The 243,510-nt window shown below is 41.2% G+C and overlaps 1 protein-coding gene and 1 long non-coding RNA gene across 6 annotated transcripts; both read left to right on the top strand.

Annotated features, from left to right (window-relative positions):
• Positions 1–38,233: 38,233 nt before the first annotated feature.
• Positions 38,234–166,233, top strand: msrb3 (methionine sulfoxide reductase B3). Of its 3 annotated transcripts, XM_048548282.1 has the most exons (8): positions 38,348–38,452; positions 49,651–49,757; positions 64,911–65,037; positions 86,161–86,269; positions 87,889–87,966; positions 97,808–97,836; positions 164,035–164,132; positions 165,573–166,233. In XM_048548282.1, the coding sequence occupies exons 3-8, from the start codon at positions 64,962–64,964 to the stop codon at positions 165,726–165,728; spliced, it is 546 nt and encodes a 181-aa protein (XP_048404239.1). In that variant the 5' UTR covers positions 38,348–38,452; positions 49,651–49,757; positions 64,911–64,961; the 3' UTR covers positions 165,729–166,233. The 3 variants fall into 3 exon arrangements, with proteins under 3 accessions (XP_048404237.1, XP_048404238.1, XP_048404239.1); XM_048548281.2 differs by lacking the exon at positions 49,651–49,757 and having other exon boundaries at positions 38,338–38,452; XM_048548280.2 differs by lacking the exons at positions 49,651–49,757; positions 64,911–65,037 and having other exon boundaries at positions 38,234–38,452.
• A 26,579-nt stretch (positions 166,234–192,812) lies between these two features.
• Positions 192,813–228,026, top strand: LOC125461108 (uncharacterized). Of its 3 annotated transcripts, XR_009446861.1 has the most exons (7): positions 192,813–193,013; positions 193,788–193,920; positions 202,431–202,610; positions 202,721–202,841; positions 220,061–220,172; positions 224,350–224,528; positions 227,329–228,026. It is a non-coding gene; the product is annotated as an uncharacterized LOC125461108 (long non-coding RNA). The 3 variants fall into 3 exon arrangements; XR_009446863.1 differs by lacking the exon at positions 202,431–202,610; XR_009446862.1 differs by lacking the exon at positions 224,350–224,528.
• The last annotated feature ends 15,484 nt before the right edge of the window (positions 228,027–243,510 follow it).

Genomic DNA, 243,510 nt, shown 5'->3' with positions numbered 1-243,510 from the left:
ATCTAAAATCTTTAAGATTTTACTTAACTGACTCCATCTAGTTTCTTTTCTTTTGACTGTGGGGACCATTATGTGATTCCTTTCCAAAACCCTTTTTTGCAGTTCTCGTGGCCTAGACATTTTCAATCGTAACAATTTGAAGTTTTATTCAAACTTCCCTGGCATAGAAATTCCTCACATTAAAACAGTTTGGCTAGGCTGATTAGTTCCCTAAACTAAAACCTTTGATCTTTTTGCTGTTCTCCTTTCTAAACTGAATCTTGATCATTTCCCAAAATCCACAAATCTGCCTGCCCTGGTCGACCCATCGTCTCAGCCTGCTCCTGCCCCACCGAACTCATCTCCACCTATCTGGACTCCATTTTCTCCCCTTTGGTCCAGGAACTCCCCACCTACGTCCGTGACACCACCCACGCCCTCCACCTCCTCCAGGACTTCCAATTCCCTGGCCCCCAACACCTCATATTCACCATGGACGTCCAGTCGCTGTACACCTGCATTCCGCATGGAGATGGCCTCAAGGCCCTCCGCTTCTTCCTGTCCCGCAGGCCCGACCAGTCCCCCTCCACCGACACTCTCATCCGCCTAGCTGAACTCGTCCTCACACTCAACAACTTCTCTTTTGACTCCTCCCACTTCCTACAGACTAAGGGGGTGGCCATGGGCACCCGCATGGGCCCCAGCTATGCCTGCCTCTTTGTAGGTTACGTGGAACAGTCCCTCTTCCGCACCTACACAGGCCCCAAACCCCACCTCTTCCTCCGGTACATTGATGACTGTATCGGCGCCGCCTCTTGCTCCCCAGAGGAGCTCGAACAGTTCATCCACTTCACCAACACCTTCCACCCCAACCTTCAGTTCACCTGGGCCATCTCCAGCACATCCCTCACCTTCCTGGACCTCTCAGTCTCCATCTCAGGCAACCAGCTTGTAACTGATGTCCATTTCAAGCCCACCGACTCCCACAGCTACCTAGAATACACCTCCTCCCACCCACCCTCCTGCAAAAATTCCATCCCCTATTCCCAATTCCTCCGCCTCCGCCGCATCTGCTCCCACGACAAGACATTCCACTCCCGCACATCCCAGATGTCCAAGTTCTTTAAGGACCGCAACTTTCCCCCCACGGTGATCGAGAACGCCCTTGACCGCGTCTCCCGCATTTCCCGCGACACATCCCTCACACCCCGCCCCCGCCACAACCGCCCCAAGAGGATCCCCCTCGTTCTCACACACCACCCCACCAACCTCCGGATACAACGCATTATCCTCCGACACTTCCGTCATTTACAATCCGACCCCACCACCCAAGACATTTTTCCATCCCCTCCCCTGTCTGCTTTCCGGAGAGACCACTCTCTCCGTGACTCCCTTGTTCGCTCCACACTGCCCTCCAACCCCACCACACCCGGCACCTTCCCCTGCAACCGCAGGAAATGCTACACTTGTCCCCACACCTCCTCCCTCACCCCCATCCCAGGCCCCAAGATGACATTCCACATCAAGCAGAGGTTCACCTGCACATCTGCCAATGTGGTATACTGCATCCACTGTACCCGGTGCGGCTTCCTCTACATTGGGGAAACCAAGCAGAGGCTTGGGGACCGCTTTGCAGAACACCTCCGCTCAGTTCGCAAAAAACAACTGCACCTCCCAGTCACAAACCATTTCCACTCCCCCTCCCATTCTCTTGATGACATGTCCATCATGGGCCTCCTGCACTGCCACAATGATGCCACCCGAAGGTTGCAGGAACAGCAACTCATATTCCGCCTGGGAACCCTGCAGCCATATGGTATCAATGTGGACTTCACCAGTTTCAAAATCTCCCCTTCCCCTACTGCATCCCTCGACCAGCCGAGTTCGTCCCCTCCCCCCACTGCACCACACAACCAGCCCAGCTCTTCCCCCCCACCCACTGCATCCCAAAACCAGTCCAACCTGTCTCTGCCTCCCTAACCGGTTCTTCCTCTCACCCATCCCTTCCTCCCACCCCAAGCCGCACCCCCCCGCTACCTACTAACCTCATCCCACCTCCTTGACCTGTCCGTCTTCCCTGGACTGACCTATCCCCTCCCTACCTCCCCACCTACACTCTCTCCACCTATCTTCTTTACTCTCCATCTTCGGTCCGCCTCCCCCTCTCTCCCTATTTATTCCAGTTCCCTCCCCCCATCCCCCTCTCTGATGAAGGGTCTAGGCCCGAAACGTCAGCTTTTGTGCTCCTGAGATGCTGCTTGGCCTGCTGTGTTCGTCCAGCCTCACATTTTATTATCTTGATCATTTAGCTTAGTTTAGCTAGGAATAATAATTGTTGGCAATTTGGTCTGTTGTAAACTCAGCTGTATAGATATCACATCCATTAACACTTCAGGGGTCCTACTAGGCACTTGATTGATTCCAAAGCAGTATACAATTGCCATGTAAAGAGCTTGCTGTTCCAGATGACATTCTGACCTTTTTTTTAAAGAAAAGGTCTCTTTACACATCTGAGTCACATCCGTCCGCTTCTATTTTAATATCCATGTCACAAAATATATAACATTTTTCATCAGACTCAAAAGAAAATGACTAGGAATGGAAAGACTGCACTTCCCTTATTATTGGCTCAGCATTCAGACAAGCATCTCAACTTAATTGAGACAAGCCATTAGATGTAATGTCGTGGAGCATCAACACTTACAATTAAAGAAATGTCTCTGAGTGTAATCCAATCATATAAGCCACACAACTGGAATCCACTGTACCATAATCATATATTTATCACTGGGCAGTAGACACAAGGCTATGCAAGAAACTAATCCTTTGCGTAATTTAACCACCTGCTTTCTTTCTTGAAAGGTACAAGAAACTGAATGGATTCAGTGAGTAAATTCCTTAACTTCTCTCCCGTGTAACTTGCAAGCCTTTGAACACTGTCCAAGTGCTGCAGTCAGACTGAGAAAAGACAAACTCCAACATATTATCTCTAGAAGAACAGATGAATCGTCTGTCTAAAACGTTAAACCAACTGAACACCAAAAACAGTGGGACTAGTGAACGAAAGCAGAAGGACCAGCAAGTTTAGCCTGAAATACTTTGAAGAGACATATAGCCTCGTTCACTTTTCTGGCTCCTATCCTGCTTAAACTATCTTCCTTCATTCTGTCATCCGTCAAAATCTGTGTGAGCTTTGTGGAGGTGTGTCTGAGAGAAAGTTGTGGCATCTTTAACATTTATTTTACTTAGACTGAATTAAATAGAATAAAAAGTATCTTTTAAAAATAAATGAAGCCTGCCTAGCTAGTTATGTACTGTGATCATTAAAAACGGCTAAATACTCACTGAAGAGGTATGTCCTTTTCAAAAAAGAACTTGCAATTAAATGAGGGAAGGTGGTGGTCAATGGGGAGCAAAGAATTCTGCTGAGAACAACTGGCAACATTAACTGGATCAAGTCTGGAGTCTAAAATCAAAATAAACAGGAACTGAAATCAGGAGAAAGTTATCCAGCCCATGCACCCTGTTCTAGCATATAATAAAATCATGGCTGATTGAATTCTGGCCTTAACTTCACCGTCCTGCCTGCATCCTCACAGCTCAACTCACTTCATCAAAAATCTGTCAAAATCAGCTTTTGACCCAGCCTCCATTGCTGTGTTGGGGAGAGATTTCCAAACCCCTCAGAGAGAAAAAAAGTCCTCCTCATCTCCATCCGAAATGGGAGACCCCTTATTTTTAAAATATGTTCCATTGTGATATATTATCCCTTGAGAGGAGATGTCCTTTCTGCATTTGCTGTATCAAACCCCTTCACAATCTTATGTGATTCAATAAGAACATCTCTCACTCTTCCAAACTCCAATGAGTTATAGCCTAACTTGCTCAATGTTTCCTCATAATACAATCACTTCATCTCAAGAATCAGGCTTGTGAACTTTCTCTGACATGCTTTGAATGCAAAAGTGTTCTTCCATTAAGTAAGGAGACCAATGTCATACACAGTACTCTAGGTCTGGTCTCACCAATGCACCATACAGCTGTAGCAAGTCTTCCCTACTTTTATCCTGAAAACTCCCAGTGAACTGTTTGCCAAATGCGGTACATCACCTTACCAATACAGGACACTTATGTTTTTAACTTTCCCAGAAATGTAACTGTTCCTATTCTCGAGAGCAAACTATGACTGCTAAAATTCCTAAAGGTTTATATTTTTTACTGCGAAATCCAAATGAAGGACAAAGCCCATAAATGCAGGACCTTTTGGGTTGTCAATTTAGAAAGGATAAAAAAGAGGTTGAAAGGATGGTCAAACAGAAGAATGATAAGTTGGTGTTGGTTTAAAAAATGCATTCCTCATATACTGCTCAAGCTGCAAAAATATGTTTGATATTCCCTTCCCCAAAAACAGAATTAAAATCTTTTGTAGGTGGACTTGATGTTGTTGAATTGAGTTGAATGTGAAGGGGAAAATATCTTTTGGACAAGAAAGTGGAATTGTTTTTGAAGGCTGCCTTCACAATGAAGTTGAGGAACTTAGATTTTTGATCAGAGATAATGAAAGCAGGATAATAAAAAGATGCAGGATACAGTCATCAAAGATTAAATTGTAATTGTGAAAGACATTCATGTTTGGTGGAATAAAATGCATATCACTTTAACAGCAATGGAGCAGATGATATGGAGTCAGCTGCTGCTGCAGTGCAGGGAGTAGTTTGTGCCAATTAATGAAATGTGAACTGAACGAAGTTGAATACAGATCAGAATTATTCAAAAAAGGCTGCAGTTGGATGATGCAAAGGAGAATGAATGAGAGGCCATAGCATGAAAACTGAATTAACGGAACTGTCATCTGTGGAAAGAAAAGCAATTTGAAAGGAAATTGGATGGCCCATGAATATAACTTTGGTCTAGACAGCCATACAATTGGTTTGGAAATGCATGTTTTAAGACCTCGACTAAAGATTTGAAGATATGAAATGATTCATTAGTGCGCTCAATCTGAGTTGCATATTGAAACAACAAATTCACCAGTATATTGAGTACGCCAAAATACATAAAGCCACTCAAGGATTAGACTCTTTCAGTGTAGTTATAATGCAAGGTATTTACTCAAATCAAATTTAATAGCTGATGACAAGTAAGATGTGTCTCAACAAAGCAAACAATCATCAGCTTATTATTCATGAAAAAAGTATTATATAAATAGTTATATTTGTATCTTGTTAATAGATGTAGTATTCATGTTCTACAACCTATATGACATATTTATTTTTGATATCCTCTTCTGCAACTGAAGTTCTGAGTGTTCCGGAAATAAAAATGGTGCTGAACAGAAAGCAATAAGGCATTGCTCCTTGTAGTTGCAAACCTTGCCACCATGGGGCAACAAAGAGCTGTATTTAATGAATGTCTGAACACCTTAATCCAATAATATTCAAACTTTCCTGTTCATTATTTTCCTTAATCAAATTTCTCCCATGTCAATTTCTGCTGAAATATCAACTGATCTCTAGCAATTTATCCAACAGTCTTTCTTCATCTGTTGGCACAGTGGCTCACTGGTTAGCACAGCTGCCTGACAGCACCAGGGACCTGGGTTCAATTCCACCCTGGAGTGGTGACTGTCTGTGAGGAGTTCGTACATTCTCCCTCTGTCTGTACGGCTTTCCTCTGGGTGCTCTGGTTTCCTCCCACCATCCAAAGATGTGCAAGCTAGGTGGATTGGTCATGCTAAATTGCCCGTAGTGTTCAGGGATGTGTAGTTTAGGTGGGTTATTGGGGTCAGGGCGGGATGCTCTGAGAGTTGGTGTTGACTTGTTGGGCCTAAGGCCCTGTTTCCACGCTGCAGAGATTCTATGAAAACCTAGAAAATGAGGGGAATTCAAGCAAGAGATATCACAGATAAGCTCATTCCAAACCATATCCCTGTCTAAGATAAAAAAGTGTAGAGCTGGATGAACAGAGCAGGGCAAGGAGCAGGAAAGCTGACGTTTCAGGCCCAGCCCCTTCTTCAGTGCAATTTCTGAAGAAGGGTCCAGGCCTGAACCATCAGCTTTCCTGCTCCTCTGATGCTGCTTGACCTGCCGTGTTCATCCAGCTCGACACCTTGTTATCCCAGATTCTCCAGCATCTGCAGTTCCTACTATCTTCAAATTCCTGTCTACACGCATGCACTTTTTCAACTGAGGGTGGCTGGTCACAACAAAGACTACGATCCTGTCTAAGGGTGTTGAGATCAATTTGTGCATCTTCTGCTCCTCAGCATAAACCATTAATATGTATTTTTGATGTAGCGGACATGGAAGAAGGTTATATCAGAGTACAATGGGATTTTGATCAGATGGGCCAAAAGGCCAAGGAGTGGCAGATGGAGCTTAGTTTAGATAATTGTGAGGTGCTGCATTTTGGAAAGGCAAATCAGGGCAGGACCTGTGTGTTGCTGAAGAATGTGACCTTGGTATACAGGTTCCTTGAAAGTGGAATTGCAGTTCGATAGGATAGTGAAGAAGGCATTTGGCATGCTCGTCTTTTTTGGTCAACGCATTGAGTATAGGAGTTGGGAGATCATGTTGCAGCTGTACAGGACATTGGTTAGGCCACTATTAGAATTCTGAGTACAATTCTGGTCTCCCTACTATAGGAAGTAAGTTGTGCAACTTGATAGATTCAGAAAAGATTTACAAGGATGTTTCCAGGGTTGGGCAGTTTGGGCTATAGTGAGAGGCTGCATAGGCTGAGGCTATTTTCCCTGGAGCATTAGAGACCGAGGGGTGAACTTACAGAGGTTTATAAAATCATAAGGAGAATGAATAGGGTAAATAAACAAGGTCCTTTCCTGAGGTGGAGAGTCCAAAACTAGAAGGCATAAGTATAAGGTGAGAGGACAAAGATATAAAATGGAGTTAAGGAGCTACGGGACAACTTTTTCACACAGAGGGTGGTGTGTGTATGGAATGAGCTGCCAGAGCAGGTGGTAGAAGCTGGTACAATTAAAAACAACAGCGGAGTCATTAGTGACATTCAAGCGACTGCTGGACATGCACATGGACAGCAGTGAATTGAGGGGAATGTAGGTTAGGTTATTTTATTTTTGGATTAGGAATGTTCCACAGCACAACATCGTGGGCCGAAGGGCCTGTACTGTGCTGTACTTTTCTATGTTCTAAAAGACATCTGGGTAGTATATGAATAGGAAGGGTTTAGAAGGATATGGGCCAAATGCTGGCAAATGGGACTAGATTTCTTTTGGATATCTGGTTGGTGTGGACAAGTTAGATCGGAGGGTCTGTTTCTGTGCTGCATATCTCTATGACTCTATAACTGTACTGTATAACTATAAATTAATTTTGTGTTAGTCATTAGTTCTTTAAAATGTTCTTTCCATCCTCATCCCACAGTTCAGTTTCTGGTGCATACCGGCAGGTTTAGTCACTGAATGGATTTATCCTAAATTTCTTTTCAATGCCATGAGGTTTCTTTCTTAACCTGTCCTTCAGGCAGTCAGTTCCAGGCCCCATTACTCTTCCTGCAAAACCTATTTCTCCTAAGTTTCTATTACTCCTTCTGCTAATTTGCCTCATAAAATAAGAAGAAAAGGACTGGAAGAAAACATGCTGGTTCATCAAACTTTGTCAGGCATCGTCTAACACATCTGTGGCCCACATACCTCTTCTCCCATAGTCCAACACACTCTCCCCGTCACACTAAGTCAATAAGACAGCCCAGCAGGAACTCAGCCGGCTGTTTTTAAACTATTGCATCAAATATGTACTTGCCACTTATTCTGGTGCTTTGCTCCAGAGTTTAAAGGCTGTGCAAAGGAAACTTTCAGGCATTGAAATAATGTGACTATAGCTTATGTAGATGCCTTGAAATTCACTTCTTACAGGTACCCATATAACCTATCTGCCTGGACAGGAACTATTCATAATTTTAGAGAGTTCAATCATGTCCTCAGAAGTTTACACTTTCAACTTTGAGCCCTTACTGATAAAGAAGCGGTTAAACAAAGTGTCAAACAAGTAGCTCTCCTCTGAATCTTTTCATATTGCCTTGACAATCCATATGAAGGACAAAAATTAGCCAACAAGTCCCAAAGGCAAGTGGGCCAGGACTTTTTACAAGGTTACAAGTATATATTAAGTATATTTAATTTCCCTACCTGTGCATTTCATACTTGACTGATATTCGCATTATCCTTATAAAACTGGTGGGAAAAAGCTATGATAAAACAGGAAAACATTCACATGTACTTCATAAAAAATGATCTTTAATCTTAAGTTCAATTTTTATTTTAACTTATAGACAAAAGAAAAGTGCTCATTGAAATGCATTGTATAATGACAGAAAACTAGTGTCTTGTTGAATATTCTACTTTAGTAATGCCATTGCACAACCAGACCTATCCTTGTGTAAAGCCCATATGTGCATACTTTCCACACAGTTCAGGATTGGGAATACACTGTCTTTTCCTACAGAGGATGCTGAGGTAAGTTTGTACTCCCAGCACTGTCCTAAAAGCTCAGCAGAGATCAAAGTTGATCTACTTCATTCAGCACTGCATTGATACCAAGAAGGTTCAAAGGAAAATTGTGAAATATATTGTATGTTCTCAGGTATTGCATAAAAACCAAACAGACAGAGTCTAATTGGCAAATTTAGCCAAAAAACAATACTCTGCCAACTGATTGCTGCTGCATTCCTCATGTAGAAGAATAACAAATTCCTGAGAAACTGTTACCTTCTGATTGATTGATTGATTTTATTGTCACGTGTACCAAAATACAGTGAAAAGCTTTGTTTATGAGCAATGCAGGCAGATCACAGTGAGCAAAGGATGTACAGATCAAAAAGACTTAGAGGCGTATCGGCTACATTGCAGGTTACATTCTTAGAGACCATTCAACAGTCTGACAATGGCCGGAAAGAAGCTGTTCCTGAGCCTGCTTGTCCTTGTGTTCCGCTTCTGTGGCTTCTGTCTGACAGACGAGGTTGTAGGAGGTCATTACCAGACGGATCTTTGATGATATTGATGCCCTTCTGCAGAAATGAGCTCTGTAAATAGAGTCCATGGATGGAAGGTTGGCTTCTGTGATGGTCTGGGCCTTGCACACCACCTTCTGTAGTTTCCTACAATCCTGAGCAGAGCAGTTGCTATACTGGACCATTATGCACCTGGACAGTATGCTTTCAATGGTGCTTCTATAGAAGTTAGTGACGGACCTTATGGACATGCCAAATTTCCTGAGCTCCCTGAGGAAGAAGAGGCATTGTTGTGCTTTCTTGAATGTCAAATTCCTGTGAGAGATCTAGTACAGGTCAACAGTTATCGGCATTCTGAGGAACTTGATACTCTCTACCCTCTCAATCTCAGTTCCATTGATGTAGATTATGGCATGTTCTCCTCCTATCTTTCTGAATTTGATAGTCAGTTCTTTAGTTTTTGCCGATGTTGAGAGATAGGTTGGTTTCATTGCACTGGTCTGGCCTACATTTGACTCCAGACCCACAGCAATGTAGTTGACTCTGAGCAGTTGGGGATGGGCAATAAATGCTGCCTAGCCAACAACGCCCTCATCCCATTCATGAATAAAAAAGAAAGACCTGCTGAGCTTTTCCAGAAACTTTTTTTTTGTACACCTATGGTGTGTAATATTAGGCATAATAATTGTATTAAGCAAACAATGACCTGAAAGTGAGTACACTGACTTTACAATTTCTGAACTTATACCTAGAGCTTTGTAAAAAAAACGCACAGGTCGCTTCTACATTCCTGTAGCCAGCACTTATGATGCATGGATCTTGCTTAACTATTGGCAGGACCACTGAAACTGAATATATTTATCTTCCCAAATCCAATATCATGAGCCTCCCAGGGCTTAGTGGATCTGAATTTGCAGATGTTCTAACATCTATATTTCAAATATATGCAGTGACCAAAGTGTGACTGATTGATGTAGAGAATTTGTGTGAAAATGATGGAAGCAGTTCTGTTTGGAGATTGGCATGATTGTAATTAGTTAAAGGAGGAGAATACGACACAAGTTTGTTTCAAGCTTCATCTTTAGTATAAAAACAATTACAGATGTTTGGCTAACAGAGTTTATATTTTTTTCCAGGAGGCAGGGACAGATGGGAAGAAGAGGGGGAAGGAGCTCTGATTTTCCACTTTGATCCTCTAGGTATCCTAAACCAGTCCAGTATCTTGCTCAAGTGCTCATAAATAGGAATTGATGGATGATCTGCATTTAATTTCTAAAAGGTATTTGATAAGGTACCACATCAAAGGTTATTCCAGAAAGTAAAAGCTTGTGGTTTAAGTGCTAACATATTGGCCTGTGTAGAAGATTGGAAGCTAACGGGAAACAGAGAGTACGTACAAATGGGTCATTTCCTGGTCGGCAACATGTAATGAGTCGTGCACCATCAGGATCAGTGCTGGAGCTTCAACTGTTTTAAAATTATATAAATGACTTGGATGAAGGACCAGTAGGTATGGTTCCTAAATTTATTGACAACACAATTATAGGGAGGAAAGCAAGAAAGAACTGCAGATCCTGGAAATTTGAAATAAAAACAGAAATTGCTGAAGAAACTCAGCATGTCTGGCAGCATTTGTGAAAGGAGAGGCTGAGTTATCATTTTGAGTTCACTGACCCTTCTTCAGAATTATTACTGGTTTGAAAAAGGTGGCATATGCGCTGAAGACAGGGATGGGTGGGGGCAGGGGTAAGTGAATAGGTGGAGACAGAGCCCAATGAGAGATAAACATAGTTACGCAGACAAACGGATGGATAATGGTAAGCCAGAGAGAAAGAAAAGGTGATAATGGAGGCCATTAGTAAATGAAAATGGGTTGGCTGCGCTGAAAGCAGCCTGTGCCATGACAGGGCCAGGTATTTGGGAGTGGGTAAAGGACAGATGAAGGTAAGATTCACATGATCAGGAAGGAGAGATCACAGTTGGATTGAGGCACAACCCAAGTGAGAATATATTCCTGGGAATCTGGACCTAATTGGAAAATTGGTGCAGAGGGGAAGGGGTGTGTTTTATTTGCTTTTTTTGGTTATTGGTTTGTAAAATCTTTAAACAGAATAAATTGAAGCTTACAATCAGGTGGAACACAAAACCAAAAGTTACAGGAAACCTGTGGGTTCATTGCTTGGTATTAGCTGCTAATTTGACAACCTACTCTGAGTTACTTCCAGATTGAAGCTAACTAGGAGAAATATTTTACAAATTATAAACTAAAAGAGCGGTAGGAAATTAAAGGAAAAAAAATTAAGTAAATAAAATGGAGATGCCAAACCAGGTGATTTCTTGTAACTGTGTGATATAGGAGCTATTGGACACCACTATAGTTTGTAATTGCCACATTTATAGCAAGCATTGGTTTCTTGAGGAATTCCGACTCAGAATCGATGGGCTGAAGTCTGAGCTTTGTAAACTGAGATGGGGTTAGAATTACCTGGACATTGTGTTTCAGGATGTATTCACACCTTTTAGATTAACTGCCTTGAATCTGATCAGTGGTTCACCAAGTGTCCACCCCTTCTAAGCCACACATTATCTTGTAAGTTTCTATTAGATCTCCCCTCAACCTTCTAAACTCTAATGAGTACAATCCCAGGATCCTTAGCTGTTCATCATACGTTAAACCTACCATTCTAGGGATCATCCGTGTGAATCTCCGCTGGACACACTCCAGGGCCAGTATGTTCTTCCTCAGGTGTGGGGCCCAAAATTGGACACAGTATTCTAAATGGGGCCTAACTAGAGCTTTACAAAGCCTCAGAAGCACATCGCTGCTTTTATATTCCAACCCTCTTGAGACAAACAACAACATTACATTCGCTTTCTTAATCACAGACTCTACCTGCAAGTTAACCTTTAGAGAGTCCTGGACCAACACTCCCAGATCCCTTTGTAAAACACATGGGATCAAGGAAAGTTTATTGAGTTAGATAGAAAACTGATTGGCAGAGAGGAAACAAAGATTCTTTAAGGACCGCAACATCCCCCCCACGGTGATTGAGAACGCCCTTGACCGCGTCTCCCGCATTTCCCGCGACACATCCCTCACACCCCGCCCCCGCCACAACCGCCCCAAGAGGATCCCCCTCGTTCTCACACACCACCCCACCAACCTCCGGATACAACGCATTATCCTCCGACACTTCCGCCATTTACAATCCGACCCCACCACCCAAGACATTTTTCCATCCCCACCCCTGTCTGCTTTCCGGAGAGACCACTCTCTCCGTGACTCCCTTGTTCGCTCCACACTGCCCTCCAACCCCACCACACCCGGCACCTTCCCCTGCAACCGCAGGAAATGCTACACTTGTCCCCACACCTCCTCCCTCACCCCCATCCCAGGCCCCAAGATGACATTCCACATTAAGCAGAGGTTCACCTGCACATCTGCCAATGTGGTATACTGCATCCACTGTACCCGGTGCGGCTTTCTCTACATTGGGGAAACCAAGCGGAGGCTTGGGGACCGCTTTGCAGAACACCTCCGCTCAGTTCGCAACAAACAACTGCACCTCCCAGTCGCAAACCATTTCCACTCCCCCTCCCATTCTCTTGATGACATGTCCATCATGGGCCTCCTGCACTGCCACAATGATGCCACCCGAAGGTTGCAGGAACAGCAACTCATATTCCGCCTGGGAACCCTGCAGCCATATGGTATCAATGTGGACTTCACCAGTTTCAAGATCTCCCCTTCCCCCACTGCATCCCTAAACCAGCCCAGTTCATCCCCTCCCCCCACTGCACCACACAACCAGCCCAGCTCTTCCCCCCCACCCACTGCATCCCAAAACCAGTCCAACCTGTCTCTGCCTCCCTAACCGGTTCTTCCTCTCACCCATCCCTTCCTCCCACCCCAAGCCGCACCCCCAGCTACCTACTAACCTCATCCCACCTCCTTGACCTGTCCGTCTTCCCTGGACTGACCTATCCCCTCCCTACCTCCCCACCCACACCTTCTCCACCTATCTTCTTTACTCTCCATCTTCGGTCCGCCTCCTCCTCTCTCCCTATTTATTCCAGTTCCCTCCTCCCATCCCCCTCTCTGATGAAGGGTCTAGGCCCGAAACGTCAGCTTTTGTGCGCCTGAGATGCTGCTTGGCCTGCTGTGTTCATCCAGCCTCACATTTTATTATCTTGGAATCTCCAGCATCTGCAGTTCCCATTATCTCTTAGGAATTAATAGGTCCTTTTCAGATTGTCAGGCAGGAAGTGAGGTGCTACAGGGATTGGTGCTGTGACCCCAGCTATTCACAATATATATATTAATCAATTGGATGAGGCAACAGAATGTAACATCTCCAGGTTTGCAGATGATACCAAGTTGGGTGGGAGGGTGAACTGTGACGAGGATGCAGAGATCCTTTAGCATGATCTTGACAGGTTGGGTGAATGGGCAAATCAATGGCATATATTTTGGATAAATGTGAGGTAATTCCCTTTGGAAACAAAAATAAGGCAGCAGATTTCTACCTGGAGTAAGTTGGGAGCGGGGAGTGTTCTTGTGCGTCAGTCACTGAAGGAAAGCATGCAGGTGCAGCATGCAGTGTAGAATGGTATGTTGTCCTTCAATGCAAGAGGTTTAGAGTACAGGAGCAGGGATGTGTTTTGCAGTTGCACAGGGCCATGGTGAGACCACACCTGGAATATCGTGTGCAATTTTGGTCTCCTTTTCTGAGGAAGGATGCTCTTGCTCTCGAGGGAATGCAGCAAAGGTTTACCAGGCTGATTCCGGGGATGGCAGGTCTGATGTATGAGGAAAGATTGACTAGGTTGGGATTGTTTTCACTGGAGTTCAGTTGAATGGGGTGGGGAGGGGGAATCTCATAGAGATTTATAAAATTCTGACAGGACTGTACAGGGTAGATGCAGGGAGGATGTTCCCGATGGTGAGTATGTCCAGAACCAGGAGGATTTGGGATAGACAATTTAGGACGGCGATGAGGAGACATTTCTTCACCCAAAGAGTGGTGAGCCTGTAGAATTCATTACAATAGGAAGTAGTTGATGCCAAAACTTTGAATGTATTCAAGAGGCGACTAGATATAGCACTTGGGGCAAATGGGATCAAAGGTTATGGGGAGAAAGCAGGATTAGGCTAGTGAGTTGGACGATCAGCCATGATCGTGATGAATTATGGAGCAGTCTTGAAGGGCTGAATGGTCTCCTCCAGCTCCTATCTCCTATGTTTCTAATAAAAAGGGACTCAGAGATACATATACAGATAGCCAGCACAGATGTGCAGCAGGTAACCTGGAAAGCTAATGAATAATTGGTCCTTATTTCAAGGGTGTTGAAGTATAAGTGCAGGGAAGTCTTACTGCAACTGTATAAGGTGCTGGTGACACGACATCTGGGGTATTGTGAGCACTTTTGGGCCCCTTATTTAAGAAAATATATCATTGAAGGTAGTTCAGAGAAGGTTCACTAGGATGATCCCTGATATGGAGCGATTGTTTTATGAGCAAAGGCTAAACAAGTTGCAATTCTAGCGAGTTTTGAGAAGATTTGTAGCTCAGGTTGAGGTTCTGGATGTGAGTTTGCTCGCTGAGCTGGAAGGTTAGTTTTCAGACGTTTCGTCACCATTCTAGGTAACATCATCAGTGAGCCTCCGACGAAGCGCTGGTATTGTGTCCTGCTTTCTATTTAGGTTTCCTTGGGTTGGTGATGTCATTTCCTGTTCTTTTTCTTAGAGGGTGGTAGATTGGCTCCAAGTCAATGTGTTTGTTGATGGAATTCCAGTTGGAATGCCGTGCTTCTAGGAATTCTCGTGCATGTCTCTGTTTGGCTTGTCCTAGGATGGAGGTGTTGTCCCAATCAAAGTGGTGTCCTTCCTTATCTGCATGTAAGGATACGAGTGATAGTGGGTCATGTCGTTTTGTGGCTAGTTGATGTTCATGTATCCTGGTGGCTAGCTTTCTGCCTGTTTGTCCAATGTAGTGTTTGTCACAGTTCTTGCAAGGTATTTTGTAGATGACGTTTGTTTTGTTTGTTGTCTGTATAGGGTCTTTTAAGTTCATTAGCTGCTGTTTTAGTGTGTTGGTGGGTTTGTGGGCTACCCTGATGCCAAGGGGTCCGAGTAGTCTGGCAGTCATTTCGGAAATGTCTTTGATGTAGGGGGGAGTGGTTATGGTTTCTGGGCACATTTTGTCTGTTTGTTTGTGTTTGTTGCTGAGAAATCGGCGGACTGTGTTCATAGGGTACCCATTCTTTTTGAATACGCTGTATAGGTGATTTTCCTCTGCTCTGCGTAGTTCCTCTGTGCTGCAGTGTGTGGTGGCTCGTTGGAATAATGTTCTAATGCAGCTTCGTTTGTGGGTGTTGGGATGGTTGCTCCTGTAGTTCAGTATTTGGTCCGTATGTGTTGTTTTCCTGTAGACGCTGGTTTGAAGTTCCCCATTGGCTGTTCGCTCTACTGTGACATCTAGGAATGGCAGTTTGTTGTTATTTTCCTCCTCTTTTGTGAATGTTATGCCAGTAAAGGGTATTATCGATGGTCTTGAATGTTTTCTCTAATTTGTTTTGTTTAGCGATGACAAAGGTGTCATCCACGTAGCAGCCCCAAAGTTTGGGTTGGATGATTGGCAGAGCTGTTTGTTCGAGTCTCTGCATTACTGCCTCTGCTAAGAACCCTGATATCGGAGATCCCATGGGTGTACCGTTGGTTTGTCTGTAGGTTTTGTTATTGAAAGTGAAGTGGGTGGTGAGGCATAGGTCCACTAGCTTGATGATGTTGTCCTTGCTGATGAGGTTGGTGGTGTCTGGTGTTTGTGTCTTCTGTTCTTCTAATAGTGTCATCAGTGTTTCTTTGCCCAGGTTGAACACTGATGACACTATTAGAAGAACAGAAGACACATATACCAGACACCACCAACCTCATCAGCAAGGACAACATCATCAAGCTAGTGGACCTATGCCTCACCACCCACTTCACTTTCAATAACAAAACCTACAGACAAACCAACGGTACACCCATGGGATCTCCGATATCAGGGTTCTAGCAGAGGCAGTAATACAGAGACTCGAACAAACAGCTCTGCCATTCATCCAACCCAAACTTTGGGGCCGCTACATGGATGACACCTTTGTCATCGCTAAACAAAACAAATTAGAGGAAACATTCAAGACCATCAATAATACCCTTTACTGGCATAACATTCACAAAAGAGGAGGAAAATAACAACAAACTGCCATTCCTAGATGTCACAGTAGAGCGAACAGCCAATGGGGAACTTCAAACCAACGTCTACAGGAAAACAACACATACGGACCAAATACTGAATTACAGGAGCAACCATCCCAACACCCACAAACGAAGCTGCATTAGAACATTATTCCAACGAGCCACCACACACTGCAGCACAGAGGAACTACGCAGAGCAGAAGAAAATCACCCATACAGCATATTCAAAAAGAATGGGTACCCAATGAACACTGTCCGCCGATTTCTCAGCAACAAACACAAACAAACAGACAAAACGTGCCCAGAAACCATAACCACTCCCCACTACATCAAAGACATTTCCGAAATGACTGCCAGACTACTCGGACCCCTTGGCATCAGGGTAGCCCACAAACCCACCAACACACTAAAACAGCAGCTAATGAACTTAAAAGACCCTATACAGACAACAAATAAAACGAACGTTATCTACAAAATAGCTTGCAAGAACTGTGACAAACACTACGTTGGACAAACTGGCAGGAAGCTAGCCACCAGGATACATGAACATCAACTAGCCACAAAACGACATGACCCACTATCACTCGTATCCTTACATACAGATAAGGAAGGACACCACTTTGATTGGGACAACACCTCCATCCTAGGACAAGCCAAACAGAGACATGCACGAGAATTCCTAGAAGCATGGCATTCCAACTGGAATTCCATCAACAAACACATTGACTTGGAGCCAATCTACCATCCCCTGAGAAAAAGAACAGGAAATGACATCACCAACCCAAGGAAACCTAAACAGATAAATAGAAAGCGGGACATAACACCAGCGCTTCGTCGGAGGCTCACTGATGATGTTACCTAGAATGGTGACGAAACGTCTGAAAACTAACCTTCCAGCTCAGCGAGCAAACTCACATCCAGAAGTTGCAATTCTACTCACTAGAGTTTAGATGAATAAGAGGTAATCTCATTGAAACATAAAGGATTCTTGAGGGGGGTTATCAGGGTAAATGCTGAAAGGATGTTTCCCCTCATGGCAGAGTCTGACACTAGAGGATATAGTCTTAAAATGAAGGGTCACCAAATTAAGACTGAGATGAGGAGGAATTTCTTGTCTTGGAGGGTTGAGGGTCTTTGGGACTCCTTGCCCCAGAGAACTATTGGGCCAGAGTCCTTTTATATATTTAAGGCTGAGATAGATAGATTCTTGGTCAGTAGGGGAATGGAGAGATGTGGGGAAACACATGAATTTGGACATGAGAATATCAGATCAGCCATGATGCTATTTGAATGATGGAGCAGGCTGAATGTACTAAATGGCCAACTCCTGCTCCTATTTCTCATGGTCCTATGGACGGTGTTCAGGTTTTAAAAATATTGAACTTGATATTGAGCTCTGAAGGTTGCAGAGTCTCAAGCGGAAAATAAAGTGCTTTTCTTCCAGTTTGTGCTGAGCTTTGCTGGAACGCTGCAGCAAGCCTGAGACAGAGACGATGGCCACGGAACAGGATGGTGTGTTAAAGGAGCAGGTAAATGGAAGATTGGGGTTATTTTTGCAGATGGATTATAGGTGTTCTGCAAAGTGGTCACCAAGTCTGCATTTTGTCTCCCCGGAGTAGAGAAGACCATATTGTGAAAATGATTAAGATGAAGTTCAAAGGATTGTACAGTGGAGTGAGTGAAGTGCAGGCCAATCACTGCTTCACCTGGAAGATGTGTCTGTGGCCTTGGATAGTGAGGTGACTTCTGGATGACTGGGCACACATTTCTTGTTTTGCTGTCTAAAATTTTCCTACCGTATTTCTGAATGCCGGTCCACTGAAGGTAATGGTTTATTAACCCTCACTAGCCATCACTCCTGTGTATGATCAGAGACATCCCAATCAATGGATTACAAAGGTTTTACCAACCCATGATCAATCACAGATTGGCTACACAGAGTGTGCCCAACTCCTGATTGTTTTTTTTAAGGGTGATGGTCATCTTCCTGATATCACTTCCTGCTGTCTTCAGACTGGTTTCCTCAGATATCAATCATTTAGAGGAGCATCCTGAATATAAGAGATACATTTCAATATTGGTCATGAAGTTCTTACAGGAGTTGTGAAGTTGGTTTCTCACCCGGAGACTATCTTTTAACCTGCAGACCAAAGTAGATGCTATGAGTCTTGAAGTTCCTTTCATTTTTAAATTGTCTATCTCAATGATATATTCCAAATTGCAACAGAGATAGATGGAGAATTTATGAGTGAAAGTGAGGTGATGTTATATTCTGTAAGGAATCTTTCCTCATGATATTATCGCATGTTACTTTGTTTCTGTAGCAAAGCCACAGGCTTATAATCGTGGCTTCTCATAGGAGGGAGTTATAAGGTGTCAATACAGCTATTGCTCTACAATGGGGAAACAATCCATTATTTTAAACAGTGTTTCTATGGTTCATTATCAGAGTTCTCCAAAAATGCTTTGATTATGGATAGGGGATGTCAATCCTTCCCCAAGGTTTGAAGAGTACTCCATGTTCTGGCAGTAGCTGTAGTTGAGCAGTCTCATCTTCAGAGGTCTTTCAGAGTTTCAGTTTGAGAAATACTCTTCATCTTATGAATTTTGATATCTGTGATCATGAATTTAAATGTCCAGGTTATTATCCTTGGATCACCTTTTCAGGGAGTGGTAGACAGTTTCAAGGCAGTAGCTAGTTTCAACCATGTTATTTCAATTTTCCTTTATATGTTCCTATTAAACCTGGCTACTTTCAAGTCATTTGACTTTGGTAGCCGTTTTTAAAGTGCCCCAACTCATTTTTAATGCTTTTCTCTCAAACTGAAGTCCAATTTGAAGTTACTTGATGAGATTGAAAGATTAATAATTAGTACTTTATGTTATTGTGAAAAACCACAGGATTAAATTAGCCCAATTTATCTGCTATTTACAGACTGTAAACTAATTGAGCTCTTTAGATACAAGTGTCTAACTAAAAATCAATCATTGTGAATGGCCATTCAAAAGTACTTTAGCCAATCTGCTTCTGTCTTCTCACCAGTCTCTAAAGTACCAGTGAAACAAAAGTATAACCCTAAGTTGGGCCTAATCTTTACAGCTACTAATCTGTCACACAAAACATGACTTTTTTTCCCATTTTTATCAATGCCATTTTGAAAGTATAAACAGAATACTTAATCACATGTTGAATTGTTGGTGCAATAATCAAACTGCCATCAAAATAATGCTCATGTTATAATCACTCAGCATTAACTTATTAATTTCCCCTTTGCTTGACAGAGGCTGAAACTCAGATGTGTATTAACTGACCTTTGATATTATTTCTTTTCCTTGCAGAAACAGCTCACACAAACCAATTGTCCCTCTGTGCACTTTCACGAGCAATAAGGAATTCAAATAAATAAATTGATGCAAGAAGACTTGTTTCTTTGTTACAGAGAGTCAGTAAACTCTGCCACAAATCACCACTTTAACTAATTTAATACATATTGTTCACTATTATTCATAGACTCTGAGCAAATTGGAACCTGAAACTCTCAGTCTGCTCTTCACATGCTTTAGCTTTTTGCATTTTTAAAATATACAGTCTTCTGCAAATTGATGGAGAATATCCTATGGCTTCCATAGACAAGGATTCCATATCCATCATGTCCCACCACTGGAACGGATGGATGAGTTTGTGTGAGTAATTATATTTTTCCTAAAACTATGATGAATCAGCATGACTTAATTAGTGTAAGCTAAGAATGAAGACTAGTTAACAATGATTGGTCACCACAGAGCTACAAAACAAACATCTTTACGGTCCATTCTAATTCTACTTGCTTAAAAATGAATTGCACATGATGTTGGTTGAACAAGTAATGACTAAAGCCTTCCAATTTCAGGTGGCCAATTTTGGTGAATTTCCAACTGAGATCAGAAGAGGGAGTGTTATTAGATGAAAGAGGAATCATTCCATTGCATTAAGAGGAGTGAGCCTTTCCCTTAGCAATATCATCTGCAGATCTGAAATCGTCTACCACTGTATATACGTATAGCACTTAGTTTGTTTTCTAGAGCCACAATCTCTCAAAATCCCTCTACTGTCTTTGTGCTGTCAGATTGCATGTTTAACATCCTGTCTTGGAAAAATCAGAACTTTCACCACTTGAACATTGGGCTAATCCAAAACCACTTATTTTGGCCACCACCACAAAGTTTAACGCTCAGCAATCAATTCTGCTGTGATTCTGCAATCCTTCCTGACTGTGACTGCCAGCCTCTGCAGGACGTTTTTGCTGTTGCTGGGCACTCTCCACACCACCTGACATTACCTTGTACTGAATTCAACAAGCTGCAGATGCACTGAGACTTTCACCTCCACAAGCATTAAAATCTACCCCTGTCATCCATCTCATCTCCAGAATACTTCAAGGTCCTCTGGCAAGCCTTGCATCCTCCCTTCTCTATAAATCCCAGTTTATCCAATTCTCTGTACTTGTATCCTATCCAGTTCCTGCTTACCCATCACAATTAAGTTTATAATAGGTATCATAATTACAAACCATTTAGGGAATAGTGATCACAACATGATATAATATCAAATTCAGTGTGATGGAATGTAAACCAGTTCCCTAACCAGTGTCCTCCATTTGAATAAGTGCAATGACAGACGTATGAAGAAAGAGTTACCTAAAGTGAACTGGGAAAATAAACTAAATGAAAACTCAGCAGATGAGCAACGGCAGATATTTAAGTAGATATTTCATCGTACTCAGCAAAGATTTATTCTATTCAAAAAGAATAAGTTGATGAGAAGGAAGAACTACCCATGGTTAACAGAGATGGTGAAGGATCATATCCAATCAAAAACTAAGGCCTAAAAAGTGGCAAAAACTAGTGATTAGCCAGAGAATTAAGAATGTTTAAGAAACCAGCAGATGATTAGCAAGTTAATAAAGAGGGAGAAAATGAACCATGAAAGTAAGTTGAAAAGAGAGATAAAAATGAGTAGAAGAAACAGAATAGCTAAGGTAGGCGTGGAATCATTGGAGGATGCCACTGGGGAATTAATAATGGGGGACAGTGAAATGGCAGGTAACTTAAACCAATATTTTGTATTGATCTTGATGGTGGAGAACATTATAAACATCCCAAATAAGATAAAAGGTATGCAAGGTACTAATGGGAAGAAAGATTTTCTAACAGTCTCTATCATGAGGGGCAAAGTATTGAACAAACTGACGGCACAGGAGACAAATGGGTTGCTGGGACCTGCTGGCCTGCCATCGAAGAGTCTTAAAGGAAGTTGCTTCAGAGATAGTGGAGGTATTGGCCAAAATAGTCTGGACCTCACTGGATTCTAAGAACGAAAAAATGCTAATATTACACTCCTCTTCAAGAAGCAATGAGATAGGCAGCAGGAAATTATCAGCCAGTTAGCCTAACATTTGTCATTGGGAAAATGCTAGACTCCACTTTTAAGGAAGAAATAGCAGGATTTTTAGAAAAGCTTTACATAATCAGAATCGACATGGTTTGTGAAGAGAAATCATGTTTGAAAGATGTGCTAGAGTCTTTTGAGAATGTAACAGGCAGAGTAGAGGGGAAGCCGTAGATGTAGTTTACTTCTAGATGGGATTCGATAAGGTAACACATAATTGTACAAGATAGGAGCTCACAGTATTAGGTATAATGTATTAACATGCTATTAACGTAGGGAAGGCAGAGTCAGAAATAATGAATCATTTTCAGGGTAGGAAGAGGTAACTCCTGGAGTACCACAAGGATCTGTCCTTGGACCTCAATTATGTACTATCGATATTAATGACTTGAAGGATGAGCCTGAGAGTAATGTATCAAATTTTGCTGACAATACAAAGATAGTGGGCAGGCAAGTGTAGATGAAGACATAAGGAATCTGCAAGGGGAAATAGATAAGTCGAGTGAGGGGCACAAAAAGTTGGCAGGTTGAGATTAATGCAGAGGAATGTGAGGTTACACACTTTGGTAGGAAGTGTCAAATGACAGACTATTAGTTAAATAGAAAGAGACTTCAAAACAGTGCAGCACAGACACATCTAGATGTTCTTGTGCATGAAACACAAAAAGAGTAGCTTGCCAGGGCAGCTGGTAATTAAGGCAGCAAATTTGGCCTTTATTGCTTGGGGTTTGGAGTTTGAGGATGTGGAAGGCTTGTTACAACTGTACAGGGTGTTGGTGACAATGAACCTGGAGTATTGTGTACAGTTTTGGTTCCCATATGTAAGAAAGGATACATTGGCATTGGAGGCTGTTCATAAGAGATTCACATAGCTGATTCCTAGGCTGAAGGTACTGATTTATCAAGAGCAGTGAAACAGATTAAACCTTTATACATTAGAGCTTAAAAGAATGCGGAATAATTACATTTGAAACAGACAGGATCCTGAGGAAAGATAACAAAGTGTGGAGCTGGATGAACACAGCAGGCCAAGCAGCATCTTAGGAGCACATAAGCTGACGTTTCGGGCCTAGACCCTTCATCAGAGAGGGGGATGGGGAGAGGGTTCTGGAATAAATAGGGAGAGAGGGGGAGGCAGACTGAAGATGGAGAGAAAAGAAGATAGGTGGAGAGGCGAGTATAGGTGGGGAGGTAGGGAGGGGATAGGTCAGTCCAGGGAAGACAGACAGGTCAAGGAGGTGGGATGAGGTTAGTAGGTACGAAATGGAGGTGCAGCTTGAGGTGGGAGGAAAGGATGGGTGAGAGGAAGAACAGGTTAGGGAGGCAGAGACAGGCTGGGCTGGTTGTGTGATGCAGTGGGGGGAGGGGACGAACTGGGCTGGTTTTGGGATGAGGTGGGGGAAGGGGAGATCTGAAGCTGGTGAAGTCCACATTGATACCATTGGACACTGCAACCCAAAGGTATCAATGTGGACTTCACCAGCTTCAAAATCTCCCCTTCCCCCACCTCATCCCAAAACCAGCCCAGTTCGTCCCCTCCCCCCACTGCATCACACAACCAGCCCAGCCTGTCTCTGCCTCCCTAACCTGTTCTTCCTCTCACCCATCCCTTCCTCCCACCTCAAGCCGCACCTCCATTTCCTACCTACTAACCTCATCCCACTTCCTTGACCTGTCCGTCTTCCCTGGACTGACCTATCCCCTCCCTAGCTCCCCACCTATACTCTCCTCTCCACCAATCTTCTTTTCTCTCCATCTTAGGTCCGCCTCCCCCTCTCTCCCTATTTATTCCAGAACCCTCTCCCCATCCCCCCTCTCTGATGAAGGGTCTAGGCCTGAAACATCAGCTTTTGAGCTCCTGAGATGCTGCTTGGCCTGCTGTGTTCATCCAGCTCCACACTTTGTTATCTTGGATTCTCCAGCATCTGCAGTTCCCATTATCTCAGGATCCTGAGGAATCTTGACAAGTTGATGTTGGGAAGATGTTTCCACTGAGCAGGGAAGAGTGGGGGAATATTGAACTAGGAACATATTCATAGAATAAAGGGACGCTCATTTAAAACTGAATGTGAAAGAATTTCTTCGCCTGGCTGGTATTGAATGTCTGGGATTCTTTGCCCCAGAGAATTGTGGAGGCTAGATCACTGAAAGTAGTTCAAGAGAAAATAGATAATTTTATAAAAATCAAGGCATTGACAACTATGCTGAGCTGGTATGAAAAAAAAGTTGAGGCTTGGGGCAGATTAGCCACGGTCTTGTTGAATCGTGGGGCAGTCTTGAGGGACTGAATGACCAAATCCTGCTTCTATTTCTTATGTTCTTATGTTTATTCTTGCTGACTTATTAACTTGTCTTTTTTTCCCAAAACACTTCACATTTGCAATTATAACCCTCACTTAAAACCTAATCTCTGTAGCTCCTTCCTTTTAAGCTGTGTTCTCTCCACCATTTGTCTGGCTGGCCTCTCATGTTTTCCCTGATGAATATTTTGACTCATGCAGGGGTTTTTTTTGCCTTATGTAGTAATTCCTGCTATCCCTAATAACATAAGAAGCTAGGTATGGATATTGTGGCATTGATGCATTCAGCTGACATTTATTACAGCTTGCTGATAGACACAAACATTGTGTTCTCAGGCACGTGATTGTCTCACTAACATCAAGCTATTAAGCTGGACAGAACAACTTTGATCAGCATGCTTTGAGTAGCGTATTATGCTTCAAGTCAACCCCAGCAAGATGTCATATGAAACCTTTATATCCTCAGTTCAAATGCTATGGGACAGTAATGATATGGCCAACACGTCCCTGAAAATTACACAGACATACAGACAGGGCTGCCTACTCTCTCCTGCCTTGTTTGTGTTTTGAATCGAGCCTTTTGCAAAATCCATCAGGAAGGCAGGCAGCAGAGACCTGCAGGTCAAAACCTGCCTGTGCTTGGATGATGTTGCTGATTTCTGCCCAGATCCACTGTCAGTGCAGATTCATGAACATCTAAGATCAGTTCGAAATAGCCTCGGGAGCCAATGTAAATCAAGAAAGGAGCAAGGCCATGTTCTTTCGGAACATGGCCAACCAATCCTTTGTCCCCCTCACCGTTAGGATAGAATATCTAAAGGGGCTGGGAATATGGTTTTGCAGAGGCTGGGACATCTGCCAAAACCTGGGAAGAGTTTATCGCCAAGCTGAGGCAGAAATTGGGCAGATGGGATCGCTACTCCCTCACCATTATGGGTAAAAACCTGGTCGTCAGGTGTGAGGTCCTCTCAGTGATGTTGTATGTGCACAGGTCTGGCCCATTCCCCAAAGCTGTGCCGCTGCAGTCACCCAGGCCATCTTCCACTTCATCTGGCGTTCAAAGATGCATTGGGTCTGCAGGGACACCACCTGCAAAGCTCTAGATAAGGAAGGGGAAGAATATACCCAACAGCGCCCTCACCATGATAGTCATCTTTGTGTGTGGCTGCATTAAACTGTCTGTAGACCCTTGGTATCCAAAAGCCAAGTGTCACTATGTCCTGAGGTTCTACCTGTCCCTTCTAGTGCAAAGGATGTGCCTTAATCTTATCACCTGACCCTTGTGGGAAAATTTGTAAAGGAAAACACTCTTGACCGCAGGTCCATCAGGAAGTGGTCAGCACATAGCATCTTTGAGACCCTTCAGGAAAAGGAGAGGATTGTAGGACTTTTCCCTGAGCTGACTGTCAAAGTCATTTGGCGGAATGCCTCATCAACAGAACTTTCCAACAAACACCAAGACATCACTTGGTTGATGGTGAGGAGGGCATTACATGTGAGATCCTTCATTTATGCCTGACTCTTTGCACCACTGCACACTGCCCTCGAAGTGGCTGCAGGAGGGAAGATACTGTCACACACCTCTTTCTGGAATGTGCCTTTCTAAAGCAGGTCTGGAGAAAGATGCAGTGTTTTCTGTCGAAGTTCATCCCAAGCAACTCTGTGCCACAGACTCTGTGGTCTATGGTCTGTTACCTGGGACGCCTACTGAAACAAACATCGACCACGTCTGGAAAACCACCAATTTGGTGAAAGATGCTCTTTGGTCTGCCTGAAACTTTTTGATCTTCAACTGTAAAGACTTTGACCAAGTGTTGCAGACTGGCACATTCCGAGGTCGGGGACTACATGCAGAGGGGCATAGTAAAGATTGGGGTAGCTGCTACCAAGGCAGTGGGAAAAGATCACTGTTCTAAGGTCTTTCTACCTAAGTGTAACAATGGCCAGTTTAATTATCACACCCCCTCTTTGTCTCAAAATGTGTGTAAATGTCCTACATGAGTAGGAAATGCCATTGGTTTTGTAACTGTAGGGAATGTCAAAAACAAGGTTTTTTTTTCTTTTACACAAAGACTATGCAGTCCTCCCCTAGTACCTGTGTATATGCATAAAGATCATTATTATAGATAAACTATATTTTTGGAACAAAAAAAGTCACCTTTAGGTCTGCTGGTGTCCACTTGGATCCTCTTAAGACAGGCAAAGCTTTTTCCAAAGGGCCTGAACTCAACATGTCTACGGGTCAATTTTGGGAAGCCTTTCAGCTTTTAAGTCTTTTTGGTTTTTAGACATGTAGATAAAGAATATCCAACTCATATCATTTTCTAACATTACTCACTTCATAAAACTCCAATGCAAAAAATATCAGTTTGATGGCAAATATTTTGGACATGGATTTAATTTTATTTTCGTAGCTAAACACATCTAAGAAACCGTAACAGAAGAAAAAGTCCCTGTATCGGACTTCAATGCTGCTAGATTTCACAAAACTGTTCTGCTATTTCGATGGTGTGTTTTTCATTCTGTTGATTGGGGCCTGTATCAATTGGCTGACTTCAAAAACAAAACAATGTGAATCCGAGGGCAAAGCCCTAGTTATGTTGCTTCTGCCACTGAGCACCCGCAAATATATTTAATCCAATTAGTAATGAGATGGCTTCTGCAGCAATAAACTTATATTGAATCTAAATTTCAACAACTCTTCAGAGCAAAAGTTGATTTTTTTCTCCAAGTACAGGGCTAATTTGCAATAATCTTGGTGGTTTTCCATTTTGTTTCCTCTACATGAAAGGTTCAAAAATAAAGTTTGGATACAGTCTTTAAATGAGGTCAGCTTATGCTACATAAACAAAACCAGTACCACATCGTTAACATCAATCTTACTTGTTTACAAGACTGAAAAACACTTCTAAACATTGAAAAACACTTCCGAACACTGACATTGGTATTGTTTAGCAGAATCTGAAAAAATGTCAAATGGAAAGTGACTTAAATAATAAAAATATTTTTCTATGCTTCTATTAACTTTAAGTTTTTCTTTCCCTGTAACTTAAAATCACAATCAAATCAAATTGCAATAACAATAATTAAACATTCGTAACATTTGTGATCAAAGAAAATAATCTTTGTCACTTCATGCTGCTTGATAAACAGGAATTCTATTAGGTAAGTCTAGCAACTATCATTGGTGAGGAATGAAAAAACATTGCTTCCACTTGCTTTGTTGTTGTAAAATGGGTGTTGTATGACTGATCTTTGAAGTGCAGTCTGTACACCTAGACTACAGTGGAAGTATACAAGACTCCACACTGAATTAGAGATAGTAAGAACTGCTGATGCTAGAGTCAGAGATAATGCAGAGCGGAGGTGGATAAACATGGCAGGACAGGCAGCATCAGAGGAGCAAGAAAGCTGATGTTTCGGGTCCGGAACTCAGGAAAGACAAGAATATTATAATCCTACCAGCGGAATAAGGGCGCATGACCATCATTATGAACGAACTATGTTGAGAAAGCACGGGCATTGCTCGCAGATACAAACACCAACAGGTGATGATAGACCCAACATCACAGTTAGGTAATAACAGTTAGGGGCAGGAAAGCTAATGTTTCGGGTCTGGACCCTTCTTCAGGAATGGAGGAGCAGAAGGCGGCTCTGAAATAAATGGAGAGAGGGGGAGGCGGTGATAGAAGGTGGATAGTAGAGAAGATAGGTGGATAGATGGACAGCTTAAGGAGGTGGGAATGAAGCCAGTAAAGTTGAGTGTAGGTAGGGAGTTGGGATGGGAGTTGGTCAGTGATGAGGGAGGGGCAGGTAGGTGGGAGAGAAGACAGAAAGGTCAAGGAGGCGGGAATGAAAGGGAGGGCTGATCTTGGGATGAGGTGGGGAGTGAGGAGACTTTGAAGCTCATAAAGTCCACATTGAGACCATGGGGTTGTAGGCAGACCAAGGCAGAATATGAGGTGTTGTTCCTCCAGTTTTCGGGTGGCAACATTGAGACACTGGAGGAACAGTCTTGGTTTGCGACTGGAAGGTGTTGTCGTTTGTTGCAAACTGAGTGTAGGCACTCCACAAAGCAGTCTCTGAGCCTCCGCTTCGTCTCCCCTATGTAGAGGAGGCCACATCAGGAATAGCGAACTCAGTAGACCACATTAGCACATGTGCAGGTGAACATCTGTTTAATGTGGAAGGTTTACTTGGGGCCTGGGATGGAGGTGAGGGCGGAAGTGTAGGGGCAGGTGTAGCACTTCCTGCGGTTGCAGGGAAAAGTGCCAGGGGTGGTGGGGCTGGTGGGGAGTGTGGACTGGACGGGGGAGTTGCAGAGAGACTGGTCCCTCCGAAAGGTAGTTAAGGGTGGGGAGGGAAATATATTCTTGGTAGTGGGGTCAGATTGCAGGTGGCGGAAGTGACGGAGGATGATGCATTGGATCTGGAGGTTAATGGAGTGATACATGAGGACAAGAGGAATTGTGTCTTTCCTTTTATTGTGGGATGGGGTTTGAGGGCTGAGGTATGGGAAACGCAAGAGATGCAGGCGAGGGCGTTTACGACCAGTGTGGCTGAGGTATTACGGTCCTTGAAAAACAAGGGAATCTGTACACGAGAATGAAACCAGAAGGCACATACACCTCCATGTTCTATGGACTTCCTAAAGTACACAAACCAGACACTCCCTCCGACCTGTTGGATCCCTACTGGACAAACCTTCACACAAACTGGCCAAGGACAGAGAATGAAACACCTAGCCGACGGATCACCCCATTCCATCTACTCAACTCAAGAATTCCTCGATACCATCAAGAACATAAAAACCAGTGATGATGATGAGATTATTGCATTCTTTGATATCACAGCATAATTCATGTCAATTGACATCCCACTAGCCAAAGAAACACTGGCCACATTACGAGAGGAAGCAGGAACACAGACCAGCAGCTCCATCAGCAATGATAACATACTCAAACTATAGACTTGTGCCTTACCACATCCTTCATCTTTAATGGTCAAGTATACAGACCAATCAAAGGCACATCCATGGGGTCACCCATCTCAGGACTCATCACAGAGGCAGTCATACAAAGCTTAGAACGCACGACCACCCCCCATATTAAACCCAAACTGTGGATCCAGTATGTGGACGACACATTTGTCATCATTAAACACACTGAACTAGAAGAGACCCACCACCTCATCAACAATGTATTCCCTGGGATCAAATTCGCAAGAGAAGAAGGAAACAACAGTCAGCTTCCGTTTCTGGATGTCAGAGTTGAACTCATGAACAACAGGGAGTTCCAAAACTCTGTATACAGGAAAGCAATTGACACTGACCACGTCCTCAACCTCCAAGCTTACCTCGTGAATAGGCGGAGGTACGCTGAGCAGGAGCCGACACGGGACTGGTGAGTAAGTGAGATAATATATTTGTGTGGTTGCGTTACTCGTAACACTACTCGGGTAGTGTCTCCCACCCATCCTCCTCCTCTAACCAAAAAACAAAGGTTCTGTGCGCCTGATTGGGAAGGTAACAAGTTTATTTTTTATTCTTTATTTTTTAACAGTCTCTTTGGGAATTTAGAATAATGGGAACGGAGGTCAGGGCAGTTGAATGTTCCTCCTGCAGAATGTGGGAGGTGAGGGTCACCACTAGTGTCCCTGCTGACTACATCAGCGGGAAGTGCACCCAACTCCAGCTCCTGGAAAACTGCGTTAGGGAACTGGAGCTGGAGCTGGATGAACTTCGGATCATTCAGGAGGTAGAGGGGGTTATTGAGAGGAGTTACAGGGAGGTAGTCACTCCTCAGGTACAAGAAAAAGGTACAAGATGGGTTACGGTCAGGGGACGGAAAGGGAACCGGCAGGCAGTGCAGGGATCCCCTGTGGCCATTCCCCTCAACAATAAGTATACCGTTTTGGATACTGTTGGGGGGACGACTTACCAGGGGAAAGCAGTGGGGCACAGGTCTCTTGCACAGAGTCTGTCCCTGCTGCTCAGAAGGGAAGGGGGAAGAGGAGCAGAGCAGTAGTCATTGGGGACTCCATAGTTAGGGGGACAGATAGGAGGTTCTATGGGGACAAGAGAGACTCACGGTTGGTGTGTTGCCTCCCAGGTGCCAGGGTGCGTGATGTCTCTGATCGTGTTTTTGGGATCCTTAAGGGGGAGGGGGAGCAGCCCCAAGTCGTGGTCCACATTGGCACCAAAATCATAGGTAGGAAGAGAGATGGGGATTTAAGGCAGAAATTCAGGGAGCTAGGATGGAAGCTTAGAGCTAGGACGAACAGAGTTGTTGTCTCTGGTTTGTTGCCCGTGCCACGTGCTAGTGAGGCGAGGAATAGGGAGAGAGAGGAGTTGAACACGTGGCTACAGGGATGGTGCAGGAGGGAGGGTTTTGGATTCTTGGATAATTGGGGCTCTTTCTGGGGAAGGTGGGACCTCTAAAAGCAAGATGGTCTTCACCTGAACCAGAGGGGTACCGATATCCTGGGGGGGAAATTTGCTAAGGCTATTCATGTGGGTTTAAACTAATTCAGCAGAGGGAGGGGAACCAAAATTGTAGTTCAAGTACAGAAAAGGTTGAGAGTAGGGAGGTCCGAAATAAAGTTTCAGGGACGCAAGATGGCACTGTCAAGCAAGAAGTTGGTTTGAAGTGTGTCTACTTCAATGCCAGGAGCGTCCGGAATAAGGTGGGTGAACTTGCAGCATGGGTTAGTACCTGGGGCTTCGATGTTGTGGCCATTTTGGAGACATGGATAGAGCAGGGACAGGAATGGCTGTTGCAGGTTCTGGGATTTAGATGTTTCAGTAAGAACAGAGAAGATGGTAAAAGTGGGGGATGTGTGCCATTGTTGGTCAAGGACAGTATTACAGTTGCAGAAAGGATGTTTGGGGACTCGTCAACTGAGGTAGTATGGGCTGAGGTTAGAAACAGGAAAGGAAAGGTCACCCTGTTGGGAGTTTTCTATAGGCCTCCGAATAGTTCCAGATATGTAGAGGAAAGGATAGCAAAGATGATTCTCAATAGGAGTGAGAGAGACAGGGTAGTTGTCATGGGGGACTTCAACTTTTCAAATATTGACTGGGAACACTATAGTTCGAGTACTATAAATGGGTCAGTTTTTGTCCAGTGTGTGCAGGAGGGCTTCCTGACAGTATGTAGATAGGCCAGCAAGGGGCGAAGTCACATTTGATTTGGTACGGGTAATGAGCCCAGCCAGGTGTTAGATTTGGAAGTAGGTGAGCACTTTGGTGATAGCGATCACAATTCTGTTATGTTTACTTTAGTGATGGAAAGGGATAGGTGTATACCACTGGGCAAGAGTTATAGCTGAGGGAAAGGCAATTACGATGAGATTAGGCAAGATGTAGGGAGCATAGGATGGGGAAGGAAACTGCAGGGGATGAGTACATTAGAAATGTGGAGCTTATTCAAGGAAAAGCTCCTGTGTGTCCTAGATAAGTATGTACCTGTTAGGCAGGGAGGAAGGTATATAGCGCAGGAGCCGTGGTTTACGAAGGAAGTGGAATCTCTGGTCAAGAGGAAGAAGAAGGCTTATGTTAGGATGAGATGTGAAGGCTCAGTTAGGTCGCTTGAGGGCTGCGAGGTAGCCAGGAAAGATCTAAAGAGAGAGCTCAGAAGAGCCAGGAGGAGGCATGAGAAGTTGTTGGCGGACAGGATCAGGGTAAACCCTACGGCTTTCTGTAGGTATTTAAGGAATAAAAGAATGACGAAAGTAAGATTAGGGCCAATCAAGGATAGAAGTGGGAAGTTGTATGTGGAGTCAGAGGAGATAGGGGCAGCACTAAATGAATATTTTTCAACAGTATTCACTCTAGAAAACGACAATGTTCTCGAGGAGAATACTGAGATACAGGCTACTAGACTAGGTGGGATTGAGGTTCACAAGGAACAGGTATTAGAAATCCTACAGAGTGTGAAGATAGTTAAGTCCCCTGGGCTGGATGGGATTTATCCTAGGATCCTCTGGGAAGCCAGGGAGGAGATTGCCGAGCCTTTGGCATTGATCTTTAACTCATCATTGTCTACAGGAATAGTGTCAGACGACTGGAGGATAGCAAATGTGGTTCCCCTGTTCAAGAAGGGGAGTAGAGACAACCCTGGTAATTACAGACCAGTGAGCCTTACCTCAGTTGTTGGTAAAGTGTTGGAAAAGGTTATAAGGGATAGGATTTATAATCATCTAGAAAAGAATAAAGTGATTAGGGATAGTCAGCACGGTTTTGTGAAGGGAAGGTCGTGCCTCACAAACCTTATTGAGTTCTTTGAGAAGGTGACCAAACAGGTGGATGAGAGTAAACCCGTTGATGTGGTGTATATGGATTTCAGCAAGGTGTTCGATAAGGTTCCCCACAATAGGCTATTGTACAAAATGCGGAGGAATGGGATTGTGGGTGATATAGCAGTTTGGATCGGAACTTGGCTTGCTGAAAGAGGACAGAGGGTGGTAGTTGATGGGAAATATTCATCCTGGAGACCAGTTACTATTGGTGTACCGCAAGGGTCGGTGTTGGGTCCACTGCTGTTTGTCATTTTTATAAATGACCTGGATGAGGGCGTAGAAGGATGGGTTAGTAAATTTGCAAACAACACTAAGGTTGGTGGAGTTGTAGATAGTGACGAAGGATGCTGTAAGTGGCAGAGAGACATAGATAAGCTGCAGAGCTGGGCTGAGAGGTGGCAAATGGAGTTTAATGCAGACAAGTGTGAGGTGATGCACTTTGGTAGGAGTAACCAGAAGGCAAAGTACTGGGCTAATGGTAAGATTCTTGGTAGTGCAGATGAGCAAAGAGATCTCGGTGTCCATGTACACAGATCCTTGAAAGTTGCCACCCAGGTTGACAGGGCTGTTAAGAAGGCGTACAGTGTTTTAGCTTTTATTTATAGAGGGATCGAGTTCTGGAACCAAGAGGTTATGGTGAAGCTGTACAAAACTCTGGTGCAGCCGCACTTGGAGTATTGCGTACAGTTCTGGTCACCGCATTCTAAGAAGGGTGTGGAAGCTTTGGAAAGGGTACAGAGCAGATTTACTAGGATGTTTCCTGGTATGGAGGGAAGGCCTTACGAGGAAAGGCTGAGGGACTTGAGGCTGTTTTCATTAGAGAGAAGAAGGTTGAGAGGTGTCTTAATTGAAACATGTAAAATAATCAGAGGGTTAGATAGGGTGGATAGGGAGAGCCTTTTTCCTAGGACGGTGACGGCGAGCATGAGGGGGCATAGCTTTAAATTGAGGGGTGAAAGATATAGGACAGATGTCCGAGGTAGTTTCTTTACTCAGAGAGTAGTAAGGGAATGGAACGCTTTGTCTGCAACGGTAGTAGATTCGCCAAGTTTAGGTACATTTAAGTCGTCATTGGACAAGCATATGGACGTACATGGAATAGTGTAGGTTAGATGGGCTTGAGATCTGTATGACAGGTCGGCACAACATCGAGGGCCGAAGGGCCTGTACTGTGCTGTAATGTTCTATGTTCTATGTTCCACAGTAACCAGCCCAACATCCACAAACAAAGCTTTGTTAGGACACTACTTCAATGGACTACCACTCACTGCAACACATCTGAACTATGCAGGAAAGAGGAAATATACAAAATCTTCGCTATGAATGGATATCCTGCAACTTCATCTGCCTACGAAATAGACAACAACAAGAGGACACAGTATACCCTAACACATTGGCCACACTGCCCTGCATCAAGAACATATTAGAACTGACAGGAGTCCTACGACCACTAGGAATCATGGTGGCACACAAGCCCACAGCCACTCTCTGACAAACACTCACAAGGATTAAAGACCCCATTTGCACAACATGCAAGAACCAACATAGTTTACAAAATGCCATATAACAACTGCTGTAAGCATTACATTGGACAGACAGGAAGGAAACAACTGACCCTCAGAATACATGAACATCAGCTAGAAACAAAACGACACAATGAACTTTCCTTAGCATCAGAGTACTCAGACAACGAAGGCCATCAGCTTAACTGAGACAACGTAACCATAGTAGCCCAAGCCAGAGATAGACATGCACGGGAACTCCTAGAAGCATGGTTCTAAACCCATAATACAACCAACAAACGTACAGAACTGGGCTTCATATATGAACCCATACAGAAAAAAACCAGAAATGACACTACTCACCATAGCAGACCAGACAGTATAAATTCCAATCAGTGTCGAACAACATTGCTTCATTGGAGGCCGCACTGGTGATATTACTTATCATGGTGACAAAACATCTGAATGAAGGGTCTAGGCCCAAAACATCAATTCTCTTACTCCTCTGATGCTGCTTGGCCTTCTGTGTTCATCCAGCTGTACACCTTGTTATCTATGAACGAAAACAAGCTAGCTTGGCAAACAAGTCAAAAACCTCACCCACAACCCAAGTTACAAATCTTTGCTGAAACTTTAGATTGATAATTGTGTGGTCCTGCCATGGAAGCAAGTAAGAGAAGGTCAAATTTGGTCATTCTACGTCTAACACCTTTATTTGTAATGCTATTGGAAACATTTCTTCTAAATGGTCTAAATGTATTGTGAGATAAAGTATTTATTTGAATGTAACTGTTCTTGCTCTTTATGTTCCCTCACTTTTTTATAGTGTCTCTAGAAGCATCTCATGGCAAGGTAAACGATGCCAAAATGTGATAACAAGAACGTTGTGGCAGGCTGTAATGTGATGGAAGATCGTCCCATATTCTGCTCCATGGACAAATGTGTCAAAGTTGGATGTGGCAACTAATAGAACAACTGAGCTTTTAGGTTGCATGCCACATGTTGTTGCAAAGCTGCAAAAGAAGTCAATGCCTATGCCAAGACTGCCCAAAATCCTAAAGGTAGCCTGATTGCATTGTACCTACAAGAGTTCACAGTCTGTAGAGGGACTATTTAGAATCTTTATTTGATGAGATTGTGAGGCATTTTGTTCACAACATGACATGCCGGGCCACTACTGAAGGTATACTACATCAGCTTTCTATGCATATTAATTTAAAGGCATCAGAATATGCAGATGTGTGCTACAAATATCAGTGTCAAAGAATTTAATAAGAGGGAAGTGTGCTGGTGATCAACAATAGATAATCATGAGATGCTTATATTTAACAATAAAGTGCCGTTAAAATTCTATCATTGTTGTACTTGTAAATTTTTAGTGTAGAAGAGGGAAAACAAATGTGAGACTGGGAAGAATTCTTTTATTGACAGCTGGAAGAAAGATTTCAGTCCTTTGGCAGGCAGGTAGTGGTGGCCCTGGAGAGAGTTGGGTGAGCTTTATTCAGTAGCAGTCAAGAAAGCTTGAGATCGCTCAGCCAGCTACCAATAAACCACCCTGCAAAAGTAAGATCCATGGTACAGCTTCATCTCAAGCGAAATGGTCTTTTGTGGGGAGTGTGGTCAAACAGAGAGACCTAGCAGTATAGGCACATAGTTCCTTGAAAGTGGCATCACAGGTAGACTGGAGGTGAAGAAGGCAATTGGCACGCTTGCTTTCATTGGTCAGAGCATTGAGCATGGAAATTGGGGCATCATATTACAGCTGTAAAGACATTGGTAAGGCCACATTTGGAGAGCTGCATACAATTCTGGTCATCCCGTTACAGGAAACATATTGTTAAACTGGAAAATCATGCAAAAAAGACTTACAAAGATGTTACTGACATTGGAAGGCTTGAGTTATAAGAGGTTTAATATAGAGATTAATAAAATCATGCAGGACATAGATAAGGTGAATAGCCAAGGTTTTATCCCAAGGATAGGGGCGTCCAAAACTAAAAGGTAAGGTTTAATGTGAGTGGGAAAAAATATAAAAGGGACCTAAGAGGCAATTTTTTCATGCAGTTATGTGGGTAACACAGGAAAGTGGAATTGAGTATTATCAGATCAACCATTACCACACTGAATGGTGGAGCACTCTCGATAGGCTGAGTAGCCTATTTCTGTTCTTACATCCTGTGGTTTTATAGATATAGACATAGAATCCCTACAGCTTGGAAGCAGGCCATTTGGCCCATCAATGCCATGTCAAACCTCTGAAGAGCTTCCCATCCAGACGCACCCCTACCCTATCCTTGTAACCCTGAACTTCCCATGGCTAATCAAATTATTGATTGATAAGAGGTTGCAGATCTGAACAAGACTACAGAGTATGGAAAGATGAGACTGTGGTGAGATTCAAACACAAAGATGAGATTTGAAAATTTGAGGCCAATGCCTGCCACCAAGCACATGGATAATAGTAGTATGGGCCTGAACATCTCTGGACACTATGGGCAATTTAATATGGCAAATCAATCTAATCTGCATATCTTTGGACTGTGGGAGGGAACCGGAGCACCCAGAGGAAATTCACACAGACATAGGACGAATGTGCAAACTCCACACAAATGGTGGCCTGAAGGTGGAAATGAATCCAGATCCATGGTACTGTGAGGACCTGCTCAAAGTTTCCTCGTACGCATCTGATTAGTAAATTCCTCAAACAGGACTGCTTCCAATGCAAGTATATCCCTTCTTACACAAAATGCCCAAACTGTATACCGTACTTTAGGTGTGGTCTTACCAATGCACTGTATATTGGTAGCAAGACTTCCTTACTGATATACATAATTTCTAGTGCAATAAAGGGCAACATTCTCTTTGTCATACTAGTTACTTGCAGTACCTGCATACAGACCTTTTGTATTTACTCTATAAAGATAGAACAGTTCCTCTGTACCACAGCATTCTGGAGGCACTCTTTATTTGAATAATTCTTTGCATTTCTGTTCTTACTTCCTAATGGCAAACCTTACATTTTCCAACTGCCAAATACACCATGTGCCAAATTTTTGCCCACATATTTATCTAAATTGCTCTGCAGCATGTTTACATCCTTCTCACAACTTTCTTTCTAACCATCTTCATATTGTCACAAACTAAACTCATAACGAAAAATATGGAGTGAGATGCCGAGCAGTACAGAGGTCTAAGCAGGGAACATCAAAATGTGGGACATTAAGTGCTGATGACTTCAGAGAAAGAAATTCAAAGTGCACAAGAAGCAAGATTCAGAGAATCACAGAGTTTCATAAGCGAAATTTAACAGACAAGAGTTGCAGAGCCTTCATCCAAGTCACTTTAATGTGGATCGGGAATAATTGAAGGCCCAGCTCTGATCCTTGCTTATTAGTTTTTAGTTTGCAAATCTGAATGGTAATCTATTCATTCCAATTCTATACTTTCTGTTGGTTCAGAAGTCCTCTATCAATGCTAAAATATTGTCCCTGACAATGCATGCTGGTATCTTGTGTAACAGCCTTTCAAGTGGGACTCTATCGAATGCCTTTTGAAATCTAAATATACTATGTATATTGGTTCCTCTATATTCAACCTGATTATTATATTTTCAAAGAACTTCAATAATTAATTGGTCAAATGTAATGGGCTCACCTAAAAATTTTATTGCCTGTAGCCCATCTTCTGCAAAGTCCCATACAACCATTATTCATGTTCTTGCTGACATGCATTGGCCTCAATTTTTTAAAATCTCATCTTTGTGTTCGAATCCCACCACAGTATCACCTTTCCATACTCTGTAGCCTTACTCAGCTCTGCAACCCCTTATCAATCAAAAATTTGTTGAACACAACTTATCAAATTCTGTGACTCTCCAAATCTTGCCTCTTGTGCACTTCCAACTTCTTTCTCCCAAGTCATCAGCTGTGACTGCCCCAAACTCTGATGTTTCCTGCCTAGGCCTCTGCACTGCTCTGCATCTCTCTCCATATTTTTGCTGCCACTTAAAACCTCTCTGATCAATTTTTTGTTCCTGTACCTCCTTCCTTGGCCAATTGTCTGTTGCGATCTTGCGAAGCATTGTTAAAGGTGCTATAGCAAGAAATTGCTTTACAAAATTTTAAAGTATATTTAAAATTGTAATACATCCCCGCAAAAATACATTGCCTCAACATCCACTACCACATCTTCAAACTTGAACTGTGACACCAGGCTATTTCAGGAATTGAATATTTGTCAAAAAGAAGTTCAATTTTTCCCCCTTTATTTGAGAGGTTTAACGTGTTGCAGTTGATAAGAAGACACGTACCACTGCAGGAATTTTGAAATAAAACCAAATTTTAATCATTTAAAAAGAAACAAAAATATTAGGTAAGGTACTGAACATTTCCTTTTTAATTCACTAACCTTCTGCGCTGCGTTAAAAGAAACTACCTAATTCTTATGCTAGAGCCTCTCTTTAGCCAAACATATCCACATTTTTTTTTGTCTAACACATCAGCAAAAACATTGGCAAATAAGAGGGCCATTGACGGTGGCCTCTGTCCAATGGTCATATTTGGAGTTGTAGGGTAGAGGAATTTCCCACAGTGCTTCTTGATGTATTATCTAACCAACAGAGAAGCTGAGAGGAAGAAGTCAATGAGTCGAAGTGGAGTCGACCGTCCTCAACTACTTGTCATTATTCTGCTGCTTTTGAGCTTGTTTGCAGTCCAGGCGCCAGGTAAGGGGCCCCGAGAAAAACACTCGAAACAAACTGGTGTGTGCTGTGGACGATTGTTAACTGCGGAGCTCGGGGAGTTAAGAAGATAAACAAACGCGTCGACTTTTTAAAAAGAGTGTGAGCAAATGCCCAGCCAGCTTCATTTTCTTTCTTCTCTTCCCGGTTATCTGAAAAACAGTGTTCTAGTTGATGATTTTCAGAGCTGGGTGATTGGTATTTGTTTCTGATTTTTCTTGTGCTCCGATAACCACTTCCTTCGCAGCTTGAGCAGTTCGAACAGGCCAAATGGTGGAGCTACACGCTCTCTCATCCTATGGCTCCCGTTGACATTCGCTCGGATGCTAGCAGTGCGGAGGATTAACTGCGCAACACATTGGGAGAGATACAGAAGCTCGCTTTTTGTTGTGGCCGCAGCAATGAGAACTTACATAAATAAACATGGCAGAAACTTGAACTGATTGTCAGAGGCAGGAATTAGCAGAGCCTCTTTTTCTTTTCCTTTTAGCTGAATGCCAGTATGAAAACTTCGTGAACCCAAAAGCTGCTAAAGTTTTATTTGCACTTCAGCTTCCGAACACTGCAGCCCCGTGCTGGACTTTGTAACATGATTGTTGTATCCACCGAATTATTGGTAAATACTCCACCATCCCCCGCCCCCCCCCCCCCGGCATTAGAATTAAATTAAACCAAATTACACGTGCACAAGCCAAATCCAGGTTAAAATTGGAATTTACAAGACATGTGCAGATCTGACTCGGCCTGTTCAAAATCCATCAGCTGTATTTCAGTTGATATGCTGCTATTTAAATATGGATTTCATGGAAAAAAGGCTAAATGGGAAATACAGTCCTTAGTCCAATTAAATTGTGACCATTAGAATAAAAGTGTCTTCTGCTTTTGATTATACAAACTTTTATTCTGTTGCAATTCTTATAATGCAATTGAAAACGCATTTTGAGAAGGTATTTCACATTATATATTCATTTCAATGTCCGATATTAAAAATATTTTATGATTAACAACCTTTATCTCTTCCAGTTTTAATTTATTCTGATAATCAATGAAAGATGTTGATAATGAAATAATTACTGTATTTGTTTCTCCCTGTTAATTTTATCTTTATGAAAGCAGAGTTGGAATATGATTCCATGAGTAGTGATGATCTTCCAAAATCTTGCTCAGTTGTCCATACTCTGATGCCCTACACCTCAGCTAAGTGGCCTGTAGTCAACATCGGCAGGCTGTTCATTTAGTACGTGAGGCATCAGAACATGTCTTTGAATCTATAAATATTCATGTTTAATGATAGCAATTTGAAAAGGAGTTCTTGGTGACAGACATGCTACAGTAAATGAAATGACACTCTTGACAGCTCTTTAAAGATAAAAACACCAACAAAAACCTTCTAAAGCCTGTGTAGAAGTAGGAAAAGGGAAAAAAAGTTCATTTTTAAAGCACTGAAAATATGACGTGCTTAAACTATCTTCCATAAATGTTCTTCTAAATTTGATGAAATTTTAAGGATAGCTTTACAAAGTGAAGCTTCTGACGTGGACCATGACTGTACAGGTCGTAGAATTGGCTTGTGCCTTGCATTTGGGCAACATGCTGGGGGCATATGTTTGAAAATTACGTCTTTAATTACATCTGTTATACCCAATACTATACATCTATTATACATTGGATCAATGAACACTATATTGCGGGATAGATTGAATTTCAGTTTGTCACTAGGGTATCAATGAAATGTAATGATGAATGAGTGAAATTTTCATATTATGTACACTTTAGCCAAAAATGTTCAGCGTTACAATTATAGCATTTGTCCTTCCAAAGTTTAAGTTGTGTGTGTGTATAGAGAATGGCTTGAGCTGTAAAACTCTTGGGTGAAATACTGCTGATAATAGTAATATGGACAGTTTGTGGGCTATAAATTAAGAATATTGGTTAAGAGGTCTTTGAGTTTCTGAGCAATTTTTATTTCCCTCCATTGCGGATTGGCATAATCGCTACCTGTGTTAATGCCAGAGTTTATGAAAGATGTGTGTGATAAGTTGAGAAAGGTGCAGTGATATTTCGTATATTGCAAACAACATTATGATTGTTTACCAATCCTGCTGCATATTTGCCCCTTGCCAGGGTCTATCATTTCTTAGAGTTTTTTAAGCAAACTTGAACTCTCTTGTACGTTTTTTTTATCCCTTTTGAATGAAAAATTAATGCATATTTTCAAGCTTCCATAATTTGTCCAACATGTGTAAATATTCCTTTCTGTGCAGAATTATATTAGGTATTGTGAAGAATTTCTTATAGTTAACAGATGACCAGAACAAGATATGTAAATTCACAATATTCTCTAGTTATAATCTTAAAAACAGGCTGCGGAAGAACCTATGTTATTTCAGTATTTTAGCTTGAGTGACCCTTTGTCAAACAACTTAACAATTATGGACTGCTGCCTCTTGTCCTGCATCTAAATTATAATATTGCAATTCCCTAGTATAAGTGCATGTAAAGAATCTTACAGGTGATGGTCTTGTGCTGCTCTGGTAGCTCTGAGCTAGAACGTTTGGCTCAAGACTCACCTCAGGATATGATGGACACAAGTTGATTTTTTAGGAGTATTTCAATAGTGGTTTGAAGAAAATGGGTGTTGTTTATGCATATCAATGTAAATGCTTTTCATTGCAGAATCTGTGACTCATTGGCAGGAGACCTGAAAGAGCAGAACCAAGGGAGAGCAAAACACAAAAAGTATTGAAGGAGGAGGGGGGAATGCAGGAGTAATGGAAAGACACAAGACACCAAATGCGAGAGTCTTGGGTAGAGCACTGCATACCGATGTTCTCATTCATATGATTGAAACTGACACCAATTCTTCCTCTTTTGTGATTAGAAAACACCCCAAAAATTCCATAGGATGCCGATTTGTGTTTGGTATTAGTTCAACATTATTAGACAGTTTTGTACATGCAAGACTAGAGGAGGAATTAGCAGGTTTTTTTGCATGATGAATAAATCACAGGTAATCTCCATCCTTTCTTTATCAAATATCCAAGTACACCCATGTTCCTGCACTAATAACAGAATGAAAGCAGGAACCTTTTTAAAGAATTTCTTTGTCTCAATCCCTTGGGTTTAAGAGTGCAATGGCAAATCTGACCATGATCATTAATAGCCATAATGAGCTGGTTGAATGTAATGTACGTTGGGACCAAAATAAGCTGAAAAGACTCAGCAGGTCATGCAGCATCTGCAAAGTTAATGTTTCAGGACGTGGAAAGAAAGAACAAAAAGTAAGGCCTCTGAAGGGAGGAAGGTAGGTGAGATCAGTGACAAAGAGATGATGGTCCTCTCTTTATTACCACCTCCTTTCCTACTGTCCAGAGCTACAGGCTCCTTTCTAGGTGAAATAGCAACTTACCTGTCCTTCCAATTCAACACATTTTATTCACTTCTCACAATCTCGTCTCCTTGACACTGGGGAGACCAAATGCATATTAGTAGGTCACTTAGCAAAACACTTCCATTCAGCTTACAAGAATGATACTATATTAAACTGATAATAATAACTCTGAGTGCTGGAAATCTGAAATAAAAACTGTAAGTGTTTGAGAATCTCAGCAGGTCTGTCAGTATCTGTGGAGAGAAACAGAGTTAATGTTTCAAGTCTAGTGACTGAGTTTTTCCAGCATGCTCTGTTATTGTTATTATAAACTTCATGCTTATTTTTGTTTTAGTTCTGCATCCCACCCATTCTCATCTTCTGTCTTTATTTGTAAGATGCTGCATGTGATTTACTGCCAATTTGCCCTTGAAGATGATTTCTGCATTATTTTGTTGCAGTTTAATTGATGGATTTCAGCTGTTCTCCGATATGTCACTCCGTTGGCCATAATTCATTAGCAGCATTGGCAAAGAAAATTGGCTGCTCGTTCAATTACGCATGAGGTTACTATAATGAGCTTCTAAATATTTGATAATGCCTCTGTGTTTCCTCAATGACACTTTGTCCGCACATGTACACTTTGCCTATACATATACACTTTTCCTGTAACTCTGTGGTCATTTTAATCTCTCTTTTCCATGCCCTTGTTTTAAACCAATTATGTTTCTAACTTGTGCTAATACTGATCAATCTGAAGCATTGTCTCTATTTCGCTCTCTCTATTTATGTGCCCTCTGAGTATTTCCAATGTTTTCTGTTTATTTGTTACGAAAGGAAGCACTTCAAATCAGAAAGTCTTTCTTTGTCAGAAGAGTTCTTCTTTGCAAGTTAGTGGCAATCTGGAAATCTCTTTAGGAACATAGGAACAGGAGAAGGCCATTTTACCGCCCCCCCCAAGTCTGATGCACCATTCATTAAGATTATGCCAGATCTGTGACCTGACTCCACACACCTGCCTTTAACCCATATCCCTTAATACCTTTATGCGTCAAAGTGCTTCCTCACATCTGTCCTCAACAGTCTGCCCCTAATTCACAGACTATAGCCCCTAGTTCTACAATTCCCAGCCAGTTAATGTCTTGAAGAATTCGATGAGCTCACCTCTTATCTTTCTAAATTCTAGAAGAAAGAAGGCCTAATTTACATAACCTCTCCTCATAACATAATCCCTGAAGTCCAGCTATCATTCTGGTAAACCTACGTTATACTCCCTCCAAGGCTAACATGTCCTTCCTGAGGTGTGGTGCCCAGATTTCCCAAAAAAGCAATTGAGGTATGGTCATTTGAAAAAAAATCAAAACTAAAGTTGATAGTTTATTTGTCAGGCATGAGCATTAAGAATCATGGAACTAAGGTGAGAAAATAGAGGTAAATTACAAATTGGCTATGGTCCAATTGATTGGTGGAACAGGGGGTTTTGAGAGATTGGAGAACAAATGTGACATTCAATGTGACTGGAAATTAGTGATTGTTGAGTTACATTTGCCCGTCTTTGATGTTTAGCCTGACTATTGCAGTTGCTGCAGAGTATTCAAAATTTAGTCTCGCCAGGCACCAACATTTTTTTTTAAGTTAAAGTGTTGTCGAGGCTTAAGTTTTAAAAAAAAAAAGCGCAAAACCATGCTTGCCCTTGTCTTGCTTGTACAGTTGACAACTGTTTCATCAGAGGATGTCTGGGACCTGCCGCCAAGAGCATTGTTTGTGGGTGATGTCATTTTACAGAACCACTGGATTTTCTTTTCGGTTTGTTCATTAGATGAAATAGTCTAAAGTATGAAATCTATTCAAACGTTTTTTAAAGCTGTTTACAGGAAGGAAACAGCCTAGTGCTGTTATTGCTGGACTGTTAATCCAGAGACAAGGTAATGTTCTGAGGACCTGAATTTGAATCCTGTCATAGCAAATGGTGGGATTTGAATTCAGTTAAAAAATCTAATGAGACCAGGCAAAACCCAATTGGTTCACTAATGTCCTCTAGGAAAGGAAACTACCATGCTTACCTGGCTTAGTCAATAAGTGACTCTCAGAAATTTGGGATAGGCAATAAATGAAGACACCCTCAGCCCATGAATGAATTTTTTTCAAAAAGCGAGGAATGAAGAGGAATGCTGAAGAAATAGTCTCAGCAGGTTTTTTTTAACATTTGGATTCCAGTTCTGTATTCTTTTGAGTTGATAAATAAATACTTGTGCCAGAGCAGAGATCCTCTAAAGGAAATAAGACATTTAAATTCGCCTGTGAGCCTAGATTTAGCAAGAATAATAAGAACATTAGTCTGGAGGTAATCACTGCTGACTCTTGGAGTTTGGCTTGTAATGTGTGAGGAATTCCTCAAATAATTCTACCAGAATTGATTCATATTGGGTGGGCTAGGAACTGACTTATACTAGCTCTGTTGTTGGTATTTTATGAGGTGAATCTGAAGTAAACCATGTACATTTTTAATCTTGGTAATTGCAGCATTGAAAGAGTCGTCAGAGTTACATGTTTGCTAAAACTGGAAAAATAATAATGTCAACTTTGCAGCAAAACTGCAGCAAACTATTTTTAATAATTTTTAAAGATTTGCAATCTCTGACAGGATTTTATAGTGTGGGCCTTTTTTTAAACTTGTTCATGGAATGTGGGCATCTCTGGCTTGGCCAGCATTTATTGCTTATCCCTAATCGCTCACAGGGAAGTTAGAAGTAAGGCATATTCCTCTGGGCCTGGTGTCACCCCAGAGTGTGGTGGACGCTGGGACATTAAGTAAATTCACGCAGGAGATAGACAGATTTTGAATTAGTTCTGGGGAGTAGACATGAAAGTGGAATTGAGGCCAAGGTGTGATCAGCCATGATTGTGTTAAATTACACAGTAGAATTGAGGGGCTGAATGGCCTACTCCTAGTTCTTATGTTTATTGCAGCAACTTACCAGGCGTTATATTGGCATAACCCCTCCTTTTCTTGGATTTGAGGCTGCTCCTAACCTTCACACTTGCAGTCTGACCCTATGCTGCCCTGCTGCCTGAGGCTTTCACCCAGGAAGCCAACCACCAGGCCCTAATGTGACTATTGTATTATCACCCAACATCCAGCTAACACCAGTAGTTCAAACGGCTGTTGCTAAGGAGCCACCAGCCCAAGCTACACATGTGCCAAACCAGCTCAGCAGCTCCCCTACCTTCTGGCCTACAGGAATATTGGCCAGAATTGTATGGGCAGCCCCTGTTCCAATATGAATTGATATTTCACTCAAACTCTGTAAACTGAAATTAGCAATCTTCAGAAACTCAAGCCAACTTTAAATGAGGATACCCTGAATGAGGTTGTTTTTGGATAACATAGACTTCACTTAAGAAATTGAGCCAGAACATTTGCTTATTGAGGGCTATATATGTGCTATGACCTTCATTTGCCAATGACTGTTAATCATGAATCAATCACAATAAAACAAATTGCCTGGTCATTATCATGTTGCTGTGTGTAGGAGATTGCTGTGTGCAAATCTGATACTATGTTTCATATAACAATGGCTACACTTCAAAAGTACCTAATTGGCTATAAAGTGCTTTGTTATGGCCTGATTTGATGAGAGACGCCTTATGAATGTCAGCTTACTTTCTTTGAATAAGCTTAAAGTGTTTCTGTTGTGTTCCATTTTGTATAAATTTTAAAAATTGAATAATATTGGTAAAAGCATAATTTTACAATAGGATTACTCATAACCTCTGGATTGCTGCCCGAGTCACGTGCAAATTGGCATGAGGAGGCGAGGGTCAGGGAAGTAAACACGTGTCTAAAAGAGAGGTGTGGGAAAGATGGTTTCCTTTTCATGGGGCACTGGCATCCGTTCTGGGACAGGAGGGATCTATACTGCTGGGATGGACTCCACCTGAGCAGGGTCGGGTCCAGTGTTCTGGCGAAAAGGGTAAATAGGGTGGTTAATAGGACTTTAAACTGGTAAGTTGGGGAGTGGGGAGAAGTGAGCATAAAGGGAGAATAACAATTAATGTAAAGTAAAGCAGCAGGTTAGCAGGCGACGAGGAAGCTTCAACTCCGTTGAAAATTAGGAAAAAAGTTAAAGGGAAGGAGAACTCAAGAGCTGTTAGTAATGGAGGTAATAGGACCCAAAAAGAAGGTGCAAAAACTGGCATAAGGGCACTTTATCTGAATGCTCGGAGCATTCGAAACAAGGTGGATGTGTTGACAGCGCAAAGCATGGCGAATGGGTATGATTTAGAGGCCATTACAGAGACATGGTTACAGGATGGCCATGACTGGGAGTTAAATATCCAGGGGTATCAAACTGTTCAGAAGGACAGACAGGAAGGTAAGGGAGATGGTGTTGCTTTGATTTTTAGGGATGGTATCAGGGCGGTAATGAGAGATGATACAGGTTCTACTGAACAAAAGATTGAATCCATTTGGGTGGAAATTAGGAATAGCAGGGAGAAGAAGTCACTGATAGGTGTGATCTATAGACCACCAAATAATGACATCATGGTGGGGCAGGCAAAAAAAACATAGAAATTGGTAATGCCTGTAAAAATGGTACACCAATTATAATGGGGAATTTTAATCTACATATCGATTGATCAAACCAGGTCGGTCATGGCAGCCCTGAGGAGGAGTTCATAGAATGCATCCACGATAATTTCCTTGAACAATATGTAATGGAACCTACGAGGGAGCAAGCTATCCTAGATCTAGTCCTATGTGATGAGACAGGAATAATTAATGATCTCACAGTTAGGGATCCTCTCGAAAGGAGCGATCACCGTATGGTCACATTTTAAAATACAGATGGAGCATGAGAAGGTTAAATCCAGTACCTATGTGCTTAAACAAAGGAGGTTATAAATGAATGAGGGAGGAGTTAGCAAAGGTAGAATGGGAGCAAAAACTTGATGGTGGGTCCATTGAAGAATAGTGGAGGACTTTTGAAACAATTTTTCACAGTGCTCAGCAGAAGTATATTCCAGTGATAAGGAAGAACTGTCAGAAAAGAGAGAGCCAGCATGGATGCCTAAGGAAATAAAGGAAAGTATCAGATTGAAAAAAAAACACACGCAAAGAGGAGTGGGAAATTGGTAAAGGCCAACAGAAAGTCACAAAAAAAGGTTATAAAGAAAAGTAAGGTAGGTTATAAGAGTAAACTAGCTCAGAATTATAAAAACAGGCAGCAAAAGTTTCTATAAATCTGTAAATCGTAAAAGAGTGGCAAAGGTAAACATTGGTCCTTTAGAGGATGAGAAAGCCAATTTAATAACTGGGAATGAGGAAATAGCCGAGACATTAAACAGTTTTTCGTGTCAGTCTTCACAGTAGAAGACGTAAATAACATGCCAAAAACTAATGGCAGGAAGGTTTTGGCAGATGAGGACCTAGAAACTATCATTATCACTCAGGAGGCAGTGCTGGGCAAGCTAATGGGGCTAAAGATAGACAAGTCTCCTGGGCCTGATGAAATGCATCCCAGGATACTAAAAGAGGTGATGGGGGAAATAGCAAACACACTCGTAACTATTTGCCAAAATTCTCTGCACTGCTGGTTCCCGCAGATTGGAAAACAGGCAATGTGACACCGCTGTTTAAAAAAGGAAGTAGACAAAAAGAAGGTAACTACAGGCCAGTCAGCTTAACTTTGGTAGTGGGGAAAATGCTTGAATCTATCATTAAGGAAGAAATAACAAGACATCTGGATATAAATCATCCCATTGGGAACACCCAGCTTGGGTTCATGAAGGGTACGACATGTTTAACTAATTTGGTGGAATTCTTTGAGGACATTACTTCCATGGTGGACAATGGGGAACCTGTGGATATGGTGTATCTGGATTTCCAGAAGGCATTTGACGTGCCACAACAAAGGCTGCGACATCAGATAAAGTTACATGGTATTACAGGTAATGTATTGGCATGGACAGAGGATTGGTTGACTAGTAGAAAGCAAAGAGTAGGGGTAAATGGATGTTTTTCTAGTTGGCGGTCAGTGGCTAGTGGTGAGCCTCAGGGATCAGTTTTGGGACCACAATTGTTTACAATTTACATAGATGATTTGGAGTTGGGGATTAAGTGTGGTGTGTCAAAATTTGCAAATGACACTAAGGTGAGTTGTAGAGCAAAGTGTGCAGAAGACACTGAAAGTCTGCAGAGGGATATAGATAGTTTAAGTGAGTGGGCAAAGGCCTGGCAGATGGAGTACAATGTCGATAAGTGTGAGGTCATCCATTTTGGTAGGAACAACAGCAAAATGGACTATGTTTTAAATGCGAAAAAACTGCAGCACGCTGCTGTGCAAAGGGACTTGGGTGTCCTTGTGTATGAATTGCTGAAAGTGAGATTGCAGGTGCAACAAGTAACTAAAGAGGCAAATGGAATTTTGTCTGCTGTTGCTCGAGGGATGGAGTTTAAAAGTAGGAACGCTATGCTGCAGCTGTATAGGGTCCTGGTGAGGCCACACCTGGAGTATTGTGTGCAGTTTGGTCTCCTTACTTGAGAAGGGATATACTAGCACTGGAGGGGGTGAGGAGGAAATTCATTCGGTAGATTCCAGAGTTGAGAGGTTGGATTATGAGGAGACACTGAGTAGACTGGGATTATACTCATTGGAATTCAGAAGAATGAGGGGAGATCTTATAGAAACATATAAGATTATGAAGGGAATAGATAAAGTGGAGGCCAGGGAGGTTGTTTCCACTAGCAGGTGAAACTAGGACTAGAGGGCATCGCCTCAAAATAAAGGGAAGCAGCTGTAGGACTGAGGTCAGGAGGAACTTCTTCACCCAAAGGGTTGTGAATCTGCGGAATTCCCTGCCTGTTGAAGCTACCTCACTGAATGTTTTTAAGGCAAGGCGAGGTAACTTTTTGAACAATAAAGGAATTTAAGGTTATGGTAAGTGGACGGATAAGTGAAGCTGAGTCTCAAAAAGATCAGCTATGATCTTATTAAATGGTGGGGCTGGCTCGAGGGGCCAGATGGCCTACTCCTGCTCCTAGTTCTTAGGTTTTTATGTACTCATTTTGTTATCCTTTCTTATTCTGTATTTAAAACAGTAAGGAGCGGACGTCCTCATCCGTCTACCCCTAACTCAATCCATTCGTGTGTGTTTCCTTTGGCGCGATTGATGTAAACATTGAATCTGTTGTGGCTGTGGTTAAAATAAAATGCAGGTTGTAACTGAGTCTGCTGGCGATACAGCTGTAAGTAAATAGAGCTAGTGTTTAGAGAAATCAGGGTAAAATTAACTCAACCTGCCTATACTGAAATTCTAACAATTGAACTCCACTTCAAGTACAACGCTCATAATTTCTGATTATTAATGACCACACCAGGAATAATTCCTGATTAATATAAAGGCAGTTTTGAATGGTGTTCTGTGTGGATTTTTAACCTTCTTATGTTAAGCGTCTACACTGAAATGACAGAGAACTGTTTTGGAAGTCAGTGGCAAAACAGTCAATTTAGAAGTTAAGGAAAACTTGGAAACCACTGTTTTATTTTGTGTGAATATGAACACCTAGAAAGCCACATCTTAAAAATGACCATTCTGATGAAGTCATATCCCAGCTTGACACAGGCACTTGAAACTAAACACGACTAAGGTTCCAAGTTATTTTGTCCACAGCATTACAACAGAAACTTAATCTGGCTTCTTGGCTCAAAGGGGAAGGAATGTTAAGTGCGTTATGAATAGAGTAGAACACCTGAATACCTAACCCTATTCATTACAGCCTTTACACTCTTTTTACCTTGATTCTCTACAGGCCACTATGACTTCCTGTTTTGCATGTTATGATTAAAATAAACTACAGCCGATTTAGTCATCAAAAGTACCAAACATCAGTGTAAAGGCACCGTCACTACTTTGGAGGTATGCAGTTAAGCATGCTGTCTTAATTACAAGCACTTATTCCTTCTCGTTTTAAAGTGCACAGAGTTTTGATTTGTTTTACTGTAAGCTCTTAAAATGGCATGATTTAAAGCAGTTGTTATATGTATCTGTTTGCATGTTGTCTGGAGATCAGCGATATATTTTTGAACGTTTATCAAAGGCTTCTTTCCAGTAAAGACTGAGCAATACCAGGTAATCTCAAATTAAATTTACATTAAGTTTGATTTGTTTCAAGACACAAATAAATGCAAGCTGTAACTTAGAAGCTATGCCAACTTTTCTTTCCAAGTTAAGATTTGAGAGTGGTTAGTTCTCTGCAAAACAGTTCCAGAAATGCCATTGTTGGTATAGGTTAATTAGTTCTACATGGTATATCTTAGTGAATGGGTGTGGAAAAGCCATGAATTAGTTTGTGGGCTATAAGGAGCCAGTTGGTTTGGGAGGGCGCATGGTGAGTCAATGGACGTGGAAGGGACAGAAATTGACTAAAGGCTATAATAGCTTCAGGGTAGGTGGAGGCATGAAGCAGGCCTTTTAACTAGTCTGCCATGGCTGTCTGTTGAACCAGTGGCTGCCTTCATGTGCAGGAGGAACTGACAGTATTCCCTATCCCTGATTGAAAACCATGCCATTCAATGGCCTTTCAACCATTCCAGATGCAGTGGGCTGCAAAATTTCCCATTATTTTGTTACACTGTTTTTCCTTTCTGGATACAATGCATCTGACATCATTGCATATGACATAAAAGTACTCCCCTCGCATTCAGTAGCTATCTACCTCAGTAGCCATTAGTACCATCATTATTATTATTGCAGTTCCCATATATTTGCTCCCTGTATTCAGTAAACACAAACCCAAATTCTGTGTAAATCTGCAATCCTATAGCAGCATAAGTAGTTAGTGTCATTAATAAACTCTGAGACACTTTTCTCAAAAAAACCGAGTGCAGCATCTTCCCCAATGTTGCCCATGGTGAGAAATTTTGGAAAATTGTATGAGATGGCCAGTGAGATGCATCTTCACATCGAGAGCAAAAAGACCCATTTTCTAACTAAGTGTTGAACGGCAAGACAAGATTCTTGCTAGTGTGCAGATAAAGGCCTGTTTGCAGTGTGCATTAACATTTTGTTAATCATTATTAGTTACTCTCACCTCATTAATATTTAGTTTTTCATTCTACCAACCATTGTGTAGATACTAGGCAGCAAATGTTCACGACCTGAAAGTCAACGAGGTGACTTAATGACTTCAACTCGTAGCTTGCCCCTCGAGACCTTCATCTTGGACTCTAGGCATAAGGGCATGCTCCAAGGGCAGCTATGGCTATACCCATCTATAGATATTGGCAGCTGTCCTATGCCAGCCTGTCTGAATCATCACGACAGATCTCTCATCCACTTACAATACACAAACACTTTAAATTGTATTTTGGAAAACACTAGCACCTTTCATTGAAATATTGTGTGAAGATGCTTTGCACACAGGAACAGGTACCCAGCTCATGAATTGGAACAGGCTGCATTGCAGGGCTGTGCACTTGTTCTTAGTGCTCACTCACTAAGAGAATGCTAACCGAATCCATGCCTTGTCTTATCAGGAGTTATCAGTCACCGGGAGGGCCATGTTGCTGTATGACACTGTGCTAAGTCAGTCACACGCCGCAGCATGCAGCAACAGAGTACATGGCAAACACACTGTGAGATCTTCAATCAAATAGCCATTTGTCAAAGGGAGTAATCTTCACTCAGGTCAAAGGGCGTTACCATCAGTCGGTGATCAGGGAACATAAAGATCAGAAGGGCATCTTCTGATCTCAGTCCAGGCAATGGAGAGATGATGGCCTAATGGTATTATAGGTAGACTATCAATCCAGAAACTGAGCTAATGTTCCAGAGATCAGAGTTCGAATACCACTACAGCTGATGGTGGAATTTGAATTCAATCAATGGATCTGGAAGTAAGAATCTATTGATGATTGTGAAACCATTGTCAATTATTGGAAAAACCCATGTGGCTCACTGATGTCTTTCAGTGAAGGAAATTTGCCATCCTTACCTGGTCAGGCCTACATGTGACTCCAGACTCACAACCAAGTTGTTAACTCTCCACTGCCCTCTAAAATGACCCACAAAGCTAGTCAGTTGTGTTAGTCACTGCAAAGAAATAAAACTGCACAGACCACCTAGCATTGATCTAGGCAAAGCAGCAAAGACAACCCTGTTGACCCTGCAAAGTCCTTCTCACTGACATCTGGGGCTAGTGCCAACATTGGGAGAGTTGTGTCTCTCAGACTAGTCAAACAACAACCAGGAAGAAAGGGACATGGAGCATTTTGTTTGAGGTGGGGAGGTGGGGAAGCCTTGATTACTAGAATGGGCCAAGTGTGACCTGCATTACTTTTTATATTCAATCAGCTTCTAAATATGAGTAGAAGATGGCTGCAACCATAACCAGAGTGGGCAGAGTCAGTGAATGTTTCTTTTTCTGTCTCGTTATATGGGCTCCATTTTTAAATGCTATGAGGTCCTTCAAGGGGCATTGTGTAATTCCAGCTCTTTCTCAGTAAAGATTGCAGTCCTCTAGTCACAACATTGTGTGTGTGATGTATGCAGTATCCAACCATGTAGGGTGGAATCTCTGGTCATGACCAATCTCCGCCATGTCATTGGTTACTGTAGATTGAAGGCCGCCCTTTTTCTGTGAAGCAGATACAATTGCAGGTGACCTTTATATGTGGAACCCGCAAAATGTTAGGCTGCACAGGGCAAAGAACTGATTCCCTCTTGCCTTGAATAGTAACTAAATTACCAGATGCTCTTACGTGCACTGTTGTCTTCGTTGGCTGATATGGGTCTGAGAGGACAAGGTCTCGGAACTCGGGGACCACTTACAATGTTCTGCTAACTCTTTGCAACATGTCTGGTGCTGCATTCATTGCAATGAGGAAGGATGCCAAGGTTTAATTCCAACCCCCCTCCTTTGTCAGAGTGCTCCATGTCACACTGTCAAGAGGAGTATTCTAAACCAACATTTGTGATTGATGGGAATGCTGACTGCTCACATCATTTGAGGATTTGGGGTTTTTTCTGTTTCACAGGTTCATTACAAGTGTGACTGGTGAATCCAGCTGCAGGGTTATTGTCCCTGTTGCTGTGATGCAACAAAAGTGCAGACAAATGGAGGAGGGACTGAATTGGCAGCAAGCCCAGGACCAGCAGCAGCCCCTGTGGATGCTGAACAGCCTCCACATGAAGAGGTCCCCTGTGAAGGTGGAGAAAAGCCAGCATCTTTCATCCTCCGCTATTTCTTCTGGAGGAGTGAGGCACTGAGTGCTGCAGACCCAGGATATCCTGAGACACTGTCACAGAACCATGGTAGGTGCTGGAGCAGGATATCTGCCATTCAGGAGTGGATGGCCATCCTATCCTGGTGGCCGTCAAGGTGACAACTGTGTTGAACCTTTCTGCAGTTGGCTGCTGCCATGGAACAACTAGGGACCTGTAGGGGATCTCTCAAACCTCTAGCCACAAATATATGAACTTTGTTACTAGTGCTGTTTGTGCTAGATCACACCACTTCATCTCATTTCCCTCACGACATGATCAGTTATACAGGCTGGGATTCCACCAGGCACAGATTAGGACAGTCTGTACACGTTGCACTGAGCACCATATCATAACAGGGCTATGCCCAGCAAAAGGAAAAATTTCCACTTCCTCAGTGTACGAGTCATCTGTGATCATCAGTACTTCATTGACCTTTTGTGCACAGCGCCCTGGAGGCTGCTATTATGCAGAAATCCTTCAAAATTGTGAGTTCTTGCCATGTTTGAGGTCACCATGCCTTTCCGGGACTACCATGGTTGATGAGTCCATTATGCAACCAGCCAATTGAAATTGAGCATAGATACAATGTAACCCGTTCTTTGACCAAGGCCATAATGGAGCAGGCAATAGGCCTCATGAGGATAGAGTTCCACTGCTTGCATGGTCAGTGGTCCCTTGCAGTACACTGTACGACATACTATTACCATGTTCTCTGCACAAGTGGAGCAGGCAAAGAGAGAATGTCTGGAGCTGAAGAGCTTGCAGCAGTGTTCTGAGTCCACCAACCCTACTCGCCTCTCCCTCCTGACCCGACTACTTCAACATGTCCTGACATGACTATTTGTCTGACTATCCTCACCAGCGTCCCCCAGAAAACTGCCTGAGTTGACACAACTAATCCCTCAACGTGACTATCCCATCAAACTGTCCATCTGACTACCAACTGTCCTGCCAATCCTGCTATGCTTCATTCCAACTCTTCTCCCTATCCGCCCACCCACCTACGGGATCACTCACTCCCCCTTCTCCACATTCATATACTCATCCATTGACTGATATTTGCACTGGACCGATTAAGCTCCTTTTAAGCAGTTGGCACTATAAAGGCGATGTATCCAGTGTTGCTCCAACTCCACCTTGTTCCATTGGAGTTCCCTGGTCAATACTGTGCATCCCTTTGAAAGCTGAACTCGAACAACCTTGAGAAAATGTGCCACAGGGTTGAGACAGAGGGGTTTTGAGCAAAGCAGCAATCTGGCTATTATTGGCACTGCTTGGAACAACCAGGCCATGGTCACCAGTACAGGAGCTATTAAAATTGTGATGCATAAGTGGCCAGAATTAGGAGGATACATGTTTTTTTGAAGTTTGTGGGGCTATAGGATATTCTAGAGGAAGGAATGGGTGAGGCTATTGGAGGGAATTGTAAACAAAGTGCATTTTATAATTAAAGTGATGCTTGATGGGGAGCCAGTGTATATAACTCGCACTGGGTTGAAAAAGGAACAGGGCACGTGGTGAGTTAGGTTTTGGATGACCTTAAATTTACAGAGGGTTCAGTACAGGAGAACAGACAGGAGTGCGTTGGAATAGTGGGATCGAGAAGTAATGAAGACACAAATGGGGTGTTTAGATGCAGATGACCTGAGATGGGGTGAGGTCATGTGATCTAATAGAGATGGAAACAGGTAGTCATGATGATCACATGATGATCACATGAACGAGGTCAGAAGCAGCCTTTTCTGAACCTATTGCCTTATGTTTCCATATAAAAGTTGTTTTTCTTACTTGTTTTGTCTTCACTTACTTTATGTGACTGTGCAATCAATTTTCTAATCTTCAGTGCCCTACTGAGTGAGTGTTACGTTGAGAAAATTTAGAAACCAGAGGGAGGTCGGTTGATGACCCACAAGTAGTACTGTAAAGACCATAGCTTGTGCATTCAGTGCCTCCTTTTCTATAATATATTGACGTTTCCTGAAGCCACAGAAAGCTGCCTCTAGTTAAAAAGAGAACGCCCGTTTAAATGCAGCCTCATCACAATATTTAAGTAAACAGCCCTAAACTTGTCTTACTTCCATTAACATTTGAATCAGATAGGTTCCAGCCTTGTTACAGAGATAAAAGGAACTGCAGATGTTGGAGAATCCGAGATAACAAGGTGTAGAGCTGGACAAACACAGCAGGCCAAGCAGCATCTTAGGAGCAGGGAAGCTGACGTTTGGGGCCTAGACCCTTCATCAGATTTTGTTACAGATTTTGTTTTGTGTTTTAATCACTAAAATGACTGAACTGTCCCATTTTTGGAAAGTAAAACACAAAATAATGCATTACAATGCATGACATTGAAATGTTCTTTCATGAATTTGACAGAATCTCACAATGCTTGTGGTATTTAGTTATATATATTTTTGAATGACCATAATTACATCTTAGGATTTAGATTTATTGTAACATGTATGTTTAAAACAAAACAGTAAAAGGTGTTTCTTTGTGTGTTACATGCAAAGTGTTGCAAACTCCGGCACCATCTTGAAACACTGAATATAATGCAAGATTTTAGGGCGAAACAGCTCATCTTTCTCTCTTCTGCTGCCCATCTATGCACTGCTTGATATCAGCCAGAGTCTGTGAAATGAGTCCTGGGTCTCTGATGTTCTCTGGGGTCTTGGGTACAGGCCTCTGCCATTGCAACTACCCACATCTGAACTGTAGCCACGGGCCTGGGGATGTGCAGGTTCTGTACTTCTCCTGTATCCCGGCCAACGCTCTTTCAGACTCTGCAGCCAGTTGCGGGGTCCTCCGCCATCCCTTGTGTCGATGCGTCCCCTCCTTCAGAAGCCTGGGCCTTGACCATGAGCCTGGAGCCTCGGCTCAGCCTGAGAGTCCAGGCCAGGGTAGTCAGTTTGGAGCCTGCTGCATATATAATTTCATGTATTACACATTAACTCTGGCCCCCTTAATTGATAACTGGAAATTAGATGTAATTTGATTTTTTTTATCACTATTGGTTGGGACAGCAAGTCTGAATTTGATCTGAAACTTCAGCATTAGCACCAAAATGAGAAACTGTCTTTTAGTGACTTTATTGTGACTGGTTAGTTAATATTCATGGGCTGTTACCTGTTTTGAATGAATTGCAGAAGTCAGCTATCATTTTATTATTGCTGATAAGAACTTCAGTATACTGCAGCTGGCCTAGTCCTGGTGTATTTACCTTTATCTGCGTTAGCTTGCCCTGCCAATCTATGACTGAAGCTTAACAATATTCATCCCCACCCCTCCTCAAATCTGTCATTCTTCTGCCTGGGATTGGTTTGCCTGTTTAAAGTACTGAATAAAGCAAACAATGAGTTTGGCCATATTAAACCGAGAAGTGTGAATTAGCCAAGGTCAGAAGGGTGGTAGCATAAGGTATTGGCTCACAAAGGAGTGTTGAGCAGTTATTTTTGGCAGACCCCTTGACCTTCTCTTGGACCTTGGTGGAGAACCCCTGTTTTGGATAGTGTGATTGACAGCACCACTGGTTGTCTGTCTTATATATAGTTAATGCTCTGATTACTCTCAGGCCATCAAAGATCACATAGCCAGCCTGGGAACAGAGCAAGTGTAGTTCTCTAAGTACTGTCATTGGACTCTGATGCCCATATTTGGATGATTTCTCTTTTTTTAAAAAAAATGAATATTATTAACATCTGTACTGTTTTATTACAAATCAATTTTGTGAGTGTATTTGACATTTTGTTTGGTCCTATATTCTTCTGTAAATTCCTGTGATTTCTATCACAGTGATCTACCATTCATTTCAACTTGCTTTTTGACCTTTTAACTTTTCTTGCTTTGTGCAATATAATGATCAAAACAGCACTGTCAGCAAATGGTTGGTAAAAGTAATGACATACATATCTTCAAACTAGAATGAGAAGGAAAAAATTCAGATCATAGGCTGAGAATAGAATGACTTGCCAGATTTGTTGATGTGGATAAGAACAATTCACAGTTAGGGCTGTGAAACGCTTCAGGTGGGCTAGGGATAAATATTTTGCTGAAAGGAAGACGAAAACAGCCAGAACCCAGGTGAAGATCCTCGGGTTTGCTGTTGCTGACATGGACTGAAGCCAGCCAGAAATTGAAATTTCATTTGTAGAAGAAATAGACAAAGTGGTTGAATTCAATAATCAAAATCTAGCCAAGTACTCGAAATTGAGTTCACTGCCTCACTAGAATCCAGCATGTTGTGAGTTTGGTGCCTGAGGGTTGCCAAATATGATGCCATGATATCACTATGGAGCAAGGTGAGTAGGCATACCCCATGAACTACCTTTAGCCAGAATGGAAGTTGAACCCATGCTGTTGAAGTCGTTCTGCACCATGCTGTAGACATCCAGTCAAACCCCTAAATTGAGTTTTACATGTTGCCAGCTTTGAGAAAACATTCCCTAAGGTTTACACGATTTACAAGTGTGTGTATTTTTAGGAATAGCAGCTAACCGCCCACCCTCACCCAATTATTTTGTTAAGGGACTGGGGATGGGGTACACAACAGACCAGAATCGAGACAAATAGTCTGGCCAGGCTCGGAATATACAGCAGGAAGCAGTTATAGAGCTGGGTAGAGCCTGAAAGAGACTTGCATAGAGACACTAGCTGGCCTGGTTTTGCCAGGATTGTCTTGGTGTCTCAACAGTTTTCTCCCAATTACTCAAAATTCTTGATTTTGCCTCCTCACTTTCCCTACCCAGGGCACACTCTCCTTTCCTGTACTCGTTACGTTTCACTTATCGCCTGCAAACCTGCTAGAATCAGGTTGTCATGCTGAAGCAAACCCACAACGTGCAGAAAACCCATTAACCAGTGTCCAGAGACTAGTGTCAAATAGATTGCCACTAGGTTGCCTTTCAGCATCCCTTCCATTTGGAATGGCCTGACTAGCCAGTCAGGGAGTCCTGGGACAAGCTGGTGTGAAAGATCTTATGCAGTTTGTAATGGAAGCCAGTAACTGAAAGGATGAGACTTTCATAAGACTATGAAAAATGCTGTCTCTGTTTTTGAACTGCTTGGCTAGTTGTTGGGGGAGAAGTATCACTCTGAATAAGACAGCTTTGAGTGCAAAATGTTTGTGAAATTCTTAAGAGTAATGGTGCTGGCAATTTATAAGAAGAGCTGGGGTGACTTTTAGGAAGTGCTGGAATGAATAGTTACTTGGGGTAATTTGTATGTAGTAATGGATAATTTAACCCCATGATTACCTGGGAGCTAGAAGAGAATCAGCCTCTGGCTGAAGACAGTGATGCCTACCAGTCACGAGCTGGTGATAAAAAGGCATTTGGAAACTACTATTAAGAAACATAGCATGCTCAACCAGACTTCTCACTGAAAGATCGTATGTTTTATCGTTTGTAGTTCTAGGAACAAACAGCATCTCCCAAACTTTAGGCACAGTCGCTATTTTAAGATCCAGTTTCAGTCTAAAAACATCTATTGTGAAAATACAGTGCTCAAGTGAAAATAAAGGAGACATTCAAATGGAGAGTAGTCTTATATTGTGCATTGCACAGTGATGTCAGTGGAGAGAAAAGAATGCTAGAAACTTGTGATATATGCAACCTTGTTTCAGTCTTTCGAAGGAAAAGAGCCAGAAATGTCAATGAAACAATAATCTGTGGTTCAAGACTGCTATCTGCAATACTTGGATGTGTTAGTACAGTTGCCAACTCAAGGTGGACATTTTCTGGGAGGTGTCGTAACATACATGACTACCTTCAGCTACTCGATGCACAGATTCGTACCATTGGTCACCCAACATATGTAAATACACCGTTCCAAGAGGTTCCTAAGATTTTTCATTTTGTCCCTGGTTTAACTTGCAAAGACCTTATCCTGCATTTGAATTGCAATTGTAACTTGTGTGTGTGGTGGAATGCCGGCCAGTGTAGTCTGCGTAGAGAAATCTAGGACAGACTTAATACGGTAGAACTTTAAGCAAGTGGAAGATGGCAGGACAGAAAGGAAAATGTTGGACTGGTTGACTTTAGAGATAGCAAAAAATACTTATCAAGAATTCAAAGAGAGAAGGGCTGCAGTGAAGTGGAGGCGACCAATAGCAACAGACTGGAAGTAAACTTTGCATTGAATGATCTGGAATATAAAACAAAGTTATCAAATTGTGTTGTTGTCAGAATTGTGTCACATACTTAGCCCAGTTGATACGGAATTTGGAGCAGCGTCTGTAAATGGGCATTGGAAGCCAGTGTGACATGTTCAGTCTGGCTGACACTTGTTCCTTTGGGTGCTATGGATGCTAGAAGCTGTTAGCTTCCTGTCTGTCGCTCTGGACTGCGTGAAACAAAACCTACAATAGGTCTGTAATCAATAGCCTCTCCTCTACTGAAACTGAACACTTGCATTTCCCTAGATTCTATTCAGCATTTTATTGTCTCTTCCTTAAAGTTAGATCAGTTATACCTTTAATTATACCCTTCATGTAATTGTAATATAAGGCATATAATTAATGAAAAGGGCACCAAATTATACCTTATTCCTACATGCATTGTTCCCTCTTAGCTAAATAGTACTACACCTTATTCTCTTTCAATTTAGAAAGGTTACCTGTTTCTGGAAGCTCCTTTAATTCTACTTTGTGTTTTTTCAGCTGTAGAATATTTCAGTTTGTTCTCAAAAAAAATTTCAGGAACATATCATCAGTCTGCCATTTAGAGTCATTGTGCATCTTAACACAGACTAGAAGCTTGAAACAGAATCCAGAATTCATTTTGACAGCAGAGTATCATCCTACAACCTCCTGTATTTAGAAGTCCAGATGATGGATTGAGGATCCCTGTGTTTTTTTTAAATTTAGATAATGTAAGTGTTAAATTATAATTCATCTTTCTGAATTTTACTTCAACTTTCTTTTCAAAACCCAAAAAATAAATTCACATCTGGAAACGCGTTTGGGAAACATTTGCCTTTTTAAGAGGCTTGCTATTCACAATGGTAATTGGATCTAATTTTCATGAAGAAATTGTCATGTTGCGTAAGATTTAACTTTCTATCGTTTACTTGATTAATATTCAAAGTTATTTTGGGATGGAAAAAGACTGAGGAAATGTCTTGTAAGTTTTGAAATTATGAACGGCTTTGATAGGCTGAATAAAAACAACTATATTCTCTCATTGGAGCATCTATGATGAGGGGTCATCAGTTTAAACTGATCACTTGGATAGAGAAAAGATGTTAGAAGAAATTTCTTTACACGGAGGCTGTTGGAACAAAGTGCTTTGCCACAGGGAATAGTTGGAATGGAGACCAATGTATCTTTAAAGAGAAAATTAGATAACTATTTGGATCAGTAACAAAGTGTGATAGTTTAGGAATGTGACAATTGCCAGATGCAGAACTTTTACATATGTTCACTGATCTCCCATGGCAGTATTCATGGTAGTTTAGAGGTTTTGCTCTTGTTTACACAGAGGATATAAATGATGTAATGTACAATGATTATTGAGAAAGTTGAAGTGTCTTTTAAAAGCTGGTTAAAAATAAACAATTGTGAAATTGATTCCATATGGATTTAAAATATAGAAATCGAAATGAAATTAATCTATTTAATTGAAACAAAAGATTAAGTTGTATTTCTAAAAAGGCTCATAGCCTTTATTCCAAACTCTAAAATGTACATTCAAAACTGAATCAATACAAATTGAATTAAGTTCATATCTGTAAAAAGTGCACGTGTATAATGTATTTATGTACAATACAAGTTTTATAACTATATGAAATATTCTTATATCCATTTAACTATTACTGATGTGAACCGGAAGTGGGGAGAGTGATTTAGTTGTTTTGTAGAACTTTTGCTTTGTCGTACTTGCCTTTGTTTAGATTGATGGTTTTCTTAAACATAACCTGTCCACTGCTGTTATCAGAACCTCAAAATCGGGGTGACCTCTGCTGGGTTTCATGATTTGTGTATCCTTTGATGACGTGGCAGGCCAGTCCTGGAGATAGAGGTCCTTGGGCACAGGAGTCAAGCGTTGACCCAAGCCAGGATTCTGATCTCTATTCCTCTGCTTTAGTCACTTCTCTGCAAAAGTTTACATAGTCAGTTTCTGACTGTGTTGTGCCATTTTGGTTGAGACACCGCCACATGGCATGTTGCTGTCACATACTGAGGTCAGTTTGTCTCCTTTTAAGATCATTCTGAAGATCTTGCTGAAAATATTTTCTTTGTCATCCTTGATTTTAAGTTCCATCCTTAAATTGAGAAAAGAGAATCTGTTTCAAAAGCTGATTATTTGGAATGTGGGGACTGTGTCCAAGCCAATGGGGCTGAGTTTGTATGATCAAGATTGTATTGCATGGATTTACTTTGGTGAGGATGCTGGAGTTTTCTCTCCTGCCTTCCTATTTTACTTTGAGTATCCTGTGGAGACATTGCTATTAGGAATACTGGAAGTCCTAGATATGATAAGGGCAAACCATAGGGCACAGTAAAACAATGTAATGAAATTGTGACCCTGGGGGGTGTGGTTTAAGATCCACATTGAGTGGGACTACATTGGAACTAACTGCCACTCAAAAGCTTTGTGCAGGGCCCTGATAAGGCAAACTTCACAAACTCAATGTGAGCATTGCTAAGCAGTTTGACTGTGAAGGGTTTGCCAGCTCAGTCTGATCCTGTCCTTGCCTGCCATTCACATACAGGCAGGAATTACAAGGTAGAGAACAGAATCCCTAACTGATTTTATGCCTTCTCCCCTTCCACCATGAGGTTAGAGACATAAATGTCAGTTATGCACCACTGATTGGCATAAGAAAACTCAGTCATATGGGCAACTGTGTCTATGCTGACCCACGATCAACCATACTACACTAATCCCATTTAACTGCACTTGGTGCAGAACGTCCTGTGCCCCAGCATTTTAAGTACTCATCCATATGCTTCTTAAAATTTATCTGTCTCCACCACCTGCTCAGGCAGCATGTTCCATATTTTTGCTTCTGGGTGAAAATTATTTTTCTCTAAACTGCTTACTCCTCACCTTTTAAACTTCTGCTCTCTGGTCTTAGACATGGAGAAAAGATTCTAACAATCTACTCTGTCTATGTCTGTCATAGAGTCTCCTCTCATAATTACGTATACCTGAATCGGATCCTCCCAACCTTGGCTTCACAGAAAACAAACCTAGCCTATCCAGTTTCTCCCCATAACTGAGACATTTCATCCCAGGCTACATTCTAGTGAATGACCGCTGCACTCTCTCCTGTCAATCATGTTCTTCCAGTAGTGTGGTGATCACTGCGTACAGTATTCCATCTGTAGCCTAACCAAAGTTTTATTAAGTTGTAGCAAGACTTGCTTAGTCTTATATTGCATGCCCTGGCTGGTGAAGGCAAGTACACAATAAGCCTCCTTCACCACCCTGTTAGTATTTGCTGAAACCTTCAGGGATCTATGGACTTGTACGCCAAGGTCCCTTTGTTCCTCAGTCCTCAGGGACCTACCTTTCCTTATTGGACCTGCAAAAATGCATCTCCTGGCATTTATCAGAATTAAATTCCATCTGCCATTACTCTTCTTAAGTGACTTAATTGAAACATATAAAATAATCAGAGGGTTAGATAGGGTGGATGGGGAGAGCCTTTTTCCTAGGATGGTGACAGCGAGCACAAGGGGGCATAGCTTTAAATTGAGGGGTGAAAGATATAGGACAGATGTCAGAGGTAGTTTCTTTACTCAGAGAGTAGTAAGGGAATGGAACGCTTTGCCTGCAATGGTAGTAGATTCGCCAACTTTAGGTACATTTAAGTCGTCATTGGATAAGCATATGGACGTACATGGAATAGTGTAGGTTAGATGGGCTTGAGATCGGTATGACAGGTCGGCACAACATGGAGGGCCGAAGGGCCTGTACTGTGCTGTAATGTTCTACGTTCTATGTTCTGTGTTCTTCCCAGTTTACCAGCTGACCAGTGTCAGCCTGAGACAATCATCTTCTCTTTCAGCATCATCACTGATTTTTATGTCATCTGCAAACTTACAAATGACACCTTCTACATTCACATCCTAGTTGTTATTTTACATAATAAATAGCAAGCATCTGAGCATTGATCCCTGAGACACGTTGCTGGTTACAGGTTTCTAATCACATCCCTCCACCATTGCCCTTTGCTTCCTGTTTGCAAGCCACTTTTGGATCCAGTTTGCCAACTTGCATTGGTTCCCATGGACTCTTACCTTTTGCATGAGTTTTCCACATGGGACCTTGTCAAAGGCCTTACTGAAGTCCATGTAAACCACATCAATTGCACCATCCTTATCAAGAGATTTAGTCCCCTTTTCAAAAAAAAACTCGACTAAAAATTTGTCATACAGGATCTGATTAATTTGTTGAATAATCAGTTATTTTTCCAACAATTTCCCTGCAACTGATGTTAGATTAACTGGTTTGTGGTGGCTCAGTACGGTTCGAGGACTGGACCTATAGCAATTTTCCTGTTTCATTGGATGACAGCTGAAGGCTTGTAAGTTTTTGTTTATATTGTTGACCACTCCATTTTATACAGTAAACTCACAACAACAAGCACGTTAATCTAGAATGAAAACATTAATATGCACCTGTGGAAGCTAAGTGGATTTCAGTTGTGCGATGATCATAGAAATGTGCCAGAGAGAAACGTTGTGTATTAGGGTTAAAAAAAAATGCAAAGCTAAACTTCTGTGAATCTGCTCATCCTGCTTTTGAAATGCTTGTTTTCACCAGTAGATGGCACCTGTTTTACCAACACCACGAACAGATTATAATTACCATAAATCACCCAGTTCAAGTATGCTGGAACCCCAATACTGGGGCACACTACCTATTAATTGCAAAATACATCCTTGTTCTTTGCCTGACCTGCAGAATGACATCACTGCCTCTCTTCCTGTTGCACTGTAGCTGTCTGACCCAAAGGCTTGACATAAGCCAGATGGCTTCGATTGGTAGGCGCATAGGCTGCCTGGTACTGCAATTGATGATACTGAATAGGAGGACCTTTTTATGATCAGCTGTGTAAGACCGCAGCTCTTCGAGGTAATTGCACATCACTGAACATTTCATTTTCGCAACAGGTTCTGTGAAAGTCACAAAATATTTTGTTGTGGTGTATCTTTTTTGTTTCACTTTTAAATGTTGCTTGCGTTTGTTTGCAATAGACTCCCCACAATGGAATGTTGCTCAGTGCCCCTTTCTGTTTTGCAGAAAACAGTCATTTTGAAGTTGACATGTTTACTTTTGTTTAATGGCTCTTTGAGGCTGTTCATTGTGACACTTAATTTTGTTTCCTTTTTCTCTCCTTGTAAAAACAGGAAAAATTGCTTTGGCTTTGCAGTAAGCCAGCTTTAAGATGTCAGAGTTAACATAAGCATATTTCTTTCAGACACACTCCAGAACGAGCGCACAATATGTTTCTCTGTATAAATCATTGTTTTGCTCCTCAGAAGGTGGTGAGATTCCAAAGATGTCCATGCTTTCTGTCTGCAAAAACACAAGAGACAACATTACTTTGAAGATTCATCTCCCTTTGAATGCCCATGTTCAGTTTCACTTTGTGTTTTCATCTATTTGTCATGTGTAAATAAAAAGCAGTTGCTTTCTCAATTGCAAATATCAAACCTAGTAAACCAAGCTAGTAGTTTCCCATCACTCAGAATTATCTTTTTATAGCATGAAACTTGGAATTTTCTGAATTTTGTCTAAATATGCTGGCTGTTATCATTTTGATGTTTTAATGGAAATTTTTTTGTTTTTTCCTACTTAGCCGTTGTTCCCTGCTTCTTGCCTCTTATTTCTTGGTGGAAGTACCCCAGTGATGTCCGCATTCAACCTGCTGCATTTGGTGACAAAGAGCCAGCCAGTAGCCCTTCGTGCTTGTGGGCTTCCCTCAGGTTGAATGTGTGCTGCATGCTGTGTGTCTTGAAACTGTGGGTGCTGTTAGAATTAAGAGGGTGATTCTGCTGTAGAAAAGGTTTTCTTAGGTTATTGAAGTGACATTGACCCTAGTTTTAGTTTTGTAGAATTTGTCTTTGAAGCCAGAAGATAGCAATAAATCACTTGGTTTGAGTGTACACATTCCCCCAATCTTAAAAATCCAAAGCAACATTTGCCAGCTCCTCCTAGTCTATATATTATCATCCATTACTCCTGATGATGGTATCTTCCTGTTCTGAATTGCAGGGATAACCCTCCAATCCTGAGAAAATGTGAAGCTTAACTATTATCATTCTGTTGTTTGAGAATATTCCCTGCCTGGACAGCATCTTGACATTATTACAATTCCATGTTTAAAAACATTTTATTTTACTCAGAACTTTAATAACAATGTCAAATGAATGATGGTAAATATGTAAGCAAAAAATATAGAATTATTTCATAGCTGTAGAAGTTAGGAAAAGTTTTGATACCTTAAAGGAGTAAACTAATAAACTTCCTTTGTACAGCACTTTTCTGTCTTGGCAAAATGTCATGATCCTAACTAATATTGTTTTCAAGGAGCTATTTTTGCTGCATTAAACCAGTAAAAACATTTAGTTAAAAATATATCTGTGTTTCTCATTGGAGATGTTTAAGTTGATTCCAGAATCAATTTTTACTATAATTTGGATAATACTATATTCTGTACCATTGGGGGTAATGCTGGGTATATCCAAGTGTTACTTTTAATGAAGAACCAAAATAACAGTTCTTTGTGATTTATGGAAAAGAATTAAAAAAAGTGCACGGCTTTACGTAAGTTGCTGGCATTGTTTAAAACCCAAAAAGTTGTTTTTCATTCACTTCGAGCATCATGTTTTCATGATGGAAAAGCTACAACTTTAATCTTTCTTATTTATGCATGCACTTGCTACCTGTCAGCTCAGAAATGAAGAGATTGCAATTTGATCCCCTCAAAATGCATTGTTTCAAGGTGGGAAGCAATTGCAGTTCCAGTTTAAGTTCAGAGGGTTTTTTTGTTGTTTTATAAGCAAGGTATATTGTTGAGCAATCAAAATGCTACAAATGCTGAAAATGTGACCCACAAAAGCATGAAAACACACTGTAGATTAGGCAATATCTGAGGAAAGAACTAACTGAACATTGAATGAAAGCGGTGATCCAAAAGCACATCTGTATTTTCATTTGAAAAATGGCATGCAGAAATACATGGGGTCCTTTTAAAACAAAAGAAAATTCTTGTCAGATAGATGTAATCCATTGAGGTGGAAACACATACACGTCGTTGATTTGATCACCAATAAACTCTTCAGGTCATCATTGGAAATTCTTCTCATTGCATTTCATCTTCATAGCCCAAAGCTAGAAACTGGTCAAAATGTTGTATGTAACCTAGTTCCTATCTCTATATGGAACATCATGAGCACACCCAACCCACACTGAAATACGCTAACTGGAAGCTGCAGTGTTAAAGCCCATTAGGCATTGCTAAGTAGGAAATTCATCAGCAGATAGTAACATCACTGCCATTTGCTGGACTACAGAGCAATTGTCTTTTCATGATTTAAGTTCACTCACGACTGCAGTATAGATATGAAGATTGGAATTCTGTGAATTCGCAATGCTAACAACCCCATGTAGTTTCTGTGATAACAGAACTGAATTTGCATAGGAATGTTGATTCTGTAGTAAGATTATCCAATATTTGGAACACCTTGATGTCAAATAAATAACATTTTAAAGTAAAGAGAGACTTAAGCCATTGCGATTATTCTCATTGGAAGGATGCTAAGAGGTTTAATAGAGCTTTTCAGCATTAGAAAGAGCTTGTTGTAGAGTGTAGGTAAAGTATTGACCAGCCAGTGTGGATTGGTCATTATTTTAAAAAGGATAGAATATTTTCACTATATGTTACCGGAACAGGTAATATTTTTCTGGTTGGGAATAGGCTTTCGGCAGCTTTAAGGGAAAGTACTTAAAACAGACAAAATTGCAAACAAGTGAGACTGCTATATGATTACCTTTTATACTGATACGTCTGCTGAATCAGAAGAAGGTTACTTTATGCCAATCTTCCAACCTCCATTCTGGCTATTGTGAATCTCCATGACTTCCACATTGTGCACATTTACCTGCAAAAGTGAACGCCAAACACTTGATTTTGATATTCAGGCAACTGCTCCCTGACAAGTTCCTGAACTCAAATGGATGTAGCTACACAAACTTATTCAACGAGGCCGGAGAGCTATAGGAATACCACAGCAGCATCCAGTTGTAGATTTGCTGATTGAAGCTCAACGACATCAGCAGCATAAAATAATTCCAAATTTACCTTTGCATGGTCTATTCAGTTTGTTCATCAATGGAACTGATTGGAGAGTGCACAGCTAATCGTATTTTGAAATTCATTAAATGCCATGTTTATTTTTACTTGTTAAACAACGTATTTGTTTTTGCCAATTTGTTTCAATGATTTTTGAAACCAAACTTGTCTTCATTCCCAACTTATTGGTTGCTCTCTGATAACTTGTCCAAGTGAGCCTGGACACTTGAGTATTGATCAGTTATTTGTCTACAAGACCACAAAAGCTGAACAAGATCACAGTCATGTTAAAGCATCGTGCACTTTCCAGCAGGGATCAATGAATGACAGTCATTGGAAGAACTTTGAATGATTTACCTGTAATCCTCTTGCTTTGCCAGTCTTGTTATTGGTAACCACGAGAGTTGCTTTACCAAATTTGCAGAGAGTGGAAATTGAGCCTGGGATCCTTCTCTAACTCTGATTCAGCTAACTATTGACTTAACCAGCTCAACCATCAATGCAACTTCAATGCTATGATTTAAAGTTGTGGGTGTATTGACCCACAGTACAGTGATTTGCTTATGCAGTCAGATTTGGGTAATAGATATTGATATAAACAGTACATTATCAAAGTTAACTTTACACTTTACATTATCCTGTGCATTCCTTCAGAATGGACTCTACTCCAATTAAGCAAGCATTATTGGGCATTACAGGTAACTAGTGCATCTCGGCGCTGAACTTGCCAGTCTTACTTTTTTCAAATATTTTATCCTGCTGAAAATCACACTTTAGTTTTACTGAAAGTAAGTTGAGTTTACTGAAGTGTATTTAATTTGTTCTAATACAACATTAGAAATTCCAGTAGATGGCATATGTGAGTGACTTTCAGATTATACAGATATGCAATTAATAAGCATGTTGAAGGAGGTATTCACTTAGGCACCTTAGTAGAAATTATTTAGCCATCTATTATTCACATAATAATGTACAAATGTGTTGGCACTGTTGCCCCCATTTAATCGCACAATTAACATGAAACAATAAATAGATTAGAATTAGGTCTAGAAATACATTCTTATACTCAAATAATCTGAGTACGTTTGAGAATCCAAACATTGTAATTGTAACCTTAGGAATTTTTCCCAATTATTTATAGTGTTTATATTTTTCCATTTCAGTAACATGGTATAAGTTGATAACTCTGGTTGTAGTAGAGATAACAGTACTTAGTTTGGGTTTCTATTGTGCTACAGTTTGCTGTTCATGTTCAAATCATTGATTAGGAAGAAGAAGAAAACTGGGCAATACAAGTAAACGATTGTAATGCAAAACATTATATGCAAGGAAAATAATGCTTGCAAGAAAGTAATAGAAATTTTTTTTGGCTTTGAAGCATGTGAGAGCATTTGATATAATCTGTCAGTATTTAAAAACGATTAAGAATCACAATGTTTCGCGAGAAAGCATTTCTAGTGTTGGAATCCCTACAAGGCTGGAAAAAAGGTTCAGTATCAGGTCTGAAACACTAGAGTCAGGGAAAGGAAGTGAAAACTGAGTTATTTTGAAGCATTTTCTACAGCAGACTGCCCCTCTGTAAACGCAGCGCTGCATACTTTGCTTTTTTTTGTGTTTCGCATTAGAATAGTCTCCAATCATTTGTTTAATTATTTACTGCTCTGATATTCTGCCAATTAAATGCATGCTGCAACTTAGAACACTTGCGTCCCTGCATGTACCAGTCTGCACAGTGACTAGAATTGCGTACAGCAAAGGAAGGACAAAGAAAGTTATTCATAAAAATGTTTTATTAACTAAATTTTTAAAAATGTAAACTACTTTTATAAGGTGCACAGGAAAGATCCATCTATGCAACTGCATTGCTTAAATAATAAGTGCGCAGATATATGCTTTAAAAAATGTTTCTGATTTGGTGTCTTTCAATCTTAAGATTGGACTGCCACATTTATCATCTTTCCTGTCATCTCACGTGTCGATTTTTAGCATTAAAAGTTAAATACAAGTCAATGGGCACATGACCTATTGGACAGTAAAAGAGTAAGAATGGTATGGTGCATTTGTGTTTCAATTGGTATTTCAAGTATTACAATCAGTTATTACATTTTTCATGTGCTGTTATGCAAAGATATTTTTCCATGTTTAATGTTTTGAAATTAAACACTTTGGAAATATTCAAATCCTCTAATATGGAAGATGGTTTTCCACTTTTGCAAGGTAAATGGTTCCTCACAGTGGTTATCTTTTGTGAAAAATTCCTGCTTGATCAACAGATGCATTTTGTTGAAGAAAGCTATTGCTGCCTTAATCGTTTTTTGCAAGTAGCAAATGATCCTGTGTTTCCTCTCCAAACTGCATCCACTTTTGAAGTTGTTTTATACAAACATTAATTGAAATGTCTTGCCTTGAAATTTTCAAGATAGTTTCAGTGGATTAATTGTTGTTTTTGAGATTTTTATGACCTATATTCTAAATAGATCTCAGTTAAATCTACTAAGTCCTGTAAGATTAGCTTAAGTACCATCTGCAGAGTTGTAGTGAATTCAGCGTTGAAGTTATTGTGCAAAATTATTTCATATCCAAGTCAAATAACTTTTTTAATGTCCAGTATCCACAGTTTTTTGGGGGTTTTGTTTTGGTCAAATAATTGCAGGTGTTTATTTACTTTGTGTTAAATGTGAACAAACGGTATATTTTTCAAATAATTATCTCTTCTGAATTGTCAATACCAAGCTCACTGCAAATAAATAATTTTTAAAATAACTAAAGCACAACTAAACTTTTTAATTGGATATTAGTTTTATATTGTCCTATGTACTAATTAAAGAGATCTTTGCATTCCTTCTGCACCTTGCAATGCACAAAAAGGCAAATTCATGGGGGGGGGGTAGAATTTTCTTTTACTGGAACAATTTAGTTTTTTTTGTTCTTAATTTCTTATAAAATGCTACCATTTCATGCAATTCTTTTGAAAGCTGTTTAACATAATTATTCCAATGCTCAGACAACAAAACTTCAGTACTCGCATAAAACCAAATTTTGTCAGTATTTTACTAATTAAGGGGGGAAACCTTGGTTAACCTTGTTATTGACCCAGTACTGTAGGAATGAATAGAGAGGAAATAGGCTTTGGGTGATTGACAAGGTAATCTGCTTCTTATTTATGAAAATATGTAAAACTACTTGAACATCAGCACAAAAAAAAGCATCTTTATCTGTATGCAACTTACAACCAAGTGACTTTAGTTAGGTCAAAGATGTTTGGAAAATTATATTCAGGTTTAATTCAAGGCAGTTTCAGACGTTTATGTTGCACTGTGACTAAAGCAGCAATGTTGTTAAAATAGCAAGGTCTGTTTTTCTTTATATAACCCAAATGGCCTGTTTTTTCTTTGCCCTCCTCCCTCACCCTGCCACCTCCTCCACACTCCACACCCAAAAAAATAGGTTTTCAATTTCCCTAATACTTGTAAATTAGCAACATGTAACTTCTGAGTATTCTGCATGAGAAACTGATATTAAATGTCACAATGGAAAATTTTGACAAGGAATTAATGTTCCATATTTTTAAAAAAGGAGTTAGCTATTTGAAAGTTTTTTCTTAAAGATGTACATGAAATTAACAACTTAACATATTAAGGCTAATTGGATTCTTATGAACAATCTAGTTCATTCTTGTACAGTAAGATGCAAAAGCATTTACCTAGTAGAAAATTATATTTATATTTGAAGTTAAAAATGCTAAGCATTGAAAAAATTTTGCTAATTAAAAACTGATGTTCAATAAACCAAAACCAAATAATTTGTAAGGTCTGACATGAAACACATTCCAGCAAATTGTATGAATAGTGATTTAGCAGTTCTTGCAAGACTAACAAAGAAACCAGGAATGAAATCTTTATCCCTTCCAAGTAAGACTGAAGTGAACAAAAGAATACAGCAGTGCTCTTTCAAAGCCTGTCATTAGAATGAAGCCCTACCAGACAGTTAATGAGAACATTGCTAAGAGAAAATAATTATATTTCAAACATTCCCACCAAATGTAGTTGACTGTGCAAAATTAACGTAAATTAAAACTTATTTTTCTAATGGTACTTTAATATTTTCAACTCTTAAAAACAAAATTTGGATAAATGTTTTCTTTGCTCAATTAATACTTAAATGTTTAGAGACTACTAAACTATATGATCATAAATGACGAAACAAAAGAAAGAAACAACATGCCTTAAAATGACTAGCCCATATCTGTTTGGGGCTGTTTTTATGAATACTTTGTAGTAATGTCTAAAGGTAAAAGTTGAAAAGCATTCAATGTTAGGAAATTGCAATCCAATACCGTGTAATTTAAACCTGCAGTTGCTTCTCTTGCGGTAAATGACATACAGATGGGCAACTCTGGTCCTTGTAGTTTGTGTGCACAATTGGTCTTTTTATATAAAGTATACATTTCTCAGTAACATATTATTTGCCACTGTTTTAATTTTTCCCTTGTTTATGCAAGTTTTTTTTTCTGTAACGAAGTTTGTATAAAACGCCTGTGCAATATAGTTTTGTATATGTTAAACTTTTACTAAAGTAATACGGAGAGAAAAATTGAACCTACTTCCTCCTGAATTTACTTTCTTTTTTTCTTCTCATTACTTTCCTTTCCTTCCCCAAAGGCAGTATTTAAAGCTTGGATATAATTCATTGGCTGCGTTAGCCCTCCAGTATAACACCAAAATGAACACAAACTGTGTATGTTAGCAGGCTATTTGGCTGTAGTAGCCACCAAAGCTGAGCTGGTTTCTGAACCTCTATAAATCATCTCGGTATTATCAGATTCAAAAGTAGGAAATTTGGCATATTTTTCACACTTTTTTTTTGCTCATTGAATTTGCAACCAATTGCAACATTCTCTGTAGCCTTGCTTTAATATTTCATACAGTCCAGGAGTCAAAGTCAGGATTGCACAGATCAGTATGGTTTAGTGTCCATTTTATTTATTCAGCAGCTTACCTTCATTTGGTTAACTTGTTGGATATAACATCAGTTGCTACTAGTGTGCTGATGTATTTACAGCATGATGCCCTTAAATTCAGTGATTATCTGCTTTACAAAGATTTACAGTCAAATACAATCTTGTAGACAATAAATTAAAGTGGATTGTAAAGTTGAGGATAAACTTTTAAATATCCTAATTTGTAGGTAAGCAAAATGCTCTTGAATCAGGACTAAACAGTTCATTACAATATCCTGTATCTACTACAGCGGAGTAGTAATCGTTGTTAATGAAATATCAGACTGATATGTGGAAAATAAATTCAACTAGATAAAAAGTCAGAATGATTGGCCTCATTAGCCCAATCAGTTGAACAAATGTGATTTCATCATATAATTGAGACTTCTCTGAATGTGTAACTTTTCAGTATATTTTCTGCTGAAACATGGTGGGTTACAATGATCAAATGTTAAGAGAAAGTCTCTGAAAAGAATGGAACACTAAACAACTAATTATGTAATCCTACAGCACTTAAAAAGACAAACCATGCTACTCTAATAATTGCCATGCAATTCTGTCAGGCTACTAAGAACTAGTAACACATAAGATGGCCACTTAAAAGTAAACCCCCTTTGTTAGTAGCCTTATTATGACAATCAATGATACCTTAACAAAAAGAATGCAAAATTTAAATTGATCACAAATACAAAATGTCATAGTCATACAACCATTTTCCTCCCACACCCCTCATTCCTTCTTTCAACAGCGGAAAACCCATGACTTTTCTATCCTCTTTCAGTTCTGAAGTCGAGTCACATCGAACTTGAAATGTTAGAATTTCTGTTTCTACGGATGCCATCAAACCTGTTGAGTTTCTCTAGCATTTTCTGTTTTTATTTCATTTTTTTCATTGTTTGTTCTCAGTTTTTCTGTCTGTGTGTCTCTCTCCTTTACTTCAAAAACATTTAGTTATATTTATTGACGTTAATTTAGCTTTTAAATAGCCTGTTTCGTTTTCTCCTGGTTCCTCTGATCTGGTTGTGATCCATAGTAAAAAAGGCAGGCCTTTGTCTAAAGATCTGAAGAAAGCCATAGATTGATATGTCAGTTCATATATAATCAGGCAATATTTTATTCATTTTCAAATGTTGGAGAGTAGCTGTAGGATGATTAACTCGCTGTTAATAAGAACAACCAGTTTGTGAAGTTGTATGATTGGAAATTCTATGTAGAAAGCAATAATTTTAGCCATGTGTTTTCCTTTTGCTTAGCAGTTATTTTCTAAGCCAAGATTAATCCAACTGGGATATTCTGCTTTTGAAAACAAGCAGAATATTTCATTATGATTCAGAGATGCAATTAAATGCATTTGTTGCTTCAGGCTAGTTAAGTCAACAGGTAATTTACTTCACTGTTCAGTTTACCTGTAAATATAGTTTCCGCCCAACCATATTTTCCCAAATAATATAATATATCTGCCTGTTCCAAACAAAATGTTCTACTTTAGAATCATAGAGATGTACAGCACAGAAACAGATTCTTCAGTACAATTCATCCATGCTGGCAAGATATCATAAATAAATCTAGCCTCATTTGCTAGCATTTGGCCTATATCCCTTGAAACACTTCCTATTCATATATCCATTCAACCCATGTTACAATGGCACCAGCCTCCACCACTCCCTCTGGCAGCTCATTCCATACACGCACCATCATCTGCGTGATAAAGATGCCTCTTAGGTCCCTTTTAAATCTTTCCCCTCTCCCCTTAAACCTATGCCCTCTAGTTTTGAACTTCCCTACCCTGGAAAAAAGGACCCTGTTTATTTACCTTATCTATGCCCCTCGCAATTTTATAAACCTCTATAAGGTCATTGCTCAGCTCTGCTACTCCAGGGAAAAGATATCCACCAAATTGATTCCTAGCCACAGAAACATGTAATGTTGTGAGAGAGGTAAAAAGCCAAATTTACAAACCATGGTCAGCAGGGAGAAAACAGTCTGACCCTTTTTCGGTGACTGGTCCAGGAGTCGCATTCACTCTGGTTCTGATGTATATTACAAGGTTGTTATTTGTCTGTAATTTGGTCTATGACCGAATCTAAAACTGGTTCAGCTTTCTTCCAAATGAATCAGTATTCAACAGATGAACTGAGAACCTTTTCGACAGGTAGTCCAATTGGGGAAAAGAAGAACCATCTAAAATCATTTCATTGTATCATTTCTAAACCTGATCCTGTCCCTCCCTGTGCCATCCAGGCGAAATGATTGGGCCATATTCACACCATCTAGTTCTTTCGATATGTCGTGGACTTGAATTAAATTGACCTTTTTGTGAAGTTTCAATCCAGTAGCCCTTCCCTGCGCTCATTCTATAGTCTAATACCCCACCAAACGTTGCTTACTAATAAATAAAGTCAAGTCAAACACATTTCTTTCTGTACTTTGTATTTTCAAACAAAAAGTTCAGAACCAATGAAACTATCTGATTCAAAAACATCTATGCAAAGAATTTGATTGGTAGAAATTGTCAAATTAGTTCATGTTTTGATATCTTTGTGAACAGCTTGCCAAAGGCCTTTAAATAATTTGAATACAGGAGTTATCTTTCATATCTTCAAGTCATTCTAAATTACTCTAGAGCCAATGAATTATTGTGAAGTCTGCCACCTCTTGTGAGCAAATAGGCAGTGAATTTCACTCATCAGGGTCTCCAAAAAGCAAACATGAAAATTGACCAGCAAATCTATATTTTAGTAGTAATGTGGGATGAATGCATATTGGCAAGGACTCTAGCAAATGTCTCTACTCTTCAGATGATGCCGTTGACCCTTTTTATGTCTGGCTAAAGTGGAGCTTCACTCATATGATGGAACTGTCAATAGTGAAATATTCCCTCGGGATTGCATTGAAATCTCCAGCTATATTTTTCATTCAACTTTGACATTACTCTGCAAATGTTTGATTCACCAGAAAGTGTAATATCAATAAGGCAAGCAGATAAGTTGCAAATAGATAATAATCTGCACTTGAATGACATTATTAATAACCCAAAATGCTTTACAGAGGTTGTGGGGAAAGATGGATGAATACATTTTGATGATTACAAAATGATGGACAATAATTTAGATAGTGCCTTTAAAGAAATGGAATGTCGTAGGCACTACAGAGAAGCATTATATAATACCGAGCCACACAAGGGTCAAATGATTTAAAAGCTTGGTCAAAGTAGGTTTTATGAGTGCCTTAAAGTAGAAAGATATGGTGCGGGTATTCCATAGCAGGGCACCTAGATGTCTAACAATGGTGGAGCAATTAAATTAAATAAAGGCAGAATTCAAGGAAGAAAGATTTTAAGATTTTGCAAAAGATTAAAGATTCTTACAAAAAGTGACTGGCACTTATTCCAGTGAGAATGTCAAAAGGGTAATGGAGCATTTGATCAAATTTGCACTTTGTGGGTGATTTTATAATCTTTACTGCCAGCGGGAGTCTCACCCATCAATGACTCAAAAGAGAAATTTGGGTATGCATTGGCTACAATTCAGTATTCATTTTAATGGTACTAAAATCATGGACATACATAAGTTTCTGATTTTTGCTATAGGCAGATGAGACTCCAGTCAGCAGCATGTGTTCAGTCAAAAACTCACTGCAGTAACGCTGATTTATAGTTTTGAATAAAGGTAAAAATAGAATATTAGTGCAACATTCTAATGTTGAATTCATGATGATTCCCATAGTTATGGTTTAATCTTGTTGCATTTTAAAAGTGAGTTTGTCAGAATGTGCTGCATCCCTGTCATAACAAAAGGATCACATGACAGACTCAAACAATCAATTCTCTGAACCTCTTGGGATATTACAAATGAATTAAGTGTAGGAAAATTAAAATTTCATTCCTGAGCAGCAAATGCCTTGCTCCAACGTAAAATGAGTGAATGCAGATTTATGCAGTCAATCCATTTGGAAAATTTTAATGTAGATAAATCCCAAGCCCAGATGGCATATATATCAGGCAACTGTGGGAGGCAAGGGAGGAGATTGCAGGAGTCTGACATTTTAATTTTCAATACAGTCCAGATAAAATAGGAGAAGTGCCAGAGGACTATAGGACAGTTGCAGAACCATTATTCAAGAAGGGTAGTAGGGACAAACCAGAAAACTGCAGGCCAGTCTGTCTAACGTCAGTGATAGGTAAACTATTGGAAGAAGTTCTGAAGGGCAGATTAGCCTCAACTTGAAGAGGAGGAGAATAATCATGTATAGTCAGGTGGAGATAATGTTTAACAAATTTTATTTAAATTTTTTTAAGGTGGTGTCTAGATGTGTAAGTTAGGGTAGTTCAGTTGATGTGGTTTATATGGACTTCAGTAAGGCTTGTGTTAAGATCTCACCTGGGAGACTGGAATCAAGGGCAATTTGGCAAATTAGATCCAAAATTGAGGCAAATAAGAGGCTTAGGGTGATGCTTGAAGATTGTCTTTGTGACGAGAAGCATATTTCCGGTGCTAGAGTTTGGTGCTGGGTCTCTTGCTGTTGGTTGTACATATTGTGTAGACAGAAATGTAAGAGGTATGATGAGTAAGTTTGCTGATAACCCCAAATATGTTAAAATAGCAAGGAATAAAGCCTTAGACTACAGAATGCTGTAGATGGGCTGGTCAGATGGACAGTGATAAATGGAATTTAACCCTGTAACTTATGAGATGATGTATTTTCTTGCCTTGCTAGTGTCCCCAAAATACATGATAAATGGTAGGACCCTGGGAAAGACAGAATATCAGAGCAAACTTAGTGTGTGTGTGTGTGTGTGTGTGTGTAGGTCCTTGAAGGCAGCAGAGCAGCTAGATAAAGTAGTTAAGACATGTGGAATCCTTGATTTTATTAATTGAGGCATTGAATACAAGAGCACAAAGGTTGTGATGGAGCAGTACGAGTTGTTATTTGTTAAGCTGTTGAGGCTGGAGTATTGTGTGCAATTCTGCACACTACATGATAGAAATGAGAGGGTGCAGAGGAGATTCACCTTCCAGCCGAGGCAGTCTCCTGGTATCAGCCATGATGAGAGACTGGATAGACTGGGGTTGTTTTCGTTTATAGCAGAAAAGGCTGAGAGGGAGCCTGATTGATATATACAGAAGCGGGAGTACATAGGCTGGATTGGAAGAAGCATTCTCCCTTGGATTCCCTGGACCCATAACCAGAGAGCAGACATTTAACGCAATGTGTAGGAGAGTTAAAATTAATCCGAGGGGGAAAAATTCAGCCAAGAGGTTGTAGGGGGACATCAGTAGTTTACTGCTTGGAAGAATGGTAGAGGCAGGAAGTCTTGCAACATTTAAAAGGTATTAAGATGAATAATTGAAACAGTATAGCAAACGAGGATAAGGGCCAAGTGCTGAAAACCGGGATTCAAGTATATTGGTTCTTGAGAACCAAAGTAAGAAACAATGGGCTGAAGGACCTCTCTCTGTGTTTAAAATTTGATGACTTTTAGACGTTATCAGACAACTAGAAATTTTAAAGTACAAAGTATTATGTATGAATTAGTCTCCAGAACAAATAAAAATCTAATCAACTAAATGTTTAAATAGAAGATAAAAGAAAGCAGTTTATTTCGCCAAGAAATGTCTTAACAAATTAAAAATTATCATTTTTAAATGGCTTCATTTGAATCAGTTTCTTACTCCAGTTTTACTTGAGTAGCTTATTTATACAGCAAGAGACATTAGGATTTCATTCAATTAATTATATAAAGAGTGCTGTTAATTTGTGTTTAAATTGCCAGCTTAGTATTAACTGATTAAGAAGTAGATAGTGCTGGATTGTCTTCCAAATATAGTTCAAATTGGCATATTTTAATGTTGTGAATTGTGTTTTCTTAACAGTTGCACACAGTTTCCCAACACATGATATGCACGTTTGTAGTGATTAATTGCGGCCTTCTAATATATTTTATTTTCTCTTAAAAGTACTGAATGTTCAGGTTACCAAAGGATGAAGGATTTTTGAGGATATGCAGGAATTTAGAATTGTGATTCAAATGAAATCATCCATGATCTCACTGATGATGTAGCAAGCTCAATGGGCCAAGAGGCTTACTGAAGTTCCTTGCTTACATGTTGTTATGAGCGGCTTGGGTCAGTCAGGGTAAAATACAACCAGTGTTTCTCCTATTTGCCCGCTGTCCAATACCCAATTTTGAACTGTTTGAGGTGGGTTGGATGGAGGCAGAATTAGTCACAAGTCTGATGCTCCATAGATAACCTCACAACACATCGCTGGTATGGCATAAGTGAGCTCCAGTTCATAGGATACTGGCACTACTGCTGGGGAAACTAGGATCTGTACCAATGGGACAGTCTCTAGCTGAACCACGATAGGGATTGTGTTCATGCTGACTGCATAACTAGGGGAGGAGAGTGCATTTTAAACAGAATAGTGGGGGCAAGGGATCAAATTTGTGAAGTTGTGGTAACTGAATGAGTAGCGATAAAGCAAAAGGTATTAAAATGAGAAATGATAAACAAAGAAAATTACAGCACATCAACAGGCCCTGCAGCCCTCCAAGCCTCGACAGACAAAATGGATGATGCCCCGAGGCAGTCTCCATGGTCCCCACCATTACAGGTACCAGTCTTCAGCCAATTCGATTCACTCCGCGTGATGTCGGGAAGTGGTTGGAGGCCCTGACAATGTTCTGGCAATAGGACTGAAGACCTGTGCTCCAGAACTTGCTCCCTGAGCCAATCCGTTCCAGTATAGTTACAACACTGGTATCTACTCGACAACGTGGAAAATTGTCCAAGTACGTCCTGTACACAAAAAGCAGGACAAATCCAATCCAGCCAATTACTGCCCCATCAGTCTACTCCATCATCAGTAAAGTGATGGAAGGTACCATCAACAGTGCTATCAAGCAGCACCTGCTCAGCAATAACCAATTCGGTGACTCCCTGTTTGGGTTCCGCCAGGGCCACTCAGCTCCTGACCTCATTACAGCCTTGGCTCAAACATGGACAAAAGAGTTGAATTCCAGAGGTGAAGGGAGAGTGACCGCCCTTGACGTTGAGGTTCCATTCAACCAAGTGTTGCATCAAGGAGCCCTGGCAAAGCTGGAATCAATGAATGTCGGACGGCAAACTCTCTGTTGGTTGAAGTCATACCTGACTTGTAAGAAGATGGCCATCGTATTGGAGGTCAATCACCTTGGCTCCAGGACATCAGTGCAGGAATTGCTCAGGGTAGTGTCCCTGGCCCAAACACCTTCAGCTGCTTTATCCATGACTTTCCCTCCATATAAGGTCAGAAGTGGTGATGTTCGCCGGTGATTGCACAATGTTCCGCACCATTCATGACTCCTCAGATACTGAAGCAGTCCATATTCCAATGCAACATGATCTGGACAATAGCCAGGCTTGGGCTGACAAGTGGCAAGTGACATTCATGGCACACAAATGCCAGGTTATGACCATCACCAATAAGAGACAATCTAACCACTCCCCCTTGACATTCAGTGGTGTTACCATCACCGATAACCCCCACTATAAACATCATGAGGTATCATTGACCAGAAACTCAACTGGAGTCTCCATATAAACACTGGCTACAAGAACAGTTCAGAAGCTAGGAATACTGTGGCGAATAACTCACTTCCTGACACCTCAAAGCCTATCCACAACAAGGCACAAGTCAGGAGTGTGATGGAATAATCCCCACTTGCCTGATGAGTGCAGCCCCAACAACACTCAAGAAGCTTGACACCCTCCAGAACAACTTTTGCTTGATTGGCATTACATTCACAAGCATCCATTCCCTCCTCCACCGACGCTCAGTAGCAGCAGTGTGTACTATCTACAAGATGCACTGCAGAAATTCACCAAAGATCCTCAGGCAGCACTTCCTAAGCACATGACCACTTCATCTAGAAGGACAAGGGCATCAGACATATGGTAACACGCCCACCTTCAAGTTCACCTCCAAGCCACTCACCATCCTGATTTGGAAAGTTCCAGCCCTGTCGCCGGGTCACAATCCTGGAATTCCTTCGCTGATGTTATTGTGGGTCAACCCACAGCAGATGGACTGCAGTGGTTTAAGAAGGCACCTCGCCACCACCTTCTCCAGGGCAACTAGAGGTGGGCAATAAATGTCGGCAAGCCAGCGATGCCCACATCCCACATATGAATACAAAAAAAAGCATCATGACATGAAGAGATGGGAATATGAATTGAAGAAACAACCAAGAATTTACAAAGAGAGTGAAAGGATAAAAGTAAATGCTCTATCTGAATGCACTTTGCTTAAGAGGGGAAAAAAGTGAAAGTGCAAATAGATGTGAATAAGTATGATCTGGTAGCCTTTACAGAAATATAACTGCAGGTGATGAGGATTGAGACCTGAATCTTGAAAGGAACTGGACATTTAGGAACAACCACAAAATATGTGAAGGTGGAGGGATGGCTCCATTGATATTAGCAAAATAGCGTGATGAACTATGTTCAGGAACCCAGGACGTGGAAAAGGTTTAAGTAAAAACGAGAAATGATGAAGGCAAGAAAATACTTGGAGAGTGGTGTACAGGATCCCCAAACAGTAACTATACAAGAGAGTCAGGAGTAAAGGAAGAAATCATGAACACGTGTCAGAAAGCCACAGTGATAATCCCAGGAAATCTTGATCTTCATGTCAACTGGAAAGGTCAAATGGGCTAAAGTAGCCTGGATGACGAGTTTACAGAATGTTTTCAGGGGAGTTTATTAGAATAGCTGGAGCCAACCAGAGAGCTGGCAATACTTGACCCGGTATTGCACAATGAGGTTGGATTAATTAGCTATCTCAGTGAAGGAGGACTTTGGTTCCAGCAACTGTAACATGATTGAATTTTGCATCAACTTGAAGGAAAGGAGAGTGGGTCTGGGACTATTGTTAAAATATTAAATAAGTACAAGATGCCAAATGGAACTCCTTTATCCAAAAAGAGTAGGAGACATAATGAGACTAGTTGGTTTAACATCTATCATATAGAAGATGTCAGAAACTACTATCAAAGACATTGCCTCCACCCTGGTATACAATGTCAGTTTATGAAAGGGAAACTGTTTGACCAATCCATTGGAGCTCTTTAAGGAGGTACCTATTCATGAACGGGAGCCATTGTACCGTAATTAGATTTCCAAAAGGCATTTGATAAGGTGCCAACTCATATTATTGCAGAAAATAGAAACTCATGATGTAGTGGGTAACATATTGGCGTAGGTAGAAGATTGACTTTCTAACAGGAAACAGGGATTTGTAAATAGGTGGTTTTCAGGTTGTTAAGATGCAATAAGTTGTGTGCCTCAGGGGTTAGTGTTGGCACTTTAACTGTTTACAATTGATATAAATAATTTGGATGAGAGAATGGAAGGTAAGGTCGCAAAATTTGTCAGTGACACAAGCACGAGTAGGAAAGTCAGTTGTGAAGAGGTTCTAAGGAGGTTTAAAAAAGAAATAAATAAGGTAAGTGACAGGGCAAAGATATGGAAAATGAAATGTTACGTGGTAAGATGTAAAATTGTCAATTTTGGCCAAAATAATTAAAAATAAAGCACATTGTCCAAATGGTGAGAAATTACAGAGCTGTGAAATGTAGTTATATGTTGTGCGTGAACCTCAAAATGTTAGTATGCAGGTACTGCAAGTACCTAGAAATACTAGTAGATCATTATCATTTATAGTGAGGGAACTTGAATACAGAACCAGGGTATGTTATGGTATAGGGCACTGGTGAGTCTGAAACTGGAGTACTATGTGCAGTATTGATCACCTAATTTAAGAAAGGAAGCAAATGTGCTGGAGACAAATTGGAGAAGTTTTACTGGAGTAATATTTAAAATGGACAGATTATTTTAGGAGGATGATTTGAACAGGTTAATCTTGTGTCTGCTTTATGGTCACAGCTGATGTTATGACATCAAAATGTCAGACCCCAGTTTGAAATCTGGCTTGATAGATCATGTTTTCTTTTATTTAATGAAGTGGGTCACTGACACAGAAAGCATGTAATGTTGCACATCTGTTTTTAGTCATATAATTGAAGAATATTCTTCTATTTTAATAGAAGAAAAGATAAAATAGAATAAACCAAGCTATTTATATCTAACACAATTTGAAAGATTGAGAGATTGTAAAAGAATTATCCTATCAATTGCAACACTGTAACTTAACGTACTTTAGACATCAGAGAGATTGCCCTCAGTGATAATGGGAACTGCAGATGCTGGAGAATCCAAGATAACAAAGTGTGGAGCTGGATGAACACAGCAGGCCAAGCAGCATCTCAGGACCACAAAAGCTGACGTTTCGGGCCTTGACCCTTCATCAGAGAGGTGATCTGATGAAGGGTCTAGGCCCGAAACATCAGCTTTTGTGCTCCTGAGATGCTGCTTGGCCTGCTGTGTTCATCCAGCTCCACACTTTGTTATCTTAGAGAGATTTCCCTTCTCTATTGTGTATGTAGATCTGACTTAATTGTTTCTTTCAATATGCAGTCTTGAGAATTTGGTGGCCAATTCCTTGATTATTTACACAACTGAGTTTATGCTTTGTCCAGATTTGAATAAACCCTTCAGGGTTTTAACCAAACACTTCTGAACATAGAAAACAAGAACAGGCCTTACAGACAATATGTTTGTGCCAACAATGATGGCATTCTAAAATAATCCCATCTATCTGAACATTATCCATACCCTTGTATTCCCTGCCTCTTCATATGTCTGTCAAAATGCCATTTTTAAAACTTCGCTAACGCGTCTGCTTCTACCACCTCTCCCTGGCAATGTGTTCCAAGCACCTACCACCCTCAGTGTAAATAAACTTGATTTGTAACCTCCTTTTAAACTTGCGCTCTGTCACCTTTAACCTTAGCCTCCTACTAGTTGACATTTCTATCCGAAGAAAAGACTCTGACTATCCAACTCTTCTGTATCTCCCTATCAGGTCACCCACTCATCCTCTAATGCTCTAGCAAAAGCAATCCAAGTTTATCCAACCTCTCCTTAGAGCTGATATGCTCCACTCCACTCCACTCCACTCCAGGCAATATCCTGGAATGTACTATTCCTCATTCTGGTCTGGAATTTTCACCCTGCTATCTTTACAATGAGGTAACCTACTTCCTAACTGTTCTGAATTATTTTCTTGCTTCAGGAGGAACTATTTTACATCTAACTCTAACCACAACTTCTGTAAACTGAAAGACAAGCTATTTTTGCCAGGATGGGCTTTTCCCCTAAGCAACAAAAGTTCAATTCCTGGTTCTTCTGTATGAAATAAGCTAATTATCCTTCATATTTACTTTGTCCAGGGGCAAACACTCCCAGTACAAACAAATTCCCATTATCACATGCTGGATTTTAAAAAATGACTCCAGAAATGCTGACAAGCTCATTATTAAAAACCTTCATACACGCAGAGCAAAACCCATAGTCTCAACTCTAAATAATATTGATGAACATTTTATATATAAATCACAAATTTTCCATTACAGCTTGAGTTTTGAAGAGTAAGACGTGACTTGATTGATACAGTTAAAACTCTGAGGGCTGTTGACAGGATAGATGAGAAGAATCTACAACTAGAGGGGATTGTTTAAAAACAGTGCACGCCCACTTAAAACTAGGATTTGTTGAAATTGCTTTGTCTGAGTGTTGTGATTCTTTGGAACTCTTCCCGAAAATGAGATGAAAGCAAAATCTTTGAATTTTATTTTAAGGCAGAAGTGGTTGGATTCTTGGAAAGCAGAGGGGTGAAAGGCTATCACGGTTAGGTTGATTTGTGGTTACAATCAGATCCTCCATGTATTGTATTGAATAGCAGAGTAGGCTTGAGGTTGAATTGCCTACTGCATCTAAACTATATACACATTTTTAAAACAAAAAATAAAACCTTTCCAAATTATCAACTTTGCTTTATTGAACTCTGGAATACATATCCAGTTCACATCATCTGCTGCTAAATCACCAGCAGAATATTAGAAAAATATAAAAATATATTGTATTCTGTATGAGAATGAACATGTTGGGTGGTGACTCCATCTATGAGATGACTTAGCCCATCACCCACCAAACTACTAATTTGGAGCTGACAGGTGAACCAGGGTGAGTATCTTGCCCTATCACAAGCCTTGACCCTGGTAATCTGGGTCATCAGAAGCTGCCAGCCATTCACAATTGGCTCAATTTAGTTTTATCCACTTATAGGATGAAGGTCGGGGGATCCTGAGGAAGGACAGGTGAAGGACTTTCAAAGGCCAACTCCCTGCTACACCCAGAAGAAGGAGAGGAGTTTCTTTCTAAGACCAACGCATCCTGTTACTGACCCCTATCACCACCCCCTTGCCATTTTTTCCGTGAGGGGAAAATCATGCCCTTACATTTTATTTAAATCTTTTAAAAAAAAAACTATCAAAGCCATGTGAAATACAAGCTATATCAAATGAACTGCTCCTGGTTAAACCAAACTTCTGAATATTGCCATAACATTCAAATCAAAACAAACCAATTGTCAGAGATAGTAGGAACTGCCGATGCTGGATTCTGAGATAACAAGGTGTAGAGCTGAATGAACACATCAGCCAGGGAGCACCAGAAGAGCGGGAAAGCTGGTGTTTCAGGTCTGGACCCTTCTTCAGAAATGGGGAGGAGTTCAAAGTCTCCTTCCCCTCCCCCATTTCTGAAGAAGGGTCCAGACCTGAAACGTCAGCTTTCCTGCTCCACTGATGCTGCCTGCCGTACTGTGTTCGTCCAGCTCTACACCTTGTTAAACCAATATTCACATGTTTTGTATATTTGGGTTGCATTTTGATATGCTCATTTTTCTTTCCCATTTAGAATGATTTTTAATTGTAATTTGTCATTGCCATAATTGGCTTTGTTTTATGTGGTCCATCATTTGCTCATTGACTTGAAAGTACAAATGGAATTCGCCTGAGCTGTTGAATTTACAAGATTTGGATTAGATTTGAACAACTGAAATCGCTTCTTTTATGAAAACAAAAATAAATTATACTTGAAGCATCTTAATGCTCAAGGCATATCTTGCAGGTTTTCTTAAAAGGAGGTACAGCTGTTTTATCATTAAGCTGGATAATTTATATTGCCCGTTTATATTGCAGTCAACTGGGTCAATCTCGTGTGCCTGCAAGTCCAATTTTGTGAAGTTCACTCAGAAGAACAACTGGCAACATACAGACAAATGGTGTCATGTAACATTCATAAATTATCTTGGGTTTAAATTTCACAGAGATTGTATAGGCTTGGAATGGCACCATTGTATCCGTTACATCCCTCCCGCCATTACACTTTGAACTTATAATTTGCCAGTATCTTTAAAAGCTAAGCAACACTGGTGTACTGGTTTACAAAGCAAGAAAATTAAAATAGTCAGTTCTCAACCCGAGTGAACTACACAGATATTTTAGTTTCTGTGTGAAATCTGTTCATTTCCACTATCCATATAATATTAATCACTATGTTGTACGCACAATAAAGGCTTTTGGCTGTAACTCATGGTCACTGCTCCACTGGAATCACTTGGCTCTTTTGCAGCATTCTTAACTTGGAATTAAAGAAACAATCAGCTATGTTCAGCTGAATTCAGCATTGCATTGGACGTTAGTTAGGCAATTGACAAATGAGTGCAGAAGCTGTGCTGTGGTCGTTAACTAAAGAAATGATCTGGGTTTGAAACTAAAAGAGTCGCTTTGCCCATATCTTCTACCTCTTTCAGGTTCATGCAGGGATAAAAGCAGCTGCAAGTTGGTCTTCCCAGAACAGGAACTGAGGAAACGACTGACAGCCCAGCAGTACCATGTGACTCAGGAAAAGGGAACAGAGAGGTATAACCAGATGGAGTGATTGAAACATAACACCTTAGAAACTGAATCATGTTATTTGAAGTGATAAATGAATACCGAAGGGACTAATATGATGTGTGTATTTTCAATCTACCCCAGTTTGGTGCTGCATGTCATATTCGTTAAGTTAGTCTAGGGCTCTGTCTTATACAAGGGCCCAATGCATGATTCAAACACCTCACTAATAATCGATCATACCTGACCGCAGCAAGTGCTATGGAGGCTACAGCCAGTTTACTCGAGTGAACAGCGGGCAGAGCTACAGTCTTTAAAGAGACCACTGGAGGCTGTTGCTGAAAGGGTCTATGGAGCGAAACCAAGCAGCTGTCCACCACAATAGTGGAGCTCACCATCTTATGATCTTCCCTCTTCTCGTGACCTATAGTCAGTCAATTGCTCGTCATTAGTGCAATCTTCACCTTCCATGTGACCATGACAATGCATCTTGGTGCATGATTTGCCTCTGGAAAATGCAAAAGAGCAAATATTGCATGATTTCTTTCACTTAACGGTTTTGATGAGGCATTTCGTGGTTGCCCCTGGGTTCATGCCAGACCTTTCCATGGCCTCTCTACTATATTTAAACCAACTTCCATGTTTACAGACCTCACTTCATTGCAATAAACCATTTAGATATCGCAACTAAGCAAATTGTCTTTACTATTATGATTGGTAACAAAACATTGTAGAATTCTTCTGGTCTCATTGTTTCACTTCACTCACATAACATATCAAAAAGGTAGCTGAGTCTGAGTGCAGACTGTTTCTTTGGAGTCTCTCTCTAGATACTAGAGAAAGCTAAACACAGAGAGAAATGGACCATTGCCAATGAGCAGTTTGAAGGTGGTCATTGTGCGTTCAGACGCTTGGCTGCCAAAATAAGGTAGCGTAATTAAGCCCGTTTTTGAAGCACATGTGGAGAAAGTATTTATTGGCTCATTTGCAGTTGGAATGTCAAAAATGTTCAATGACTATCCTCACATGTCTGTAGTCCTTGGAGCCTAGCCCTCACTACTGTGTTTTTAAAAATAAAATTCTCACCCTCTTCCAAGGCTCTATTTAGAGAAACCGTTGAGGATCTCATCTGATTTTAGTACTGAGTTGACATGCCAAGGCTAACTATTTTGTCTACTTTTATTTAGTAGACTCTGGCACACTTATTCAAGTACCTCTAATCCAAATTTATTAATGATGTAACTGCTTGTTTCCATTCATGCCTTGCAAAATCTTTTTTAACCACACATGGGGTCCCAGTTAATAGGCTTTGCTTTCTTCCTGCCACAATATACTATTTGAATTTACTAAATGTGAGTCATCTGCTCAGAAACTCCAGAGTGTGTTGCCAGCGGACCTTAACTTCTATTCCTAAGCTTTGAGCCAAAATGCATTCTGCTGTGAACCAAACCACCAGAATGATTCAGCATGTACAGTTACCCAGAGATTGAGTCTTTATCAAGATCCTGTTTGCAAAAATGGAAACTGTTACAGTAGTGGGGAGGAGAGTGAAGGAATTGAGACATAAAATTATCTGGTTTATAACATTGGATAAAACAACATTGTTTTATAATTAACCTGATTTTGTATGTTTGTCCTTCTTCTAGTGCATTTACAGGAGAGTACACACTGCACAAAGATAAAGGGACCTACAGTTGCGTGGTTTGTGGAACTCCCCTTTTTACGTAAGTATAATAATGACGTATCAATAACAGGCAGATTGTCCGTTAAATTCTTGTGCCCTGCATATACAGAATGACCAAGAAAACAATCGTATAAAAATACGATATAACTATTGGTGTTTGTTACTGCACTCCAATCCTGTTTCCAAGTTGCTACCTACAATTCTTATGAACTGAAATCCATTACTAGGCACTTTGGGGGAGGGACAAAAAAACTACAAGGCACCAAAATTATCATAAATTTTAAAAGCTAAATAAAAACAGATGGCAGGATGCAACATTTAGCATACTAAAGCTCCATCTACTCATCAAATGTATTGAGCAGTTGAAAAGGAATGTTGTGGATTGATAATAAAACTCTTTCCAGATTACCAGTGTTATCCCTTTAAACATTCAGGGTTCCACAGCAACTTTATTGATATTGGAGGTCATCTGGCTTTAATAAGCTTTAGTAGTTTTTCATTTATGATATGATTGCCTCTTGGCTATTGTTAGCTTTTAGCTACACTAAGTGTATTTTTTTTACAAGTTGTTAGCGATACTGATTACCAAGTCCATTAATGAAATCATACAAAGAGTGAAATTTTAATTTATTTCTGAGTTGAATATTTCTGACTTGATGGGTGGGATATTGGTATATTGTTTTACTCTGTTTCATTACATGTAAGGGTCAACATCTTTCTTTATTGTCAATCATCCTCCTATACATCAGAAAACAGGCTCTTCATCCAGTCCCTGAGGGTATGATCTGTATCACAATGGATTACTCTCGCAGGGTTCCTTATACTGTCTGATCACATGTAACACTGTAGAGGAGAACCTGTAGTACATGAACCAAGATGATGACACACCAGCTTAATGAAGTATAATACACTATTTTTAAATCATGGAGTCCAATGTGGAAACATCTGCAAAATTGTTAGTTGTTCAGATTCCTTTAGTGTTTCAATAAATCTTGTTTTTGTAACCTTTGAAAGAACTTTATAACGTCATCAGCAACAACAAATTACATTTCTGTAGAGCCTTTAATGTTATAAAGCATCAGGTCACTCACAGAACAGTGTCAAACTGACCCTTATTAGGAGATATTAGGGCAGGTGACCAAAAGCTTTATCAAGGAGCTGGGTTTGAAGAAGCAATTTGGAAAAGGAGAAAGAAGAAGTGGAGAAATTAAAGGTTATTCCAGAACTTGGGGCCACAGCAATCGAAAACCAATCTGCCAATATAGCAATTTAAAATTGGCAACACACGAGCCAGAATTAGAAAGCAAAGATGTGTCAGAGGTAAGAAATCTGATGAAAAGTCATCAACCTGAAATGTGATAATGGGAACTGCAGATGCTGGAGAATCCAAGATAATAAAATGAGAGGCTGGATGAACACAGCAGGCCCAGCAGCATCTCTGATGAAGGGTCTAGGCCCGAAACATCAGCTTTTGTGCTCCTGAGATGCTGCTGGGCCTGCTGTGTTCATCCAGCCTCACATTTTGTTAACCTGAAATGTGAACCGTTTTCATCTTCACAGATGCTGCCAGACTTACTAAGTATTTCCAGAAATATATTTCAGATCTACAGTAACCACAATATTTTGCTTTCTTACCTTGAAACGTTGTAGGACTGCAGTAGATTCAAGATAGTTAGGGGCAAGGCCATGGATTGATGAAGACAAAAATGTGCATTTTTAAAGTTGAAATATTGTTTGAATGGGAGATAATATGAACAGGGGAAGGATGGATGAACTTGGTGGAATTTAGGACTTCTGCATCAGAATTTTGGAGAAGTTCACATTCATTGACTTATTGTCTTTGATTCATCCCTGCCATTATCATATAATTCTACTCTTACGGCTAATATAATTGCCCCAAAATATAACTAGCACTATTTTCAAGTAATTGACTACTGACCAAAATTCGATAAAGTTTCAGTAATGTTTTACTGTTCTCAAGTTTGAATATTTATTGATCTCAATGCAAGCAATAGCCATTAATGTTAAATATCAAAATTGCCATCCAAATTTATAATGAACCATTTTATATGTAATATCTGTAATTTGAATATCCCACATAGTGTCACAATCAGTTTTAATTTCAATATTGTCAAATATTTTTCCAAGGTATAATTGTACATTAAACAATCCAGATTTAACTGACCTGCTAGGAAATAAAAACATGCAGGCCATGAATTGGGCTTGATTGCCTCCACAATCAAATTCTTGATGTGTTCTCACATTATGAAAATGGTAAAAATTACTCCACTTACTGCTGGTTCAATATTAATACTGTAATAAGGAAAACAATCTGACTCAAAATAATTTGGCCACCATAAACCTCCAAAGATATTATTCCATCCGTTAGATAATCATGAAGGCTGTTCTATATCTTCCAAATGTTGTCTGGCAAATAGGAGATATTAATGCAATTCAGTCTGGAATGTTTCAATTCTTGTACTCTTCACACCATGACTCTTGGTTTGCTAATTCCACTGTCATTCTTCTTTTATAATATGCACCATATATACACTGTCGTGTTTTATTTTGTTGGGAACGATACAAGTTTCTATTAGATGATAGTCTGCAAAGACATACATTGCATAATATTACCAATCTACCCTGATTGGACAGGTCAAAAGTGAGTCAGAGATTAGTAGACATGGCTATACACACAGACTTTCTTTTTTTAAAAAAAGGGAATTTTTTCCATAATTATTAAAATTTGTGGAAGAATATTTATTGCAACTGCATATATGTCTCCAAGAGCAATGATAGAGAAAGTTTCAGTCAACTTAAAGATGAAGGCAGCTATTTGTGATTTAGGAATGTTAAAAATTATAGATATATTTTACCTGACACTTTTTAACATGTGAATTGGAAGCGGGAGCAAGGGAAGCAACCCTTGAGCATCCCCTGCCATTCAGTGAAATCTAACTGTGACCTCAACACATTTTTGCCTACACTTGATAACCTTACATGAATAAGGGACAATAATAAAACCTTTGTTCGATCCAGTAGTCTACATTTTCCAAAATAAAAACTGATCTCAAATGTTAGTGGAACCAAAAGACATAATCATCTGTTTAAGATGGAGGTTATTTCCAAAGTGCCAATGAAAAATGGAGAGGAAATGGCAAAGAGCAGTAGCCTTCATTATTAAAAATAGCATTTAAATTAGTTGTTCTTATTCTGTCAATGGCAAACGCTTATTTTAAAAACAAAACCAATTGGTAAGTGACAGCATAGTTTTGTAAAGGACAGTTTGTGCTTGGCAAACCTAAATTTAGCTTTTTAAGGAAATTCACAGAGGATATAAATAGAGGGATACAAAAGTCATTGAATACGGATCAATACAGTATGGAGCTGGAGGAACACAGCAGGCCAGGCAGTGTAAGAGGAACGGGAAAGTCAACATTTCGGATTTACACCCCTCATCAGGACTAGATTTCCACATGGTATTAGGTGCAGCTTAGAAAATTGAAGGACATAATATTGCAGTGAATGTAGATGGATATATAGATGAATATCATAGAGATGGAAAGCAGCAAAAAGAAATGTGAATGCTCTTCAGGTTGATAAGATGCAAGTAGTGACATGCCTCTGGATTTATACTGGGATTACTTTTCTTTAATTTATAACAACAGCAATAACTTGTAGAACGTGTCGAACATCCTAGACAATTACATAGGAACATTAGTTAACAAATTATGATGTTGAATGACATGAGAAGATATCAGTTATTCCAGGAGGTAAGTTTTGAGAATATCTTCAAGAAGAAAAGTGACATAGAGATGCAGTGAAGTGTGGCTAGGGAATTTCAGAGACTAGGACTTCCAAATTAAATCACAGACAATTCTAATTGGGAATGCACTGAAGCCCAGAACTGGATTAAATATTCTGGAAGGTTATGGGCCTGCGGAAGACAATAGAGATAGGGAGGGCAAGCTTATTGAAACGTTTGAAAATTAAGGTGGGATTTTTAAAATCGAGACGTTGCCAGGTCGGGTGCTAATGTAAGTCAGTGAGCAGGCATTGATAAGAGAACAGGAATTATTGTGTTAAGACATGGGCAGCAGAATTTTGGATGACCTGCTATTTATAGACAGTACAAAAATAAGATATCATGGAATAGTCAGATAGAAAGATACTGGGGATACTATTAAGGATTTCAGCAACTGAGATTGGGTGAAGATGGAAGGTGTTACAGAGGTAAATATATGGAGATTGGCTAATGGAAGAGAGGCCCAGCAAAGGCAGCTGGTCTATTTTCCTCAACCTTGCTCTTGTTGGAGATGGAAGTAGTGGGGCGAGGAATTCCTAAGGATGGTTTGGAGTCAAGAAAACAAGCTGACTGTTGGTTATCTTTATATTCTAGAATTATACTGAATTAATGGCATCTTTAATAGGCTGAGAACCTGATGAGGTTTGAAGTGGTCCAGTCAGTTCTGCATTTTGGTGGCTAAACCAGTTGACTGCCATGTCTTTTCAAGTCTGAGTTCCTTGAACGTGTATGGCCCTGATTTCTGTTCGCTTATCAGGCAGTATGGCCGGAGTGAGAGAATTTGAGAGTGTATTGTGTTTATTTAAAACTGGAACATTAGAAGTGGAGGTGTGCATGTGGTTATGCAATTAAGTAGCAACAGAAACGTTGTGGCACGTAGAGATCCAACGGTTGTATAGTTGGGATTTTGAAAGAACAGTTTGGCTGTGCGTGGCATAAAGCAGATGTATCTTATGTTTAGAGGGGCAGGGATTTTGTACAAACTTCTTGGACAGTATTTCCACTATGTATAAAATACACACCAATTTCAGGGAGTCATCTACCCATTCCCTTTACACCCAAACAACTTTATGGGAGTTTTCAAGGAGCAACATATTAGTTCATTTATGTGCTCCATGCCTGACATGAAACACAGTTAGTTATCCTAGGATGAGCTGGCTTTTCATGACATAGGGACGACGTCCAGTAAGATCCTTATGCTACCTTAGAAGGGATTTTGCAATACTGACTGGGTATATTTCTGCTTATAAGATAGGAAATCATCTCAATGCATTTCAGAGGTGTCAAGGGGAGAAAATGTAGATAACAAGCTGAAGGTGAAGATATTAGAAGTGCTAGTTTAATGTTTTCTGGGCCATAAAAGGAGGTAAGGAAAATAAACAAATGCGAATGGTTTTAGAAAAAAATTTTGGTGACTGGGACTCTTGCCACATTAGGCTGAAAGGAGGAAATCCATATTTTATGAGACAGTTAAACCTAAATATTAAGAAACTGAAATTCTAGTGGTGTTTCAAAAGTCTTCGATTGACCATGTAGCATATGCATCATTTACATGTGATTCTGATTCATGCTTTAGCAATTTTTAATAAAAATCAGAACATTCATGCTATATTTGAGTTCTGTCCTGAGAATTTGACTTTGTTTCAGCAGCTTCTAGGTGTTGTCTTCCAACTCGACATTGTACTCTGAGATTACTTGCCTGAGCTATGGTTAAGCAGTTGCCTGGCTTATATGCACCCCGATCCCCAGCCACATCCTTTTGACTGCAAAACATTTGGTTCAAGTCCCTTAAGAATATAGCATTTGAGGAAACTAGCAACTTATTGTATTGTAAGTGGAGATGCAATAAAATATCAATAAAGTCAGACTTTGAAAATTAATCCTGTTTTTCTTTTTGCTCCATTTATGAAAACCTTAGTTATAACTCCACTTTTATTCAAAATACTATTATAACCTTTAAGTGCACTTCAGTTGCCCCTGTTGCTGGGGGAAGAAAAGGTTAATGCTTCATTCTCAGATAGTTTAATACATTTTATTGAACGGTCTTTATGCCTGTAACATCCTCTAACTGGCTCCTGCTGAGCTACTCTTGTATCTTGCTGTGGCAGCTGTGGACAGATATACAACTGAGCGTTAACGTGTGATATAAATCTGACCAGAGCATGCTCACTAATTGGTTCGAGAGCCCGGTATAGACAATGCTGTCTTGTAACAGCTTGCATGGATAGGCCTAGTCTGAGGGTTAATTCTGCTTGACAGCACAGCAGCAGCATCTTGAGTGTAATTACCCAACAGCAGTTTTCCCACAGCTGAATGGAGAGCTTCAAAGGCTCCTGAATTTACAACTAGCATTAACTTATATCTGAAACATGATGTTCCCACAAGGACAGAATTTTTTCCCTTTAAAATGTATAAATTGCCTCGTCAGAAAGCTATGCAACAAATAGTGAGAAAGCATTACATCTGGCTTTGAGTTACTGCGTTTTAAGATATTTTGTAGCCAAGAATGTAAGGATTTTCTGTATGTTTTCAGAGTGGTCAGGTTGATAATATCATTTAACCTGCAATTCACTAATGCATCAAAACAACAAAAACAGATTAAAATAATTCTATCACTAGGATTGACATATTATTAATGTGAAAAAGTTGTACGATAAATTAGTAAAAAGAAGAAAATCTCTTCCAAATTTAGGAAAAATAATTATAAGAGAAGTACTTGGATTGAACATTCATGAGGTTTTTTGATACCAAATCAGTCGTACTTTTAAACGTGTTTGATCAAGATCGTGAGAACAATCCAGTGGTGGCTATTCACTTCTTCAAAGCTTATTTTTCTCATCATTCTTGTTTTTTTTGTCAGTTATTTCTCTCTTTTTCACTCTCTCTCTCTCTCCAGCTGAACAGTTGCTGGAATGTAGGTCCATGGTCATAAAGTGCTTTCTGGAATAGTGCCAGATGACTGGAGGATAGCAAATGTGGTTCCCCTGTTCAACAAGGGGAGTAGAGACAACTCTGGTAATTATAGACCAGTGAGCCTTACCTCAGTTGTTGGAAAAGTGTTGGAAAAGGTTATAAGGGATAGGATTTATAATCATCTAGAAAAGAATAAAGTGATTAGGGATAGTCAGCACGGTTTTGTGAAGGGAAGGTCGTGCCTCACAAACCTTATTGAGTTCTTTCAGAAGGTGACCAAACAGGTGGATGAGAGTAAACCAGTTGATGTGGTATATATGGATTTCAGCAAGGCGTTCGATAAGGTTCCCCACAATAGGCTATTGTACAAAATGCGGAGGAATGGAATTGTGGGAGATATAGCAGTTTGGATCGGAAATTGGCTTGCTGAAAGAAGACAGAGGGTGGTAGTTGAAGGGAAATGTTCATCCTGGAGACCAGTTACTAGTGGTGTACCGCAAGGGTCGGTGTTGGGTCCACTGCTGTTTGTCATTTTTATAAATGACCTGGATGAGGGCGTAGAAGGATGGGTTAGTAAATTTGCAGATGACACTAAGGTCGGTGGAGTTGTGGATAGTGACGAAGGATGCTGTAGGTTGCAGAGAGACATAGATAAGCTGCAGAGCTGGGCTGAGAGGTGGCAAATGGAGTTTAATGCAGACAAGTGTGAGGTGATGCACTTTGGTAGGAGTAACCAGAAGGCAAAGTACGGGGCTAATGGTAAGATTCTTAGCAGTGTAGATGAGCAGAGCGATCTCGGTGTCCATGTACACAGATCCTTGAAAGTTGCCACCCAGGTTGACAGGGCTGTTAAGAAGGCATACAGTGTTTTAGCTTTTATTCATAGAGGGATCGAGTTCCAGAACCAAGAGGTTATGGTGAAGCTGTACAAAACTCAGATGCGGCCGCACTTGGAGTATTGTGTACAGTTCTGGTCACCACGTTATAAGAAGGATGTGGAAGCTTTGGAAAGGGTGCAGAGGAGATTTACTAGGATGTTGCCTGGTATGGAGGGAAGGTCTTACGAGGAAAGGCTGAGGGACTTGAGGCTTTTTTCATTAGAGAGAAGAAGGTTGAGAGGTGACTTAATTGAAACATATAAAATAATCAGAGGGTTAGATAGGGTGGATAGGGAGAGCCTTTTTCCTAGGATGGTGACGGCGAGCACGAGGGGGCATAGCTTTAAATTGAGGGGTGAAAGATATAGGACAGATGTCAGAGGTAGTTTCGTTACTCAGAGTAGTAAGGGAATGGAACGCTTTGCCTGCAACGGTAGTAGATTCGCCAACTTTAGGTACATTTAAGTCGTCATTGAACAAGCGTATGGACGTACGTGGAATAGTGTAGGTTAGATGGGCTTGAGATCGGTATGACAGGTCGGCACAACATGGAGGGCCGAAGGGCCTGTACTGTGCTGTAATGTAATGTTCTATGTTCTTATTCAAACCACATTTTTAGGTGTGATGTAATCAGTAGTTAAAAAAACTCAACAGGCTCCACCAGTAATCTTCACCTGACATCCTCACAAGTTAACCACCTTTAGGTGGGGGCTGATAGGAAATGAATCATAAATAAAAACCTGGCTTATTTTCCACTCCCCACCACAAAACAATAAAAGAAATTGCACTCTCTCCCAACTACTGATACAGGTGAGATCAGCCAAGTACAAACTTAAAGCTGTAATACTTGATTGAGCTGATCAGCTACTCACTTTGTCAATTGATAAGCTGAAGTCCTGACCAAGGCTTATGTTTTCACTACACACAACGCTTCAGTTAAAAGCCATGGAAAATAAATAATCAGTAGATTAACATACCACGATGGCACAGAAACCTTCTCAAACCTTCTCATGCTTTTAACATTAATCACCTCCCTCTTCTGATTTACTATCTTCATGAGGTATGCAGTACCAGTCAGAAAGCTGGCTCAGGTCCTGAACTGAATTAGCTAGGATGGGAAAAGATGCTGTGCAATTAGAAGATAATAAAATGTGAGGCTGGATGAACACAGCAGGCCAAGCAGCATCTCAGGAGCACAAAAGCTGACGTTTCGGGCCTAGACCCTTCATCAGATCCTCTCTGATGAAGGGTCTAGGCCCGAAACGTCAGCTTTTGTGCTCCTGAGATGCTGCTTGGCCTGCTGTGTTCATCCAGCCTCACATTTTATTATCTTGGAATCTCCAGCATCTGCAGTTCCCATTATCTCTGTGCAATTAGAAAGTTGGAACAATAGCAGCAACGAAAGCAGCCAGTTGGTCCATTGTGTCCTTGCCAGTTGAAAAGTGTTGTTCAGCCCAATCGCAACTTCCAGCTCCTGTCAGCATTAGGTTATGGCATCTCAAGTGCATATCCAAGTCCCGTTTATTTTAAATGTGATGAGTATTTCTGCCTCCATCACCCTTTCAAGGCAGTGAGTTCCACTTCCTCTTTGTGAAAGATTTACACCTCAACCTTCTTTTATCCTTCTAACCATTATTTTCAATCCACTCCCTCTTGAATATTGAAATCTGCTAGACTTCACAGAAGTTAATACGTCCCAATTAAATTTCACTCCAGCCTTATTCAAAAAAGAACAATTCCAACCTATCCACACATTCTTTGTATGTAAAATTCCTCATTCCTGATAACTTCCTTTCAAATCATCTTTATCCTCTCTGTTGAATGACTTGCTGCTGATGAAAGGACAGGTCAGTATTTTCACTTCTGATTTGTTATCTGTTGACGCTTACTAGAAAGTGTATATCTATTGTCATTGTGTGAGGATAAAATATGATGCCTTCTCTCCTCTCTGCCAATATTAAGTGCCTAAACCACTTGGGATAAGGACCTGAAAGCTACTTGCAAGAGTACAGGTACATCTCCACAGTGTGTGATTTAGGAAAGGAAAATTTTAAGGCCTATCAAAAGCAAAAAGAAGTGTCCTGTATGTACTTAGAATTTGTTGTGTCATAGTAAAGAGCCTGTGCCCCTCTATATTCTGGCAGCAATAGCATGATTGAAAATCACTAAGTATTAGCATAAAGTGGAAAACATATTTCCTTTCCATACAAAACTTGTGCAGTTTACACACTTCAAAAACTTCCATAAGCATCGTTCTTGTACTAAAATAATCTTTCATTTTGTAGGTCAGCAAACAAATTTGATTCTGGATCAGGTATGTACAATTGTTGAAGCTAAAGTAAGTATTTGTCAAGTTTCTCTTATATCCAAATTGAATGCATTTTTAGAGTTTAAAACATAAGTATTACAAAAATTGATTTTCTACTTGTCTGGAATTAGGATACACGTTCAGTAATTTGTCATTGCTTTCCACTTTAAGGACAAGGCAAGGTCCCAAGACTACCTCCACTGGCAGGGTTACTAGATTTAGGTTTGTCTAAAGTGATGCAACTGCACCAATTTGGAGAATTTGAATGGCATTTGCCAACAGCAGGTGAATGAATTAAGCAAAATTTTAGAGGATGACTGGCATCTGTGCTCATTGAACTTTTTCAAGGAATAGACACCCAGGAAAGAATTAAAGAACTGACTTAAAAACAACTGTTACAATACCTCATTCTATTTGGGTTCTTTTGTCTAGTTAATTCATGTGTAACACTACAGGTTATCAGTGGATTTCATGAAATTACAAGCAATTATAAAAGGAAACTTCTTCAAACGATTGTCAACAAATATTGAGTACGTATCACTGGAAAAGTTATTAAGGTTTAAATCTGGAAAATTAAAGCAGAAGTACTATTGATCCAAGTTATATTCAGGTCATGATTGAGCAAAACACACCTGCAGACTAGTGATATGCACACGCATGTACACCAAATACTGCATCTGGAGTCGTTTGTGTAATTGTCTTAATTTGGACTGATTGCAGTGAAATAATGTAAAAGAAAATTGACTGTAGGCTGGGGGGAGAGGAATGGTTGGAGTTTAATTCCCCCTCCTGAGGCGTACTTGGAGTGGGAATCAGGTGGGACCACCACCTCACACCTCTGCCCCAACAAGTTCATCCTGTGCCAGCTGAGACCTTTAGGTGGGCAGTTAGTACCCACTTCAGGGCCTCATCCTGATGCCATTGCTATCCAGCCAGTAGAAAGTGGGACAGTTGTCCCACAGCAAGCCCAGAAAGCACATATGTTCACAGGCTCCAATGGGGCTCTTGAGAAACCTGCATCGGATGCCTTTGTCCATGCCTCTAATCATATGTCCCTTGATCCCTGCCTCCACTTTTGGATTCTCTCTCCTGTGGCTTGGATGCCCCACTGATCCTGGGCCTCTGGTGAGTGCATTGCAGGCAATTCCTATCACTGCCCCATTGGTGCTATGTGCAGTGAAGAGCTGCTGGCTTTTGATTTAGGCACCCGAGAATCCGTGATCCCATGGTCAGTCCGCCAATGGCCACTCAAGTGTTTGATTGGCAATTAATTGAGGAAACTTATTCTAATAGTGGTTATTCCAGTCTCTTATCAGTACTGAAGCCAGTGGGTGGGGTTCCCCATCTCCTGAATTAAGTTCTACTCATGGTGTTCGTATGTAATTTTGGAAGTATCCCATCATATCTCCTGTAGCATTGAAAATCATGAGTCAGGGAATGCACTTTGTCATCCTACATGGTGCAAAGCACCAAGTGTCCACTATTGTGCTAGTGACCTGTGAAAAGGTTTCAAGGATTCCTCCAAAAATAATCAAAAATATGAAGCTTGCTGATCTTGTGCAGGCTGTTCACATTTCTCTCCATTAGCTTTTTAAATACATGCTCAAGCTTGATGACCATTCATGTGAACCACCAGCTAATAACAGGCTACAAACATTACCACCAAGCCTTGCCCAAACCTCAATCTGGTACCCATACCTCTCAACTGAATTTACTGCACTCCATGCTCTCAGATCCAAGCCTGATATTGTAATTAAGCCTGCTGACAAGAGTGGTGCTGTTGTTGTCTGGCAGACTGACCTCTACATCGCAGAGGCTGAGTACCAGCTTTCAGATACCTCCTCCTATCTCCCCCTGAACAATGACCATGGAACATTAGGTCATTGTGCCCACTATTGTCACCAACCTCATTTCATCTGGTGATCTCCCCACCACTGCCTCCACGCTGATAGTCTCCTAATCTCACACGGCTTGCTTTGACCTCATTCCCAAAATCCCACAAACAGGACTGCCCAGACAGACCCAATGTTCCTACCTGGTCGTGTCCCAATCAAATCCTCTCTTCCTACCTTGACTTGATTTTTTTTCTCCCCTTGTACAGCCTGTGCCCACTTATTTCCATGATGCCTCCAATGCTTTATGTCAGTTTCAGAATTTTCACTTTCCACAGTCCAGCTGCCTCCTCATTACCATGAATGGTAGATCCCTTTACACATCCATCCCCCATCAAGATGGTCTCAAGGCTCTCTACTACCTGGAAAAAAAGACCTGAACCATTTCCAAATTGCCACCAACCCCCTCCAATTGACTGAGCTCATCTTCATGGCAAGCAACTTCTCTTTAACTCTTGTCCCTTTCTTCAGTTCAAAGGGCTAGCCATGGGTTTGTGCATGGGCTCTAGTAATGCCTGTCTCTTTGTCAGTACATGGAACATTCCTTGTTCCAGTCCTATAACATACCCCGTCTACAACTGTTTCTCCAGTATATCAATGATGTTATTGGTGCAGCTTCCCCCTCTCATCTGTAAATTATCAATCTCACTTCCAATTTCCAACCCACTCTCACCCTCACCTGGTCCATTTCTGACTCCTCCCTTCCTTTCTTCAACATCTCTCTTTCCATTTCTGGGGATATTGCTGGCCAGTACAAACCAACTGACTCCCACAGTTACCTTGACTATACATCCTTACACCCTGCTTCTCGTAAAGACTCTATTCCATTCTCCAAATTCCTCTGTCTCTGTTGCATCTGTTGTGATAATGTCAACTTGGACAAGGGGACCTCCAAAATGTCCATCCCTTCCTCAACTAAGGAGTCCCCAGGGCTGTAGTTGACAGGGCCCTCAGCTGGATCTGACCCATCTGTCTCAGTTCAGTCCTCACCCCCTTTCTTACCTGCGACAACAGTAATGGGGACCCCTTGTCCTTATCTACCATTCCACCAGCATCCACATCCAGAGAATTGTTGGCCATCATTTCCACCACCTCCAGTGGGATGCTGCCACCTGACACACATTCCCCTCCCCTCCTCTCCCTTGTCAGCCTTCTGCCAGGACTGTTCCCTCTAGGAAGCCCTGGTCCACTCCTCCTTCACTTCGAACTTCACCCGGCAGCCCCACAGCACCTTCCCCTGCAACTGCAGATGATGTAACACCTGCCCATGTACTTCCTCCGTCCCCAGTATCCAAAAGCCCAAACAGACCTTCCTAGTTAAGCAGCACCTTACCCTGCACTTCACTCGATCTAGTCCACTGCATTCACTGCTCAGGATGTGGTCTCCTCTGCAGTGGGGAAACGAAGCATAGACTGGGTGACCACTTTGCAGAACACCTACATTCTGTCCACAAAAAAAGACCCTGAGCATCCAGTTGCCTGCTAGTTCAAAACACTACCATGTTCCCTGGCCACCATCTCGGTCTGAGGCGTGCTGCAGTGCTGTAGCGAAACTCGGCGCAAGCTGGGAGAACAGCTCATTTTTCACTTGGGAACTCTGCAGTGTTCTGGTTTCAATATCGAGTTCAAAAATTTTAGCACTGGAGGCACCTTCTCCCACGCCTTTACCCCCCAACTCCCACACACCAGGCCTAGTTATCACATGATCTGCTGAAGTACACTACCTATTGTTAGCCACTAATAGTACCCATTAGCAACCATTCATTCTCCTAGGCTGTCTGTTATCCACTCCTTTGTCTGTCCAACTGTTCTCGCTTTGAGCTCTATCTCCACCTATCGTTCACTCCTTGACCCTTCCCACACCCACCATTTCTTCTGTATAAAAACCATTTCCTAGCAACGAGAGCACCCAATTAATCTCATTTCGAATCTTTGTTAAAGGGGAGTTTAGGAAGCCAGTGGGAATTTTCTAGTTGGCCTCAAGTTTTCTAACACCATGTGGGACGCATCAACTGCTTAGAAATGAACACCCAGCAGCAAGCTACTGAATTTGTGTTCCAGCCTGCCATGGTAGGGTTGCATCTAAGGACCACCCTCTCCAGGGGCTTCTCACCCCACCCAAACCACAAATGCAGAAGAGGGTTTTTGTTTGTAGGCAGAGAAGGCACTTTCTGGTTATTAACCTTGTACTGCAGTTGGGTGCTTCTCAAAGGCCGGTGAGCCTTCAACCCTCCAGCTCTGAGGAACTGCCTGCCAACCTTAATTGGACAGGGAACTTGTCTCCATGCCAGTTAAGAAACCACCCTAGTTAAAAACCTAAGTCATTAACTGTTACCCACTCCAAAAGTGAAAATTCAACCCATTACTGGAGCCAGTGAAATCCAATGATTGAAGGGCAGTTTCATGTGGTCATTATTACAGGTATGTGAAAATTAGTACTCCAATGCCAATAATCCTTGCACATCACTTAGAGTGCCAGTAAAGTATTTAATTGAGTTGATTTTGCATTATTGGATGAGGGGCAGACCGTTTATGTGCTGCCATACATTCTCGACTAGGAGAGATGAAAAATAACTTCCTGCCTTTTATCCTTGTGAATTGTGTGCTCCTTTTATTTAAAAAAAAAGTCAAAAATCAACAAATCATTAACAAAATCATGATTGATGACAGCACTGAAAATATTACCCAACTTTCCAGATCAAGTTTCAATCGAGTACAGAATTTAGTTGACCATTCAACTGAGTATAGTCTCTCCAGCTCTGCATATGCAGTGTGCAAAACAAATTACCTGCAGTAATGTTTTAAATATAAAATGTCGGTATTTCAGTTTTTGTCAGGCTCTGGAAAGTACATTCAAAGTGTCAGAAATCATACTGAACAGAATGTTGGACATTTTCTTGTACAGTGTTCCATTTGAAATTGTGGTTTGTGAAATGCAGTGAAAATGAACGCTCTTTTGTTTTAACTTCTGGTTTAAATACATGCCTATGTTACATATCAGGGAGTTGATGGAATACCAAACCCTTTGTTTTACAAATGCCATCACAATTTTAGACTGGATATAGTCAGAAGCTATATTCACAGAGTATATAGACTTAATACCTATTTTAGAACCGATTTGTTCTGCGTTGAACTTGCAGTTTTGCTTTAAAAAGTGTTTAGAAATCATGTAAACTTGACTTGAGTATAATATTTATTCCTTTTTTTTTGAAAATTGAAATAAAAGTTTGCTTTTGAAGATTTGACAGTAAAATTTATAACTGACAAAATTGTTTTGCTACCGCATCCAATAGTCATAAGTCCATATACGAAGATAAGTATACAAATCCTCTCGTGGTTTGAAATTTTGAATTCTGTTCTAAATTATAACGTTGAAAGTGAAGATGACTGCAAATCTCAAATTGCTGATGGGTATTGAGTCGGTTATCAACATCTAGTCCATTCAATCCTGCAAAATTTCTTCTCACTATCTAGTGACTGACTGGTCAAAGTCAATGAATGAAATCTTCCCAGACCCTAAGTGACATGGGCTATGGTGTAAAATTTGGAAGAATGATGTGAGGAGTTGAATGATGTCAGGAGTCGCAAGTTACATTTTCCAACTAAGTTCCAGACGTCAAGATGAGATTCTCATGAATGAGCAGTAGAAAACCTACTTATCAGTCATTATCACTATCATTCTCCCTTAATCTCACCTCATTGATATGCTACCACCTGCTGTATAGAAACTAGGTACCAAGAATTCCAAACATGAAAGTCAGAGTGGCAACTGGTAACTCCAGCTGGCTTCCTGCTCCTCCAGACCTCTGTCTTGGAAACTGGCACCAACATCTCTGGCCACCATTCAGGGTAGTGACTCTGTGCACCCATGTTCATGGATACTGATATCTGACACATGCCATTCTCTCCACACTATCCACACCATCATGGCACATTCTGATTGCATCCTTCAGCACTTTGGAGCATGCTGGCACCACTGCAAGGACACTTTGCACGCACAGACACTCAGCTTACAAATGGGACCAGGCTATATCTCAGGCTGCTCACTCACTTCATACCTGCCTGGATGCTCACAGCATTCCCTCCCTGCATAGATCATGTTGCTGACGTAGCAAGCTGCTGTACATTATTACATCTACAGCATATATCAGCAACCTTTGCAGGAAACACTAAATGATTGTCAGCGTGACAACCAAACAACCACGTCACAAATTCAGAGATCAGTCAAATCAAGGGGAACTGCTGCCAGTCAGAGGTCCTGGTACAGTCAGCCAAAGGCAGTGTCTGCGCGCAGTCCAGGGACTTGGGCACAGTCAGTCCGCAAGTCCAGTGCAACCTATCAGGCAATTAGCAGGTCGTCCATCAGGGAGCTGCATAGAGCGCCTTTGGAGGTCTGGTCAGTCATCAGCCTGCGCTGTCCGAAGGGTTGTCAAGGAAAGTGGGGCATGGTCTCTCTGGGGGGCATCAGCAGAATGAGTATCATTGCTGCATAAGAGGGAATGCTGTTGCATTTGGGATGTTGGGTGACTCAGTGCTGGGCATTGTGGGCAGGAGCCTGGGTTGCAGACGGATGGTGAAGGGGAGAATCTTGATATGTAAGTGGGGGAGCTGGTAATGTATGAGATGCTTCCAGATGGTGTTCAGAGTGGAGTTGTGGTAATAGGTGGTCACCTAAGACAGTAGGTGTGACCATGTGCAGGCTCAATAGAGATGGGCTGTGCAGCAAGTGCTAGATAGAAAGGGACATGTAGATTCAAGGATGGGAGTAGCTGACAGCCAGTCTGGTAGTCTGGTACTCATGCTGTTCAGTACAACTGCATTGCTTTCTAACCTCTTCCAATTGCTAAATGTGACATGGGTAGAACATGGCTGCAACATGTGTGGGAAAATGTGTCTGTTTGCTGGCCAAAAACAGTGACACCACCTCTGAATGACAGGAGGGCTTTCCAGGGACAATTGCATCAATCATGTACTTGCAGAGTGCAGGTTAAAGTAATGAGCAATCAGCTCATCATGCATGGGAAATGCATATCCAACTATTTCAGGTGTAATTGTCCATCGTGAGTAATGTTGACAATGTCTCTGAGCAGGAGTAGGCAGGGCCACAACACAGATAGCTAATACACCACCTAGAGTGCACAGGGACAAAGGTACAGATCTCCTATCTAGTTGAACTGTAATTGGGAATCTCTTATATACAATTATGCCTTTTTGTACATAACATGGGACTGGAAGGAGAAAGTTTCAGTACTCATACGGCATTTATCTCTTCGACTGTCTCTTTAACACATGTCATTGTTTATCAGAATAAGATTGTGTTAAAGCACCAAGATGAATCAATACATGGTCCTGCAGCCCAATGGTATCAATGTGGACTTCACAAGCTTCAAAATCTCCCCTTTTCCCCACAGCATCCCAAAAGCAGCCCAGCTCGTCCCCTCCCCCCACTGCATCCCAAAACCAGCCCAGCCTGTCCCCGCCTCCCTAACCTGTTCTTCCTCTCACCTCTCCCTTCCTCCCACCTCAAGCCGCACCTCCATTTCCTTCCTACTACCCTCATCCCACCTCCTTGACCTGTCCGTCTTCCCTGGACTGACCTATCCCCTCCCTACCTCCCCACCTATACTCTCCTCTCCACCTATCTTCTTTTCTCTCCATCTTCGGTCCACCTCCCCTTATTTATTTCAGAACCCTCTCCCCATCTCCTCTCTGATGAAGGGTCTAGGCCTGAAATGACAGCTTTTGTGCTCCTGAGATGCTGCTTGGCCTGCTGTTTTCATCCAGTTTCACACTTTGTTATCTTGGATTCTCCCGCATCTGCAGTTCCCATTATTTCAATACATGGTCCGCCTTGTTGTAATGCTTCATGTCTCACTGTCACTTCTGTTACTCTGATCTATCCAGTCACAGTATATGATATCTCACTGTCACTTGATACAATCAAGGCATTGAGAAATGGAAGTGGAAGGAAGGTATCCGTAAGCCCAGGAGCAGGAGCAATCTCCAGCAGATGCCAACCAACCTTCACACGAGGACCTCACAGCTAAATGATTCCTTGGTCTGTAGGAGACATTGGAGGGCCAGAGTCATTCATCCTTGATGGCATTTTTTTTGGATGAGAAAGGTGCAGTGTTCACACAGACTGAGAATCTCCTGGGACACTATAAAGCTGCTGGAATGAAACTTGAGACCAAAAGACCATCCTATCCCAGTGGTCATCAAGGTGACATCAGTGCTGAACTTTTATGTGATCTGCTTATTATAAAGGAGCTACTAAGGACCTGTGTGGGATCTTGGCATTGTTCACCCACAAATGCATCAGGATTGATTGCTGCCATTTATGACAGACGACACCTCCATTTCATTTCTGTGAGGTGAGTCCAGTGCTATAGCCCAGTCAGTAGAATTTGGCAATGTAGCCAACTTGCCCCAGGTCCAGGGCTCAATAGTTTATGCACACACCCTTGTTGAGAGGCCCATAACATTGTGCTGCTGAGTTCATCAACAGAAAAGGGCTTCAGTCACCAATGTGACATTATTCAAGGGCGGCATGGTTGCTCAGCGGCTAGCACTGCTGTCTCATAGTTCCGGGAGCCTGGGTTCCATCCCCCCTTGGACAGCTGTATGTGCGAGTTTCCTCTGGGTGCTCCAGTTTCCTCCCATAGTCCAAAGATGAGCAGATTAGGTCAATTGGCATTGCTAAATCGCCAGATAGTGACCAAGGATGTGCTGGCTGGTAGGTCAGCTATGGGCTAATGCAGGGCTAGAAAGAGAGGGTAGGGAGAGATTCTAGGTGGGATGCTTATCAGAGGGTCAGTGTGGGCCTTATGGGCCGAATGGCCTGCTTCCACACTGTAGGGATTCTACATGCAAGTCAGCTGTGGCCATCGATACCACTTCTTTGAGTTTTGTGCTTCGTACCCTGGGAATTGCCATGATGCCTGTATCCCTGAGAACTTTCTTGTTCCTGCTGCATTTGAGGAACCAGATGCTTTTCAATGATGGTTAGTGGGAGACAAGAGTTTCCAAATTCAGCCATGGCTGATGACTGTGCTGCGCAATTCCTAACGGTCAGACCATGGAAGCAATGAAGCCCGTGCTACCCCCGTGGTGGAGCAGATGGTGTACACTGCTAAATGTGAGGTTCTGCTGCTTGGATAATGGGGCCTTGCACTATATCCAGACAGAGTATGTCTGTGGAAAGTGACCTGATTAAGTCAGTCTGCAGTGCCAAGGCCAGGTAGGTTTAGTAGCTTGTGCGTGTCTGCTAGCGGGGCACGGGGTTTTGGCGGGGTGGGGGGGGGAATGGGAGTGAATGGATTGGCAAGACTGGGTGAGGGAACAGTGAGAGTGGTAGGGCATGAGACTTAGTGGGAGGTAAATTCAGTAACACAGAATGATTGCGAGGTATTAGATAGTTACCCTGGCAGTGGTGAGAAGCTTATTCACCGAGAATTCTTTGTTCTGTTGGGCATCTCTCCAGACCAAAAACTCTGTACTGACGTAGGTGGCACTCTCCATGTCAGATGGCAGGGTCTAGTGACATGATGACCTCTGATAGTCCTCTGGGAAGACGTGCGTGCCCTTGGCACCACCCTGTCTACCAGGACCTCCAGATCCCTGTCTGGAAGTGTGGGACCTATTTTTACTTCTCATCTATGCCCAGAGCAGACATGTGGATCCATGCAGGGAGCTCCAGACTTGACCACATATGCATTGTTCTTTTAAGTATGCCACCAGTGCCAGGAATGCCAAGGTATCCATGTGGTAACAAGTGCAACTGACTGCAGTCAGTCAGAATATTGGACTATCTCTGGAAGAGATTGGCACCACAGTGATAAGTAGTTAATACGTGTGTTGTGATAATAACATGAGAAACCTCACTGTGCTTCGTAGAAACAAGCTGTGCATAAAACTCAATGAAAATAACACTTAGCTAAAATATGGTAAAATCCAGCCCCTAGTTCCAAACCATAACAATCATATAAACTTCATAGTTATCATGCAGAGTATAAATCAGTCCTTTTACCTTCTGACCTGTGTGGCCTGGTGCCTCACCAGACTGTGCTTTTGGTATTAGGTCACCAGGGAGCCCTGTTAGAGATCTTTTTTAAAAAAATTTCCACGTTATAGCTGCCAAGCAAATTTTCAACTTGAGCCAATTTGAAAGAAAGCATTGTTTCAAATCATTTCAAGCCTGCAGTATTTCTGGCCATGCATCCTGTAGCAGGTGGTCCTTTGGTGAGTAAATTTCATGGTCAGAACCTCAGCGCCTCCAGTTCCTTTTGATTTGTATTTTACTACTTTGGCACAACAGTTAGCTGGGAGATAATGTTGACATTTTTTTTGTTGGTCCATAGTGGGAACTAATTATGCATCATTATCCTCACATAAAAGTTTAATATACAATATCTCTTTGCACTAGTGTTACGATAGCACAGTTGTGATAGCACAGAATGAGCTAGTGTGGGTTGTAAAATTGATAATAGGTTCCAGGAAACCTTTTGACATAGCTTCTCTGCACTGCAGTAAAAACATTTAAGACTGAGAAACCTCTGTTATACTTTGAAACTATACATAAAATGTTAGTTGGATAGTCACAGGTTAGCATTCTTCTGAATCCTTGTCATTCCAAGATAAATGAAAATAATTAGCTCTTGGTCTTTTGTGCTTTCTAGTATTGTAATAAGAGTTCCAGCATACAGGACAGTTAAATTACCATTTTGTGCATACTTCAAAGAAATTGTTAGTTCATGAGAGTTTCATTTGGGTGTGCAGGGGTATAAAATGCGCTCTTATAGGTAGTACAAAACATTTTGGACTTTCACAGAGTGTAGTGTAAAACAAAAGTGGTGAAGCCATTTTTAAAGAGGACTCAGTAAATTATCACTTTATAAACTTATTTTACAATGTTTTTAATGCAAGGGTCCCATGTGTTCCCACTGGCCTAATAATGTGATTTCTGCAACATGCTTTAAGGCAGTCATTTAAGGCCTCATTGTCTAGTAAAACAGTGACTTAGTGAAAAGATTGGGAGGATTTACCCTGAATGCCGCTGTTAACCAATAACTGGATGAAACTTTACAATTCTTAGTGAAACTGGCTTCCTGTGATTGCAGCCCATGGAACATTTTTTTTAAAAACTATCTATTTGGGTTTTGCAGCAGTGGTAATAGAATGGGAACAGGAGTGGTGGAGCAGCACCAGTAAGAGAGTGGGAGTGGTGGTGCAGTGGTCACAATGTATAGGGTTGCGGGGTGGAGCAGCAACAATGCTGGTGTGGAAGCAGGAGGAATAATTGAAGTGGAAGTTAATCTAGATCCAAATTTCATTTCCTGATCTTGTTAACAAAAATCTGCATCGGTGGACTCGGATTATCATTGGAGTAAAGAGAGGTCAATTTCACAATACAAACTTGAGTTGCTGTGCTGTGGAATGGTAAAATGGATCTATCCAGTTCATTATACAAGTCTCAAATCTCCACTGAGCTACAATATAGGTATGGTATTGAACAACAGTGAAACTTTCCTTCACAGTCAAGTGTGGCAAAAGCGTCGAAACTTATCATTTCCAGTTATTGTTATGATCAAACTTAGAAAAAAAACTTTCAGTTAATAAGGAGATAGTAAGAACTGCAGATGTTGGAATAGACATAACCATGTGGAGCTGGAGGAACGCAGCAGGCCAAGCAGCATCAGAGCAGGAAAGCTGACTTTTGGAGTCGGGACCCTTCTTCAGAAATGGGGAGGGGAAAGGAGCTGGGAAATAAATAGAGAGAGGAGGGGTGGGGCAGGGGAAAGGTAGGTGGGATGGGGATAGGTGAATGTAGGTAGGGATTGGTCAGTGGGATGGGAGGGGCAGACAGCTGGGGAAGGAGATGGGCTGTTTGTGTCAGATCAGTGTGGAGGTGATGAGAGGGAGGTTTGGACATGGGATGAGGCTGGGGCTGGGGAGATTTTAAAACTGGTGGATTCCATGTTTAGGCCAGTGGGCTGCAGGGTCCCAAGGTGAAATACGAGGTACTGCTCTTCCAGTTTGAGAGTGGTGTCATTGTGGCACTGGAGGAGGCCCAGGATGGACATGTCACTGAGGGAGTGGGAGGGGTAGCTAAAATAGTTGATGACCAGAAGGTATTGTCATTTGTCACATACAAAGCGCAGATGTTCCACAAAATGGTCCCCGAGCCTGCGCTTGATCTAAGTTGATGTCGAGGAGGCCACATCGGGAGAAGGGGATGCAGTAGAGCAGGTTGGATAATGTACAGATGAACCCTTGTCGGATATATGGATGGTTTGCTTTTTATCTTTGATGTAGGTGAGGGAAGTGTGGGGCCAGGTGCAGCACTTCCTGCGGTTGCAGGGAAAGGTACTGGGTGTGGTGGGGTTAGTGGGGCGTGTGGAGCAGATGAGGGAGTCATGGAATGAGTGGTCTCTATGAAAGACAAGTAAGGCTGGGGAGGGAAATATCTATTTGGTGGTGCAGTCAGATTGTGTGTGGCAGAAGTGGTGGAAAATGATACGCTGGCTGCAGAGGTTGGTGGGGTCATATGTGAGGACCAGGGGGATCTGTCTTTATTTTTGTCGGAGGGAGGGTGTTTGAGGGCAGAAGTGTGGGAAATGCAAGAAATGTGGCTGAGGGCATTTTTGATCACTGGAGAGGGAAAATTGTGGTACTTGAAATAGGAAGACATCTGGGATGTCCGGGAGTGGAACGCACCATCTTGGGAGCAGATGCGGTGGAGGTGGAGGAATTGGGGGTAAGGGATCACATTCTTGCTGGAAAGTGGGTGAGAGGAGGTGTAGTTTAGGTAGCTTTTGGGAGTTGGGTTTAAAATAGATACTGGTGTTGAAGCCGTTACCAAAGATGGAGAGGAAGAGGTTCAGGAAGGAGAGGATGGTATCGGAGATGATCCAGGTGAATTTGAGGCTCGTGAGAAAGGCATTAGTAAAGTTGATGAACTGCTCAAGCTCTTTGTGGGAGCACAAGGCAGCGCTAATGCAGTCAGCGCTGTAGTGGAGGAAGAGGCGGGGATTGGTGCCAGTTTAACAGCAGAAAAGGGACTACAAAGAGGCAGGCATAGCTACAGACCCACTCCCTTAGTCTGTGGGAAATGAGAGGTTGACAACAGCAGGCCTGACGCTGACAGCGTCGGCAGAAGTGACGTAGTTGGTTTATTTAATAACACATTTAACAACCACTGGATAGCTGAAAGCCCTTTCCAACCAGTGAAGTAGTTCCAAAGTGTATAACCACTGTTGGTGATGTGGCAGCTACTTTGTCACTTGGATTTTGTTGGATACAATCAATTGAAAGCAAAATACTGCACAAGCTGGAATCCTGAAATAAACATGCAGAATGCTGGAAAAACATCACAGATTGGGTTGAATCAAGAGAGAGAAACAGTGTTAATGTTTTGAATTTGGTCAAACTCTTCTTCAGGACCTCACCAGTTCGGAGAAAGTGTTGTGTTAGATTCGAAACTCTTTCTGTCTCAGATGCTGATGAGTTCCTTCAGCATTCTCCCTGTAGGTCCTGGCAACAGAATTGTGATAATGACCAGAAAATCTGGTGTTTATGACATTGGTTGAGGGATAACATAGAACGTAGAATGATACAGTGCAGCATAACCAATAGCATAACGGTGGCTCAGTGGTTAGCACTGCTGCCTCAGTGCTGGGGCACCAATTTTGATTCCACCCTTGGGTGACTGTGTCGAGTTTGCATGTTCATCCTGTGTCTGCGTGGGTTTCCTCCCACAGTCCAAAGATGATTAGGTTAGATGGATTAGCTGTGCTAAATTGCCCATAGTGTCTAGGGATGTGGGGACCTGGATAGATTAACCATGGGAAATGTTGGGTTACAAGAATAGGATAGGGGTTGACTCTGGGTGGGATGTTTTTCAGGGAGTCAGTATGAACTCAATGGGCCAAATGGCCTGCTTCCACAGTGTAGGGATCCTATGATAAATAATGGTCAGGTCACTAGGAATAACTCACTAACTCATGTCACTATGTCGAATCAGGGATTTTTTCATGTCCATCCAAATAGGCTTATGGGGCCACAGCTTAGCATATTGTCTAAATATTGACACCCTCCAATATTACCATATTTCCTCAGTGTTCCCACAGAGATTCCACCTTTACTTTTGTGCACAAGACTTAAGGTCGCACTTGAGCCCACAACCATGTAACTCAGATGAGTGCTACCAACTGAGCCACAGGTGACAAGCAATTAAAAAGTTTCAATATATTGAAGCTGGGGAACAACTGACCACTTAATATGTCTCCAGCTGAGACACTATGTGATGCCAGAATAACTAAATGCATTGGTTAAAAAATACATTTTTAAAAATGAGAAAGAAGCTGTTTTTGAGAAAATTAATTAACTAATTTTAGAATCTGCTAATAGCTTATCTTTCACCTCAAACATAAAGAAAATATCCTGTGTGAAATGCCCTAGTTGTTCAGTATTTAACTCTTGATACTTATTATAAAATTCTAAGTTTAGTTCATGGTGTATACTGAGTAACTGATCTTAATTCAGGTAATAATGTGTACAATACAGTAGGCTTCTATGCTTTTTGCTAAAAGAATGCAACATTAACTCTCCCTCCCTACTCCTGAATTTAATCCACTGGATGATAGTTAGAGCTAAACTCCAGTATGGTTGTGGTGTCCTCATGTTAAATTGCTACCTATTTAAACAAAACGCTGTAAGGACTAAGTAATCGCCCATGGGATATTATCCCTATTTTAGTCAACAACCTTGGTTTGAAATGGAAAATGAACAAGAATGTCCAGTTATTGTATAAAAGTGGTAAAGGTTCTACTTAATCAATTCTCTAGCAGCAGAATGTCAAAAATATCTTTTTTTTATATAATGTTACTTATTCTCAATTTTTTTTCAGCAACAATCGATAATAAATCAAACATTTTAAAAGGGTTTTTTTTTACCTCTGTGACAAATGCATCCTGTTCACTTTATATTTTTCAGTCCAAACAATAGTTTTCTACTTGAGGTCCTTGTCCTTACAAAGTGTAAACATTGTGTAAAAGAGTGCCTATCTATCATTGGTTTACTCTGAAATATCTACTTTATATCTTAAACTAAGCTTGTTCTTGCTTTGTTAAACGGCAAACTACACAATGTTGTAAACTTTCATTAAGCAGGTTGTTTTCATTAACATGATCAATGGTCTTTCAGGTCATGATTCTGCATTGCCAGGAGATGAGATGGCCTACATCTTCTTTTGTCTCTCTGCTATAACTTACTGTAAAGCATGTTTTGTAAGTGAGAAAATGGAATGTGACCCGAAATCCCCTTTTTCATGCATTGGTACAAGTATGAATTTGTGCCTAGTGCAATTGTTAATGGGAAATGAGAATTTACTTGTTGAGTTTCCTACTCTTTTTACAACCTTGGTGGTAGAGTGTGCTGTGCTACATAACTTTGGCCTGACAGCTTGTTTTCTCATTCTTATTTCAAGGAGAAAGGGGCACTTTTAAGAGAAAAGATTAACAGCCTTTGCCTATTTTGACCAAACGTTCAAAAGTCTGTCAGATAAGAATAAATTGATAGGCAGTAGAGGGCAATTGTGTTCATTAAAACAGGTTTTAGAAAATTATCTAAAATTTCTATGATATTTTTGTCATAATATTAAGCTTTACAGTAGAGGCTTGTCATTCTTAATCATATCATATTCATTTCCTTATTTTGGCTCCATATAGGAGCAACTCTACCAGTTTTCAAATATGGCTGTTAAATGAGCTTTCATTGCAGTTCTAAAATAAAACAAAACATCATCCTAGTGACTGAAAAGGAGGGTCATTTTCACATTGCAAAAACAAGTCAGTTGCAGCTTATATTTCTGCAACTGTTTCTTTTGTATTTTTATCCTGATATTGCAACGGTCTTGAGGCAATCACAGTACACTAGTGGGGTTACTAATGATGTAGCTCAGTTGGCTGGACAGCTGATTTGCGATATGGAGTGACACCAATAGCAAAGGTTCAGTTCCTGCTTTGGCTAAGGTTACCATGAAGGATTCTCCTTCTCAGCCTCTTTCCTTTTCCGAGGTGTGGCGACCTTCAGATTAAACAACCACCAGTCATCTGTCTCTCTAATGACACAGCAGCCCTACGGACTGACAAGATTATGGTGAATTTTTATTCATTTTTACACAGCAATACATATGAAGAGTTTTACAATGAGCCTTTTTTATTGTGAAAATTTCCCTATGATTTGACCAAAAATTCTAATAATTGACAAATGGAAATATAGACTAAATTAGAGGAGTACTGAACATTTTCCATTGTGGTATATTCTTGTTCAAATGAGATGAAATAAAAATGTGTGATGTTTTTACTAACCTGAAATATTTGGTAAGATTAGAGTTTCATAGAGAGCATAGGAATGCAAAAGACAGCTCTTAATATAGTCAAATGATGTGATTATTGCCAAATTTAAATATTTTAGTGTTGGAATAGGTAAAAAAAATAAATTTGGCCAGTTTTTAAACAGTAGCAGTAATGGTATAAAAGGCAGCATTTGCTCTAAGTCCACCTCAAATTTCAGTATGCATCGGGGAGCTGCACATGCACAGTTAAATGCCGAAATTCAGAACAGTGATTCTGTGCTTTTCATGTGATGCCCTCTATGATTCAATTAGAAATCACTGAGAGGTTGAGGATTTATTTCATTTGTGAAATGTAGTCGTTGTTAGCTGGGCCAGCATTTATTATCCATCCCTGGTTGCCTTTGAGAATATAGTGGTGAATTTCCTTTTTGAACTGCTGCAGTCCATTTGGTGTAGAAAGACACACTATACCACTGGGAGAGAGTTGCAGGATTTTGATCTAATGGCAGTGTAGGTGCAACAGTATACCTCCAAGTCAGGATGTTGTGAGGCTTGGAGAGGAACTTGCTAGTGGTGGTCATCGAAATGCTATTTAAACTCTTGAAAAACATTGCACCTTATTGCATTTATATAGCTTAGTTCAGAATTACTGATGAAGAAAACATCCTCTCTCTGTTACAAATGTGGAATGTAACATTGGTCCATCATGATGGGCACACATTTAAAAAAAAAGACGTGGGTTTAATATTTCATCTGTTACCATAATTCCAAGTCGATGTCCCATCATTTATTTCGCTCTCTGCAAATGTTTGCTTGTTTTTCCTGCTTAATGGCATTACTGTTCTGAACCTTTGATAATTCCCTTAATTTGGCACCAAATTCATGTTACGTTTGGGAGAGGGAAATCCGTCTCAGAGATAGCTACTCACAGAAGCATTCTTTGGAGTCAGCAGGACCGCAAAATCATACACTTCATGCATGAAGATAATCTAGTTAGAAAAAATGCTGCCTGAAAATAAATCAGTAAACGAGCCTTTTATGTCAAAATTGTTTAAATATGCCCTTGTTTGTATTGCTGATTTATTTAAAACAGTTCTTTTTAAACTGATTAGATTACTAAGATCAGTCCAGGTTGAGAGAGCTTCCAGAAATTATGACATTTGGTAGCTATGAAATATCAAAGTAGTTGCAAGGGGTAAAAGCTTAAAGAAATATTCCAAGTTAAAACTACAGAAAATCTACAATTATTTGAAGGGTCCAGACCCGAAACATCAGCTTTCCTGCTCCTCTGATAATGCCTGGCCTGCTGTGTTCACCCAGCTCTACATCTTGTTATCTCTTATTACAAATAATTGATCCCCTTTTATCCATTTTTGAAATTTACCTTTTTTAAACAAATTTTTACTTTGTGCATTCATTTCATATTGCTGACTACTATGGACCATATAATATAGGAGCAGAATTAGGCCATTAAGACCATAGAGTCTGCTCCACCATGCAATCATGGCTGATGTGTTTCCCAATCCCATTCTCCTGCCTTCTCCCTGATTCCTTTATTAATCAAGATTCTATCTATGTCTGTTTTAAAGACCTCAATGACTTGGCCTCCACAGCCTTCCTCAGCAATGAGTTCCATGGATCTGTCACCTTCTGGCTGAAGAAATTCCTGCTCATCTCAGTTCTATAGGGTTGTCCCGTCACCCTCAGGTCCCAGCCTCACTCAATAGTGGAAACAGCTTGCCCAAGTCCACTGTATCCAAGTCTTCCAGTATTATGCCAGTTCCAATGAGATCCCTCCCCTCCATTCTAAACTCCATTAAGTATAGACCCAGAGTCTTCATATGACAAGCCCTTCAATCCCTGAGATGATTCTTGTAAACTTCCACTGGACTCCCTTCAATGCCAGCACACCCCTTCTTAGACACAGAACTCAAAACTGTTCACAAGATTCCAAGTGCAGTCTGACCTAGCCTTACACAGCCTCAGCAGTATGTCTCTGCACTTGTATTTTAGCCCTCTTGAAATGAATGCTAACATTGCCTTTGCCTTCCTAGCTGCCAACACAACCTGTATATTAACCTTAAGATAAGCTTGAACTAGGACTCCAAAGTTCCTTTGTCCTTCAGATTTAAGAAATCTTTCCCTGTTTGGAAAACGGGCTATGCCTCTATTCTTCCTACCAAAATGCATAACCTCACACGATCCCACATCGTTTTCCATCTGCCACTTCTTTGCCGACTCTCCTATCCTGTCCGAGTCCTTTTGCAGCCTCCCTGCTTCCATTATCTGTCCAACCACCTATGTTTCTGTCATCTACAAACCTCACAACAATACCCTCAGCTGCTTTCTCCAGATTGTTAATATATAAAGTGAACGGTATAGTCAATGGATTGAATGGGCAACTCATTTCCTAAATAGGAACACAAATTTAGATAAATTTCTAGTGAAGAGTGTATGGGTAAGTGGGAGAAAAGATACAAGATAGCATTGCATGAACAGCTACATACATGATCACATTACATACCCCTTCTCAGGCATTCCTCCTTGTTTAAAATAAAGCAAGAGGGAGTGAGTTCTGAGAAGATTTGTAGCTCAGGTTGAGGTTCTGGATGTGAGTTTGCTCGCTGAGCTGGAAGGTTAGTTTTCAGATGTTTTGTCACCATTCTAGGTAACATCATCAGTGAGCCTCCAACAAAGCGCTGGTGTTATGTCCGGCTTTCTATTTATCTGGTTAGGTTTTCTTGGGTTGGTGATGTCATTTCCTGTTCATTTTCTCAGGGGATGGTAGATTGATTTGGAGCCAACGTGTTTGTGGATGGCATTCTGGTTGGAATGCCATGCTTCTAGGAATTCCCGTGCCTGTCTCTGTTTGGCTTGTCCTGGGATGGATGTGTTGTCCCAATCAAAGTGGTGTCCTTCCTCATCTGTATGTAAGGATACGAGTGATAGTGGGTCATGTCGTTTTGTGGCTAGTTGATGTTCGTGTATCCTGGTGGCTAGCTTTCTGCCAGTTTGTCCAATGTAGTGTTTGTCACAGTTCTTGCAAGGTATTTTGTAGATAACGTTTGTTTTATTTGTTGTCTGTATAGGGTCTTTTAAGTTCGTTAGCTGTTGTTTTAGTGTGTTGGTGGGTTTGTGGGCTACCCTGATGCCAAGAGGTCCGAGTAGTCTGGCAGTCATTTCGGAAATGTCTTTGATGTAGGGGAGAGTGGTTATGGTTTCTGAGCCCGTTTTGTCTGTTTGTTTGGGTTTATTTCTGAGGAATCGGCGGACTGTGTTCATAGGGTACCCATTCTTTTTGAATACGCTGTATAGGTGATAAATAACCAGATAAATAGAAAGCGGGACATGACACCAGCGCTTCGTTGGAGGCTCACTGGTGATGTTACCTAGAATGGTGACGAAACGTCTGAAAACTAACCTTCCAGTTCAGCGAGCAAACTCACATCCAAAGCAGGAGGGAGTCCAGAGAAGGGATGCTAAACATCTCAATGCACCATAATCTTGTTCATGCCTGCATATACCACACTGGTGAAACCATCTATGTAAGTAGTCAAAAATTTCAGGATGGAGAGCAGGAGCATTGTCAGATTTAAAGGGCGAAGAAACTTTGGTTTTATTTTGCCCATTTTTCGTTCTGCCTCATCTGAGATGGCTTCTTCCCTGACAACCCTATGCTTATTCTTTCCATCCTATTTGCTGAATCCTAATGAAGGGCAGAAATCCTACACATGTTAATTTTGTTACTCATCCCAGGAAAGCTGGAGGCAATTACAGTGCTGAAACTGCTGCCTCAGCTGAGACCCACCAAATCTTCAGGGGAGAATATAAACATATTTCTACTTAATTTCCTATTTATCTATTTCATTCTATAGCTAATATAGTACCAACACACAGTTATTTTAAACATTGTAGCTAATAATCTCAGGTCACTCATTGTGGTATCTGCTTGCAGCCAGCAGCACTTTGTTTATAAACCCAACTGTGGATCCAAGACTTGGATCTCGTGGGCTTTACACATGTCTGTCTTGAAGCAGTTTCAGACCAGACCTGACCATGTGTTTTAGTACGGATTATTTTTAAAAATGCAGGCAAATTCATTTGAGGTTAAAAAATGAATCATCTTCCAAAGTGTGCAAGAGACTGTACTCATTTTCGTAAAATAAAATAGGCTTCATACAGACTGTAAACTAAAAGTGGTATAAGTTGATTTCCTGCAGGCTGTGACCTGTCTATGAAATCCCACTCACTTCTGTGGCAATGCAAAATATACAAAAAGTATTTGAAACACAAAAATTACAGTATAACAGTCTTGTGTGGCATTTCAAACTGCAGTACTTTAAGGTTTGGAAGACTTTAACATCCATAATGTTTTGACCATTTCAAGGAAGTAATGGAGCTTGTCCCTGTCTCAGCTTGGCAGTAGTGTTTAATTTTGTTTTCAAATGTGATAATTGATGCAGACTATTCACAGAGGTTTTAAGATCTCTGACTGGGAGATGCATTATCAACTTCTATCAGAAAAGAAATCACACTATAGCTCAGAGATAGTGGGAACTGCAGATGCTGGAGAATCTGAGATAACGTATAGAACTGGATGAACACAACAGGCCAAGCAGCAGAGGAGCAGGAAGGCTGATGTTTTGGGTCGAGACCCTTCTTCAGAAATGGGGGAGGGAGGGTGGTGGGGAATGGGTTCTGAAATAAATTAGGACAGAGGGGGAGGCGGATAGAAGATGGATAGAGGAGAAGATACGTGGAGAGGAGACAGACAGGTCAAAGAAGTGGGGATGAAGCCAGTAAAGGTGTGTGTAGGTGGCGAGCTAGGTCAGTTCAGGGAGGGCGGACAGGTCAAGGGGGCAGGATGAGGTTAGTAGGTAGGAGATGGGTGTGGGGCTTAAAGTGGAAGGAGGGGAGGGGTGGGAGGAAGGACAGGTTAGGGAAGCAGGGATGAGCTGGGCTGGTTTTGGGATGCAGTAGGGGAAGTGGAGATATTGAAGCTTGTGAAGTCCACATTGATACCATTGGGCTGCAGGATTCCCAAGCAGAATATAAGTTGCTGTTCCTACAACCTTTGGCTGGCATCGTCGTGGCACTGCAGGAGGCCCAAGATGGACATGTTGGCTGAGGAATGGGAGGGGGAGTTGATATGGTTCATGACTGGGAGGTGCAGTTGTTTAGTGCGAACCAAGCATAGGTGTTCTGCAGAGTGGTCCCCAAGCCTCTGGTTTCCCCAATGTAGAGGAGGCTACAACAGGAACGGCGGATGCAGTATACCACATTAGCAGATGTGCAGGTGAACATCTGCTTCTTGTGGAAAGTCTTCTTGGGGCCTGGGATGAGGGAGAGGGAGGAGGTGCAGGGGCAGGTGTGGCACTTCCTGAGGTTGCAGAGAAAAATGTCAGGTGTGGTGGGGCTGGAGGGGAGTGTGGAGCACACTGTAGCTCCTCAGGCTGTCCTTATTGCGTGGCTTCTGGTTTAAAAAGTATCAATATAGGCCTTTCTGATGATTGTTTTAATAAATTAAGTGGTTGTAGAATCATAAAATGGTTACAGCACAGGGGACGTTATTAGTCCCATTGTGTCTGCACTAGCTTGCTGATGGAGCTGCTCACCTAGCTCCCTTCACACACTTGCTTTTCAGATGATGATCCGCTCCCCTTGAATGTCTCGATTGAAGCTGCCTCCAAGCACCCTTGCGCAGTGCGTTCCTGATCCTAACCACTGCTGTGTGCAAAAGGTTTTCTTCATGTTGCCATTGCTTCTTTGCTAATTCCCTTCGATCGGTATACTTTCATCCATGATTCTACAACCAAATGTGAACAGTTTTTCCCTAACTACACTGTCCAGATGCCTCACGATCAAATCTCCTCTCACCCTCCCAATCTCCAATCTAACTATTTTCATGAATATTTTCTGCATTTTCTCTAATCCTTTCAAATCCTCCCTAACGTCTTTCATCAGTTTTCTTATTCTACATCTTTTATTAATTGCAACAGTAAAGAACAATGTGTATGGTTTAGAATGATGAAGACAATCTTGCCAAGATTATTTGTCATAAAGAACACCCAGACCAACCTATAAAAACATAAAACATGGTTATCAGCATCATGCAGACAAACTGCCTCTTAATATAAGTTGTATTTACAAAATGTTCTTGCTGTTATCACGTTTTTCAACATTATGGTTTATTTATGTAAGACTATTGTAAAATTAATGGAACCCAGGGACTGGAGAAAAGGGAAGTGATAGCAGTCAACTTAAAAGCATTTGGAGTTAACCTAGACAATAACAAAGAGATGTACATTCCAGTAACTGGTAATGAGGAATGAGGGGTGGTTGAAGGAGAGGATTTAAAGATTATTAAAAAGAATCTGGTATAGTGGAAAGGAAATAAGGAGGACAGATGAGTGAAGCCAGTACAGATGAGAATGAGAAAAAGCATGAGAATCATAAAGTGGTTCCTTTTATAATGTTAAGTGAACATGGATATTAAGGACTCTGTCCAATAGAAGAGTGAAGTGAGAATAATTGTTATATTAGTGGTGACATACCTTCAAGATGGTTACATTAAGAATGTCTGTCTTAAAAATACAGTCTTAATGGAGGAGATTTTATTGTGAGCATCCCATTGGTAAAAAGAATACCCTTGTGCAAGAAGACTTCGAGTTTTCTGCCTGAAGGCAGATCTTATTCACAGTGCTGTGATCTCCAACATGGGCAGGCAAGGAGGCAGTTCCTGAATCCACCCCAGCTGGAACAAGGGATCGAAACCATGCAGTTGACACCCAAGTGATCCTGCAGAGGTAACATGCACTTTTGCCTGCATGTTGCAAATTGGAACTATGGATAGCAATGTAGAGACTCCAATTTTCTCCATCACATGAGAGTCCAAAAGCCTGTCGAACTCTTCGCAGCTCATATTGATGCATATAAGAAGTATTTACAAATTGATACTCAACCTATTTAGTTATATTGTGGATGCATCTTCTTTGGCCATTAAGTCCTAGAGTAGACTTAAACCTGGAGTTTCTAGTTCATAAACAAGGTTGCAACCTACTGCACTACAAGCCCTCCTAGCTTGAGAAGGCTACGGTTTAGAAATTGGATAGTTACACAGGAATAAAACAGCTGGCTAAGATGGTAATATATAGGTGGAATCCACACACACATGGAAAAAGTGATTTGTCTGTTATCAGCTACTGCACAGGCACTCAAGGTGTACATCTGATTGGAAGCAAAATTCTAGACCCTGCATCACGGTGGAATCCCAGACCTGACACAGTAGACTGGTGAATTTACTGGCCCAGATGCATAATTGTGATCCAACTAACGATAATGTCTCAGGCTGAAAGGTCATTAGGAGGCAAGGTCACCAGAGATGAGAGCTGCCAATGTAGGTAAGAGTGTAAGAGTGCTTCAAGACAGACATGCCCTTTAAAAGGACTTTATGGTGAAATTTATACTGACTGCAGCTACCAGACTTCTGTTTTGGGAAGATGGTCTTTGACAATAATTATGGTCAGCTCTCAGACACAATTTTGATTGAGGGGAAAGGGTAATGGATAAAGTTGGTGCACCAGCTTGCTGGTTGGCCTCCTTTATTGTTGATATGACTGCGATTCAGCCTCTATGGGGTCCCTGACTCCCAAATGAGGACGCTTCAGAGGGTCTTAAGCTGGAAGGATTCAGACTCTGTCTACTGCCAGCCATTACTCACTCACTGCACCTGTACTGGTGGGGCAAGGCCATGCCATTTAGGCTATTACTTACTCCTCACGCAAGAAGCCTGTGGCACACGTTCTGTCTACGATAGTAACTGGCGTGCAACTGGAAATGGTTTTGTCTTCCACTTGAGCCTCCAATGTTGCCCTCTGCTCGCTGGCAATGAACAAATGAGACAAGTGGATCAACTTGCTTTGGCCTTGCAGTTGACGGTGTATATATAACTTGTGATGTACCAGGGTCACACCTGATTCAGGAAGATCCAATTGGAGGCCAGTGTCTCCAGTCTGCACAGAAGGTGCAAAGGCTGAATATTTCTCTTATATGTGCCAAACCCACCTGAGACCTGCAGTGCACATTTAGGGATCATTTAATGAGATGGAATTTATAATCCTCTGCTCCAGTGAGATTGTTGCCTTGTACTGTGATGCAATCCAGAGACAGCCAATATAGCTTTATTTAAGTGTGCTGAGCTAAGCTCAGTTCAGATTTGTCTAAGCAAGCATCTGCATGTGCTGTATTAGCATCGGTCATTGGGTAGAAATCAGGAATTGATTTCCTTTCTCATTCCTTACCCACCTGCACCTCCAGCCACTGCCTGAGGACACTAAGATTAACTTCAATATTCCACAAGATAGCAATCAAACTTCCTAATCTAGAACAAATAAGTTAAGCTTTTATAAAGTTCACATACATTGTGGGCTATTCCATATCATCTGATTTAACAGTAATATTTCAAACAATTTGTTAAAGCCGTTCTTTGGGGAATAAGATCCATAAACCTGTCATTGCCATATGGACTCCTGGGAGAGATTGCCATTCCAGTGTGTTTGGTATAAGTGAGATTCTGTTTTTAAGCAGTTCTTGCTTATTCATTAACTGTATTTCCCACTTCAGAGAAACGGAGGCATAGGATTCACCCACGTCTGGGATAGGCTTTGGACACATCTGTAATCATTTCTTAAATTATCATTAAAGGAGAATTTTTTTTCTGTAACCTTGATTTGTACAATTCTCAATTTACTGATCCTAACATTTTGGTTTAATAAACAGTTCTGATGAATAATTAGGATGCTTTTTAAAAAATGTGTTTTTCATGAACACTAGGATCTTCATTAGTTTCATCAAGCATGGAGGCAATTTTTTTTTTTAAGAGAAAAGTTTGTGGGAAACCTACTTCAAGCCACACTTAAAATTTGGGGTTGATGGTTTTGTCTTTGTTTAAATCCAGGCTCGTTCTTTCTGTTGTACCACCTCTGCTTGACTAATAAAATAAAAGTGGAAATTTACTCATTTCAGATAAGTTGTTTCACAGTGGTACAAGGCAATAATTAGTTTGCCTTAGGATATGGCTGCCTCTATGTTAGCAAACAAAAATTACGAACATTTGCAGAGTACAAGTCAAAAAAAGGCTAGGGTTTTTCATTTGTTCCTTTGAACTTGGGTGAACCAAAATTCATATGATTGCATGTTTTGATTTACAATTCACTACTAAATTTGAAAAATATATCAAATCGTCAGCTAAATACTTTATATATGGGTTATGTGCATTAGGTTTACAAATATATTAAAGCAAAAAAAAGTCTGACTTTTAAATAACCATTAACATTAAATAACCAGAAGTGAATAAAATGCAATGTATAGACAAGATTCTGTCTTATCTCAGCTCCTTAATTTTTCAAACGTCCAGTGTTTTGTTTTCATTGTTGGACATGATAAATGCTCAGTGCAACAGTGTAGCAAATTGCTAGGGGAGGTTTTCATAGAATCCTTAGTGTGGAGGCAGGCCATTTGGCCCATTGAGTCCACATCACTCCTTGAAGTGTTTTCCTTTGTTTCAAACACTTAACATAAAATGAAAAGTAACGATCCACCACTTGCAGCCTAAGTGATACAGTATCAGTAATTGTATATGCATATGTTTGCATGCCAATTATGTCAAAAGCAATCCAGAACTGAGTTGTAAGTAGCTTATTAATTATAAAAACATAGAACATAGAGCATTACAGTGCAGTACAGGCCCTTCAGCCCTCGATGTTGCGCCAACCTGTGAAACCAATCTGAAGCCCATCTAACCGACACTATTAAATTATCATCCATATGTTCATCCAATGACTATTTAAATGCCCTTAAAGTTGGCGAGTCTACTACTGTTGCAGGCAGGGCATTCCATGCTCTTACTACTCTCTGGGCAAAGAACCTACCTCTGACTTCTGTCATATATCTGCCACCCCTCAATTTAAAGCTATGTCCCCTCGTGCTAGCCATCACCATCTGAGGAAAAAGGCTCTCACTGTCCATCCTATCTAATCCTCTGATCATCTTGTATGTCTCTATTAAGTTGCCTCTTAACCTTCCTTTCCCTAATGAAAACAGCCTCAAGTCCCTCAGCCTTTCCTCATAAGGCCTTGCCTCCATACCAGGCAACATCCTGGTAAATCTCCTCTGCACCCTTTCCAATGCTTCCACATCCTTCCTATAATGCAGCGACCAGAACTGTACGCAATACTCCAAGTGTGGCCACACCAGAGTTTTGTACAGCTGCAACATGACCTCATGGCTCCAAAACTCAATCCCTTGACCAATAAGACCTAACACATTGTACGCCTTATTAACAAACGGTGGCTCAGCGGTTAGCACTGCAGCCTCACAGCACCACGGACCCGGGTTCGATTCCAGCCTCGGGTAACTGTCTGTGCAGAGTTTGCACATTCTCCCTGTGTCTGCATGGGTTTCCACCGGGTGATCTAGTTTCCTCCCACAGTCCAAAGATATGCAGGCTAGGTGGATTGGCAATGCTAATTGCCAGTAGTGTTCAGGGGTGTGTGGGTTATAAGGGATGGGCCTGGGTGGGATGCTGCACGGGGCCATGTGGACTTGTTGGGCCGAAGGGCCTGTTTCCACACTGTAGGGAATCTAATCTAATTTTATCAAACCTGGGTGGCAACTTTCAGGGATCTATGCACATGGGCACCAAGATCTCTCTGCTCATCCACACTACCAAGAATCTTACCATTAGCCCAGTACTCTGTATTCCTGTTACTCCTTCCAAAGTGAATCACGTCATACTTTTCTCCATTGACCTCCATTTGCCACCTCTCAGCCCAGCTCTGCAGCTCACCTGTGTCCCTGTGTAATCTGCAACATCCTTCGTCACTATCCACATCTCCATAGACTTTAGTGTCATTCGCAAATTTACTAACCCATCCTTCTACACCCTCATCCAGGTCATTTATAAAAATGACAAACAGCAGTGGCCCCAAAACTGATTCTTGCGGTACACCACTAGTAACTGAACTCCAAGATAAACATTTCCCATCAACCACCACCATCTGTCTGCTTACAGCTAGCCAATTTCTGATCCAAACCGCTAAATCACCCTCAATCCCTTGCCTCCATATTTTCTGCCATGGGGAACTTTATCAAACGCTTTACTGAAATCCATATACACCACATCAATTGCTTTACCCCCATCCACCTGTTTGGTCACCTTCTCAAAGATCTCAATCAGGTTTGTGAGGCATGACCTACCCTTCACAAAACCATGTTGACTATCCCTAATCAAATTATTCATTTCTAGGTTATTATAAATCCTATCTCTTTTATCATCCTTTCCAACACTTTACCTGCAACCGAAGTAGGGCTCACTGTTCTATAATTACCAGGGTTATCTTTCATTAACAGGGGGATTGAGTTTAAGAGTTGTGAGATCTTGTTGCAGCTCTATAAAACTTTGGTTAGACCGCACTTGGAATACTGCGTCCAGTTCTGGGCGCCCTATTATAGGAAAGATGTGGATGCTTTGGAGAGGGTTCAGAGGAGGTTTACCAGGATGCTGCCTGGACTGGAGGGCTTATCTTATGAAGAGAGGTTGACTGAGCTCGGTCTGTTTTCATTGGAGAAAAGGAGGAGGAGAGGGGACCTAATTGAGGTATACAAGATAATGAGGGGCATAGATAGAGGTGATAGCCAGAGACTATTTCCCAGGGCAGAAGTGGCTAGCACGAGGGGTCATAGTTTTAAGCTGGTTGGAGGAAAGTATAGAGGGGATGTCAGAGGCGGGTTCTTTACACAGAGTTGAGAGAACATGGAATGCATTGCCAGCAGCAGGTGTGGAAGCAAGGTCATTGGGGTCATTTAAGAGACTGCTGGACATGCATATGGTCACAGAAATTTGAGGGTGCATACATGAGGATCAGTGGTTGGCACAACATTGTGGGCTGAAGGGCCTGTTCGGTGCTGTACTGTTCTATGTTCTATCTCTACTCCTCTTCTTGAACAAGAGGACAACATTTGCTATCCTCCAGTCTTCTGGCACTATTCCTGTAGACAATGACGACATAAAGATCAAAGCCAAAGGCTCTGCAATCTCTTCCCTAGCTTCCCAGAGAATCGTAGAATAAATCCCATCCATCCCAGGGGACTTGACTATTTTCACACTTGCCAGAATTGCTGACACCTCCTCCTTGTGAACCTCAATCCTGTCTAGTCTAGTAGCCTGGATCTCAGTATTCACCATTGATAATTTAACAGAAACAATTCAAAGTTTTTGATGTCATCCCAATTTTTTGTCAATCTACTTCCGTAACAGATTGCCAGATGTTAAAACTCCAGCTCACTTCTACTGAAACTTCTCATCTCCCCAGGGTCTGCTTTGCATCATGAAGGGGGTAGTCAATATTTAATTATGAAAATGTAATCTTGTAATTCAGACTTGAACACAGGCTAGTTTATTGATTATTGCACTTTAAAGTACCTCAGAATTAATTTTATTTTTGTTTTGTTTCAAATGTTCTTTTTAATACAGAGTGAAAAAGGATGTTATTATTTAAGCAGTTGCAGAGTGAGTATGTGTTATTAGGAACAATTTCTGGTGATAGCTCAAAGCAAGTCAAATTATGCACCATTAACAAAAACATCAATGGCTGCAAAAATGACTGCTTTTTTTCATTCAACTAGAAATGTAAAATATTAAGAAAGTGAAATATTCAGCACTTAATTCATTTAACTGCTTTTTGGTCTTGCAGAATGAGCAATAATGTAGGTAATTTTGATTCATTAAGCAGACAGTTTGAAATCTTCATAGGTTATGTAGAACATGGGCACCATAACTTCGCTACACTGATGACTCTATCAGTGCTGCCTTGTGCTCCCACGAGGAGCTCAAACAGTTCATCCACTTCACCAACATCTTTCACCCCAATTTCAAATTCACCTGGACCATCTCATACATCTCCCTCCCCTTCTTGGACCTCTTAGTTTTCTTCTCCAGCAACCAGCTCACCACTGACATCTATTTCAAACCCACCAACTCCTATAGCTACCTTGACAACACCTCCTCTTACCCACTTGTTTGCAAAAATGCAATCCCATGCTGCCAACTCCTCTGCCTCTGCCGCGTCTGCTTCTGGGATGAAGTTTTTCACTTCTGGGCATTCCAGATGTCCTCCTACTTCACAGACCGTGACTTCCCCACTTCTGTGATTCATAATGCCCCCAACCACATCGCCTGCACTTGTGCCCTCAAACCCCCTCCCCACAACAACAACAACATGGATAGAGTGGCTCGGTCCTCACATACCACTCCACCAGCTTTCAAATCCAATGCATCATCCTCTGCCATTTTCGCCACCTGCAATCAGATACCACCACCAAAGAGTTATTCCCCTCCCCACCCCATCTGCTTTGCATAGGCACCGCTCACTCCATGAATCTGTCTACTCTACACTACACTCCCCAGTAACCCCACGATACCCAGCAGCTTTCCCTGCAGCCACAGGAAGTGCTATCCCTGTCCCTTACACTTCCCTCCTCACCTCCATCCAAGGCCCCAGACATTCATTACATGTCCAACAGGGATTCCTCTGTACGTCTTCTAACCTGGTCTGTTGCATCTGTTGCTCCTGATGTGGTCTCCTCTACGTCAGAGAGACCAACTGCAAACTCCGTGACCAATTTGTGGAGCTTCTACGTTCTGTGTTCTGCATTCTGTGTGCTTCAAATCAACATCACCTTCCAGTTGCAAGCCATTTTAACACCCCTTCCCACTCCCTGGGCGACATGTCTATCCTGGGCCTCCTCCAATGTCACGATGATGCCACACGTAAACTGGAGGAGCAACACCTGATATTCCACTTTGGGACCTTACAGCCCAATGGCCTCAACATAGAATTCACCAACTTCAAAATCTCCCCACCCCCAGTATCATCCCATATCCAAATCTCCCTGTCATACCTGACTCCTTGACCCGACACAACCTGTTTATCTCACTTCTCACCTATCCACCTAACCCTTCCCATTGACCAATCTCTACAGACCCCTACCTGCATCCACCTATCCCAATCCCATCTACCTTCTCCCAGCCTCACCCCCCTCAATATATTTATTTCTGAGCTCCCTTTCCCCTCCCCAGCCTTGATGAAGGGTCCTGACCCAAAATGGCGACTTTCCTGCTCCTCAAATGCTGCCTGACTGCTGCTGTGTTTCTCCAACTGCATGCTGTATTGAGTTTGAAATTGATGTCCTGAACTTTAGGCAGACAATGGAAGAAGTAAAGGAATTCAGAAAATTAAGTATACCCTTCCTACCATCACTGAATCGTTATACATGTTCAACTCCCATGCTATTGTGTTTTCTCCCTCGTCCTTACTTGTTATGAGAGGTATCCACCAATCTTGTGTACTTATAATATGTTTCTGATGCTTTAGTCAGGAGCAAAATGAATCCATATTTGCACTATAATGTTTCTGCTGATCAGCTGCCTGGAAGTCATCGAACTTAAGATACGCTGAAGTATTCCTCTTTCAGATGTACCTGGAAGCTGATTAATTTGTATGAAGCGTTGAGCAGAATTTCTTCCTCCCTGATGTCATGTGCAATAGTGAGGACTGTGGAGATATATGTATGCAAAAAAAGGGGGAAAAAAAATTAGACTTTCAACATTGTGACGTAGTTGTAAACAGAGGCTTCAGAATCTTGCTATTTAGGGTCAACCACGTTATTTTTGGTGTATTTGTACCATTACAGCCCCAGCTCAGCCAATTCTCGTCATGGGAGATGAGACAGCAAAAATTCCAGACATGTAAATCAGAGTGGGCAACTGGCCAAAAAAAAACCATGTCCCAGCCAGCATCCTATTGCTTCTTCTCAACAATGTACCTGCACGCTCTATGGTCATCATTCTCCTTGACTTTGTCCATGCAAGTTGATATCAGCCTCACAATGTCATCATAACAGCATCAGACCAATTCAGATATCACCTCAACCCTTTAGTGCTCTACTTTGGACCTCAGGGATTTCTAACACTTGCATATTTCTGCTAACTTTCCATCTCAATAATCTCTACAGGATGGATCTGGTGGCTCTTAGCTTGCTTTCTAATACTCACTCACTTTAGTGTTTTATGGCGGCTGTCAGACCGTATATACCTCTCATTACTTTTGTAGCACAAGCTGACTGACTTCAACACCGACTTATGGATTACTGGCCTCTATGTGACTTCCATTACTTTCTTACTTTAGGCTCAGTTACCGGCAGACAGCCTCTGTGGTGTGCATTGCATTTTAATGAGATCAAAGAGGCAGACACCTTGTCACAGCGGAGGACTGAAGGACTAGACGTATTGCAGCTCCACTGTGCTTTGTCATCTTCAGACCTCAACACATGCCTGCAGTTTACGTAGCAAACACCTTGCAAATGCTTAAAGCACATGGCCATGTGTGAAAGATAAGGGGAACCATCCTTAGTAGGGGGAAGGAGACCACAGTCATCAGAGGTATTGCTGCAGATAATTAAGTGGCTCATCCTATTCCAGCCCAGGGGGTTTGCCACAGTCAGCGAAGCGTCGGATTTTAGTAGGATAATGTCTTTCCAGTCCAGGGTTTGGACCATGGCTAGGCTGTAGGTTAAGTACAATCAGTCCCGGGATTGCAGGCATATTAATCAGGGTACTGTTGAGACACTGGTATGAGAGACATGGCTATGATCAATTGGGGCTTTCCTGGTAATTCAGCCTGAGATATAGTGAGTCATGTTCAGCCTTGGATGTCTGCTCTGTAATGGTCAGGGTGCAGTCCATGGAGTCCTGGAGAAAACAGGCAACTCAGGTCTGGCTTCATTGAGGGAATACCATCAGTGACAGTGGGGTAATAGTAAGGTAGGACTTCATTATGAATAAAGGTGGAGCTGTGAGTTCCAGAAAGAGGTGGGGATAAAGGGTTGGTTCAAGTAGGTCACAGTAACCCTGGCGTTTACAAGAGGTGGAGTAGGGCCAGAAAAAGGCAAGGGAATTTCAAAGTCATAGGCCCTAGGGGCAAAGTGGAGACTTTAATAGTTATGTGAAGAGGCTCAGTGGAAATGCAGGAGGCTAACGGGTTATGGAGACCACAGGGACAGCTACATGAAGAAGATGCGAAATTCGTGTCTCTCAAGCAGAGCCTGCAAGTCACTTGCACTGAAATGAATCTGGAACTTTGACAGGTCAGATCAAAAGTCAACTGCATAATAACTACATAAAACAGTTGACACTTCATGCAAAGTGGGCAGAGTAAGTTTTCTTTTCTTTGGGCAGAATAAAATGTTTGAAATCCGAGCCCCCGCTGGGGGTAAATGCAGTACTCCTGATCCATTGATTCAGTAATACCAATCATCTGGTTTCAATGTGCACTTCAACTGCAATTCATTGCCCAGAAATAGAGATGAAAAATTTATGGCCTCAAACCATAATGACCATTGGATTATGTGCATTAATTGGCTCCTTGTCATAGAATCATACAGTACAGAAGTCTGCCCTGCCAAAAACGTACACCTACCTGCACCAGTTCCACTGCCACGTCAGATACACAGCTATCATAGGAACAAAGCACTTAAAAATAGAACGTGAAGTTCCTTTGTCACAACCATGTCCCACAGCAAGGACTGGAAGACATTGCTTTATAGCTGCCGGCTTTGCACTTTGAACTGTAACTACCCTCAGATATGATCTGAGATGTAGAAAGGACCCTTTTCTTTCTGGTGGATAGTATACTGTTTCAGTGACCTGCTGGCAGATTTTGCTCACCATGTAATATCAGACTTCGATTGTGCAATATTTGGTTGAATAAGGCCACATACTTCAGAGCTTCCAAGGAGGACATGGCATCAAACTCTTTGGATAACCTCCACACCAACCAAGTCAGAGCATAACATGAGGCTCCATTGTGATGAATGTGAAAGCTTGAGGTGTTTTGTCAACAGAATTGCATTGTCTGACATGGGTGAGGTGTTGGAAGACTGGATATTGTCTAATGTGGTGCCATTATTTAAAGGCTATAAGGAGGAGCCAGGGAACTATAGACCAGTGAGTCTGACATGAGTGGTCGGTAAGTTATTGGAGGAGTTTCTAAGGGACAGGATTTACAGGTGTTTGGAAAAGCAAGGCCGGATTAGGGATAGTTAACATGGCTTTGTGCCTGGGAATTAATATCTCTCTAATTTGATTGAGTTTTTTTGAAGAGGTGATAAAGAAGAATGATGAAATCAGAGTGGTAGACATTATCTATGTGGACTTCAGTTAAGCATTCAACAAGGTTCTGCATGGTAGACTGGTTAGTATGGTTAGATCGCATGATATTCAGGGAGCTAGTCAACTGGATACAAAGTTAGCTTGAAGGTAGGAGACAGAGGGTGGTGGTAGAGGGCCATTTTTTGGACTGGAGTCCTGTTACTCGGGACTAGGCCTCAAAGATCAGTGCTAGAAGCACTGCTTTTCATCATGTATATAAATATTTTGAATGTGAATAAAGGAAGTATTGTTAGTAAGATTGCAGATGACACCAAATTTGATGATGTAGAGGACAGTGAAGAAGATTGTCTCGAGTACATCAGGACCTCTGTCAAATGGGCGAATAGGCTGACGACTGGTAGATAGAGTTGAATTTAGATTAACGTGAGATGTTGCATTTTGGTAAGGCACACCAGAGCAGGACTTAGACAGTAACTGGTAGAGCCCTAGGTAGTGTTCTCATACAGAGGGAGCTAGTGTTTTATACAGATGCATAGTTTCTTGAAAGTAGAGTTGCGGGAAGAGAAGGTGGTGAAGGCAGCGTTTGCCATACGTGCCTTCATTGGTCAGAATATTGAGCATAGGAATTGGGACAAGATAATGTGGCTGTACACAGGAAATTGATGCAGCTACTTTTGGAATACTACTTAGGTTTGGTTGCTCTTCCATAGGAAGACTGATGTTAAACTTGAGAGGTTGCTAAAAGGATTTGCAAGAACGTTGCTAGGATTGGAGGGTTTGAGCTATAGGCAGAGGCTGAATAGACTGAGGCTTTTATTTCCTTGGAGAATCGGAGACTGATGGGTGACCTTTTATATTTAAAAAGCCATAAGGGGCATGGATGAAATGAATAGCCAAGGTTTTTTCCCTGGGGTTGAGGAGTCCAAAGCTAGAGGGCATAGGTTTAAGGTGAGAGTGGAAAGATTTGAAAAGGACCTGAGGGATAATGTTTTCACACAGAGGGTGGTGTGTGTCTGGAGCAAGCAGCCAGAGGAAGTGATGAGGCAAGTACAGTTACACCATTTAGAGGCATCTGGTTGGGTATATGAGTATGAAGGGTTGAGAAATATATGGGCCACATGCTAACCAATGAGATTAGATTACATATCTAGTCAGACTGAAAGGGTCTGTTTCTGTGCTGTATGACTCTATGATGCCACTTCCCATGGATTATTGTACAAGGATCTTACCAGGAGAAGTCCATTTCTGTAGTCATGTGGCCGTGGTACTCCTCAAGAGCTAAAAATCACCAACTCTGTTGGCATGCGCAGTGATTTCCAGTAGCTACTATACAATCTCTGGGGGAGAAGCAGCAAGTGAAGATTCCTTAAGGAGCACCTTGGTGTAGAGTTTTGACACCGCATACCGACAGGCCTCTGATTTCTTCATCTGAGAGGGTGCAGGCACCACTTCAAGGATGTACTGCCCATCAGCTCCGAAATGGTGTCATCTACTGAGGGAAGACTTACCTTTGGAAGGACTGGATGGAAATCACATCCCGGTTACTGTCTAGGCAATAGTTTGGCAATGAGCTTTTATGTCTGCGACTCATTTATCGTGCAATTGGAGACCTATGTGGCATCTCCCAATCCTCAAGTCATAAATGCATCCAGGATGTAATTGATGCCATTTTCTTAGGATCAAAGCTGTTTGTATCCTTCCTCCAAGACAAAGAGAGTCAAGGGGTCTAGGGAGCAGAAGTCTGCACTAACATCTCATGAGACCAACAGTTGGCTCTTGAGGAAGCTATCAGCATATCATATCATATTGAAGTGTTGTTTAGGAAGTCTCTGATGTTGGCTAACAGGATGAGGGATTCCTTTACAAATCACTTTGACCTTCCATCATCATTATTCCTTCAGTGTTTCAGTGTGCATTCTCTAAAATGCATGAGTATCCTGCAGGATAGTATTGAACCTATGAGATGTAATACATAAGCAGTATTTCTTGGCAGACCAAAGAACTAAGAAACTATGGACATATGAACTGCTCATTGTATATCTCCCAGCATTGAAAAGCAGTGCACTCCCTTGAAATTCTGTTATACAGAATGAACCTTCCCCTGCTGAGATATGTGGTGTCATCACCAATTCTGTATTATTGCCTTACAAGGTAAAAATGTAACGCTGGAATAATGTGTGCAGGCCAGGTCCTAGAACAGCCCCTACACATTGTTCTTATTAATGCTACTGTTAAGCACAAAGAACAATACAACACAGGAACAGGCGCTTTTGGCCCTTCAGGCCTACACTGACACCATTTTGCCCATCCATATTGAAACTATCTTCACTTACAGCATCCATATCCCTCTGTTCCCTTCCTATTCATGTATTCATCCAGATGATTCTTGAATACTGCTAGTGTGCCTGCTTTCACCATTTCTGGCAGCCGTGTTCCATGCACTCCCCACTCTGTGTGATAAAACATGCCTCACACATCTCTTAAATGACACTACTGCTGACCCCACCCAACACCTTGAACCTATGACCGCTATTAGTTGACCCCTCCACCCTGGGAAAAAGCCTCACACTTTCCACTCTATCCCTAACCATTCACAATCTCAAACTTATACTAGGTCACCCTTCAACCTCCTGCGTTCCAGTGAAAGCAAACACAGTCTATCTAATCTTTCTTCATAGCTAAAATCCCCCATACCAGGCAACATCCTGGTAAACCTTTCCTGTACCCTGAAATATCCACAACCTTCTGTGTTATCCACATTAAAGTGCAATTCTATGCTGCATTCTTCAGTGTCACAGTTCAAAAATCTCTGATATCTGAGGTCATCTGTGGCCAAGAGCTCATTGAGAAATGAGCAAGGTTGGACCATTAAAACTTCTCAACATCTTTTGTATGTTTGAAGAATGTTTGCAGATGCTACTTATCTCCACTGTGGTTGTGACTTAACCAAGTCTAACTGTGAAAATTATGCAAGAACAAGCATTATAATGGTTCAAGTCAATTTATATTTACAAAAGTAAACAGTTACTTCCAATGTCTTGGCCAGTTGATCCCTGGTGCCTATGGGCTCAGGTTTCTGCTCAGATGCAGGCTGACTTTCCTTGGCTTGAACTTCTGCATGCTGTGGGATCACCGGCACAGGAGAGTTGGAGGGGCTGGGATAACTCTGGAATCTCTTGATAAGAAGCTGTGTCCCCTCCTCCTCACTGTGGGTGCCAGCTAGCATCACTCTATCTCCCCTAGAGGAGGGTGCATGATGTCAATGTTGCTGAATACCTATGGTTAGAATGACAGAGTACAGGTTCATGGATATATCCAAGAGACATAGTGTGTTGGGCCTGACTATCCAGCAGCCTGTGTATGGGGACAGCACACAGACTCTTCCATCCTTCAATCTAGCTTACTGACTGCCTCTGATAAATGTGCCTATATTTGCAAACTGACAGGCTTATTACTTCACTAACAGTCTGTCCTGGACCACCCACATTGATGCAACAGTCAAGAAGACACAAGAATGCCTCTGCTTCCTCAGCAGGCTAAAGGAAATTTGGCATGCCCATAAAGAACCCTTACCAACCTTCACAGATGCATCGTAAAGATCATTCTATCCAAATGCATTACAGCTTGGTACCGCAACTGCTCTGCTCAGGGCCATAAGAAACTGCAGAAAGTCATGAGCACACCCAGACCATCACACAAGCCAACCTTCCATCCATTGACTCCATCTACATTTCTCATTGCTGTGGAAAGGCAGCCTGCATCAAAGACCCTTCCCACCCAGTTATAATCTCTTCCATCAGGCAGAAGATACAAAAAGCTTAAACACATGTACCAACAGGTTCAAGACAGCTTCTTCTCCACTGTTTTCAGACTTCTGAATGGACCTCTCAAACTTCAAATCGAATGTTGACCTTGCTTTTTCTATACTTTTGCAGCCATAATTTTGTATTCCTTGCTCTATTCAATCACCCTATGATCTGCTGCACTGCATGCAGAACAAAAATCTTTTCACTGTACTTAGTGTGACAACAATAAATCAAATCAAAATCAAATAAATTGTAGTTTGTCACAGGCTGACTTCAATCTATTTTGGGACTTCAATTTTCGTCAAAATTCAGCCACGGTCTTTGCCTGTAGAGAACCAAAATTTCACTGGTGCCATGATGTAGAAAGGTACCTGCTCCAGCTCAGAGGGATAATCTGACCAGTGTAATCAGGACAATTGTTATTCTCTTCCTTCTTCTCTCCTGAAATGCATGATTTGCTGAGATTTTCTTCCATATTCAAAAGCATCTGTTCATAAGAGCTAAATACTGGAAATGCTGGAAAACTGAAATAAAAACAGGAAAGGGTCAAACAGTTCTGACAAGTCTCACTGGACTCAAAATGCTAGGTCCCTTTCTCTCTCCACAGATACTGCCAGACCTTCTAAATTGCTCCTGCAATTTCTGACTTGATTTCACTATGGTGTTTTGTTACTTGAGAATCTTAAAAGAAATTCCAGAAGGATATTTCTGAGCTGGAAGTGTTTTCCCTGCTCTATTGGAGTTGGTAAATATGTTGGCATCTGAAATAACTCTAAGAGGCCGTATCCCATCACCAATCACCCCTTATTTACCTGTGCATAAAACTTTACACTAATCCAGCTCCATCAGAGCCCACTGTCAGGTTAAGCAGAATCTCTCTTGCTCCTGTTTATACCTGTCAGCCAGGGGTCCTGAATTAGGGCTGTTAATCTGGCCCTATCAGGGAACTCATTCTGTGAGGTCCACCTGGCTGACCTTGTTACAATCATGACATATCTCCCCAACCACCATCACCACAGAGTCTGGGGACTTATGCCCTTTCTTTATCTTGTAACTTCTCCTTGCGTTTTCTCACTCATCCAGTTCCTCCAACTTAGCCTCCACACAGCATGTGCTACACAGTCGTTCAACTTCTGTGCCTGGAGCTCCCTAAAAATAAAGAAACTTCATCCTGTTCTTCAGGTAGTAAACATTGAGGCTGCAACATACACTGAGTCCACCTCAGACTGAAGACGGAGGGGAAGAACCCATTGGTTCCGACAGCCTTTCTGGCTGTTTTGTGGGGCGGGGGGGTGGGGCACGTGTGTTTTTGCTTCTGCTCTGTGAGAGAGTTTGCAGCTTTCATGTGGTCCATGTGCTCACTCAGGACCGCCCCCTCTTCCCAAAAACTTTGTATGTCATGGGACCTGACCTCGCATCATACATGCCTCTTATCCATTCCGTGATTCCTACACCAAACTTTGTCCCACAAAGTAAATGGTCTCCCTCGCTGAGAGGAGTCTTGTGTCTGGCATTGGCATTCCTAATGTTGTTTCACCTTCTTAATTCGGACTTCACTCAGGCAGCCATTTTCTAATCAAAAAATATCACACCAATCAAGGTGAATCTTAACCGATTTTATCCTTTGATGTTTATGCCCGAAAACCTTTTACTACAATCAGCAGTAACTGGACCAGTTGCTTCTGGTTGGTTCTCAACACAGGACTCATTAACAAACACATAGAAGTAGACCTCATAAACAGACCACTGCTACAAAACAGAACCAGAAGTGACAAGACCCACCACACCAGAAGATTCAGAACAGAGCAGAACTTGCTTCCATTGGAGGTCACACTGATGATGTTGCCTGGAATGGTAACAAAATGTCTGCACACCATGGAACAACCGGCTTGGTGAGCTAATAAACAACTATCCACAACCCGAGCTACGGATTTTCACGAAGACCTTAAAAATGTCAGTGGACTTTCCAGGGCATGCACTCTTCTGGATACTGGCCTGTGAGTTCTGTTACTCAGTTTAGGTCTAGTGGAACACTTGGGTTGGCCGGCCCAGATCCTGAAGACAATGTAAAGTGTTTGGCCAAGTCTTGGCATTGTTTTGGGGTTTTTCTGTGGGCTGGCCCCAAGTCCCTCTGTTCAGGATATGCTCTGCATGAGCTATATGAATGCCTACACTCAAGTGGTGTTCCCCAAGCTCAGTCGGACAGGTGAAGGTGTCCACTTCTGTTGGGTTACCCTGTACCTCACATGTTCCATTTGCCATATTTTCCAACATCAAAGCCAGTTGTCATGCCTGTTTGAAGTCCACTCAACCTTTTTCATGGTTACATCATTAATCCCACATATCAAATAGTGTATGAGTATCTCAGAAGGGTTTGCCCAAAATCACATGTCTTTGCCAGTCATCTTAATCTCGTCAAAAATCCCAATACAGATACCCCTGATTCTTGAACTGCTGATTAAAACATCTCAGAGTTAGAAGAGGCTTGGGGTTCATAACATTCCTTAACTTAATCCATCAACTCCTGAAAGCTTTTTGTATCTGGTGCCTCAGGAAATATTAGGCTCCTAATAACTGAAAAAGCTGCAGGTCCACAATCTGTCAGGAACATCACTCACTGCTTTCATCTGCCCCCAAAAAAATAACCCATTCTTTCCACATTCCAGCAGGATCAAACAAGTCAAGCTACCCAATGAATGACATGCCAGAAATTCTTAGCCCGACTCAAAACACAACTGTTGTGAGCAAATGTCGTCATGAGTATATTTTTCTCTCTCGTTGCCGCTGAAATAATTCCAGAGAGGCCAACATCCCATTACCAAGTCACCCTTCATTTACACACATGTAGTACTTGACGCTGCTGTAGCTTCCTCAGAGCCAGCTTTGAGTGAACACAATGTCTGATATTCTCATTCATACCTGTCAGCCAGGGCGCCCTGATTGGGGCTGTTAACTTGATCCAATCAGGGAATTCATTCCGTGAGGAACACCTGGCTAAGCTTATTACAATCACTGCAGCATCAAAACTGCATGCCCAGTTTATGCAAGCACAAAATGTTTTATTTAAATTTGGGTCCTACATTTTTAATGGGACCCATAATCAGCAATGCAACAGCCCATTGCATTATTCACAATATACTGAACTTGTCCAGCAACATGTGGCACTAACTCACTGGATATTCTTCAGCCAGCACCGTTTTATGAGGTCATACAATGCTGAAGTCCTCTGATGGTCGGTCATTTCAAACCACTGATTAGCTTCTGGGCCGTTTTTGGTTTATTTTATTACTGTGTTGTTGACTGACACAGAAAATCATGAGCGATCTTCCCTGGCTACGTTCAGGGGTTAAAGGATGAGCCAGCAGCTGCCAGAAGAGGATGGAAGGTGAGGGCCCTACAAGGAATCCATCTCCCCAAATCAGCGTCAGGGAGCATTTGTACATAAGCTGTAGTCAGAAGCTTGTCTCAGGCACCTTAGCTCTACCAAAGAGGCTGTAATAGAACCATCTTACCCACTGTAACTACAGCTACAGTCATGCACCATGGATAGCATTGTCTGCAGATGAGAAGGTCATTGGAGGCATTTAAGGTTTATGCCATAGGCTCTTTTCAGACTGCAACAAATCAAATTCATGACGTTGCACAGTTTGCAGTATCACTCTTATCAGGGAGATCAACAAGGCCCATTTGTACAAGGAGGGTTACCAGTTACATCCCTTGCTCAATGGATGGAACAAAAAAGTACCAATGACCAAGATTGAATTATGCCAGTCTCTCCTAGTGATTCTGACAGTGACTATCTTGAGAACTCAAACAGAATGAGTGTGCAGTCTTGTGCTCCAGTGAGCTGGCAACTTGGCATCGTATTACATTACTGCTGTGCATGTCTGCACAATGATTCTCAACTTGCGGGCACTTGCTCCAACGTAACCTCTAATATGTGTTTGGTGCTAATAATGGAGATGGTACTTTTGATTTTATCATTACATGATGGCACATCTTCAAGTAGCTGACCCCCTTTTCCACATCCAGCAAAGGTTGTTTCCAAATTTCTGGCACTTTACATTGTGTGGGAAAAACTGTGAATGGACAGCCAAGCTGGGTTAACAGCATCCTGGAGCATGATAAAAGTCAGAAAAGAGAAAAGGAAATGAGAAGATGCTTCACAATATCTCCTCCAGCACTGCCAGCCAGCATGGCTGTCCCCCTGTACACAATGGCAAAGTTTTAGTTTTGCTTTTGGATAATGAAGGTGAGAATAGGGTGCACATTCAGGCTTGCTGACAAATCATGTTCCACCTTCTCCTGCAAGTAGGACAATGAGAGTCTTGTGGCATCTTTAGAAAATTTGTCTACCATGCTGTGTGTGAGATAGATGTGTGAATGTTGTGGTAATGATGAGGTTTCAGAGATGATACTATGATTGTAGGGAAGTGGAGTGAAATGTAGGAGCGCTATCCTGAGAATTATGAATCTGAACTTGGTGATGGCTGAACCTAGAGTAAAAGGGCAGTATTCTTAAATTGGTCATTCTAGTGAGATCATTGAATGTATTCTGACACCGCAGCCATATTTTAGGTGCTAAATGCCTGGTTTTGCCGCACTTTGCTCACTGTTCTTCAAGTTGATGCTTGCGTGAGATGAAGAAGTCTTTCTCTTCGCCCCTCATCATAGATGAGCAGGATGACCCTTCTACTGTCCAGTTCTACTGCAAGACTTACTGTACTACAACCTATGCCCCATTCTCAGTAATTTCTGAACTTAATGCCACCCCAACCCTATTAAATCAACATCATATCACAGAAACATAGAATCCCTACACTGTGGGAGCAGGCCGTTCAGCCTATCAAGTCCACGCTGACCCTCAAAGAGTACCCCACCCAGATCCACCCCATCTCTGGGACTTTGCATTTCCCATAGCCAATCCATCTAACCTGCACATCTTTGGGAGGAAACCCACAGGCACAGGGGAAAAATGTGCAAACTCCACAGAGACAGTTGCTTGAGGCTAGAATTGAATCCAAGCCCCTGGCACTGTGAGGCAGCAGTGCTAATCACTGAGCCACTGTGCTGCCCAGGACCATGTCCTTATAAGGCTACTTTGTAGATTCTTATTTTCTGATTCACAACGAGCAGCAAAAAAAAGGAAAATCTGCTAGTTATTGTAAAATATTTCAGGTTATGTATTTATATGGGAAACAATTTAAAAGTGATTTGGGAAAATTTAAAAATGGTCCTTTATTCCACAGGTTTCTTGCAGCACTTTGGCTGCAGAAACCACCTTCTGAGATTGTTGCATAGCCTAACCTCTTATGTACGCCCGTTTGACATTTATTCCTATAAACAGCTGCAGCAAATGGTTCCTTGGTCTCTTTAATCATTTTCAAAATCAACAGAAATGAAAATTGAAAAACTTCTGCATTCCTAACCACCATCGTGGAGTTGCAAGTGCATAACAGTTAAAACTATAATGATTATGGTTTCAATTGCAGCCCTTGAAGACTAAAATCAAAGGGAAATCTGCAGCTTGAAGTTATTTTACAAGAGAGCAGCCCTTAATATATGATAGTTGTGGCCAATTGGCATAGTAGCATTTAGCATAGATGAAGTACAGACTTTGAATTATAATGCTGTAAAGGAATAGGTTTAGCTTGAAGGCAGGTGAGGGTTTACTGTCTTGTACACACTCATATTGAACACCAAAATTCAGACTGAGTTATGATGATTAATGTCTGACAGTGTGTAATTTTGAGAATCGGTGAAGTTAAGCAAGCTGAACACCATTTAGGGAACCAAGACATTGGCTCTGTCAAAGTTTTATGAGAACTATTGTGGATTAAGGGCATAAAAGCTGTTCACCAAATGGAAGTGTTCAGTTTGGTTCTGTATCATTGATTTCTGTTTTAGATAGATTAATCATAATGTTTTAACTATCAGCATATCTTTCAAACACCAAAATTAATCTTTGGTTCTTGATTGTAGCAAGTGTATTCCCTGGGTTCTGTATAATTACAAAGTGCACTGAATGCTTTTCTCCCCAGCTGCCACTGGTCACAGTACTTTTGACAATTCGGTTACATCACACATTCTCTTTTATTTTTAACATAAATATTTACTATTTTAAGTGGAGTTCAAAATTGCACTAAAATGGGAGGATACAAATGGTGTGTAGTGAGCTTGAAAACTTGCAGTAGACTAATCACAGTGCTGTTAGAACCAAGTTTTTTTTGTGGGCCCTGTTTTGTATCTCACAAACTAGCATATACAGTAATCACCCCACAGGCTTTGTTTAATTCTGTTAGGTCATTTGTAGCTGACTTTACATTAAAAAAACCCAGTTCCGTGTGTTTATTTTTCTATCAGTGTATGGAATTAGTTACTTGTTTTACCCCCTTACGGACTTGGTTCTGATTTCACAAATCACTGTGAATGACTGGAATGGCAAGCTGTAATACAAGCATGGTACATTTCCCTCCAAACTTTTCAGTTTTAGTTTAGATAAAATAATGGATTTCTATCCACAAGTAGTTTGTCCTAACGTGCATGAAGATAATACAACAGTGTGCAAGACTCATCCAGCCTCACATTTTATTATCTAAGACTCTTAGTGTTAGTTTTGTAAATGTTTCTTGTGTATGTACTGTGAATTATCACGCATTTAATGCAAAAGAAAAATGCCCAGTGCACACTGGATAAAAAGACTTCTTTACAAATCTGATTAACAGTTAGCCTTGGATTTGCACCCAAACAGCTAAAAATGTAATGTGGCTCGGATTTGTCCAATTTCCTGTTTTGTTTAAGCCCTGATGCACAGAGCATAAATTCAGCCAACTACTTTCCTGGTGACAATACTTCATTACATTAACTTAGTAAGTTTTCATAGGGATTTTCATCTTCTGAGTCACAGAATTCCTTCATTCCCTTGAGAATTTCCTGTGTCCGACTGGAATTTCAAGTCTTTGTAGTTTTAGCTGGATTCCTTGAAGCAGTTACTTCTAAATGACCATGTTCTTGTGGTCTGCACGTAATACCTGGGTAGCTGGGTCACTTATTGCCTCCTGCTTTTCAAGAAAATTGATCCCTTTTGAAAACTAAGTGCAGAAACTTTTAAAATATTTCCTATTTTTCCTCATTACAGGTCTCTGTATGGCCAATGTGTACAACATCTGCATATTAAGTGACATTTGTCTACATCTATATATGTTTATGTTTCTTTCTTTGATTCTTTATGTTCAGTGGTGATTTGCTTGAAGGCCTAACCCATCAGGTTTTCATCACTCGCCCAGAGAAGAGGAAAGGGAGATAGAGTTACAAGTATATTGGACCATTTAATTAATAAGAAAATGCCATTGGGTATTTTTGTTTGAAATTTGGAAAAAAGTGAAATGTCAGACATTTTGTGATCCTGGTTCAAATTGAACTTTAGCAATTGGTAAAAGCTTTAAATTGATGAAGTTATTCTGTTTATTAAATATTACATAATGTATATTAAACTAGTGATAATTTGCCGGCAGTCTGGCTGGTTACTTCAAATTATTCCTTTAGTGCACTGTAACATTCACAAAGCTCAGTTATAAGACAATGGTGAGGTTTAGTGTTTGTAAATCACTTTGTTGAGACTTATAGGTTGCCAAATGGTTGGAGTTGACAAATCAAACAATTTTTAAATGAGATAACAGGAACTGCAGATGCTGGAGAATCTGAGATAAGGTGTAGAGCTGGATGAACAAAGCAGGCCAAGCAGCATCAGAGGAGCAGGAAGGCTGAGGTTTCAGGCCTAGACCCTTTTTCAGAAATGGGGGAGGGTAAGGGGGTTCTGAAATAAATAGGGAGAGAGGGAGAGGTGAATAGAAGTTGGATAGAGGAGAAGATACGTGGAGAGGAGACAGACAGGTCAAAGAGGCGGGGATGGAGCTACTCGAGATAAGTGTAGGTGGGGAGGTAGGAAGGAGATATGTCAGTCCAGGGAAGATGGACAGATAGGTCGAGGGGGCGGGATGAGATAATAGGTAGAAAATGGGGGTGGGGCATGAGGTGGGAGGAGGGGATAGGAAGGAGGAAGAACAAGTTAGGGAGGCGGGGGCGAGCTGGCCTGGTTTTGGAATGCGGTAGGGGGAGGGGAGATATTGAGGCTTGTGAAGTCCACATTGATACCATTGGGCTACAGGGCTCCCAAGCGGAATGTGTGTTGCTGTTCTTGCAACCTTTCGGTAGCATTGTTGTGGCTGCCCTTGTGCCATCCAGTGTATGATTTGCTGATTATTGTGGTACTCTAATTCAGTATAGGATTTAAGTTAGTAATAATAGGAACTGCAGATGCTGGAGAATCCAAGATAATAAAATGTGAGGCTGGATGAACACAGCAGGCCCAGCAGCATCTCAGGAGCACAAAAGCTGACGTTTCGGGCCTAGACCCTTCATCAGAGAGGGGGATAGGGCGAGGGTTCTGGAATAAATAGGGAGAGAGGGGGAGGCGGACCGAAGATGGAGAGAAAAGAAGATAGGTGGAGAGGAGAGTATAGGTGGGGAGGTAGGGAGGGGATAGGTCAGTCCAGGGAAGACGGACAGGTCAAGGAGGTGGGATGAGGTTAGTAGGTAGGAGATGGAGGTGCGGCTTGGGGTGGGAGGAAGGGATGGGTGAGAGGGAGAACAGGTTAGGGAGGCAGAGACAGGTTGGACTGGTTTTGGGATGCAGTGGGTGGAGGGGAAGAGCTGGGCTGGTTGTGTGGTGCAGTGGGGGGAGGGGACGAACTGGGCTGGTTTTGGGATGCGGTGGGGGAAGGGGAGATTTTGAGGCTGGTGAAGCCCACATTGATACCATTGGGCTGCAGGGTTCCCAAGTGGAATATGAGTTGCTGTCCCTGCAACCTTCGGGTGGCATCGTTGTGGCACTGCAGGGGGCCCATGATGGACATGTCATCGAAAGAATGGGAGGGGGAGTGGAAATGGTTTGCGGCTGGGAGGTGCAGTTGTTTATTGCGAACCGAGCGGAGGTGTTCTGCAAAGCGGTCCCCAAGCCTCCGCTTGGTTTCCCCAATGTAGAGTAAGCCACACCGGGTACAGTGGATGCAGTATACCACATTGGCAGATGTGCAGCTGAACCTCTGCTTAATGTGGAAAGTTATCTTGGGGCCTGGGATAGGGGTGAGGGAGAAGGTGTGGGGGCAAGTGTAGCATTTCCTGCGGTTGCAGGGGAAGGTGCCAGGTGTGGTGGGGTTGGAGGGCAGTGTGGAGCGAACAAGGGAGTCATGGAGAGAGTGGTCTCTCCGGAAAGCAGACAGGGGTGGGGATGGAAAAATGTCTTGGGTGGTGGGGTCGGATTGTAGATGGCGGAAGTGTCGGAGGATGATGCGTTGTATCCGGAGGTTGGTGGGGTGGTTTGGGAGAACGAGGGGGATCCTCTTGGGGCGGTTGTGGCGGGGGCGGGGTGTGAGGGATGTGTTGCGGGAAATGAGGGAGATGCGGTCAAGGACGTTCTCGACCACTGTGGGGGGAAAGTTGCGGTCCTTGAAGAACTTGGACATCTGCGATGTGCGGGAGTGGAACACCTCATCGTGGGAGCAGATGCGGCGGAGGCGGAGGAATTGGGAATAGGGGATGGAATTTTTACAGGAGGGTGGGTTGGAGGAGGTGTATGATGCCACCCGAAGGTTGCAGGAACAGCAACTCATATTCCGCTTGGGAACCCTGCAGCCCAATGGTATCAATGTGGACTTCACCAGCTTCAAAATCTCCCCTTCCCCCACCGCATCCCAAAATCAGCCCAGTTCGTCCCCTCCCCCCACTGCACCACACAACCAGCCCAGCTCTTCCCCTCCACCCACTGCATCCCAAAACCAGTCCAACCTGTCTCTGCCTCCCTAACCTGTTCTTCCTCCCACCCCAAGCCGCACCTCCATCTCCTACCTACTAACCTCATCCCACCTCCTTGACCTGTCCGTCTTCCCTGGACCGACCTATCCCCTCCCTATCTCCCCACATATACTGTCCTCTCCACCTATCTTCTTTTCTCTCCATCTTCGGTCCGCCTTCCCCTCTCTCCCTATTTATTCCAGAACCCTCACTCCATCCCCCTCTCTGAAGAAGGGTCTAGGCCCGAAACGTCAGCTTTTGTGCTCCTGAGATGCTGCTGGGCCTGCTGTGTTCATCCAGCCTCACATTTTATTATCTTGGATTTAAGTTAATTACTTTTCACCTTTGGAAATAAAAATCAAGGAATTTTCTTTCTGTTTGTATAATTAAGCATTGCCAATGTGGATTGTGTTTTAACAATAGACAAATATTTGTTGCCTCTACCAGTGACTCAACAAATTTAGCCTATAGATAGCTGACTCAGATAGCCCAGTATAAATTCTACCTTTTTGCTGATTGGCTTAGTTGATTCCAACCAGACCAGTCAAATTGAGGAAAGAAATCTGTGGTTGTGGTCAGGATTGGGTTCAACCAGAGTTCCTCTCCAAACCCATGGATGATTTTTCTTTTTCCTTTAACACTCAACATCAAAAGCCCACAAATACATTTAACCCCAAATTGGAGGAGTGACTGATAGCCAACTAGTGCTTCCCTGCGCATCGGTGGTAGCCCAAGCTCCAATTCTGCTCATGTCTTGCTGTAAATGGACATGGTCTGCTTTGTTTTCTGAGGAGTGATGAACATTGTGCAATTATCAGCAAACATTCCTACTTCTGATCTTATGATGGAGTGAAGGCAATTGCAAAGCAGCTGAAGATGGTTGTGCCAATGACAGTACCCAAAGGATTTGCTGCAATGATGTACTATGGCTGAGATGATTGAACTACAACTGCTATCGCTTTGTGCAATGTATAAGTGAAGAGCTTCCACACGATTCCCATTGGTTCCAGCTTTGTTGGTGCTCCTTAATGCCACACCCCATCAAATGCTGGTTTGATTTCAATGGCAGTGTGTCTCATTTTCCCTCTTGAGTTCATGTTTGAACTAAGGTTGAAATGAGGCCAGGAGCTGAGTGAACCTGTGGAACTCAAACTGAGCTCGTGAGCAGGTTGTTATTGAAATAACTGCTGCTTGATAGCACTACTTATAGTCCCTTCCATCATTTCACTAATGATTGAGAGTAGATTATTGGACAGTAATTAGCAGGTTTGGATTTATCCTGCTTTATGTGCATAGAGCATACCTGGGCAATTTTCCATATTGCTATGTAGTTGGCAATGCTGTAACTAAACTGGAACAGGCACAATAAATTCTGAAGAATGTTGTCAGGGCCCACAGCCTATTCAGAATCCAGTACCTTCAACCATTTCTCGATACCATGTGGGGTTGATCAAACTGAGTGAAGCCTGGCATTCTGTCTGTTGGGAACCTCTGGGTGAAGCCACGATGGATATTCTGGCACCTTAACCCTTAACCACTTGACATCCTACACACCTGACCTCACACCCAGCTGCCACCCTCCTTACCCAGCACCCTAACCTTACCTTATATATTTAGCATTTAACAGCAGCTGTCAATGATTCTGGATCTTTAAATTTCAGCACATGGCAGCTAACTACCCTTGTAGCAAGGTGTTTGCCTTCTTCTAACAGTTATACACTGCAAGAAAACTTTCAGAGCGGAAGTAAGACTCTGCATTTCTGAAGGAGCCCAATCATAATATTCTGCCAGAAATGCAGAGCTCTCTGAAAAATCCACCCCCTCAATTTTAGGTATCCATGCCACTCCTGACATGACCACCTGCATTCTTCACTAAATTAAGATTGATCCCTTGATCGGTGGTATCAGCGCACTGAGGATATGCTGAATCATGGGTTTACAGATTGAGTTTGAATAAGGTTCTGCTGCCAATGATGACCCACAGCAACTTGGAGGGGCCAGTTTTCAGTTGCTAGATTTGGTTGAAATCTATCCCAAATCAGTACGGTCAAGGGTATCTTCAATGTAAAGACATTCACTTTGTCACTCTTACTAGTCCTTAAGTGGAGGATGCATCTGATGATGAGGACATAAGGGACACTTCTCCCTCTTGATTCTCTATCGCACCCAGTTTCCCAGTTAAGCTACAAATTTGACACTAAGCAAGTAAGTGAAGAGCATTAAACTATAATCTGAGGGTTAGAATAGAAGAAGGTGAAAAGAGAAATAAAAAAATTCGGGTGATAAGGTCAGTCTTTGCCACTAACAAAGATAGTGGCACTTTCTGCTGCTGTGCAAGATCAGTTTTACTCTCCTGTTATTTTTTGACCTCAAAATGTAACAGATAATAAATGCAGGGAACATTTTGATAAAGTTTCCAAAGTGAATAGGTGCTCACACCGATTTGGACATGATTCAACCTGTGAGCAATCAAACTCATTTTCCTAATTCAGGCTCCATTCAGTTTGGCTGCCCTCTTGCCTTCTCGGAGAGGACTGTTAAAGGCTGCTTTGGCAGGTGGTGAATGCTGCTGTGGCTTCAACGGATATTTCATTCCTGTCGGAATTTTGTAACAGACTTGTCTGTTAAATCGCTATTCTGTGTTCTGATCTACCAAAAATATTACATTTCCTCTGGGGAGAATACATTTTGTAACAATGATTTTGGTTTCATTTACAGAAGCAAAATCATCTTGGAGCTAAAACTCTTGTTTGGTCTGTTTCTTGGCAGGGTCTTTCTTTTTCAAAGAGTGAAGTGTTCCTTAAGTGTGTGCTAATGATTTCTGGTTTGGTTTGTTGCATACAGCATTGAGTAACAAGAGAAAACATAACCTTTTTGTCACAATTGCAGACATGATAATAATACTTTGTTAGAAGCTGGCCTAACCTGATAAGATATGAGGCATTATGTTTCCTGCGAATTTCCTTCAGCACACTGATGACATATTCCACTTTGTCTCCTCTGCTCTTCTGAAATATGACATGTATTGCCAGCAGTGAGGCTCAACAGTGTACAATTCAGAAATTTTCAGTGCAGCAATCAATTATAACAGTATTGTAGATCATGATTTCAGTAGTGGTAAACCACATGAAGGTAAGTAACATTGGAGGGTGTCCTATGAATCATAAAAACCAAATGAACTGCAGCAGCTGTAAATCAGGAACAAAAACAGAAGTTGCTAGAAAAAGCTCCACGGGTCTGGCAGCATCTGTGAAGAAAAGAAATCTCTTCGGGTCCAGTGACCCTTCCTCAGAACAGAATCCGAAGAAGACTCACCAGACCTGAAACATTAACTGATTTTTTTTCTTCATGGATGCTACCAGACCTGCTGAGCTTTTCCAGCAATCTCTGCCCTACGAATCATGCCTTACAGACAATGTCCCAGAAACCACCATCACCATCCTTGGGTGTATCCTTTCCCATCAGCAGTGTAGATCCAGCAGAGGTGACAGCACACTGCTATACAGTTAGGAAGGAGTTGCCCTGGGAGTCCTCAGCATTGACCCCAAACCCTATGAAGTCTCATGGCTTCAGATTAAAAATGGGGAAGGAAACCTTCTTCTGATTGCCATATACTACCCCTCCATTAGATGATGACTCAGTATTCCTCCATGGTGAACAACAACTTGGAGGAAGCACTGAGGTTTGCAAGGGAGGAAAATGACCAGCACCAAGAGCGGCTCGGCAGGAGTACTGCTGATCAAGCTGGTCAGGTTCTAAATGACGTAACCACTAGATTTGTTCTGCAGGAGGTGATGAAGGAACCAACAAGAGGGAAAAACATACTTGACCAATATGCCAGCTGCAGATGCGTCAGTCCGTGTTAGTATCATTAAGAGTGACCACCACGTAGTCCATGTAGAAATGAATTCCGTCCTTCACATTGAGAAGATCCTCTATCATGTTATGTGGCATGGTCATCATGCTAAATGGGGCAGACTGAAACAGATCTAGCATCCCAAGACTGGGTGTCCATGAGATGCTAGGGCCATCCATTGTAGCGGAATTGTACGTCATCAGAATCTGCAACCTCATGGCCTGCCATATCCCTGATTCAACAGGCCCATCAAGGCAGGGGATCAACCCTGGTTCAATGCAGGAGGAAATGCCTGCATTTAGGCACCAGGCATACCAGAAAAATTATGTGTCAACCTGGTGAAGCCACCAAACAGCACTACTGAATGCCAACAGCATAAGCAGTAAGTGATAGAACTAAATGATCCCACAACCAACAGATCAGATCAAAGCTCTGCAGTTGTGCCACGTCTAGTTGTGAATGGTGGTGGACAATTAAGTAACTCACTGAAGTAATCAACATAGAGCTGTACAGCATGGAAACAAACCCTGCAGTCCAACTCATCCATGCCGATTATCCTAAATAAATCAAGTCACATTGCCACTATTTGGCCCATATTCCTCCAAACCTTTCCTATTCATCTATCCATCCAGATGCCTTTCAAATGTGGTATTTGTACCAACCTCCACCACTTCCTCTGGCAACTCATTCCATAGATGTACCACCCTCTGTGAAAAAAGTTGCCCTATATGTCCTTTTAAGTCCTTCTCCTCTCACCTTTTTATGTCCTTTAGTTTTGGACTCCCCCACCCTGGGAAAAAGACCTTGTTTATTTTCCCTATCCATGCCCCTCTTGATTTCACAAACCTCTGTAAGGTCACCCTTCAGCCTCTAATGCTCCAGGGAAAATAACCCCAGCCTATTCAGCCTCTCCCTATAGCTCAAACCTTCCAACCCTGGCAACATTTTAGTAAATCTTTTCTGAACCTTTTCAAGTTTCACAACATCCTTCCTATAGCAGGGAGACCAGAATTGCATGCAGTATTCCTGCAGTAGCCTAACCAATGTCCTGTACAGCTGCAACACCACCTCTCAACTCCTATGCTTAATACAATACTTAATACTATATTATACTTAATACCAATAAAGGCAAACATACCAAACACCTTTTTCACTATCCTATCTACCTGGTCTACTTTCAAGAAACAATGAAACTGGACTCCAAGGTCTCTTTGTTCAGCAACACTCACCAGGGACCTTACCATTAAGTGTACAAATCCTGTCCTGATTTGCCTTTCCAAAATGCAGCACCTCACATTTATCTAAATTAAATTCCATCTACCACTCCTTGATCCATCGGCCCATCTGATCAAGATCCCATTGTACTCTTGAGGTGGTTGTCACTGTCCACTACACCTCCAATTTTAGTGTCATCTGCAAAGTTACTGACTATATCTCCTATGTTCAAATCCAGATCATGTATGTGAAAAGCAATGGACTCACCGCCAATCCTTGTGGCACACCACTGGTCACAGCCGCCAGCCTGAAAAGCAGTCCTCCACCACCACCCTCTGTCTTCTACCTTCAAGCCAGTCCTGTATCAAAAAGGCTAATTCTTCCTATATTCCATGTGATCAAACCTTGCTAACCAGTCTACCATGAGGAACCTTGTCAAACACCTTATTGAAGCCCATAAAGATCACATCCAACAACTTAGCCACCACCAATGTCAGGATCATTGGTCTGTAGTTTCTTACCACCTTTTTTAAATAGTGGCACCACATTAGCCAACACAGAGTCTTCTAGCACCTCACCTGTGGCTCTCGATTCTAAAGATATCACAGTAAGGGGCCCAGCAGTCACTTCCCTCGCTTCCCACAGATTTCTAGGGTACACCTGATCACATCCTGACGATTTATCCACCTTTATGTGTTTTAAGCCATCCAGCACCACCTCCTCTGTGATAAGGACATTTTTCAAGATGTCGCTATTTATTTCCCCACGTTCTCTATCTTCTGTATCCTTCTCCACAGTAAACACTGATGCAAAATACTCATTCAGTATCTCCCCCATTTCCTACAGTTCCACACATTGGAGACCTTGCTGATCGTTAAGGGGCCCTATTCTCTCCCTAGTTACCCTTTTGTCCTTAATGTATTTGTGGAACCCCTTTGGATTCATAGAACATTACAGCACAGTACAGGCCCTTGGGCCCTCGATGTTGTGCTGACCTGTCATAATGATCTGAAGTCCATCTAACCTACACTATTCCATATGCGTCCATATGCTTATCCAATGACGACTTAAATGTACCTAAAGTTGGCGAATCTACTACCGTTGCAGACAAAGCGTTCCATTCCCTTACTACTCTGAGTAAAGAAACTACCTCTGACATCTGTCCTATATCTTTCACCCCTCAATTTAAAGCTATGCCCCCTCATGCTCGCCGTCACCATCCTAGGAAAAAGGCTCTCCCTATCCACCCTATCTAACCCTCTGATTATTTTATATGTTTCAATTAAGTCACCTCTCAACCTTCTTCTCTCTAACGAAAACAGCCTCAAGTTCCTCCGCCTTTCCTCGTAAGACCTTCCCTCCATACCAGGCAACATCCTAGTAAATCTCCTCTGCACCCTTTCCAAAGCTTCCACATCCTTATAATGCAGTGACCAGAACTGTACACAATACTCCAAGTGTGGCCGCACCAGAGTTTTGTACAGCTTCACCATAACCTCTTGGTTCCGGAACTCGATCCCTCTATTAATAAAAGCTAAAACACTGACTGCCTTCTTAACAGCCCTGTCAACCTGGGTGGCAACTTTCAAGGATCTGTGTGCATGGACACCGAGATCGCTCTGCTCATCTACACTACCAAGAATCTTACCACTAGCCCTGTACTTTGCCTTCTGGTTACTCCTACCAAAGTGCATCACCTCACACTGATTCTCCCTAACTCTTTTTACCTAAGTTGTCTCATGTCCCCTTTTTGACCTCCTGATTTTCCTCTTAAATATATTGCTTAAGAGGGAAATAAGGAGGAGGAGGTTCCACAAATGTCCCCATCCTCACTGATGAAAGAACCCAACACATCCGGGCAAAAGATTAAGCTGAAGCATTCTCAGCAATCTCCTGAGAGAAGTACTGAGTGGATGATCTGTCTTGGCCTCCTCCACTGTTTCCCAGCGTCACAGATACCAATCTTCACCTAATTTGATTCATTCTACATGATATCAAGAAACAGTCAGAGGCACTGGATACTGCAAAGACTACGGGCTGTATCAACATTCAGGCAACAGTACTGAAGACTTGTGTTCCAGAATTTGACACTTCCTTTGCCCAAAGCTGTTTCAGTACTATTACAACACTGGCATCTACCTGACAATGTGGAAAATTGTCCTGGTATGTACTGTACATACACAGCAGAACAAATCCAATCCAGCTAATTACCACCCCAGTCTACTGTTGATCATCAGTAAATTGATGGAACATTTCATCAACAGTGCTATCCAGCAGTACCTGCTCGGCAGTTCCCTTCTCTGAGGTCGACTTTGGGTTCTGCCAGAGCCTGTCAGCTCCTGACCTTATTAAAGCCTTGGTTCAAACATGGTCAAAAGTAGTGAGTTCTAGAAATGATGTGAGGGTGACAGTCCTTGATATCAAGGCTGCATTCAGTTGAGTGTTGGGGAGCCCTGGCAAAATTGGAATCAGTGGGCATCAGGGGGCAAACTCTTGGCTGGTTAGAGTCATACCTGACACGTTGGGAGGTGGTTGTGGTCATTGGAGGTCAGTCATCTCAGCTCCAGGACATCTCTGCAAGGTTCCTCAAGCGAGTGTCCTAGGCCCTGCAATCCTCTTACACTTCATCAACAACCTTCCCTCCATCATGAGGGGATGTTCACTGATGATTGCAGTGTTCAGCACCATTCATGATTCCTCAGAAACTGAAGCAGTACATGTTCAAATGCAACAAGATATGGACAGTATCCAGGCTTAGGCTGACAAGTGACAAGTAACAAGGAAAATTCATGCCAGGTGATGACCATATTCGAGAAGAGACAATGTAACCACCGCCACTTGACAATGTAACCATTACTGAATGCCCTAATGTCAATATCCTGGGCATTACCATTGACCAGAATCTCAACTGAAATCGGCACATTAAAACAGTGACTACAAGAGCAGGTCCAAGGTCAGGAATACTGCAGTGAGTCTCAAAAGCCTGTCCACCATCTACAAAGTAAGTTTTGATGTGGGATGGAATATTTCCTACTTTCCTGGATGAGCGCAGCTCCAAAAACACTCAAGAAGCTTGACACCATTTAGGACAAAGTAGCCCCTTGATTGGCACCACATCCACAAGCATCTACTCCCTCCACCACCGATGCTCAGTAGCAGCAGTGTGTAGTACCCACAGGTTTTGCTGCAGAAATTCACCAAAGATAGTTAGGCAGCACCATCCAAAAACCACAACCCACTTCCATCAGATACATGGGAACACCACCATCTACAAGTATCCCCTCCAAGTTGCTCACCGTCCTGACTGGGAATTATATTGCCATTCCTTTGCCATTGCTGGGTCAAAATCCTGGAATTCTTCCCGCAGGGCATTGTGGGCACTATAGCACATGGACTGCAGCGGGTCAAGAAAGCAGCTCACCAGTCCCTCCATCTCAAGGGGAATAAAGGCTAGCCAGCCAGCAACTCCCATGTCTCACGAATGAATAAACAAAACCTTAAAAAGGTCCATACGTTTTCCTTATTTACATATTTGGAATTGTTTCAAAATGTGTAAACAGGGAAATAAAATAATGTTGTTCAGGATAGTCCTGGTATTTGCATAAGAATGGATCTGTCAAGAGTATTAAGGATGTTATTGGTTATCTGTTAATATGGTGCATAAGCAAACTAGTATTACAAAAGTATCAGAGATAATGGGAACTGCAGATGCTGGAGAATTCCAAGATAATAAAATGAGAGGCTGGATGAACACAGCAGGCCAAGCAGCATCTCAGGAGCACAAAAGCTGACGTTTTGGGCCTAGACCCTTCATCAGAGAGAGGGGGATGGGGAGAGGGAGCTGGAATAAATAGGGAGAGAGGGGGAGGCGGACCGAAGATGGAGAGAAAAGAACATGGGTGGAGAGAGTGTAGGTGGGGAGGTAGGGAGGGGATAGGTCAGTCCAGGGAAGACGGACAGGTCAAGGAGGTGGGATGAGGTTAGTAGGTAGCTGGGGGTGCGGCTTGGTGTGGGAGGAAGGGACAACTGTAACAACTGCACCTCCCAGTCGCAAACCATTTCCACTCCCCCTCCCATTAACAACTGCACCTCCCAGTCGCAAACCATTTCCACTCCCCCTCCCATTCTCTAGATGACATGTCCATCATGGGCCTCCTGCACTGCCACAATGATGCCACCCGAAGGTTGCAGGAACAGCAACTCATATTCCGCCTGGGAACCCTACAGCCATATGGTATCAATGTGGACTTCACCAGTTTCAAAATCTCCCCTTCCCCTACTGCATCCCTAAACCAGCCCAGTTCGTCCCCTCCCCCCACTGCACCACACAACCAGCCCAGCTCTTCCCCCCCACCCACTGCATCCCAAAACCAGTCCAACCTGTCTCTGCCTCCCTAACCGGTTCTTCCTCTCACCCATCCCTTCCTCCCACCCCAAGCCGCACCCCCAGCTACCTACTAACCTCATCCCACCTCCTTGACCTGTCCATCTTCCCTGGACTGACCTATCCCCTCCCTACCTCCCCACCTACACTCTCTCCACCTATCTTCTTTACTCTCCATCTTCGGTCCGCCTCCCCCTCTCTCCCTATTTATTCCAGTTCCCTCTCCCCATCCCCCTCTCTGATGAAGGGTCCAGGCCCGAAACGTCAGCTTTTGTGCTCCTGAGATGCTGCTTGGCCTGCTGTATTCATCCAGCTTCTCATTTTATTATCTTAGTATTACAAAAGACTGCTAGAGCAGACAGGCTGCATTATACTGAATTGGAATGAAGAATAAAGAATATTGAGGCGGCTATAAGGGATCATTAAAATTAGAAAAGTTTATCAGCGGATAAGATGAAAAGCAGGTTGAGATGGGTAATGGAGGAGGAAATATCCTTCATGTGGGCAAGTATCAGAAATAAGCAGATACTGAGAGACCTGCAGGGAAGTGAATTTGTATTAAATGTTTACTCATGATTTCTGGAAACATTACGAATCAGATACTCAAATTGGATACAGTTGTGATGTTAGAGAACCATAATATTCTCAAAAACATGAGTAAATAACGCTAAAAGTAGTAACTACAACATTCAGGCATGCAAAGTGTTCAGAAATACAAAACAAAAACAAGGTGGTATAACCTTTATATCAGAGACAAACAGAAAGAAAGGAATGTTAATGCCGCAGTCATCAGATGAGCAATCTGCTCTGCTGTGTGATAGAAAGTGTTTGTGAGAACAGTCATGCTGGATACATTGTCTTTATCTCATTAAGAAAGAAGCCTACAGCCCTTTCGTATAGCTAATTACCTTCTTAACATTCGGATTGACCAAATCTAAATATGCTTATCTTTATGATTTATCCTGATTTGAAGTTGCAAAAAATAAAAAAAATGCAAAAGAATTAGGCCATCCTTTTCCCCCAGGGAAAGTGTAACAGCACTTGGGAGGGACCATAACCTCTCGTAAAATTTAATATTGGCTCCAACTTTAATGATGCTATCAAAAGCTGATACGCATGAATTTGAATGAACCCTGTTGGCTCTGCCTGGGTGTCCTTGTCACTGGCTCATTTGAGCAGATTTGAATCCCAGCCCGTCAGCTCCTGGTTGCCCCAGTGCAGGAAGTACAGAACCCTCTCCTCTTCCCCCTTTTCTGATGAAGGGTCTAGGCCCGAAACGTCAGCTTTTGTGCTCCTGAGGCTGCTTGGCCTGGTGTGTTCATCCAGCTCCACACTTTGTTATCTTGGATTCTCCAGCATCTGCAGTTCCCATCATCTCCAAGAACCCACCTGCCAGGTTTCGCAAGTTGTGTAGCTTTAAATCTGCTTTCCAAGATTTGATCTGCACCAACACTGTCTAAAAAGGATAATACTGTAGCTTAAGTGTTATGAATTTTTCCTTTCAGAGTTTTCTCTCTTCCTATCTTGATGATGTCAACTCTGTCTTGTGGTCTGGTTCCTGGGAGCAGATTTTTAGTCCAAAGGTTACTCCCCAAGTGTGTCTAGCCTGAGAGCTTTGGCAGCCGGTTCCATCATGGTGGCCATTGCAATTTGCATGCATTTGGACATCCACCAGCAATGATTTGTTAGTCAGAGGTTAGAACTGGCTACCTTTTCCTTTCTCCTCATCCTAATGAGCTCCAGTGCACTGAGGTCAGTTATATTGCCTTTACTGCCCCCTGCCTGAAATCAACTAACTTAGCACAAATGAGCAATCAAACGTCAGTTTTACATGCTCTCTGTAACTTCGGTAGCTGGTTGGTGCATATAAACTCTAAACCATTGAAAAGCCTGTCTCTCTAAATTTCAATAAAGGAAACTGTAGTGGAAATAAGGCTTTAGAAAACAATTCTGGCAGCAACTTTCCAGATTTTTTTTAATACTCATGAGATCTGTGACTTTCTTAGCAAGCTCTCTTGAAGTTTTGAGGTAATTTATGTAATTGCAACGAGGCAAAGTGCCTGAAGAGAATTCTAAACATAAACAAGGAAATAAATACTTGTACAGTATTGACGGATAGGAGTGTGCCATGAATGAGGAGTAAAGTTTAAATCACCTTAGTCATACCTGCTCTCCCATTAGAGAGATGACTGGTGGTGGTTAAACCTGAGGTTTCAATGTCTCAGACAAGGGGAGAGGTTGAGGAGGAGAATTCTTCATGGTAACCTCAACTTTAGTGAACCGAACCCCATGCTGTTGGCATCACACACACGATCACAAATCAGCTGTCCAGCCAACTGAGCTAAACCCACACCATGAATGAGGAGATAACAAGGTGTAGAGCTGGATGAACACAACAGGCTGGGCAGCAGTGCAGTAGGAAAACTGACGTTTTGGGCCTGGACCCTTCTTCTCCATTTCTGAAGCAGGGTCTAGACCCGAAACGTCAGCCTTCCTACTCCTCTGATGCTGCTTGGCCTGATGTGTTCATCCAGCTCCACATCTTGTTATCTCAGATTCTCCAGCATCTGCGGTTCCTACTATTTCTCTGAATGAGGAGTTGAGGTTCTAGAATGTAGTAGCTCTGCCTTTATCTCTGGGCAAGCAAGTGAACTTGCGGAAGGGAGAGGGCGTGTCGGGCTTACCCTGCTTGTTGCCAAAAAAGGGTCTAGGCCCGAAACGTCAGCTTTTCTGCTCCTGAGATGCTGCTTGGCCTGCTGTGTTCATCCAGCTTCACACTTTATTATCCTATACTTCTGGCCTAGTCCATTTAAACACTATGGCACTGGTGAGTTAAGAATTGATTATTCCCATGGTAACGATCTCCAATGTTCTCCTAAATGATGCATTAGTACGACAGGTTTTGAGCTCCTCCTGGGCCAAGAGAGATTTGTTTAAATATCGATGAGAATGTGTCAGTCATCTGCATGGATCCTGCTCACGCAATGTTGCCCTGATTTTAACCCTCAGCAGATCTTAGTCTCACTGGACAGTACAGTGAAAATCAAGGCCAAGTATGTTTGTGTTGAGAAAAAGCCCATTGCCTATTGTTTTTTTGCGATGCTTACTGTTTTTGACAAAAGGATTTACTTTGTATTAGTTCATCTGGCAATGAGCGCCCATGTTTGCTGAGATAAAAAGCAGTTGAGAATTAACCAAGCAATATGTTTTGCAGCTATTTGTGCAGTATGCGTAAATATCAAAGGAAATTTGTGAACTTGGCAACAGCAATGTAATAAAGATAGGCCAAGATAAAGAATAGGAACTGAGAAGCCATTTAATAGAACTGCATTGAATAAACTATGAAAACATTAAGCCTGTCATATTTATTGATGTGGTGCAGCAATGCTGTGGTAGACCTTAGAGGTTTGACAGGGGATGTTTCAGAGGAAATATTTTGCAGACTTGCTTCCTGTAACCTTAAAGTGACCACATTGTCTGGTGCATCGAATAAATAATGTTTTATGCTGAATTAAAAGGAAAACTGCCTGCTTCTAAGAAAGAAAATAGATGATGTTATGCAATTATCAGCTGCCACAAGGTGTTATTAATGTTATTGGCTATATGCACACTTCACATTTCTAAACATGAAAGAAAGCCAAAATCCCAATTCTAGACTTTGAAACATAGTTCATTTTCTGCACGTTTATAAATATTAGATGTTATTTTCAGAATACGAATATATCGGCTTCACAGTGAACAAGAAATTCACCATGATTACCTGATTGTGTAAGCAGGAGAGTTGAACTGCAGGCCCACTGTCAGTTGCACAGAACTATAAATGGCTCATGGGCTTCTTCTCAGCCCCTTGGCTTCCAGATCCCTACACCTAGTCACACCTTCAGCTTACCAGGACTTCTCTAATTCCTAGCTCAGAGCCTGTTATCGCAGCGCCTTTTCAGGATGAAGCTGCTTCTCCCTATAGCCAAGCCCAACTCACAATCCTGTCATGTAGCTTACCCTTTATGGCCATTCTGGGTCCAGTTGTTTGTTTTTTATGCCAGACCCGGTCACTTCTAATGCACACTCCACAACTCTGCAGTGCGTTATTAATGATCAGGTAGGCCAGTCCCTTTAAATGTTTAAAGGAAAAAAGATTGTGAATACTCTGTCAATCATACTGCCATTATACACAGATGCCTGAGACCTACCTGGAAATGGCATGTTTGCCAAATCCAAGAAGTAGCTAAGTTTGGGTTTTTTAATAATCTGAAAGCTCTCAGAGATGTGGATTCTTGCATCTCTCTTCTTGGTGGCTCACCCTATTGGTGCAGTTCTGCATGATACTCCTGATGCTTCTTATTCTTATATTCCATTCACAGTGCATCTCTCCACAGTCACCAATGGTGAAAGTGTGTTTATGGAAGCCCTTTACCGGTAGCCAGTAAGGTTGGCAACCCCAGCTGGGGCCAATGCTGGACATGTGACTGTGTGTATTATAATCCAGTCACATCTCTGAATGCTATTGAATCTAAGAGTGAGTGAGTGGGAAACCCCAAAGAGTTGAAGCTTTTTACATGAAGGAAACTTGAGGAAGAAACTTTATTCCATCAGTACCAAGTCATAACTCATTGAAATGGCATCCATTAACTAATAATAACTGTGACATTTGAATTCCCACCATTACCAATAATAATCCGTATAAATCAGTGAGTTATTATAATAGGTAGTCATAGGTGTAACCCTCCTACACAGTGTCAAGAAAAGTAGATGTTCCTAAAATTATCTGTAATATAATACACAAAACAAATCTCTGGCAAGGTATATAGTAAGACTAATTAAACCAGAACTCCCACTGACATTTATAAACACCTAAAGTAAACAGACCAATTTCATTTGGATTACAGCCTTGTAAGTCACTCAGCTTTCTATTATTCTCCATTCAGTGTACCACACTGAGCACATAAGTGGTTATAATTTAGATTTTATCAAATACCAAGTGTTTTTTTAAACACATGACAAAGGTAATTGCTAAATAATTATAGATATTGCATTAGCTATTTCATTGATGATTTTCAAAAAGACAGCCTCTGAGTGAGTACTACGACACCCCTGAATTGTGTTAGTTTACATAGTTGGAATAAGTCCTAAAAACGAGAAGCTTAAATGTCAAGAGGTTGTTTTGGTGAACCACAATTATTTCAACTACTTTTGTTACTGGAGAGCAACAATATTATTGGCAGTTTCTAAGCTAGGACTTTAAAGGGAGAATATGCATCTGGCTGATTTGTATCTCTTTGTGGCGCATAGTGGCAGTCGGAGGTTTTGGATTTCCGGATGAAGGAAAAAAATTATGGTGTTAAATTGACATGGCTTCTGATTAAATGACCACAGTTCTATGAATATTTATAAGGATAATTAAAGATTTAGGAAGTAATATCAAATAAATTAGTAAGCTGAATAAAAGCCAAGCAGTTGCTTCTGGAGTGTTTCAGAAGCAGGAAGGCAAGATCTGAAAAACGTACCATAACATTCTAACCAAACTGAATTCATTATTTAGACATTTGAATGCATTTTATCCTTAATTGAAATAAAATGAATTGTAATGTGGTTTAACTGTTAAAGCATTCTGCTTTTGTGATGCTAACCTTGTAGAGTTCCTGTATATTCAGCAGGGTAAGAATTAAAATAATCTGTCCCCAGTCTTTCTCCCCCATGACAGTTAGTGTTCTTTCCCTAACCTGTTTACTGTTTATTAAAGTCAGGTTACTTTCCTCCAAGCCCTTAGGTGAGTAGAATTACCAAATGGAATGGAATGTGCAAGGAGAACAATGAATGAAGGGATTTCTATTTGTCCATTGTCACAAATATTCTTTGTGTTGTAAAATTACACAGTGAGTTGCTTAGATCTGGAATGAATGATTTGGAAGAGTAGTAGAAGAAAATGGATTACTAAATTTTAGAAAAGAACTTCATGCAAATTTGCAGGAAAACCATTCATCAGGTCTTTGGGATTGAGCAAAAGAGTGCAACTAGCTGGAAAGCATTTTCAAAGAGGTGGCAAAGGCAGAGTGGGCCTCCTTTGTTAGATTATTCTGTGGTTCTTATAGATCTAAACCCTGATTAGAAGTAGCATTTATTGAACTTTACAGCGTTGTCCTTCTGTCAAATAAGCTGCTGCACTACATGATGTCATCAATTGAACAGTGACTGTCTTATCATTTTTGGAAAGCATTAAATCGTATTTCTGTTTAAAACAAAGCAGTATTGTCAAATCTCAGGAGGATGGAAATCATAAAGAGCAGTTATATGTTGTGTAAAAATGAGAATTTCAATATGCAGCAATGAATATTATTATCAAAAATGGCTATAATATCACAATGAAAAGCAATACGGCTGAAAGCATATGTTTCAACTTGCTGAGTTTAAAAAGTACAAACTGGCAACCTTCCATATCGTGAGACAGTGGTTTGCACCTTGGTATTCAACACTTCGATAAACATTGCGTGATTTGGCTCAGGAACCACACTCTGGCATGGTATTGCTGCAGATGAAGACAGAGAGCTGAAAGATGCTTTCTCTGTAACCGCTTCTGTTGTATCTGAATTTTCTGTTTCATCTCTTCTGATGGCCTAAACAGTCAGCCTTCAGAGGTCCCAGATGTTGGTCACTGACTCTCAGGTGTCTGTCAATGTCCATTATTTTCATGCCTCTCTTGTAAGAGTCCTTGCCGTGAAGAAAGGGACATTGAGCTGGTTGTGGTCTGTGGCCAGGTTACTGTATGCAACCTCTGAGTATAAGATTAATGTGGCTGAACTATTGGAGACATCATATGTTAATAATGGCTGTATGCTGATAGAACGAGCATTCTCCAGGACTTATGAGTTGGTGGTCTGGTCCTGCCAAAAGAATCCAGAAATGCATCTGAGACAGCAAAGGTGAAAACTCTTCAAACTGTTTGCCTGTCTAACATATGTTATCCAGAATTGAGTAGTGTAGAAGAATGAGGAAACAAACTCGGTGGATGTATAGTTTAACTGAACTGTTTCGATTAAAATTGGATGTGCATTGTAAATAATTTTTGGCAGTAACAGTCAATTTCAATCTGCTCATGCAATTTCTAACACTGAGGATTTTCATTTACCCTTAATTCCTCTGAGGGCCCCCAGCATCAGAAATGCCCATCTTCAGCCAATTTGATTCGCTCCACGTGATATCAAAAAATGGCTGAAGGCACTGGAAACTGCAAAGGCTGTGCACCCTGACAATATTCAACAATAGTACTGAAGACATGCTCTAGAATGTGCTGTGCCCAAAACCAAGTTTTCCAGTGTAGCGACAACATTGGTAACTACTTACCAATGCGGAAGATTGCCCAGATATGTCCTGTACACCGGTTCTTCTCCAAGCCACTCACCATCTCGACTTGGAAATATATTAGTGTTTCTTCAGTGTTCCTCAGTCAACTTTCTGGAAGCTGTTCCTAATGGCAATGTGTTGGTATCGTAAATGAACTGCAGTAGTTCAAAAGTGCAGCTCACCATCACCTTCTGGCCCAGCCAGAAATGCTCAGATCCTCTCAGTAATCTTATACTCTGGCATAGTGACAAAAAACATAATACATCATTGTCTATGCTGGAAAGTAAACAGATCACTTCTTAAATCAACTGCAAAGGCCTTCATTTGCCTCGTTTGGAACTGATACATTCTTAGCTGTAAAGACTTAACAAGTTCCACCTTCAATTCTCAGTTTTGCACTGAGTAAACTGATCTTCTTTTAATGTGTCATGGCATATGGGAATCACTGGCGAAGCCTGTTTTAATTGCCTAAATCTAATTGTTGTTGAGAAGGTCGTGTTGAGGTGCCCACTTTGAAACACTACAGGCACATGGTGATGGTACAACCACAGTGTCACCAGAGAGCGATCTTCAGGATTTTGGTTCCAATTACACTGAAAAGACAATGATCTGAATCTCTGACAAGGATGTAGTTGGCTTTGGTACCCTTAGGCTGCTCAGTTAGTAAAAGTTCAGCCAGGGTTCTTTCCTGTTTGCCATTCACTGATTAATGTTGGAAAGTATGTACATGTTTAGATGTCAGATGGGGGATAGAATCAGATATAGCTATCATGGTTGAATTGCATGTTCTCACTTGTTTATGCAAGTTGACAATGGTCACTACAGCAAGATGCCAAAGCATTCTAACTCAGCAAGTTGAAGTTCTTCACTGTATTTTACTGTATTAGTCACTGTAAAGTACACATAACTATAAAACATTCAATGAATGATGTGCAGATACCACCTGACAAAGGAGTTGCACTGTGAAAGCTTGTGATTTTAAATAAACCTGTTGGACTAGAACCGGGTGTCATGTGACTTCTGACTTCATTCATTCAAGTGCGAAAGTGAAAAAAGTTTAACTGATGGCCACCAATTTTAGAAAAATAGACAAAGTTGAAAATCAGAGAGGAGAAGCATCTCAGCAGCCCCTTTGATCTCCAGGGACCATCCATTACAATGCCCGGAGGAACCGACTAACAGGCAAGATGCTGTACCATCTCAAGGCTGCTTAAATATGCAATAAAAACCAAAAGAACTGCAGATACTGTATAAATCAAAAACAGAAATTGCTGGAAAAGCTCAGCATCTGTGAAGAGAAGTCAGAGTTAATGTATTGCACAGAATCCCTACAGTGTGGAAACAAGTCCTTCAGCCCAACAAGTCCACACCATCCCCCTATTCTTGGCATCCCTGAACACTATGGGCAATTTAGCATGACCAATCCTCCTAGCCTGCACATCTTTGGACTGTGGGAGGAAAGCAGAGCACCCAGAGGAAACCCACACAGACACGGGGAAAATGTGCAAACTCCACACAGACAGTTGCCCAAGGCTAGAATCAAATGCAGGATCCTGGCTCTGTGAGGCAGCAGTGCTGACCACTGAGCCATTGTGCCATGTCAGGTACAACCCATCCTCAGGGCTGGTGGTAGCTAGGAACATGCTGGTTTATATGCGGAAGATAGGGGGTAAGGAGTAAATGATAGGTGGAGATAGAGCCCAGAGAGAGAAGACCATTTAGACAAAGGAGTGGATAACAAGCTGCCTTGGAGGCTGAATAGCTACTAATGGGGACTATTAGTGACTAACAATGCTTTGTGTGTCATAGCAGACTATGTGATAACATGACCTAGTGTTTGGGGGTTGGGCCTAGGCCATGGGAAAGTTCAAGCCCTAAAGTTATTGAACTCGATATTGAGTCCTGAGAATTGCAGGGTCCCCAAGCAGAAAATGAAGCATTATTTTTCCAGCTTGTGCTGAGCTTTGCTGGAGCATTACAGGAAGTCTGAGACAGTGTTACTGGCTAGGGAACAGGGTACATCCCTCAAAAGATGAGATATGATCATTGGGAAGCAAAAGGTAAGACATAGACAATAGGTAAACGTGGAATTTACCCAATATGATGCATATACATGGAGAGCAACATTTCATGCTTTTATCAACCAGTTCTGGAATATCACCTCACATAACATTCATTTTGATTATTGATGCTTGACTACTAAGTTATCACAGCAGATCCTGTTTCAGGAATGCAGTGCTTATGATCCAGCCATTAATAACCTTTAATTATCTGACAGGTTGGCCATCTTTCAATGATGTGTTGGATTCTAAAGCAATAACACAGGTTGATGACTTCTCTCATGGTATGCACAGGATTGAGATCAGTTGCAGTCATGTAAGTTTATTACTTACTTCCATTCACGTACCATGTTTCTACAGTTTCCAAGTGTTGTTAATGTGGATAATTCTGCTTGTATACCATGTTCCCACAGTTTCTGAGTATTGTTCAACTTGGACAGTTCTGTTTTTGTGCCAGTTTCAGTTTAATTGATTCCAGGTTTGCTTGGAAGCCCATTCCTTTACTCTGCAATTTACAGATCACATTTTATAGGAAGGAGGATTATTCCAATGTAGAAGCTTGGAATAGTAAAAATGCCCCTGATTACACAAAATCTGTAGATTAGTGAAGCTATGCAGCATGAGAAGGTCCCAGTTTAGGATCCACATTGATGGCAATTGAGCACAGTCATAGAAGAATCAGAATTGATCCTAGTATAGAGAGGGGACGGCAAATCTCATTCTATCCAACTATCCAGTGATCCCCGCTCAGAATACATACAAGAACAGATTTGTTCAGATGTGTTGCTGTCGTTGTCATCAAAGCACTTTCTCTCAAATTTTGTAGCTACCACTTGGACAGAATTGTGGAATGTGAGCCAACAAGGAATCAGTGTTCTAAGGACAGAGGGGAGAAAATAATTGAGAAATTCATTTTAAAACTGAGAAAATATGTGCTCTAACTCTAGTACAATTTTTTAAAAATCCACTAATAAATTCCATCAAAATTGAGAAGTAATTTATTCATCATGTACAATTAATGTAAATGGATCTAATAAACGGACTTGACTGAAATTGTCTGGGGATTGCAACTCTAGATTTCAACTAGTATAAATATTGGCAATTAAGTTCCTGAGTCTTAAAAGTTGAAAGGGATATTGGGGCATGGTGAGAGCCATGTCTCCAGGGTAGCAGGAGGAGAATTGACCCTAGCAATCAGCTGATGGTCCAGCAAACTAACAGGACTTGAGAAAGGCTTCCTCCCTGTAAACAACTCAGAATCCTTGCCACAAGCACACAGTCTGATTTCAATGTGTAATATGCATGTGATGGTCTGACAGGCCTCCTTGTGTGTACAAAGGCAACGGTTAAACCGGAGAACTTTAAAATGAGATCTTTACTGGTTCCTGTACTAACAGACAGACATATGCTGTTGTTTCAACTTATTTTGTTCTGAACTTTGCTCAATGGTTAGTACATGTGCACAGGTATAATTTTTTTTCTCTTGAAGTCATTCAAAATGATCAAGTTGTGTATTCTTGCGTTAATGAAGCAAAATGTATTTTTTAGAACTTGCAATCACTTATTAAATTGCTAGAATACTGTTTAAGCAGGGTCAGAAAAAGCTGGTATTAAAAGGTTGAAAGGTGAGATCAGAGGGACTATTTAGATGTTATCACTAGTTTACTACCTTGTGGTGAGTAATGCAGAGAATAATGGTAATCTAAAATATCCTTTTCGTTACAAGAAAGCAATTACTTTTGCTATTTCATTTTAGTGTGGTGCACATCTGGGACACGTCTTTGATGATGGGCCCCGTCCAACTGGTAAACGGTATTGTATAAACTCTGCCTCATTATCCTTTATACCCACGGGCCAGAACTCAACTGATGAAGGCACCGATCCTGCCACATCTGGCAAGACTGAACTCTAGGCTACAGAAGGCTGATGGATGGAGTTATTACTTCCCAAGCCCAAGCTCCAGGGACAAATATCTTCCTGTATTTAAAATAATAAAGTAACAAGTTATTTAAATACACACAAGTAAAGATCTTCCGTACAAAAGCACTGAACTTGTTTAAAATGAATATGATTATCCTTGTAAACTTTCTTCTTGCAGGATGTAGATTGTAACAGAGTAGGTCAATGTGATTGGGTTTTTAAAATGTGGGAGTTCTCCCATGTAGCATAGGAAATCCATTGTACTGCTCCAGAGCAGCATAGCATGGCACAGGGCAAGCAGGAAAAGCGAGGTATTAGCAGTTTCCTCATCATGTAATTTGGAGACTGCCAGGAATGTTTGACAATGAAGTGCAGTGGCAAAAGAAAGAGAAGTTCAAGCTTGGGTCATGCTGTCCTAAGCTGACAAAATCAGGAAAGCTACAGGATGTTATAAGTCTGTGTTGAACATCAGAATTAAAATTATTTTCGTGAAGTGACATATATTTTCCCTTATCTTTTACTCAAAACTTGTTTTCAATACTATTGCCTTAATAAAAAAATAGTAATATGGGTCTAATGTGTGTGGCTCCGTGTTGCGCAATCTCACTGGCTGACCATAGGTCAGTTCACTTACAGCTGGAATGTGTCAGGAGCACCTCAGTATATCTGGTTCCATTGTTGATGGTCTGCATTTTGAAAAAATATTTTCAGCACTTTATCTCGAGGAGTCTCCTGAAGTAGGGGTCAGATTGATGGAAATGGAACATGCTCAGATACTCTACATGCTTCATTCATTGCAAAATATTTCAGGGGACTGAATCCAGTAGAGAGCAGGCTGACATTCAAAGAAGGATTCAAACGTCACCTCTACAGAGTCTCCACCTTTGCGCATGCTTGTGTGAGGATGAAATCATTTGTGTGTGTATTTGGGAGGGTAGGTTATTCATGTTGGAATTTAAGGGAGTTGTGACTTCCTTACTCGCCTTTAACTAGTTTAATGATCCTCTCAAACATCTAGACACTACCGGCGATCAGTGCTAAAACATCAACCTTTGTAATATTTTATTCTGATCTACCCAGGGATAGATCTGGAAACACCTTGTAATACAGATTGGATAGAGATTCTTAGTGATTCTAATAAACGTTGCACTCTCTGGTTTAACAATCTCGATGGTCCAACATCCGCAGTACCATTCCAGTTCCACTTTTCATCCATTCTAAAGGCGCTGTTTCAGTTGTAAGGTCATTATAGTGTACATGCCCAGTCTACCCTCACATGTACTTGAAATACACAATTTAAGAGCTCAAGTACAGTACTTGGCTGTTGTTCTCATAGTTGTGTTTATTTTTCCAACGTGAACTCACTCAGACTACTTGTTGGAAGATTCTGGAAAGAAATACATTTCATTGCTCATAGTGGATGGGACAGGCACATGACATAAATTGCTTCAACCTCCCACAGGTACAAGTATCACTGGTGCCATTTAAAAGCATCTATGCTGTCCCTGGTAAGTGACCTACTGCGGCCCAAGCTGGCAAAGGCTTAATCCTGGGGCTGCCAGATTATAGAGGCACAACCTCTCATGCATAGCACACTGTAAAACGTTATCCTGCAAAGAGATATAGGCATGAAGGTCACAAAGGACTTGTGAAGAATGAGATTCTGAACATTATGTTGAAGCCACCAGGTGCACCAAGAACAGCCTGAAGATGCTGTGGAAAACATTGCCTGTTGCAAGCTTTCATACAGGAGACCTTTTAGTTAACAAATATGGCCACGGCATTACTAACTATACTTTTGTCTTATTGAGCCACAGGACAAGGGTGTCTCTGGCTAGGTCAGCATTTATTGCCCAAAGGCAATTAAGAGCCAATCACATTGCTGAGGATTGGAGTCACATGTAGGCCAGACTAGGTAAAGAATGGCAGTTTCCTTCCCTAAAGGACATTAGTGAACCAGATTGATTTTTCCAGACAATTGATTCATGGCCATCAACATTATCTTAATTCCAGATTTATTTTTAAAATTGAATTCAAATTTCAACATCTGCCATAGCAGGATTTGAACCCAGGTCCCCAGACCATTCCTGAATCAATTGTCCAATGATAATACCATTTAGGCCTTCCTTATGCTCTCTACAAATATTCAAACACAATGTTGTCCAACATTTTGTGTGGTTATGACCCCCTTGGCAATCTGTGCTCATACTTGAGATTTGATCTTTACATGTCTCCATCTTGATAAGAAATGAAATGTCAAGTAAAAAGTGAAACACAAATAACAAAACATGTGATTTACATTCATTCTTCCTTCCCCCTGAAATAATCACAGACAATCATTCAACATTTCCTAAACATTTGAGTTATTCTATCATTTTACACTGGGGACAATATTTCTACAATCACATTATCATTTCCAGCAATGTGAATACTATTTATATTAAATTGTTGAAACAACAGACTCCACCTGAATAGTCTTATACATTGAGTTTTTAAATTTTTGATGACTGCTAGTGAATAATGGTCAGTGTAGATTAATGTTCCTGTGTTATCATGTAAGACATGGTGTTAACAGTGATCCAAGAGTCAATAATACTCCCAAAATATTTTTATTTTACAATAGAGGACTTCCTCTGATACTAGTTTAGTTTCTTAGAATATTTTCTGTTCTATTCCCAACTCATCATTCTGTAACAAAACTGCACCTACTTCTAAATCACTGGAGTCAATTGCCTTGCTAAATGTTTTGGAAAAATCAGGGGCAGCCAACATTGATTAATATATTAAGATTACCTTCAGTTTCTCAAAATGCTGCTTGGCATTCCACTGACCATACCACGTCCTTTTCTCTTTAATAAATTTGTCAAAGGTATAGCTATTATGCTGAAATTATGCACAAACCTCTGGTACAACCCGTACATTTCCTAAAAAACTCAAATAAAGGGATAGGGTACGGAGGTTGGATCTGGGAGGGGTGATGCTGAGGGTCAGGGAAGACTCAATGGGCCAAATGGCCTCTTTCTGCACAGTAGGGATTCTATGATTCTACGGCTCTATGACTCTAATTTCTCCTATCATTGTAGGAAGTGACCTCAACCATGTAGTCCATCTGTTTTGGTTAGGTATGATTAAGTGATTTCCAATATGTACTGAATCTGTTTCCACCTGGGCTTGTTATCTGGGTTCAACAGACAAGGTTGCTGTTCTGTTGGTATTGACTCTGCCACAAGCACATCACATCTAGTTAATATAGTAGATCTAGCTGTATCTCTACAGATAACTCATCTTTCCTATGTAGTCCTCCCATTATGTTCTCATACTTAGAGGAAAGACAATGTGTAATTGACAATTATTTTTAGCATAAATTTCTTGTGCCATACCTTTCAACTTAACCTGCATGATCAATACAGTTTTGCTCTGGCCAATTCATTTACCTCACTATTTTCTCAAAGCATATAAAGAATGTAACCATATCTTTTTACCAAATTTCGGTAGGGCCTGCAGAAACATAAACACTTCCTTCCTGGACTTTAGATTGTGATTGGATTCTCCCTCATCAAAAACTGTGTCACCATTAGACATCTCCTTTATCAGCTGTAGCACGATAACTGAATATGACCTGATCCTGATCTGTCACTACCCCCAGCAACTGTTCTTCCTTCTTTTTCCAACAAACCCAAATGCTGTGCTCACACTTCAATTATGTCTGCCTTCCCAGCTCAAGCCAACAATTTCACCCCAACTTGCTTGCCAATTCAATTAACCTGGCTTTTTGATGTTCACTTGATTGCCAGGGGCAATTTTGCCACCTGCAGTACACTGTTTGCAATTTCCAATGCCATTTCACATTTGTGACACAGAGCCTGGTTATTGACTTTTATCAATTACTGATACCACACCTAATTCCTCATTATGTTTATTTCAAAATAATCTTGACCAAGACACACCTGACTACTTGTTACAATCCATTTAGGAAAGGGTGCTGATACACAAGTCTCATTCATCCCGGAGTCATTGTTAAAATTAAAATTTAATCAAAATACACAAAGCCCCAAATTCATCCAACTGATGCATTCAGGCTTACAGAAAACACTGACCAAGTTTTTGTACTTAATAAAATCTACTCCTTACTATAAATGGAAAAATTCTAACCACAGGTAACCAACAATGAATTATCAACATAATAAAATGTGAGGCTGGATGAACACAGCAGGCCAAGCAGCATCTCAGGAGCACAAAAGCTGACGTTTCGGGCCTAGACCCTTCATCAGAGAGGGGGATGGGGGGAGGGAACTGGAATAAATAGGGAGAGAGGGGGAGGCGGACCGAAGATGGAGAGTAAAGAAGATAGGTGGAGAGGGTGTAGGTGGGGAGGTAGGGAGGGGATAGGTCAGTCCAGGGAAGACGGACAGGTCAAGGAGGTGGGATGAGGTTAGTAGGTAGCTGGGGGTGCGGCTTGGGGTGGGAGGAAGGGATGGGTGAGAGGAAGAACCGGTTAGGGAGGCAGAGACAGGTTGGACTGGTTTTGGGATGCAGTGGGTGGGGGGGGAAGAGCTGGGCTGGTTGTGTGGTGCAGTGGGGGGAGGGGATGAACTGGGCTGGTTTGGGGATGCAGTGGGGGAAGGGGAGATTTTGAAACTGGTGAAGTCCACATTGATACCGTATGGCTGCAGGGTTCCCAGGCGGAATATGAGTTGCTGTTCCTACAACATTACACGTTGAAACTCTAACCCCCTTTAAAACCTCTAAACAGACATACAGACAGGCACAGACAAACAAAAGAAGCAATGATATAAGTGGAGGGAGGAAAAAACTGGACACACAGTTCAATAGCACTAACCTACAAGTTTCAGTGAGATGTTCTGGTTACCTTCCGGAGATCTTCCAATCTTTGATCTCCTTTCTCCGGAGACATAGGGCAATTAGTATAGTAACTACAAAGTGTCTTAGTTACTGGTTAACTGCTACAGCTTACAGTAACTGGTGGGGAAAAAAACTGGCTCTCTCATTGTAGAGAGGTAGAGGCAACAATTTGTTCCTCCAGCAGTCTGGAGCTTCTCCCACTGAAATATTCACATTCAAAAGCTTTTCAGCTGCCCAGGTACTCAAAGTTGTTGTCAGGCTGATCACCTTTGGCATCCACACCGGCTGCAATTGCACAAACCAATCAGCTACCTGTTGCCTACTTAATCTTACTCTGAAATTATACCCCAATGCTATGCCATCCTTTCTTTCTTCCTCCATCGCTTGAACAAATCAGCAGTATAAATACAACTCACACGAGCTTAGCTTCATTGGTCACTCCAAGTCACACAGGACCTTATCAACACTGGGTTACAGAAGATGAGAGTGAGGTGTAATAGATCATAACCGATTTGGCCATGATGCCAGCATTTGAGCTTCATTATGGGAATGAACTGCAGCCTCTGTTCATTTTGTTTTTGCACCCTTTTGCTGACTGTAAATAACAGCTCATGTTTGGAATTGTCCAATTGTTTGCCTGTATGAGAAGTTCCTCTACTGTGACAAAGTGCAGGTCTTCTTTGGGAACTGGGGACAGAATAGAAAAGTGACCCAGAGAGGGCACTTAGACAGGATGTAGCTTTGGACAGGTAGACCCTGTGGCCTGCTGGTAAACCAACTAGATTGAGAGAGAGGAACTGTATACATAAGAGGATGTCAGCCATGCTGTCTATGCGATGCGAGCAGCATGGCTTTGTGGCTGCTATGCCTTTACACTGCCAGTAAGGAGCAACCTTTTAAAGATGACATGAGCACAAGGATACTAGTTTTCCAAGGAATGTATAGCAAGTAGTGACTTGTTCCAGAAATGATGGGTGGTGGAGTAATGATAGAATCAGTTGAGAGAGGCACCATAGGGATGGGGTAGGAGTTAATGAGGTGAATTTGGTAAAATGCAGCAAGAAAACTTGTTATATCCAGTGGAGAGAAACCCTCGATGAAAGTCAGCACAACTGACACTTAGCCTGAAAATACAAGACTCATTGATATGGCACAGGAACACCACTTCTCCCTTGGGAGGCTAAGGAAATTCAGCATGGCCATAATAACCCTCACCAACTTTTATCGATGCACCATAGAAAGCATTCTACCTGGAAGCATCATGGATTGGTATGACAACTGCTCTGCCCAGGACTGTAAGAAGCCATAGAAAGTTGCGAACATAACCCAGACCATCACCCAAGCCAACCTTCTATCCATTGATTCCATCCGCACTCAAAAGGTAGCCAACATCAAAGACCCTTCCCATCCTTCCAATATCTTCTGTCAAGCAGAAGATACAAAAGCTTAAATACATGTACCAACAGGTTCAAGAACAGCTTCTTCCCCGCTGTTATCAGACTTCTGAATGGACCTCTCAAAATTTAATTCTAATGTTGTTCTTGCTTATTTTGCACCTTCTTTGCATCCATAACTTTGCATTCCTTGATTTGTTCAATCACCCTATGATCTTTGCATGATATGATCTGCCTGTACTGCACGCAAAACAAAACTTTTCCAGTTCTTCAGTCAAATCAAATCAAGATTCAGCCTGCAGGAAAAAAAAGTCACATCACTGTAATCACGTAAAAATCTCAACAAGCAACATCCAGTTTCTCAAAATTCCATTCCTGTGCAAAGTAACTTAACTTTGATTGGTAAAAATGTTGGAATTTTAACTTCTGAATTTTGATCCCTGGATAAAAATAAGGCCCGCTTAAGTCAAAGTCTGTGACTTCGTTTTCAGTAGCTTTTAAAGTTTATATTTGAAATTAGATGCTGACAACACCTCTTTCCTCCTTTTATTGGTTAACAGGGCAACAAATATTTTTTCCTGTCTCCAGAATTGGTGTTAAGCAGAGAAAATATCTCTTAATACATTAAAAAAAGTTAAAATAAAATTAAGCTTTAAAATATTTTCTTGTTTTCAATCAGAAGTGCTGATACATGGAGGTAAAGTTATGAAAGTGCCTGTCCTATTGGCACCTTGCCCAAAGCTCGGGTACAGTTGTTCTCCGATATGAAGCCTCAAGCATAGGAATATTCTATAAAGACTCCCTACACAGGCCGATTAGCCTAAGCTTGGTAGTTGGTAAAATTCTAGAATCCATTGTCAAGGATGAGATTTCTAAATTCCTGGAAGTGCAGGGTCAGATTAAAACAAGTCAGCATGGTTTTAGTAAGGAGAGGTTGTGCCTGACAAACCTGTTAGAATTCTTTGAAGAGGTAACAAGCATGTTAGACCAGGGAAACCCAGTAGATGTTATCTATCTAGACTTCCAAAAAGGCCTTTGATACAGTGCCTCTTGGGAGACTGCTGAGCAAGGTGAGGGCCCATGGTGTTCGAGGTGAGCTACTGGCTTGGATAGAGAATTGGCTGTCTGACAGAAGGCAGAGAGTTGGGATAAAAGGCTCTTTCTCGGAATGGCAACTGGTGACGAGTGGTGTCCCGCAGGGTTCAGTGTTGGGGCCACAGCTGTTCACCTTATATATTAATGATCTGGATGAAGGGACTGGGGGCATTCTGGCAAAGTTTGCCAATGATACAAAAATAGGTGGACAGGCAGGTAGTAGTGAAGAGGTGGGGAAGCTGCAGAAAGTTTTAGACAGTTTAGGAGAGTGGTCCAGGAAATGGCTGATGAAATTCAATGTGAGTAAATGTGAGGTTTTGCACTTTAGAAAAAGGAATACAGGCATGGACTATTTTCTAAACGGTGAGAAAATTCGCAAATCAGAAGTGCAAAGGGATCTGGGAGTGTTGGTCCAGGATTCTCTAAAGGTTAACTTGCAGGTAGAGTCCTTAAGAAAGCGAATGTAATGTTGTCGTTTATCTCAAGAGGTTTGGAATATAAAAGCAGCGATGTGCTTCTGAGGCTTTATAAGGCTCTAGTTAGGCCCCATTTAGAATAATGTGACCAATTTTGGGCCCCACACCTCAGGAAGGACATGCATGTCCAGCGGAGATTCACACGGATGATCCCTAAAATGGTAGGTTTAGCGTATGATGAACGGCTAAAGATCCTGGGATTGTACTCATTAGAGTTTAGTAGGTCGATGGGAGATCTAATAGAAACTTACAAGATAATAGAACATAGAACGTTACAGCACAGTACAGGCCTTTCAGCCCTCGATGTTGTGCCGACCTGTCATACCTATCTGAAGCCCATCTAACCTACACTATTCCATGTACGTCCATATGCTTGTCCAATGACGACTTAAATGTACCTGAAGTTGGCGAATCTACTACCGTTGCAGGCAAAGCGTTCCATTCCCTTACTACTCTCTGAGTAAAGAAACTACCTCGGACATCTGTCCTATATCTTTCACCCCTCAATTTAAAGCTCTGCCCCCTCGTGCTCGCCGTCACCATCCTAGGAAAAAGGGTCTCCCTATCCACCCTATCTAACCCTCTGATTATTTTATATGTTTCAATTAAGTCACCTCTCAACCTTCTTCTCTCTAATGAAAACAGCCTCAAGTCCCTCAGCCTTTCCTCATAAGACCTTCCCTCCATACCAGGCAACATCCTAGTAAATCTCCTCTGCACCCATTCCAAAGCTTCCACATCCTTCTTATAATGCGGTGACCAGAACTGTACACAATACTCCAAGTGCGGCCGCATCTGAGTTTTGTACAGCTTCACCATAACCTCCCGGAACTTGATCCCTCTATGAATAAAAGCTAAAACACTGTATGCCTTCTTAACAGCCCTGTCAACCTGGGTGGCAACTTTCAAGGATCTGTGTACATGGACACCAAGATCTGTCTGCTCATCTACACTGCTAAGAATCTTACCATTAGCCCTGTACTTTGCCTTCTGGTTACTCCTATCAAAGTGCATCACCTTACACTTGTCTGCATTAAACTCCATTAGCCACCTCTCAGCCCAGCTCTGCAGCTTATCTATGTCTCTCTGCAACCTACAGCATCCTTCGTCACTATCCACAACTACACCGACCTTAGTGTTGTCTGCAAATTTACTAACCCATCCTTCTACGCCCTCATCCGGGTTATTTATAAAAATGACAAACAGCAGTGGACCCAACACCGACCCTTGTGGTACACCACGAGTAACTGGTCTCCAGGATGAATATTTCCCATCAACTACCACCCTCTGTCTTCTTTCAGCAAGCCAATTTCCAATCCATAATGTGTGGCTTAGAAGGGGTGGACGCTAGGAAGTTGTTTCCGTTAGGCGGGGAGACTAGGACCCATGGGCATAGCCTTAAAATGAGAGGGGGTAAATTTAAAACTGAAATAAGACAACATTTCTTCAGTCAGAGAGTGGTGGGCTTGTGGAATTCATTGCCGCAGAGTGCAGTGGAGGCCGGGACGTTGGATGCCTTCAAGGCAGTGATCGACAAATTCTTGATCTCAGAAGGAATCAAGGGCTACGGGGAGAGTGCAGGGAAGTGGAGTTGAAATGCCCATCAGCCATGACTTAAATGGCGGAGTGGACTCGATGGCCGAATGGCCTTACTTCCACTCCTATGTCTTATGGTCTTACTACACAAAGAACAGCAACTTCAATAAAATACAATAAATGCCAAGGGGAAAATACTTTCAGAAAAGATTAGAAGAAGGATAATTAGTTAAAAAGGAAGGTAGTGAAGAGAAATTGATCAAGTTTACAATAGAATAGCAATCTTGTAACTATCATGTTTAATACCCTAATATTGAGTATCAATAAGCTGCTTAATCATGAAACACATCAGAGCTTTATTTGCATATTTACCCTTACTTGGTGGCCAAACTTGTTTATTTTCCCAGTTGGGTAAATGAACAGAGATCTGTGGCTCATTGGTTGAAGTTCGGGGTTGGAAGGAGATTGTGGATTGGGGTCAGTTCTAGTAGTCTGTCAAATTGCTGGCACTACGCAGTGCTGCCAGTCAAGCTCACCAGTTTAATCCCCAACTTTGTGAACTCCAGTTAAGAGAATTTTAATAGTGATTATTTTACCAAATTGGTAATCTGAATGTCTGAACAAATGATCCAGTGACGTAAATGCAAATTTCACCTTGGAAGCTGGAAAATGTAAACATTCGATTCATTAAATAAAAACGAAACTAAAACTAATATTAGCTACCATGAAACTACTAGATTGTTGTTCACAAATGTCCTTCAGGAAAGAAAATCACTTGTGCTTACTCAGTCTGGTCTGGGTTAGCTTATGCCAATGTGTTTGATGTTTCCAGCTCTCCGAAGTGCCCTAACAAATCACTGTTATACACAAATAAGTTGTTCACCATGCCCTTCTCAAGGACAAATAGTGAGGGGCAATAAATACCAGCATGCCAGCAATGAATATCTCATGAATAAACAAAAGTAGCACACAACACATTATGCTGCACATTTACCAGGTTAACCATTGAGACACTTAAGTAACGATGTCTGGTTAATTTATGTATGTATGTTTATGTCCCATTCTCCCTTGTCTTACACTTAGGATCATTTCATACCACAGAGGATTGCAGTAGTCATCATCCCATGCTCAGGGTTACAAGTTATGTCCAATAGTGGATCCAGCAATTTTTTGGTGGTAATGGCAGAACAGCTGCAACTTCAATGAACAACAGTGGACGATCCTTCATGAAGAAGACTTGTGCTTCTTTTAAGTATACATGAGGAAGGCAATGGGAAACCACCTCAAATAATCTATTCCCAAGTTGTAACTGCTCATAGAAATTGAAGATGGGATCATTCTATAAGCAACTGATAGAAGCACAAGTCTAAGAGGCACAGGGAAATCGTCACACCTGCCTTTTGGAAGTTACTACTACCTCCTCCTGTCTTAAAGGCATTCATTCATTCCTAGCATCTGGTTCCTTGTTGTTCCTTAAGTGTTGATATTGTCTCAGCATAATATTCAACTACAACAAGTGTCTGTGCTGAGGAGAAGCCTCGCATCATTCTGAGTCCACGCTTAGGCATTTCCAACAGAAAGGACACTGTATTAGTCAGGAGTGAAACTCTGCTGGATACCAAGATCAATTCTGGTATATCTGCCATTACCACAGCTGAGATTCATCAGATATGTGCCACTCACCTGTCTTCCATAAGGTACACAAAGGATGTACTTACACGTTCTATACTGTGAATTTGGAATTAGCTGATTAAACTGGCCATGCCGACAATATCCAACTCTTAGCATTTCCAAGACCTAACTATTGCCTCCTTTCGATGCTTGCTTCAATGGTAAGCATAGTTGAGGCAAACTTTATTATGAGTAAAATCTGAAAATAAGGGGCTAAAACATCTTGAAGTTTACTCATGTTATTAATAATGAAAATAAAATTTAAAAATTGTATTTTGAAATACATAATATGACTATTCCATACAAATAATAACTGAAATCATTTTGGTACAATATGGAGGAAAGGTGATTGCAATTATGGGTTCTGTAACAGCACAAAGTATTTTCCTTCGTAGAAACGTGAAGAGAAGCTGATACCAGAGGATGAAACTGTCAATATATTTGCTTAATATCTGTTGCTTAAGATTGTGCTCACAGTTTTCTCCAGGCAGCTCCTGTAAGATATCAGGAGGTCAAAATGTCTATAAATCAGCATTTGGATTTTGAGATCAGGATTAAGAATGAACCAAAGAGGTGACCTAGACCTCAAAACTAAAAGGTAAAGCAAAGGCACCCAAAATGCTTCTAATTAATTTCTTGATTCTTAAACGTCCTTTTTAATGAACTACCTTTCACTCTAATCCTGCTAATGAGTTATTTGGAAATCTGGAAATAGTTTTATCAGGAATGCACTACACATATGTATATAAACATGGACTATGTGTACATCATATCAAATGTTAGACCATATCAGTAATGTGCTTGCATCCTAATATGGCCACATGGCACTCAGCAAAATTATGCACCATATTAAGTGCTAAGGCTTGTCTGGAAGGGTGAGGGTGGTTTGAAGCAGGATGAGAGCTTTAACCTGAAATGGTTGATCTATTCCTGTAGCTGATTTGATTAAGTAGATTCCAAAAACATAGCAGCAAACACCACTCAATTTCTACACGAAAGTGTTGCATAACTAAACAGTCTATTCAAAAACTAGTGTATTTTATAATGTGTTGTGAATAAAATTATTTTAAGTATTGTTTAATGTCAAAGACTGTCAAGAGTTTGCCTGGATCTAAATATACAGCCCTGCCAGTCAACATGATAGTGTAGACAAGAATAATTAACTCTTTCTGTGCTGAATTACCGTAACACTCCCAGAGGTTAGTTTCTTTACATTACCAAAGGAAACTTTTATTTTTCTAAAGGATTTGTTTACAGATATGTAAAATGTTTAGCATTTCTATTAAATTAAAATGTTTGACATTGCCTTGTTTGTTAAGTTGTAGCAAAAGTGCTAGCCCAAGCCTCAAGAGGTTAACATTTCCTGTACCTTTTAGTAATTCATTCTCTAGCAATCAGTATCTTTGTCACTTTGAAGATTTAGGTTGTTTAACCGTTTAAAAGAAAGCAACCCTGCTAACAAAGTACATGTGATACGGCATGTGTGGTCTGTGTACCAATGGTTTATTTGTGGTTGTTTGTTTTCCACCTGGAAATGATTTCTGTGACATCACATGACCTCAGGTCATTTGGGGTTACAAGCAGCACCACCACTTTAAGCTTATTAATTTTCAGTACTTTTGTTTCTCAACCACATTAACTTGTGATACAAACCAGATATATGGCTCATGAGCTGTGGTTTTCTCCAAAAAAAATAAACTAACTTGTGACATGCAGAGCTAAGTAACCTACAAATCTTTCACACTGTGGCCTGTGTTCTTTCTGACATCATTCAGTGCTTTGTCTCTCAGTAAACCACAGTTCCTCAATGCTCTATACTAGGTTTCACTGAAGCATAGCATTAGGACTATGGATTACAAAAATAGCAAAGCTCTGTGTGTGTTATGAGCAAATTTACTCATTGGGGACTTTCATCGTCCACTTAAAGTGCATCTTCTGTTTTCATTTATGACTGAATGTGATTATTATCAGAGTCAGCTGAACATTTCCTCCTGTAAAAAGCAAAATCTAATTTTGTTGTATTTAAGTTTTAAATGTGAATAGAGCTTTTTAGAAGCACAGTTTTCAAAATGTCTGCAACATAAAGTTTAGCCAGTCAAATACAAGACAATTTTAAATACAGGTAATAAATACTTGTGCTCTCTTTAGTACCATTTTATAGCTCAGGTCCCCATTACCATTTAACAAATGCCTCTCCCTCTGGTGGACAAGACTGCAGGTTTCATCGTAGATGCAACCGATTCCACCTTGGAGCTCGCAGCCAGGTTGTGCAGTTATATGCAGCAAGATACTGACCCTATATTTTCTCGTTCCTTCTGAGGTGTAGCACTCAACTACTGCTTGGAGATTCTGTCACGTGATCACCAAAACATCAAAAATCACTCAAGTTCAGCCATCTAACAAGACTGTTTTAAAGTATGGAATAGTCCAACCCTTACATGAAATCAAGATTATTGGACTACCTTTTCAGTTGCTAAGTGATTCTGTTAAAAGCCAGAGACCAGGCTATTCTGTTATCATTTTAAGATTTGCACGAATGGGATCTGCTTTTAAGCTTACGTACCTTTGTTACAGCTATTTGCAATCATAGTAAACCACCCAACCATATTTTGTGTCATAATTTACATCAAATTATCCAGCACATTAAAATAATGGCAACATCTCCACGGGAGACAAAAATACAATAAACCATTTTTTATCTGGAGGGTCTTTGATAACTATCCCTACAAAACATGACAATTGCATCAAATGAGAACATTATGTCTGCAGTATCACTTCTGAACAATCGTTTTGCATGGCCCACTTAAAAGTAAACCCAAAAAAGCTTTTAAAAAATTATTACATTTTGACAGATGCTGTGAAAACCATTGAAGCTGTCATTTGTGCAAGTAAAAATATGGCAGTAGGGCCCCATGTGTCCTTGAGACGGTAGTAATAAATAAATCTGGAGTTTGTCACAAGTGCGAAGCGTTCACATTATTTACTTTTTGTCTTCTATTCAAGGGATCTTTCTATACCCTGTTTATCCTTGAATTTACAAACTAAATCAATTATCTTTTAGTCATTCTGCTTCACACAATAAATGGAGGTCAGAGCTTTGATGATTGTGAAGGTCTGAACCTTAACATTTGTAATGTACAACAGCCAGACACATATGGCTACATTTGTGGTACACAGTCTGAAGGTCAGAGATAGCAATCATTAAAAGTTCACTTCTCTGTTAAAGTTTGTAGATCAGTACTTGCACCTCCACCTTTCATGGATAACTCTCTTATTGATTGACACTGTTTTGTTTGGCATACAATGGATACTGCACTTATATTATTTCACCATTAACTGTTTCACAGCTTCTAAGGTATATTACCAAACTTCACACAGCTCAGTAGAAAAGCAGCATCCTACAGGTGGCTGAAGACTGTAGTACAGCATAAAATTCACAACATAAACATCAAATGTTGGTTAGAAAGCATATGGGAGATCCGCAACTTGTGGACACCAACTGCAAACAGAATTTTGTTTGCAATATCAAGACAATCTAAGGGCCAAGCACTCAAGAGTCGACCCCACTGAGAGACAAGCAAGGACAGAGGTCTATCAACTATAGGGAACCAAACAGTGCTCACTGGCGAGAATACCTGAAGACTTCCTCATCCACGATGTGTCTTCATCTCAGACACCCTCAACTCAATTTCTTAAAATCCCATCTGGATCAGCCTTGGAATTATTCCAGGAAAAACCAAAGTTGAAAAGGCCATTCAAAGACTGAAAAACAAGAAGGGATGGGACAAATGGAATCCATACCGAAATTCTAAAATATGGCAGAAATATATTCATGGCAGGGCTACACAACTTCATGTCTCTCATGGGGAAAGAAGGGGTGCTGAGATAATGAATATATGTTCAAGAAAGCCAACAAAAAAGATAAATGGCTCTGAGCTTAATATAGATTTTAAAACTCCTCTGATGATCAATGCTTTTAAGGAGAATTGACCAGTGATGATATCTGTACAAAGTATGAACCTGACTGGATTTTCTTTACTGGCATAGCAACGATCAGGTTTCTAATCTTGTCAGATAATTAATTCAGACCTACTCTTACAGAGTTTATGTCTTTGTCCATGCCTTCATTACTTAGTCTTGACTGTTCCAAAGAACTGCTGGCCAACCTCCCACATTCTAACCTCTGTAAACTTGAGGTCACTTAAAACTTCACTGCCCCCAGTCTTAACCCACTCCAGGTGCCATTCACCCATCAACTGTGCACTTTGGAATCCCCAGCAACACTCATTTTAAAATTCTCATTCTTGACTTCAAATTCCTCTTTAACTTTACTTTCCTCATCTCTGTAATCTCCAACCCCACAACTTTCTGAGATATCTGCACTCATCTACATTTCTACCTTTCTTTCCTTCTTTAAGACACTCTTTGAAATCTACCTCTTCGTTATCTCATATAAAAAAAGTTTGGCCAAAGTGCAGAGCTGGATGAACACAGCAGGCCAAGCGGCATCAGAGGGGCAAGAAAGCTGATGTTTCAGGCCTAGAACCTTCTTCAGAAATGGGAGAGGGGAAGGAGGTTCTGAAATAAATAGGGAGAGGGGGGAGGTGGACAGAAGATGGATAGAGGAGAAGATAGGTGGAGAGGAGACAGACAGGTCAAAGAGGCGGGCATGGAGTCAGTTAGGGTAAGTGTAGGTGGGGAGGTAGGAAGGAGATAGGTCAGTCCAGGGAGGACAGACAGTTCAAGGGGGTGGAATGAGATTAGTAGGTAGGAGATGGGGGTGGGGCTTGAGGTGGGAGGAGGGGATAGGTGGGAGGAAGGACAGATTAGGGAGGCAAGGATGAGATGGGCTGGTTTTGGGATGCATTAGGGGGAGGGGAGATTTTCAAGCTTGTCAAGTCCACGTTGATACCATTGGGCTGGAGGGTTCTTAAGCGAAATATGAGTTGTCGTTCCTGCAACCTTCGGGTAGCATTATTGTGGCACTGCAGGAGGCCCAGGATGGACATGTCTTGTTTTATGTGGTTTAGAGTTAGTAAAGTGCCTTTGAATATTTTAATACACTAAAGGTGCCCATGTAAGTTGATGCATACAAATAATTATTGTTACGGTCAATCAAAAACCTGCATTATCCTTTGACATGTCTAATTTTGTTGGTTTACAATGTTTAAAGAGTAATAAATGTGATGACAATTAAATAATTAAAAATATGTATGGAGAAACTGAAGAGCCAGCTATTATAGCAAAACAAATCTGTCATGTTCTAGTTACCATGAAGAGTAGCATGGAATGTTTCTGAAAGGGCACTGTCATAACCAGGCTGCTTTTACAACTAACAAAGGTATTTAGTGACAAGTAGACTGCAGCTTTTTCTGTGGATTTCAATGCGCTCACTGTGGGTGGCTCAAATTAACATAGCCCGCTGCTGAAGCCCTATCAAGCATCACTATTACCAGCTCAAATCAGAGGCGTTAAAATTCCTTCTTTGTATACCACTACATTCCAAACAATCTGCTATGCAAAGGGAATGCCATATTTTCCATCAATATTTATTTAAAGTTCAATGCTCAGTCATAACCAAGAAGTGGATAGGACTGCTATAACAGTCTGTTGCTTGCAGCCTTTATCTCTTTGCTCTCTGCCTGACACCAAACATCTCCTCTGTACATAAACACATCTCCAAAGCAAGTGGCTATCAGCTGCTGTTCTCACAGAGACCAAGGCTACAGCATTCCTAATGTCGATGAGGTCCACCACATAATTTACTCCTTCACAAGGTATTCATAAAACACTAGGTTGAATGTAAATTCCCCTTGCACTTGAACAACAGTTCTGTTATGAATTAGATGAACCCATTGCTGTATCAAATTTATAAAGAAATCTCCTAAAGGTAACATTGAAACTTTTGTACCAATATTAAGGTTGCTGAACCTATTCCAAGAATATTACGAGCAAAGATGCTCCATCATTCCAGTGAACTCACCACTTTACATTTTTAACTGTAAGTGCACATTGGAAAAAAAATTCAGACGGAATTTTTTGCTGATGCTACATAACAGCAAATAAACGTATAACAGTACAATAGCTGTCAGTGACTGATTTTCTACAATTGTTATCTACTTCTTAAATCAGAAGTCTCTGAATTATTTAATATATTCAGTTTGTGGTAATGTTAAATATGTGGCATCATTTGAATTATTATAACTGGAATTTTTAGTGCAAGTGACTAAATTAATAAGGGCAAACTGTATTTAAAATCCGAATTGTGTCAAAAATACACAGCAATTTTTTTGGTTCAACACAAATGAAAATTGCCACAGACTCCCACATGAGTAACTGTTAAAGTTACTTCTCCTCTTCATAAGCTCTGTTACAGCCATTTCTTGATATCACATAGAATGTTTCAAATTGATTGAAGACTGGGCATGGGTGAGGGTGGGGAAGAGGAGGTGGAGATGAAACATGGCTGAAGATAGTTGCAAATGTCTTTTGCACTGATATACTAGACACCACCATCACAGAAGATGCAAATGCCATCTTCTCCTGCAGATTGTTTAATTTAGCAGAACTATTCTAACTGGATTATGGAGTTTGATCTTATTCCTTGACTGTTTTACCCTTTGTTCTGTCTACTGCATGTTGCTTTCTTCTTTTAGCATGCCTGTGGTCCTGTATCACAACTTTATCTGTTTGCTACTTTATTTTTAGGGACGCTTAGTGGTGCCCATAACATGTTTTCTCACACTTCGGGTATAACCAAGGTTGACCCCTGACCTAATGGTAGTAGTAGATTAAAGGATATGGCTAGCCGAGGTTACAGATTTTGGTAGAATGCAATTCTTATGGTAATGATGGCCCATAGTACCTCGTAGATGCCCAGTTTTGAGCTGCAAATTCTGATCTGAATCTATCTCCTTTACCACACATGTAGTTCCAAACAACATGATAAAGGGTATCCTCAATATAAGGATGGAATTTCTGTCTACAAGGACCATACAGGCTGGAAACAATAAAGACTATATGGGCCCTAACTACATTCTGCTGAAAGAATTATGCCCAGAACGAGCTACCTCTCTATTCAAGCCTTCCCAATATAGCAATAACTCTGGCATTTACCCAACAATACAGAAAATTGACTAAGTATGTCCTGTCCATGTAAGACAGGACAAATCCAACCCACACAATTTGTACTATTCAGTTACCAGAAAATAGAAAACATACTATCAAACAGCACCTGGTCATCAACAAAATGGTCACCAATTTTCACTTTGGTTGCTGCCGGAAACATTCAGTTTCAGACATATTTGCAACCATGCAAGAAAAAGCTGAAGTCAAGAGGCAATGAGAAAGTGATAGTCCTTGTCAGTAGGTGATTGAGTGTAACATCAAATAACCCTAGCAAAATTGAAGTCGATGGGAATTAGTGGAAACTCCTTCACTGGAGGGAGTCATGCCCAGCACAAAGGAAGATGGTTGCGGTTGTTGAAGGTCAATCATCTTAGGGCCCAAGATATCACAGTTCGATATCAACTCTTTGTCCAACTGCTTTTCTCTCTCTTTAGGCTCTATCCTAACCTTTACTCCCTACCCCATCCTCCTCCCCTTTCTTCTGCATACAAACTGACGTTTTCCCAGCTGCCATCAGTTCTGAGGAAGGGTCACCAGACCCGAAACATTAACCATGTTTTTTCCTTCACAGATGCTTCCAGACCTGCTGAGCTTTTACAGCAACTTCTGTTTTTGTATCACAGCAGGAGTTTGACAGGGCAGAGTCCGAGGTCCAGCTTTTAGCTGCTTCATTAATGATCGTCCCTCCAAGAAATGGGGATGTTCACTCATGATTGCATAATGTTTAGCATCATTTACAACTTTTCAGCTACTGAAGCAAGCCATGTCCACATGCAGAAAGATATGCACAACATTCATGCTTGGTATAATAAATGATAAGTAATATTCAAGTCATACCGTGAAAGGCAATGATTATCTCACACAAGAGACAATTTCATTACCTCCCTTAGCCCTCCAATGGTATTACCAACACTGACTCCTCTGTCATCAATATCCTGGTGTTACCATAACCATAGACATCACTAGTCCATCTGTGTGATTTGGAAAACAGATCAGAGACTGGCAATTCCACAATGAGTAACTCACATGCTAATTTCCTAAGAAAATGTTCACCATCTTAAAAGTACAAGTCAGGATGGAATATTTTTCATCTACCTGGATGAATCCAGCAACATTAGAGCTTGAAATTATTCCTACACTGCTTGATTGAAGCATCACATATCGGCTGAAATACCCATTCCCTCCATCAGTAGCGTACAGCGGCAGTAGCATGTGGTGTCTACAAGTAGCCCTGAATAAATCTCCTTCAAAAGTACCTTCCAAACCCACACCCTTTACCATCTAAAAGGATGAAAGCAGATTTATGGGAACATCCTGAACTGCAACTTACCTTCAGAGCCACTCATCATCCTAACTTGGAACTATATTGCAGTTCCTTCATTGTCACTGGGTCAATAATTCAGATCTTCCTTCCTGATAGCACTGTGGGTGTGCCTACGCAACAGGACTACAGCATTTCAGGAAAGGGGCTCACCACCTTCTCGAAAGCAATTAGGGATGGGCAGCTAACACTGATTTTGTCAGCAGCACTCATACCCATGAATGAATAAAATAAAATTGACCCTAATACCTAGGTATTCAGATTATTTATCTACTATTTCCTTAATATGTTTGAAGTTACCTGAAGTATCTCCTTTCTTATGATCAAAAATGTAATATCGCTTCAAAGTAAAGATTCAATAGAATTCGTACACTGACACAGTGGCAATATATATTGCTACTCCATATTACAACAATATTTTTGGTATTGACAAAATATTATGATTTTTCATTAAATTGCCTAAAACGTACACCACACTTGAGAGACCATAATGTAACAAAACACGAATGGGGCATTCAATTTTCAGATTCCATTATTTCTCATCTCCAAAGGGATTGCATTTAGTAATTGTTTTTATACTGTGGTTCTTGCCATAGCCAATGAGCTCATTCAAGAAATGAGGAATCACTACTCTGCAAAGGATCAAATATTACAATTACTCAAGGTTAATTCCCTATCCAGGTATCACTTCAAGAGAAGTATCATTGCTGTGTAATTGAGAAACAGGTTTAGTTACAGACAAATGTCATTAGCCTTTCTGCACATAAGCCAGAACATCTTTAAATCAATAAAATCCTGATTACTGAATTTTAAAAACTACACAAATGAGCTGTTGTTTTTGGCAAGTTTTCAGGCATCCGAGCTCATAAAGCTAGAGCAATGCAAATTATCTTAAGGATCCCAGTAAGAAAGCTGTCTGAAATAGAATACATGAAGTAAATTACGGCACAGCCTGTAAACACGGGCTTTGACATCCAGCATCTCCCTGAGTGTGTGGACTTCCTGTGTTCCTTAAGGAATATATTCACTTAAGGCTTACTTATTCCAATTGGCTCTCTAACATGCACCGCTTCCTCATTCATATTCTACAACCAGTAGTTGACAAAATAAGCTCTTCATTTAAGAAGTTGGGATATTTTATTAACCTTATGAAGGGTCCAAAGAATTGGTGACTTACTGTGCTGTGGGTGTGTGCATATTAGTTGTGACGAATAAAGCTTGCTTTTTCTTCAAAGTGGAACTCCATACAGATCCAGCTCTTTGTGCAAGAACAAAACTTATAGTGGAACTTGATAAACTTAGTTTGCATAACAAATACCTTGTATGAGAGATCAATTCCATCAGAAAATTAAAGGATGATCCTGTGCTATTTGTCTCTTATTGTGTCTTATATTTAGTCGAAAAAACCCAAAATCTCCCTGACAACTAAATATGCCTGCAAATGATGACGACATAAATCTGCCATGTGCCCTTCTGAACAGCAAATTAAAATGGCATCTCCTTTTCTCAATAGCATCTGAATAGTGCATATAATTTGGCACAGAAATGGGGTAACGTTACTCTTGACATTTGAAGCTTATAGAAAACTGTCTCCTGTAAAATCTATTATCTCTATTTCATCTTCAACTTGTTATACAAAGACATGTAAATTTAAACTGTAACTTGAAGCACCCCACCTATTTCTGAGTGTGGTCATGTGTTTTTAGTGATGTAAAATATTATGGATGACACGTAACCCTTCCAATTATAACAAACCAGCATGCATTGAAATATCAACAAGAGTTTAGAATTCCATCTGTTTCCTTTGAAAATGCAGGTATCCAAATATGTTCAGCTGACTTTAACATCAGAATCGTCCACACAATAGACCCGATATGCCCAGGCAACATGTGAATTGTATAAAATGTAGCAATGTGGCAAAACATTCAGATTACAGGCTGGGAAGTTATGGCACCCCACAGTATGGGCACCTTATTATCAATATCAATATGCTGACACCTTCACAGAGCATTATGGTGTGTATTGCTCTTATACAACAATAGTATAAAATTGTACTACTTCAAGCAGTGATTTCAACTGAGATAGGTGGGAGCCTTTAAATAGCCTTATTTTCAAAACAAAATACCATGCTAGGAAAACTGCGCTTTCTGCTCAATATTTAGAAATACACTGTTAATGCCATCTCATCACTTGTGCAGGCTTGCAAAATCATAGAAAATATCATTTTCTTCATTTATCTCATCATGGTTGTGAGTATCAATCATCAAACTTTTAGGAACTAAGCTTTAGTACACACTAGTAGTATTCATAACAAAACAGACAGCGAGGTGCCCGCAACTCTGCATCCGATAATAATCATAGCTAGCAGGAACCTTTATATTTCACACTAAAAACTTAACGAGGCTTGTTGAAATTCTGCAATGGTGAGAAGGAAGATAAATACCAGTGTTTGCATATATTTTCTGTTGTAACCAGGATATGTTTGATTATTTCTGAAGAACAAATTCCAAGCAAGTATGAAAATAATTGTAACCTTCTGGATGTTCATGCCATTTTTGGAAGGTTTATCTCATTAACTTTCTCCTTATTCCTCTAAAAATCACACAGTAAACACTTCTTTTTTTCAAAATTATCTTAAACATTATTATACAAATGCTACATAAAAATTAATCAAATCCATGTCTTCACAAGTGATGGTAAAACTTACCAGGGCTGCCAGCTAATCCAAGATCATTCAGAAGGCGAAAGGGCCTTCAAGCTGCTTACTTTCTTGGCAGGTTAACAGGCCCAGACCCAGCAGGTTCTGGCCATCAGTGAACTAACCCTTTCCTGAGGCATTGCTTTCCAGCTGGGTAGGAATTCAGTAGAGGAGCAGAGGTCACAGTTAATGCCATCTTGCCTGAGGCATCCAGCCTATTCATAGAACAGCCTTCTTTGTAATCAAAACTGGAGTGAAAAATGAAGCGAAAATGAAATGAAAGTATTCAGAAATCTTTGTACTTCTTGTTAAATAGTAGCATGGCAGTTATGTTCATTTATTTTAATTGCAAAGGCATTGGTTTTAAAGTGCTGTTCGAACATTATTGTAGTAGGTTGTTCAGCTCGGTATCTTTTATTATTTCTGAGCAGGGTGACATGCTTTAATGTCTGAAACATTGCAGCTGCACTTTAATTCGTATGGAATTTTATTGATTAACAGGCTTGTTAAGTGAACAATTTTTACTCGTTGCCTTTAACAAAACAAACCTCAACTTATTTCCATTAAGTAAGGAGTTTGTCATTTAACTATTATTAGTAGCTGTTAGTGCAATTGAAGTACAAAAATAAATAGTTATCCTCACAAGTGCGTTCATCAAACAACTATGCACAATGAGCTATAGTGTATTGATAACTCTGGATAATAATCTCTAACAAATCAGTAACAACAATGCAAATAAGATGTTTTATGTGAGAATTTGAAACATTTGTTTGAGGGTTCTATCATTTAAAATCTTTGCAACACCAAATGAATCAGATTCCCCTGATGCAAAGCTACTCATGAATTATGAGATTGCTGGTATAGGTTCTACAGCAGCAATCAGGTGTTGCACAATTTGAATTTAATATTTTCTCTGGGGTCAATTAGACTTTACGACTATTCTCCATCGGCTGTCTTAAGCTTTCGAAAATACATGCAACTCCTTTCCAGCTTTTTCTTGAATCTGCCATTTTGTACGACCCTAAACACAGTAGTGGCTAAATAACACTTTGAAATTTCTTTAGGGACTTCTCCACCTCTGCCACCATATCATCAGCGAAAGCCCATGATCAATATATGCACTGAAGGGAGGGTGGGAGTTAAGGAGAATCAGGTTAGGGAGGCTGGGTTGCAGGAACAGCAACTCATATTCCACTTAGGAACCCTGCAGCCAAATGGTGTCACCAGTGGATTTCACCAGCTTCAAAATCTCCCCTTCCCCCACTGCATCCCAAAACCAGCCCAGCTCATCTCCGCCTCCCTAACCTGTTCTTCCTCTCACCCATCCCCTCCTCCCACCTCAAGCCGCACCTCCCTTTCCTACCCACTAACCTCATCCCACCCCCTCAACCTGTCCGTCCTCCCTGGACTGACCTATCCCCTCCCTACCTCCCCACCTATACTCTCCTCTCCATCTATCTTCTCCTCCATCCATCTTCGGTCCGCCTCCCCCTCTCTCCCTATTTATTTCAGAACCCTCCCCCCATCCCCCTTTTCTGATGAAGGGTCCAGGCTGGAAACGTCAGCTTTTGTGCCCCTAAGATGCTTCTTGGCCTGCTGTGTTCATCCAGCTTCACACTTTGTTATCTAGGAATTGACTAACTTTGTTTTTCTTCTTAGCCCTCTGATTCTCTTTCAGCTAAGACTTCTTGCTGTAGCTCTCTCCATGAGTTGGTGAGTAAGTACAATGAGTGATGTAGAGCCAAGAGACAGAGTCAATAAAGGTTCGAGATTCAATTCCTTCTTGGTAATTCATTAAATTATGTCAATGATACAGATATTACAATTGGTCTTGCTGGGAAGGAAAAAGTCACAAATCTTTCCACCTGTGTTCAATGTAGCTTTAAGCCGTGTGGCAGTTGCAGCCCTTCCGACATCCCACACACAGCAATCGGCATTAGCACACACCTCAGAGGCTGGAATAAACAGCAAAGGGAATGATGCCCGTGTTTATTATTCAGTGTCCTCTGAGGTAAAATGACCGAACTATACAGTCCACCAGGTCTTTGTCACTGAGAGTCTATTATAAGATTTATTCACTCTCATACACTAATCCCTTTGTAATATAAACCCTAATAAAGACCCTTGTGCTTTCCCAGTTGATTGCTGTACCTGCAAATTAACTTTCTGAGCTAGGCATAGAAGAGTACCCACATCCATCTGAGTAACATCTGAGACCATCTGAAGAAGGGTCTAGGCCCGAAACGTCAGCTTTCCTGCTCCTCTGATGCTGCCTGTCCTACTGTGTTCACCCTGCTTCGACACCTTGTTATCTCAGATTCTCCAGCATCTGCAGTTCCTACTTTCTCTTTCCGTCTGAGAAACAGTTGCTTTTTGTCAATTAACATTCATTTATTTAATTTCTGTGTTTAGACCCTGTGATACATCATGAATTCAACATAATCATAGCATCCCTATGGTGCAGAAAGCACCCGTGGACACTACAGGGCAATTTAACATGGCCAATCCACCTAATCACTGTCATGGTATAAAAAATGTAGCAGTATACAGCAAGCTCTCAGAAACAGCATTTTTCTTAAACCATTCAAGGGATGTGTGCGCCATTGGCTAGGCCAGCATTTATTGCTTGTTTATAGTTGCCCACAAGGTAGTGGTGAGCTACTTTCTTCGACTGTTTAAGTCAATGTGCAGCAGGTAAATCCACAATTCTATTAGGGAAGGAATTCCAGGATCTTTACCAGCTACTGAAAAAGGCAAAGTTGTACATATTTGTCCAGTGAGTCAATGGTCAGCACTGATGTCTGATAGCACCAGGAACCCAAATTTGATTCTAGCTTCGGGTGACCATGTGGAGTTTACACATTCTCCCCATGTCAGCATGGGTCTCCTCCGGGTGCTCCAGTTTCCTCCCACCGTCTAAAGATGTGCAGGTTACGTGGATTGGCCATGCTAAATTGCCCACAGTATCCAGGGATGTGTACGTTAGGTGGAGTAGCCATGGGAAATGCTGAGTTATGGGGATAGCGGGGGTCTGGGTATGATGCTCTTCAGACAATTGGTGTGGACTTGATGGGCTGAATGGCCTGCTTCCACACTATAAGGATTCTATGAATCTATGAGACTTTGTAGTGTCTGGACCCCCTAAATCAAATCTATCATGACTGTACACCTCTGCTGAACCTGTCCTGTGATGTGACAGAACAGGGATGGTGATGATGGTGACATTGCCTGTAAGGTATGATCCCATTAGTATGGCTATTGTTGCTTGACTTGTTTGTGAGAATTTGGCACTAGCTCCCAGATGTTAGTGAAGATGATTTTGCAGCAACAGGGCTCCCTTTTCCGTTGTTGTTTCTGGTGCCTAGGTTAGTGCCAGGTGGTCTGTCCAGTTTCATTCCTTTTTTTAAAGAACTTTCTAGTGATTATTGCAACTGAATGGCTGGCCAGGACAGTTTAGAGGACAATTAAAGGTAACCACATTGCCAATGGTCTGGAGTTGGATGTGTGCCAGACCAAATAAGGTACCTTCCCCAAAGGACAGTCATGAACCAGATGTATTTTTACAATTTTTCAAGACTTTTAATTCCAGAATTCTTTTATTGAATTCAAATCTGATCATCATTTTTTTAACTGAAGTTTACTGAAGGATAAGTTTTGTCCAGAGTGCAAGAGTAACTCCCTCGTCTTCCTCTAACTGATGAAGGGTCTAGGCCCGAAACGTCAGCTTTTGTGCTCCTGAGATGCTGCTTGGCCTGCTGTGTTCATCCAGCCTCACATTTTATTACATTTTAAGTATCATCGATTTTGTTTCAGTGAAATTCTCATGTAAGATTGTGTACTAGTTCAGAGGACAACTTGCATGATAATTGTACATGGTTCCTAAATCTAGCACATTTCTGTTAGACTGCACATGGCAGTTTGGAATATCGTTTCACCACGAGCCTTATCTTGTTAGCAAACCCAGCTGTGAAAGCAATACAGCTCTTAAAGCAAGAACACAAAAGTGAGCAGGGTCCCAGACATTACCAATGCTCACCTTGTTTAAATACCCTGAACACAAAATTCACCACAGGGGAGAGTATTCAATTTCACCTCTCATCTTTGAGTCAGAATATTGTGGGTTCAAATCCTATTCCAGAGATCTGAGGTCAGAAATCTAGGCTGTCAGCCTTGTACAATACTGAGGGAACAATTCTCTATTAGAAATAACATCTGTTGCATAACTGGCCGTTCCAAGGCCTGTATACACTCTCAGGTTGACTGAAAAGATTGCATGTCATAAGTTAGAGGAAGACGAGGGAGTTACTCTTGCACTCTGGACAAAACTTATCCTTCAGTAAACTTCAGTTAAAAAAGTGATGATCAGATTTGAATTCAATAAAAGAATTCTGGAATTAAAAGTCTTGAAAAATTGTAAAAATACATCTGGCTCATGACTGTCCTTTGGGGAAGGTACCTTATTTGGTCTGGCACACATCCAGCTCCAGATCATTGGCAATGTGGTTACCTTTAATTGTCCTCTGAACTGTCCTGGCCAGCCATTCAGTTGCAACAATCACTAGAAAGTTCTTTAAAAAAAGGAATGAAACTGGACAGACCACCTGGCACTAACCTAGGCACCAGAAACAACAACGGAAAAGGGAGCCCTGTTGCTGCAAAATCATCTTCACTAACATCTGGGAGCTAGTGCCAAATTCTCACAAACAAGTCAAGCAACAATAGCCATACTAATGGGATCATACCTTACAGGCAATGTCACCATCATCACCATCCCTGTTCTGTCACATCACAGGACAGGTTCAGCAGAGGTGTACAGTCACCGAAACATCAGCTTTTGTGCTCCTGAGATGCTGCTTGGCCTGCTGTGTTCATCCAGCCTCACATTTTGTTATCTTGGAATTCTCCAGCATCTGCAGTTCCCATTATCACTGATACTTAAAATGTGTTGCTTACAAATAACCAAAGAAGTGCAACATTTTTTAACAGACATAAGCAGAGAAACAAGCTTGAAAAACACGAGGAGGCTTTTGACCAGACTTGAAGAAGTGCAGAATTTACATTTACAATAGGACCCCAGAAAAAATAAACAGAAATAGTGAGTACTTGATTCATATTTAAAGAATTGGTTTTGAATTGGTAGACATCAAAAGGCTCTTGAGACAACCTCAAGTGTGATTACTGCACAAAAAGACAAACTCAGGAGAGACACAAATAAATCTTGAACAGCAGTGCAGAAGTTAAAATTAACAAAAGAAACACAGCAACTGAATTGATAGATCTTCACACAGAGTGGCCTCTGCCAGAAGTAAGGCCAGTATAAATTGCTTAGGCAGCAATAGCATTTGTAAAAGCAGGGAACAACTCTAACATGAATTAGAAGGCCAGAAATATCCTATTCGTCTTTGAAACTCTTTAAACAAAATCTATGTTGGTTGAGGAGCCAGATAAGCAAGCTGTAAAATGGAGATAGCCACAATGATAATAAAGATAAAGATGATGAGGGATTGTATAGCATCAGTGATTCAGGCCTGCCTCAGGACGACCAGGGAGATCCTGCTAAACTATGGGACGTGCTAGAAAGTCAGCTTTTTGTGTAAACCTTGGAATTCACTATCTAGAGCTAGTGTCTTACAGGTAGTGACAACAGGAATCAATTATCAGTTTGTCAAAAGGTGCCGTTGCATGGGAAATGAAAGTGGAAAACTCAGCTACATAGATAGTGGATACATTGGTTGTTTCTCCTAGGCATTTTGCTGTATAAGAGTAAGGAGCCTAACTGCAACTGTACAAGGTGCTGGTGAGACCACATCTGGAATACTGTGAGCAATTTTCATTCCCTTATTTAAGGAGAGTTGTAATTTCATTACAGGTAGTTCAGAGAACAAATATGAGGATGACTCTTGCAGCATGCACAAACAAGAGAAAGTGAGCTGGATCATATAAACCATAACAACATGATCTGCGGCGTATACTGGTGAAGTTCTATTCATTGCTTAGAAAAGGTGAGACAATCAGAGTATGTGTGGATCTAGGATGTCAAATTATTTCTGTAAAGAGGTGCCCATTAAAAAAAAACCCTACATTAGAAGATTTCAATCACAAAATCACAGGAGGGAAACTCTTCTGAAAGCAGGATGCAAAGATGAATATTGATGAGTTCAAACGGGAAATGAATCTCAAGATACCATCTTCATTATGAACAAAGTAATGAAGATATTGCTTCCAGAGACTACCATTTGGTCTCGCTGTCTGTCGGGATTTATTGCAACAGCATATGGACGGAGTTGCAGAAAATATTCCCGGATGTCAGTATTGCCAGTATCTTGGCTCTAATCCATGGGTCCTTGACTTATTTAGCAGCATCCTGTGCAACACCTTGTCAAAGGCCTTATGGAAATCCTACTAGATCACATCCACTGGCTCTCCTTCATCTAACTTGCTCATTACCTCCTCAAATATTTCTGACAGATTTGTCAGGCATGCCCTCCACTTGATGAAACTATGCTCACTCAACCCTATTTTACCATGAACTTCCAGGTACTTCACAGTACCATCCTTAATAATGAATTGTAAAATTTTAACACCACCAAGGTCAGGTTGACCAGCCAATAATTTCTTATCATCTGCCTCCCTCCCTTCTTAAACAGTGGTGTCACATTAGCCATTTTCCAGTCCTCTGGCATCCCACCCCCACTTACACCAGTGATTCCCGAAAGAGCAACACCATTGCCTGTATAATCTCGTCAGCTATCTCCTTCACAACAAAAGGGTGTTTTTCATCTGGTCTGTGTAATTTGCCCATCTTCAGACCTTTCACCTTCCCTCAGAGATGGCCTCACTTCTCACCCACCTCTCTCCTCTGATTCTCTTGAAGTTCTACTATGCGCTGATATCTTCCACCATGAAGACCAATGCAAAGCACCTATTCATCTCCTCTATCACTTCTTTGTTCCCCATTACTAATTTTCCAGCCTTATTTTCCAGTGGCCCAATGTCCACTCTTGCCTTTTGCTTATCTTCTATATATCAAAACAATACTCTTGCAATCTTCTTTAACATAACCAGGTAACATACTCTCATATTTCATCTTCTCCCTACTTATTGCGTTTTTACTTATCCTTATACTTGCTTTACTTATGTTGGCTTTTAAAGGCTTCCCAGCCCTCTGTCTTCCCACAACTTTTCACCACATTGTATGTTTTTTCTTTTGCTTTTATGCTGTCTCTGACTTCCCTTATCAGCCATGGTGCCTCATCATCCATCTGGTATGATCTTCTTCTTGGGATAAATTTCTGCTCTGCCATGTGAATTATCCCCAGAAAGTCATGCCATTGCCGTTCCATTGTCTTCCCTGCTGGGTTCCCTTTTCTATCAACTCTGGCCAGCTCCTCCCTCATGTCTTTGTAGTTACTTTACTCAGTTGTAATACTGTTACATTTGATTCAATGTTCTCCCTCTTAAACAGCAGGATGAATTCGATCCTTTTATGGTTTCCTTCACCTTCAGCTTCCTAATCAAGTCTGCCTCACTATACAATACCAAATCCAGAAGTTCCTGTTCCTTAGTGGACCCTTCAGCAAGCTGCTCCAAGAGAATCTCATTGACATTCCTTTTCTTGGGATAGGCTAGCAGCCTGACTTTCCCAGTCCACCTGCATATAGACGTCCCCCATGTTTATTGTAATAGTCAGTTTCTTACATGTCTTTCTACTTCCAGATTTATTTTCCCCCCACACCCCGACTGTTGTTCGGAGACCGGAACAAGGTCTTTTTCCCTTTGCAGTTCCTCAACAGGTTACGTGCCTTCCAATCCTATATTGTTCTTGATGTCAATTTAATTTAATTTCTCACTAACGAGGCACCCTATTCCCCTCTACCCAACTGCCTGACCTTTTGATATTTAGTTCCCACCCTTACAACCTCAGTGATGCCCACAGCATCATACTTGGAAATTTCAATTTGCACTACAAACACAACATACCTTGCTTTGTATAGTGCGTGCATTTAAATACAACACCTTCAGTTCTGATTCAACCACATCCACCCCCCACAGTTGACCCCTTATCTGCTGTGCCTAAAGTTAAATTCCAGACCTTTTCCATGCTTTCTGTCCTACTTTTTGTTTGAAACATTAATAACTTCTCCTAAGCCTTCCCTCACCTTTAACATTTGGAATAAAATGGAACCGCACCTCACCCCACTTATTTAGTTTCAAGCCCTGTCCACAGCCCTAGTTATGCAATTCACCAGGACTCTGTTCCCAACATGATTCAGGTGGAGCCCACTTATCAGAACAGTTCTCTCCTTCCCCAGTGCGGGTGCCAAGGTGCCATGAATCTGAACCTGTTTTTCCCACTCCAATCTTTGAGCTACACATTTACCTCTTTAATCTTTTTAACCCTGTGCAAATTATTTTGTGGCTCAAGTGATAATCCAGAGATTATTACTTTTTTGGTGCTTTTCAATTTAGGCCCTAGCTGCTCATATTCCCTCAGCAGAACCTCTTTCTGCTTTGTACATATATCATTGTTACCATGGCAACCTGATCTTACACCTCCCGCTACAAGTTCCTCTCCAGCCCAGTTGAGAAATCCTGAACTTGGGCATCAGGGAGGCAACACAGGATTCGGGACTCTCAGTCCTGGCCACAGAGAGTGGTTTATTTCCTTGACTATACTACCCACAAATAAAAATACATTTCTCTCCACAACCCCCTGCCCCCCACCACCACCTTGAATGGCTCCACATATCATGGTGCTGTGGTCAGTTTGAACACCCTCCCTACAGCTCCCACTGTCATTCACATATGGAGCAAAAATCTCAAACATGTTAGAGAGCTCAAAGGCTGAGGTTCCTGCAGCATTACCTCCTGGATCCCTCTACTTGCCTCACTTGTGGTCACACCTTTAGCACCCTACCATCATCTTGTGACCCCTCACCCTGGATCCCTCACCCTGAATATTTCTTTTCACCAGATGTGACATGCCCTTCCCATGCCTCCCAATGCAGCACTTTCCCCATCCTTCCCCAAGATCCTACAACCCCAATTCGTAGTGGCTGCTCCCTTAGTTATGTATGCAACACTCCTCTATGGCGCCATTCTCACACTGTGTTGTGCTGAGCAGCAGCAAAGTGCTTACCAGAGCTGGGACTTCTGCCTTTCACACAACAGGCGCCATATTTAAATCTCAGCCACTACTGTGTTAAATGACGTGAGTGTGCACTAAGAAAGTGAGCTAAAACCCCAAGATGGACTTTGTTCCAATGCATGAAGTAGATGCCTAGTACTTTATGCAAAGCTGCCTGGCAGCCAGAATTGCAACATATGGTATCAGTAAACTCCATAGTGCAGTTTTGAAGCGTTGTACTACACCAAAAGTAACCCCCAACCATGCCTTGATGGTGTACTAAATCCAGTGTTTAGCTAACCACACCAACCCCTTCTGTGAACAGAGAATGCAGATATTTACTGCCCACGAGACCTGCAGCATATCCTGAGGTGTTGGAAACTGCTGGACGAGGCGATACAAAGGAATAGATGACAGCAAGTTGCGGGGCCTATACTGGTGTAGATTCTCAGCTCAGAAATTGTCCCCATCTACTTTCTCTCTACTGCCTGGCAAAGCAGAAAACTGCATATAAATGAGATAACACAGTGTGGAGCTCAAGGAACAGAGCAGACCAGGCAGCGTCAGAGGAGCAGGAAAGTTGATGTTTTGGGTCAGGACACTTCTTCATAAATCTGAAGAAAGGTCCTGACCCAACAAGTCAACTTCCCTGCTCCTCTGATGCTGCCTGGCCTGCTCTGTTCCTCCAGCTCCACACTGTGTAATCTCTGACTCCAACATCTGCAGTTCTTACTATCTCTGCATGTAAATGTGGCAAGATTAGGTGATAATGAAATGTTAAAGCATGCAAGTAAGCCTCTTGCTGCTCATTACTGATTTTCTTGTCTCACCTTTAAAGCTTCAAGTGGAAAATAGACCCTTTTTTCTTGACTTTGAGAATCATACTTTTCTGTTCTTGTCATATTTTACCATGTGACTCACCATTACTCCTATCACTGAGGGGCTTGGAAGAATCTGCTCCTGGTGTTGTCCAATCAGATAGGATCAATTAACAGCCTCAGAGTGAAAGTGCCTCAAGGTGGCAGGGATTATGATTAAAATTTACATTGAGCTTGAGGGAGAGAGGAGAGGGTCCAAGACAAGTATTTCCAATTTAAATAAATGCAATTATGAGGGCATGACTGCAGAACTCGCAAATTAGGTTAAGGGGTAAATCAATAGGATTACAGTGACAAATATTTAAGAATACACAAACGAGACCCATTCCAATGAGAAAAAAAAAATCCAAGGTGAGAAGCCACCATCCATGGTTAATTAAAAGTTAAAGATTGTTAGCGAGTTTTGAGATTTAGCGAGTTAAAGATTGTATCAAACTTAAATAAAAAGCATTTCATTGCACAAAGATGTGTGGCAATTCAGAAGATTTGATAACATACATTAAAAAAAAGCAAAGCATGGCTCAAAGATGTGAATAATTAAAGTATAAGAGAAGAATAGCGTAAGTATTTCTGTTGTTATTCAGAAAATAAAACATTCACAGAATGAGCAATGGTATTATGGAAAATGAGTCTGAGGAGTTAATAATGGAAAATAAAGAGAGAACAGATGAATTTAAAAAATATTTTGTTTCAATCTTCACTATAAACAATATATGTACCATGCCAGGTAATCAGGAAGTGGAGGGGAGGGAGCCACTCATGGAAGGCACAACCACCAAAGAAATGGCACTGAGCGAATTGTTGGAGCAGCCCAAGTCCTGATAGACTCCATCCTACGGTCTTAAAGGAAGCTATCCTGAGATAGTTTGATGCATTGGTTGTGGTTTTCCAAATTTCCCTCAATTCAGGGCAGAAGATGCCTAGCTGACAAAAAAAAGGTCAGCATAAATAGATTTTCTCTTTGGAAAGATATAATCAGTAATGTGCTATAGGAATCAATGTAGGGGCTCAACTATTTCCAATTTACGTAAATGTCCTAGACTAAGGAATCAAAGGTTGATGCTAAATTTGCTAATGACACATAGATAGGTAGGAAATTAAGTTGAGAATAGGTCATGAGAAGGAACAAAGGGGTACAGATAAATTAAATGAATCAGCAAAAATCTGAAAAATCAAGTATAACACAAGAAAATGTGAAATTGTTCAATTTAGCATCAAGAATAAAAGGAAGTATATTATCTAAATGGAGAGGCATTGTAGCACTCAGAGCATCCACTTGCTCTGTAGCTACTTCCTCTAATATCCTAGGATGTATCCCATTAGGTCCAGGGCACTTATCAGTCAATAGCCCCTGTAGTTTCATAGAACATAGAACAGTACAGCACAGAACAGGCCCTTCAGCCCACAATGTTGTGCTGACCATTGATCCTCATGTATGCACCCTCAGTAGCATTTTTTTCATTTACGATAGTTATTCTATTTATTTCCTTTCTACCAATTGTCCCTTGATTACTTACTAATTTTAGAATGCAATTCATGTCTTCTACTGTGAAGTCTGATGCAAAGTATTTATTCAACTCCCTCTGCCATTTCCTGGTTCGCTATTCCTATTTCCTCTGCTTCATTTTCTAAGGGGCCAATGTTCACTTTGGCTTCTCTCCTTGTGTATTTAAATCGGCTCTTGCTATCCACTTGATGTTATTTGCAAGTTTACCCTAGACTTCATTTTCTTCCTCCTTTTTTTGGTCATCTTTTGTCTTTTGAAATTTTTCCAATCCTCTGGCTTACCACTAATCCTTGCCACGTATATACTTTTCCTTTCAATTTGACACTATCCCTAATTTGCCTGGCTAACCTAGAAGCCTTCTTCCACACTGAAATATATATCTTTGTTGTGAACCACCAACTATTCTTTTAATGTCTGCCATTGTTCCTCAACAGTTTTTGCTGCTAAACTTCACTCCCAGCCCACTCCATTCTGCTCTGCCCTCATTCTTTTGTAATTAACCTTATTTAAGCTTAGCACCATTAACCATTGTTTCTCACTCAAGTTCCTATCTTTTAAACTGAATTCTAAATTGTCCCACTATCTGTAAGAAGATCTTTTACTCTGATATCATTTATTAAATCTGCCTCGTTACACATTACCAGATCCAAAATAGTCTGATCCCTGTTAGATCCACAACATACTATTCTAGGAACTATTGTAAATGCACTCTATAAATTATACCTCCTGGCTTCCTCTGCCAATCTGACTATCTCAATCTCCAAGGCAATTTATCTCATGTATTATTAATGTACTGCCTTAGTTAAACACCCCCATTATCACCTGATTTATCCTCTGTCCCACCATATATTATCATTAAGGGCCCTTGAGGCTACTTATACTAGTTTCTGCTTTCCATTTTTATTTCTTATCTTCACACATATCGATTCTTGCAATACAAGATAACTTTTTGCGAACACACTTGGTCCATTCTCTACGAACAATGTCAACCAACCACCCCTTCCTCCCTGTCTGTCCTTTTGAAAAGTCACATAACCTGGAATATTTAGTTCCCAACTTCTGATGAAGGGTCTAGGCCCGAAATGTCAGCCTTCCTGCTCCTCTGATGCTGCTTGGCCTGCTGTGTTCATCCAGCTCTACACCTTGTTATCTCGGATTCTCCAGCATCTGCAGTTCCTACTATCTCTCCCAACTTTGATTGACTTGTAATCAGGACTTCACAATGCCTTTAAGATCATGCACATCAACCTGTACTTGTGCTATTAATTAATTTACTTTGCTCTGAATACTACGTGCATTCAAGTAAAGAACTATTAAGTTTGCCTTTTTTAACTATTTTTCACCTTTTGATTCTACCATTACTTTTCTAAGTTTGTGTACCCTATTCCTTCCTGTACCACTATGGGGTCAAAAACAAATAGCTGTCTTGTAATGCTGCCATATTCTCATGCTTTTACAAACCTACATTTCTTCTCTCCCAAACTCTCCGCTTACCTTTGAATTAGTTTATAGCCCTCTCTACAGATCCAGTTATTTGATTCACTGAGACACTGGTCCCAGCATGGTTCAAGTGAAGCCTATCCCACCAGAACAATTCCCATCTACCTCAGTACTCATGCTACTGCCCCACAAACTGAAACACATTCCACCCATACCAATCTTTAAGCCATGCATTTAACTCCTAGACTTGATTGACTCTATGCCAGTTTGCTCAGAGCTCAGGCAGTAATGCAGAAGTAATTACCTTAGAGGTTCTACTTTGTAATTTACCTCCAACTGTTCAAAATGTTTTAGCAAAACCTCCTTTCTAGTCCTATCAATGCAATTGGTGCCAACATCGATGACAACTATTAGAAATCTCCCCTTCCTCTCCAAGTTCTTCTTCAGCCTAGAGGAGATCTTAGGACTCCTGCTCATGGCTGCAGAGCAGGCCAGAGTTAGGAAGCATACACAGCTATCTGTAACCCCAGGTTGTTAAATAAAGCTATGTAAGATCTTTACTTTAACTAACCACCAAATCTGTGCTCCTCAGAAATAACACAGCAAACATGTCCTTTGATAAATAAAGGAACAACCATAATATTGAAATTATAGCTTGTGTTATTAAAAGTTCATTGATTGTCACAACATTTTTGGAGTTAGGTGAGAATGTGGAGTTGAGGCCACAGTCATATCAGCCATTAATAGGTGGACTAGGCTTGATGGGGCGAATGGCCTACTCCTGCTCCTGATTTGTGTCTTTGTAATTTCAAAAAAGCCATACAGAAAAGATGTACAAATGTGGTTGCAAGCATGTGGATAGACTTGAGAAGCAGGAATTGTTCTCCTTAGAGATGACTGAGTGGATTTGTTAAAGATGTCTAAAGTCATATGGAAGTGTACAGAGCAGATAGAGATAAATTGTTCCGTTGGTGGAAGGATCAAGAACCAGAGGACATTGATTTAAGGTGATTGCAAAAAGGAAGCAGCAATGACATGTGGAAAACCTTTTATGATGCAGCAAGCGGGTAGGATCTGAAATCACTGCAGGTAAATGTGTGAAGGCAGATTTAATTATGGCTTTCAAGAAAGAATTGATTAATTACTGCAGAACACAGTATATAAGTCTACTTTTGATGTTTTGATCTTTCTGAAATGGGACTCAACATGTATAAAAAATGTGAAACACTTGTTTTGCTGTATGTAGACGGCCTGCATTTGAAATGTGATTAAAAGGCACCAATAATTCAGATTTAAATGGCATGAGCTGTTTTATTAAACAATTTTACCAAAATGCTTTGGACAATATTACGAAGTTTTAAAAACTGTCGCGTTTAATGAAAAGCGTTTATCAATTTGATCTTGAGTCATTTTGGCCGTGGTATCATCATAAGGAGTCGACTCTGGATGGTGCTACTAATTTCAGAATCATCCCTTCCTAATAAATTACCCTTCCCCTCCATATTCAATTAGATGTTCTGCTCTTTTTGAATAATCTGATGACAGTTTTTGTGTTGATAGAATCCATGATTTGATGACAAAACCCCTCAAAATATCAAACAGGACAGCACACATATTTCCACATTTTGTACAGAATTTTCTCTGACAACCCTGATCAATTTCATTCGGAATGGATATGCCCCTTGAATGACTTGTTGGGGCACACGTCTAAACACTGAACTGTGAATATTAGACCCTCAGGTACCATTAGAATTTGAATGTTGTTTCTCTGCAGGCATTATTTGAGTTGCACATTATTAGTTACACAGAATCTGAATATGTCCCAATAATGAGCTGTGTTCTTTGCGCAGACCACTGGAATACCTGTTCTTCATATTGACCTACATCTTCATTCCATCCAACTGTTGTCATGGACGTGTACAGAAACTCAATGGAGCATTTCAGCAATGAAGAGAGGCTGCATAAACTCAGGTTGGTTTCTTTGGACCACAGAAGGCTGCGGGGTAGAGGTGTATAAGATTATGAGGGGCATGGAGAGCGTGAATAGAAAACAGCTGTTCCCCTTAGTCAAAGGATCAATCACAAGGAGGCATAATTTTAAAGTGAAAAGTAGGAGGTTTCAAAGGGATTTGAGGAAAAAACCTTTTACCCGGAGTGTGGCGTGGGTTTGGAATGCTTTGTCTGGGAGGGTAGTTGAGGCAAGAAACCTCGCCTTTAAGAAGTACCTGTATGATCACTTGAAGTAGTGTAACATTCAAGGTTATCGGCCAAGTGTGAAAAAGTGGAGCTTATGTAGATATTAATATATTTTTGGTGGTATAGACTCAATGGGTTGAAGGATCTCTACTGTACTAGATAATTATGAATTTCTAATTCTACAAAACTCCTTCAGGGAAATTTTGATGTTTTTTCTATATGGTTTTACCTTTGAAAACTACCATATGTTTTTATCTTATTCTGTTGGCCACACAAAATAGTACCACTGTGAATCTTGTCTTGTGAATCTTAAGCCCTGTGATTTCCATTAGAATTATATTTGAACATTTCCACTCCATAGTTTGGCTGTTAAGCAAATTGAAATTCAAGAGTATTTCATCCGTGTTGCCAACATAACATAATGGGAACTGTGTTTTTGCCAGTGCCTGATGATGAATCACTGGATATTGGTCATTATTGCATTAAGCTCAACTGGTAGTCACTAAGCAATTTTGATCTTCTGTCACAGCACTCAACATTTTGAACCCAAAGTGAATGTACATCAATTAGCTGTTGCTCTGAAATCTTTGCTGTACTCAGTGGTTGATTTGGCCCACTGGACTGTGTATACACGCAATGCATTTCAACTGACAATGTACCCATGCTGATTTTCAAGGACCCATTCCTGATATATGCTTCTCAAGTCCAAACCAGTGGCTGGTTTCTGTTCCCAGGTTGCATTTGCTTTGAGAATCATGTACAGGACAGATTCACGCTTCATCTATTCATCAACACTAATAGCTATTTGACAAGTTAACAAATGACGATCACCAAGTTCTACTCTGTGATAAGAGAAAATGGGAACTGCAGATGCTGGAGAATCCAAGATAACAAAGCGTGAAGCTGGATGAACACAGCAGGCCGAGCAGCATCTCAGGAGCACAAAAACTAATGTTTCGGGCCTAGACCCTTCATCAGAGAAGGGGATGGGGAGAGCGTTCTGAAATAAATAGGGAAAGAGGGGGAGGCGGACTGACGATGGGTAGAGGAGAAGTTCTATTCTGTCTTGGGGTGTGATAAGCTACTTAGCAATGTGGCTCATATCGCCTGCCTGATTCCAAGTGCAGATTTTAAAGTGAGTCTAACTCCCAGCAACATTTCTGAGCTGAAAAGCTGAGCAGTTCCTAATGCGAAAGCAACCCGAGACAAGCATTTATTAGCTGCAAAATTCGATCTTGATTTATGGGTTTTTGCCATATGTGTGTTTTGCTGCCAAAGAAAGTGATGGTTTTATATGCCAAACTGGCTTTTACTCCACCATTCACAATATGTGTAGAGGAAAGATTTGCAGAACGAAAGGAGAAAAATGACAATTTATTTGCTCCAGTATGTACACAATAGGCTGAATGTGCTCCTCCTGGACTGTAAACATTCTATGAATCGATGAATCAGTTATAACGTTCTTGGTAATGTTTTTTAGAAACTATTTGGTTTCTTTCCCTGCTTCACAAAATCACAGTTTCAATACTTTATCAGAGATTGTGTTCCAATCTAATTGTATATTTAATTAGTATCTCATTGAAGACGTTTTGGACTCTAGCAGCCATGAAATCCTCGTAAGCCCAAAAGATGGATAATGAATAGCCAGTGAGGTAACTCCCCAACAGCTATGGGTACTTACAGAATTACATCAGCGTATGAGTCACTGCCTTTTGAAAAATTAAAAGAAATATTATCCTGAGAAGATATGCATAATATCAGCTCTCAATTAATTAAATATTATACTTGATACAAACATCTGTAAATCAAAAAGTTGTTGATACAACCTTGGCCGCTACCCTAGCTCAATAATTCTACGGTCCGCAACATTCACTATGAATGTTGGCAAAGATGAAGACTGTTGAACTGCAGTCCCAATATTTATTTAAACATACTTTAAAATTACTTTGTAATGTGACAACTGATTTTAATCCTGAGCTGGAAGTCAAAAGTATGCTAAAGGCATATGTCTAGTTTTGATTTTTGCTAGGTTTGAATGACATTCTTGGGACTCTGCCTAATAGGTACATTGTTTCTTTAATGTGGTTTGGCTTTCTGAATAGTTATCATTTTTCTAGAAAAATTATTCTCTTGGCAATGCATGCAGAGTTTCTTACATCCTGAGGGACACAAGTTGTGTCTTGAAGTTGTGCTTCGGTTAAGCCTGTCAAATGTATCTTGTGGAAGTCTAGCACCATTCACTGGGATTCAGTGTACAATTGCCTCATTTTGATGTGAAACAATGCTTTTCAAAAATGTTTCATAAATGACAATTGTAATAAGAGTGATGGCCTCCGATTACAAGAATCTTTACAAGCTGAGGTAAAGAGAATCCGTGATAATTGAAAATAGATGACCAGCTTTGACAACATTCCAGAGATCAAACCTGCACAAAATTGTCTGTGGCATGTTTGAGCTATATTGTAATGTTCAAGTACTTTAAGTAAGCATTGCATATTGCAGTTATGGTGGTTGAAAGCAATAAAACAGAAAACACTGGCTTAAGCACATTGGTCAAAAAGTGTAAACGGTATTTATGCGTAAACTAAATGGAACTTCTTAAATGAACTATAACGTCTTATTAAGGTATGACTAAATCTCAGGTTTGATCCATGTCCTGGGATGGTTAGCTAGTTTCAGACAGCACAGCAATACAGATAGTACAACAAACCTCAACATCCCTAGGCTACGGAAGGGAAAAATGATCCAGTATTACCAACACACTTTCATTGTCCAGTGCCATGTAGTGGAAATGCATTCATCCAGACAGTAGTTAAATTTTTGTTTCGAGCTCTCTAATTATGTGAGACAATAACCGCGTAAAAATTCCTGACCAATTTTGCACAGAAATCCTATATATAATTATCATACAGGCCATCTGGCTCATGTAGTCCCTGCTGGTGTTGATGCTTCACATGAGTATCTTTCTAAACCTCTAAATATCTGTCTATTTCTTTCTTCGTCCTATGCTTATTTGGTTTTCTTAGTGTAATCAAAGCAGAATTTTTACATGTGAATTACATGTCTTTATCCTCCTTTTCAGAAGTCACATAGCACATGTTTCTAGTTCAACAGGTTTATTTGAAATCACAAGTTTCGGAGTGCTGCTCCTTTATCAGGTGGTTGAATTGAATAGGTTTTAGGAAACCAATTGTACAGTGATGGTTCAGAGCTCCAAGCACATCTCTAGTGGTAAATCAACTATTGCTATTTTTCTATAATAGAGAAGTTTAGAATGGGCTGTCTAGATTGGCTATCTATTCAATGAACTCCCAAGATGTTGAGTAGAAAAATCAATGACCTCCCACAGCAGATATTTCAAGCAGGTTAATATGATGTGCTCCTTTGTCAGGCAGTCATGGCCATAATCACATATGAGCTCAATATTACAGCACTCTCATAACTAAATTAGAGGGTAAAGGAGTAAGCACTTTCTAGGACTCAAGTATAGAGAACAGACCTATATATCAACTCAGGACCAAGACACTGCTGCACTGCCCCTGGGCAATAAGCGAAACTTAGCTCTTTCAGTTCAAACAGATGTTGAAGATCCTTCAGCACCTACTTAAAGAACAATGGAACTCTCCCAGTGTCCTGGCCCATAGTCTTCCTCTGAGTAAGAGTACCAAAAACATCAATTCAGCTAGTCATTTATCTCACTTCTGGATCTCAATTGCAAAAATCTTTACAAGCAGAGGGAGACAGAATCCAAAGTTAGTTGAAAATAAATAGACAGCTTTGACAAAATGCCTATGGTCAACCTCCCCATGAGTGTGTGTGACATGTCTGAACTACGATGTGATGTTCCAGAAGTGAAAGTAAATATTGTACATTGAAGTCTTGGTGGATAAAAGCAGTAAAACAGTAGAATTTATGTAATATTTTTAACAACTTTTCTTGACACCTTTAATTGTTTGTGTACGTAACAGGTTATTGATAGCTAATGTTACTGAGGAATTGAACCATGCAGTCTGGGTCCCCGAAAAGGATGTATCCTCGTTTCAACATTGAAGATATCTATTTCTACACAGTTGAATGTTGAAGCTTGTCTCAGGAACTTGTTCCTTTTAATGTATAAATTGATGTTGTGAAATTTAGGCTGCACTAGAAGAGTGGTCACACCTATTAAAAACAGATCTCATCAATGTCCATTCCTGCCCTCAAAACCTCTTTACTCAAAATTGAATTGAGCTGTTATTAAGGTGCAAGAGGAGTGATGCACAAACTGCCAATTGTAGTTTTGGCAGGGGAGGACAGCTTGCAAATTTGGTACTACCAGTGCCACCCCATTTACCTGACTATTGCATAGGGCAGAGTATGGGGCTAGCTGCAGGCTGCTCACACTCTGAGCGGGGAGGCGAACAGCTTTCATTTGTAGAAGGGGGGGCATACAGCCTTCTGTTCTTAATGATACATTTATAGGGAAGATACAGTTGACTGCTGCTGAATACTACTGCTGCAATTCTCAAGAAGGGAGATGGAGCACCGAGGCAGAGAGGGTTGGTGTCGTAAGGGTGAGGGGGAAGGGGGCTGCATGATCAGGGTCAAGGATGCATTACTGGAAGCCTTAATGGTAGAGATGGATGGAAGAAAATAATCCATGATTGCAATGGGGAGTGAAAGGGGTGGAGGGGGGCATGGCCCTCAAGGACAATCCAGAAGTGATTGGAAGCCAGTGGTTAGGAAAAACTAGTTCACACACTCTGGACCTTAGAATCTGGTAACAGTGTCACAAGACTTGCCATAAATAGTCAAGGTCAGTGAGTGCATCTTTATCTCCTACCATACCTGCCACTAGATTCATGTGCTACTCAAGTCTCAGTATTGCTCCTGCCAAGAAACACAGTCATCAACATTGCCTGGTATTCAGGGCTCATGAAAACCGTTCAGATGCAAAACTGTTATGCTCTGTATCATGAGGTTGGCAGTGACAGAGTCCATCCTGCTATTACTTGCTTTCCACATACCTCCTCCAGCCCATTCTTCCCTGTCTGACTTAACTACTTTCAGACAAGGAAGAGCTGCTGGCTACCCAGCCACAGCAGCCCAAGAGAAGGAAGAGAGAAAGCAATTGCACAGCACTCATGCAGAAACACTGTTACTACTTCTGTTGAGCCACTCGCTCAGATACTGTGGTGGGTAAAGAGTGGGAATTAGCATGGGACAACCGGGACACTATTAATGAATAAATCATGACTAAACTCAATGGAGGGCAAGATCACAGATGGATTTCACTTGGCCTTAAAGGGACAGCATGCAGGAGAACACCTGTGGACATCTGCACCCACATTAGATGGCCTGCTTACAGTCTGTTGTCACTGTTAAGAAGATCAAAGGAAACCGGCTTCAACTTGTCAGAGTCCACTGTGCAGAGACTGGTCTCTGGAAGCCACAGCTCAACGTCTTGATCATGCTGAAAGCCCAGGTGCTCTCCGAGTACTAACCCCTACCTCATACCTGTTGCAGCCTTTGACTGAACTCGTCGCCTAATCCTCTGCTTCTCTGTGAGGATGCAGCAACACTTGGGCACATCCAGGAATTCACCACAGCTTCCAAACCACTCTTGAGTGCCTTCAAACACTTTACAATGGCAGACATTTTACAAAAACTGCATGTTGGTTGTCTGATCCTGTGCACAATGCTAATGCAGGCCTCACGTTGCAGCAGAGCATTTGATACTTTATGGGAAGTCTCTAAATTCATAGGGTGGACCTGTGCAGTCCAAATGTATCAAACAGTGGCTGGTTAGTCATGTGGCATCAGGATAGAGTGCATTCAGATATCTCTGGTGATGCATGCAAGCATTATCCTGAGGTGGGTGTGTACTGTGCAAATGATTAGCAGCATAACACTCCTACGGAAATGATTGGGTTCAGATGAACAACCAAGTTAAATTCTGTGCACTTCATGTCATAATATTCACTCAATACTAAAACTGTGAATTGGTGGAACAAAAAAGGGTTAGAATTGAAAAGATGCAATCAAGCAAAATGTGAATAAACACCCAAGTGACTCAAAACAGCCATGCAGACAGATAATTTATGTTCCATGGAAATCTTTGTGATGTTCCTTTGACTTTAATGAACAAATGAAGTATTAATCATTCATAAAAAACAAGAAATTTCAAGTTCATCTACCTATAACGATCCCACAGGTAAATGACAGCTTAAATTCTTTTCATAATTCGTCGGAATTTGATGCCTTAAAACTGCTTAATTGAAAGTAAACAAAAACTGTTGTCTCCACCCATTTTTCTTTCCCACGTTCCTCTCATACTCATTAATGAGACTTGGTGTCAGGCATAGAAAAATACTGCAGATAGCGTGAATGTGAAATAAAAACAGAAAGTACTGGAGAAACTCAGCAGGTCTGGGAGCATCCGTGGAGAGAGAAACACAGTTAACGTTTCGAGTCCAGTGCTCTTTTTCCAGAACTTCCGGTTTTTAGCATCCTTCAGTACCTCCCCAATTGCATTATTCATGTGTGAGTCACAACAGGAACATCAGGAATTTCCTTCGGGACTTTTCTAATTAGCATCTTTGGTGGAATGTCAACAAATACTTTGTTTATGCTTCCACCCAGGATTTCAGCAAATCTTTTATTACAACAACCAATCAGGGAAAATCTAAGGGAAACTCACTATAAAATCCCTGCAAGCTATTCAACTACAGGGGAAAATCAATGACTAGTCTCCTCATGTCTCTAACATTCATCTATTCAGTAGAAGCTATCAGTAATAAGAAGCAAAAATCCCTGCTTATTTCTCCTTGATTTTTCTTTGCCAGCAAGCCCAATGCTGATGCTAATTAATGCATTCTCACTCGCCCAATAAGCAATCTTTGTAGCTACTTTATACATCACATCTTGAGAACAAGTTAAATTAAAATTGCATTTATGAACATATCCATTTTGCTGTAAATTGTAACTGCATATTGTAAGTCACCACAATATTGCTTATTAGAGGTTGTATTGTGACTTCAGGAATTAAGCTGATACATTTTGTAATTTAACGACCAATCACTTCCATCTACAGCTTAGGTAAAATATAATGTCATCTATATCATTCTGACAATATTCTTAGACTCCAAGCTATTGCACTAGCAAGGCATTTTCATTTCCCACACCATCTAGCTTATGGCCTCTCTGAATGAGATTGGCAAATTAGTGCCAATTAGTGCCAAATTATGGGTAGTTTTGTGCTATTGACTTATATCTACTGGGAACTGTTTGAGTCTGCCGAGTTAATTTTACTTTGAACCCTTAACAACCATCGCAGAGAGAAGCCTTTTGTCCCATCTGTTTGGGCTGAACTTGATCTCCACTCCCAGAAGTAAAAGGAAGGCATTGTATCTCAGTGCACCACCCAGACCCTGTAGATCATAAATTAGAAAATTCAAGATGAAGCCGGTGACATTAAGCAACAACAAAGAGAAAAACATGTTTCGGAGTTAAAGCTACAGTGCCCAATTTGTCTGGGCCATTTGTAGGTCTGTAGTGAGCGAATATTATTCTAAGTGAAGGATTCTTCTATACAACATGTTAACTTCAGCCAAAACATTCACAGTGATCCTAATCTGCTGTGCTAATTTTATGCACTCAACTGCTGTTAGATTTCATGTCAACTTGTCCTGCCATTGTGAGGCTCAGACAAAGGCTAGCAAAATGGTAGAATTCTGGAGGACAGAGAAGGGCCACTCAGCCTATCAAACCTGTATCAGTTCTTCACAAGCGCTGCACAGTCAGTTTCTCTTTCAGCTGTACCATTTAAATACTTATATTCAAATTCTAATACGCTCTCTTTTGAAAAAAAATGAAACTCACATCTCACTTCACTCTTTCAATGATTTTTATAATTCCCTCAAAGTCATCATTACTCTGTAACTGTTGTTTTGTTGGAAACTCAGTAGAAAGTCTGCATATGAGTATCACAGTATTTTGATCACTTTATTCATGCAGTTACAATGGCAGAAAGGTAACAGTTTCAAGGAAATTAGAGCACCAAATGTTATCTCCTATTTAACAACTGAATAAGCAGCTAAATAGTTTTACTTTATTTATTTAATCAAAACTTCCAATAATTTCAAACATCGCTGTCAGACCCCCTTTGATAAGGGAGAAAAGTTTCTCTCCAGTCTTTGCTCGTAATAAAGCCTCCTATTCCTGCTGACCGAATGAAAACCCTGCTTTGGGGCCATTGGGTATTCATCTGTGAAATGAACCTGATGTCCAGTTTGAATTAATTAGATTGTAATGTTAGACTGATATTTGGAATTTTTGCTTCTTTCCCTTCGGGGCTCTGAAGAAATTTCACAGTTTTACCTTGTGTGTTTTACGTACGGTTATTTAACTCTCTTAGGAAATTAAATAGCTTGAGAAAAATCTATTGTGAGATAATTTGGATATCAGAGTCTGTTGAACAACATGGGTTTGATTTCACTCATTCCATAGTCTCACATGTCCACATAAAAACACCCAGCTGAAAAAGGAAATGGATTGGACTTCATGGTGATATAAATGAAGCCTCGATAGAGATGTTAATGAATGAATTCACTGCGATAACTATACAAACATAATGTAGGAGAGTCGAAGCACTTGATTTATTTGATTTTGAGAGAAGCAGTGAGCTAGTTTTAATTGCTCTTCCTCTAATAAATGCACATGTCCCTGTTTATTAATATATAATATGCAGCCTGATTTTACTGTGAAGAAGCTCAGTCAAAATTGCTTGAATGATGCGTGTGGAAACCCTGTCACCCACAAACGTACATAATTGGAGAGTAAATTAAGTCTAAAACAGAGTTACCTACAAATTCAATCCACGCTGAGCTCCATATCTCATTAGATAAAATTTTCTCCCATCCATCTTACTAATTTTAGCCTTAGCATAGATATAAAATGAACTAAAAAAGGGAGTTAGTGGTCAGGTTAGTGATTTATTGAACTCAATTCTAACAGGATACTTACAGTTTCAGAGACTTGTTGGTAAGTAGATAATCTTAGCCACCTTGTTATCTGGATTATGTGAAACCTAAATGAAGCACTCAGATTTTCTGCTGGAATGAAAAGTAGCTGCTTGGGTACAAATCATTTTCCACTTAAATTTCTCACTATTGAAAAGATATTTTTAGTGTTTTTTTTTCTACCCTGGAACTTGTTTCCTGAAGAGATCAGTTCAATTTGAGACATTAGTGTTGTTCCTCAGTAAACTTGCCCAGTAAGCTTGTATCAAAGCCTCAGCTGTAAGAGTCAGCAGCATATCCCACTCTAGAAAGTATCACAGTCAAACCTGTTTCAATCCACATTGGGATTCAACAGTGAGGGATAAGGGGAGCATTACGGTGAAGGCCATTCCTGTTCTGAACTAACTTCTTTCCAGCACTGCTCATTGAAAGAGCAGGAGCTGTGGATGGTTTAATTCCCTGCCTAGCATAGGGTACTGAGGCCAATCATAGAAACATCCGTCACAATCCCAGCTGAAATTTCCCAACTCGTGTTGTGTAATGGTGTCCTTGGTGATTCTTTTAACTTTGGACCTTCAAAAGCCAAATTTCTCCTTCAGGCACCGCACAACATGCAACATCATCTGACTTGGTTATCTGAGAAACTAGATACTTTGAGCCTTTTACCAATGCCACACTTCAGTTGTATGCTAAGAGGTGCGTGTATGTGGCTAAGGATGCTGTGTTCTCACATTGAACCTTCCAGTTCCTTAGGGGTCTCAAGAAGAAAACATTCAGGATCAGAATCTCGCTGTACAATGAATCCTCAACACAAATCGGTGACCACCATACTGACTGACTTTTCCAATATAACGTTTCGCTACAAATTGAACTGCTTTATCCAATTGCTAGTGTTTCCTTCCAACTTACAGATGTCATTTGTTCTCACAAAGACAGTATTGTAGCTGTATAATGAGGAATTCTCTAACTTAGGCACAACACTGACTTAGTTTCAAAGTAACTCGAAATGGGTGAAAAATGCCATATTATCTTTGGAATCCAGAAGTGAATAGCTAAGTATGTTTCAAAGGTTGTTTTTTTTTAAAAGTGCAACATTTAAGGGGCATTGTTACTCTAAAAAATCTTCACATATTCCGCACCCCCTTCTTCATCTGTTATTAAGTTCCAGTGTTTTCCTTGTAAGTTATATGTCTGGGCTTCTAAAGCTAGGAATTCAATCACTGAAATGTCAGGCATCCCTAGTAAAACTACCTTTTTCATCATTGCAGGCTGCAGGGCAAGATATAAAACATTTTATGCTTGCCATTGCAACAATTGGGCTATAACTTGCTGTAGCAGGGTATCCAACAGTCTCTGCCATTAGTTAGGCTTGTCCTTACATGTTTGAGTTTTAATTCCTTTTTAACATGGCAAATTGTTGAAAGTGCGAGCTGATAATACACAGCAAGGGAGACAGAGCATCCAGAACCTGAGTGAACAGAGAAAGTAACTGTTTACCTCATCATTCAATTAGATTAAAGATTTGAGAAATAAACAGTGCAAGGAATAAGAATAAAGTGTAACATAATTCAATGTCAAATTAGGTACAAAAACACCAATGAAAAGAAGATTGAAAAGAATGAGAGAGAAATTTAAAAATCTGAATTTTTTTTTATTTGTATTTTTGAAATCTCCAGCAACAATTACCTCTTGAAGGAATGATACTTTGTACTTGTAATAGTTAATTTTCAGTGCCAGAGAGGTTAATTACATGTTAACACATGAATTACCCGTAAGAGTAGGCCATTCAGCCCTCTGGGCTGCTCGACCATTTAATAAGATTTTAATGGCTTAAAATCCATATTCTTGAATACCCCTGGAAATAATTAACACTTATTACATTGCTAAAAGAGTACTCATGTTTGTAATATCAAGACTTAAGTTTCTATGGTGAGTTTTTTTACATACCATGTAAATATAGCAGTTCTGTGCCATTTGGTGTGTCAATGATGCAAAAGCAGCAAGATGCATTTTTAAAAGCTAACAACAGAATGGCACAACTCACATATTCATCTTTAGTTGCTCTTCACCCCAAGTTAATGTACCATTAGCACATATGTTTCAGTAAGCACTATTAGATTCAGGATTATTTTGAAAGCAATATCTATCTCAACTCATCTCAAAGCAATAAGACGTTGAAAGAAATTAGTATTAATTATTTCCAAAGTCTTACCTGAAGTATATCTGCAGAGTTCTGAATTTGTAATATGTGTGAAGCTGATTCTAGTCCCAGTTGGTGCCATAAAAGTTCATAACAGTCTTTCAGTTCTATGTGATTGAGTGCAAACACTACCCACAAGTTGCTTTCATTGAATTAATCGATGTGTGATAACTTTCAGGATAGTCTATCACTCATAATAACCCATTGAATATTCATGCATTATTTTAATGCAGATATATTCCTTGTCTTTCCAGTCAATGCAGTCATTTTACTTTCCATTACGAAATTGCATTGTGCTTTTGAAAGGACCCTATTTCTGATCCTAGCATACTTTTATCATGCCTCAATTTCATCTTTATTGCAAAAGTTTATTTTTTGATCCTCATATCAATTCTCTTTGTGGATGCAGTGGTAATCATTCTATAGTGGACTAAATAACATGATAAGAATGATAGCTGCAGGGTAGTTAGGATTACAGCTGAATGAAACGCTCCTGGGATAGGGAGAGAAAAAGCAACAAGTTTCAACTCATGATTCTGCAATATATAGCAAAGTTATATGTATGATAGAACAAGGACAAACATCTTCCATTACCGTTCATTACTTTTCATAATCTTAGGATGCTTTACAGCCATTGGAGTACTTTAAAAGTTGAAATGCTACTTAAATGTAGGGCATTAAGCAAAAATTTCTCACAACTGGTGTGTGTGCTCTTCTCCCTAGACATATGTTGTTCAGGTCACAAGAGGTGCACCGAGTGCAAGGAAGTACTGTTGGGATTTTCAAATGGCCCAAAATTCCTCTGTTGTTCACTTAGAGAATGAGGACAAATGTTTATGCACTCACAGAGGCAAACAAATGGGTACAAACTATCCAAGCGGCTTGAGATTAGAGCATAGTAAATTGAAGATGAATGAGGAGACGACTATGCCAAAGAGTGACTGGGTCTAGGTTCTGGAAAGAGCAGAAATTATCTTTTTTGCTGCTTCTAATATTTTAAATATTTAGAACTAATTAAACTGACTGAAGATTTAGCCTAAAATATTTTCAATATATTTGTCATTGCTTTGTGCTCTGAAAATGTGATTGAATTATGCTCCAAACATGGTCTCCATTTTTAAATTTCAAGTTGAAATGATAATATTTTTATGGCTCTTTTGTGAAATATGATTGTGGTTACAAGGAGAAGACAAGGAGTTTCTGAGGATAATACAAGTAACAAGGTGGTGCAGCAAATTATGAGGAAGTGCGGGGATGCATTATGCAGGAAAGTAATAAAAATACCTGGATTTAGTGTACAAAAAAGCAGAACAATGGATCTCTGGCTATACCATCCCATGCACAAGGATACAGCAACAAAATGAGTTCACTGACCATATTAGAAACAATAAGGTAAGGCATTGAATGGCTCTGTTTCTCATTCAGGAAAGGTTGACTGTCATATGCAATGCATCACAAATTTGCATCAGCCCTGAAACTTAACATCGCAATCTCCAGAATGTTCTTTCATTACCAATCATCCTCACAATAGAAATATGTCCACCACTAAATATTCCAAAGCACCTCAGCTACCTCAACCAAAGGAATCAATTTTCCCTCTGATCAGTTTGCTTTCTGACCTGAAACGTCTTAACTGTCACTTCTCATCCCTCTATAATTCCTCACAAAAGAAATCAACCCACGAGAGGATGCAAACATTAGCAACAGGAGACGGGTGTAAGCCTGCATCTATGAACCACTTCAAGGGGCAAACCACGTGCATAGCAAAAGCCAGACAGGTTGTGGGACGTGGGCAAGGAGAAAGAGAAACCCCAAGAGGGGCTTATGTTCCTTAGCTCATTCCAAAAACTGCACTACAACATTCTATCAGACGGACTTTCCCACAGTCCATCTAGGAGTAGTGGATCCAAGCCAAATGCTTGCCCTCAACATTGTGTGACTATTTTAAGTTTTTTTTCATCGCTGTTTCCTTTTTATATCTTTTAAAGCTCTTCTCAAGCTTTTAGTGCCAAGCCATCCTGAGATTTAGCTGACAAAACGAAATAGCAGCTCAAATGAAGAAGAGTAACTAGACTTAAACATTAACTCAATTTTCTCTCCATACATGCTGCCAGACCTGCTGAGTTTCTTCAGCAATTTTTGGTCATTGCTCTTGTCCTATGTAGTTACCAGTTCAGATACATCACCCAGGAAAATTTAGACATAATGTCGGGAAAGGCAGAACAAGTGGTGAAGAACTGACCAAGGCTAGGCAAGGTGCAAGAGAAAATAGACAAAGAAAAGCAAATAACCTATCAACTGAGGATAAATGCATTGCTTCCTCACCAGCTATTGAAGTCAGGGACCAGATTACCATCACCCAGCTTCTAAGTGTGATTAATTCATAAGAAAAGTTGCTGATTTGATCTGCCAGAATTTCTCAACTACTAATCACTGCTATTTGGAAGTCCAGCGCTTACATGATTTGGGTATTGAAGGCTGATCTGCAGATAGAGCCACTGAACTTGTTTGTGGTATAGACCCCATCAGAATGGCCTGAACACTGGGTTTTCAGTCATTCCATCAGAACATCTCTCGGCACAGTTACTGGTGGGTTTGTCCATGGAGGCATGAGAAAGTGTTCAGCAATGTTGTTGAAATTATCAGAGCTATTCATCTGCAGATGCATAGCGGTAGACAGGCTCCAAACTGACATTAAGACAAAAGTGACCATGGATAATATTGCTGTCTTTTATCTTTATGCCCACATGCTCCTGGAACCTTGTTATATAGCAATATAGTTTTAAAAGCACTCAGTAAGAGAATTCTGGTTCTTGTAGAGGAGTATGTGTATAGAAACAATGTCAAATTTGCGTTAGAGGATTGGTTATAGTCAGGGCACAGACAAGAGGTGAATTTCCTTAGCTGTCATCCAAGTCAGCCAACATAACTTCAAGAGAACAAATTATGGAATCCTGTATTAGTAGCATAAACAATATTTACACCACACTCCACTGATTCTATAACAATGTTATGGTGGAGTAGAAGATGAATCCCTGTGGAAATTCATCTCCCTTGATTATTGTTTGCAGATCTGGCACTTCATTGTAAGAGCAAGAAATGATCCAACGGAGGTTGACTAGAACTGCCACCAAGAATGAAAGATTATGATTTTTGAATAAAGGTGTTAAATTGGCAGTTTTCCAATCCTGTAGCACATATCCAGAATCCAAGGTTTTTTTAGGGAAAATTACAACCAATGCAACTAATACGTGCTAGTCTCTCATTTCAGAAAAAAGGCAGCCTACTATAGGGCAGAAAAAGTTAAAGTGGATGGTGAGCTGTCTCACATTAAGCTCCTCACCCGTTATGTGGAGACTATCCTAATTTTATTGGAAGCTCCACTTGACTTACTGTGCTGGAATTACCAGAGGGAAGGCCATCCCTTGACTTGACAGAGGCTTGCTGACAACCAGGATAAGCTTCCTTCCTTTCTGCCTGCACTAATTGGCAAGGCGAGCAATAAGCGCACAATATCTCTGACTGAGGGGGCAACGTGCAAAAAAGTAGGTAAAGGATTGCAAAGCAGGGATGCTATGAGTATCTAGGATGACTCAGAGTGAGTGTGCATTATGACAGTAAGCAAACAACTTAGAGATACAGCCTGGTCTAGTCCAAGAACTGGGTATGTGTCATTGAGTTAACAGAGTCTTTGCAGCAGCATTACAATAATAGTGCCGAGAGTCAGCCAGGGTACAGCACTGAAGTTCATAAATGTCCTGTACGTGGATGAAAGATGTGCCATAAGGTTTCTTAGAGTTTGGGTGTAAGGTCTGTGTATGCATGTGTGGCTTGTGCCCTGGAGTGTGCCCATAAATGTTGGTACCTGGTGATCTTTTGGAGCAAGTGGCAAGCGGAATCTGCCAGGTACCCATTCTGATGTCTGTGTTTCAATGTCTAGTTGTTTGGCAAGTTTCATATGATGGAAAATTGAATATTAATAAGCAGGTTGTACAATCGAAAAAGTGCTTAACAAGTTGCAATTCTCATAATTATCAACTCACCACTGTCTCAACACAGAAACTCCCCTTTCCGCTTGGTAAATGCATAAAAGATAGGTTGAGATGTGCCTCATTGGATTCTTCGTCCGCTTCTGCAACACATCTCACCATGGTCCTCATCACTCAGATCCCAATAAAATTCTGCCCAATGATTTGAATGTTTCTTATTTTCACACTCACCTTTTGTTTTCTTCTCATTAACATGCAACATGTCGCCTGAAGTAGATATATGAGAGTCAGTTAGAAATTTAACTGCATCTCCTAAGATTTGTTTTTATTACTGATCTCATTTTTGACACCATATTTTCACTTACATTGTTGTGTAAAATAATTTGAACTAAAGCAGGATTTCTTTGAATAATTACTCAGTCACTTTACTGAGTAAATAATACATGTACTACTAGGATTTATTTTAAGTATTAATATTGTTTCTCCACATTGTTTGGAATGAAAGGATGAATGACTTGACCAGGAGTGAATGGGTTTAGCAGTGGGTACAGTGTTAAAAGCATTGAAATTGACACCATGTCAGAAAGCTGGCTCCAACTCACCAACTTTTCTTTTCGAAGGTTTATTTATTTAAAAATCAACTTCTGTCATGGCCAAGGGCTGATTTGAGATAACCTTTACAATCAATCATTCCAAATAAAATATAACATATGAAAAAAAGGATAGAAAGAATAGAATAGAGCAAAATGTTCAAAAGGTTTAAAGTTTAACAGCCATTAAACTACAGTTATTGTGTGAGTAAGATAAAACTTTGGCTTTTTCTTAAATTTTGTCATTTTACATGCTAATTCTGTTAATTATTTTGAATTCAATAGCTGGTAGCTATAGCGAGATCTGTCTTCAGGTAACACATGTATTGAAGGTTGGAGATTGGCAGCGGTCTTGTTAAAAAGCTGTAAAGTTGTTTTTGCTTGTTGTCAAGTCTCCCCAGACCCCAATCATATGAAGCATCTGAGTAACTACGGGAATTAGAGCCAGAATGACTTTGCAAAACCATTTCTTACATTTCCGATGTTTTTAAAGTGATGGTTTGTGATTGCGCTCCTCCACTTGGATGTCCCAGACTCCAACATGATGAATGCAATATTTGAAAATCATAATGGGATCATCACTTGAAGCAGGGAGATAATCAGAAGAGGGAAAAGAAGAACCATGAGCACTTCTCTCAATTAGACAAACATAACTGGTTACATAGCAAACCCTCACTCTAAGTTACCTCATTTCAATCATTTCAATTCAATACTGTCAGTTATTGGGGTGAGGATTTATATTTAGCACTGGGCGTTTCATTTTAATGTTGTCTCATGCTGAGTGTGACATATGGTTGCCTGAGCTGATTGGCACCATTTTAGAATATCCTCTGCACTCCTGCTCAATGACTGTCCATCTTGTGGATTACCTGGGCATGCCAAGTGGGAGCATCAGACAGCAAGAGCATCAACATCGTGCAAGAAGATCAACAGTGATTGGAAGGGTCAGGGAGCAGAAGAGGCAGCAAGCAAGAGCAATACTGAGTGGGAGGGAACTAGAAATAGTGAGAATATTTATTCTATAGTTTTAAAGTTATTTCATCCTGCAAGTTATTTAGCTTATGATTATAAACACTTACCCTATATAACATTTAAACTTACAGGGTATAATATTTTAATATTTTTTCTGACAGAACCGATCCCACAGAACATAACTAAACCTTTCACATCGGTTGGAATGGAAAATCTGACATGCTTAATATTGTTTTATTTAAAGTTACACTTTTCAGAAAAACAGCGACAACTTTTTGAGTGGAAATACTGCATAGCTCGAGAAGCATTAGTCCACATGGAGGAGGCAGGGAGGATGGGCTTCAGGAACTACCACAGTAAGTACAAGGATTGACCATTAGGGAAGGATGTGCAGAGGACTGTTAAGTCATTTAACAAAAGAACTGATGTATGCATTGTGTAACTGTATGTGCAGCATGTTAGCTTGCGTGTGGGCAAACCTCTTGGGAGAAGTGGAAGCTTAATTTCAATATGTTAATATAGTAGCTCATTTAGACTGATTTTATTGAAGGCGCATGCACTTCCCAGACTTTCTGGAGCTTGCCACTGAAAGCAAGGTGAGAAAGCAGCAGCAGTTGAAGGAGCTGCTGTCACCTTCCAGCTGATTCCTTTCCTAATCGGGTGAAAGATTTCAGTCACAGACTTGTCCTGTTTTACTTTCAATGCCTGAGAGGTTACCTTTAGCACTGTGGGGCCTCTTTAAGTCTTACTTTGTAGCTACGGTGATCAGATCAGCATGGCTGCTGCTTAGGCTACATACCTTGGTCCTGAGATCCCAGCCAAGAGGAGAAGAAGCAATGTAAAATGCATGGGTAACACCATCAGTAGCAGAACAGTTCATGGGCTTGTATGTAGATAGAGTCACAGAGTCATACAGCATAGAAACAGATCCTTTGGTCCAACTAGTCTAGCCATGCTTCCAAATTAAACTAGTCCAACTTGCTTGCATTTGGCCCATTTTCTGCTACATCTTTCATATTCATGTACCTATCCAAATGTCTTTTAAAGTATTACATAATTAACTGATGCAATATTCATCAGAGTAGGCTATAACGCATGTTCGCTACCAATAGTACAAGTCAAATGGTTTAACAGTCTGCCTGTAGCTGGCTTCTCTTAGGTAAAAAGCAACATCAATAATACATTAAGACACTGCCCCTCGTCACTCAAGGCTCCATTATTGTACAGCTGGCATACAACCACAAGATATTTCTGCAGATATACACAGGATCTCCACATAGCTGCTACATTGCTTTCATCCTGCACTTGTTGCCCCTCCATAAACTTACACACCTCTGAATACAGCTACTGCCAGCTATTTGGAGGCAAGGGTTCCCCACTTAAACATACAAACTATTCAACCCCTTAAGTCTATTCCTTCATTCAATAAGATCATGGCTGATCTGTTTCAATCCGCTCCCTCCGCTCCAACCCCAACCTCACCATCAAACCCGCAGACAAGGGTGGCGCAGTGGTAGTATGGCGCACTGACCTCTACATCACCGAGGCCAGACGCCAACTCTCCGACACCACCTCCTACCGCCCCCTCGATCATGACCCCACACCCGAGCACCAAACCATCATCTCCAACACCATTCACAACCTCATCACCTCAGGGGACCTCCCACCCACAGCCTCCAACCTCATTGTTCCCCAACCCCGCACGGCCCGTTTCTATCTCCTTCCCAAAATCCACAAACCTGCCTGCCCTGGTCGACCCATTGTCTCAGCCTGCTACTGCCCCATCGAACTCATCTCCACCTATCTGGACTCCATTTTCTCCCCTTTGGTCCAGGAACTCCCCACCTACGTCCGTGACACACCCACGCCCTCCACCTCCTCCAGGACTTCCAATTCCCTGGCCCCCAACACCTCATATTCACCATGGACGTCCAGTCCCTATACACCTGCATTCCGCATGCAGATGGCCTCAAGGCCCTCCGCTTCTTCCTGTCCCGCAGACCCGACCAGTCCCCCTCCACCGACACTCTCATCCGCCTAGCTGAACTCGTCCTCACCCTCAACAACTTCTCTTTTGACTCCTCCCACTTCCTACAGACTAAGTGGGTGGCCATGGGCACCCGCATGGGCCCCAGCTATGCCTGCCTCTTTGTAGGTTACGTGGAACAGTCCCTCTTCCGTACCTACACAGGCCCCAAACCCCACCTCTTCCTCCGGTACATTGATGACTGTATCGGTGCCGCCTCTTGGTCCCCAGAGGAGCTCGAACAGTTCATCCACTTCACCAACACCTTCCACCCCAACCTTCAGTTTACCTGGGCCATCTCCAGCACATCCCTCACCTTCCTGGACCTCTCAGTCTCCATCTCAGGCAACCAGCTTGTAACTGATGTCCATTTCAAGCCCATCGACTCCCACAGCTACCGAGAATACACCTCCTCCCACCCACCCTCCTGCAAAAATTCCATCCCCTATTCCCAATTCCTCCACCTCCGCCGCATCTGCTCCCACGATAAGACATTCCACTCCCACACATCCCAGATGTCCAAGTTCTTTAAGGACCGCAACTTTCCCCCCACAGTGATCGAGAACGCCCTTGACCGCATCTCCCGTATTTCCCGCAACACATCCCTCACACCCCGCCCCCGCCACAACTTCCCTAAGAGGATCCCCCTCGTTCTCACACACCACCCTACCAACCTCCGGATACAACGCATCATCCTCCGACACTTTCGCCATTTACAATCCGACCCCACCACCCAAGACATTTTTCCATCCCCACCCCTGTCTGCTTTCCGGAGAGACCACTCTCTCCGTGACTCCCTTGTTCGCTCCACACTGCCCTCCAACCCCACCACACCTGGCACCTTCCCCTGCAACCGCAGGAAATGCTACACTTGCCCCCACACCTCCCCCCTCACCCCTATCCCAGGTCCCAAGATGACATTCCACATTAAGCAGAGGTTCACCTGCACATCTGCCAATGTGGTATACTGCATCCACTGTACCCCGTGCGGCTACCTCTACATTGGGGAAACCAAGCGGAGGCTTGGAGACCGCTTTGCAGAACACCTCCGCTCAGTTCTCAACAAACAACTGCACCTCCCAGTCGCAAACCATTTCCACTCCCCCTCCCATTCTCTAGATGACATGTCCATCATGGGCCTCCTGCACTGCCACAATTATGCCACCCGAAGGTTGCAGGAACAGCAACTCATATTCCGCCTGGGAACCCTGCAGCCTAATGGTATCAATGTGGACTTCACCAGTTTCAAAATCTCCCCTTCCCCTACTGCATCCCTAAATCAGCCCAGTTTGTCCCCTCCCCCCACTGCACCACACAACCAGCCCAGCTCTTCCCCCCACCCACTGCATCCCAAAACCAGTCCAACATGTCTCTGCCTCCCTAACCGGTTCTTCCTCTCACCCATCCCTTCCTCCCACCCCAAGCCGCACCCCCATCTACCTACTAACCTCATCCCACCTCCTTGACCTGTCCGTCTTCCCTGGACTGACCTATCCCCTCCCTACCTCCCCACCTATACTCTCTCCACCTATCTTCTTTTCTCTCCATCTTTGGTCCGCCTCCCCCTCTCTCCCTATTTATTCCAGTTCCCTCTCCCCATCCCCCTCTCTGATGAAGGGTCCAGGCCCGAAACGTCAGCTTTTGTGCTCCTGAGATGCTGCTTGGCCTGCTGTGTTCATCCAGCCTCACATTTTATTATCTTGGAATTCTCCAGCATCTGCAGTTCCCATTATCTCTGATCTGTTTCAAATTCCACTTTCGCATCTAGTCCTGATAACTGTTCATTCCCCTGCCTAAGAAGTGTCCGACCAAATATTCAATGGATCCACTTCCATCACTTCTGAGGCACATTTCCAAAGACACCTCCTCAACTCTGTCTTATAAAGTCAACCCCAAATTTTAAAACAATGCCCTCTAATTCTGGAGTGATCCATAGAGGAAGCATCCTTTCCACGCCCACCTTGTCTAGAGCATTCGGAGTCTTATACACTAATCAAGTCATCCCTCGCTATCCTGCAGTCCAGAGAAAACCAGCCCAATCTGTCCAAACCATTTCTCACCAAACAACCAGCTCATTCAGATATCTCTCTAGTGAGCCACCTCCAATGCATTTGCAGCCTTTCTCACAGTATTCAAGATGCGGTCTCACTAATACCCTGCATAATTGAAGCATAACATGCCTATTATTATGTTCAATTCCTCTTGTAATAAAGGATGACAATCTTCTCAATCACATGATGTACCTGTATACTAAATAAATGTGATTCAGATACCAGAACACCTAAATCCCTCCTCACCTCAGAATTATGTAGTTGTTCTCCTTTTAGGTATTACTGTGCTTTTTCATTCCTCCTCCCAAAGCAAACAACTCCACATTTTTCCGCATTATACTCCATACACCAGATTGTTTGGCTGCTCACTTAACCTATCTGTATCAGTTTGCAACCTCCTTTTGCCTTCTTCTCAACATATTTGTCTATCTCACTTTGTGTTGTCTTTAAATTTAGGTACCAGGCCTTCACTCCCCACATCTCAGTAACATATATGTATTGTAAAAACCTGAGGCCCCAACACAGAACCCTGTGGAACTCCACTGGTCACATCCAAACAACACCCAGTTCTGCAGATTTGCTATTTTCTGCCAACCAGACAACATGCTGTCAATGCTAATGTCATATACTAGATCGTAAGTTGTTATTTTCTGCAATAAACTTTGATCTGGCACTTGTCAAATGCCTTATTGAAACCTATGTATTGTACATTTAGTCTTCTCTTCATCCACAGTGCCTATTAATCTTTCAAAGAACTCCACTGTATTGGTTAACCATGATTACTCTTTGACAAAACCATGCTGACTCTTCCCAGTTTGTATAAGTTTTTCTGAGGGCATGTTTTTAACCTCTTTAATGAACAATTCTAATACCTCACCCATGACAGATGTCAAGCTAACTACCCTCTTGTTGCCTGTTTTCTGCCTTCCTCCCTTCTTGAATAGGGAGGTTGTCTTTACTATTTCCAGTCCAATTGAACTGTTCCTGAATCTAAGCGGTTTTGGAAAATTAACATCCATACATCTGATACCTCTTTTAAGATGATAGGATGAAATGCATCTGTAATCCAATGACTTGTCAGCCCACAGCTTCATGAAGTTGCTTGGTACCATGTATCTCATGATTATAATTTCAATAAGTTCCTCTTTCCCTTCCACCTCCCAATCACAGCTATTACCAGAATGCATTTTGTGTACTCTATAATGGGGGCAGAGCAAAATATTTTTTTATTTCATCCGTCTGAAGTATTTCCACAGAAGCCAGTATTCTGTCACCAAGTCATCTTTTATTTACATGCAGAGAGTCCCTGACACTGATTTAGCTCCCTCAGAGTCAGCTCCAGAGCAAACATAACTTCTGTCTCTCCTGTTTAAACCAATCAGCTGGGGTTCCCTGACTGGACCAGATTAACAGACCCAATCAGAAAATTCGTATTCTATGAGGTCCAATGGCTGACTTATTAGAATCACTACAATTTCCTTATCATCTATTGAGTCCCCATTCTCATTTCCAAAGGACCAACACTCAATATAATTACTTTTTTTCCTTTAGAAGCTGTAGAAACTCTTGGTAACCATTTTTATATTACTGGCTATCTATCTCCCTCTCATATTCTTTCTCTTGACTAGCCTTTTAGTCACTTTTTGCCATTCATATCTTCTAACCAACACCTGACCTGCCACACACCTTTGTGCAATTATACGCTTTTCCCTTAAACTCGATACTTTAACTAATCACGGATGGTGGGTCCTTTCACAATATCTTTCTTCCAGCAGGAATATAGTTATTCTGAGTACTCTGAATATCTTTTAAATGTCTGCACCTGTGTCACTTTTGATCTATCCCCTAGTGTGCCAGTTCACTTCAGCGCAGCTTTCATGCCCACACAGTTACCCTTATTTAACTTTAAAGTACTTGGCTTATACCTGATCTTCTTCATTTCAATTTGGACGTGAAATCTAATTAAATTGTGGTCACTGATACCATGGTGTGCTTTAACCCTAAAGTCATTGATTAATCCTGTCACAATATGGCCAATACCTGGTCCAATAGAACTTTCTCCTTGATCAGTTCCAAAACATACTGCTTTAAGAAACTATCTTGAAAAGGTTTAATGAACTTCTCATCCGGGCTACTACTGCCAATCTGATTTTTCCTGTTTATATATAGACTGAAGTCACCCCTGGCTATTGCTGTCCTTTTATCACAAACATCTAATATTTCTTCTTAAATGCTTTGTCCCACAATGTAGTTTCTGTTAACCCACTTGTAGTGCACTCTCATTAGTTACTTTCTTACCCTCCTATTCGTCATCTCTACCCAACCTAAGTCTATGTCCTGATGTCCTGGATCTTGGTAATCTCTAACTATTGTACAAAGGCTATCCTTGATCACCAGTACTACCCAACCACCTTTACCTAGCTTGCTATTTTTCTTAAATGCCGTATATCCCTAAATATATATTAAATACTTTTCATTCTGAAGCTATGTCTCTATAATGGCTATCAAACAGTATTTATTTTAAAGAACTTTATCAATTTGTTAACTTTGGTATGAATGCTATGCAGTGTCTTTAGGTTTGTCTTTTAGTTATCTGTGACACTTAATCTTGATTGGCAGTATACTCCTAGGATTTTTTTCTCTCTCTATCCCTTTCTACTATTTTCAGACCCTCTTTTCCATTTGTAGTTTTCATGATTTACCTTGTCACTCCTTTTTTATATACATCTGTCCACATTTGATCATTTTCCTTCGCTATTAAGGTGGCACAGTGGTTAGTGTTGCTATGTCATAGCACAAGGGACCTGGGTTCAATTCCAGCCTCAGGTGACTGCCTGTGTGAAGTCTGCATGCTCTCCCTGCTTCTGTGTGGGTTTCTGCCAGATGGCCCAGTTTCCTTCCACAGTCCAAGGACATGTAGGCTAGGTAGATTGGCTAAGCTTAAAAACAAAATTGTGTAACTCAGGGACATGTAGACTAGGTGAGTTAGCCATTGCAAGTGCAGTGATACAGTAGGGGATTGGGGTCTTGGTGAGATGCTCTTCAGAGGATCAGTATGGGTAAAATAGCCTCCTCCTGCACTGTAGGGGTTCTGTTTACTTTTAAATACTCTCCACTTATGTAGCTCTGCAATTTGCAAGAATGGTGGCCCCAGCAAAGCTCAAATGTAGACCGCCACTTTCCCCAGTATTGTTGAACGGCAACACATTTTTTCATCACCAGTCTTTGATTTATGCATTAATCTCTCTAATTTTATGTAACTTCTGTCAATTTGCAATGACTCAGATAATAATCCACAGATTATAACCGTTTGAGGTTCTGATTTTTAATTTAGTGCCTGGGTTCTTATACTCTATGCAGAATCTCTTTCCTATTTGTATTTATGCCATTGGTACCTACATGGTCCATGATCTCTGAATCTTCTCCTTCCTACAGCAAGGTCATTTCCAGCACTGAGCAGATGTCCAGGACCCTGGAGTTGGGCGCAACATGACCATCTGGATTCTCATTCTTTGCTGCAAAGAAGTGTCGATCTCCCTCACTATACTATCACCTACTACAATTATGGTTGCTCCTCCAACTTGAGTGGCATTCCTCTACACAATCAATTTGCACACTCACCCTGCAACCCTGCTACTATCCAAAGAAGCTCAATCCTAACTGATAACTGCAGAAGTTGGCACTCTAACCCCGAGGATCCCTTTTCTACCTCACTAACAATAACATGCCTTTGTCCCTGACCAATGACCAAAACAGCCTAAGTGGCGTGACTGCTCCTGGTACAAAGAATCCCTTTCCCTAATGTATCACAGTGTTTGTATTCAATCTCCAGCTCATAAAGCCTGACCACAGCTATTCAAATTTCAAACACTTACTTCAAGCATATCTGCCCTGGATCACAGTGGTATCCAGGAATAGCCACATACTGCAGCCTTGACACATAATCTGAACTACCATCCTTAATAAGTTAATTATTCTATATATATATGTGTGAACTTTACCACCAATTTGTATAATATTACTTCCAGAATAAAAAAAGCTTAATGACTTTCGAGAGACTCACCAGTTAGCTCTTTTCTCTCCAGTAGAGCAAAGCCACAGTTAAAAGCAATGCTGATGATAATCATGAGGAACCCAGGTAATGAGATCCAGGAGTTCTATGGCCGAAGCCAGAAGACAATGAGAAAATTGTGTGACTGAGCAAGTAATCAGCATGCTGAAGAGAGGCTTTGGGTACCTGAAAAAATTGAGATGTCCTTTGTTTTGCACCTACTAGAAACTCCAGAATAGTTGTGGTGTGCTGCATTTTGCACTATAAAAAGGCTGGAAAGAGGAGATGGAAAGTGATGTGGTACATAAACCAATATCAGTGCATGATGCTGTCTGGGATGCTCCAAATGATGTTGAGGTTCGGTTTCAGACAAATATGTGTCTATCTGTTACTCATTTCTCCCTGGCAATTAAAAATGGACAAAAAAGGAAAGTGGTGATATTATGTTGTCTCAGATCATGATGGAATGGGAGGCCTAGTGGTGAAGTATAATTTAAGTGAAGCCACTCTCCCTTTTTCATCATAAACTTAAAACATGCCTCTTAAAAATCTGCTCAAAGATAGTGGGAACTGCCAATGCGGTAGATTCTGAGATAACAAGGTGTAGAGCTGGATGAACACAGCAGGCCAAGCAGCATCAAAGGAGCCCATTTCTGAAGAAGGGTCTAGAACCAAAACGTTAGCTTTCCTGCTCCCCTGATGCTGCTTGGCCTGCTGTGTTTATCCAGCTCTATACCTTGTTAACTTAAAATCTGCCTTTTGTTAGTTGACTTGCAATGTTTCTAAATGGATCTGTAATGGGTCTGACAAATGTTCACTCCCACTACCGCCCCTGACAATGTCCACTCCCCTCACAAATGTCTGACAATGCTAGCCTTGCTGCATCTCTGACAATGTTTACCTTTGAGACAGTGCTCAGACTTCCAACCACCACCAACTCACACCTACTGACCATGTTCATTAACACCCACTACACCTATCCTACTCTCTTACCCACTGCCAGAACTAACCTCTGGCAATGCTTTACCCCATGCTCACAAGCATCTGGCAATGGTCACTGTCCCTCACCCCACAATAATGCTCACCCTCCCTCCCCAACTCCTCAACAATGTGTACCCTTCCCTACTTCCTGACAGTGCTCACTTACAGACATCCTGACAAAGTTCATTGTACACCCCATCCCAGAACCTTCCATAATGTTCATTCCCTGGACCATAGACAATTCTCACTCAACCAGGAACCACAAACAATGTTCATTCCCTAGACCCTCAACAATTCTCACTCAGACTGGAACCACCAACAATGTTCATTCCCTGGACCTTCAGACAATGCTGACCCTCCAATAATTCTCAGCTGCATCCTCAACCTCCGACAATGATCACCCAACCACATGCCTCTGTCAATGCTCAGCGCCTACCCAAAATCCCAAGAGCACTTGACATTACCCCCCATTTTCCCTTCAACACAGTTGTGGTCCCATCCATTTCAGATCACAGAATCTTGGCTCTGAGCCAGGCCAAGTTGGAAAAACCAACAATGTTCCAGATTAATGAGCAATTTTGGAGGTGGGGAAGATTGGGGTGCATTCTTAGTCTAAGAATCATCAAGGCATGGATGAGGGTTTTTATCAGGATCACCCTACACTTTTAATAATTTCCCTACATCTGAACTTAATAGCAAACATTTAGCTTCCCAGATAAATACCAGAGGTATACACAGATCAAGACTTCTCTGCACTCCCAATGCATATCCGCAGCTGGTGTCTCAACGTTTCTGGACACTATATTTTTGTGGGCCAAAACTGAAATTGAATCTTAAACCAAACTAACAATATGTTACAACCCCTTGGTGCAACCCCAAATCCCTACTCTTTAGCTTCGACTTCTAAAAAGTGTTTGGCAATCCCTATGGTTTCAGCAGAGATGGAGGCAGGCTACTGAGCTTCCTCTTTTGGATTGATGCCCTCTGGAATTTGGAGCGAATGAGGGCCCTAACAAAGATTGTTCCACCTGCATTTCTGCAGGGTAAGACTCAGCTATCATTACATAAGACAGAATTGGGAGCACTGACAGGGAGTTGGTGTGCTGGGAACAATAAGTAAGAAGTGGAACTGAGTCTCCACCACCTTCTTCAATTTCATCATAATTCCTCTCATAACCAAGCAACTGTTCCCTGTTCGCAAAGTGCTGTGGAACACTTTTTTGCAGATAACAGATGAATAGTCTCGGCATGAATTTCATCCATCCTGTTTGAAAAGGCATTCATTGCCAACAGTGCCCCACTTTGCAGCATTTAATGTGTGAGTGCCCTATTTGCAGGCCGTCAGCTTTCCATCCAACATTAGCAGTAAGTGGTAACTGGTCAGAGCACAATGTAAGGTTGTAGGAGGCCACACAGGTGGACCAAAGGAACAGACCCTGGCATTCAGGCAAGTCATGAGGAAGTGGGACAGGATGGTGCCATGATCCAGAAATGGTCATTGAGTGCAGAGAAGGCACACAAATTCCTTTCCAAATTCCACTTCAGTTTTCATAAGAAGTGCAATTTTGCACAGTATAAATGAATTTTAATCACATCTTTGCCTACACCATTTTTTGATATTTTCTTCCCGTTAATGTTCATCTCAAAACCAAATGTTATCATATGCAAGTGTTGAAAGGAGATTCGTCATACCTACACCAATGAAGTTTGGCATTAAGTGCACTCAGTTCGATATGATTAAGTTTATTTTCTTTATGCCTGCAAGAGTCCTACTGGAAATTTGTTTTAGGCTGTATCATGTAGTTCTTATTGAGCTCAGATTCGTAGCGGAAAACTAGCCATAAATAGGCACTAATTTGACAAACTCCCTCACAGAGGCCATAAAGAGAACTGTGTGGAAAATGGAAAAAATGACACTTGTGCAATAACAGGGTCTTTTTTGAGTGTGGGATTAAGGTATGGTGACAGGATGGAATTGAGGAAGCTTTACTCTACATCTGGTAAATGTTTCATCTCAGCTAAGAACACTTGCTGTTGACTATATGCCAAGAACTGGGAAGGTCATTCTCTTGCAGCATAAGAATTCATTATGATTACTGTCAAAATTTATTTCATGTGGACATTAGGTGAAAACATAATCATGCTCAGCTATAATGCTTTCCACGGTTAAATGATCTACTAATGCTCACTATCCAGATTTGCGTAAGACCTGTATTCCAACATAGCTATATTTGCTAGTAAAGAAGAATTGCTTACCTAAGAGATTCACATAGGACAGAAGATCCAGAATTAAGTATTCATGCAAGTGCAGCACCAAGGAGTCCCAGTAAAACTGAAATCGATGGGGATGAAGGGGGTAACTTTCCACTGGTTGAAGTTGTACCTAGCATAAAGGAAGATGATTATTGTTATCAGAGTCCAATCATCTTGGTCTCAGGAAATCACTACCTGAATTCCTTGGGGATTATCTTATGATCTTCAGCTACTTCATCAATGACCTTTCCTCAAGCTTGCATGCTGTGCAATGCAGATATTCAGGGATCAACATAATCAATGGCAAATAACGTTCAACTGCATAAGAATCAAACAATGAACATCTACAAGAAGAGACACTTCACCTCCCTTTGATCATCAAATGCATGATCATTGGTGAATACCCCACCATCCACATCCAGGGGTTGCTACTGACTTGAAGCTCCATTGGATTTTCCATGCCATCCAAACTTGGACATTTATTACCATTCCTTCATTGGTCCTAGTTCTAATTTCCTGGAACTTTCTATTCAACCACACTAATAGAGGCATTGCATAAAGTTTATTTACCTGAAACATTAATTCAGTTTCAATCTGAATTCATGTGTCAGACCTATATTTCCAGTATTTTTGATTTCCATAATATTGAGTCAGTGCCATCACCATATACACTGTGATGGCTTAAGAAGATGGCTTACCAACATACTTTCAATGGGAAATGTAAATAGTCAATAAATGCTGCCTGTGCTTGGAACATCTAAATCTCAAGATTAAATAAATAAAGAAAAGCACTCTATGAACATTGAAATTACTCTTCAATATGTCAATAATATGTTCAGTAATGGTTCTGATGATTGCATGAGTCTTCTTGAGCGCCTGCGATCTGCTTTATCTGGATTGAGAGTAATCTCCAGGTACCTAAGCTATTGATTTCTCTTCTAGTTCAAAAAACCCTAACAGAAACAACTGTGATGAAACAAAGCATTGTGGATATTCCCAAGAAGTGAGTAGGAATAATTTTAGCATTTCAACATCACTGGATATGTTGCCCATCTTAATCTAGTGAATATGGTGATGAGTATGGTAGAGTCTGGATTGTCACCAGCTACATATATATTGTTGGGCTAGGATTCCTTTCTATTGGTATAAACTACAGTTTTATATCAAATGTTGCACAAGGGGGCTACTCACCCTCATATTTGAGACTGCAAGTAGCTCATGCTACTGTCCACTGTGAGAAATCTATGGAGCTTTTGCATGGAGCATATTAATAAACGCACAAACATAAACAAGTAAAGACCGTCTAGTCCACCCAAGTTGTTGCAGACAATACGTTATGGACCACAACATACTCCCCACCACATCTGAAATGTTTCACCTCAGCTGGGAACCCTTGCTTCTGACTATACACTGAGAAGTGGGAAGATCGTTCTCCCACAGCATAAGAATTCAGTATGATCAGTGTCAACATTTAATTTGTGTGGCAATTAGGTGAAAACACAATCATACACAGCTAACAAAGTGTGAAGCAGCATCTCAGGAGCACAAATCAGCCAGGAGCACTTAATCACGGGAGAAGGCCGGTGTTACTTTCCTGGCAAAACCTCCCATGGTTAAGTCAGAGTCTAAAGACACTGAATTAGAACTCCTAGCCAGCACTGCTACACTGTCGGTTAGACTCATCAATAAGACAATAGATATCTATTATACCCAGAGGCCAGCATCAATTGGAGGTGGCTCAGGCATTAAATGAAGATGGTAGGGGAATTACACATTCTCAGAAGGTCATCTGATTGGGTTTTCTAGCCAGCCCCAGGGAAGAAGTGTCTCAAAGTCAGGCTTTCTGTATCTTTGCCTCACACTGTACCTCCGAGGACCATGTGCCGCAGCAACACCTGAAGCCACAATTCAATGTTGCACATGGCATCAACACGCTGATCGGCCTGCACAGATCCTTCAGGTGACCGCATGGCTGCCACAGTTTAGAGGAAACATTGTTCCTTGCTCTACCACAACCCTCACCCCTCATGCCCTAAACCACATGGACTGCAGCACTTCAAGAACGTGCCTCACCACCACTTCTCCAGGACGACTAGGAATGAGCAATAAATTCTGGCCTAGCTAGTAATTCCCACCTCCTATGATCAAATAAAAAAAACAGAAAGTTAAAATTATGACCCTGATCCTCTCTAAACTATTTCATTGATAAAAAAAACTGGAATGTAATTTATTCCCTTTGTTATCTTATGACCTTATTTGGATAACCTCTAAGTTTAGATTTCTCTGAAGTGTAGAGTCTCAACTCTTTCATTCTCCAATGATATGTAAGATGCTTTATGGTTGGAATAAATCTAATGATGCCACTCTTCATTACGTATCACCATCATATGAAGAGACAAATCTGGATACCTCTTGCCATTTGCTAGGAAATTCAGAGTGTTGTCCCATCATCACTGGCATTATATGACCAGTTGGGGCAGCACAGTGGTTAGCACTGCTGCCTCACAGTGCCAGGGACCCGGATTTGATTCCAACCTCGGGCGATGGCTTGTGTGGGGTTTGCATATTCTCGTCGTGTCAGCGTGGGTTTCCTCTGGGTGCTCTGGTTTCCTCCCGCAGTCCAAAGATGCGCACGTTAGGTGGATTGGCCATGCTAAATTGTCCATAGTGTTCAGGAGGTGTAGATTAGGTGGGTTACAGGGGGATGGGTCTGGGTGGGATGCTCTGAGGTTCAGTGTGGACTTGTTGGGTGAAAGGGCCTGTTTCCACACGTAGGGATTCTATGTCAGGAACTACCTGGTAAACCCTGTGGCTCCCTGAGGGCTGGGCCTATATTCAGGTATTCTTATGGACATCCAGTGATGACTCCATGGCAAACATTTCAACCACCTCCTCAAATTCATTAACTGCCTGTGACTCTTTGCTGCAATCTCTCTGACTGGCTCCAGCGCCCTAAGACAGCCTGGGGAGGTGATGGCTTAGTGGCATAATCATGGGACTATTAATCTAGGAATCTCAAATAATGTTCCAGGGATCCAGATTCAAATCCTGCTATGGCAGCTGGTGGAATTGGAATTTAATAAAAATCTGTATTTAAAAGCCCCGTGATGATCATGAAACCAATTTGGGGGCTTGGGGTGGGAGGAAAAATACCCATCACCTGATTAATGTTGCTTTTGAGACTAACAAGCTCTAAGGCAATAACTGCAGCAGTTGGGTACCTGAGTTTTAAAGGGACAGAAAACCTGACAGCAATGAGTTAACTGTCAAACAGCTGGAAATTGCAGCCAAGAAGTCTGCAGCAGCCAAGCTAGATCACCTCTGATTTATGAACAAGTTGTCAACCATCCTGCTGCACTGACAAAATTTTGGTCAATGTACCAAATGATCTTCCACAAGAAGGAAATTGAAGGCATCATCTTCTGTTCAATTTCCTATGAGCAGTCCAGTCCCCTGTTTGCTCCAGCTAGATGGATACATGAGCGTACTCTTTTCTTTTCCACCTCCTTTAATCTTTTTCACTGAAATTTGCATGAATAATCTATATCTGACCTGGCCACATACATAATTCTAAGATGTCCAAGATTCCATAATTGCTGATATCGAAGTTAGCTGTTGAATAATCTCACAAAGAAGAGGGATCAGCTTGTATACCAGGCATGAAAGTGAACCACCACCGTGAGTGGGAATGGTCCCATTTCGAAATGTTGTTAGCTTCTATCACATAGTGTAGGAATGTCTTAAGCTACCAAGCAGCTTTGCAACATAGCTCACATCACCGGTTTGATCCCGTGAGACCAGTTATAGGGTAGCATTAAGTAAACTTTCATTTGTGGGGAGAAAAATTTAGCATGACTTCACATGTGAGCATGACATGTCATGTCTGAAAACTGGGATTGACTTACTCACAGAGTATATGCAAAAACATGACTTTTATGACAGGAAAAATGTAGTCATTAGAAAGGCAAGGTTGATTTATACACCTCAATTTATGGTAAATATCATTGACTGTCATAAACTTAATTGCCCAACACATGAAGATCTGCCAGAGAATGTCACCTATCATCCTAACTTTAACACAGACCTGAGTATCATCTGCAAGTTTTCAGCTCAGGCTTGATAATGACAATAAAGAACAATGTTCCCAACATTGAACTCTGCAGGGCACCACTAGTGACCATTCTACAAGCAGATCAAAATGTGACTATTCTCAGTTCTCAATGCAGCTAATTTATCACTAATGCAGAGGCTTCATTCAATGTTATAGTAAAGACCCTTCTGTGGTATCTTATCACTAACTTTTTAAATGTCTAAGTGGAAAGTATCTACTACATTGCTCACATCTGACAATTTTGTCATTCCTTCAAAAAATAGGATTAAGTTAAAACATTGTGAAGCCATGTAGCGTAACCTTGGTGTGTCCCTCTCCACAAGCACAGCACTCTCTTCCTTCTAAGATTCTCTGCCCAGACCTCCATGTTCCTGCTCTGAATACTCGATCTGGGACTCTTCAGAAATGGAGAATGTATCTGATCTGGGAGCCTCCCAACATATGATCAGCACTGGAGATCAAGACACACTAGCAGTAATTGCCATATTCCAGGGTTTAAAGGACCAAATTACTTCAATAGGGAGAGAAGGTAAGTGTGTAAAATAAGTATGTGAGCGTGTGCTGTGGCAAGTACATTAGGGAAACATATAGCAGGTGTGGCAGGCGGTTGGCTGAAGGGTAGAATGTCAGATGGATGAGGGAATTGAGTCCGAATTGGATAAAGGGTTTGGGTGCCAAGTGAGAGGAGAGTTAAGGCAGATGGGGTGGGACATTGGTAGGAATATAGCATGGCAGGTGAATGAGGGGGTAGACTGGAAGGTAGGTGAGGGCATAGATTGAGGGGATGCAGGTGGCAGGTAAGTGAGCGACAGGGCAGGGTGTGACAGGAATTCAGACATTGGGGGGTGCTCAGGGTTCTGGGTGAAGTAAGTGGAGTCATTTTTTATGCATTTGCAGGATGTGGGCATCATTGGCTAAGCCAGCATTTATTTCCGATTGTTAATGGCCCAGAGGGAAGTTAAGAATAATGACAATGCTGTGTATCTGGAGTCACACGTAAATTAGACCACGTAAATATGGCAGATTTCCATCCTAAATAACATTTGTGGACTAGATGAGTTTTACGATAACCAACAACGACTGTGCCATTTTTTTTAAAGTCAAATTTCACCATCTGCCATGGTGGGTTTTATCGAGGTGAATTGAGTGTCAGGTAAGTGTCTGTTTTGGTGGAAGGGTCTGTCTGACTTGGCAGGGGGGGGGCGCGGGGAGCATGTTGGATGTCACTAGTATAGTTGCCCAAGAGTAAAAGCACATTTTCTCAATCCCTTTAACTTTTCCAGGGTTACTATTAAGAAAAGCATATTGGAAGGCTTCAAAGTGTCTAATTCAAACACTGAGTTGAGAGCATTTCTGGAAGGTATCAGACCAGATTCCTTCTTATTTTTCCTGCTGCTGCCCTAACCTCTGAGGTGTATTCACTTCCGAAACCAAAAGTCAATGCCAAAGTAAAACAAAGAACTGCAGATGTTGGAAATCTGAAATAAAAACAAAAAGTGCTGGAGGAACACAGAGGCCTTGCAGCATCTATTGAGAAAGAAAGCAGAATTAAAGTTTCTGAAGAAGGTTAACTGGACTCGAAATGTTAACTCCTGTTTCTCTCTCCGCAGATGATACCAGACCTGCTAAGTTTATCGAGCAATCTCTGGTTTTGTTTCAGAAGGCAATGCCTTCCTACAGTGATCAGCTGCATGGCTTAGAGTGAACCGTTTGTTCCAGAGACTGGGTAATTGCCTATCAGAAGTATGGCTGCAGGCAGTTATTGTGTAGTCAGTGCTGCGAGACTTCCGAGGAATCATATAGGCCATCTGTCCACTATCCAGAGACTGGAAGGTCTGCTCCATGTATGTGGTTAGGAGAGCACTGGAAGCATTGGAGTAGTGAATTTCCTTTGTGCACAGACTACCTACTCCTGACATGCAAGAACCTTCCTCAGCTGTTGCATTCATTTTATACGAGGTGAAATTAACACATCACACATGTGGTTCGTGAAGTTTGGAATTTTGTGAGCTCTCCTTTAACAAGCAGTAATCCATGAATTAACAAGCAGATCGAGGTTACTGCACAGTAGAAACACTCTATACATGCGCATTACCAGTTCCAAGTGCTGCAGCAGCTTCCTGACAAGCGTAGACAAGGCAGGAAATGTACAAAATGACAATTTCTCAAATTGCTGGCCAGTCACACGGAAATTTTCAACAGCAGGGCTGTTATGCTATCGGCAATATTTTGACGTACTTTTCATTGCCATGCACAAAGATAGACAAGGTATCAAGTGTTGGAAAGCAAAGTGCATGGCAGCAGCCTTGTTTTAGCCTGGAGTATTGCTAGAAGTTTAGAAATCAAGAAGATGACACATTAACTTATTCAAAGCCTTTTGATCAGCACATTATTTTGCTACTATCTAAGTTCATTAAAAAATTGGAAGCGATGGCATAGCTACAATGTTTGTTTTTCAAAACAAACAGAACTGTTACTAGCAGACCTGATGAGAAACAGAAACATTACGCCTCCAATGAAGAACTTTTGCGCCTGTTTATGTTGGCCTCATGACTAGCTTTCATTTCTGAGTAATTATTTGTATTTTTAACATACATATATCAACAGAAAAGGGAAAGATTCTCGTTTATAGAGCATCTTTCAGGACTTCCCAAAGCATTTCCCAGACAATGAAGTGCTGTCTGTTGTAATGTCAGGAAATACTACAGCCGATTTATTGCACATTGTTGGTTGAGTTGGTAAATTGGCCAAGGGTCCCCGCTTACATCCACCTGAGAGGGTGGATGCTGCTCAGTTTAGCACTTAATTTGTAAAATGACACCTCCAAAAATACAATATTCCCTCAGTGCTGCCCTGCAATATCAACCTGGATTTTGTCAGCTCTAGCCTGTTGAATTAGAGTTTGAATCCTATTTCTGACTCAGAGGCAAAAGGGCCATCACTGAGTAACACTATTTTACTTTATTGCTATCTTTTATTTCAAACAACAAGTTTAAAGATTTGTGACAACCAGTTGCTTCTGAGCATCCAAGACAGTGCCTGATTTTCCCTAAATATTATTTGTTCCAGGTGTCAAGTCAAATGCTTGCTGGATCCGGTGGTACTGAAATTTTATTTTGCAGCAATTGGCTTAGAGTGGACAAAACACTTTGGCCATACCTCCTGCTCCAGACTTTAGCCAAGGCTTTACATTCCAGTTGGAAGGCCTATTTTGAGGATCAAGAATAATCCAGCTGGTTACAAGATCAACCTCTACCAATGAGCCTAGATAGACTGAGTTGACCCTGATATTTAAGGCTCTATACATGTAATCATGACTTTTTCTTTCCTGCTATTGTTATTTTTGCTTCATTTATCACTCTGCTAGCTTACCTGTAGATTTATCTGGTGGACTTGCAGCCTGGAATGAGGTCCTATGGCCCATCATGTCTCCATTGGCCATCAAGCAGCAATCTACTCAAATGCCATTTTCCAGCACTTGACTGTAGTCATGTATCAAATTATTATCCAAATACTTCTTGAATGTTGCAATGGCTCCTGCCTTGAACAACCTTTCTGGCAGTGAGTTTCAGGTACCCAACACCCTCTGGGTAAAAAGTTCTTCCTTCAATATCTTCTAAACATTCTGCCCATTACCTTAAATGTGTGCCTCTCATTATTGACCCCTCTATTAAGTGGAAAATTTTCTATCTGGGCACCTAACCATTTTGTACATCTCAATTCGATCCACAGTCAGCCTCCTCTGCCTTAAGGAAATTAGCCCCAGCCTATTTAGTCACTCTTCATGGCTGAGATATTCCAGTTCAGGTAACATCCTGATGCATCTCCCCTGTACCCTCTTGACAGCAATCACATCCTTATAGAGTTAAACATGTTCCAGATCGATTGCTTCCTTCTCATTTGAGAATTATCACAGGAAATCACTTTATGGGAGAATATAGCAAATTCTGTAATCTAATAATGATGCATTTACATTGCATTTACAGATTGTTGGCCTCATGGACCTTTCCCAGCCACTAAGGAAAAAACCAGTATCTGACTACACACGAACATTACAAGCTTGCATATGTACAATTGTTTTAAAGTGAAACTGGCTGATGTATCAAGCACCAACAACATATACAGGACAATTTCTATAGCATCAGAACTGCCTATATTGCAGAACCTCCTTTGAACATGCTATCACATTACTGAAGGTTACTTATACTACTGCCATTTAAGTTGCTTTTGTATTTTTGATCTTGCCAGTAATTCATATTGTTTTAGTTTTTAGTCAGACTATTTTAGGTAGACTCTCCTCTTTGTTGAAATGGCAATCTGTCCAAGTCATGTCCTCAAGCACTTTCTCAGGGTCTGGCTCACTCAAATGACTTGTGTGGACTAAAATGGCATTTACTGCTGGATTGCACACCTTGGGTTTTTTTTGGGGGGTTGGAGTCTGTATGGTTATGTTGGTGATGATCTGGGGAGCATGGGAATTTTCTGCCACACCTAAATATAACTTAAAGGTGTAGAAGAAATGGAACATTTTATTTCAAACTGGAATTTTCCCCCTTTGCTGATTGCAATAATTTGCTGTGCAATTGGTTGTGCTGCAAGGAATGCCTTCGAATTTTAATTTATATCCACTTGCAACTCCCACCCTCCACCGACTGCTGACCAATGCCAGAAAATCATAGCAACCTAGCTGCCAGGATGTATTAAGTTCCTTGTACCCTGAAGTGCGCAGACATAAACAATGAAAATGCACTGTACAATGTCATTGTGGTCATTCATATTTGCTAGACATGCAGTGCATGCAATGGAACTTCCAGAGGGAAGCAGTGGTGGGTAGCCTGAGAAAAGTCTTCCTCTTTGATTTCCCTCTCCCATTCATTCACATTACACAAGAGGAAAAATGGCTACTTTCTGATTATGTTTAATGATTGCACTGATTATATCCTAAATATTATATTATAAATTTACAATCAGAAGTATCAACAAATCTGGCATACAAATTGAACAGTTGGTAGGTGAGTGAAATTTCTCAAAAAATCTGCATAGCACTGATAGAAAAGGTGGTTTTTATCTCTACTAGATTTATGTTTCCATCACTAGCAAAGAAATTGTAGCAAGAAGCTTCACAGCTGTACAAGAGATTTGTTTGAACATTGCAATAAAGGCTTCCCAATGTTGCAGTATGTCTTGCACACAGTGTTCTTCACTCAGATATCAAAGGCATCTAGAATTGCTGGATGCTGAGTTGTAATATCCACAACAACTTGTACTTATTTAGCACCGTTAACTTAAACATCCAAGGCATTTCACAGCAGCATTATAAAACAATATATGATATTGAGGCACATAAGGAGATACAGGTCAGTTGAGCAAAGGCTTGCTCAATGAAATAGGTTTTGAAGAGATTTTAAAAGAGAGAAGTAAAGTAGGGGTAGCGAGATGGAGGAATCCCTAGAGCTGAAGGTCTGGGCAGCTGTGGGCATGGTCTTGCAATCAAGTGTGAGTGTTTTAAAATGTAAACATTGCTCAGTCAGGAGTCAATATATATCAGCAAGTTTAGAGGGTGTGAGGTGAATGGGGCCTGGTTCAGCTTAAAACATGAGCAGCAGAGTTTTGGAAAGTGTTGGAGGATCAAATGTGGATGATCTGCTGGGAGTGCATCGGGATAGTTAAGTTTAGAGGTACATGGAATAATTTTAAAGAGGAATGGAGCAAGATTCAATCAATAACATTTAGGCCTTTTCTACATTGATTATTATTCTTGTTTGTTTTTATTATCTCATTTAAGTTTCAAGAATCTTGCATCAGAATCTTTTGTAAGAAGTTGACAATGACCCATAGATGAATGCTGACCATTAGAGATCTGTGCCACTTTCACACAGAAACATCTATAAACAGAAGTGCACATACCTCATGTTGGCAAAGCATTCATGCAAGAGAAGGATTCGAATTCTCAAGGCAAGTTGTGACAGTAAACCTGACAGTAGAGAAAGGAAATATGACATCCTGAAAAACCAGCATGCTAATTTGATCCACAGAAGCACTCTAATCAAGAATGCATCAAGCCTTTCTTGTCATTGCATGGAAGTGATTTGGCCATCCTCATCAATAGTCAGTATGGATGAATGTCTAAAATGCCACCAAACATAATTATAGATATTATCAAACCTCCCCAATGAAGATCAAAGAATATTTTCTCTACAAGTTCCAGTTAGGTTGATGAGAGAAAGATATAATGTATTGCCATTTATTGAACATAAGAAACATAAATCATATAATCCCTCAATGCTGCTTTAACATTTAATATGACCATGCTGATGCTCATGCCTCAATATCACTTTATGCCAATGCCCTTGTGCCTTGATTTTCTATAGCAGTGATAGCCAGTTAATTTGCCAACAGTGCTGTCAAAAATGGTAATCATATCTTTTGATTTGATTTGATTTATTATTGCCACGTTATTATTGTACAGTGAGATGTTTTGTTTTGCATGCAATACGGGCAGATCATACCATACAAATATCATAGCGTGATAGAACAGAGTGAGGAATACAAAGTTACAACTGCAAAGAAGATGCACAAAAAGCAAGATCACCATTAGATTTGAATAGAGAAGTCCATTCAGAAGTCTAAACACAGCAGGTAAGAAGCTGTTCTTGAATCTTTTGGTATGTACGTTTGACCTTTTGTATCTTCTGCCTGAAAGAAGAAGTTGGAAGAGATTATAACGGGGGTGGGAGGGGTGTTTGATGATGTTGGCTGCCTTTCTGACGCAGTGAGAAGTATAGATGGAATCAATGGATAGAAGGTTGGCTTGTGCGATGGTCTGGGCTGTGTTCACAACTTTCTGTAGTTCCTTATGGCCCTGAGCAGAGCAATTGTCATACCAAGCCATGATGAATTCAGATAGAATGCTTTCTATGGTTGGTGAGAGTCCTTATGCATATGCCAAATTGCCTAAGCTTCCTGAGGATGAAAAGGCATTGTTGTGCCTTCTTGATCATTGCATCAACGTGGGTGGTCCAGGTCACATTTTTGGTGATTGCAACTCCTAGGAACTTGATGCTTTCACCATCTCCATCTCAACTCTATTGATGTAGGTAGGAGCATGGCCTGCTCCTTGCTTCCTGAAGTCAATAATGAGCTCTTTAGTTTTGTTGGCATTGAGGGAGAGATTGTTATCTTTACACCACATCATTAAGCAAGCTGTCCCTTTCCAGTATTCTGTCATGTCATTGTTTGATATCCAGCCTACAATGTTAGTGCCATCAGCGAACTTGCAAATGAAGATTGGATGAAATTTGGCCACACAGTCATGAGTTTACAGGGAATACAGTAGGGGTTGAGTACCATCCTTGTGGGGCCAGTCAACAATAGTCTTAAATCTGACTCCATCTCCTCTACACATGCTTATATGCTAATCCAACAGAAGCAGTGACAATAAAGAACATCTTTCTTGCAAATAGATCATACACAGCCACTCCCACTTCAGCAGCCCATCAAATAGAATGTTGGCTGATGGACTGTAGAATCTTCACTGTACGTGCTTTCCCCTTCATTTCTACTTGTTATTCTTAGTCCACATTGAAAGTTACCAATGAATCAAGATGCTTCTTGAGCTTTTCCAAAGGGTCAGATAATGTTTGTTCCCGACCTTTTCCTGCTGCCCTTTATTGTCCCTGTCCCTTTAAGTCTCACAAGTGCACATACTTTCCAATCCCACTATCAGCGTGCTCCATGTAACAGCTCAAAATGCACCTGGAGCTGTGAAACATTGCTCAGATAGATTGACCCTGGAAGTTGTTATTAGCACATTTCTATTCTCATGACGGTTCTAAACATGTGGAACTAATTTACATCAATATGCAAAAATCAACGATTTAGAAGCAATCAGGATTCACATACAGGGGTATAATTTTACGCTATTAATGCAATAGTGCTTTTGTCATATTGCTGGAGCAAAACCAACAAGCACCATAATAAATTTATACGCCCAATTTATAGGTGCCACTACAGCTTTAGCCCTGTTCAGGAAACAAGTGATGTGATTTTTCCTCCAGCACTGATTTTATGTGTTGTGGCAATGCTAACGTTACCTTGTACAACATAAACGCCTGCACATGGATATTGAAGAATCCAACAGACATTTATAAAGTTAATTATTACATACAAACATTACGCTCACAGGCATAGCAGTGCCTGGGCTAATATTAAGCTATTATGT

This window comes from Stegostoma tigrinum, chromosome 18, assembly GCF_030684315.1.
Source record: "Stegostoma tigrinum isolate sSteTig4 chromosome 18, sSteTig4.hap1, whole genome shotgun sequence".
Classification (NCBI taxonomy): Eukaryota; Metazoa; Chordata; class Chondrichthyes; order Orectolobiformes; family Stegostomatidae; genus Stegostoma; species Stegostoma tigrinum.
Note: the sequence above shows the minus strand (reverse complement) of the source record. Positions and strands in the feature narration are given on the sequence as shown.

What these genes read in the sequence shown, in the direction of transcription:
- msrb3 (XM_048548280.2), top strand. Translation starts at nt 38,329, where the DNA reads ATGTATTATCTAACCAACAGAGAAGCTGAGAGGAAGAAGTCAATGAGT. An exon ending in TGTGGAACTCCCCTTTTTAC is followed by an intron (nt 87,967 to 97,807) that starts GTAAGTATAATA and finishes TTCATTTTGTAG; the next exon opens with GTCAGCAAACAAATTTGATT. An exon ending in CAAATTTGATTCTGGATCAG is followed by an intron (nt 97,837 to 164,034) that starts GTATGTACAATT and finishes ATTATCTGACAG; the next exon opens with GTTGGCCATCTTTCAATGAT.